At 42.5% G+C, this 243,793-nt stretch overlaps 1 protein-coding gene across 4 annotated transcripts; it reads left to right on the top strand.

Moving 5' to 3' along the window:
- The first annotated feature begins 221 nt into the window (after positions 1–221).
- On the top strand, positions 222–224,994 carry SATB2 (SATB homeobox 2). Of its 4 annotated transcripts, XM_044978501.1 has the most exons (13): positions 222–327; positions 42,912–42,998; positions 66,547–66,625; positions 71,035–71,262; positions 91,603–91,779; positions 133,250–133,376; positions 136,709–136,832; positions 141,889–141,991; positions 157,123–157,595; positions 175,939–176,151; positions 180,547–180,702; positions 190,940–191,137; positions 221,984–224,994. In XM_044978501.1, exons 4-13 carry the CDS (start codon positions 71,094–71,096, stop codon positions 222,437–222,439), a joined length of 2,196 nt encoding a protein of 731 aa, XP_044834436.1. In that variant the 5' UTR covers positions 222–327; positions 42,912–42,998; positions 66,547–66,625; positions 71,035–71,093; the 3' UTR covers positions 222,440–224,994. The 4 variants fall into 4 exon arrangements, with proteins under 4 accessions (XP_044834436.1, XP_044834439.1, XP_044834434.1 ...); XM_044978499.1 differs by lacking the exons at positions 222–327; positions 42,912–42,998; positions 66,547–66,625 and adding an exon at positions 69,058–69,909; XM_044978500.1 differs by lacking the exons at positions 222–327; positions 42,912–42,998; positions 66,547–66,625 and adding an exon at positions 70,036–70,152.
- The last annotated feature ends 18,799 nt before the right edge of the window (positions 224,995–243,793 follow it).

Raw genomic sequence — 243,793 nt, 5'->3', positions numbered from 1 at the left:
TGTTATATCCTTGGGAGCAACAGTTTTAGGAAGAATCACTGGAGACACAGAGAGCTGTAAACCTTGGAGCAGCCATTTATAGCTACACACAGAACTAACCAACAGCCAGCCAAAACTGCTGGGCTAACCCCTAATAATCTAACTCAGTTGCCATAGCAACACAAGATTCTATTGCCATGACAACCAAATACACAACAATTAGTTTCTGCACAAGGTTTAATAAATGATGACAGAACTCAAGTTCATCTCCCTGCTGCCATGACAGACTTTCTGAATGTTGACCACTGCAGTGCGACCTCCCGGAATCTGCAGGTGGAGACATTGCAGGTTAGGTATTGGGGTTCCATCCCCAGTACTCTTCTGCCCAAATTAACTCAGTGTGTGTATATAGAAGTGAAACACAGCAACCCTGTGATATTAAATGGGTGCATGCACTTATCCCCCTTTCTCCTCCCATTCACCAGCATAGCCCCCTTGAAGCCCAGCCAAAGAAACACACAAGAAATACGTTGGTCAATATACTCAGTACGGATGTTGAGAAGTACAGTGCTTAGTAGCAGCTCCTGATGCCAGAGAAATAAGAGATGGAACTTTAGTTCCTAATACTCCAGAAAAAATGACTCGAAGGACAACAGTGCTTGATGTTGAACTGGCTTTACCCCTTCCTGGAGAAAGAGCCATATGCTTTTTACACTGTGAGCAAGTGGAAAGGGTACGTCGCTGAAGGGGTTTAGAGGAACTCTTCCAAACTGGATTTCTTTGCCATCAGTTTCCACTTAACTGAGACAAGAAATGCGGTTCGGGGTTGAGCCAAACAAACAAAGAAAGTAAACAGATAATTTTAACAGGGCTCTACACATAACAGGAGAGACGACTCCAGTCCCCTCTCTCCTTAGGCCAGCCATTATCTGCCTAGCTCACTTTCCTCCCCCTCCCATTGCAGATAGCTTGGCTTCTGCCAGCAGCACTCAATCTTGGGAGAGAGGGGAGGGTAATTATCAGTGGTAGCTATGGTCCCCTGACCAAGATTCCCCACTGAGGGTTTGAAATGAGAGACGGCTAGGAGGCGAGATAGCAGCCAGAGGAAGAAGCAAATATTTCTTTCTTTCTGACCTCCTGCCTCCCCTAACCCCCCACACAGCAACCTTCTGGGCCCACTTACACAACCCAGAAATCCCCTCTCCGAACTCTCAACCCAGCACTTAGCATCTCAGGACCAACCCACCCAAAGCGCTGTTTCTCCATGTGACCCCACCACCATCCCACAATCCTTTATAATCATAGCAAGAAAGTGTGCCTGGGCTTGGGACAATGGGAGAATAAATGTTTGGGACCCTGATGTATGGCTGTGTGCTTACAAATTAAAGACAGGTCACTTCTGGTGATTGGCAAGCTGTGCCCATCCATAATTTATGGGAACAGGAGTAGTCTGTGAAACACCAAGGATCCTATACAATAACCAAGATGTAGAGGAATACTGGACATTTACCCTGAGGTCTCCTTACAAATCATTAGTGTGACCAGATGCCTCAGAGACTGTGACTGTACTAGCTCAACAACTTGCCACATCCTACCACTTCATAGACGCCTATGAGAAGCTGCCCCAATCACCTCGCTGTTCTAAGGGACAAATCGTTGCCTTGGAGCCTCCGCGGCCTGGCAGCCAGACACCCCTCCGCGGCCTGGCTGTGCTCAGCATACACAGATGCTTACGCAGATGCTGAAGGCAACAGGGCCCTGCCTGGGGGTGGCTCTCTAGTGCTTGTGTGGCAGGGCCCTGAGAATGGGCCCCTGAGTACTGCTGACTGACATTCAGTCCCCAGAGCTGGAGGTGCACACCCAGTACTCTCTCATAGTACCAGGACGGAGGGGGGATGCCTCTCATCTGATTGGCAGTCAGAGGATGACATAAAGGTAACCTACACAGCAGGGGAAAAACTGGGGCTTGTCCCTTTTCTTGATGCTTTATGATGAGTACACAAGGGCTGGAAAGGGGCATGGGTGGTGGTGGTTGTTTTTCAAGAAACATTCTGGAGGGAGGAGTTTCTGGTGTGTGTTTGTTTTTTATTTTTTAACACTAGCAATGCAGGTCTTATGTACCCTGGGAGATTCTATGATTGTGGAACTGCTGAAATGGCATCACAGAAGCTAAGAGTGAAAGTTGACCACTTGACAGGGGAAAGGATTTTTAACAGGCTGTTTACAGCTCATGGTTTGTTTTCTAATGCCTATTTAACTCCTATCACAGGGAAGACCAGAGTTGGTGATCTTGAAATCAAGGGGATATTTTGCTAAAACCCAATGACGTTAGAAATGAGGCATGAACCACGACATTCACGTCTAGCTTTTCAGCCTTCCTCCCTAACTTTCAGGGTGTTAAGATCTGGGAGTTTGGAGTCATGCCCTGGTTTAGCTCTGTGGAGTCATTTGGGCCTTCATCTTTAGGGGGATCAGTCTCCCCTGAGCAGAATAAATCATGGAGGTTGGTACAAATTCTGGTCTGTGGGTGTCACTAACCTGTTATATGACCGGATCTGATGCATATTGGAATAAATGGAAAGATTCCCAGTGACTGCAACGGACTTTGGATCAGAGCAGCAGTGCGTAGTGGCACTCTCCCCCACGTCAAGACTTGAGCTTGGGTTTAATAGAGAGATCTTCCTTCTGCCACTTTTAGTCTTAACAAATAATTGAAAAAGGAAAAATCTGTCCAAAAGGAGTCGACTGCAGCAGAGAGAGCTCTGTCTGAGTCTCCTCTCTACAATGCACTCCCTTTTGGGAGGATGGCAGGGCATGTGTGAGGGTTTAAGTGAAGGTGTTTTCGATGGTTTGTTCCTATAGCTGAGTGTCTAGGGTTAGTGTAATGTGCTACTGGGGATACACAGAGCTTTGAGCCACTCTGTTAGCCCTCTACGTCAGCAAGAGTGAGTTTTGCTGGTGATTACTCTGCATGTCAGTTTTCTGTTACACCAGCCTGTCTTCCTCAGCAGCGAACTCCTCAAGGCACTCCCAACCCAAACCTCACCTAGCGGGTAACAGTCAGTGAACTTCAGCCCTGAGCTTCTTTGAGATGTTTCTATGCAATGCACAGTCCCTGCCATGGTGCATTCACAGAAGATATTAAGTTTGCTGCTCTGTTAAAGAGTCAGTGCATCACAGCTTATTGATTTAACTGGGGTAAATACACCCTTCCTTTCAAACACAGCACTGACTAGGTTTATAGTAAAACAAGCTTATTAACAAAAGAGCCCCGATTTAAGTGATACCAAGAGATAAAGGTAGAGATAGTTACAGGCAAAGAAAAATGAAAATGCATCAAGAAGTCTGAAATTTAGGCCATGTCTCCACTACAGACTTATATTAACTACCAGTGACGGCTCCAGGCACCAGCGCTCCAAGCGAGGGCGGCAGTCAGGCTGCCTTCGGCAGCATGCCTGTGGGAGGTCCACCGGTTGCACAGATTCGGCGGCAATTGGGCAGCGGGTACGCTGAAGCCGAGGGACTGGGACCGGTGGACCTCCCACAGGCAAGCTGCCGAATCCGCGGGCCCGGGGACCTCCCGCAAGCGCGCCGCCGAAGGCGGCCTGCCTGCTGTGCTTGGGGTGGCAAAAAAGCTAGAGCCACCCCTGATAACTATATTTATCAGGGTTGTGAAAAATCCACACCCCCTGAGCGATGTAATTAAACTGACCTACCTGCCACTGTTGACAGCGCTATGTCAATAGCTACCCCCTCTTGTGGAGCTGGATTAACTACTCCGACAGAAGAAGCTTTCCTAGGTGTAGTAGCATCTTCACTAACGCTGTGGCGATATTTGTGTATCTTGGTAGATCAAGGGCTGGTCTTCAGTCTTTGTTCAAGATGCCTTATTTTTTACCCACAGACTCCTTTCCAGGTTTTTACTCGCTGGCCTGGCCAGGGCCTATCACAGAGATCAAATCGCTTGGTTTATTTGTCTCCTAGGTGAAGAATAAAGATGAATCTCTTTGTTCTTTATATTCCCCAAGGGATGTCTTTGTCTTACAAGTCAGGAAGGTTTGTTAGGGATTCAGTCTCCTGTGCCTCTCTGAGGTGCAGGACTCATGTTAATTTTCTTTCTCTGGGGTTCAGGAACTGGATAACCCTTGCTGGTTTAGCTTGATAGCTTAGTTTACTGCTAATATGGAAATTGAGGTAAACCTACATTCCTTTGTCTAGGACTCACCAGTTTATTACTTGTACCTAGGCTAAGCTGTCTTGTCTTAAACATCTTCCAGTAACATCACAAAGCGGGAATTCACAACTTCACATAAAAGGTTGACACATTCATTTTACAATGACATTAATAACCAGTGTGGTGGTAGCTTTCATATGGTAACTCACAAGGCATATTTTGTACAAATGTTATTGCAGTAGTGTGTAGGGTGTGCCTGCAGGGGCGCCTGGAGTCACAGTGAGGAATGCCCAGGGTTGGCAGACCTTACCAGCTTCTGAAAATAAGTTTTCTTAAAGTGCATATTAGCGAGAGGATTCTGACGTGCTGTTAGAAGGCTGGGCCTGTGATCAAAGCAATTCTCTCTAGTGAAATAGATGTAACTAGGATACAGGTTAGAAGAGCACTGGGGTTCTAGTGTCAAAGAAGTAGAATCTAATTAGTGTTTTGATCCTAGATCCCTTGCACAGAAAACACTGAAATAATTACACTTAATGCAGTATTCAAACCTTAGTTGTGTCTCTGGTACCTATTCATCACATGAAATGATACTCAGCCCAGAACTGAATCAATAAAAATCAGAGGATATGAAATGGAAAATAAGAAGCAGAAAACACGACTGTCTACCAAATGACTTGGCTGTAAAAACTGGGGCGAACGTGTTGAGGTTTAAAATTATCAAAGCTTTCTTTGCAATATTTGCAGCACTTTGTCAGCCACAAATATGCCTCCCCACATAAGACAGTAACTGCGTTTCTTTGTGGCGATATCATTAAATGCAGCAGAAGGGAGGGTGTTGCCAAAAGAATATCAAAGCATTGAACACAAACTAGTGTTTTCTTTTTAATTCAGGAGGTTCCTTTTGTTGTTTTGTTTTTTTTAAAGGTTAGAATCTACTCTACACATCCACACTAAAACTAAGTTATTGAGCCTTTTCTTTCCATTAAATTTGGTCTGTTTTCTCATTCTTCTCACTCTCTCCTGCAAAATGTGTATATGGGGCCGTTGGGAAGGCCACGGGAAGGCCTGGGTTGGAATGTTTTCAACATACTGCTGGCACCCAGCATTCTATCTCCATTTTGTCTGACCATGTTGGCTGAGTCTGTTTCTCAAAGTCTGGCAGTGGCTGGACCATGGATGGGAGCTAGCTCAGGGAAGAGAGCACTGGGGTGATGATGACAGGTTGAGGAAAACAACCAGAGGACATGGCAAAGACTACCACCATTGTATCTCTACTCGGGGTCTGAACCACATCCCCCCAAAGCTGCAAACTTAACAGAAAACAGCTTAAGAAGTGCTCCTGTCTCCAGCACCCAGAGACCCAGCTCCCAATGGGATCCAACCCCAAATAAATCAGTTTTACTCTGTATAAAGCTTATACAGGGTAAACTCATAAATTGTCTGCCCTCTATAACACTGATAGAGAGAGATGCACAGCTGTTTGCTCCCCCAGGTATTAATCACTAACTCTGGGTTCAATAATAAGCAAAAGTGATTTTATTAAATATAAAAAGTACGATTTTAAGTGGTTCCAAGTAATAACAGACAGAACAAAGTAAGTTACCAAGCAAAATAAAACAAAAGCATGCAAGTCTAAGCTTAATACACTAAGAAACTGATTACAGATAAATTTCACCCTCAGAGATGTTCCAATAAGCTTCTTTCGACTCCTTTCTAGTCTGGGCCCAATCCTTTCCCCTGGTACCATCCTTGTTCCAGCTCAGATGGCAGATAGGGGATTTCTTATGACTGCAGCCCCTTTGTTCTGTTCCACCCCCTTATATAGCTTTGGTACAAGGCGGGAATCTTTTGTCTATCTGGGTCCCCACCCCTCCTTCTAAATGGAAAAGCCCCAGGTTTAAGATGGATTCCAGGACCAGGTGACATGGTCACATGTCCTGTGAGACCCCCCCCAAGCCTCCATTCTTCCTGGCCTGACTCATAGGAAGCTTGCAAGTAAACAGAGCCATTTACAACCAATTGTCCTAGTTGATGGGAGCCATCAAGATTCCAAACCACCATTAATGGCCCACACTTTGCATAATTACAATAGGCCCTCAGAGTTATATTTCATATTTCTAGTTTCAGCTACAAGAGTGGTACATTTATACAAAGAGGATGACCACATTCAGTAGATTATAAGCTTTGTAATACCTTACAAGAGACCTTTTGCATGAAGCATGTTCCAGTTACATTATATTCACACTTATTACCATATTTTCATAAAATCATATGGAGAGCAACGTCATAGAACTATCTATAGCACCTGAGCTATGTAGGTATTTCCTATGCAAAAAGTCTTTCAAGGAGTCCAATAAAGTACCAAGATTCTGCCTCTACCTTATCTCCAGGATCCAGGCTACCATTCACTGGCATGTTTGAACCTCTTTCCTCCTTTACCTTATTAATGCTAAAAAATGTGGCTGCTTTACATATACGCATGAATAGTTCCAACCCAATTGTACAGTGAGCGAGCTCACTGTCGGATAACCGCTTGGGCTGGTCGTTTTACTTTTTTTTTTTTTTTTTTAAGTGGTAGTGGTGTTGGCAACTCTCATCTGGAATATTTTAGGGGCGGATTAATCACTTCCCAGTTGTGCTGAACCTGAAACAAGACTTTCTGACTGAAAGGCACATAACTTAATTTTTCTGTGGCTGGATATTAAAACCACCAAAGACTCATGCCATCCAGTGAGGATGTTTTAATTTGGTTTAAAGCGGTTAAGTTTGGCACGCGTTCCTGAGGTGGTGGGAACATTTATATAAAAATAATACACATGGCCAGCCATTTTTTTTTCTAAATCCCTGTTGCAGTGAGTGTGTTTTCATTTTGAATAAGTATTGACTCCCTTTCAATGTCTGTTTTGATCTGAGAAAAGTGAAAGTCAGGCAGTGACCGTCCTAGGTCTGTGTTTGACATCATGGTTGCTTGCAAGGGAAACTCTCTTGATGTCACAAATTCAATAATAGGATAAAAGAGATGTTAAATGACTAGAGAAGATACAGGTGGAAAAGATAGTCTCCTTCTCAATGAAGGATGTTGTCTCTGGAATTGAATTGGGAAAACTGTTCTTATTAAGAACTAAATTAAACTACACACACAAATAGAGGAAAGCTGAAGTCTTCTGGTTGAGTCTAGGGCTGCACCCATGTAACTCTCCCCACAGTAAGCTGAGGAAGAATAAAAAATAGAATCATTACATCATTGGAACAACCTGGCACTGGGGGATAACTGATCCCGAGGCCACGGTGACTGCTGAGAGGTGGGGGGTGATTTATCCTTTTATACTTATCATGCACACCACAGTCTTTCCACAGACTTCCAAGAGGGTGAATTGATCATTGCCAAAAGGCTAAGAAGCTTCTGAGTAGAGCTGGTTGATAATTCCCTGTCAGCAGTTGTGGGGGTAGGGCAGGGTTTTCCAACAAAAAATGACTTTTTTTTTTTAACCTAAAATTTCAGATTCAATTAAATTTGTTTTTTGGTGGAAAAAGTTTGGTCATTAATTTTTGTTCTCATCCAAAAAGTGTACTTTTAACCTAAAACCAAACATTTTTCAGTTGGAAAGAATTTCAGGTTTTCATTTAAAAAAAAAAGTAAAATATCAGTCAAAATCATGAAAAATATTTACCATTTTCTGACTTGCTCTACTTCTAACTTGTGCACTGAAGAAGCAAATCTTTGTTTCAGCACAAATATTCTCAATAGTTGTGTGATAAGGGAAATAACACAAAAGTAAATAGTTTTGAGAGTTTGAAAGGCCACCTCTTCACAGGAGTGAAAGTAACTTAAAGGATTTACCGGTATGCTGGAGTCCTGGGCAGGGGGCGTGGCCTCAGTCAGAAAAGGTGTGGCCTAAGTCAGAAGAGGCAGGGCCTTTACATACCAGGCCCTTTAAATCAAGATTTAAAGGCCCAGGGGCTGCAGCTGGGAGCCCTGGGGCCTTTAAATCACCTCCAGAGCTACCAGCTGCAGAGGCAGCTGAGAGCCCCGGGATTCAGGGGTGATTTAAAGGGCCCCGGGCTCCGGCTGCCACTACCACAGCGGAGCTCCGGGCCCTTTAAATCACCGACAGAGCCCTGCTGCCGCTATCCTGGGGCACTGGCAGCCGGGCTTGGGCGGTGATTTAAAGGGCCTGGGGCTCTGGCTGCTGCAGGGAGCCCCGGGCCCTTTAAATCGCCAGCCTGGGGAAGCTGGTCCAGTCCGGCACAGTGTACTGGCTCTTGCCGGTACCGGACCGTACCGGCTTACTTTCACCTCTGCCTCTTCACAAAAGTGCATCTTTAAACTCCGAATTTAAAGATGACTCCAATGAACACTTTGACATAACTCATCTGCTTCTATAAAACCCCAGTAACTCAATTTCTGTTTCGTAGAAAAATTGCTGACATCTGTTTTTAAGCATTAGTATCTTTAACAATGTAGGATTCTGACTCAACATTGGTGTCATGTTAAAGGATTTGTGCTGAGCTTATAGTGTAGTTTCAAGTGGTTGCACAAGTATTGGCATTTAACCCCGGCATTTTCCAGATGGCCAGCCAAATATGTGCTTAGAGGGATAACTGGTTGTAGTCATATAAATGGCTCTCTCTCTCTATCCTTCTGTTGTGGCTGGTTGCCTTCTATTACTGACTACTCCGTTAGAAATGTTCACGTTGACATATCATTTTAAAATTGAATATTTGAAATAATTTGCTTCCCTGTCTTATCCTGTGCTGGAATCCAGATGCCAGAACTTGGTGGGGCTCATTTTTATTCCCACAAGAGGAATCAAGTGACTAGTGATTTTGTGTGCCTCATGTTTTAAAGACCTAACTCAAAATACCTTAAAAGGGGCTGGGGTTTTTTTTTTTTTTGGAAAGCACTGAGCCCCCGCCCTCTGAAAATAAGGCTCCTTTATGGCATCTCGAGCTGGAGACCCAAAAATTGAAGCACCCCACAAATCAGTAGTGACTTCCAAAAATTTAGATCTAGAGATATTTCTTGGTCTAGGAAGGCTCAGTTTTGACATAGTTAATGGTGACTCTGGAACCTCAGGCCTCTTCAATAAAGGTCTGACCGCGCCCGAGGTAGGCTTTCCAAGCACGAAAGGCCCCATCCTTGCTCTGGAGAGCTCACAGCTGAAAGAGAGACAAGTGAACAGTCAACAGGTACATGGGGAGGGGAGCAACAAGTACACAGTTGCGTTATCAAATGTCCCACTTGTATACCATTTACTCCTCAAGTATCAGCGTCAGTTAACCAACACGTACCTAACTGATATCACAGCAGCAATCCCTCTCTGGGAAAGGTTAGGGGCCTGGTACACAAGCTCATACTCAAAACTATGTAAAGTGTCAAGCAAAATTCTGGACACCCTCCCCTCCCTTGCCCAAATCCTGCTTTTTCAAGGACGAGAACAGCTTCCAACAATCCAACCCAATTTATGCTTCACGAGATCCTAAAATGAGATCCTCTTGTCTCTCTCCCAGGACATGACACTGGATTGTTCTCTACAGTGTTTTCTCAAGGAGTCTGTTCAGGCTGGTTTTAAGTGACTCAGTCATGGGGCTTCCTCCATGGCCCCTGGGGGATATTCCACAGTCTAATAATGTTCATGAGTATGAATATTTTCTGATATCCAGCTTATATTCTACTCTGTACATTTTTTTTTATCCTATTAAGCCTAATTACAGTTTGCCCTCTTGGATGCCCCCCACACAGTTCCTCTCCCATTTCCTTTAATGGTCAAGATCTACAGGAAAGAAAACCCAATGTTACATCCATAGAAACGATGATGAAGGGTTGTTTGTGCCTTGTTTAGAAAATGATGAGGCTTTTCAGGCTTGGCCAAACATCAGCAGCACATTTGAGCAGGAGCTGGGACTTGAGATTACTGACTGGAATACATAAACTCTACAAAGATTGCTACCTAGAAAGCTGACAGAGAAATTGTCAGACTATAGAACACCACGTGTGCACCTTTATTTTCTGGGGCTGCATGATCAGTAGAGATAGGTCCAACCCCAAACGCTAGATATGAAAGAATGTGTCCTTTGGGGGGGTTCAACAGTCTGTATGTGCTTGGGTCCATGTATTTATACTGAATACATTTAAAGCGCTAAAAGGATTTACAGTCCTGTGTGCATAGTTATAACTGTCATCCTCTGCCTCCTAGAGGTGATGTGGCAGCACTAAAAAGGACACAGAAGGGCTACCGTGATGCAAGACTGTTAAAACTTGGAAACTCCTTTCACTACACCCACAGCTTTGTCACTTAGCCCCAGAAGGATGCTGCGGAGATGGGCTGGTGCTGAAGTGGGGTCGTGGGCCCTGCACTGGCTCTCTGCACAGGGATTCATTTCACCATCATGGAAGGCTGTGCTGTCAGTTCTGGGTCCTAAAGATTAAAAACAAATATAGTGACTCGTCCTATATCTCAGAGTTCTATAGTGCCTGTTGCCATAGAACCACCCAGCATAGACTAGCCCAGGCACGGCCCTACCGACCCCCTCTGAGACACCCCTCGTGGTGGGGAGGGGCAAGAAAGAGAGGGAAGAATGATGCTGAGAGGGTCCACCTACACTGGGGGATGAGATGAACTAAAAGACTTTTAGCTGCAAATACCTCTGGGTATCTCCTGCTACCGTTCATGACGTGATCCATGCTTAACACAGCTCAGGGAGTGGATTTATTGTTAGGGACCCTGTCTAGCTGGAGAAACCCAGAATCCTGAACTTGGGTCTTGGCAGCTCAGTGAAGGAGGAACTGATTTTTCCAGTGTTTTCGTTTAAAAATGTATTTGTAAATGTTAAGTTTATATTCCTGTATTCTGCTAAGTTGAGAATTAGTTAACCCTTCATAAAGTATGGTGTATTAAAGACTCTCTGGCTCAGACGCTCAACTGGTGTATGTTGTTATAGCTCCATAACAATTGATTTTAGTAAGAATGGCCCCAACATGCTTAAAGCTAAGCACATGAGTAGGCCCATTGACTAAGTATTTAAAGTGAAGTATGTGCATTGAGTATGTACAGGATCAGGGCCTACTCCCAGTTTTCTGTCATTCTTAGGTCCCTGACTGGCCAAAGTAACCCTGATGTACCCTGATCCTCTTCTGCTTTAAAGAGGCATTTGAGGACAAAAACATGCTTTTGTCACAATCTTTTTTTTTTCTGGCTGTTTTTTAGGTGGCTCTAATATTCCAACTGTACAGATTTCTTCACTCTGGGAATTTGCAGTATTTTTGTAAAAACTCAGTAACTTATTTCTCTTACTACTTGGTGGATAACTAACGTAGCACTTGAATACCTCCATTTTCAGAACGATAGATTTAAGGTCCTGATTCTCTCCCCTCCTGCCACCCCATACAAGAGCCATGTGGGTAGATGCATGGAGCCTCCCTGACTTCAGCTTTACTGTGGGTTCCCATGCCTCTGAAATCAAATGTCATCATTTGGGCACCCGAAATTGGAAGCCATCTGTGATTATTTTGGTCTTAACCTCTGGCTATTTCGGCTGTTGCTGAACTCTTAAAGGCGTATGCACCCAAATGTAATTTGTAAGCCTATAAACATTGTAGTGAATCCAATCAATGAATAAAAAAGATCATAATGAACTTATTTTGGACCTAAACATGAAATATTTTATATTTATGGGGATGTGTCTTACAGTTAGTGTCAAGTATGAATACCTAGATTCACTAAAACAAGAGGGTTGAATCTCAGCAGCAGCATTTCGGCCTTTCATCCTTCTGAGCAAGAGAACTTCAATCCAAGCCCATTTACTGTGTGTGGATCTTTAAGATGAGACCTTGAGACAGGAGGTTTTTTTCTAGTCTACAGCTGGGCACAATTTTTTGGCCAAAACTTTTTTGGCTAAAAACACGGATTTGGTGACACTGCAACATTTTGTGAATTCATGTCAGTTTGGCAGAATTGTTCATTAAGAGCAAAACCAAAAAACTCCGGAAACAAATTAAAAAGCGTTGTGGTTTTTTTGGGTTGAAAAAGCTTCTCATTTTGAAATTTCCTTCCAGTTATTTTTTTTCACCATATTAAAACAATGTTCATTGAAACAAAGTTTTTTTTGTTTTGAACAAAGCATTGTTTGATTCCAAATGGAACTTTTTCCAACTTTTTGACATGCCAAAAAATTTACAAAAGACATTGTTTTCTGTTTCACCTGAAACTATTCTTAATTTTTTTTTGTTTTTTTCAGAATTGCCAGAGAACTGAAAAAACGTACCCAGGTTTTGTCCTGTCTCTTTGCATGGAGGCTCTGTCCCTGTCGCTTCTTGTAAGAGTATGTATTTACCCAAGTGCCCACGGACACATGTCCTTTGACATCAGGGGCCTGGTTTGCTACTGCTCCCTGAACAAGAAGTGACTGCTTTTCAATCATGTGATATGTGCATAATCTAGAAACTAGGATGTAATGCCATTTTTAATACTCTCATCACCATGATATCTGGGCACAAATATATAGAACTTTAACAAAGTGCTTTGGAATGAAGAATGCAATAGACGAGCAAAGTTTTATTAGCACTATTTTTATAAGTACCATCTCATTGTTATTGTAGGTAGAATCCAAAGCCACAGAAGAGCATCATCCTATTCCTTAGAGAATCCTCTTCAGTTAATCATATTACAAAAGCAAACAGAACCAACTTACACGAGGCTACCTGACCGGTGACTGATATGGTGACTGTGAAGAAGTGAGAAAACATCTGTCCTGTGCTTTGGCAGAAATACAGTCACTCGCCAAGTTCCTTGTGCCATGGGCCCTCAGGGAGATCAGTGTGGTCACCTCCCAAGTTTTCCAGCTCAGACACATCTGCTTTGAGAGTGACAAATTAAAATATCTTAATTGAGCGGAGCCCGCTGCCGCCAGCCCACATGGCCTGCATGTGAGTTGTGGTATTCTCAGGGTTTCAGCACATTCCTCACAGGGCACAGGGATAGCACTGTTTTAGAACTGACACAAGGAGGAGTTTCAGACGCCTTCCCAGGCAGCCAAGAGACTGCAGGAAAAAGACAAACTTCTGTGGGTTTCTGGAAAGTTTTAAATTGCCCTTAGCGGTCCTCACAGTTTCCCAGTTGCAGTCTGGGAAGAATGGCAATGCGCTCCTAGCATCTAATGTGCCTCTGAGCTAATGGGTTGTGTTAGAGCCATTAGATGAATACAAGGGCTACGGAAAACACCAAAAAAACTTGCATCAATTTCCCTGGTTGCAGGTTGTGCAGCCTCCTTCTGGAAAATGCAGCCCACTGCAGCAAAACCAATTCAGTGATATTGAAAGGGCTGTAACGCCTCGAAAATGTCTCTTTCCTTTGCAGGAAACATGCTTAGCATCACATTAAATGGTCCTGACAGCTTGCCGCAAGTTTTATGTGATTCACTGCCACATTGCAAAGCCCTCACTGGTGGCAGAGAATAGCTGCTTAGACACACTGTTGAATTCATTGCAGTTGATGCAAAGATTCTTTCAGAAGAAAAACATGCAAAGGCCTTCATCTTAAAATGGTTTTAGTTCCTTTATTCCCGTAAAAAGAGATGTGCGCTCAATTAATCCCCCCCGCCTCCTCCATCAAATCCTCTCGAAGTGCTCCGCTGTGAAGTTTTTAGGATGTTAAGAAGCTTGTGAGAAAGGGCCGTGGGTTGCCAGGTCAGTGGAAACTTAAGCAGTCTGTGTCAAAACTCAACTTGTTTGACAGGTGAGACCAAAATATCTGCAGCTTGTGTAATGGAGCGTGGTGGGGTTTTTTGGTTTTTTTTTATTAGTACTGAGGTAATTTGTTGCCTATCATTATATAGCTCCTTGAGGTAGAGAGGCAACTAGTTTTCTGTTAATTAGAAAAGCTAGGGATTGTTGGCTTCTGGTAATGGACAAAAAGTAATGAGAGTTCTAGCAACCAGCTTACTGGGATAGAGGGACAGTATTCAGTGGACACAAATCAGTGTGTACATCTTTAAATTGTAGTCATCACACTATTTCATGTGGGTGTGAGAGAGAGCAAGAGAATTACTTTCACACTCTACTAGATGGAATTTTGGGCCTGCTCATGTGTTTACCATTTCCTTCTACTAGATTATCTAAACTGTAAACTCTTTGGGGGGAGGGACCTTATCTTCATACCTTCCTCTAAACCAGCGGCTCTCAACCTTTCCAGACTACTGTACCCCTTTCAGGAGTCTGATTTGTCTTGCATAACCCCAAGTTAAAAACTTACACAATCAGACATAAAAATACAAAAGTGTCACAGCACACTGTGACTGACAAATTGCTTGCTTTCTCATTTTTACCATATAATCATAAAATAAATCAACTGGAATATAAATATTATACTTACATTTCAGTGTATAGTATATAGAGCAATATAAATAAGTCATTATCTATGAACTTTTAGTTTGTAATGACTTTGCTAGTGCTTTTTATGTAGCCTATTGTAAAACTAGGCAAATATCTAGATGAGTTGATGTACCCCCGGAAGACCTCTGTACCCCTAGGGGTACAGGTACCCTTAGTTGAGAACCACTGCTTCAAACTACCTAGCCCTCTGTTGGTGCTGAACAAATTCTGGTGATAATAATCATCCTTATCTAGTGGCGCTGTTCATTTAGATTGCCAGTCCTGAAGTGGCACTTTTAGGGGTTAATAATGTTGAATTCTATCTCCAACACTGCACATGTGGTTAAAAGGCAAGTTAAATGTGACTAACCATTTCCTACACTGACAAGGGAGTGCAGTAATAGCTTTTACTGGACCAACTTCTGTTGGTGAGCAAGACAAGCTTTTGAGTTTACACCGAGCTTGTCTCTCTCACCAACAGAAGTTGGTCCAATAAAAGATATTGCCTCACCTGCCATGTCTCTCTAATACCCTGGGACCAATACATTTTCTACAGTGACTGTTTTTACAGCTATCGGACCAGTTACGCATAGGAACCCATGAGTTACAGCACAGCAACTGGGGGCCGAATTCAGTCCATTTGGCTTGACCTGTTCTACCTTGATTTATTTTAGATTTTATTTTAGAGTAGGTCTGCACTAGAATGGCTATAGCAGCACAGCTCTGGCATGTCAGCTGTGCCACTGTAGTGTAGATGATCCCTCCATCAATGCAGGAGTTTTTAAGCTAGGCTGATAGAAGAATTTTTTCTGTTGACCTAACTGCATCTACACTGGGGGTTTAGTTGACCTAACTACATCACACAGGGCACAATTTTCCCCCCAGCCCTGAGTGATGTAGGTAGGTTGACCTAAGTTTTAGGTGTGTGGGACGTGACTTACCCCTGCGGTGCCTCCTGCTGGTCGTCCAGGGAATTAGCATTTCCAGCCTCCAAAGCACCCTTTGCAGGCTGGTGTCCTGCTTGCTGCTGGGCCTGAGTCCCTCCTGGATCCCAGTGCCCCTTTCAGGTCAGGTTCTGCCCCCTGGAAGTATCCCCCGCAGATCTGGGTCTTTCCTCCCCGGGGAACCCCCACCCTCTATCCCCACCTCGCCTCAGACTATGGCTACTGCCAGTCTCGATCTAGCTCCCGTTCCCTGGGTCAGACTGCAGTGTAAGTGCCACTCATCACCGGCAAGGGGGATTTGAACCTGCTGCCTCGGACTACCCTTGGGCTGCCCCTCTGCAACCCCAGTACCCTTTCTGGCCTTTAACAAGGCCTGCAGCCTCGGGGGTTTCTAGGCTGGAGCTCCCCAGCTCCTCTGGCCATCCCCCAGTCCTGCTTCAGTCTTGGTACCCTCTGGTTGTCCTTCTGCTATTGTCCTTCTGCTAATTTTTCCATGACCATATCCCATACTTGGCAGGACCGATTTCCCAAGTGGGACTAGAGTGCTGTCCATGCCATTAGGCAGCAGGTCTAGTGACAATTGAGAGTGGATCTGCTTTTCTTCATGGGTGAAATTTCCCCATGCCATGCAGTAGATATTATGAAATGGCTTTGGTCTGTCTAGTTTGTTTGTTTGTTATTGAGGTGGGATGTTTATTGTAAAATGATGTGATGCTTTCATGGGGTACCTAGGACTGAGAGTAACCTTGTTACCCCCCACCTCCCTGCCTCCAGATAGAGAGAGAGTTGCTTGTGCTTAACTGCGTGTCAGCTCCCTGACACCACCAGGGCAATGCTAACCCTCACTATGCTTTGCAGGTTAACAATAGGTGCAACCCAGTCCCTGAGCCTCTTTGAGGTGTTCACTGTGATATCCTGCCCCTGTCACTGGCTTCTCACAGAAATACCAGGTTTGCTATCACCAAGGGGACAGGGTACACACCAGCTTGTTTGAGCTGATCCTCAGTTGAATCATCATAGCACTGAGATAGCTTTATAGTGAAAACAATAGTTTATTCTCAAAGATTAAGTTTTAAGTGATAGTCAGTAAGGTTAATGATGGAAACAGGTTACATATAAAACAAAACCAATACACACTTTCTAGAGATTAAACTTAACTCTAACAGGCTAACTACCTCACTAAACGCAGTCTAATCTCACTCAAAATCGTCTTGTAGTGTTTTGGGTTCTTGTTTTCATGAATGTAATTGTACTGCTCAATTAATTCCTCAGGGGCAGGATAAAGAGGTGTCCTTTTGCCTTCTTGTGATATCCCCCAAATTTCATTGTTGGTCTCCAGAGTAAGGAGGACCCTCTGGGATTTACTCCCTGGAGTGCTGACTTCATAAGCAAACGGGGCTCACAGTGTGTTGACTAACAATGCTTAATTTATATATGAACTGAGGCAGACAGGTAAATAGACATCCTTTGTCTGGCAGAAACCTGTTTGTCAACATTGCCTGGATTCAGACTTAGGAACATATTTTCACCACATATATTTCACAGCAATATTAATGATCCATCAGGAGCTCCTCAATGACCAGAAAATCAAAAAGGAATCGTACAAAAAGTGGAAACATGGACAGATTGCTAAGGAGGAGTACAAAGGGATAACACAAGCATGTAGGAACAAAATCAGAAAGGCTAAGGCATAAAATGAGTTACACCTAGCAAGAGATATAAAAGGCAATAAGAAGTTCCTTTAAATACATTAGGAGCAAGAGAAAGACAAAGGAAAGTGTTGATCCTCTACTTAGTGGAGGAATGCTAATAACTGATGACATGAAGAAAGCTGAGGAGAGCCTATTTTGCATTAGATATTACTAAAAAGGCTAATGGCGACCAGATACTCAACACAATTAATATTTGTGACAAGGGTGAAGGAATGCAGGCCAAAATAGGGAAAGAATAGGTTAAAGAATATTTAGATATTAGATGTATTCAAGCGGGCAGGCCTGGTGAAACTCATCCTAGGGTACTTAAGGCTCTAGCTGAAACAATCTTGGAACCACTAGCAATGATCTTTGAGAACTCTCGGAGGATGGAGTAGGTCCCAGAAGACTGGAGAAGGGCAAGGATAGTACCTTCTTTAAAAAGGGGGACCAAGAGGAGCCAGGGAGTTATAGACCCATTAGCCTAACTGTGATACCTGGAAAGATGCTGGAACAAATTATTAAATAATCAATTTGTAAGCCCCTGGAGCATAATATGGTTGTAAGTAAGGATACGATTTAGTCATGGATTCTGTGACTTTAACGAACCTCCCTGACTTCTTTTGGCTTCAGCTCCCCGTGGCAGTGGCTCCAGCGGGGGCTGGAGCAGTCATCTCTCCCCCCCATTTTTTTTAGTAAAAGTCAGGGACGTGTTGCGGGCTTCTGTGAATTTTAGTTTATTGCCCATAACCTGTCCATGATTTTTACTATAACTAACCATGACAAAAATCTTAACCTTAGTTATAAGGAATAGCCAGCATGGATTTGTCAAGAACAAATCATGCCAACCAGCCTAATTTCCTTCTTTGACAGGGTTACTGGCCTAGTGGATTAGGGGGAAGCAGTAGATGTGAGATATCTTGAGTTGAGTAAGTCTTTTGACACAATCCCACATGACATTCTCCCTAAGCAAACTAGGGAAATGTGGTGTAGATTAAATTACTATAAAGTAGGTGCACAACTGATTTAATGACTATACTCAAAAAGTAATTATCAATGGTTCACTGTAAAACTGGGAGGGTGTTTCTAGTGGGGTCCCACAGAGGTCCATCCTGGGTCCAGTATTAGTCAATATTTTCATTAAATGACTTGGATAATGGAGTGGGGCATATGCATATAAAATGTGCAGATCACACCAAACTGGGAGAGGTTGCAATCACTTAAGAGGACAGGATTAGAATTTCAAATGACCGTAACAAGATGAAATTTGATGAAGACAACTGCAAAGTACTTCACTTAGGAAGGAAAAAATCAAATGCCCAGTTACAAATGGGGAATAATGGGCTAGGTGGTAGTACTGCTGAAAAGGATCTGGGGATTTTAGGGGATCACAAATTGAGTATGAGCCAACAATATGTTGCAGCTTCAAAAAAGGCTAATACCGTTCTGGGGTTACTAACAGGAGTGTTGTACATAAGACATGGGCGGGTAACTTTTCTGCTCTATTTGGCACTGGTAAGGCCTTAGCTGTAGTAATGTGTCCCATTCTGGGCACCACACTTTAGGAAAGATATGGTCAAACTGGAGAGAATCCAGAGGAGAACAACAAAAGTGATAAAAGGTTTAGAAAATCTGACCTGTGAGGAAAGGTTAGAAAAACTGGGCTGTTCAGTCTTAACAAAAGGAAACTGAGTGGGAGCCTGATAACAGTCTTCAAACATATTAAGAGCTGTTTATAAAGAGGATGGTGATCAATTGTTCTCCATATCCACTGAAGGTAGGACAAGAAGTAATAGGCTTAATCTGCAGAAATGGAAATTAGGGAAAACTTTCTCACTAGAAGGGTAGTTAAGCTCTGGAAGAGGCTTTCAAGGGAAGTTGTGGAATCCCCTTCACTAGAGGTTTTTAAGAACAGGTTGGACAAACACCTGTTAAGGATGGTCTAGGTTTACTTGGTCCTGCCTCAGCGCAGGGGGCTAGACATGATCACTTCTTAACAGCCCTTCCAGCCCTACATTTCTATGATTCTATGATCAATGTGATCCTGGCTTTCATTTAAGATCTTACATGACCTCGTTTATGGATAAATAGCATGAGAGCAGTACGCTAGCTGTAGTGAGTTTGTCAGGCGTGTCAGGAATTACTGTTACAGAACAGTGAACCCCTCGCTAGCTGCCACTGGGGCTGCTTAGGGTCACAAATGTAAGGGATGAGCTGTTGTAGCACATGAACAATGACAATTGCTAGCACTGCCTATTCATCACACTGCAGAGCTGTCACAGTGATTCTAGCTGACTTGTTATCCCCAGGGAAGGGTGCTCTGGGAGAAAGAAACTAGTGGCGATTGTTCAACTGCCTGCTTTAATTGTTTCAAATGCAGCTGTGTTTAAATAGGTCCATTAGAATGGCTGTGCTGTTGTTCTGTACTCCGGAGGACTCTCCTCCCACCCCAATGGAGAGTCTGCTGGGGGTGAGGCAATTACATATGAGATGTGAGCAGGCCCGTGCACCCCTTCCCCTTTCCAATAATCTGTTAGCAGTGGCGTCAATTCAGATATTTCTGAGGGTGTGGGGGAGAGGGATCCCCTTCCAGTCCCCGCTCGTCCCCTCCCCCAAAGTTCTTCCTCTGCCGGAGAACCCTAACCTTAGGGCAGGGAGTCCTACCAATAGGATCTCTAACCCTAGCTCCAAGTATCCTACCCATAGAAACCCTACCCTGAGGTTGTGGAGCTTCACCCATAGGAACCTTAACTCTAGGAAAGGGAGCCCTACCCATAGGATCCCTAGCCATGGGGTGGGGAGCCTACCTTTATGAACCCTAACCCTAGGTTACCCACACCATGCATGAGCTGGTGACTCCAGAAATCAAGTTCTCCGCGGACTCCCCTGTGCTCCCCCATAGAGAATAGACTCCCCGTGCGCCACGTCACAATGCCATTTGGCCCAGCCGCGTCTCTATCTGGGCAGAGGGGCAGCTGGGCCAGATCCTGGTCTCTGAACAACTGTGCTCCAGGTCACAATGCCACACACTGACATTTGGCCCAGCTACTCCTCTGTCTGTATGGAAAGCTGGTCAGGTCATGGCAGTGGCATTGCAACTGACTGCAGCAGCCATCCTGACTCAATAGAGGGCCAATGTTTAAAAGCTGTTGGGGGGTGGCTGTTGGTGCCACTGCTAAGAGAGCTTGAGGCACTGCTAGGCAGGGCCGGCTTTATGAAGGGTGGGGCCTGATTTGAATACCTAGCGGCGGTCCGGGGCTTTAGCGGCAGTTCGGCGGCGGGGGGTCCACTCCAGGTCTTCCACAGCACTGAAGGACCCCCCGCTGCCAAAATGCTGCCGAAGCCCCGGAGTGGACCCCCCCCCTCCGCCGCCAAAATGCCGCCGAAGACCTGGAGCGGGACCCCCTCACCCCTGCCACCGGGTGAGTAAAAATAATAATAATAAAAAAAAAATTAAAAGACGCCTAAGTCACAGGGCCCTCTTAGGCGCAGGCATGGGGCCCGATTCCGGGGAATCGGGGGAATCGGCTTAAAGCCGGTCCTGCTGCTAGGGCTGTGTTGATGGGTGGGAGCGGAGCTGCAGGGAACTGCGACATGAGGACCCCATCGACTTGACCTTCAATGGATCAGCCAAGATCCATGCAACCTTGGGGCTGAACCCCACGCCATTCCAGAGAGAGGCCAATCCTGCCGCTCCTCAGAACAGTCTGATGGAATGTCTACAGTGGAGCATCTGAGTGACCTGGGCCTACTCTGGTTTTCAGCCCAAGGGAGCAGGCTGTGACTACCCATTTCAACATTCAAAAATGCAGCTTCAGCCATAGTCATGCCAGAAAATCCACACATTTATATAACCATTTGCACTGGTCTGAATAATAACTAGAAGAAAAAGTGCTCACTTAAGTGCTAGGACAGTTGCAAACAGATAGAGCTAGCAAAAAAAAAATTGTCTGAAACTTTTTCCAGCACAAAATGCAGATTTGGTAACACCAAAATGTATTGCAGATTTGTGTTGATTTTTGCCAAATTGTTTCAGTTATAAACACCTCCCCCTCCCAAAGAATCAGAAAAAAATGAAATGTTTCTGTGCTTTGCTTTGAAATGACTGTTTAAACATTTTCCTTAATTTTATTTAAATTTTGCTTTAAATTGTTAAAATGTAAACAAAATAGTTTGTTCGACCCCAGATTTTTTTTTTACTTTTTTGATTTGCTGAAAACTTAGAAATTTTCATTTTTGTTTCAACCCAAAATTTACAAAATATATTTTTGAATCACCAGCAACCCAAGAAATCCATTTTTTACACAGCTTACCAGAGAGAAAAGATAGGTCTCCTGAGTCCCAGTTCAGTGCCTTACCAATGAGACAGTGTTTGATTCTTGGATCTACTGCAGAATTCCTGTGGGATCTTGGGTAAATCATTTAACCTCTTCGTTCCCCCTCTGTAAAACAGGGATAACAATAATTCCTTTGTCTGTCTTACTCCTTCAGATTGTAAACTATCTAAGGGCTGGTCTTCGCTATGGGGAGATTGACACTGCTGCAATTGATGCAACAAGGATTGATTTAGCGGGTCTAGTGAAGACCCGCTAAATCAATGGCAGAGCGCTCTCCAGTCGACCCCGATACTCCAGCTCTCTGAGAAGAGTTAGGGAAGTTGACCGGAGAGAATCTCCCATCAACGCAGTGCAGTGAAGACACCGTGGTAAATAGACCTAAACTGCGTCAACTCCAGCTACGTTATTCACATAACTGGAGTAGCGTAACTTAGGTCAACTTACCCCAGTAGTGAAGACAAGTCCTAAGACAAGGACTCTGACTTCCTGTATTTATGTAGAGTCTAGCAGGGTGAGATATTGACCTCTGCTGGACCACCTAGGTATCACATAATAGAAGTAATAAATAATAGGCTAATTATATTCCACAGGTATCATTAACATACCAAAAATATCAAGTTAGACTACAAACTCAGAGGTTTTTCAAGTTGACTCATAAGTAGTTACAATTTACCAGGAGGTGTATTGTTACAGAACTGGCAGGAGGGAGAGAATGATAATCCAGAACTGACCAATCTGAATGGGAAAGCATAGGTATGTCTATCAAAAACAAAACAAACCCCCCCAACCTCCGTGGAAGGATAAAGGGGCTGCTGTTCAACTTCTCCCCAGAGCAGGTATGCTACTGAATTTAAGGGCACAATGAAGAAAGTTACTGCTGAGACATGGACTGGCTTCCTTTCATGTTTTAGGTGGCAAAGATGGCAATCGTTTGAGTGCCATTGAACGGCTTTTTGAATGAATACAAAGGAGCAGACGGTTCCACTTATTTCTGAAATTGGATGCAATCATATCTGTGAATCACACAGCAGCAAATCACAGTAATCTGCATTAGAATACATTATTCTGCTGCACTACCTAACTCCAGCATACCACCGCAGCAGAAACACTCCTCGCTGACCTGTAGTGTATTTGCCTATGGCTTAGAGCTGTACTGAAGCAATAAGCTACAAAAAGAAATGCTTTCTGCAGCAAAAAAAGAGCAAATTACAACAGGAGTCAGTCTCAACTAATGCAAGACAAGCATCTTCTTGTTCACAGTTTGCATAATTAGATATGAATAGGGTTTTTTATTGTTCTAAAAATACTCTGCCTTTGTTTAAATCAGCTATTTCATTAACAGCATGACTTTTATACAAGCATTAGTGAGGTAGATAGGGCAGTGAGTGCAGATAAGGTATCTTTTAGTTAACACTCACAAATAAAATTCAGTTTTCCTCCACCAGAGCACCCCAGGAACCGCTGCTCCTATTCCCAAACTCCTGAAGCACTGTGGAGGTAACCACTGCTGGCTTGGGTGCTCTCACAATTGCTGCCTAACCAAAGATAGCGGTGTGCATAGGGTGAGAGGTGCCACAAGACAACCAAACCTGCTCCCCTTCTCCTATCTCCATCCCACTTTCCAAGGCCTTTGCTGTTATAAAAACAGGAAGAGCAAAAATCACCATAATCACCTGACTGAGAGGGGTCCTGGTAAAGATGCAGACGGTGGCACTGAAAGCAGAGTCTTTCAATGCTAAGCTCTTGAGGCCAAGGGATATCTTTGTTCCATGTTTGTACAGCACCTAGCACATTTGGACTGACATCTCTAGGTGCTACCACAATACAAATAAATAGTGACACAGCCTTGAAACTAATCACTAATAACATTTCCATGAAACTAACTTTTTTAACACACACTGATTTTGTTTTTTGCGGGATATAGGTTGATTTTATGGCTGACTTATTTTCCTGTTCTGAAGAACATATTTGATAATGTCGCAGAGAAATCTCTAGGATAACTATTGGAATTTACATAGAAAAGAAAATCACTCTGAAAATGTGTATGCAGCACATAATCATAAGGCAGGCATCAAGGGTCTACAGCAAGTAAAAATAGATTGGTTAGGGTGCAGTTTCCATTGCATTGCATTTCAAGGGTTTGTTTGCACACATTGGCATTGGTTTAGTTGACCCCCGGTGTGGACACTCTATTTTTGGTTTGAGTGGCTTCATTTCAGTTTAGCTTAAACCTATTACTAAACTGAAACAACGCCTGGTTTAAACCAAAAGAACCAGAGTAACTGTGTGTGTGTAGACAAGCCGCAGATCAGATCATGCTTTCAGTCCAAGCTATTAAATAGTATTATATGCAATTATTATACAATATTCATGATATGGTAGCACCTAAATGTCTCAACCAGGTTAGAACTGCATTGTGCTAGGCACGATCTAAATCCATAGTAAATGACAGACCCTGTCTCAAAGAACTTACAATCTACAAGGGGGGTTACAGTCTAGAATAAGCAGATATAGACAGTGTCTTTCATCCCAAAATGCTGTACAGATTAGATACACCACACAGCTGTTTAGGGCAGAAAGAGTGCATGAGCTGCAGGAGGAATTAAGGAAGGCAGCATGTAACTAGCCAGCTAGAACTTGGCCAGGCCATCCACAGTAATACTGGAGTTGGTTGAAACTCAGAATTTTCATTCCTTGGGAAATTCCAACCCTTCGAAATGCCCTTTTCTCACAAATTGGGATGAAGAATCCAAATTTTGAAATTCCCCACAAAACAAAACTTATGAAAATATTTGTTTGGGCGATCTATATAATGTATTGTATTTATATGTAATCTGTCTGTATTCCATATTTATATAGTAAAAAAGTTGAAATGATAAAGACAAAACAAAGCCTGTTGAGTCTATTGAAACAAAATGTTCCAATAATATTTCATTGAAAATTTGGACGAAATGGAGCCATTCCCACAAGACGTCTTGATGTCATTGCATCAGCATTTTCCTGTGGAAAACTGTTCAGTCAGGAACATTTCCACCAGCTCTAGTTAACAACTTATTCTGTGGCAAGAGGTGATGTGTCATGGAATGTTTCATAACCTTTCTTTATATTACAGTAGCACCCAGAAGCCTGGATCAAGTTTGGGGCCTCATTGTGCTAGAGTCAAGGCATTGTGAAACACAGAAATAACACGTGGCCCTTGTTCTCGATTTTTTAATTTCCGCTGAAAGACAGCACTCCCAAGAGCAGCCTGCTGGGGCATTACTTTAATATTGATCCAGAGAGCCAGTGACTCTCCAATACCCACGTTTGCCTCCAAAGGGAAATGGAAAAACCTGTCCATCAGCTAGGGTGACCAGATGTCCCGATTTTATAGGGACAGTCCTTATATTTGGGACATTGTCTTATATAGGCGCCTATTAACTCCCACCCCATGTCCCGATTTTGTTCACACTTGCTGTCTGGTCACCTCACCATCAGCTGACATCACCTTTCTCTTTCCATCCCCTCTACCCCAAACACACACAGGGCTCTCTCCCTCCTGTGTGAAAAGAAAATGGGAGTGAGTGCGGAGGAAGGAAGGCATTTAGGAATTGGCTTGTGTGTTAATCACTTTTTATATGGGGGAAGAATGAGTGCAATAAGAAATCTGTTCTTGAGATCATTGGTGCCTCAGTGTTTGAGATGAGAGATCCTTAACATTAAGATTTTTGCCTCTTTTCCCCGCTCGTTCAGAATGGCTATAATCCATTTAGTTTATATGACATCCAGGAGTTCTAAATCTATGGACTCTTGACCAGACATGATCCCAGTGAATGTCAATGCATGCTTAGGGGAATTATCATTCATCAGTGTGGTGTGTATGCACAACCATTCTGTACAGGACAGCAAGCTTACAAAAAGCCCAAAATATAGAATATTCCTCTTTACCTCTGGACACTATTTCCAAAAATCAATTTACTGAACAACTTACTGTTAGGTTAACTGTTCTCTTTGGGTTTATTAGAAGCTAGTTAAAGCAATGGACTCACATTATAGATTAATGACATGGAAACCATTTTTGTGATGCTATAGTACAAACGATTCTGTTTAATAATAGTGAAAGCCATCTGCTGTGGTATGCTTTGCTGGTAGTAGCAATAGTGGAAGCTGTACTGTAGGTAGGGACATATATTTTTACCATGTGGTGTCCAAATTTGCAGATTTGTGTCCTATTTTGTCTGAACGGGGTTACTCATCTCTAATTGTCAAGTTTTTGAAATGAGAGCGTTTCATATCTAGCTAACATATGTCTAGTTAACACAAATGGATAAGATGTCTGTCTGTCAGGTTGTATGCCTAACTTGTTTTCCAAACACAGTCTTTACTGATCTTGGGAACTGGGGTTGAAACTGTGATTCCCTCCATTCCCAATAACCATCCTTCTACTACTGCTTGAATTAAAGGAGAATTTCTATAGCAGGGAGCTGTGCCAGGTTTCTTATTCTCTCTGGGCCACCTGCAAGGGGATAATATCATTCACTCTTGCACACCCAGCCAGTCTATTTCCTTGGATAGGTTATTGAAAGCAACAAGGACAAAACAAGATCTCCACTCAGTGCTTTGTTTCAGATTCAAGCACAAATCAAAGCACATGGATGTAAAATGTAGTAGGAGGTGTATAACTTTAGAGACCCTTGTCCAGTTGTGTTAATTAGATGTATGTTAGCTAGATATGAAACGCTCTCATTTTAAAAACTTGACAATTAGAGATGGGTAACCCCATTCAGACAAAATGGGAAAAAAATCTGCAAATTTGGACACCACATGGCAAAAATATATGTCCTACCTACAGTACAGCTTCCACGATTGCTACCCCCAGCAAAACAGTGCTAGTTAGGAATTGTGGGTCCCATTTTTGACAGCGTAAATAAGGGAAGAAAAAGAGATGGGGCAGGGGTGAGAAGTGCATGTACTAGAACATCATCAAGGAGGTGAAATGAAGTTCCTTCAGAGAGACAGACTTATCTGGCCCATGAGAGAAATGTACACATCCTAGGAGGGATTTTGAGGACATTCAGCAATTCTCTGACTATAAGAGAAGCTGTGGTAATGGGATGCTTGCTGAGCATCAGAAATTCGACTGTAATTCTTCAGTCAAGTGCGGTCTTATTGTTTCTAAATTGCTGACTGGGGCAACTGACAGGTCACAGCCTCACTATTGTGACTTTCTTCTAATTTTCACATGCATTTTTAGTCTGCTTTAGGATGGCTTGGCTTTAAGCTAATAGTGATGACATGTAGCTCCAAAGGCTCATCCATTAAGGTTTGCTTAAGTTGTGGCAATACGGACTCAAAGGGGAAGACCAGGAATGTAATTCCAAACCTGTCAGAGTTACTGGGCTTTAGCGCAGAACTTCCTTTCAGGTTAATGGTAGCTGTGTGGCAGAAGACCACTTACCCCTTGAAAATGTGAAGCATAATGCCCATTGTAAAGCTGATGATGGGTAGATGATGGTTTTCCCTGTAGCTGTCCATTTGTAGTTTGATGTTTCTTAGGGTTTCTCTGCCCTGGGATGTTTGCATTGGTGTATCTGCATCAGTGCAGATGCCTGCAGAAGTCACACCATGCCATTGCAAGTTGCTTTCCCAACCTGTGCAGTGCATCTACAGTAAGCATTTGCCCTGGTCCAGCACCAGCCCGGTTACATGGCTGCAGCTACTGCAGTGTCTAAACCCCCAATGCAGAGAAGCCTTTAGTCAGGCAGGAATGTGAAAACTTTTCTTCCTGACTCTCTAAGTATTTTTGTGTGACAGAAAAGCAGCTATTTTATCTGTTTAACTACATGATGCAAAAGCCTGTTGCCAAGAGCATCTTTTGTCTCCTCAGCCTAAGAATGCGTTAATTGAATACTAGACAATGTCTGTCACAAGGGAGATATCTGTCTGAGGGATGTCTGCCATCTAATCATGGCAAGCGCTGAAAAGTAATAACTTATAAGGAGCAGAACCCAAATGCAAGTCCCTGCTGTGGCTATTCTTCCAGACAGAATTGGCTATAACCTCTGGAAGAGATCAGGACTGGGAGCATCAGTTCATTATTGTGGTCGCTGTTGTAACCCGAGAAGTCCGAGTTGGCTTCCTTGGTTTAAGCAACTAACTTACAATGCAAAAATGGTCACGCTTTTCTGGTAAGGAACTAAATTCTATATATTTTTCCCATTGGGGAAAGAAACATTTTGTTTGTCCAGAGGTGATTTCTTGAAACATCTTGAGACTATCTCCTCTCCCAGAGAAAGCCAAGTAGTTTTGTAAGATTAATTTTTTCAAAGCAACTAGTGATTTTGGATCCCCAACTTGAGGCTTCTTTAAAGGTCCTGATTTTTGGATGTTGGGTGCCTAACACTTTCTAAAAACCAGACACCTTTAAGATGTGCCAGGTTGGACACCAAAAATCACTAGTCATTTCTGAAAAATCTAGGCACCCATGTTTATCTTCTCTAATTGAAAGCTCATGACAGATCAAGACAGCTGTTGATCCAATTCCTCCTTATTTTCAAGCACCGACATCTCCAGTTGTAGAGGTGTAGTCAGAATTAGTTTTATAGCAGGGGAAGAAGGGGTAAAAAGAAATCCAGGCTAGAGCTGATCTGTGGCCAAAGGTGACTTTAACCTACAGTACAATATGTTGGCTGCTCTTTTCTCCTTCCCAGAAAGGGCAGATTGAAATTTGCAATTAAACTTCTGATTTTCTGGTGCAAACCTTCTGGGCCAAACTAATCCCTGGTGTAACTCAGTTGACTTCAGTGTTAACTTCCAGTCTGCTCTCTACAGAAACATGAGTGAAATCCACTAAGCATGCTAACAGGTGCCCAGGATGGCTCTGTTATAACCACTTCTGGAATTTCACTAGCATAGCAGTGGGAAAGATCAAGTGTGCACAGCTAGGCCCAGGGATCCGTCAGGAGATACAGAGTAAAATACTTAACTCACTGGGCTTTGCCTGTACTCAGGAAATTCTTGCTAAAATTATCTGTGGCTACTGCCACCCCCATTTCACCTTGGTATCAGTGGGCGTGCTAGTGAAGGCAAAGCACTGGTGGCTGCCAATGTTTTAAGCACTCTGTCATGTAGGCTTGCCTTGATTAAGGTTAGAAGACAAGGACCTTAAAATGCTAGCACCTGCCTGGAGCCCAGACTACCCTGGCACTGCTACCGCTGGCAGTGGAAGCAACAGTAGGCAATCTGGACAAAAATATCTTAGCATATGCTCTCCTTATTGTAGGCAGACCTTTTGATTTCCTGGGTCCACTCTGAAGAATTGTGGTATATCACCGCGACTTGATATACCAAGCCCTTTATACCCATGGTTAGTGCTCTGAATTTCAAGAGTAAAATAGTACCTCACTCACAGCTGCTGCTAAAGTAAGGGATGAGTGAAGTCCCCCTCTTGTACTAGATCCTGTGACGAAAGCTGAAGCCGCAGTATAAGTTCTCTACAAACAAAACTCAAGAAGAATCGTGCATGTTCTACTGAAAACAGAGTGGGATCATTAGACACTGCTCTATTTCACATATGCATTGGAAGGGTTTTTGTATAAAATTATACAACTTTATCATACAAAACACCCGCTGGAAACAACTTCCATTAGTACTGCTGTACTATTGCTAGGACAGTCATAACAAGGGATGGGCAAACTCGTTTGGCTTAAATTCAAACACACTCAGACAGTATTGGTTTGAACATTCGACTTGTTCTCGAGTCTTCATTTCATTGAAGACACTGGTGGGGGACGGGTAGGGTGGGCAGAGAGTGGAAAATAGTCGAATAAAAGCAAAGACTATAGGGAGACCAGAGTGGGGAAAAATGCCAGTGTGAAAGGAGAGAGTAAAATGGAGTAGAGAAGGGGCAGAGTGGGGCAAATAGTGTGGGAAAAAGAAGCAGAGATGGGGAGATTTTCTACTGGATATTAACTGTAGGTAGAGGATTAAAGGGTACCCACAAGGTCAATTTAGCTTTGAAGGTGGTTCTAGTCTAGCACAGACTTTTATTTTGCTATTAAAAGGCACAGTTTGAAGAGCAATCCATTTTTTGCACCCAAAATGCCCCAAATTACAGGAAAAGAATCCTATTCTAGTTAATCTGGCAAGCCCCAAAATAGTTTGAATGCTCCACAAAACCTCAAACGCCAAGAGGTTCACCCATCTCTAAGATTAACTTCTGGTTTCCCGAGAGGCTGATTCCTGGAGCTGATTATTGTATCAGGTTGCCAGGGGTGGCAAAGTATAGGGCAGGCTTTCTCTGTACAGGAATATACATTTTTGATTGTTCATTTAACCTTTAGCTGAAGACTAACCTCTACTTGTTGAATTCATTTTTTCTTTTAATTTTTTTAATTTTTGGAGACAGGCTTCATTGTCTCTATCAAATAATTAGCTTGCATAGGGCCACAGTCTATATCCCAGACGCCTGTATGAGCCTTCATGTTCAGTGCAGGGGAAGATGGAACGCAGTTTTGTCCTGCCTTACTTTAACCCCGTCCCGTTGTTACCGCATGAAAAACCCCATAAGACACTCTGCAGTACCCCATGAGGGCTGACAAGCATGGAGGGACTGGGATAGTGGATCAATGATTCTGCAGATCCACTGGCTATTTTTCCCCTGAGGATGGAGAGACAAGTCTACTGTATCCTTCATTATAGGGCTCCAAGATTAATGACAGTCTAGTAATTAGGGCACTAGCTGGGACGTGGAAGGCCCAGGTTTCATTTCCTGCTCCACTCCTGACTTCCTGTGTTACCTTGGACAAGTCACTGTGGGCTTGTCTGCACTGCAGAACCTTGGCTGGTAAGGGTATGCCAGCAGAGCCCTCTACTAGAGATGCAGTGTACACAACAGGAGTTCTCCTGCTGGCCTAGCCAAACCACCTTGCCACATGACACTGCTATACCGACAGAAGCATTCTGACAATGGTGGCTGGGAGGTGAGGGTTTTGGGTTTTTTTCCCACACTGCTAGCCCAGGTAGCTGTGCTGGCAAACCTTTGTAGTGTAGACTGAGTCGAGTCTGTCTGTCTGCCTCAGTCCTCCATTCTACAGATAATAACAAAGCGTAGCAATTCCCTATCTTACCGAGGTGTTTTGAGGATAGACCCATTAAAGATAGTGAGGTGCCTGGATACTATGGTAATAGAGGCCAGTTAAATGCCTTGGATGGCTTATAGGCAGGAGCCACTGCAGGGCAACTGTGAGAGGATTCTTCCTCCCCAAGCTTTTTGCAAACTCTCAGGCTGTGCACTGATATGTTTGGCTCTATAGAAATATACATTTCTTTCAATCAAGGCTACTCCAAGCATAGTGACTACAGAGGAGGGCAGCATAAAATTATTTTTAATACAATTAGAGGTAATTCAATTTCCATGTAGAGATGTTGGCGATCAGCAATTAATTACAATCAAAACCATTAATCCATTCTGTTGACCACAAAAGTACCATCTATCCCAATGGATCCAAGATAAAGCAAACCTTTGGAGCCAGTTCAGTAATACAAGTAGAGCAAAAATTGACCAAACTGAACATCTAATAAGACAGTTCAAGCACCACCCAATGGTCTCTAGAAAATTAGAATTCCAGAATAATTGAATTCCAAGTAATTTCATCCATTTGTGTGGGCTTCTGTGAAGTGGAAGGTGGACAAGAGTTTTTATTTCATTCTGGCTCATCTAAAGAAATCCTAGACTTTTCCCTAGTGATCTGATTACTGTAAGTTTTCAATATGACATTTTATAAACTGTATGTTGGGACTGCCCGCTATTGTTGCTCTTCATATAACCTAATGGAAATTCTCAGCACAAGTCAGCAACTTGGTTTTACCACCATTCTAGGGACACATTTTCCACACTCAATAAATGTGACTGGTTTCCTAAATGCCTGAGGATTATATACTGAAACTTTCCACTTCGTGCATCTAGTCATGGAAGCTGGAGATTTCAATCAGTGCTAGTTTGCAAAGCTGCCTTACACCAATTAAACCATTTGCGGTATGGAAATAAGTTCCTGTATCTTTTACTGCCAGCTACAATGTTGGTTAAAAGGTTGGACAGCATAATCCACAACATTTCCAAAAGGGGGACGTATCACATATTCCAGCATGGCTTCTTCTCTGGATATTTGTAAAGTTACCAACAACTCACATCTGTCTATGCACGGATTCCTATGTAATACGTTAAGAGTGCAATAATGGCTGATGAATTGAGAGGGAGCAAAGGAGGCAGCAGTGCTGAGCTAAGAACGGAATGATGTGCCCTTACTATGATAAACTGATTCCATTCCATTAAATCACAAAGCTGTCTCCACTCTCTTCATCCCATCTGAGCGGCTGAAGAAAAATCCAATCGCTCACTGCAGCTGTCAGGAAATGATACTAATTAGTTTAATTTGCAATAACACAAGCACTTAACTCTCCAAATAATTTAAGTTAGTAAGTCAGTTTTTATATTATGACAATGACATGTTTAAGAGTCTCTGGAGCACTGATTTCTTTAACATCTGACACTACTGGAGCACATCAAAAAGTGTTTGTCCTCTATTATTCTAGTACCTGATTTTGAAGGAAATTTGTTGATGAGAAACCATGGTAGTTTCACTTATGAGAATAAAAACTGGCTCATGGCTTGTAATATTTTGCAAGCTAGTGTTGAGGAAAAAATCATATTTAAAATAAAAAAATCCTCCCTATGTTACACACAGCCCCTGAGATTGTTCAGACTGACCACGTGAAATCTGAATTTTCTTTTCAACGTTTGTGCTCTCTGCTTAATTTTTGCATTTGACTGGGGAGAGAGGCTAGATCCGTCAGTTTTCATAGTGTTCCTCACTGGTTTCACTTTCTGGCTCTCATAACTAGAATGATGCTGCTATATGTAGGTTTCCAGTGCTGGTTTCAGGCTGTGTGTAAAACAGGTGCTTTAGCTCATGCATATGAGCTCCCACTACTTCTCAGTGGGTGTCTGTTGATCCTGGGAACCTGCTCTTTCTCACGCAGTGTCTGGGGAAGCTTTTCTACATGGGGCCAGTGGTAACCCATGAAGAGGGACCTGTGTGTGTATGTGTGAGAGAGAGAGAGAGAGAGAGAGAGAAATTAATTGAAACCTCTTCAAAAAAGTTAATATTGGTTGTGGATGTTGCAGAGTCTGAGCTGCCTCTTCTACTTGTCCCTGAGTACTTGTTTGCATGTGGAGTCCATGGTGCTGTCATACAGCTCTATTTTGGAGCTCATTTGCATGGGCATTTAGGCACCAGTTATCCATGTTGCACTTTTGCATGCCTATTTGCAATGCTCACCTAAATGCCGAATTTGCTCGTGCAGTTGATCACCCCTTTCTGATAGGTTGACTCTGTCATAGGTAACCCAACAATGCACAGCAGTTTGGAGGTGAATCATGTGGCTAAACACCCAGGCAATGTTCTCTTCTCACTAAGTTTCCAACTTGGAAAAAAATCACAGTTTGGGAACTCGGATGTTATGATGTACCTCTGCACTCATCATCTGTTGTTTTAGGGGATTGGAGCATAAGATCACAGAGACCCTACAGAAATAGGCAACGTATTGTGGACTCCTCATCAGGCTGCACTCTACAGTTCTTTGTTGCGGCAGGCTGGGAATTCTGTAATAGTGTGACTTACTTCGCACAATGGAGAATTGGTAACGAATTAGACATGATGATTAATAATACCATCAGCATGGCAGTCCTGATGTATGTAATTTGGATATGAGATCCCACATTTTCATTTCTCAATATGCTACAGAGAGTGTAGTACTACAGTGCAGTTATGCCTCATTGGCATTGAGGTATGGTCTGCTGGGTGGGGACAGTTGAGGTTTTTGGTCTTGGGAGAAGTAGGAGGCAGTTTAAGTGTGTGGGATAAGCACTTTAGCTGGATGTATCTGATAAAATCTGCAACAATTAAATGTAGCATTAACCGGTCATCTTTAGGCTTCAGGGTGAACAATCCATGAACATGAATGGAACAATTGTTTAAAGCTGTTTGCAGGCTCAAAGGCACTACTGCATCAGCTGACACACCATTCATGGTCCCAAGATTGTTGGGTTTTTTGGGGAGGGGAGTTGGGAGGGGAACCTTTTGGGCAATAAACAACTTTTGAAGAAAATCTTAAATTCTGGAATGGAATTTTGCACCAAGAGGGGCGGGATGGAGTTTGCAGCTATTTCCATGAGGGCTGCAGAACTGTAAAATACACTGGCCCCTAGAAATAGACACAATAAGCAGGTTTATAACAACATTTACCCTTTACTCTGAACATGCTGGCTCTTACTGGTTTCTGTCAGACTGCTAAAGTATATTTAAAAGCCCTGCTGTATCTGCCACTGGTTTATTGTACAAGTGAAGAGAGTTAATCACAATCTTTTCAGGATCTCTGCCCCTTTTTAATATATTGTTTAGAGACACGCTTTTCCCAGTTTTCTGGTCCACACTTACAGTGCAGTGAGTATCTGGAAAACCCAAGTGCCAGCAACAGTGGTAATAATTTTGAAAAACATTGCTATAATAAATAAGAAAAAAAATTCCCTATGACCAGAAAAGAAAATAAAGGGAAAAAAAAGTTAGTTTACTTTTAAAACCCCTAGAACTCTTCTTTTGTTCTAGTTTTTCCAAATGTCATAATTCAGTTTATCAACTGTCAATAACCAAATACATGTTTTTCTTTTCCCAAGAGCTGATTAAAGCTGTGGTCTCAGATAATTCATGGCATTCCATTGTATTTATTTCTGCTGGAATTTTCAGGCTGAACTACTGTAACTAATCTGCCACTAACTCTGTGCTTGCAAGAGCCCTGACCTCTCGAATCCCTCCTTTTTAGCAGAAAATTGGCATTGAAAATTTCAACACAATAAATGCTTTTAGTGTTTTCCTTTATCTTGAGCCAGAAATCCATATGTACCATCTAATTAAATTAGTTTGCCACCAGTATCAGGTTGGGTTATGGAGTTCTGAAGATGTAGCGATAGGAAAAGATGAACTATTCTTTGCAGTCGACTAGCAAGAAAGGGAAAGACCAAAACCACAATCCTTTTGACCTCCCTCTAAAAATGGGATTACACAGCTTGACTGAATGTATATATACACACACACCCTGGTCAACATCCCTCTCAGATCTGGAAATGTTCCAATTTTTCACATCTAATTTAAGAAAATTCATAAAATGCTCTCATGGCTGACAAAATCATCATGGACATTATCGTCCAAATCATGGCACTAGCCTTTTAGACCTACAGAAACCGAAGATAAATACCAGACGTCAGACTCTGTGAATATCTTTTGCAAGCTGGACATGTACAATTTCCTGTCTGGTCTCTGGTACCTTTTAAGACTATTGCTAATGACAAAGTCTTAGCTACTTAGTTTTGAGATATAAGATGGAGTCATATGATGTGTCTGAACCAAGAGGCTCTGCACTAGGACAGTGCTTCATGATATCAACTTAAATTAGCACCTGGACTGGGCATTCTATACAGCTGGGGTGGATTTTTCTACGCTCAGAATGAGACACATTGTTGAAAGTGCTTTGTGGTGCTGTAGCCACAGAGCTTTTCTAGTGGTGGTGAGCTATGATCCAACCCACAGAAGAAAAGACTGAGATAACCCAATAACTAGATGCTAATCCTCTGTAGGTGCATGGAATTGTATGATTGCTGCTGAGGAATGGAACTTTGCTCTGCATGTGAAAGGAGAACCCACAACTGAACCTGGGTGGGCAGGTGAGCACATCTAGCTCACTAGAGGGACTTCACTGGACAGGACCAAGAATGGTGATATTCTGTTAAATCAGCGGTTACTGATTCTGTCCCAGACTGGAACATCCTTCCCATTTACTCGGAACCTCCTCCCGTTTAGCAATATGGGGAAGGCAGCTTGGTTTTAACCTGCTTACATCTCTTTGCAGCCTTTCAGCTGAGAAGCCCTGTACTAGATACATATAATACTGACGTCAGTGCTTGGAAAATATGATCAACGGAACTTTTTGGTTTTAGATCCCACTGAAACACGCAGGACAACCTGACAGCAAATACAGACAAATTCTTATACTAACAAATTTGAAATAAACAAATAAAAAATCCCCTACAAGAACAGTTCAAAGTTGTTTCGATTATTGAATAGCATCACAAATATTTTTAAATGCGGAACTGACAAAATCAGTTACATAATCTAAAGGCATTAACTGTTAAGCAACTGCTATTATTAAAGGCAAAGTGTATAGTTTTCCTCTTAGTTAAATAACAAAATGAGAAGCAGAAAGATTTTTCTTTTTAAAATCAAGTCTACTATCTGAGGGCAGCAGCACAGTTATATTGAAATACACAGATATTAATTCTCTCTCTCTCTCTCTGCCTTTTGAATAGGTTGTTATCTTGGTGCTATTCTAACACCATCATGAAAAATATCTTCTCCTAAAGTGTATAATTACCCTCCCTCACTCTTCAATCTCCTCTGATTTGTGAGCTCATTTAATAATGAACAGATGAGCAGAAATTAAAAATAAAGGGCTCCTACCAATTTAGTACCCTGAACATAATGTACCTAAAATGATAGTTTGTTTGCCAGTGTCCATTATTTCCAGTTTGTCTATTTTCTATTATTACACAGAGTGTTATCCTGTTCTGTAGATGCTGACAGAGGAATATAGATGTTAGCCTATATAAGATGGGGCTTAGGAATAATGTGTATGTGGTGGCATTTGGATTCACCTAGATCTTGACTTCGTGTGTGTCTAATGGACAAAAACAAAATGCTGGTTTGCAATGTTGTAACTTGTGAATTCAAAATCTGGATCAGAATCTTGACCATCCCAAAGTTCCAGGTGTTCAGACTTGCCCCCATTACAGAGAGAGGTTTGAGCGCGATCTCTCATCCGAACATAGAGCAGGGTGTCTATCGTACAACCTCACCTTCATTCAGTTTCAGTCACCTCCTCTCCAAATGGACAGGGTTCGAAGAAGGGCAGCAGACGTGATTAGAGGTGTGATGGTGGGTAGGACAGGATTGTTTTGTATGGAAAGAAGAAGGGTTAAAGGAGGTAGGATATAGAGGTGTATAAAACAGTGAATGGTACAGACAAGCCAATCCAGTTTATCTTACTCCCAGAAACTCCCTCTGTCTTCTCATGGGATCTCACAGCAGTTGTGATCTAATGAGGTTCTTGAACCCACACCCTCTTGGTTTAAATGGGCGGGAGCTGGTATTCAGGGTGTCTTCAGTAAGGGGTCCTTGACTCTGGAGCCTGCTCCCTGCTTTAGTCAGTCTTACAGCGATCAGATGCCTTGACATAAAAGACTTGTTATAAAATGCCTCCGGTTTCCCAGTCTCTCTCTGAGGCAGGCTGAATGTGTGGATTAAAAAGAGATCTTATATGTAATGGGCGGGGAGAAATTCTTCTTGTGGAGATTTGATCCAATTAACTTGTATGTATTTAGAAAAACGTACAAGCACCTGAAGGATAGTCAGGGGCCTTTTAAAAACTGAAATAAATAAATCAGACAAAATGGTGACAATCAAAAGGCAACAAATTAACAATGAGATAGTGAGTACCATCAACAGCAGAATGATGTTAACAAATGGGAGGGAAATCAGAGAAGAAACATTAAAACGGAGTAGCAGCTGAAAGGTTTGATTTTTATGAAGAAAATCTTTTTAAAAATCCTAAAGACCAGAGCCTTCACACCTATCCTAGCCATGGGGGGTGGGGCCAGTGGCCTTTGGGGAAGAACTCGCCATAGGTTCTCCATGTCATCCTACTGGGTGAGTGTGCTTCCCCGCCCAGTGGAAAAACGCACAAGGTCTGTCCACTAACTTGGAAGATCAAGGATCCATACAGAGGCCCTGGCCATCCACATTAGCTCTGGTCCACGACTACTCCCTGGCTCCCTGTTATAACTGCTCCAAGGCCCAATTTTTTTTCAAAAGTGATCTCTGATTCTGGGGTGGTCAATTTTTCCATGCTCAACAAGAGACACTTTGGACCAGTCAATGGGAGCTGTGGGTGCTCAGCACCTCTGAAAAGCAGAACAACTCAAAAGTAGCTTTCACTTGTCTGTAAAGCTGGAATAGTAATAATCCCCTATCTAACAGGAATGGTTGTGATAGTTAGATGGTTAATGTTGGTTAGAAGATAAATACATTTTAAAAAATCACCTGAGTGCACATACAACTCCTTGTCTAGGGATCTAGCAGCCTCCAAGCTTAACTGAATAATTATCACTTGGAAAACATTTATTAAAGTTTGCAGCTGGGTGCAGATCCCAATACAAGTAGCCTCATCAGGATGCTCTGGGAAAGACTTAGCAGTTCTCAAACTTCATTGCACCACAACCCCTTCCTGACAATGCAAATTACTGCACAACCCCAGGAGCAGGGGACTGAAGCCTGAGCACACCCAAGCCCCACTGCCCCAAGTGGAGGAGGTCAAAGCCTGAGCCCCACCATCCTGGGTCGGGGGGGCCAAACCTGAAGCCCCAGGGCTTTAGCCTTGGGCGGAGGACCTATAACCTGATCCCCCCCACCCAGGGCTGAGGCCCTCTGGCTTCGGCATCAGCCCCAGGCCTCTGCAAGTCTAACGCCAGCTCTGGCAACCCCATTAAAACAGGGTCATGACCCGCTTTGGGGTCCCAACCCACCGTTTGAGAACTGCTAATAGAGAGAACCTCCTCACCACACACTGCTGCAAAATCGGTCATTTCAGTTTGTGGCCTATTCAGATGAAATATTTTGCTAATCTAATGACACCAGCAAGAGTTGTCAGTGGAGCTAGAACATGCAGTCTTCAGCGACAAAAGCACAGGCCTCTACCCCCGGTGCTGAAGCTAATGGCAGTACTCCATGTAAGTTTCTCCTCTGATGCACCTAGCTAGTGTGTTATAGCCTCAACCTCTTCCACACAGTGATCCCATATTACAACAACAACAACAACAAACAGTTTTGGGAACACCACCTCCCACTAAATAGCCACACGGCTTTCTGGGAAATGCAACATTTCCCTAAGCTATTGGAGAAGGAGCATATAGTCTTCCCAGTTTATTGTATGTAAACATGAAAACCTGGGTATGTCACAGTATCAGCCCTGCTACTCTGCTGCAGGTAATTGGACAATATTTTTAATTGTATCCACTTCTTAATGTTCTAAACTTAAAATCTTGCTACTGTTCAGTGCAATGTTTCAAACAGCTTTACTTACAATATAGCCTTCTCCAAGTTGCCCTGAGAAAGCACAGTACAGATGGGACAAGATTATGCTGTGACATTTTTTATGAGCAGTGGGAAAATCCCCTCAGGGCAATTGTTTGCTCTGCTACACTCAGCCGTTCAGGGCAAAGTCAACAGCAGCCTCTAAAGAATATTTTGTTTTAGAGTACATCATTTCCATTGTCATGTAAAATGTCAAGTTGCATCACAGCCATCATGGAAGTATTTTCAATCAAAACAATTGTTCAGTGGGGTTGTTTTTTTCCCTGACCTACACCAAGTTTCATAACACTGAATCAAAAAAAAAATGCAGACTATTTATGTGACTTCTTTATCCCGTTGCATAATATAAGAACAAGGGAACAATCAGTGGAGTTGAAAACACATTTGAAATGTAGAAAATAGCCTTAATGCAACTGGAATGAACTCAGGGAACTCACTGCTGCAGCACATTATAAAGCTTATTGGGTTTTTTTGTTTGTTTGTTTTAAATCTTACTAACTTTAAAAACCAGTTTTGTTGAACCAGTTTTCAAACTGGTGATCAATTGCAGGGCACTTTCCCCAGTGTAGATTGGCCTTGGGTGGCAAATGTTCTCCTTCTCTGGTTAGTAGAACTAGAACTTACAGCTGTTTACCTTTCACTTACTTGTCACAATTTTTTCTTTGTATGTTTGCTGATTGCCACTGGTGTTTAAAGAAAGGGCATGTTTCTTTCCAGCCCGTCTCATACTTCACTATGATCCTGCAGTGGAGACCTGCTCCTGAATATGACACCCCTTTCATTTCTTTGGTAACAGGTGTTGTAAATGCTGGATTATGATTTTATTGTAGAATTACATAGGGAGGATATGAGATACTGTAACTGAAGGCTTTGAGCTGTTAATAAAACACGTCACTTTAATAAGAGCAAAGGGGACATGCAAAAATCCTGGCCAGATACACTTCTTTTTGCATGAAAGCACTTCTCCTCCCAGCCCCCTCGACACCTTTGCCTCATTGTGAAATCTCTTGCACACATCATGCACACCCTACGGTAAAACTGGGTCCTTAATTCATTGCGTTTTGCCTCAATCTTGCATCTCCTGCAGAGCACAAGACCCTTACTTGAGGACCTGAAATGAAAAGCTGCATGCACAACAGAGCATAAAGAGTTAGCCTTAATTCTGCATGTTGTTTGTGAGAGCCCATCCGTTTTTGTTTTTTAATGTTCATTTCGTAGGAAAACAAGCTCTCTGGAATTATGGGAGTTGGGGTTAAAAATAAATGTTGTTTAATTGATGGGCTATTAAAGCCCCAATATTATACAGTGGTTCTGGAACTACAGGTGCTGGGGGCACTGCTGCACCCCCAGACTTGAAGTAGTGACAACAAGCACCAAATGCATGGTTTCCATCATCAGCACCCCCACTATAAAAATTGTTCCAGCATCCCTGATATTCTATGGGGTATGTTGGAATTAGGCCCAGACTCAGAGACCACATCCAGTCCAAGCAGCTGACTGAGTGGTTGAAATCCTAGTCCCACTGAAGTCAATGGCATTTTGGGGGCCAAGGTTTCACCTAGTATCTCCATGGTGGGCTTAGAGGGATGGAATTTTTCTTCCGAGGATGGAGAGCAATTATAGAGTTGTGCCATAAATACTGCTTCTGTCCAGTGGCTAAACATGTCTCATGCCCCCACCCCAGGGGACCAAAGGATTTACATAGTGACAGACCCCCTAGCCCATGCTACACACTACACAGGAGAGTAGATTCATGACCTATGCAGCCCCCAGAGATCCAGCACTCACTCCTCTGTGTAGCAGCATGACCTAATTCTGCTTCCAGGGATAGTTCAACAGCCCCTAAATCCAGGTGCTAACAACCCTTACAAACTCATCCTGGAAAAAGATGAGTGTGTGCAGTGAATGGCTATTGTATCTATATTTAATGCTGTGCCTGTGAAATGGGCTGGTTTAAATGCCCTGGAAGATGAACTCCTCTCTGTCCACTGAACAGGTACAGCTGTGCAAGCACCTCTTCACTGCCCCGCCAGTGTGGCTTTATGCTAGCATGCAGTAACTGCCTTCAGTGATATGCCCATCCCTCATGGCCCAGGCCCATTAAACGCTGGGCCTCTTTGCTGGGACTGGGGGTGGTGAATGTCAGTGTCATTGTTTCGGGTGCAAACACTTCCATTGGAACTGGACTGAGATTGCCAAACTCATCTGACACATAGGACATCACATTGTAACAGCTTTTGGGCCACTGGAAAACTAGGCTGGATTTGAATAGATCCCTTCGAGATGAAAGACTCTAACAGTGACCTGCTGTTGAATAAAGGGATAGAATGGTCATTGTTTTCTCTCTCCAATGTATACAAAGGTATTCATCGACAACGCTATAATACCTAGGAGAATTTCAAAACACACACACACACACCCTTCACAGATAGAAAGTATTTGAGAGGTTTTTAAGGCCCCAGGCTTTGTGGGTCTCTGTCTCTACACAAATCCTTCCCACTTAGAAATGGCCCCACTGATTTTTGTTGCATGGCAAATGTCAACAGGAGCAAAAGGTTGTGTGAGCTCTAAACCCCAGATTTATAATTCAGTCAGGGACACTGCTATTCAGTAGATCACGAGTGGGCAGGTGCCCCTCTCTAGTGGAGATGAAAAGATAAATCCGTTTGTTTGTGCATTATGCAGTTCCTGGAGTGAACAGGATAATGCCTGGTAATTAACTCTGATTCAGAAGTAATGTACTAGAAGACACAATATCATGTGAAGTGAAATACAGGAATATGGCTATTGGGGTTTTTTTTATTGTGTCTATTAAATCTAAACCTTAGGCTAGATTTGTATTAATTTTACTCATCCCAAGGATTATAACCACAACTGTGAATACCAGGATCTTAATTCTTGTTGACTTAATACAGTGTTTAAAAATAGCTCTTGCAAAACAAAAGGTAGCATTACCTTTTTCAGGATGTTTCTCCTAATTAACATTTTAAAGCTGATTATTCCCATTATGCTGTCCGCCCCCACCCCTCCAGTATATGCGATATATTGTAACTCTGAAGAATCCAAAGATGCTTCTCAAACTATGGGCTTTGATCTGTCATGATCCATCCATCTCTTTACCTATGAAGGAGTCCTCCTCTGCAGTCGCCAGCTTAGCCAGCTGTTGATCTGCTTTGCACTGCCACCGTGGGGTAAAGAGGCTTTAGAGCAACAGAGGATCTGGCCCTAGAAGCCACAAGTCCTTGGTTCTCAGAGCACTGAGGCAACAACTCTTTCTCTGAAGAAGGGCATCTTCTCTATCCCACTCAGAAATAAGGGCACATAATTCCCACTAGAGGGAGTGGCATATGTGTGTGTGTGTGTGTGTACGGATGGGAGAACCGATGATGATAACAAAAAATTGTTAACAGAAGGCTGGAAAAGGCATCTGCTTCTATGACTTTCTAATTCTGATTGTATCTGTACTCTAGAGGACATGGATGTCAATGGAATTTGCATGTAAGAACTGTGGGGTACCCGTATGGCTATAAAAAAGGGAATTCAGCTACTCTCTAAAATGAGTAGAATCGTTAATAACAGTCATTTCCCAAAATTGTTCTTTCCAGCAGAGGGATTTTCTTCTCTTAGAACTTCTGTAAAAGCTGGATTTTCTTTCTCAGAAATACAAGTGCAAGCAAGCAAATTGTCCATCTGTGGTCATAATATTTCTTTAAAAGGCAGATGTGCTCATTTAGATACTGATAATACCATTCAAAAGTGGTCAACTGTCCTGAAGGCCTTGAGGGACAAAGCCTACAATCTGACTGTCCACTAAGTCATACGTAAAGGGATATGAAGGTTGGGTTATGTTTTCCAAGTAATTTTAACAGTGAATTAACTATTTCTATGTAACCTTGACATATTTGGCTTTTATGATTACCCCATGGTTCTTAAGTCACGTAACACTGCATTATTAGATGGGACAGCTTCTCATGGGGTATTCTTACATTTTTATTTGGGTCTTTCACAATGCTGGGAGTTTCTTTTTTTAAAAAGCCAACAAACAACTTGTTGGGAAAGAGAATAAGTTGTTATTTGTACAGACTTGGTATTTATAATTGCAGGATTTGGTTTGTATTATAACAATGAACATATTCTACCATTTGTAGCTTGGTATGCATTTGGGTCACTTTTTTTAAAGGACACTGTCAAGATTTTTACGGCTGAAATGGACCTACCCTACCATAACCATGATCCTGTCAGAAACGTTTCACCAGCAGCCATACTGGTAGGTTCTTTCTTTCTTTTTCTTTCTTTCTGGGGGTGTCTTTTCAATATTCTGTGGCTTCACTAATGTAAAGGAATATTGTGAGAGACAAATTAGTACACATCTTTGTGTAAGGATGGTTTTGGGACCACCAAAGCAGGCCCACAGGTTACCTGATGAACCTAGCAAAGTAGACAACCACTGGTCACTATAACAGACAAAACTGTGGCTAACTCTGAGTTCAGAGCCAGGGATCAGGTTTATTTCAGCATAGATACAGAGTGATCAGTTGAGGTATGACCGGCCAACGATCTGGCTAAGTATATACAGACAAGGCTGAATGCAAACAAAGGCAAAGACTTAAGTCTCCATAAACTCTTTTATACCCAAGATGACACCCTACTAGCTATCAACACCCATCTTCTCGGGTGATTACATAATAATAATTAACAATATCTCTGACCAAATGTAAGATTTCACATCACACACTAGGTTGTGTAATGTGTTTATCTACTTATTAGCAATAACTAAGCTGTCAGTCTTAATAATTGACAGGCACTTCAGGGACTTTCCGTGTTTAGCCTGATTATATTTGGTAGGGTCATAGTGACCTCTCATTGTTACTCCATCCTTGCTCTGGACCCAAGTATCAGGGATATTGCAAGACGTGAAATAACAGGGATACTCTCCAATTTCAGTTGAGTGTAGCACTCTTCTCTTGCTGTTCAAGCCATTGTGTAGTGTGGTTGCTTAGTGTTAAATAGCTGACATATTTCACTCAGGAAAGGGCTGAATTTTGGGGGCATTTGGAAAGACCCTTGTAAATAGAGTTATTAGAGTTGCAGTGCTCTGAGACCATTTGAGATTAAAGTATCTGTGTGAATATGTATTTATGAATAAATAATAATACATCTGCCATGCAGGTCTTGTTCCTGTAAGCTTTCGCCTCTGGAGTAGAAGAACATATACTGTAATGGCTGCAGTTTGCTGTCTCCCATTGACTTCAGTGGGGCTAGGATTTCACCCCACATTTTCAGTAAGACCATGAGGGTGTGTTAGTGAAAGGCAGAGTGAGGCTAGCTAGGTGTCTTGATTCACTCCCCCTGTAGTCGTACAAGTATGTGTGTGTCACTATTCTGAATATTTTGAAGCTTATGTGCCCTCAGTACCTGAGGCTACATTTGGGGTTGATTTATAACCCATTCTGGGTGGGGCTGGGTGATATAGCAGTCCTTCCTTCTGAACAAGTCTATGTAACTCCTGTTTCAGGGTGTGCACACTGGATCTCACCTGTACGAAGGCCACACATTGACACTGGGGTGACTTGCAGAATACAAGGGTTACCCGCAGAATACAGTAATGCTCATTCTTCATTTTACTCCTTACACTTTTCTACAGACACTGGGACAGATTATTCCCTGTGGCTGAGCAGGTGGAGCCAGCTACAGCTCCTGGTGCTGCTCCCCCTTGCCCCTAAACACTCCCTGTTCCAAAAGAAAAGAGGGGGCTGGAGGAGTTGGGAGAGGCCAGACAGCTGGTGCAGGACCCACTTCCCCCAGCTTCACACCAGGAATTTTCTGCTGGCAATTTGCATTCAGAACCTAGCTCACATTCTGGATTTGTCAGGAAATTCATGATCATTGTTCTCTAACTAAATCTCATATTCACTATTCTTGCTTGTGAGTTAAATAAGCCAATATATCATAGCTACTGAAATAGTTCCCTGATATCTTTGTTCCAATCCTGTTCCCGCTCATTCCTGTGGCTGCATTAACTGGCAGGTTCCTCATCTTTTGCCCAGTGTTGAGTTATGGTGACTGACACAAGTCTGTTGGGTGAGAACATCTGAACTTTCTCCACTAGCAGCCAAGTCTCGGCTGTGGTATCGCTGAGGCCAGGGGTCCTAGAGATTGAGGGGGAGGTGTGAGGTACGAGTGTGGTGAATGGTTCATGAATTTGTATGAAATTAGAAATTAAAGACACTTATGGTTTCACTTTCCTCGAGGTAAGGAGGCTTCCACTTTTCATATGAAACCATTTAAGCTGACATCGTTCTTTAAATACACAACCAACAAGAATCCAAAACAGTTTCAACAAATGAAGTTCTCACGAAGAATGCCAGCCTGCAGAAACTCCACAATAAGCCGAAGCCATGTTTTTTTAATCAGAAATACCCCAAACAGCATGCAATCGTCTTATTTTTGTACAATGCTTATTACTTGTACACTGTCAGTAAAACAAAACAAAAAAAATCCAAATTCCTGACAATCATTTTGAATAATTAACTATAGCCACCTGTTTAAACTGAAAGTCTCTACACCCTAAGGCAGCAGGATTTACAAAAGAACAACACGCCATAAACAATAGAGCCTCTACGCAGTCAGGATGAAACTGCATAAGAGGGAACGCAGCAAATGATGTTTGTCCTGTTGCAGATAAATGATAATGGATGATTCCATCAGGACAGATATCTCACGCAGTCATCTCTAACATGGGTTGTTGGGGATGAAGTCTCATTTATTCCCTGCTTGGGTTGCCCTGGCATTACAGAATTCTCCAAGTCCATCAGAGGATCAACACTTTATAGGTCTTATTTCTTCCTCAACCAAAAGTTGCGTGGAGCTATCCTAAATCACTGGATATCAGTCTTGGCTCTTAACCTGTCCCCTAGGACAGGTTCTGGAATGTATTCACAGCTGAACTGTATGCAGGTTACCATATACTCTGAGGAACAAGGCTGAGCTTCTTCACTGGTTAGGCCCACACATTTTTCTGATTTTTTATTTGAGTCTGACCGGTATACAGTGACGATGGTAATTAATTTTCATTTCAACAACGTTATCTCCTTATTTGTGATTTCTGCAGCTTATGATCAGGAGGTGGGAAGAAATACAACCAAGGTGAGAGAGACTTAACTGGTTGACAGTGTCTACCTGAAACCTATTCCTCCAACCCCATAGGTAGATATAAATTCAGTCCACAGAGAAAGGTTCTGTTGATGCCCTTAGGCTGGAGCATATTAACTCTCTGGATGTAAGGGAGGTGGAAGTAGCTTTCCGGGGGGAATGTGGGGAAGGACAAAACGAGAGAGAAAGTGGATTCAGGGTGTGAGCTGAGCAGTCCTGAGGGAGGAACCCTCGAAGTAGCCAGACAGGGAGAAAAGATTTGAGTTGAACTTTACAGTATCTCATTATTGATTTATTTTTTAATAAAACCAAATCCCAGAAGATTAATAAATTTCCACTCTGGAATAATATTTGAATGGGATACAGCCAATACAATTCTGAAATCAGAGTAGGAAAGTAGGGGTTTAATTCACAGTTTAATTCACTGTTGGAAACTCTATAACATATCAATTGCTAGTGCATTACGCCCTTAAAAAACAATAAGACCACATGTATGATGGATAAACCTTTAGTAAGCTGGTCATTAAAAGGTACTTACTGATGTCTGAAATTCAAAGGATTAAATGCACAGCACAAGACAACAACCTGATTCTGAAGCTACTGAAATCAATGGGAGTTTTTCCACAGACTTCAACAGAAGCAGGATTGGGCCCTGTTTTTTGGCGCTTTATCTGCAGACATGATTGATTATTAATGCAAACCGGTGATGAGCTAAATAATTTTTCAACTGCCCTGAATTCGAGAGATCAAATTGCTATTTTTTTCCTAGCAAATTTCTCAGTGTCACTCTGAAAAGGCCTGCAATATGTCTAATCCAAATATTTGTGTTCCATTAAACAACTCAAAACTATTCTAAATATGGAAAGTTTGTGGATGAATCCAAAACCAAATTAATATCTGAGAGCTTGAATTCTGCCTTGCATTTTGGAAATGTTTTCCCAGATTGGGGGGCAGCATGGTCTGGAAGAATGCACAGAACTGGGAATTGGGAATAGCTGGGGAATCTGCCAATGACTGGCTGTGTAGCCTTGGGAAAATCACTTCAGCTTTTTTACTCACTTTCCCCATCTGCAAAATGGGGAAATGTACTGAAGGGTGTTGCCTGGGTAAGGGTGAGGGGGATCCCCTGTGCAATCTGCCTGTATTCTGACCCCCTTCACATTGGAACTCTATTGGTTCTACTGCCTCGGGGGCCCTCCTCACTCAGAGAGGAAGAGACAGGATCTGCCCTTCAGAATAAATTCTTAGCAAGTTTAATGTTAAAGCACTTCGCAGCTATAGACAAATGTGTATCCCTTACATCTCTGAGGTCAGGTCGGATTCTTCTGACAGATGCAGAAACTGAGACAGAAGTTAAGTTAAGGTTTTCAAAAGTCCCTAAGTAACTTAGAAGCACAAATCCCACTGAAAGTCATTCACACTTGTGTTCCTAAGTCATTTAGGCTCTGTTGAAAATCTCACTCAAGAGGCTTGCCTGTGACCCAGGTCTCCCACTTGGCAGGCCTATGCTCTAACCGTTAGAGCACTCTGTCTCTTTAAGGCATGAACTATACAGTCTCCCGCTCCACAGGATATTAATTAATTATAATAAATGACTGCTCATGTGGAAACTGTTTAACAGCAAACGTCAACACTATACCCCATAGGCCAAATTCTGTTTTCTGTTACACAGCTGCAACCCTATTGAGTCCACACCCATTGTTGGACCCAGTCTAAGCAGGGTCTGTGTCGCTGGCACAACTCTTTACCTCTGAGACTGGGTTCCCTCTTGAAAATACAGAGCCAGCTCCTCAGCTGGAGTACAGCAGCTGAGGATCTGGCTCAGGGTAAACATGTAAATGTACAGTGTGAGTTTTACTTGCTTTCACAACAGTTGAAGAAAAGGCATGTCTTGTAACTAATACTTTGCCTTTACTTTTTATGTTTTTTGCAAATCATTTTCCTCTCCTTTTAAATATTTGTTTTAAAAATTAGCACAAAAAAGTTTCCCAATGCTGCCCCAGTAAACACGAAGAGGAGTTCATGAGTACAGGTTACCGACACTTTATAGAATCTGATGATGGCTTAGTGCAAAGTCCATTCTGCATTTGGGATCAGTCCTTGGATAGGCACACAAAGGTGTGTTTTTCATTGTACTCTCATTTGATTTTCGCATTTGGAAGTGCAATCAGCAAACTCTGCCTTCCACTCATGGCACAAATGTCACCTGTCATCAACACATTTTTCTTTTTCCCCTGGTACACTTTAACACACTACGTCATCCGTCATCCTAACTCTCTCTCCTCCTCCCTCTTCATTCCTTCCTGCTGCTGTGTACATGCACCGACTTACTATGATCAGTTAAAACAAGACAGAGAGTAAAAGCTGAGGCAAAGAGGCAAGACTCCTTTGCCCCCCTCTCAGTATGGCTAACATGATCAGGATTCAAAAGTAGATGTCAGGTCAGATGTATTTCCAGCTCTGAGCTCCCTGTTCAATAGCAGTGGTGATGCCAAAGTCTTTTTGTACCTCTTTTTTTCCTCCTTGACAATCCTTCCTTTTCATTATGGTCCTGATCTCACTTGCACCCGTTCTAAAATGTTTTAACTCCATTGCAATCAATGGAATTTGCTTCTGATTTGCACTGTGTTAGGGAGATGGGTCAAGCCCTGTATTTTCTATAACACAATGCCAGATCATCAGCACATACAAATTGCTGCAGCTCCATTGACTTGAATAGCTTACAGTACCTTAGGATCTGGCCCTAAATAGCAGAGTGAAATCCTGACACTACTGAAGAAAGACAATAGGCATTTTGGGGCTAGGATTTCACCATTTAACAGCAGGAGGGAAGGGGAATCTTCTTGGGTATTGAATATCAATTTGAAACTGGTCATCAAATGTTAAGGAAATATTATAAGATAGGCTTTCCCCTAAAATATTGTAAAAACAACCAAAATGTAGACCCTATCTTGACATGTTTGTTATACGTCAGTAGGCGATGATGCTGTGCAGAGATGGAGAACTAAATCAATACAGAACTAAATTCAGTCAGGCAGCGTTCGGCGACACGCCTGCGGGACTGGCAGATCACCCACAGAAACGCCGCCGAAGCCGCACGACTGCAGGCGTGCCTCGCTGCCATGCTTGGGGCACCCCTGATTGACAAGCTGTAAGTTGGCACAGAATTTGATCCACTGAGCATCACAAAATTCCTTACAGCCCCTCAGGCACAATACAGATATTATAGCAAAGACAAGGGAGGTCTTCGAGTGAGTTCTTAACATTACTTTATTAGAGAATTTCTACCTCTGAGGTAGACCAATGGCTGAGATCCAAGGCAGTCCTTGACTACATAACACCCTAAAGTTTTTCATACTATTCTTTATGCTATACTGAGTTCTGCTCCTGTCATCTGTACTACCACTACCTAAAAGCCATGAGCACCATTGACAACTGAAACTATCCTGCTGATTCCATTGGTACCTCCCTGTTTTGAGGAACCAGAGTCAAGCAAGCTATCCATCACCAAAGGGAATATGATGCATTTTAATAAACTGCATGTTCCTAATTTGGGTCTGCTTGCCACCAGAGAGAGCTCTTTCACTGAGGTAAGGCACCACCGTGGGTCTGATCCTTTAAAGACAGTTGAGCATATCCGGGCAACGTGAGTTTTTTTGCAGAAAAGTCACTGAGTGTAGAAACTGAACTGCCTTCTCATGTGGTGCCTGTGATTCAGGGTTGAGGGACAATACCAAAAGCAAGGGGAGGAAGCTTTCACTTCTGATGCCCATGTTGAATGTGGTTTTGGTGGATAAAAAGGGCTGCAAATTCCATGGCGGTCGAGCCAGCAACTTTTACAGGTAGTGAAATGTTTAGAGAAGTATGGTTTTTAAAAAAAAAAAAAAAAAGCCTTTCGAGCACAGCTTTGGAGCCTAAAGAAAATGTCCGTGCTACTTCAGCTCAGATCTGCATTAACCTTAGCAATAATGTCCCACTTCAGTAAGGTACTTAAGCATGTGTATAACTTTAAGCACATCAGTATTCCTATTGACTTCTTTGAAGTTAATGCAACCACTTACACGTGCTTAAGTACTTTACTGAGTAAGGGCTCAAAAAAACTTCTACAGGTAAAAAGTGATTCTGCAGCCCAGCTTAAGTCCCAGAAAAGCACTTGATAGTGTAGGGAACTTTTCTTTTTTTGGGGGGGGGGAGGGGGGTGAAGGAGATTCATGAATGCTAATGGTAGCAGAGTAAAAGCCCTGGAAATTAATACCACAGTGAGGGAAGTGGATAGACACATATCCCTGAATACATTTGGTGCTATTGTGGTGCTATGAAATGTGAAACTGCTAAAATGGCCCACTGACTAATGTAATCACCTTTCAGAGAATATGTGAGAGGCATTTTGTCAGCCAGATGTAAACAAAGATTGTGTTTGAAATTCAAAACTTATCCAAAGTCACTTTTCTTTGAGTCTGTTCCTCCACACACACACTTTTGGGGTTTGAAAAGATGCTCTCTTTAAAGGACAAACTATTTGTCATTTAAAAAAATCTTTATAAAATCAATAATGAAAACCACTCCACTTTTCCAGGAGCAAAGAAAGTACTCAATAGAAGCTGTATCAAATGAATTAGCTACCAAGAACCTTTGGAAAATACTGGCACCATTTCTTACAGTAACAGCACGTGACTAGCTAGAGACCAGCAGGCCATGTTGACAATCACTCATCTTTTTAACCTATATACAAGACTAAACTGTACACAGTCTCTTAATAATTATCTTACATTGACCTTTCACCCCTAACTCCAAAACTGCTTTACAAATGGGTGGCATATGAACCCTTATCTCAGGGGTAGGCAACCTATGCCACACGTGCCAAAGGCGGCATGCGAGCTGATTTTCAGTGGCACTCACACTGCCCGGGTCCTGGCCACCTGTCCGGGGGGATTTGCATTTTAATTTAATTTTAAATGAAGCTTTTAAAACATTTTTAAAACCTTATTTACTTTACATACAACAATAGTTTAGTTATACATTATAGACTTATAGAAAGAGACCTTCTAAAAACATTAAAATGTATTACTGGCACGTGAAACCTTAAATCAGAGTGAATAAATGAAGCCTTGGCACAGCACTTCTGAAAGGCTGCTGACCCCTGCCTTACCTGCTCCACGCACAGAATTCCCTGGGAACTCTGTGTGCAGCCTGGCTCCAGAATTGTGACCTGAGACTGAAAAACAAATTGTACATAGTGGCCAATTCATCTACCACTGAAATGCAGGCAGCAGCTGAGGTGAAATTTGGCAACTGTTTAACATGCCCAGTAGCACCATACTGCAGTGAGGGAATAATACCCTTTTCCCACTGAAACTGTATGGGGAATTTAGTTATGCAGAATGTAGAAATGGTAACTAGCCAGGATGGAATTCAGCTAGGACACTTGGATTAAACACTATTATACTTATGGACAATCCAGTGGTACCTGTTATGATCACATGTTATCAGGGCCTCAGTTTTACATCTTAGTGTTGAAAAAGAGAAGGGGGGGGGGGAAAGAGCACCTCCAGCAGCACCCTGGGCCCTAGCCCCATTCAGTGGCATGGATATTAAATTATCTCAAAGGGGGAAAGTGCTGCTAACTGGCTCACCAGTATTCGCTCTACATAGATAACCTAAGTGCTGTACAGTTGTGATTCACCAACTATTTCAAAGCAGTGTGTCACATAATGTTTACTCTCTACCCATTTCACAGAGAGAGTAAGGTCATGTCTACGCTTCAGTGAAAAGTGGGATTCAGTATGATGCCTGGCACACCCAAGCTAGCTCCAATCCAGCTAGCATGGCTAAAAATACCAGTGAAAATGTGGCAGCAGAGACTTCAGCGTGGACTAGCAATGCAAATACATACCCAGGGTCACAATCTACTTGCACAGCCAGTGCTGATGTCCATGCTACCGAGTCTGTTTTCAGCATTGCTAGCTACATTGAATTCAGGGCAGGTATGCCAACCCGTGCTGCTATCACACCTTCCATTGCAGTATGAACATGCCCTAAGAGACTTAATCAAAATGGTACAGGAAGCCCCCCACAGAGTGGGGAGTTGGACCTAGAGCTCCTGAGTCCCAGTCCAATAACCTTAATGAGAAGGCCCTCTCTCCTGCAGGTGCTCCAGGAAGGGCTCTGGACCAGGGCTGACAATAGTTAGACTGCTGCCAGCTAAGGGCTTCTTCCTGCTAGCCTTTCCAAGCTAATCACCCATTTTTGCTTAAGTCAGGACTGTGGTATCAGGCCCTAAACCTTAAGATTTGGGGGAAATGAGTTGTGTATTATCCCTGACTCATAAACAAATGAAAGAGAAATCTGAGGCTGGCAATTACATAGTTTCCCATGCAGCCTACCTCATATTTAGCTTCTTTATTAGCTGTTGTTTCTAATTTCTTTAAGGGAGCAGGAAGCCTGTTTGAGCCACAGTTAGTAAACTGTCTTTACAGAAATAAGGAAACTGTTAAAAGGGAGTAGCTGCTACATTATGCGGGTTACTTAATTGTCTTAATCGAAAATATATGAATAAAAATAGACCTCAGACTTCCTCTCCTTTCTTTCTTTTTCCAAACTGAAAAGATCCAAGGCCATAATAAAACCAAGGGCTGTTTATAGGCTGGGGAAGGGAGGGGAGAACAGAACAAGGCTTTTTACTCTTCATCTTTAGGGTGCCATGAGGCAATCAGCTTGGCACAGTCCGGTATTCTTCACCTGGGGCCACAGGTTTGCTGGCCTTTGCCGGGTGTTATGTATCTTGCACTATTATTTCAAATAGGAGAGACGCTCCACTGTGTTTGCTTTAGGGGAGTGAACTGGGGCTGGAAGTTCGTTGATATTTTACTGTCAGAGTATTTCAAAAGCGGTTTAAATATGTGTGTGCACAGGCTGCAGGACAGGCTCATAAAAGCAGGCCCATATAATCAAGAGGGGAAATTGACAAAATGACACATTTGGTTTCCTTCCTCTGTCCCCCTCCCCCTCGGCTTTCCAAGCTGGGGTTCTACATTGCTTTGCAGTGAGCTGCTAGCAGTGTTTGAGTCCAGGGCAAACAGAGGCGCTGGGAGGGAGTGGAGACTTGGGAAGTGGGAAGGGCACCAGTCAAGGGGCCAGAAGATCAAGCATCTCCAGAGCGGCCTGCTCCTAGGATCTGCGCGCCCTGAGCGCGGAGTCCCGCAGCCCCAGAGCTGCCTGGGTGCACTGCAGAGCGGACAGGCACCGTGCTAGCGCTGGGGGGGTCACACGGTGGCTGGCTCCCCGTCGTGCAGGCACAGGGAGCCTTGCGGGGAGGGAAGGAGAGGAAGTCGGCGATCTATTTTTAGGGGTACACTTGCGACTGGTTTGCCAATATTTATTTGTAGGCGCTAATGCGCAAGGCAGCTGGTGCAGGCCCGGGCAGCTCCGCGCTCAGAGATCTCTGACTGCCCCCTGCTCCCTGCCCCGCAGTCTGCTCGTAGCTAATTCCTGCTAGGGGCAGGGGCAGAAGCTTCCACTGCCGGGGGGCTCCGGCTTGACTTTAGGGGCCTGCCAAGGGCGAGGGACCCGGGGAGCTGCCAGGTTCCCTCCGCCGGGGGAAGGCGCTGCCAGGCCTTTCCGAGCACATGCAAACCGCCCGTCTGCTCGCCAGCAAAGCGGGCACCCAGCCACCCCGCCCCCCAGTCACCGCGCTACCCCGCTGGCGAGGCGGGAGAGGAGCCGCCTCCGGCTGGGAGCGGTGCGACTGTGCCGCAGGCGGAGAACTCGGGCTGGGCGCGGAAGGAAGCCAGCGCCGCCGGGCCCGTGTTGGTGTTACAGGATCGGGGCAGGCTGCACGGGCTAGGTGCAGAGGACTGGGCCCAGGGAAAGCTGGCGAACTGCAGGGGCTTCGGAGAGGCCCAAGGCTGAAAAGCGGGACGAGGCGTGTGGGAGGCCAACGCCCGGGGTCAGAGCAGCGAGGAGTGGGGTGGGCGGCTCCAGGCACGTGGAAACACATCGCACGTGGCTCCCCACGAGACGAGAGTCCAGCCCCCCCCCTTTGCTGGAGCACAGCGGGGGCAGCCAAGCGAGCGGACCCCGGCGTGGGGAGTCCTGCACGGTGCGGAGCGTAGCAGGCCCGCGGGGCTTTCTGCAGCCCCACGGGCGAGCTGCCCCGCCCAGGCTAGCAGGTCGGTAGCCCTCGTGGCCTCATCACCTGCTCCGGGTGGGGGCGGGGGCGGGCGCAGCGCACACTCCAGGCGCGCAGCTGCATTTCGCCAGAGGTGACCCGCTGCGGGCTGGATTTGCTATAGGCTCTGAGTGAGTGAACAAAGGACGTGACGGCATTGAACAGCGTGGGCCCCCGCAGGGGGGGGTGGGGTAACTGCGGTGAGGGGAGAGATTCCGGCTCCCCTTGAAGTCACTAGCAAAATCCCCTTTGATCCAGCGAGGCAGGAGCTCCTGTGGAATCAGCACCCTGTGTGATGGCACCGCTGCCTCCTCCCAGTGGGCCTGGGCCCTCTCTCCGCGGGGTGCAAGCGGGGCAGGTCCCCACGACCCGGCTTGGCATAGGCAGCAGGGCGTAGACCCCCCTCTCCGAGCCTGGCAGTGGGGGTGGGGGTGGCAGCCGTGCTGGGGAGGTGGCCGCCGGTTAGCGCAGGGGGCTGGCACTGGGCCCTAGCTGAGGCTGCCAGGAGTGGTCCCTGAGCTGGGAGCTGCGGGCTGGCAGAGAGCTCTCGGCCCTCCTCATTCCTAGTCCTGCCCCGCTGGGCCCTGGGCGCCGCCGTGGAAATCCCAGCAAAGCATCAGACTTCAGCACAAACCTGTTTTCCTCCAACGAGGCGAACAGGTCTCTCTGATGCCCTGCGACCCAGCCCAGTGCCGGCGGCCAGACACTCCCCAGGCCACAATTAGTTTGCCTCCTGCACCGACGGGGTGTCTTTAAACCCGGCGAATACGTGTCAAACTGGGCCACTCGCTAGTTGTCCGGGCCGTTCTGACGGACTCGTTTTACGATTCTCTGCAACTGGCCTTGAAACCACTCGGGGGGACATGGCCCTGGGCGCTGACTCCTCCGCAGGGAGAGGGCGTTTTGACTTACTGGGTGGGGCGGCCGGCTTGTCACTCCTGAACGCCTGCGAAGTCCTGTCCTTTGAAAGGCATCTGGGGCCAAAAGCAGTGATAACAAAGGCGAGGCCGGGTGAAATGAACTGGAGTCTGGCTCCTCTGGCCCGCGGGGATTCTGGCCCCTTTAACGAAGTCCGAGTATTAAAATCTGAGCATTGGGAAACTCTGCTAAAAGAGAGCTGGGGTAACTCACCCACAGTCAATGGCTGAAAATCCATAGCTAAGACCCGATCCGTCCCGCTGCAGACTCACTCAAGCAAGACTCAGAGTCTCTTGCCTGAACAAAGATTGCAGGATGGGGCTGATAGAAACGAACGGCCTCTGGGCGTGGGGCGCAGGCAGCCAGGGTCTGATTCATTGTAGTGCACAGCACGGGCACACGCAGTGTTGTTGCCTCTCCCTGTTGTTCAGGCTGCCCTGCTCTGTTTGCGATCACTACGGTGCAGCATCTGTCTTGGCGGGCAGATTCCGAGCCCTTACAATGACTATAATGACCTGTGCAGATACTGGCGCCCCAAAATGTGTCCCTTACAACTTTGCTGTCCGGCCCAGGTGTGAGTTGCGCTGAAGCACCGGAAGCCAAGCCAGGGGCGTTCGGCAATCCATGACGTGGGTGTGCTTTTTTCAGACCCATGCCTGGCGCTCTTGGCTGCACATTTAAAACTGGAATTTTTAAAGTCCTGATTCTGCTGTCACGATGGCAACAGAGTCTCACCAGGGTAAAACCGCTGTGAAAGGAGAATTGGTCCCAGGACATGTCCGTGTAGCTGCCCCCTATCCTACCCCCATAGAAATCAGTGGCAAACATCGCGCGGACTTTATGAGCAGGATCGGGTCCCATGATTTGGGCTTCAAAATCTTTCTTTGGCTGTGTACAGGCAGTGATATCTGAAGTATGGATTTGTTGGAGGAGCACGTGTGCTGTCCTTCGTGGGTCTGTATTGATTTCAGTATCAACGCAGAACGTGTGAATAAGTTAGCACCAGTGTCCCTTCCGCACGCAACCAGGCTCTGCAACGTTTCCTATGTTCCAGCATAGTAGCATAGCTCTGGTCCTGAACGCTGATACAAACTGACCAAGGGCAGACAAGGTCCTGAATTCCGGGTGGAGTTTGGTCTGGATAAGGAGAGCAGGATCGGAGCACCCCAGCCAGGAAATGAATGACACACTGACTCGTCTAAACCTTTTCAGGGGCAATGGAACAGTAGCTTCAGTTTAGAACCGCGCCTTTTTGGTCACTCGGTGTCACCGTCTCCACTGTGTCGCGTTACGTGTAATATGTTTAGTTTTGTTTATTAAATTTATATCAATATAAGGCATAAGGAGTTATCAAACGCATGATGCGTTGAAACGGAATTAAACATTTATGTAAAAATCTTTTGGCGTTGTTCTAGTCTCCAACCAATACACCGGACTACCTCCGAAGAGTGTAACGAGGCACTGCAAAACTTTTGCAAAGAAAGTTGTATCACCTACATAATATTGTCTGCGTGTATTTTGGAACCTGCCCACTACACTTACTAACGATCCCAGCCAGCTGATTGAAGTGGAGTCACTATCTATGCGTAGCAAGCAATTTAAAAAGTGTAACATCCTGGGTGTTGCCCTTTTTTGGAGAGCTGAGACGTTGAAATACGCTCCGATTCCTCTGAAGAGAAAGGGTGAATCTGATTAGAAACAGGCTGACATCTCCGGACAAACCAGCTGACAAATAAAAAGAAGTCCATCTTCGTTGTGAAGTGACTGAGGCGCTATGAAAATACGGGCGCTGTTGTTGTTTACATCTGGCAATGGCAAGACTCAGTGCGTGCCCAGGGAGAGAATAATACGTGCAAAGACCTGTAGAAGCCGCGAATTGTTGCGCAGATGAATTGATCCAGTCAGTCAATAGGGCCATAACACCCTTATTTATGCTAAAGCATGTGACACACAATCTCAAAATGTGGTAGCTCCAAGTTACCACCTCTTTATCACTTATACGAGCTAATAGGGGAGGTGACTGTTACCTTCTTTGCTTTGAAGGAGGCACAAAGGAGCAGACAGGTAATTCCATGCTGCTAATTGTTATGATGTGATGGGCAGGGAAAGCTGAGGAGCCTGAAAGGCTGGAGGAAACAGAGAGCGACTGAATGCGGAGTTTAGCTCCGAACGACCAATTAAGATCTCATTAATTTTGTAAATGTGGCTGGATATATTCTAGCAGCTGTGACGACTGGAAAGCTGTCACCTAATCTACCCAGGGGTGAATTGATTTGTCGCTGTGATATAATGTTCTTTTAATCAGATCTATCGATCCGCATCCGCTTCCCTCTATCTCTGTTAATAGGATTAAATCGTTCATTAACTTCACTACTTTAAAAAAAAAACCCAAGCAGTTGGGTATTGGCTGTTTAGGGACGTTAGGGGAGAAGGTCGAGATGCTCATTACAGGGCGTCTCTCTGAATTCTAATCCTGGGGTGGGGAGATGGGGCGTTATTGATAACTGAGCGCTCAGCACTTAATTTTCAGAGCTCCTCCGATAAGCCACCCCCTTGGATAAAACTGATCAGATTCCAAACTTAAGGCTAAAAAAGTGTTTAATACACAAAACTATCGGAGTATTTACAGATAATTGTGAATGTCAAATACTCCGGTTTCTGACAAAGCGCAGAGATCCTGCAGAGTTTCGCCTCTGGAGCTCCATGGGACCCCCCCACCCCTCCTTTGGGCACGGGACGCCCTCAGCGCTGCAGCGGAGCAGCAAACAGCAGCCCGGGCGTAGGATGGATTCTTCCCTTTTGCTCCAGCAGAAGCCCAGCTCAGACACGGATGAGATGGAAAGGCTGAGCCGCAAGTTGCGCTGCAGAAACCTACGTGGAATAGCAGCGAGTTGTAGAGAGAGCTACAGTTCCTGCCAGCGTATGTCAGTGAGAGGAGCTAGCGGGTGAGGGCATCGATTCCCCGAGGTGAAACAGACCAAGCCCGCGCTTGACCTGGGTCTTGAAGTGTTCGGCAAGTGACTAATAGCGCTACACGGCACGTTTCAGAATCTGAAATTGGGCTAAAGCTGGCTGGCTGTTTTGAGAATTGATCCTCCTCCTCCAAAGGAAAGTGAAAAACGGGCGGCGGGTCCGAAGGGAGCCTAATCCGGATCACAGTCTGTCGAGTACGATAGGGGATTCTGTCCCACCATCCTACGGGGTGTCTCTCCGTGTGTGTGCACACAGTACATGACACTAAAGGCGTGTGTATACGGACACACACATAAGCCATTATCTATAAAAACCCCAATGCAACCCCACAAACCAGGAGCCAATGCGAGGTTTCAGGTTAGTGGACGAGAAGGAAACTGACCCTTAGGCTCCCAGACTTTACCCTTCAATTGAATAACACTGAGTAGTGCCCCAAACTCTCGAGGGATCCAAGTGACCTCTGCTCAGGGGAAGCTGGAACTGCCTCAACGAACTCCCCGCTCCTGCTCCCTGTAAACCCTAATCGGAGGCAGGTCCGCTGAGTGGGGAAAACAAGGCAATTTCGCCATGCCTAGCCCGGGCAGAACATGAGTTCATGGTCCAGCCGCGGAGATTTGCAGGGGGGTGCCCAGCCCTCGTTTGTAATCACCTCAGCTTCAGATTTCAATACCTCGGGATCAGATCTTGCCGGCTTTACTCCCACCGCGGCTTGCAGTAATGCCAGCAAGATCTGACCCCGTCTCTGGAGGGCGGCTTGGACGCCTCGCTTCTTCAGGTTCACCTGGAAACTTTGCGCTGTTTCCAAGTCCGGGTTCTCGTGATACACCGCGACACCCGAGACTCGACCATGGGGCTCGAGGAAATGTTTGGACATTCAGGGCAAATGAGAATGTTTATTTGATGAGCTTCTCGCCTGCATGTGCCTCCTTGCTCCTGGCGTCACGTTGCTGAATGGAAACCCTGAACGTTTCACGCTGCACTTGTCTAGGGTTTCTTATAATGACAAATTGGAAACACAGTTCTGTTTAAAATAATTTAAAAAGGGGGGGGGGCGGAGATGGGAAGCAGACTGCAGGGCCGGGTGGGATAAGGAAAAAGAAAAACTGTCGAGAGAGCTGAATATTTCTCATCTAATGCGATCCCTGGGTGTGAAGAACTGAATGTTTCTTGCACTGTGGAGTGTTGATCCAGGAGACAGGCGCATGAAAAGCCCGATTCTCTGAAGCACGGCTTATTGAAAAGGAGAAGCAGGCTTTCTCCGCGTTACCACATCCTCTCACCCAAACAGATTTCCTCTCGAGGCCTCTCTCTTTGTGTGACACAAAGCAAAGTTCATTTCGCTAGACACCTACTTCTCTAAAAGGGGCAATTTACCTGGTCAGCTCAATGGCAGAGCAATCAAGGGTTCCACCACGCTTCAAGTCTCATTAGGCTTGTTATCAATGGGGAGCGTCGGTCTCCGGGACCAGCCGTGTGTAAGCGCTGATTCTGTTTGACTTTCTAAATGGAAGTGCCTTGATTGGGCCCAAACCCTTGCAGGAGATATAACTGCTTTAATTGAACCTGCTGTAAACAGACAAATCACATCTCGCACCACAAACCAGGACTCTGGTGGGGCTCCCTTCTCTGGCCATGGGCAGCCCTGAGACCTAGGAGACGAGGAGAAAAATAACCAGAACCCAAACCTGTCTAAATCCAAATGAAAGTACAGTACATTGGAGCGCGGTGTATTTTGCAGGACAGGGGAGGGCCGCAGTTAGCCCATTCTAGTTAAATACAGACAATCAGCATGTTCTCCGCAGTCAGTATCTTTAGTATCTAAACGTTTGTATTGAGCATTAACGAACCCTTCTTCTATAACTTCTCTGGTATTGTACCTGTAAGGGAAAACATGCAACACGGTAATGGAGTGGAACCATGATTTGTGTTATTGTGTGGTTGTGGTATTTTAGTTTTAGTTGTCTAAAACTTGCCTGGGTTGTACAGAAGTGCAATCGAGTCCAGTTCCCTGGAACTATTAAGCTATCCACCAACAAGGGAGATTGTTTTTCAGTCTTACAGTTCAATAAAACCCTCTAATATTTATCCTAACTTTAAATTGCCTAACAAGCCTTCTGGGTATATTCAGGTTTGCAAGGTTAGCCATTTGCATGGAAATATACAAATACACGGCTGGATCCTTCTGTCTCTGGGCACCCCAAACTCCCTCTGCGTTGAATTCTGCAAGCCTGCCCCAGGCTGAACTCCCTTTGGATTTAACTGAGATCTTTGGGGGTCGAAATCTACATTTGAAGCTGCATTTTAAGTTTCTAATTTCTCCTTATTGTTCAGATCCCTCGGTTTTCTAGCAATATTGTCCGTGTTATGTCTGAGGAATTTATGAAGGAATCGCTAGGAACTAAGGGGAGTTCAGGTCTAATTGCTGCCGATTGTTATAAAACTGAAGGATCCGGAGGATGCTTTTCTGGTTGTTTTATTTGTTGAGGGGTTTATGGAAGGATCGGAGTGTTTTTGTTTGTTTGTTTGTTTGTAGGGGAAGGGAAAACTTGCGTCTAGACGAAAAGCGGAAACCGCATCCTGCAGGAAGGCGAATGGTTTTTTTTTACTCCATAGTTTGAATTGATTAAATTAAATTCGCCCGCTGCAAGAAGCCGCTTTTGAGCTGGGACGCGCTTGGGTGCGGAAGAGGGGATAGAAGTGGGAGAGAGAGATTAATGCTATTTTTGAAGGTTATGGGGACGCTGTTTTGATGACGGGCTTGTCTTCTCAATCGCTGTATGTTTTCCATGTAAATTTGGTCTTTGGCTACTGCACCAACTTTGAGAAACTTTGAGAAAGTGCTGCTTTCCACGTGGGTTGAAAATGATCTTCCCTTTACTGTAGGAACACACAGAAAGAAAAAAACAACAACCGCTCACTTTTTTTACGCAGATCATTACAGAAAGATAAAATACAGAGAGCAGCCATTAAAATGAGCAATGCCTCTGGGGTTCAAGTGCTCAGCACTGAACACTTAACATGTCTCGCTCAGACTTTAGTGTCTAACCTCCTCGCCGAATAAATATAACAGTCACGTGAGAGAACTAGTAAAGAACAGAATTCTCCACTGTGAAATCATCACCCTTGTAAACGCGTTTGGGGTAACAAAATGCGGGTCTGAGGCTCACTTCTGCGTTCATGTACGTATTTTTGTTTTGCGATTCCTTACGGTATCTGTTAGCTGTAGATCACGGTCATGTGATAGAGAAATGATATTCATTTCGTTGTGTCGATGTAGTTTACATTCGAAACGCATCTCCTATTATACCTAGATGAATTTCATTTGAATTCCCGTGGTTTAGTAGCAGGGAGTTTAAAAGATGTGGTGTTTCGATTGCATTTGTCACGAGTACTGGTTACATAACTTTTATTTGATCGCATGAAATGATTTTTCCTTAAACAAAATAAAAACAGTGCAACTTGTCATGAAATGATATATACTATCTGTCACCTTAAATGAGAAACATCGCTGCTTTATTATCCATTTTTATCATTTTAAACGCACACACATTTATAAAAGAAGCCACATATGACACACTAATGAAGACGAGCTTCCTAAAGATATCATTGATAAAAAAAATGGACTAGCATGAAAATATCATAAAGCAAATATTAATATTTCGGACATAGGCACGCTATTTAAAAGTGTAAATAACATTTAAATATATATAATAGAGTAATAGAAAATAATTCTTAATAGTAATGAAAAACGAAACAGTTTAAACACATTTAATCTTTGTACAATGTAAAGTATAGCTATCTCAGAAAATGTAAATCGTTACTTTTCCCAGTCGACTCTTATACAATACACTTATTACTAAATAATATTTATATTTTAAAGCGAAACGAAACTTGGCTGTTCAATCACGTTTGTGCTTTTGCTGTTAAGTTACTGAGAATCCGCCAGCACGTGAACATTGTGACAGATTACTTTTTTTTTAAATAACTGACATGCCAAAGTCAGGCGATCTCTCCAATTCTTAGATGTAATTTAAATCACTGGAGTTCTGTTATTGATTGAACCGGAGCAGACTCGGGCCTGGAAAGTCGCATGTTGCCTATCTACAAAATCACGTTGTTGTTTTTTTCAAGTAGCATTTTAGCGAGCGTTGCTACGAACTATGTTATTTCTACTTATAAAATCCCTGGCCAGTTTTTTCGTATGCATTTGTTTTGGGTAAAATTGTATTTGCATCAGTAGATCCAGCTGTATAATACATTTGTTCCAGTTGTAAAGTACAAATCCACAGTTCCCGCTCCATGCAATTAAGGTTAGCAGCACATTTTTTTTTTATAATAAAGTCCTCAGGAGGCGGAATGTGGAGGATTGGGGGCAGCATTTGCTGAGAAATGGCCTTCATGAAAATGATCTGTTTAAAGATCTAACGCCTTTAAGGGTCTTTAGGTCTTTTTAAAATCCTCGCGGTACAAATTCTACCCCCCCCCACAACCAAAAACCCGTCCATAGGAAAGTAGCTTTGAATGTTGGTATTTGCATTCTGTAATGCAGAACAGCCGGCCAACATCTCAGCAACCAGTTTATATAGCTGGACAAGGCCAAAGGCGGAGGATCACCTTTCTACCCAGCAGTTTAGCCAGGTCTAAGACGCCCTGTAGTTTTGATCTTTAGTGCTAAATAAGCATATTCAGTGCTCCCAGAAGCGGCTGTCAATGCCTGTCTCTGTTCCGCCTGACTGCGGGATTAATGGTTTGTGCTGGTACATTGAATGTAAAGGCTCAGTGAATATAGTTGGCTAGAAAACCCTGCAAGTGAGATTGTCCCTTCTTGAGCAGCTAGGAGTGAAAGGAGGCTGAAGGCAGAGTTGCTCTTTCAATCTGCTCCCGCCATCAGTGCTGTGGTCTGTGCGCGAAGCAGTTTCTAGCTCGGCGCTGATCCCACAACTGGGAAGAGTAAGAGTTACTCGAAGGGGAGGGGAACCTTGGGGCTTTATTACTTCACCCCTCTTCCGGCCGTGCTAGCTGGCGGTGCGTGTTGTTCCGTCTCCACTGGTTAACCCCGCCGGCCGTGTGAGCGATCGCTTTGTAATACTGGGGATTGCCGAGTGCCAGGGACCAGCTCTGGAAACGGGCAAGGTTCAAGGGGCTCTCGGGTTGAGGGCTTGCTCCTGAGAACCAGGCAGGAATGGTAGGGGAGAAAAATACAGCCATGCCCCAGGCTCCTTCCTACCTTCCCCCGCCCCCCACTCCCTGCCACCTCTGGCAACGTTTCCCTTCTCCAAGAAGGGGAGGGCGGGTGGCCACTTGACTGCACTCTCCAGCCATTCAAACGGGCGGTGGGGTCACCAGCCCCAGCCCTGGCTGCGCTCTTACCCGCGAGGTGCCCCGGGGGTGCGCGCTGGATGGACTCTGCCCTTGGGACAGACGCGGAGCGGGGAAACAAGCAGCACCCGGGGGGGGGGAGTCACTGGATCTCAGGTCCGATCGCGCCGGGGGGGTCACTCGAGCTCGGGGCAGCCCTCCCCCCCGGGCGTCTCCGCAGCACTGACTCCCCGGGCGGGGGCGCTGAGGCTGGCCGCCCCCCGGGGCACCAGGCCCCTGGCAGCGCGAGGCGCCCGGCTCCCGGCCCTGAGTTCCCCCCGCGGCCCGCGCGGTGGCGCTGTTTGAAGCAGCCTCGGGGCTGCTCCGCGTGGGGGCCGGGAGCGGCGTCGCTGAGCGCGGGGCCTAGGTGGTCCCGGGCGCTTAGCTGGGCCGGCGACGGAAGCAGGAGCCTCCCTGGGGCCGGGGACGCTCCTGGGCCGCGGCGCGGGCTGCTGCAGAGCCGGAGCAGCGGGCGGAGGCAGCTGTGTCACTGTGCTGCCGAGGCAGCCTCTCCACCCCCCCCCCCCCGGCCATAGGCCACCCCTCCCCTTCTCTGCACATGCTGGCACAGCTGTTCCCCTGGGGCAAGCAGAGGAAGGTGAGGCGCCAGGAGCCCCGAGCTTCCCGGTTTTGTTTCTGGTCCAGAGGGGGCCTGGCTGCAGGCCGGTCAGTCACACCCGCATCGCTTTCCTGCATTCAATCCCCGCCAGGCCAGGTGGGCCCAGCGAGAGGCCAAACCCCAGGCATCCCTCAGATCCCACCCCAGAACCTGAGCGCCTGCCCCGCCACATCTCGGCCCCGGCCTCCTTTTCCCCAGGCGACTTACCTGGATCACCCCACTTCTCTCACTCACACTTCCTACCGCACGTCCTCCTGCGCTTCTGTTCCCGTCCTTCCCTGCTCACCCTCCTCCATCCGCACTTCCCCCGTCCGCAGGCCCCGTCTGTTACCCCCTTCCCCGACCCCCCTCTCCTTTGCCAGCTTCCCTACCTCGTGTTCCGGGCCCTCACTGCCCAGTTCCCGCACCAGACTTTTCCAGTCCCCAGATTGCCTCCAGACTGAGATAAAGGAGCGAGAGGGAAGCGCCCTACAGCTCCAGAGGCGAGCCGAGCTTTGTTTCCCTTAACTTGCGTGGTTCGCATTTTTGCCTTAACTGTTGGCACCAGCGAATGAGTTTTAAGCACATTCGTTCTCTCGCGCTCCGGGGTTTCTTGCTTCCCCGCTTTGTTCTCCAGCCCCTGGCAAGGTTTGGGCCGGGGCTTGCAGCCTGCCATTACCCCTAGCGGAGTCCAGTGTAGCCGCCCCGGACTCTCCCCCCTCGCCCCAGGCTCTCAGTCCCGAAGGCGACGCGGAGCGACCTCCCTAGGTGCGCTGAGCATGAACAGTTCATGGGCACGATTAGCCTCGCTGGCTTCGTGGCCTTTCCTTGCGCTCCGCTCCGCTCGTGGTTTCCTTTTGCGGGTGGAGGTTTGGGCCTCTCCGGGCCTTTTGCCCTCCGCTGATTTAGTCACCGGGAAAGAAACTAACCGCTCCCCTATCCACCCCAGCAACAGCCGGTGCATTTCAAGCGCTGTTGGCCACCCTTCTGCACAGCCCCTTGGCCCCGGGAGCGCCGCTGAGCCGCAGAGACAGGCCCTGGCTTCCGGCACTCAAGCGGCGGAGTAAATAGAAAACGAAATACCCGCTGCTTGTCCGGGGCAGGGCTACCCCCTGTTGCTTGCAGCCTGGCCGCGGGCAGCAGGGAGCCCGGCGCGGCCAAGTCCGGTAGCAGGCGTTAGAGGACTCCGAGCTCACAGCACCCCCGGGAAGCCAGGGGGGAGATGGGGGCACACGGCAGGGTCAGGGCAGCAGGGGCCTCTACGAAGAAAAAGAAAACCAGGGAAGGTGAGGAAAAGCGCTAGATACCGAGAGACGTAGGCAGCTCCCACTCCTATTGTCTAGGAGTAATTTGTCATTCGATTGCGGGGCCGCGGATTTGTGAAGAGCAGGACTGTGTCCCACTCTGGTCCCAGACGGAGTCAACATTTCAAATGTCGCAAACTCCGCGCAGCGGTGCCCAGCAGATGAACAGCAGCGAAAGGGAGCGCAATCTTGGTGCCGGAAAAACTGCAAAACCACCGCCGCCTTTGGCTCTTTGCGCTTTTTGAAGGTTGGACAACGCTGGAACTTGAAATCGCGTGTTGGCTGGAAACGTGACAGTTAATTAAAAACTAACCTTTCCACCGAGATTTGTATTCAGAAAATTATTTGGCAATACACCACCCGAGGATTTAAAAAACTAAAATAAGGAAGATTGTCACACGCCAATAAGCGCATCCATTTTGCATTCATCAGAATAGGTCCAAACAGAAAACCCTGGCTTTTCAATTTGTTCCAAATGACGAAAAAGCAGAGGTTATTAATAAAAATAGAAACCAGCTTTTTTATATTAAAATGCGCTGGAAAGTAATCGCTTCCCCCCCAGTTGAAATAAAGACATGAAAATTTTGTACTGGAAAAAGCATATTTGAAACAGAAAAGGCCTTTATTGGGAAATATTCTGTAAAAGAAAAAGAAACATCATGTATCTCAAAATCTCCTATAAATCTGTTTGAATAAAATAAAGTTTAAGAAACAGAAATTACTAACCAGAATTTAAGTAGTCGGTTCAGTTTTGCGTGTCTTTAATAATCCTCTCAGTTTTCATATCACAATTATTACCATTCAGTAATGCAATATAGAAAACAAGTTTGCAACTCTTGCTCTCCATTTAACGCACAAATGCAAAAAATAAATAATAATAAAAAACCACCAACCGCCCCTCCGTCCCCCCAAACCAAAACCCGAAACCCAGAGAAGAAAAGAGGTGCAATGGATTAATTGAAAATAAAGCAATTGCAACGCGTATATTTAATTGGATGTATTATTCAGCTCCCCCACTGAGTAGTTTAATAATTTAGAGTCAATAGTTTCCCTAAAAACGTTATAAAATATTTACAAATAATAAAATATTAATCGATTAACAAGCCAGTTGTACTCTTTTATAGGAGCTTTACTAGAATCCTGTAATCATGCTGCTGACACACGTCTCTGATGTTAACGAAAGGATCATTGACAACATGTAAATGAACATCTTCAGACAGTGGTGTTTATAAAATAGCTCATTAATGAGCTTGGATTGACTCTGTCCATCCACATCATCAGATATAATAATAGTGACGAATCAGACAGGGAAGATCCTGGCTAAATCATTGGTATTTTTTTCCAGAAGTACTGAAGTCTTAAATCACCAATTCTTCTAACTTTCTGGCCATTGATCCGAAGGAATTCGTAGTTCAACATCAAAGGTAAGAATAAATCAACATTATTTATTATTCAATAGCTGGTAGAAAGTACGAACTTCCATATATAACCCACAACAGCATTTTACGCATTTTATTTTGTCAAGTTACACTAGGGTATTGAAAAAAGTTTGCTCTTCAAACTTCCAGGATTCTTTTCTTTTTCTTTCAAACCTGTAATCTTTCAAATACAAAATCTGGCTGACATACTTTGCTACTTTGCATTAAACTCCTCCAAAGTCTGCATTTTTCAGATGCATTGGCTTTCAGTCCTTCTCAAACAACTCATACAAATTGCCCGAGCGGGTCGTTGCTCCTTCTCGCCCCACGCTACCCTCCCTACCTTTTGCTGACAGGAGCCTCTAGTTCTGGGTCCCGCAAAGTTCAAGCGGAGTTACGACCCCCGCCCCCACCCCTTCCATTCCATTTCTTCCTGACCCGGGGGCAGAGATTACACCCTGTCGAGACGCCTCGTAGCCACGCGGCGGGAAATCGCTGTTCCACCCCCTCCCCTAAATGGGGAAGGAACCCGTCCTTCTGGGAGCCGAGCAGCGGCTGCCTTTTCCGGGGTGGCGGAATCCTGCCGCTGCACCAGGACTGAGAGTGGGATTGATCTGGAGTGAAGCGAGTTTCTGTCTTACCCTGGTCAGAGCTCCGCCGCGTCTCACAGGCTCCCAGCCCCACTTCCTTGTACGGCCCAAAGCCCTTAGAGAAACACGACCACTCTGCAACCTATTAACATCGTCTGGAGGAAAGGAGGAGAAGCAATAGCAGCAGCCGCTCAGCTTCCATGCAGCCCAAATCCCCAAAGAAACTGCACTGCTGCTGCTCTACTTCCAAATGGTGTTAATACGTGGACTACCGGCAGGGATTGCAAATATGGTGGCGATGGGGCTAGGAGCTGCTGTTATTGCTTCTTTCTACCAAGTTAAGATAATAGGATGGGTGTGAAGCTATTAGTGCTGCTCGTTCTTATTCTTACCGCCAAATAATGTGACCCTCCCGCCCCCACAAGGGATTGCAACATTGGTGGCGGGGTTGGAAGTTGCTGCTGTTCTTGCTGCTTCTGCTTTTTCTACACAGCCCGCCGAGATTGTGCTGTGCACGTGTAGGGCGTGCGGGGTGGAGGAAGGAAAGGAGTTACTAGCGCTAGGTCTCGCGCTCTCCTTTTGCTCCAGGGGATATTATTGGGGAACAGGCGCTGCTGCTTATTCTCTCCTGCAACCCTCTGCTCATCAGGGCTGGCCAGAGGGGACGGGGGGTTGCCAGGAGCCAGGACCTGTTGCTATTCTTGGTTCTTCTTCCCTGTCCCGCAGGCAGGCAGTGAACCCCTCTCCCCAAAGGGTCTGTGCCAGGCCAGAGCCAGGGCAGCGCGTGTGTGCTCTGTTCTCGCTGCCCCCGCAGCTAGCTGGGCTCCGTTCCTCTCCCACGGCCAGCCGCAGGCATCCACGGAAAGCCCCCTCCCCACAAGCCTCAGGTCTCCAATGTGGCCCCCTTTAACGCGTTTCTACCCCCCTTTTTGACCCTCCGGCGCCACCGTAAAAGCAGGCCCCCCTTAAGGGGGCTCGGCCGGCCGCAATAGGAGCCGTTGAGCGGGCGGGCGAGTCGGTTGGTGCCTGTCGGAGCGTGAGCTGGGCACGGGGCTCCCGGCCCGCGAGCGGCGGGGGCGCCCCGCTGGAGGGGGCTGGAATTTCTTCGGTCCACCTTAAAGCGGAGCTGGTGCTGCCGCCGCCGCCGCCTCGGCTGCTGCGGGGCGGCCCCGAGCTGCTCCCGGGCGGGGCAGGGGAGCTGGCGGCGGCGGCGGGGATCGGTGTCTGCGGGCAGAGCCCCCCCCCATCCCCAGCCCCAGCCCCAGCCCAGGCAGCGGCGAGGCCGGGCGATCTGAGCGGGCCGGGCCGGCTCCCCCACCCCTGCAGGCCCGGGACCCGGGGGGCTGCCGCCGGGATGGGCTGGAGGGGCCCGGCCCGCTGGCGCGCTGGCCCCGGCGCTGGTGGACGGTCGGGGCTGCGGCTGCACCTTGCAGGCGGGGAGGCCGCTCCTCTGTCTGCCCCCGGGCTGCACGTGTCCAGCTGCCCCGGGGCTGGGGCTGGGGCTGGAGCGGGCCCGGGGCGCCACTTCCAGCGCAGGCTGCGCCGCGCCGCGGGCCGGCTGCTCCCGCTGTCACTGGCCGGGCCCCGCTCGCCCCCCAGCCCCTGGCTCGCAGCCCGGAGCCGCGGACAGACGGGCAGAGCGTCCGGCTCCGCCTCCCCCGGGCTGGCCGCCTCCCCCTGCCCCAACCCTGCCTCCCCACCCCCCGGCGCAGCGCCCGGCTCTCCTGCCTGTGTGCGCGCTCCGGGGGGACCTTCATTATTTATTTATTGGTGTTTAATTTCCTGCCGGGCGGGTCTCCCTCCCTCCCTGCTTCCCCACCCCTCTGCAGGCAGCGGGGCTGGCTGGAGCGGCGGCAGCCTTGGCTTGGAGGGAGGGATGGTGGGTGCGGGGGCAGGTGGGCTGCTTCTCTCCGCGCTGTACCTGACCTGAGCTTATCCAGAGACTTTTATTTACTGGGGGAGGGGAGGAAAGCAGGGGCGGGAGGTGGTTGCTATTTTGGATGCAAAGATCTGGGGACGGGAAACCGCACACGCACAGACACACACACACACACAGACAGACACTGAAACCAAGGACAACCCCAAAAAGGACTCACTTTGCCTTGATGACTCAACGCAACTAATAATCATTTCTCTCCTCTCGCTGTGGCGAGTCCCTCCTGCTCCTCCTGCTGCTGCTGCTGCTGCTGGCAGAGGAGGGAGCGATTGAAAGTGACACATCGGGGGCTGCCGCCTCTTCACCGCGATCACAAGCGCCCGCTTCCCGGCTCCTCCTGCTGCCGCTTCTCCTCCCGCTGCCCGGGATAGCGGGCCCTTCGGGCGCGGCCTCCCGCCCCCTCGCCGCCCCGCGATTGATTTTCTCCGCCGAAGGTGTGAGAAGTGGGGCCTCTCCCTCTCTCTCTCTCTCTCCCCCGTCGGAGCCAGTCGCCTCACCTCGTCCTCCCCCCGGCCCCGTCCACTCCCCCGGCTGCCCTGTGTGGAAGGGGCTCTGCCCAAGAAGACCCCCTGACCCGGGACCTTAAAGCTCGGACTGGAGGAGAAGGAGAAGGGGGGCAGCTGGGTGGGGAGGGGGGGAGGAAGTAGAAAGGAAGAAAACACGAACGTAAAAGGAGGAAACAAGAAAACTTTCCACCCTGGATTCTCTACTTTTGATCCATGGACAGAGCCCAACTCAGCCAACTTACAGACAGACTATAAGCAGTAAGTACGGCAGGAGCGCGCCCACGAGCCCCGCGTGGGTGAGCCGCTCGCGGCAGCCTTTGTCGCGAGGAGCCGGCTGGTTTTATGATGTACGATGTCCAGGAACTAATGACGTTAATTGTGAGAGAACCAGCCCCGGCTGCAGCAATGCCCTGTCCCTGGCTCCGGTGTGCCCGGGGGGCCGTTCCCAGGAACCCGGCTAGCAGGATCGGGGCACGCCGTTCTTGGGGGGTTTCTGCCTTGGTTTGTACTGCGCTGTGTAGTCAAACCCGCAAACCCGATCTCCTTTAACTAGCAACACTGACCTGCCTTGCAAACACTAGCGCTAGAACGGGAGGTCTGCGGAGCGGGGGTGGGTGGGGGGAGGTTTTAGAGTGAATTTGAACTTGAGTTTGATGTGGCTCAGAGTATCAATGAACTAAGACGCGGCTTGACCCGGCATGTGTTAACGGCGCTTTGATCGGAGACGTGTAATCGAGATACCTATCGCATGTTATTTTGAAAAAAAACGTGCCGACTTTAATGCCCGTTTGCTAACATATGTACCAGGTCGCATTTGCACGGAGCCCAGAGCATTTTTAGATCCGGTTGTTACCCTTGCGGTGTTTGTGCACTATTAGTTTTTAGAGTGATCTTCCGAAGAGAGATGATGTCTCCGTATATCGCTGTATTAATCCACAATCGGGTCTTCACATTATGTTGTGTCCGTGTGAATCGGGGTAATTCTGTGCAGGAGTTACTTAAAACACCTGCCTTTTTCAAAGTACCCAACTTTCTAAACTGACCCACGGGACGGAAATGTAAGGTGTAAATGGCTCCGGTAATAACATGGTTTGTGCCACATTTCAAAGGAGCGATCAACGCTGGTGAGCTGTTGTGTGTCAGTACTTGTTAGTTACCTGTTCTTCAATCAATGTAGGTAATGCATTAACAACTCTGGTGCAAATACCTGGGTTTCAAGCGGTTTAGCGCTTGCATACTATAGAGAGTGTATTTCATTCTGAAAGCCGGGTTTTGATTGCTTAATTTGGATAAAGTGAGCCGGCAATGATGATGACTATCTCTCGAACTCCCTGGTTATGCTCTCTTTACAAACCTCTGAACTGTGTATGTTTTTCTCTCTAGGTCCTTGTTCATTTTACTGTGATCTGCCTGTGGGAACTTTGTCTCCAAGTCAAAGTAGCATGGAGCGGAGAAGTGAGAGTCCCTGTCTAAGGGATAGTCCAGACAGAGGGAGTGGCAGCCCTGATGTCAAAGGTCCTCCCCCAGTGAAGGTGGCCAGGCTGGAGCAGAATGGCAGTCCTATGGGAACCCGAGGGAGGCCCAATGGCTCTGTGACCAAATCAGTGGGAGGTAACCATCCAGTAGTATTAATGTATACATAACAGGCTGGCAGCTGAATTACAATGGCATCGTGTCAGGGTTCACGCTGATTAAGCTCTCTGTCTGGGTGTAGGATTACAGGAAGTGGATTGCAAATTGTCCATACCCTACTTGCCCCTCATCAGTAACCACCAGCCTCGTTTACTGTTCAATAGAAAAGTGGTTTATCCAGAAGGTGGCATTTTGTTGGGCACGTTGCCACTCTGTGCGAGGTGTTGGCAGGTTTATGTCACAGCTAGCAGTTTCTAGCTTTTACTGGAAAGCTTTTAGCTGTTAAACTCTATCCCAGTGCTAAAAGGGTGCATGTAAGGGCTTCATTTCATATCGACTCTTTTCACCGAATATTTATTAAAAGGCCTTTGTAGCACCACAGTTAATCCATCACTATATCTACGCCAACTCACAAAAGGCCTGAGCCTACCCCTACTGAGGAAAAATGGGAACAGGATTGGGACCAAGTACGCCAAGCTTTCTGAATAGGAATTCGTTTGTTGAATACACATAATTATAAACTGACCGTGAAAGATCACATTACAATGTGTATTGCATGACGACCTTATTTTTAGAGGGGAAAATACAGTTTTACTCATGCATCAGTAGATAATTATTAGCAAAAGAGAGCATTGGAGAACACTTAACTATAGTTAACATGATCTTACTAGTGACTTAAAATATATCAGGACATTTATAAATAATAATAATAATACCCTAATGGTTTTATGAATGAATTCTCTTAAATGGGGGAAAAAACCCCTGCTCTATTGAATTACAACACATATTACTTGTAGAATGTATATGCTTTATGGAACTTATATGAACGGTTATAAAATTAACCCGTTATGCAGAGGACATAGCAAGATATAAACACATGGTTAGGATCAGTTTGTTTAACATAATTATTACAGATTAATTTTGTAGCTTTGGCACAGTTACTCTCTGTAGAGCTTTCAATTTCATAGTTGCCCTGCTCCCTAGTTGCTATTCAATTTTGTGTTTATGGCATGTTTCAGTGACACAAGTGGCTGCCTTTTTTCAAGCAACTACTTACTCAAACTAAACTCTCCGATGACCTCTTAAATGTCCCGCTTTTTCCTCTTAATTTTGATGTTGACAAGATTGATATAATGTAACATTACATTTAGGAAAATATCTTTAAACTTTTGTAGCAGATCAGGTAGTAAGAGAGAAAAATATTTCAAAGCAGGCTGTGGGCATCTTTATATTTAGTAAGAAATGTAATTATTTAATGCTTTAACGTATGTTTGTGGGTTTTTTTTGTTTTTTAAATCTAGTCCATGATGGATACAAAAATCTAATCTGTTCATAATAGAAAGGGTCAGTATTAAGGACATTTGGAAAAGATACTTTAATATTGTCATCACATGACTGTGTACTTAATTTAACAGTTTTGTCATTTATATGGTTGATTTAAACATCTTTTCTCAGTAGGCTTTCTAATTGCTGAAGTTTGTTGACAGGCTGCAGCTTGTATTTTTTGAATCATAGTGATCTGTATATTTACTTAATGAAAGGTATAAAAGTTCAGCAGTTTCTTGTGCTTTTGATGAATCATCTCCATTTATTGAACCTCTTATTTTTGTTCTTTTAAAGTATGCAAAGGGAGAAATAATTTTACAGTTAAAGGCTTGTTGTATTATACCAATTAGAAATTAATAGGAAAATAATTCATTGGCCAACAGTGGGATCCAACTAACTAGTTTTGTTTGAAAATGCTAGAAAGTAAGTATGATAGCCATAGGTGCCTTTTAGAAGACTGAAGGACTGTGGCTTAATTTTAAAGAAAGGATTAGAACTTGGAACTAAAGCTTTGGAGATCTATTAAAATACACTTAAAAAAAGGATGACTTCAAACATTTTGGAATATATATGTTGCTTTCTAATTGCAACTGTGCTTTGCCAAAGGAAGTTTACAGGATTCTGTGATTATATTGGTGGTTCAGATTGACTCTGGCCTGTTGAAGTGCGGAGCGTTTCATTCAGTTTAACATGAAGACTTTCCTTTCTGAAGACAAACTTTTAAGAGGTTACATTTTCATTCACTGCTGTCTGGTTTGTTATAAGCTTGATGTAGACTGGAGTGTTTAAAATGTAGGGGAATCCTGGTGATTTTTTTTTTCCCCTTGTGTTTTTTAGACCGCTTGCCTGAGTGTCTCATAGTTTGAGTACCATAATACTGCTTATTCATAAGTTCTTCATATTGAAAGCAAGAATAAAATTATTTTTGTCTGAATACTGATCTAGGATCTATAATATTCAATGCTAAAGTAGTTAAGGGGGATTTTTTTTTATAAGATAATGGCACTGTATAAGATTGATTTTTATTTTTTAGAAAAGCTTTCAGGATAAACCAGCGTATCTATTTTTCAGAGAGAGTTTCCCATTTTCTTTTTAAGATTTGGTGTTTATGAACACAGTACTTTGACTTTGTGTCCAAGTAATGTATTTTGAATGCAAGTAACTGAGTCTGTCGGTTTCAGAAATTCAAATCGCTCCAAATATACACTAAAATGGTAATAATTTTGTCACTTTAATTGTGACACTCAAATGTTGGCATTTGAAGAGTATTTTTTTAATATATTAGAGTTTTAGAAAATAGTATCTTTTCATGTACAAAACTTGGTGTCTATAAAAATAAGTTAATAAACCCCTTTTCCAGTGCTAGTCATAGATGAAGACTCTTCAGTAAAAGCAAACTATATTGAAATGTTGCATAGTGAAATGACTTCCAAGACTTTAGTTGATGTGCTCTTAGTTTGATTTTTATTTGTAAGTTTAAAACGTTTTAGAAAAAACTTGTACTTTTCAAAAAGCAAAATATTTTCAATGTTTTTCTATTTAGAGACAATGTTATTACAATCTTTTTCAGTTCTGGAGAAAGTGTTTTAAGATTTGAACCCCAGAGCAATAAGATGCTAACAAATCACATTTTGATTACTCTTATTTTCCCTTCATTTGTTCTATGTAGGTAAATGCTGAATTTTTTTTCCTATTATGCCCACTTAGTTAAATCCCAAGAATAAGTATTCCTGTACATTTTCATTAAAAATGGAGAAATTTAATTTAAATGATCTAAAGCTATGGCGGTACTGATGACCTGTGGTAACAAGTTTTATAACTTTTAGTGTTTATTACATTTTTTTTACAGTGACTTCCCAGAGAAAGAGAGAAATATTAAGTGCACGGATGTTCCACTTTTCTCACTGAAAAATTCAGTGAGAGTATTTTACATAAAGTGCAGCAAACAGTATATCAGCCCTGCTAGATAGTAATTTTGCCTTCTGACTTCTTTTGTAGCTGAATGTACATAATTCAAAGGGCCATTATGGCAGCTGTAGTAAACTCGTGTAGGTCACAAAAAGATAAACAAGGCTGTTTTTAATAGGGGATTTTAAAGTTTCTGTACTGTTTACAATGGTGTTCGCTTCAGCTGAAGGTGTTAGAGTCCAGTTTTGTTTTGCTCTGGCTAGTCCAACACTTTCCAAAATGTTTCACCAGTTATCTAACCAGTCTGTTTTAAAGCATGTATGTAATAAAACACAAGTGCTCAGATGTTCGTGACTGGCAGGTTTTATAGAGGGTCCTTGGGAAAAAAGGCTAATATATCTTTAAAAAACATATGAAGTCTGGGAGAGAATTTAGAGTGTGCAGGAGAACTATGGTGTTGACAGCTTTATATTCCTGTTGGGTAACATTCACTTACTAGAATTGGCGTCCCCTCTCAGTTAGTAATTCACTCCATAAGGATTTTGAAAAAAGAATGATTAATAGCTAGGAAATTCAGATTTGCAAAATTGTTGATTAAGCTTGCAAACCTGTCTATAAATGGAGCTGTATTTGTATCTGTGTATTTTATTTCTAAGAAGACAGACAATGAGTTCAGAGTCCGAGTGTAACTTAAAATATTAATATTGTAAATGTGCTGTTTAATGCTTCAGTATAGAAGAATTAAATGTAGAACCCAAATATCACAATCAACTTTTAGGCAGGAAGCAATTGTGTAATATTTGCTTCTTAAATGAGTTTGAGACCAGTTTAATAGCAATTATTTTTTTCTTCATTTAACTGTTAAAACATGCAATTTAATTTTATAATATCTGTCTGAAAGAGAACTTTCAAGCAGTTGTAACTAAATTACATGAGCAGTACTTAAATCTACCATATGGTTTAAATGCTTATAGGAAGCTACAAATATCAAAAATCTTCTTGATGCAGTGCATTCTTCTATGGGTGTTCCTGATAATTTTATACTGCTGATTGTTCTCAGCTTTTTAACATTAAAGCTTAAACATATTTTGATCTTCATAGGTACATTTCAGAAATCTGTTTTAATATCTCTCTCAACAGAGAGAAATGCCAATCAAGTGTGGTAAAAGTACTGTCTATTAAAATCAGTGTCTTACAGCTAGTTTTACAAAAGAATACCAGTTAATTTTTGCTATCCTATATCTGTTTCAAGAATATACTTTGTTACAGGGGGTGGGGGGAATCCATTATTATACCGACTCATGCATGCAGATTGAGCATATTTGATATTATATTCTAAATTGTTAGGCTATCATTTAGAGCTGAATTTTACCTACAATAACTGTTAACATGTTTTAATTGTCTGCATAGAGAACGTTCCTTATAAATAGATCAAATAAAATAAAGTAATAGGTTTTAGATGTTGTTCAAATCTAGGTGAAGAATATTTTAATACTGTCTGAAAAAGGTATTTTTGCTATTTGAAAGGGCCGAGCATGCCTAGGTATTGAAGTTATGAAAGCCACAAAGCCTTATTAGCTTGGGGGTTGGCAATGCACTGTAGTCTATCTTATACCATGTATACAATATAGTTGGAAAACCCTACATTTTCTTTTGCTTTAATTCAGTATCAATTAAAATAGAAAGCAGATTCTTAGTTTTATGCATTAATAGTATATCACTAGGAAAGAAACCCCTTATCTAATTTAAATAAGGAAAAGGGGACACTGGTATCTCCTTGTAGTGCAGATGTAGACTGATTAATTGTTAGAAATGAGCTGCTTTTTGTGTTGAAAAAGATAATTTTTCTTTCCTGATCATAGCTGATCTCTTTAAGAGGATAAATGTAACAGTCACTCTTCTGGGGTCATCTAGTGTATCATCTGTATTTTTGCTGAGGTAGAAAAATAGCCTTTCTCTGCGTTTTCAATACGTGGTCTGTTATTAAACTAAAGATACAGTTGGTTAAAATATATATGCAATTGAACATATGCATTAAACAGAACATAGGGTATCCACCCATTCGGTGACCTAGGCAAAATTTGATGGTTCGTGTAATTTTGGAACTCTAAGTTCCATGTAGAGAAAGCCACTGACCATTATGTATTTGAGACTTGAAGATTAGCTGTAATAAGATTTCCCCCCCGCCCCACAACTGTTCAGCAGTAGCTATAGGCATCTTTTTTCCCCCTCCTCACAGTAAATTGCTAGATGCCATTATCTTCATTATGAACCAAAGAAAAGAAAAGGGACCAACATCTTTGAGGAATTAAATGTTAATTCTTCTTTCTCTCTGTAAACAGTGCTTTTGCTGTACTTATAGGACAGAACAGATTTACTGTCAATTATTTACAGGACATTTCTTTGAGAGAAGTGCTGTCAGTGTGATTCTAACAGACATCGACCCGTAGAATAGAATTGGTTTGATGCAATGGAAGGGTGGTAGGTCCATGCCAAAATAGCTGCAGTATAGAACAGCGGGGAACTTTTGCTGCAGAAAATTAAATAGCTACATTTTCACAACCAAATTTAAACAAAGAGCTTAGACATCATCTGAAGAAGGAAAACAATATTAAACTTTACTGTTATGGATTAAACTCCTAAAGGTGAAGCTAAATGATTGTTTTCCTATTCCTAATGAAATTATTTTGCTATCTGAAATATTTTAGCAAGGTTTAATAGTAGGCGAAAACTAGTTTTTCGTGTAATTGTTTGTAATAAAGTAGTCATAAGCTTTCTGTGATCAGTAAATGTCACACTTCATATTTCTAATCTGTAGTCCAGACTCCCACATATTATCCAATACCTTAATATACAACCCTTCATTTTCAACTGAGATTATAGTTTGAATACTTTTTTATGACGTTACAAAAGTACAAACCCACTAATTTTTAATGCCTTCTGCATGAGCAAGAAGGGGCACAGTGATATTTTGGACCTTATGTAAAGAGGAAGCTGGCACATGTAACATATTTTGTCACTGAAAATGACACCGTGAATGGCAATGTAAATTGACATCTATGCTGTTATAAAATTGAGACCATTTGCTGCAGTATGTAGTTCACGTCCACAAAATTGTTGTGTGTCCTAAATAAGAGAAATCTTGACTTTGTGAATGAACAGTTATCAGGCCATTTAAGAATCTTTTGGTGATGTGTAGTGTAAAGTGTTCGAATTGACAAATTGATTGTTTTGAACTCACTGTGGTCTTTTTAAAGTAGAAAGTCCTTTTGAAATAACTGAAAGTAGTTAAAACTAGGAAAGCTTTATCTCTATTGCAAAAGTTATAATTGGTCAAGTTTGCTCTTCATTTACTATCTTTCTATGCATAATGAGCTTAAATTGGATAATTTATTTTGTCTAACTCACATTTTACAGGATTTTTTCCTGCCTGTTGGTAACACTTAATGTATTTCAAGATTAAAGGCCCAATCCTGCAAGGCATTAAGTATTATCAACTCCTCTTGGATTGTTGTGAATTGCGGGTGCTTTGTACAGCACAGAAGTTGCTCAGCACTTAGCTCAATCAGTGTCTGATTTAGGCTCTTTGTGTGTAGCTATCAGATGAGTGTTCTCCTTTGGCAACACAAAACAGACGTTTGGAACGTAGCAGAATGTGTTAAAGATGCATAGTTTTTGAGAGAGAGAGTAGGAACCAAAGCTTGGTTCATCATTTATCAGCTATACTGCAACTGACGCATTTTCACATTGTTCTATAAGTGAAACTGAGTTACGAACTAAAGCCAGTTGAGGATTTGATGGCTTCAGAGAAAAATATTTGATAGCCTCTAGCCATGCTAAAAATGTTCCCTCCTTTATTTAGGCTTGGCAGAATTCAATTTTTTTAAATGATTGCGACAGATAATTTTTAAAGCATTTTTTGTCTATTTCAGTTTTCATAGTTGCTCAAAATCATGGGTTTTCGGCATATCCCCACCTCACAATTTTTATTAATTTAAAATTTCACAGTTGGATGAAATTATGGAAGGGCAGACAGTTACTATTTAATGACAATTAATGCTGATATTCAAAAAGTTAAATCTTTAGTATTGTTAAAACACAAACTGTCAGCTACATATGTCAAAATATACAAAGTAAATATCCTTAAATCACACTCTAATAAGTTCTCAAGCAGCATTTTTCTTACTTAGCCTATCTGTAAATTTTTCCTATTATAGAAGGAAATATTTTTAATTGGTTTGTGTATGTATTGTGAAATTGATGTTTATCAACCAATAAAAAAATAATCTTTCCTAGCCCCCCCCCCTGCGTATTTTAGCTTGGTGTGTGTTGCTGAATGCTAGTCAGTTAAAACATATACATTTTGCTGTGTTACCTAAAAACTAATTTAAATTTGTTAGTGGTACAAAGTGCAGAAACTACGCTTTCATCACAATTAAAAATGCTATCATTAGCCTGCCTGTGTTAGGTTCTTCAGTTCATTCACAAAGTTTTGACTGCATTTATACATTATATTAAAAAAAACAACAACCCTTCTTTGCATTAAATGACAAAAGTGTTGGCATTGTTGCAGATTTGAAATTGAGTTCTTACAAAATCTACTTTAAAAGTGGCTACGGCTACAGTAACTTCTTATACAAGCTAATTATTTGAAGCAAACACTTTGTTGTGGGTAATTGGTCTTTAGTCTTTGTACTGAGGGAAAATATTGAATTAGGTATTTAGAGTTGTACTTCTCTCAGATTAGAGAATGATAGTTTTAATAATGGCTTGTCACTATAATACCATCTGAAAAGGTTCAGATACCTTCCCTTAAAGATTGAAATAGTTGATAAATATGCTTATTTTAAACCGGGCCGAAAATAACATTATTCCCATCTTTCTCCCCCAAAAAGTTATGAAAAGTTGTAACTGTTAGCGAGCAAAGTATTTTAGAGACCACTAATGCGATAAGAACTTACAATAAGTTTGTAAGATTCTTCTGGGTTTTTTTTAAAGTCTACATTTAGAGTAAATGTGAAAATCAGTGTTGCTAACAGATCAGGGCTTATGCACTTGTGAATTTTTCTGCCTGACACAAAGCTGCAAGGATGAATTACAGCAGTGTCAAATGATTGTAAATGTAAAAGTGGTGCAGTGTGAGCCATAGAGTTCTATTATTTTCATTTGCATGCCGGAGGGGAGAGAGCATGTCTGCACTAGAGATTTTAAACCTTGTGTCAAATGCTGAATTGTTAGTAGCTGCTATGCTCAGTTTTGTTAAGAAAAAAAGTATATCAGCTGTATGAAATTCTGTGAGGGGTAGAGAGAGAATGAAAAAGAGGGACAGGTAGTTGTGGATAGGAGTTAAGTACATGTCTTGTTTACATGGATTCCAGTTTGTGCCTTGTTAGTCATGCTGCTGTCCCTGAGGTCAAACCAACACTTCTTTTTTCAGCGGGTAGGTTACAGGACATGTCATATTAAGTAGTCAGAATAATGAAATAAATTTGTCTGCAGTAATGCCAGCAAAGGTAAGAAGGTTAAGCGGAAGCCTTAAACCAACCCAAGCCTACCATCCTACTACTTTTCCTATTAAATTGATGCATCCTGCACTTTGGCCATATGCACATTGCATTTTCAAAGTGAAATATAAACTGCTCCCACTCCAGTGTCCTCCTTTGCCTATGCGTGTTTTTCTTTCTTATTTTTTATTTTTAAGATGTGCAAGCGTTTTCAAAAGAACTAGATCGGGCAAGGACTGCTTGTGGAAATTCTTCATACCAAAACCTTGCTTTTCATCTTGCATTAGCCACCAGGTTACTCTTTTTCAAGATGCTTAACTTATTATATTAGCATCTTATGTGAAAGCAAATGTACTACTTCATCTGTCCCTGAATATCACCCACAATTTGTTCATTTCACTTACTGCTCATTTGGACTGAAGCTTCAAATAAGTGGGCAAACTTACGTAAAATACCATATATCCTACTAATATAAACTCATGGAGAGTTCTTTTGTCATAAATATCACTGATAGGCATATATTGGAAATGAAGCAAGTTATTTTCCAAACCATAACTAGACCATATAGCCAAAATAATATAAATTCCTATTTTGTGCTGTATTTTTAGTTTATATAAATGTCCTCTCTTTATATATTAAAAATTAAATGTGCATAGTTTTCAGGCTTGATATTGTGAATGGCTACTAAGGAATGAAGTTATAAATTATGTATTATACATTACTTTGGAGTAAAAGGTGATTTTTTTGTAATGTCTTTTCCGAACTTACAAATAACTTTGTTGCCATAATACAAACATGCGAGCAGAGCAACATGATAGATGTCTCTAAGTATCGTAGTAAAAGAAAATGACTTGTATTCTGAGGCTGTGGATAGTTTATGTTGTTTTGGACCCATTTCCCAAGCAGTGATCGAAAACAGATTACAATAACAATTATACAGTCAGAAGATGCAATATCCATTTCTGCTTTAATTGAGTGAAAGAATAATAAAAACATCATTAAGAAAAATGAGGTGGACCTGTCATACACGCTACCAATTTTTAGACTTGGAGAAAATGCAGAGGAACAGCAATGTTTTTTTTAGTTTTATTTCATCTTGTTTGTTAGCTGATGTTTATATTTATTATGGTAGAAGATCTTTGACTTGGGCTCTTCACGAGGACAGATGGATGAACGCATAGTAACTGGATGCTACTAAGATGCTAAAGCTAAGGTTAGGCGTTATCTCTGTAACCATGGTTGATTTAATCATAAAATATTTTTTCCTGTCACTTGTTTAATTCTCCCTTTTCTTACTCAGTATGATTAGAGATGGTCATTATCACATGCCACCCATGTAAACTTAGGGGATCTTAGGGGAAAGGGAGAAGGAACGGCCTCTAAGTAAGCAAGCAGTGGCCTTCTGCACTAGATGAGATGCCAGTCCTTCCAATAACAGCAGCAAAGAGTCCTGTGGCACCTTATAGACTAACAGACGTTTTGGAGCATGAGCTTTCGTGAGAGTCCCCAAAGCATGGGTAGTTGACGCCTCCAAATCCACATAGTAGGGCTGCCCCAGCAGATCCTTTTGCCCTCTGGACGTTGTGGCCAAATGTAGTGCGCTGGTTGAACAAAATAACTATGTAGTTGTGAAGCTCTGGTGGCTGTTAAATGGAATTCCTTTCCCTTGTGACCTGTTTGGTAAAGGCCTGGCTACCGCTAAAAAGCGCATGGTAAATGTACGGTACCAGCTCTTAGGAGAGCATTACTAAAAGGGGGGCTAAATTTTAAACAGAGCGATGGTACTGCTCCTTCTGCAGCAAAGGTATAAGGTTTCCTCTGCAGCCCTCGCTTTCCTTCCTCCAGTTAACACAGATCAAAGCCCTGGTACCCTCCATGCGAGACAAACCAGACTGTGGCTGGACCCTCAGTTCAAGATGCTGACTCATAATTTCTGATGTGCTTGTGCCCCACGTCCACTCCCCCGGAAGGCTTTTTGCAGGCAGTGTGCTGACAGAGAATGTGAATGGAGCAGATCAGCTGCTTCCTAAAAGGGACAGAAAGAACGCATCAGCGTCCCTCCTCGCTAGGGTGTGGATTCCTTCCTTCCTTCACGTTTGCTCGGTGTTGTCTGTAGAAAGGTCTCGATGTTTCTGTCTGTGCTTGAAAAACTCTCTCTTGCTGACAATGGATTTCAGCAATGGGAGCAGCTGAACTGCTGCTGAAAGTGTAGACAAAAGTCATCCTGTGTTCAGGACTGTTTCAGTAACCGTGCTTGGACCCGAGTTGTTAACAATGGATTGACTGTGTGGCTTGCTCTTCTCCATGTTTCCTGCTAAACTGTGCCTGGCACCAGTTTGGCTGCATCCATGGTTGACAGAAATGAGCAGTCTCAGAAATGAGCAGTTTTTCTACTGTAGACATAGTCTAAATGGCAATAGGGAAGAGGGCGCGAAGGTGAGGATTACAGATCAGTCCCCTCTTTTCTTTGTTGCTGGAGTCTGGAACTGGACTCGAACGCAGCAGCCTAACCGTTAGCAGTTCCCTCAGTCCCTCTGTCAGCTACTTCTCTGGTAAGGTGAGGACTGATTCTTCCTTTTCTCCTGTTCCCTTACTTTGCTGTTGGGATGGTGCATAGAGGGCTGGGGATTAAGGAGGGAGAGAGCTTTAATAGTGAGTCTAGGGTGAAGATGCCAAAACCAGTCGGAGTGTGTTACTTAACTCTTCTTCAGAAATGAAATCTAAAGCAAGTAAGAAAGCTGTGCTGTTACATTCCAAGAGATGCCTTCCGCTGCTTGGAGACTATGTAACAGAACCTTCATTAAAATGTTTCTGCTAGAAGGGTTTTTACTCTAAAATTTATACAATATGGTGGCAGCTACTAGCGCTGCCAAAGTCACAGGTCTATTCTAATTTTAAGGACTTTATAACATGGTCACTAAAATTATGCCAAGTTCCACCCAGAATTAGAGAATCTTAGCCCCTAAAAAAACTTTAGTTGCTTAATTAAAAGAAAACATACAAACCCCAAAACTCCAGCCTTGTTTTTTAAGTTCTAGGAGCCAAAAGCAAATATCACGTAACAGCTTAAGATGCTTTTTTTTAAAAATACCAATTTAATGCCAAAAGGGCTTCCTTCACTATTTTTAAGTGAAATCTTAGTACATTTTCCATTAATTCATATTGTAAAGTAGTGCTGCGGGGTATTTTTAAAAAGGAAATTGAAAACAACTTAGCTGTTTTATTTAGGAAGGTACTATAATGGATTCATGTTTGCTTTTTAATATCTATTTTAAGGCCATATACTGCTCTTGACACATGCATACAACTTTCATGGACATCAGTGTTTTCTGTTGGCTTTTTTTGTGGGAGAGAAGAGGGGCGGGGGAGTAGAGTTTTAGGTTAGAATAATGGCAATGATCATTTGCATTTGTATGCTGCCTGTCATCCAAGACTCTCAGAACCTCACAACACAACTTTGTGGTATGCATTATCATCTTTGCCTTAAGGGTGGAGAAGTGGAGACATACTAGCCTATGGGCATGTCTTAGGTACTGAAGAAAATGCAGACACAAAACTCCTATGCTAAAACATAGGGTGGGGAGGTGCCTGCTTAAACCAGAGGAGATGACACACTCTGAATTCACATCCTTTTGTGTCAAGGATCAGAGGGGTAGCCATGTTAGTCTGGATCTGTAAAAGCAGCAAAGAATCCTGTGGCACCTTATAGACTAACAGACGTTTTGGAGCATGAGCTTTCGTGGGTGAATACCCACTTCGTCGGATGCATGGCAACCTTTTGTGCTTGGTTATCAGAGGCAGCTGAGATTCTCTTATTTGGGATATAGGGTGATTGTGTGTCCCATGAGCTACAACTTCCTATTGGGGATGCAGTAGGGTGAGAGGAGCGTGGAGATTCAGCATTATATCTATTTTTATGTTTCTTTTTAGTCTAAACATGCCAGTTAAGTGCATTTTATTTATATAGTCTTATGTAAAACTGGAGTATTATCAAATCATGTTCTGAGTTCGGTAATAGGTTCGTGTCATGGCCGAGTGGCCTAGAGCATTTCCTGTTAAACAGTGTAGCTGTGTTTCACTTAGAAAAAGGATCCTTGGGCTGGTTAAACTGTCGGAACTGGGGGAAATTTGCGGTTATGCTGGTGATTTATTTGTGAAAATTCTAGAGAGCAGGGAGAGTGGCGCTGGTAGGGAGACTGATGCCTCAGAAGGACTGGAAGCTGCAGAATGATGTAAACAGTATGCTGTGGTTTCCCATCACCATTGGCTACAACACAATATGTAGAAGAATATTTCCTGACTAGGGTTGTATTGAATACTGAGAGTTGGAGGGGGGGGGGGAAAGGTGGAGAAAGGTAATGTCTGTACTCTGTCCCCTCAGCCCTCCCAAAAAGGGAGCCATGCTATAGTATTTGAAAAAATAAATCTGGAGACTGAGATCTTCTTCTTGGCCAAATTTCAATCCGGAGCAAATTTTTGCAACTGGTATATAAACCCCTAAAGAACAGGAGTTAACCAGTGAAGTTCTGCCAGTCCTAGTACAAATGTCCATTAGCTCACAAGTAACTTGAAAAAAGCTGGAGTGCCATATAGGCAAGCGTCGTGATTGTGGAAAGATGAAGTTTTTGCCCTGTTGAGCTAATTTTTATATTCAGGCAGCACCATACTGTTGTGATGATCTTAATATAATCTCTAATTCTAATGTATAGAATTCCAGCTAGCCTTGTTCCTGGATACATGTAGCGGTTTTCACATGGTTCCAAGTGGTTAGTGGAAAACAAGCTGCAAAGTAATTCCCCCGGTCCTCAGTAAAAAGATTTACAGTGAAAGAATTTTCTACCTCATAACAGGACTGTTGTAGGTTTGTGTTTGTTATTTAAAAGACTGAAGAACAGTCCATTTACCTAAACCAAGCTTTTATTGTAAACAGGCTAACTGCCAACAGCTTATATTCTGTCAAATGTAATTATATTTAAGATTTATGGATTGCTTGAAAGTGATTCTGAGGGAACATGACTAATACCTGCTAAAGTTTTTGAGCTGTTTCTTCAACCACTCCACTGTGCTGTATTGCTATGACCTGAGCCTGTTTCAAGAGAGATTGCTCTTAAACACACACAGTGATAGGTATGCTGCACTTTAGAAACAGTATCTTTGCATCTATTCAGTCTATCATGTGTCCGAAATATTAAATCTTTAATTGGAATCTTTAGGATTTTATGTGTAAGATCTCCCATCACCTCCCAGCTAGAGCTGTGCACTGCTTTCAATAAAAGTGGGGTAAAGATAAGAATGGTGAACTGTCTTTTCTAATACTCAATGACCTCTCTCTTCTCAAAAAGCTGTTTGGCACACTTTAGAATAGCCGCGTAATTATGAACTGGTTCAGCTAGTGAAGCTCAAATAGAAGTCTTTCCTGTTTATTAGTATTTGTGTGAGATGTTCATTTCTCAGAATTGTTGCAGGGTCTTCAGATGATACCATTTTGGAGCTATGGCAGCGTTGCTGCTGAGCTTATCTTGTTGTTTGGTGTTGCACAATATGATTTTCAAGAGTGGAAATTATGCAGTTACACAGGGGACTAGGCAAATATGGCTATCACTTTGTTTCCATGGGAATGTGGGATGGAGCTCTTCAATGCTGAAATTCAGGTAGCTCTAAAGAACTGGGAACTGTTAAATTCTAGAGGTTCCTACCATTTTAATTAGTGGGACTAGGCAGTGGATTTTAATGAGGAAGAGAACAGAAGAAAAGCTCTTTTTGCTGTGTGAATTCTGATATGAAGTTCTTGAAGGGATACTGTCAGAATTAGCATTTGTTTAAAAGAAAGTATGGGGGAATTGGATAACAAATATATATATATATAAAATTTTGTTTAAATTCAGCTTTCTCCTAGTGCCTGAGATTGTGAAAGTGACTGACTCAAAATTCCTCTTCATGGTCCATGTTACACAAAATGCCCCTCTAGCATGAAAAGTACATGATTGGTGGAAACCAAATCAGATTTAAGAAGTCTTTCAGTTTTGCTCATCTAGAATGATGGTAGTATCAGAGGGGAGAACAATTTTTTTTGTTAAATATACTGTATGACCTTCGGCAGAGGGAATTGTCCAGATAAACTCTGTGTTGCAGATGGAATTGTATTGAAATGGGGGCCCAGTCATGAAAACCATCTTGTGCAGAGGTCCCATTGAAGTCAATGGCAGTTCTGCATCTGGAAGGCTTGCAGGATTGGTCCCTCCATAAGACATGTGTTGTATTGAAAAATGGAGTTGCAGTCTCTCACCAGGGTATTTGGGAGGGGGTGGTGTAGTTAATTTTGGCTTCCTCTGCAGATCTGATACTATCTTTTTTTGTACACTGGATTTAGGAAAAGTATGTAGTCGCACTCTGGGCCAGATTCAGTCCTGGTGTAATCAGGCTCAGCTCCATTGAAGTCATTGGAATTTGGCACCCTGTGTTTGAGAGAGGCTTGCTTATTGTGTGGCCTTTGTTTAGAATCTCTACTAGGCAAAGCCTGCTTTCTTATGCAATAATGGAGGGTTTTCTGTAGTCTATTAAGTGTCAATAAATGCTCTGGTTTCTGAACATCAAATCATAGATGTTAGCTTTTTCTGTCTGTGAGGGAGATTACCTTGTGTGCATGTGCTGTAAAAACTTTATTTTCTACTTTTTTTTCATTTGATAAAAATCTCTCCACTATCGTATGATTTCCTTTGGGTTTTACACCACCATTTGATCTCAATTTTTAATAATTTTGGTGGGTTTAACTCCCAAAAGAAAACATGCTTGTGCTATGAAGTATTCCCACTAGAAATCTGGGAAGTCTTAAAACCTTGTGTTACTCAGAGCTGAGAACTTGGCTCCTTTATTAATTCTCTTCTAGAGAACCCCAGTACAGTAAATTTTTCCATAACATCATGCTGTTGAAATTAATCAAGCTGATGTTTGGAAATTGTTCAAATTAGATTAAATTAAATAACACCTAGACAGAGTTCAACATTTTGCCTGATGAAAACAAATTTTAATTTGAAAAGACACATTTTATTGCATTCTCCTCTTATTGGCTGATCTATTTTATATTTATTAGGATAAATGGAGCTTCCCATTCAGTGGGGATAGAATGATGAGTGTGTGTGTGTGTGTGTGTGTGTGTGTGTGTGTGTATATATATAATATATATAGCATTTTTATTTAACATTATCACCAGCTCTCCATATCCTTTCTCCCCCCACTTCCCCCCAATATGGTGTTAACATGCAAATGGACAACATGTGCGAGTCCAGTGACCACAGAGTGCAATTTACCATATTACTCACTTTGAGCCCACAATGGACTAGATAACACTTGAAACTTATCGAAAAAACCAGTGAAAGACTCAGCACCATACTGTGCCTTGAAATAGTCATTTGAAAGGAACACAAAGGGGCTGGTCCATACACATACAAGTTGCACCAGTTTGACTAAAAATATTTGTAATTTAAACTGGTGGAAACCTGTGTAGACATTCTTAAATTGGTTTAGAACTCTGTATTGATTTAGTTCAATACTTTTTTTTTACATGACTCAACTTTTAGTTAAACTGATGAGTTTGTACACAGATATAGCCAAAAACTACTTCTTGAACGAAGACAACTCTGACAAATACCTTCAGTTTTTAATGCCCACTCTCTCTAATTTTTATGGATGTATTTTATTTCTGTTCACACAGAATGACCCTGAGGAGGAGGAGAAAATGTACGGTAAAATCCAAATGTCAGGTACATGATTTCAGTGGTGCTTTCTTTCTAGTCTCTCTCTGCACCTTAGGTCAGGCTCAGAAAAGAAATTGACTAGTTTGCCTAAAAAGTAAGGAAAACCATGTGCAAAGCCTTAGCTTTACAACTCCCTGTGACTGGAAAGGGAATCGTGAAGTTTAAACCACCCAGGTTTGGAAAATGTACACAGGCAAAAACAGTCATAGTCAAAGCAGTTTGTGCACAGTTGTCATACACTGGACTGTGATCTGGCCTCTTCCTCAGAGTGTGGAGAGTGGCGTTTATGTACCAACGCTGTCATGAAAGCTTTTTGCTGTTTTCTAGGATCTTGTTTTTTCCTTATTTGTTTCAACTAACGCTGTGTGTTCAGGGTCAAATCACCCTCTGAATTTATGTAGAAAAGCAACTAAGTTGCGGTATTTAAATAAATTAACAAAAAAAAAAATGAAGCAGCTTAATATGAATGCCTTTGTACATTCTGGCATTGCATTTATCCTTTTCAGAAAGAAAAAATATTCCCTCTTGCCTCCAGTCCACCTCTTGTAAAATCTGTATGTGAAAATCATATAGTTTTATGTCCTGTACCATGAACTATAAAGATCCGCTAAAGCACCTTTGTAAATCTGGAAAACCAAATACACACAATTTTAGGACCAGAGGTTTTCTGTTGTGTGTGGTAATTTCTGGATGATCAGGAATGGGAAGAGAACCAAGCAATGTTAAAGGCTCGTTTTGCCTTACTCCATCAGTACCTCCAAAGCTTCATGTCTAAACTCACAGTCCCAGCTTTGTAAGTATTGCTATAAATTCTCGGACTGGGGCTGTTTCAGAGCATTGACTAATTTACACAGCTGTAGCTATTGTATTAGGGTTGAGTATGAGAAAGGTGTAATATACGTACCTAGGTGTGAGAAGTTGTGTAGATCAGTCTGTGAGAGTGGCATTGGCTTCCAGCCGAAAATGTTTTCTTCTCTCATTTTTAATGTACAGTAAAGAATGTTAATTTATTCTCTGACTGTCAGGAAACAGGGAACTCTGAGGTAATAAATCTGTGGGAAAACGATAGCTTTATTCTGTCCAATGCTAAATAAAGGGCAAAGCAGGTGGTACTTCCTTGGAATGAGATTTTTCTGGGGAGAGTTGGATTTACCGTCCGTCTTTAGTAACGTAGGATTGGTGTTAAAGTTCTAGGGGTTGTAGCCACAGGCACCAAAACCCATTAGCAGTAGAGGATATGGTAATTTTCCCTTTGCCCCACATTCTTTTTAATGTACTGTTAGCAGCTTATTGTCATTTCTGCTGGGCCACAAAGCTCAGAGATGCTGTCCTTGGAAACCCCATCTCTGTAGCAGAGCTGCCAGCAAGCAGTGGTGGGAAAGGACCATTTTAAAAGCCGGTATTTGGGAGCATTACAGAGGATCTTCAATAATACTGTGGGTTCATCCTACGATCCCAAAATTAAACTGTGCAGTTCTACTTCCAGCAACTGAGAGCTTCTTCTGCAGAGATGACGTAAATGATAGTATAAATTGCATGGGGAATCGATATAACCTATATGTCAAGGGGGCGGATAGACAGGGTTGTAGCAAGAAAAGCACCCAGTTGGAGGATAAAAGATGCAACAGCACCCCTCTCTCTCATAAGCTTGCATTCACCCACTTGTGCTAATTTACCAAAGTGTAATTTATGCAGCCATTGGCATTGCGTCTGAATTTGGCCACTCGTTACTACACTCGTTATAAACTTGTCTCACAACATATTAATAGTTACACCACAGATTGTTGGCATTACTAATGATAAATTGGGCATCGAAAGTACTATGACAAACCATATCTGAATAGAAACAGAAGATTTTTCACTTACAGAGAGACTGAATTTTGTTTGAACTAGTTGTGTGATTTACAGGCAACTAGGATTCAATCCCGGGGTCATAGAAGTTAATAGGAATTTTGTCACTGGCTTCAGTGGGAGCAGGATCAACTCCACAACATCTTTCTGGCAAAGAAGCCCACAGATGGCTTTATGGTACATGTTCTTGAGTACATTAAGACTAAACAGTACTACTTCAACTTGCAAAACCCTTGGCCATCTACCAGAATCCAAGAGTTAAGAAATAAGACAAGGAGCAATATGACCATGGATGTTGCATTAGCAGAACTGCAAACTATTTCAGTTAAACATGTTTTAATTAAAACAAAATGAAACACAGCAATCTGATATTGAGAGGTTCATTCCCGGTGCTTGTTACTGTTGCAAACAACACCCTTGTACTCGTCAAAGGGAACCTGATCAGTGTCTAATGTAACGATTGAGAGTTGTATACTTAACATTTTATTTTTAAACGAGTTTCGTCTCTTGCACCAACAGATGACAAGGATTTGAGTCCATTAGTTTTGCCTCCTATAGTTGTCATTGACTTCGCTGTCTCCTGTCTGATGTAGGGCTGTGACTCTAAAATGGAATGTAGCTTTTCCCCAGGCCAATGCCTAAAGACCCAGCAAACCTCAGTCAATGTATAGGAGTGATCTTTAACTAAAGCTTGAACCGAAGTGGAGTGGATACCTCGAAGAGGTTTTAATTGGCTTCTTAAGAAAGGAGAGTTGACTTCTTGAAATGCAGGCTTCCCTGTATTTTGCTTGAATGTGCAATACAGTAGCACAATGATTGTTCTCCTTAACATAAGCTAAAAATAGCCAGTTGGTTTTCTTTTATTTGCCATTAGAGAGAGGGCTATACTGCTGTTCTTTAGAATGAGCTTCCCCCCAACAATAATAGACCTAAAGGAACTCCTTTCATTAGACTGTATAGGTAGGAACTAGTTAAACCATTTTAGGCTGAGAGACATCTCCAGTCTCACAATGATTTCCAGCATGTTCAGTGACTCACAAGTATATGTAGCCAATTAATAAACTTCTGGTAGCAGAGCTAATCAGCAGTTTGGAAAGGAAGGATGGTAACATTGTTACAGGTAATGTTATGTGAGAGGTAGCTTCTCTAGTCTGCTTCAAACACAGGCCACACAATTTGTAGCAGATGCAAACCTTCCAGGAGTCATGAAAGGAACTTGCAATAAAACAAAATTAAACAATCCTGCCCAAACCTTCTCCCAAGTCTGGGCTGCTTCTAAAAGTCCTCTCCCAGGACTGCTTAGTCCATACCTAGATCCTCACTAGACCATGCCCCCCTCATGTCTTATACCACGGTGAGCTAATGAACCATCTGCCTCAGTGATTCTGCAGGACCAGCACCAGATAACAGGGTGGGTTTTCCCATGAACAATGCGAGCCTGTTACTGTGTGTTTCTGTAGCTCTTAATATGACAAAAGGCGGAGTGGCTTTAGTCTACACATGAATTAATGAGCACACCCCATCCCTCTGGAGCACATAACCATGCGTGGAGACAGCCTTGGTCTTTTAATGCTCCTGCAGTGTTCATTGTGTGGAGAGGAGAGGGAATAACATTTAAATGCAGAGTTCATGTATGGCTGCGTATAGGGAAATATATGGAATCCTAGCAAGCTAGAACTGGAAAGGCTTAGTAGGGCATCCTGTTTATCCCCATGCCAATTAGGGTTTGGTTCTTGCATTGTATTCTCTGGACTGTTATCTACTGTGGTTTTAAATGAGTCAAGTGAGGAGGCACCCACTATTTCTCTTTAAAGACTATTCTGCAGTCTAATGAAAACTGGGAAAAAAGGCAGATCTCTGCTAACATGAGCCTTCCAGGAGGTGTATTAATCTGACATTGTCAATCAGAAATGAATTACTTATTTGTTCCTGTTCCTCTATTACTGATGATTCTTTTAAAAACTTTTCTCACTTAGGTTTGATGATTCCTGTCTTTTGTGTGGTGGAGCAGTTGGACACCTCCCTTGAATATGATAATCGAGAGGAGCATGCAGAGTTCGTTCTGGTTCGCAAAGATGTCCTCTTTAGCCAGCTGGTGGAGACGGCGCTCCTGGCTCTGGGGTATTCCCACAGTTCTGCAGCTCAGGCCCAAGGTATTCCACTGCATTCTTTTTCATGCTCATTGGCATAAGAAAACAGCTTTTTCATAGCTCCTGAGGTCACTGTGCAAGAGAATTAGTGGCAAACCTAGCAAGCAGTTAAATCAGTAGTATTTCTTACCACTGGGCTTGTAACAGCACCAGACTCTCTACCTGGTCTAGAGAGCATTTGATAAATCCTACTGACGTATGAAAGACTGGTATTGATCAGTTAGAGAAAATATTATGTCTCGCTTTGTTCTTTACTGTAAGGCTCCAAGCTTGCCGCCTCGAAGAACATTATTCAGAGGAGCCATGTAGTATACCTGTGTGTATAACTGCATGACATTGTACAATATGTGCAAGCTATCTTGTCCCCCTCGTTTCAGGGCCATGACACATGAACACCAGGTTATGTGTTTAAAAATGGTTGTGCCGCACCATACTTTGTCACTAAAATAAATATATATAGGATTCCCTTTATGACTGATAGCTTACTCTGATTATTTAATATTAGACCAATATCTATTTTGGCATCCCTACCATAGTGCTACAAAGCCTCTTGGGAAGCTGAAGGTCACCCTATAGTTGTGTAGATGATTGTTCAGCAGTGGAGAAGAGGTTAAAAAAAAACAACAAAAAACCTCGTGAGGAAAAAAATTGAAAACCAAGATCCTGTTGAAATGATTCGCTCTGCATTCCAAGAAAATGGCTTGTATTGACTAGATGGTAATGCTTATTTTTTTGGAAGCGAAATCCGTAACTTTCAGCTCAATCTTGACATGATTTTTAAAAAACCGATGCACAATTAGACTAATCTACGAATGGTTTTACTTGGAAATTTGGCTTTTTAGCTGCTTTAGTCAGTATTTCCTTATTAAAAAATTTGAAATAAAAGGCAGCCAGGAGGTTTCGGCTGCATTCAGTGTGAGCAGCAGCGGTGTTTGAAACTAAGTGTCCTGGAAACTAGGATATAATAATGTAGAGCTCCTAAAGAAAACTTCTTTCAAAGCAGTCTGATAATGATTCATTTCCTCTGTCAGCTAGTCTGCTTGCTGAGAGAGGTCCAGGATTTGAGTCCAAGCAAAACTCCAGCACAGCGACACTGAGTTTTGTTACAAAACACAACAATAAAAGCAAGCAAAGAAGTTCAGGTTTCTTTCAAAACATTTCATGCCATTTCAGGGACACTTTTCTCTGAATGTAAAGGTCACTGTATCCCACTGTTTCCATCCTGGTGAGCCAGCTTCCTGCTTGACAGCACTATCCATCTCCGTTAACACGGTTGCTCAACATGTTGGGAGCTAACATGTGGAACACGCTGCGTTAAGTAGCCAAGATTTGATTTTTGGCATCTATCGAGGAAAGGGGCTTCACTGGGAAGCAGCTCCAAGGAGGCGTGCCATTGCATGCAGTGACCCACACCGGCGGAGCACCTTGCTTGGAGAAACCTCTCTCTTGCAGTACCTTTCTGCTGACGGCTGGAGAGGGACTCAAATAGGCCATTAGCCACTTCCTCCTGTGCAGTGGCTGTTGCATTTTTTTTTTTGCACTGTGGTCTTGGAAAATGAGCAGGTTAAAGTAATAAAATGAGCAGGTTAAAGTGTATTTGTGTTTTAAAGGGCTAGCATTCAAACCTCACATATCAAATTGATTTCATTAGTTAAGAAATGGCCTCTTTGGTTAGCACTTTTCTCATACAAAGTGTCACGTATCAGAGGGGTAGCCGTGTTAGTCTGGATCTGTAAAAGCAGCAAAGAATCCTGTGGCACCTTATAGACTAACAGACGTATTGGAGCATGCACTTTCGTGGGTGAATACCCACTTTGTCGGAGGCATGTGCAGCCTGACAATACGTCTGTTAGTCTATAAGGTGCCACAGGACTCTTTGCTGCTTTTACTCATGCAAAGTGTTAGTGCCCACCAGTTCCTTTGTACTGTTAAACCTCACACATGAAATTGTACTTAAAAGTGGAAGAAATTACCATAAAGCTTGATCAGCTCCTAGATCTCTTATTTATGTATTGCTCTTATTACCTCACTCTGAAAAGCCAGTCTGAAATTGTACCAACACGCCATACAAATAGTGAAGGAACACTCGGTGTTCCAGCATTTGAGGTTGATTTTTTTGGTATGAAGTCTGCTATAGAACAGCTTTGTGTGCAAGCTGTGAGACGTGACAGAGGTGTGGACATAAACTAGTTGATCACCAAGACAGTTTAGATTCATGATGAAAATGGCAGGATATTGGTTTGGTTTGTAATCAGTATTAAGGTTGAAACAAGGGGGGCTCCCAGGTGGTGATGGGAAGATTTGTTTTAGTATTCGCTTATAAAAAATGATAGTACATCTGTTTGTTTTTCCCTCTTTGAGACTATCTCAGCTGCTCTGCATCAGGAGAGACCAGCCCCTCCTTCTCCAATAATGACCTGCTGCCAGTAACTTAGTCAACAATTGTGACTATTGGCATTGATTTCTTTTTAAATGATGCATTGATAAACAATCATTTTAGTTCTCTTTACCAGTGTTCGATGAACAGGAAAACAGCTAATTTTTAAGACCAATGTGAGAAGCTCAGCATTCTCTGATGCTTTTCTAAATGCAATAAAACTTTGAACAACTTGCGCTGTAGAAAACCGACTAGGATACTGATGTGAAGAGCTATCCTGACACATTCTAGTGGCGAAGTAAACATTAACTGCCTTTACAATAATGAAGCATTAACCAGTCTGTGCACTGATTAGTAATCCAGCTGTGGGATAAGAATTCCAGATATTGTAATCTATTAGGTGGAAAAATGTACATTGTTAATTTTTCTTGTTGCTGTCTGGTTCCAGCGTGTGACTGGCAAGTTTCATTTGATCTTATGAAAACTTCTGATTGCTTTTAGAACCGCCCCCAGTAGGATCACTGGCCCTTGGTATGTGTCTGTCATTGGAGGTCCAATTGGGGAAAAATATCACTTGGTTTTTGTGCAACAGGTTGAGACTACTTGCATCAGTTTCCATTGCTGTTTGCCCTGTAGTTTACTGAAGAAGAATAAACAGTCTTGAGACAAATATATAGTAGGATGTACTGATGAAGGATTTCTGAAGGTGGACCATACCTTATTGAAGAAAGCTTTTTGTTTCATCATCCCTGCCTGTCCTGAGTTAACTGGGGAGAGCATTTTTATCCTGTAAGCTGTTGCTTACAAGCATTTTTCCGTGGAACCTTTTCCAGCTAACATTGGCCTTATGAAACTTCAGTTCTTCAACAAAATCTGCAAACAAGGTTCTGTAACCAGATAGGGATTATTACCAGCCTGGCACTAGGGTGGGGAAGTTGGTTGTGTGAAATCCATAAAAGTTTAGTAAACATTTATGTATTTTCTTTCATCGTTTGAGTCTACACCTGAAATTAGAAAACCTGCTACCTGTTTCTTTATGAATAGAATGTGATAGCACAGAGCTCTTCTTAACAAGGATGTTTTCCTATGCAGAATTTAAGAACATTAATATCCCAAATCTAAAACACTCTGCTTCTAATCATTTTATTTATTGGGGTGGGGTCCCAGAAAGAGAATAATTCATCTGGAGCATTTGTGGCCAAACTGGAGCCTTCAGTTTTGAGTGCCCGTTAGAGTTCTACATTGTGACCTGCACCTGATCTTTGTAATCAGAAGAGGTAGCCCATGCCCATAGTCTCTGTGTGTCTCAGCAGCCAGTGCTCCATGAAGATACAGCACTGAATGCTGGGACCAGAGGTCTCCACGGGCTGCCCCTCCATACTAAAAATAAAAGTAGCTACAATCTGCTCCATTTTGCATGCAAACGTACAGCTGTTGGATTAGCTGTGAAAGTAGACTTCTTACCACAATGGATCCTAATTTAGTAGAGCTAGTTGGAAACTTTGGCAAATTTCGCAATTCTGAGAGAAACCAGAGGAAAAAAATTAAGTGAGGTTTTTCTTCTGTATTTTGACCAGCTCTGCTAGTTAGCTCTGATCACAGGCTCTGCAGAGAAGCCAAAGAATGACTGGACCATGAAGATGGAACTGCACTTCCACGTCCTGAAAATGGTTCGGCGAGGTCAGGGGCAAGATGGGTTCGCCGGGCGATGTGCAATATCTTCCACTGTCGATGCTCATCTCATACCTGTGTTGTGAATGGAAGTTTCCAGGGCAGAGTGGCAGTTTTCGCCATAAATTAGATAGATAAATTTCAGGAGGGGCTGCCGTGGCCTTAGGAGGAGTTGTGCTGCATGACGTTACCCGTTCAGAAAATGCTCAACTGTTCTGGGATCCTATTTCCAGAAGCAAAACCATGTAGCAAGGAGCCAGGAGGACAGGAGACAGCTGCATGGGGGTGGGGAGGAAAGAGGGGGGCAGTGATAGGGAGAAAAGTGAAATGGGAAGACCGAAGGGAAGGAAAGAGGGTAGGAGGCTGCCAGGTGGAGTGGAAGGAGACAAGAAAGTGACAGGAGATCTAAGGGAGAGAAAGAAGTGGGTGACTTCAGGCTTGCCTCTGGCACTCTGGAGTCTGAGCACTTCACAAACATGGAGGATTTTTGTCCTTGCAGCATGACTGAGAGGTAGGAAAATGTCATTATCCCAACTGGACAGCTGGGAAACTGAGGCACATATCTTAAAAAACTTGCCCAGGATCCATAGCAAATGTGCCAAAGCCAGGAATGAAACCCAGAACTCCTGGTGTCTTAACTACAAATCAGCTTTTCACTTGGAAAAAGGGGGGCAAATGAGGTCTCTGAACATGTAAATATACTTGGAGTCTGCCCCGCCCTCAGGCTGTTAACCTAGTGCCCTCCATGATGACTGGATACACTTAAATACTAGCGAGAGAGCGAGCGTGCAGTCACTTTGGGTATTTTGCCATTTAGAAAACAACCAGCCACTAAAACCCAGTCCACCAAATGTGTGAACCTATGTCAGCCTGAGTACTTGGCTCCTGCTTTAGTTGCATTGTGTGATGATCATTACAACCTTGTTGCTATTTGTGGGACTATAACAGTCTACAAATATTTGAAGGGTGTAAATACCAAGAAGGGAGTGGAATTGCCTAGGACCTCCAAGAGGGTAGGGCTAGGGGTAATCAGAGGAAACTGAGTGAAAGATAATTTGGGCAAAATACCAGGAAACATTTCCCAACCGTGAGATCTGTTGGATTGCGGAGTAACATCAGCATAGACTGTAACTGCAGGGTGAAGGCAAACAGATCAGCTGCTGATGTTTGTTGCCATTGAGCGTACACAAGAATCATTTTAATATTCCTCTTATCAAGAAAGATAAAACAAGATCATGAAACTATAGTAGGACCCTGGTAATCTATGCATGTTACTGCTTGTACAGTAGCAATAGTGTACTAAGTACACTACTGACAGATAGGAAGAGAAGGGGTTTCTTTCTGACTACAGCTAGTATAAGTAAGAGGAACAACTGCACTCATGTACAGCTGATGCGAGAGGAGAAATGGGTCTACTTTGAAGAGCTGTGTGATCACTACACCTGTAAATTGTCTCTTCCTACTCCTCAGCAAAGACCATTGGCTAGTACTGCTCAGAGCTGTGTGTGCAGGGCTGGGTCCCAAGTTCGTGTGATCAAAGCACAGATAATAAATAACAGGGTGGTCTAGTCTGGTTTTGTACTGCCAAGACTTTTTTGTGTTTACAGAATAAACACTTGATTTACTGGTAAAATTTGGATGCTATAAATGAAACTCGGTGACAGTTATCAAATGAACAAAATGCTTTTTCTGATCGTTTCCTTGCCCTCACATTGTTCACGTCTTCTTCTTTGTATGCGGTAGTGCCCAAGAGCCCTGGTCATGGACCACGATCCCATGATGCTAGGTGCTGTACAAACCCAGAACAAAAAGATGGCCCCAATTCCAAAAAGTTTGCAATCTAAGTTGCTCCCTAATCTTGTGAAGTTGATTAATTTGCGACGGGCTCTCCCAGTGATCAGTGCAGTCCTCCTGTATTTGTGCCCTTAGGTTCTAGGCAGATTGGTAATGTCCCCATAACCTCAACTTGGTGGTTGCCAAATATGGATGCCCTGATAATGTAACACCTCTCTTTTATTTAAAAATAAACAAACAAAATACCCCTCCTTTCTGGCTTCCTCTCAGCAGCAGAATCTTATCCTGATCTTTGATTAAAAATGATATCTGGTTAAGTTAGAAGTGGTAACCCCCTTTTGCCTTCCTCACTTCTCCTGGGGAGTCTGTGTTCTCATCCCTAACTCTCCTCTCTCACTCCCTTCTCAATGCTTTCTGATATTGGGGGCAGGGTGGTGGGGGACTGGACTAAAGCACTCAGCAGTGTGGCGTGTCTGCCTGATGGGCACTTTGCAATGAGCTCTAGAGTAATAGTAATGATAGCCTTGAAACCAATTGTCAAGAGATCTGAATTCTGGCAATGATCTGAAGGGGTCCAGAAGAAAAGTTTCCTTCTGAATGCCTCCCTCCTCCCTAAATTCTCTGGGTTTTGTAGTTTTGGGTGTGTTCCCATTTTTGCTTCCTTATGTTCTATAAAGAAGGCCTGAAAGATTTTTCTCAGGTTTTGGTTTTTCCTGTTTGATTGATTTATTTATTTTTTATTAATAATAATAATAATAATAGTAATAATTAATACTTTGTATTACCATAGTACCTACAAGTTCCAGTCACGAACCAGGACCCCATTGTGCTAGGTACTGTACAATCACAGAACAAAATCATGGTCTCTGCTACAAAGACCTTAAAAGTTCATCTCTTGTCTACCTTGGAATGCTTCATGGCAAGCAAGTGCAAAGGGCAAGGAATTTTACTCAGCCTGTTCAAAATGTGTTTTGCTTTTTTGTTTACATGTATTTAATTCTAACACCTAGTGAGCACTTAGCTGAAGTGACATCTTTGTTAAAGATTCAACATCCAAAGCCTTTCCCATAAGGCATGGATGCTCCCAGCAAATATCACTGAGAGTCTTCCATCAAAATCATGGAAGACCATACTTAAGACTTCTGATAACCACGAAGAACCTTATTTTTTGGGGGAAAAATACATTTCAAGCTTTCTTTACATGTCCTAAAGAAGCAGGAAGGGTCCAAATCCAATTTAAAAAAAATGTTGCAGGTTGCCTTTAAATCTCATCTGTGAATGTTACCTTTTTTTGGTAGTCATTTTGCTGTTACGCAAATACGTCCCATGTCACTACCTTATGAACACATTGGCCACTACATTCTTTACTTTGCTCATTACAGAAATTCTTAACTTTAAAACAGTGGTCAAGTGGTTTTTTTTTTTTTTTGGTTTTGTTTTTTTTTCTTCGTCAAAATGCTGATCTATGTGCAAGTTGCTTTTGGCATTGGCTCTCTGCTCCCCGTTTATTCTTCGCAGGATTTTTGTGATGGAACAAAAACTTCCACAAATAATCTGTTTGTCTAGATGGCAAACATCTGGGTAGTATAAGTAAATGGGTAATTTATTAGTGTTTGAACAGCTTAAAGGAGAGTAACCAAACGGAGCCCTGAATAGCTCAGCACTTCTGATGGCTGCTTTCCATCTCCTATGCGGTTTGTGACTGAGCAAAATACCATGGCGTTCACAAGCAGAAGAGGAGGCAGGGATGAAAAGAAGAGAGAGCTGAGGGCCAGAGTACATTTTGGACACAGTAGAATACCCCTGCTTCGTTTCCTATACGCCTGTGAGCTTTTGCATGTCCATGATGAGAATATTAAACCAAGTGCTTTGAAATACACCATATTTTGATGACTGGTTTGAGGACTCTAATGAATCCTGAATTGTGTTTCAGTGGAGTGTGTATCATTTGTTTGTTCCATACCAGTAATTGGTAAAATTCTGAATACGTCACTGAGAGAAAACATTAAAGATATTTCTCTGTTTTTTTTTCCCTCCTGTTTCTGAGAAATAACAGCAGAACATAATAGCAAATCTGCTCTGCTGTTTTACAAGGTTGTATTCCTTAAAGCTTTCCACTCTTTGTGCTGCAGGCTATATGCAAATAGATAAAAGTTGTGTCCCACAGCTTCACCCTCTTCAGAGAAATATTGTCACATATTCTTTTGGTCCGTTCTGTAAACCCATGAACAAGATACTGAAGTTGTTTTGACAGAAAAGGGGCTATGGCCTGGTAACCCTCACAGCAGTATTTGAGGGAAAATAAGCAAAAGTTCACTCCAAAAGGACTGTGTGTGCTTGATTAAAAGCTCAGACCAGCTTTTAATAAATTCAGATTATTTTTGGTCCACTTCTCCCCGCCCACAGGAACCTCTGGTATCTTTGAGGAATGTTGGGAAATGGTGCATGGTAGTTTTTATTGAACATTTATGTTTAGCCATCATTTCATTTCTCTAATGAGGGCCTAAATATTGGTTTAAAAGCAGCAATATTTCCTAAAAAAGGGAACATAATAGGCTAGATTAGGTTGCCTCCCCAGTCCAGGATAGGAAAATGAGGTGTGTTTAGTAGATACGATAGCTAATGTGTTAATAACAAATTTTAAAACATCACTTAGCAGGTAGTGTTGGCCAAGACAATGGTGTTTGAAACACCTAACTCCTCCCCTCTCCAGGGCTGATCACATTTTTTAACAGTGGTCTGTGTAGACTACGATAAGAGGTGCATTCTTAAAAAGCAAACCTCTTTTAAAATTCTAGCGTAGACAGGGGAGGTCCCTAGGCTCTCAGTAAGGCTCACCCTGACCAGCTAACATGTTAAAACATGGCTTATTCCAAACATATCATAGCCAAGGTTATATCTTTGTTTCAGAAAAAGGTGTGTGGTGGTTCTTTAATTAAAATCCATTCAAGTTTCACATCAAGGTAGCTGAGGCAAGGCATAAATAGTTTTTTTTACTTTGATGGAGCTAGTTAGGGTCAACCCTATAAACTCAAACTGGCGTTTACTCCAACCAGGTGCATTGAGGTAAAAATTACAGCACCTTGTCTCCTCTAGGAATTTAACTAACTTGACATAGTGAGCTCAAGAAAACACACACCTTTTCTGCAGTGAAGGCTAACCCAAGTTTAGATAGATCCTTTGTCTACCCTAGTTGCCAAGTGGTGTTTAACAATGTGTTAACATGTTCTAGCTCAGTCCGTTTGCTAAAACACTCCATTTTCCCAACATAGACAAGACCAATGAGTAATCCTGGGGCCACAAGACCAAACTCTGTGTGTTTGCACTTTTCACTGAAAGTGTACTTAATTCTGCCGTGGGGTGGGGTGGGATGGACTAGATAACCTCTTGAGTTCCCTTCCAGCCCTACCCTCTATGATGCTATATCTTACGGTAGAATTTGTCCTTAATAGCTTTTGCATCACAGTTAAATGGGAGCAGGAAAGTGTTTGAGACAATGGCTTCCTTTTCTTGATACTAATGGACAATATCCCTTGCACGCTTATTCCAACAAAAATAATCACTTTTTGAATGAAGTAAGTGCTAACTGAATTATAAAGCCATACTAATTGTAGAGAGCAGTGTCAACACCTCACCCCCAGCCAGTTCTGTATGTACAGTAGTTTTCAGTTGTTTCCCATTCTCACTTGGATATTCCTAAAATTTCCAAATAAGAGTTTAATTAGAGTAAGCTTCAGAGAGAATGTGTGCGCCACTCAGGGTTCTTTGCTAAATTGCTTTCATACTTTGTTTTTATAATATATTTGCTGCTTAGCCACATTTTGGCCCTCTTCCTGTTTCTAATAAAACCCATTATGTGGGATAGCTAGTAGATAGTTCCTACTTTCACAATGACAATTCCATGCTAAAACGTCCCTTGGCACAGGGGATCGTTAACGGATGGCAGTTTGTCTGCTTCTCGGAGTCTATTCTTTTCAGCACTGTGTGAAGATTCTGTGGAAGAGTCTGTGGGGAGAACACTGAGGGAAAAATGTTTATCTTGTGCTAAAACTGACTGAGAACAGACTGAGGAAGAGAATGTATCAAATAATGAACTGTAGATATAAAAATCATTTTAAGATGTAGAGAAATACTCAGGCAGGATTATAGCTTCACGAGAAAACTATCGTTTTGTGAAATATTACCATATAGTAAGTGTTTCAGTGACCACTATTAATATAGATTGATGCTATATAAACAGATATCTCTATTATATATGCAGGATGTGTGCGTGTGCAAACAATACGTGCATTGCAAACATATTTCTTTTTTTTGTTTTTTTAAAAGCTAACCAGCTCTTTACGTAACAAACATTATATAGCTGTGCAAAACAAAGGGTGGTTGTTCTGATAAATTAAACGTGAATATGGGTGGTATTTCTTTTAGCCCCCAAATCTTTTTCTGAGCGATGAGCATGGAGAACAGTCTCTTCCTTTTCTAACTTAAAGACTATTCATTTAAAAAAAAAAAGTGCAGAACTGAGGTGGGTTTTTTTTTTAAATAATATTTGCAGCAGTTTTAGTATTAGCAGGCAACTTTTAAAACAAAAATTACATATGCCAGTTTTTTCTTTCTGACATCTTACTAAAGACCATATCAACACCATTTTTTTTTGCATTTTTTGATCGCTAACACCCCCTCATTAATGTGTATGTGAAATTGAGAACCTAATTAAAAGTAACAGCATGTACAGTAATTTATCCAAAAGGCATGTGTTAATTTGTTACACTAAAGAGTTTTATGTCGTCTTTTTTTGACACTATCAAAATATTATCAGTGGAACTGGTTTAACCTGGAAGAGTTTGATGCTCTATTATAAATTCTTCTGAAGAAGTGAGATGACTTAATTTCATATCTAATTGCATAAGGAATTATAAATTGTCTTTTCTAAAAGACCTATGACACTAAGTCACAGAATGAACAAATAAAACTGATTTGTTCTAGTACAAATTAAGAGATATGGCAGTATTTTCATTACAAATGCCATTTGTGTGTGGTGAATGTCTGAAAATTTTACAATACGATACAAACTGCTCTTCTATAGTGCAGCCATTCATGCAGTGCATCTTAAGGTGATTTACAACTCATTATGGAAAAAAAAAAAAGGCACAAAACAAACCCATAAAGCAAAACCCCTTGAACTGGCTAAGCCATTAAAACACAAATATGTCTTACACCCAGTCTTAAAAGTTGTGAAAGCTGCCTTTTGGATCAAATTAGGAGCTTGATTCTGCACTTTCTGTTCTGGGAAAGGCTGGTTGACTTCAGTATGATTTTTCCTGCCCTGCCCCCACGCCCCTGGCAGTGAAGACTGTAGGGTCAGGCCCAAGTCTGAGTAATGTCACAGCTTAAATTTGAGAATGTATTTGAATCGGCAGAAGCCGTGCTTCTCATTAGATGGAGGCCATGTCTACAGTAGCGAGCGTCCAGCCGCACAGCTGTACCAGTGCAGCTATACCGCTGTATGGTCGCTCGTGTAGCCACTCTATGCCGACAGGGGAGAGCTCTCCCAGCAACATAATAAAACCACCTCCATGAGCAGTGGTAGCTATGTTGGCGGGAGATGCTGTTCTGCTGACATAAGGCTGCCCACACTGGCGCTTCTGTTGGTGTAACTTATGTCGCTCGGGGGGTGTAGTGTAAACGTGGCTTTACTTGGGTAGTGGCTAGGTCCAGTATAAAGGACACTGTTGCCAGGCCAGAAACCTGGGCTCTGTTCCCTGCCCATGCCAGTGATTTGCCTTGTTAAGGTAGACAAGTCACTAGAAACGCTTTCTACTTCTGTTCTCCACCTAAAATACAGACAATAGTATTTACCCTCTTTGGACAGCATTCTGGGGTCTACGGATAAAAAGTGCTACATTCTGTAAGTGCTGATGGCCAAGTCTTAAAATTGAATAGGAAATTATTATCTTTATATAAGTTTTTTTTCTCTAAACAGTTCTATAGGAAATGTTGTTATCCCTGCTATAGAAATGAATGTTTAAAATATGGTCCAGTAACATTATTGTTTTCTGTTAACCTGTATAGATGTTTACAGTAATTCCTGTAGATCACTATTCAGTTTCTAGTTAAGCCTGTTGGATCAATCTGTATTAAATTCTCCCAGATTTTGCCATAAGTATATTATTACAGGAAGGGCCAAACTCTTCCTTTTGTGAATTCAACTTCAGTGAAGCTAACAAAGTTATCCCAGGGATGAATTTGGCACTTGGTATAATCATGTGTGCTGTTCTTACAAAGTGTATTTTTTTTTTATTAAGAGGTTTGCCAGTGTGAAGCTGCTTCTAGTAGGCAGATTGTTGCCTCCCGATATTAAAAAAAAAAAAAAAAAGTGTCAGATCGGTTAAACCTCCAGATTTATTTATTTATTTAAAAAGAGGGCTCAGCAGGAGTAGAGGCTGTTTATAAAGCCTAATAGGAGAAAATGTTTAGTTGGTTTTTTTTAATTACAGTGCGTTCACAGTCCACATTGAGTGATAGAAGAAGAATAACGCAGCATGAATGGTGAAACGTGAATTAGATTTTAAAATACTTTCATGCCTAATAAACTAAGGCGTTCTGATAAATGGGGGTAGGCAATGTTTTTATTTTAATACCCGGTGTGGTATTTTTATCTTGTCTGTGTCCTTTTAACTTTGTTGTAAAATCTAATTTTATAGATGCCTCACTACGTAAGCAGGAGAATACTTGGGTTCTGGGGATGGCGTTCTGTATTGAGAAGCAGAGTAAAAAAGATGTTGCAATATTTAAAAATATATATATATATATACCGCCAGCACAGTTTGTTTAAACCCTCTGTGCCTGTGATTTTATACTCCTGTTAAAGGTGATAGTTTGATTTTTGGCAATGTAATGAAAGTCCAGATCGCGCCACTCAGATGTATGTCAATTTTTGCTGCTCCAGAGGAGGGGAGTCAAAGTCCTTCCAGCTGAAGCCAAAATTTGGACAGGGGTCTAGGAGCTGGCACAGATGCAAGGTATCGCCTGCTAAAGCCTAGGATCTGTGCAGCAGGCCACTCGGCGAGTTTTATGGCTGGAGAGGGTGATCTCCACGGCTTCCTAAGCATCCCTCTGAACACGTGTTGTAATTCTGCTTTGGTGCATAAGTTGGAGAGGGGGCGGTGAACAGAAGGGAAGGGAATGAAGTTCCACACTGAAAAACAGTGTCTTGATATTTAATCAATCGAGAATAACACTAGGATAAAATTAGTTTAGCCTTTGCTCCAGGATAATGTTGAAAGAACTGACACAAATCCATAAAACTTACTTCACAGATCCAGTTGTCTGGAAATTGTGCAACTCTATTTTAAATAAATGGCTCCAACTGATAGCAATAAATAACTTTTTTTTTTTAAGGAATTTTCTTTTTTCCTCTGAGGATTACATAATCACTGTACTAAATAATACACTGTATGTGCTTTGTTTTCCTTTAGAGCACTTAGCATTTGTCTAAATTTCTATCTGTCCGCATGTCCAGAAACAACATGCAGATGAAAACTTTTAATATATGTACTGTATTCAGTTCTACCAAAACCACCTTATCTGATGTGTGGCAAGATAAGTAGTTAAATTTGCTTTGTTAGTACTGTAGTTGTAGCATGCTTGCCTATAGCAGATAGGCGATCCGTATTCCATGTATTTTAAATATAAAAGTAATTGGCTTATGATTGAATCACTTCTATTTCTGTAAAGCATCTGCCCTTATATGAAACTATGAAATTATTTATATTAGCAGTTGCTGTGTGTAATACTAGATATACATGTAGAAACAATTAACATGCTCTAATTAGAGTTCAGACCATTGGGTTCGTCTTAGCTAGGTCTTGTGCCTCCAGCAGCAGCCAGTGCCTGCTTTCAGCACGAGGCCGATTACAATCCCTGCCCTGCCCCAAATCCTTCTAGAGGCATGCAGTGATGAGTTTACAGCCTGGAGTATGAGACCGCGTTATCCCCATGTTTGTAAGTAACGTATTTTACATGAAAAGAATGTTACATAAAAGAATAATTAGTGTTGCAAGAACTCGTGTTGCCAATTTCTGGTGTTTTTCTTAAAGCCCGGGACATGTGACTAGATGAAAGATCTCAGCTTTTAATTTAAAAAGAAAAGAAAAGAGGAGTTTGGGTATCTGAAACATATTGTACCTTGTGTGTGTGCGCGACAGAGAAATGGATAATTTTTAATAATTGTGTGTGCGTGCAAACTCATTGCATTGACCCCAAATATCATGGGGAACTCACTGCTGCCACTTTGTTCTGTTTTGACCTCTGGGCATCAGAACTGAGGGTGGAGAATTTGGAGGACTAGGGTGTGGACATGGTGGCCCATATGTGATTCACTACTCTGTGTCAGCAGCTCTTGTCAGGCCTGACATATTCACTACACCTAACTCACTGTTACTATAATCTGTATCTAAAATGTGGCATGTAACATATCATGGGAAAACTAATAGCTCACTACTCATTAATATCCTTGCATGATGTATGCACAGGATGTGTACAAAAACTTATATGCATTAGAATTATAGTCTTAAAATGTGTTTGGCCAGCAATGCATAAGCACAATCTGCCTTATACAAAGGAATGTGTGTTTGATTTTTTGAGCAGCTCAGTCTTCAGGCAAAGAAAATGATGGTCGAGTTTTACATATCAGGTAAACAAAGCTATCAAGCCAACAAGTTGGAGGAGGAGACAGGATGGTGTCTGTGTCCCAGCAGCAGAGAGAAGCTTGGTCTGGGTTTTACTTTTCAAAGAATACATTGCACTGGTTTACTGATCTATAACAACGGGGGTCTGAACCTCAAGTGATAAGCAGTTGAATCAACTGATTGTATACAATATTACTATATTATGGAAGTACATAGAGTGAGGTCTTTTCTGAAAGCTAATGACACATTGGTGATTGATATCATTGTGAAATGTGCGTATTAACATGACATGAGGAGATGTGGATACTAAATGATAGTATGCTTTAAGAGCTGTGGCCAAACAGGGAGAAACAGGTTCCTTCCCAGACAGGAAGAAGGCAGTGATTTACCTGTCTGCTATGTAAATTAAGTATAGTGGAATCAAAACAATGGCAGCCCCATTTATATAAAGGGGGATAGGAAGCCTACAGAAAGGGAAAAACAGCATGAGGTCATCCTGCCTCTTGAAAGCAAGTAATTGAACTTGGGAAGATATAAGTGAAGACAGACGCCATTTGTGGCATCGATCACTAGACAGACACAAGGGAACAGAGCTCTTGCAAACTGAGAAAGATGGGTCCTTCAGCCAAGGAGGGGTTGAAGTCTCTGGAAACTGAATATAGGTGAGAAAGTGGCACAGGCTTTGTCTACACTACCAAGTTTTGTTGCCAAAAACTGGCTTTGGCGACAAAACAGTGAGTGCGTGCACACTGCAATGTGACTTTTGTTGGGGAAAAATGCCCAGTTTTGTTGAGGTGAAATTATTTTGTCTACGAGAGACTTTTTTTTTTCTTTTCCTTTCCCTTTATTATTGACAAAGAACCAGTGTAGACACCACACATGCTTTAATCACTTTATTTGGCCTCCAGGAAGTGTCCCACAATGCCCATCCTGGCTACTCTGGTCATCAGTTAGAACTCCACTGCACTGCAGCCAGGTAAACAACAATCTGCACCTCCCCCTTGCAAGCCCCGGGAATTTTAAATTCCATTTCCTGCTTGCTGGCTCGGCATGGGGAGATCTCATTGCTTCTTCCCAGGTGACCATGGCTGGCTATCGCACCAAATGCTCTCCTGCATGGGCCACAGGGGAGCTGTTGGATCTGATCAGTATATGGGGAGAGGAGTCTGTGCAGTCCCAGCTGCGTTTGACTCATAGGAATTAGGATATCCATGGGCACATTTTTCGAGGCTTGTGCAAAAAGGGCTATGATCAGGACATGCTGTAGTGCAGAGTGAAGATAAAGGAGCTGAGGTGAGGGAAGCAAACCGTCGCTCCGTTGCTGCACATAAGACCTGCCGTTTCTATAAGGAGCTGGACGGTATCTTTGGTGGTGACCCCACCTCCATTGCCAAGAGCTCCGTGGATACTTCAGAGGAACAGAAGCGGCGGAAAGAGGACCTAACCCAGAGGATGAAGTTATTGATGAAGAGGTGGAGCTAGATGAGGATGTGGATCTTCCAGCGGGGTCGACTGGTGGGGCAGGCAGCCAGGAACTTTTCTCCACTCCTGAGGTGCCTAGCCAGTCTCAGCAGTTGTTCTCCGGCGAGCAAGAAGCAGGAGATGAGATGCCTGGTAAGTGGTTGTGGCTTGTGTAGTGCGGAGGTGGGTTCAGGGCATAGAAATGTGAAAGGCTATCTGGGTTTCTGTGTGCTGGACATTGCCCCGTGTAGCTAATCGGTATGGTGGAACAGGTTGTTGATGCATGTCGAGATCTCACGGGAATCCTCCAGAGATATCTTCAGGAAAGTTTCCTGGAGGTACTCGGTAATCCTCTGCCGCAGGTTGCATGGCAGTGCAGCTTTGTTCCTTCCCCCATTGTAGGAAACTTTCCTGTGCCATTCAGCAATCACTTGTGTAGGGACCAAAGCGTCACACAAGTGAGCTGCATATAGAGCACGGCAGAAGCCACAAGCATGCAGTACCCTGGTTTCCCTGCTTACCCTCAGCAGTGAGATGTCTGCTAGAATGATCCCTGCCTGTGGAAAAGTGTGGGATAATTTTAGAATTATTTCCCAGTAAAGCTGCACTGCAACCCCTGCAAAGACACTATGTTTTTCTGTCCAGGTGCAGCGCCTCCTCCTCCTAAAACTCACCATGTTTTGGGTGCTTGCAGAGATGTGTGCCTGGCAAGGGTCAGTGAGAAAGTGATTGATATGTTGCAAAAGGTGCATATAAGTTAAATGTTTCAATGCTGTGCTTGAATTTAACAATCCCGTTTCTGTGCATTGTCCCCTGTGCTTCACCAGATGTGGTCTTCAGGAATACCCCTCGCACCCCTGCCCAACCGTCTCTGCCAGATATGAAAGAGGCCAAGACGCATCAAAGAAGACATTCCAGGAGGCACTGCAGTGCTCCAGTGCAGAGAAAAAGGAACGAAAGGACTGCTGGGAAGTCGAAAGGCAGGACAGAAAAGAGAATCAAGCGTCCGCTAGAGACGCAACTGAGCGGATGATTAAAGTAATGGAGGAGCAAACAGAGATGCTCAAGTCTTTAATAATACTGCGGAGTGAGCAGGTCCAGGCTCGACCTCCTCTGCAGCACATGCACAATTCTTTACCAGCCCGCCCCTGCCACTCTGCCCGCACATTCCTTTCCATTGTCTGGGACTCCTCAGTTTCCCCATCACTCCACCCACTCGTACAGCTTTCACAATGACAGCTGGACCTACACACAGTTGTGAGGGTCTGCCCTTTCCCAGTCCTTCCTTTTCCAGCAAGCATCTGTGTTTTTGTGAGTGTCACTGCTTTTTCTTGATCAATAAAAGCACAGTTTTATCATCTTTATTTTGTTTTCTTCAAACTCGCATTGCAATCACGACGAGTACATGTACAGGCATTTTAATCATTTTCTTATTGGGATATGCAGCCCCAAATGTTAACATAGCCTCCTAGGAAAAAAACATGGAATGCACCATGGAAGCTACTCTAAGGATATACGCTGCCGCTGCTCATTGTCAAAGTGCTTCCTCAAAGCCTCCCTGATTTCAATTGCTGCCGTCTGGGCTCCTCTGATAGCCCTGGTATCTGGCTACTCAAACTCAGCAGCCAAGCACTCTGCCTCAGCGCTCCACCCCTGAGCAAACATTTCACCCTTAGATTCACAGAGATTACGTAAAGTGCAGCATGCGGCTATGACCATGGGAATATTCTCCTCATCCTCATCCTTAACCTACCATAAAGGCAATGCCAGCGTGCCTTTAATCTGCTAAAGGCACATTCAACTGTCATCCGGCACCTACTCAGCCTGTTGTTGAAATGCACCTTACTGTGTCCAGGTGTCCCATGTAAGGTTTCATGAGCCAGGGCTGTAAGGGGTAAGTTGGGTCTCCCAGGATCACTATGGGCATTTCCACATCCTCCACTGTAATCTTGTGGTCTGGAAAGAAAGTCCCCGCTTGCAGCTTTCTGTACAGGCCGGTGTTCCTGAAGATGTGTGGATCATGCACCTTTCCAGACCACTCTGTGCTGATGTCTGTGAAACGCCCATGGAGATCCACAAGTGCCTGCAACACCATGGAGAAGTACCCCTTCCTATTGATGTACTCTGTTGCAAGGTGGACTGGTGCTAAAATTGGAATATGTGTGCCATCTGTCATCCCTCCACAGTTAGGGAAACCCATCTCTGCAAAGCCGTCCACTATTTCATTCACATTTCCCAGAGTCACAGTCCTTCATAGCAGGATGCAATTTATTGCCCGGCACACTTGAATTAATGCAGCACCAATGGTAGACTTCCCCACTCCAAATTGATTTGCGACCGGTAGCAGTCTGGAGTTGCCACCTTCCAGACGACGTTTGCCACACGCTTCTCTTCCGAGAGGGCAGCTCCCATTCTGGTGTCCTTGCACCACAGGTCTGGGGCCAGCTCAGCACACAGTTCCAGGAAGGTGGCTTTATGCATCCAAAAGTTCTGTAGCCACTGCTCTTCATCCCAGACCTGCATGACGATGTGATTCCACCATTCAGTGCTGCTTTCCCTAGCCCAAAAGCGACGGTCTACCCTAGGCAGTTGCTCTGTGAATGCCAAAAGCAATGTAAAATTGCTGCTATCCATATCATGCACAATGTTGGGTGCCTGCGAGTCTTCCTCTGTCAGTAATTTCATGATTAAGTGCACTGCCATGCGCAATGTCCTCATGACACTTAACAGAGCATAGGCGTGAAGTGCAGGATCTGTTCCTTCTCACTACAGATGCTGGGGTGCACAGCAAAAAATGGCCATTGAAAAAATGACGCAAAAGAAAGCCGGAAGCAAGTGGAGGGCTAGGACACAAAGCAATGCATGATGGGACCTTTGGCACGGTTCCAAGATGCACCATGATCGGGTCCGCCTTCCCACAACACCTAGCGACAGAAGGTGTCGCCCTGCACTGTGGGATACATACCCACAGTGCATTGCTCACACTGTCGATGATGGTGCCCACAATGTGGACGTGATCTGTCACCAGAGGGGGCTAGTGTGTACAGGCTTTTCCAATTTTTATTAAGTTGACTTTTGGGTGTCAATATAAGTGTAGTTCACAAAACTTGGTAGTTTAGACAAAAGCCTTAGGCAAAGATCTTTCACGTAGGGAGACCAGGGAAACCAGCATCTTGTACTTCTGTAGAAGATTCTGACTAAGGGAAAGTCCGCCATGGCTGGGAAGAAGAATGACTGACTGGTGAGAGAAACCAGTCTTGAACAAAGCCTGTACCTTGCTAGAAGTAGTTTTAGACGTTTAAATGCGTGTCTTTGCTTCTTAGCTGCTTGTAACCCATTCTAACTTTATTCCTTTTACTTGGCATCACCTAACCTATGTCCTGTTGTTAATAAATGTGTTTTATTTAACTATAACCCAACTCAGTGCTGTGTTTGTAGGGAATGGTGTATTTACCCCAGTTAAGTTGATAAGCTGTGATGTGCTTTTGTCTCTTTAAAGGAACAAACCTTATTATTTCCCTGACCTGTCCAGGGGGAGGGCTGGGCATTACAGAACACACAGATTTGGGACTGGGAGTGTGTTGAGGTCACCTTGCTGGTTGTAACCAAGGCTAATGGAAGCCAGAGTGGGGCTGTGAGATTGTAGACAGGCTGTTGGGGTTGGAGTTGCTGAACCAAGGCTGGCTGCATAGCACACAGACCCAGGGCGCGACCTGCATGCCTGTTGCTGACTCTAACCAATTAAGGGGCTGTTTTGATTGTGGTGTAGACTTTCGGGCTCGGGCTGGAGGGTGAGTGGAAAGGTCACAGAGCTTGGGCTTCAGCCCGAGCCTGAATGGCTACACCGCAATTAAACAGCCCCTTAGCCCAAGTCAGCTGGCATGGGCCGGCCATGGGTTGAATACACACCCTGAGCCTCCCAGGCTGGGAGCTACAATAGCAAAGAATTGTGAGGCACTCGGGTTACAGGGTAAGAAGTGACACAATCCCTTACTGGTCTGGATTTCATCTCCAGCAAAATCTAGATTTGAAGACCCAGTAGTAGAAACCTCAGCATGTTTTTAAGTTATAAGGCTTATGTAGACCCTGGCATGTGCCTGGCCAATGGGCATACTCAGTAAACCACTGAACAATTCTCTGATATTATAGGACAATTGGCATGTTTTGTGATCCTGCCTAGAAAAGGAGGACTTCAGCACTAACAACTTATTATCCTGTGCACTCCTATCAGCAATCTGAACTTGTAATACAGCAGATATTTCCCCGAAGTTGCACACAATATCTTGCAATTCAGTCAGTGACCCTTAAGGGATCCACAGAAGCTGGTGCTGGAAAGAGCTTAGGTGGGAGAGAGTGCTCAAAACCTTGAAAAAACCCAGTGCTTTTACTGAAAGCTGTTCTGAAGAGCTCTTGAAGCAGATCAGAGGAGCGGATGGGAAGATATGCCCTGAATGGCAAACTGCACATCACAAAAACATCTTTAGGGACAGTATGTAGTTTAGGGCCAAAATTTAGTTTTGGGCTTTTATTTATTTTATTTTAACCTCAAGGTGTTCATTGCTTGAGTGTAGGTTTTTAAATGGCCCATAAATGATCAACTTCTTTCATTCAGTTATTTTTCATTTATTAACAGGATGATTATAGTAGGAAAATTAATCATAGGCTTTAGAAGTCATGCAGGGTTTATGATGTCATATGATGTCATTACAGCAATACACCGAATTGTAAAACTTCAGAGCGACCACCCTGTACCACCAGGTTGAATAATGGAGCATTCATTCATTCATACCAAGTTGCAGCATAAAATATTCCATGGACTCTCTTAAAATAGAAAATGTGGCGTATGGGAACATGTAGTGCAAAGCTGCCCTTTTGAAGCTGTAATCGTAGTCTGTACTACGGGAGTGATATATATTCAAATTCCCAGAGTTCCTTGTGTTGGAACTGTACAATCTCTTCAAAAATGAGTGACTGAGAAATACTGTTTAGTTCTGGGGAACTTGTAAGAACAAATACTAGAGGCCAAGTTCTGCTGTGTTTCCACCAGTGTAAATCTGGAGTCAGTTTTGCCTGGTGTGACTAAATGGGAGAGAATACAGATCTTGGGAGACTGAGTGACCAATGACTGCTCTAAACCACAGAGAAAATGAGTTTAGCAATCTTGGACTGTTGAAGAATGATTCATTTTATAATGTGACCACAAAATGTAGCGGAGTCAGTAATGATTGCTTCAAACGGGATCATGAAACTGAATGCGCCAGGAGACTGGATTACGTTTAGTAGGTCTAAGTGTCCATTTCAGGCCAAAGGTCAAGGATTCTTGGTTAAGCTTTTGCTTGAGGTTTGGGAGGGAGGAAAGGGAGTCTGCCTGCGACAGAGGCAGATAAAGGTCTCACTCTTTAGTGCTTCATAGCACTTAAAATAGTCTTAACTACTGTACTGCCCCCAAAAAATTAAAGGCAACATTAACAGTCTTATGTACAATACTTAAACAAGATACTCGTAGCACTATGGCACAAAATATGTACCAGGAAGGAAGGAAGATGAAACAAACTTTCACAGAGATTCTTTGCAGACTTGTAATTAAATCCAATTTTAGCAGAAGTATCGTTACATTATCGAGATTAGTTTGGCAACCCGGAAGTTAAACTTCTTACTGTTATACCTCACGGGATAGAAAGCTACCATTGCACTGGGACAGGTGACGTCAAACAATGCATTCATGCTCAAGCAGAGAGTCCCCCTTTTGTTCAGACACTAAGATTTGTTGCAGGTGTTGCTATGGCAAGATGGGGCAGAAAATCCCATTTTGAGGTTAAAGCGAGATGTTTAGAAATTAGAGGGAGACAGAGTTCGAGAGCATAAGTTAATTTAGTGATAATTGCATTATTGCACTGTCTTGCCATGGAAATAGCTATTCCTAAGGGAGTCTATTACAGTGTTAAGACTTAGACTATTACAGTGTTGAGTGTGGTTCTTTGAAAGTGCTTTAGCTTTTGTGAATGATCAACATCTGTCTTTCTACTTTTATTTATTTTTAAGTAATAAAGTTTAGGTCAATAGGAGCTCAACCCCGCAAGGTGCTTGAGCTTCCTCTGAGTTTTAATTGTTAGAGTGCTCAGAGAATTTGCTCATAAATTGAAATAAATAACTAAACTCCTATTTGAATCAGGCAGAGTAGGTTTTTGGTAATTGCCTGATTGGGACTATAGATTTTGATGCATTTTCTCTAAGTAACTGTTCCTTTATTTCAAGCAAAATTGTGCTTTTCCCAAATAAAAATGGTATGGTCAGCTATCAGGTGCGGGTTTTGCTTATTGGCTGTTGGTGGTGCAAAGTGTTAGGTATGTAGAGGACTTCCTTACTGATTTAAGTTACTTTAAAGAAGAAAAGTGAACCCAAAGTTCCTTTATATTGCTTGTCTTAATGGGACTCCGCAATTTCACACCTACTTTAACCACTTATACTTGAAGCTATAGTCTTACTGCTATCCAGCCTTCCATCTGGTCTCCAGTAAAAGGCTAAACAACGTATTTATAATCCAATAAGAAGAGCTGCTAAGAACAATTTTCTTTTAATGTTCAAAATTGGGGAGCTATAAGTGCTTAAATATATATGTCTGTGTGTGTGTGTGTTTTATATAAAATAATATCACTTTACAAAAAAGCAATGGTAAGATATGATATATGGGTGTGAAGACTAAAGTTCCTTTCTCCTACACATGAAGGGTATGCTTAGATATGGAAAGAGAGAGCTCAAAGCCATGATGTATAGATAGATGTGGTGTTAAAGTGAAAAGTAATGGCCCAGGATAGCATTTGACTCATTTGACCTACTATGTAGAGTCCCTAGTCTGGATGGGACAGATCCTTGGAGTCCCTTAGATGTGCATCTACTTTTGGTCAGTGACTGATGGTGAGCCATGCTTTGGATGCTGCTGATGTTGGGAATGGAACATTCTCCTCCTTCTGTCCATCTGTAAATGAAAAATGCACAACAAGAGCACAGCAATAGCTGGTCTAACGGCTAGAGCACAAGACAGGTAGTCAGGAGACCCAGGTCCCGTTCCCAGCTCTGCCTCTGACTTGCTGTGTGTCTTCGGCAAGTCACCGGTGGTTAGTGTTGCTGGTCTATTACGGGTGCACAAGGGTCCTCCACCCCTCTGTGCTGGGGTCAGTTACAGACCCAGTCCTTGCACTCTCTGCAGCCATAGGCAGTAGACTCCTAAGAGTGAATAGAGCAGCGTAAGGACAAAGCCATGGCTGCTGCTCCTTCCATGTTGGGCAGCAAGCTGAGCTGTCACAGGGGAAGAGAGGGGAAGGGAAGGAGAGTGCATGCTGCAGTCCATTGGAGGTCAGTGGAACTGCCTTTCTGGTGCGTCTCCTCGGAATCTCTGGAGGCATTTTGAGTGTGTTGGCATCAGCTCCAAAGATGAATTTGTGGGCTTTTAGGGACCAGCTTTTCTAAACTGGGCTCAGAGGGTCATGCCTGCAAATCAGAAGTATTTCCGTTCATCCAGCTGGTTTGTAAAACTGATATTAGCATGTTCAAATGGTCATTTGTGCATGAGTTGGGTTACTTCCCACATTAGCCATGTGCATGTGCCATCATTCAGTTTAGCAGGCACAAATGTGAGGGCTTTGCAGGTACTCATGCGCTGACTCTGAAAAATCAGTAGAGTAGAGCTGATGAGAAGTTCTCAAAAATAAAAAACATTTTTCAGACTAGTCAGCATAGTCTACTAGAACTAGTCAGGTCAGCATAGTCAACTAGAACTGGGCCAACCCTGGTTGAAGGTGCTTTCTGTGGTACGATATTTGCCAGTTACCATTCAGACTAAGGCATTTATAGTTATTCACTAGTTTCCGCTCATTGAGTCACGCATGGAAGAACACTTTTTGTAGAATCTCATTAAAGGCAGAGCCAAGATTTCTGCTGTTTCATAGTTCTTATTTGACAGTATCAGCATTCATATTATTTGCTATAGTGATTTTTTTTTGTTTCATTTAACATTATTTAGTTGAGAATTTTTTCACTGTATCATCTCTATTAAACACAGCTCATGTTCGTGGTTAAACTTAGGAGTTTTGAGTGCCCACATATTCTATCTGTCCCCTAGTACTGAGCTTTGGAAAGGAGAAGGATTGAATGCTTTAAAATGTGGTTATCTGTTCTCTTACCAACAACGTGACTTATCTTTAGCCTAGAAATCACAAAGAATCAAAATGATTTAAAAATAAGAAAAGGTTCATTGAGTAGAGAAATGTTTTTCCATAAACGTTGCATTCTTTCTTTTTGGATAAGCAGACATATAAAACGCTGTAAGTACACCCACAGCATTCATTCGTATTAAATGAATACACTTTTTTTTATACTAGCTGTGCATGGTAAGTGAATAATTTCTGTCTTAAATTATACATTTTTCCTCTGTGGTTACAACCAAAATTATACAGATTCCCCCATGTGGAATTATATCCTGAACTGGTCTCCCCGGTGGTATTTTTAAACCTTTCTCTAAATAATGTGCACTGTTTTAATTAAAGCAAGTAACAATTACCTTGGAGCTATTGGTTATGTCAGTTTGAGTTGCCACTTAAATTCTTTTCTTCTCACAATTAACGATATAATAATCATTTCTAAGGCAGTCTGTGATGGGAACCCTAGTCGCATCACAGCAGACGGGTCATTATCATAGCAGGGGAAAGTAAGTATTTCATGTGGACAAGCATCAGGAAGAAGACAGTAGCTTGCATTTCTTTTGCTACGCTGGGACTGCTGTGTCCCCAAAATAGAACCAAAGCCAAGTGATCTTTAACTCCTCTTGAGCCATCTCTCTAGCACTTGTGAACTTTTTCTTTGTAATATCGCTTCAGCTGTACTTCTTACTGCTGCAAGGTCCCCCGTGCTGCTACTGTTTCAGGCTTGTCCAGTAAAGGATTTCTCATCAACTAATAGCCATGATTTCAAATAAAACTTTGGTTGTAATAGGATCCAAGCTCAGATGTATGATCATACAAGCAAAAAGTGCACAGGGGCTTTGAGTGGAATGAAGCCCCCGCCTCCCTTGGTATTTTTGTCTAACATATGCCACTCTATTCAAAATAATTACTTTGGTTCCTTGGAGGGGAAGAGGCAGGATTTTTTAAAAAAGTTTGAATCCAGTACTGAACGGGCAAATAGATTCCCGAGATTAGATTTGAATGTCAGACAGTTTAATTTAGATTATTGCTTATTACAATGAACCTGGTGTTGGGCTCTGCTTGTCTTATTAGCAGTGTGGCTGATGATTATATTTGGAATCTTAGTCATCCCATTTAGACTCAGCATTTCTAGTCACTTGAGGGAACTGGCCTGCGCTACCAAAGCTATCCAGAAAGAGTATCATTCTTGTGGACAGTAGTGATGGCTTGAGGAAGGCTCTGAATGGGATAAAAGATCATTTCCCATAGCAGAAGTAATGAGTTCATCTTCTTCATGCTGTAGAATACATCTAATCTGAACCGGCATCAATAGGAGACTGTTAGGATTAAAATAAATGTCTGAATAAAATTCCTTATTGGTGTCACTAAGGAAACCGTACAATATTATAGGAGAAAGAACTGAAAAAAAATGGAATGTAACGTTCAGCATTTAGGTTTTTGATTTACATTTGACGTCACTCATCCTAATGAGAAACACGTAGAGTTTCACTGTCTGTGTGCATAAAGGCATTGAAGGGTTTATTTATATATAAAAATAGAAAGAGAATAGTGATACCATTATCCTGCAAAATGTAAATGTATATTAATGGGGAAACTGTCCAGTTGGTAAGATAAAAATGTAGGTTTGGTGGGGGAGGAAAAAGGGTTTTACAAAACCTTAAAATAAGTGTACTGTTTTTCCTCCTAATTTAAATTCAGCTTTTATTTTAATATATCAACTTCTGTACAGTGTTTGCTACCTTAGTATGTCATTGTGCAACTACTGGAGAACGTGTAAGTGAAACAGTCCTTCCTGACCTCTTTATATATGTGTGTGTATATTTGCAGCCACTAAAGACAGTACAAATGTTATGTAAAATATTTATTCCTTCGAACAGTTAATTATATATATAAAATCTGACCCCGGGAAATTGTATTTAAAAGATATGCAAATCAAAATGGACTGTGTTGATGGAAAAATGAAATGTTCATTACTAGGTAATTTTGGGTAGGCCAAGTGCAGCCTGTAGGTTAAATATGGCCTGTAGATTTCTCCAACATGGCATGTAACTTTAATGTGCAGATTTGCCCTGTGGAGACTTCATATACCAGCATGCAATATTCTACTTTCATCCCAGAGGGCAGCTTTGCTGCATACTGTGATTGGTAGTCTCAGTGGGCTGTATTGCCCTATTATACAGACTGCTCTATTTTGCACAAATTAAGTGACGCTCTCAGGCTCTTGGCAATTTGCCTTTTCACCCCTCTGTTTGGCAGATTTGGTCACCTGTGTCACAGATAAATCACGGCTATTATTTTAAGAGGCAGCTGTGGTGAAGTGAAAGCTCCCTCGTTGATCCGAATAGGTTAGACACATTGAGGTCTGGCCGTCTGTTTGTCCTGGATTTAAATTGTTACTTTCAGGACAATGTGCCCAGTAGCAGGATGGGAAGAAAAGTTGTGACTCACTCTAATAGAGTATAATTCTTTGCCTGTGGGGTGGGAGGAGGAGGTGTTAGAGGTTTGAGGTTTGGGGATTATTGTTGTTGTGCTTTTTTCTGGCTGGCCAGAATTATGAGACAAAAGAAGTTTGGTGTGGGTGGGTGGGAAGGGAAAAGGAAGCTGAAAATTATGTGGCACATGATTGGTGGGTGAATAGGATCTGACCAGTGGCAGAATGACTCTTCCACAGTAAGAGGAGAGTGAGTTCTCATCCGGGATTGTGCAAGTTTATCCAAACTCTGATGTATCTTCTCTGCACTCCATCTTGGGAGCAGAAAAATGTGTTCATTTATTTCTAAGAAGCTAGATATGTAAAGAAGATTTTTTGCTTTGTACTGGAAGAGGGTCCAGGGGAATCACATTTTGTAGCCGCCTCTCACCAGTTCCTTTGTGTGGCTTTGTCTGCCATATATTACCGTAATCAGGGCTGGCTTTAGGAAGTGCGAGGCCCAATTCAAACAGTTTCGATGGGGCCCCGGCAGGGATGACTTAAAAAAAAAAAACGTAAAAAAACCCGTGGGGCTTGTACTCACCGGGCGGTGCTCCGAGTCTTCGGCGGCACTTCGGCGGCAGGTCCTTCACTCGCTCCAGGTCTTCAGTGGCACTGAAGGACCCGCCGCTGAAGACCCGGAGTGCCACCAGGTGAGTAAAAATTAAAAAGGTGCCTCTAGCCAGGGAAGGGATTCTCACTGGGCGCGGGGCCCTCTTAGGCGCGGGGCCCGATTCGGGGGAATTGGTGGAATAGGCCTAAAGCTGGCCCTGACAGTAATCCTCTATTTTAATAAACGTTGGGCCTGGGCCTGCTTCATTTGGCACTAACTGGCAGCCTTAATGGGCATTCTCAACAGAGAGGCCAAGCTACCCTCTTAGCCCTAGAGGAGGTATTCCCAGGAGGTATTGGAGACATACGAGCAGGGATGCGTGGAGAAGCTTCCCCTGCCATTGCCCATTCTGCACCAGTTTAGCTGACAAATAAAAGGATTCAGCCTCCCAGACTGTCAATCTGTTGTTTTTATACAAGCAATGAAATTAATTTAACTACAGAACAAGTAAAGGAGATGAAAGAGAAGCCAGCATTGTTGGCCCACTAAGAATAACAGAGGAAGAAAGTAGCCCGCTGCCCATACTGTAAAGGTTAAACAGGGCTTCAGTTTCTTTGGGTACGTCTATGCTGCATTGAGACACCTGTGATTGGTCTGTGCCAGCTGACTTGGGCTAAGGGGCTGTTTAAATGCAGTGTAGACATTTGGGCTTGAGTTGGAGCTCAAGCTGTGGGACCCTCCCATCTGGCAGGGTCCTAGAGCCTGGGCTCCAGCCCGAGCCTGAACATCTACACCACAATGAAACAGCCCCTTAGCCTGAGCATCGTGAGCCTGCGCCAGTTGACATGGGCCAGCCGTGGGTTTTTAATTGCGTCGTAGACCTGCCTTTTTAACAAACTGCCATTGAACAGCTTGTGAAGTTTCATCGTGAAATGCCCACCTAAACCCAGTGGTACCTAGAAAACAGCAGCATTTGCCATTGATTCTTATTGACTCACCCGTAACTAACTCATTTTAGTTAGCACTTTTGCCATCTCTTTGGGTGGAGGTCTTCTGTATTTATATTGTCATTGTATCAAAAGACCACCCAGGCTGGGGCTTCATTGTGCGAGGCCTTGTACAAACATAGCAAATGATGACTCTTCTCCAGAGCATTTGCAATGTGGAAAACAAGAGTTGTTTTGTTTTATATCAGTGATAATCTCATTGGATTTTAATCTCCCATAAAACCAGCTGTTAAGTGGAAAGTAGTGGTGGAATTTCTATGAGATCTGGTTACATTTGTGGCTGGGTATTAAGATGTGTGCGCTTGGTACTTACCATTGATGCATGCTGCCAATCAAAAGCAGGATAGAGTAAAAGCTGCCTCAAATGAGAGTGAGACGAAGCAAAGTTGGAAGATCTCTGGGAGGAGGGTTTGCATTGAAGGTGCTCTGGCAGTTTAAACTGTTGCAACCATCTCTCAAGCGGGAGATAATTCAAGGTCTTCTTGACTTTGGAATTGTTATTGGGTAGCCTTTATGTATGCAGATTGTTGCCTTTCCCTTCTTTTGGTTTTCTTGAAGAAACATTTCTTAGAAACAATACAAGAACGATTCTACCTAGTCTTTGAATAATTATTTTATGTGTCTCAAGCGGTATTGTGGGGCATCTTTCCAATGTGAGAGCTTCTCAAAAATCTCTTGTCTGCGGTTTGCAGCTGCCTTTTGTGACTCTACTGCTGTGAAGGAGCCATTAACATTTAGTCACCTAACATTCAAGAGACTTTGGGGCACTATAGTAAAGCCTCAAATTAACATACAGATACCCCCGGTGCACCATGTGGCCCTCCACCTGAGTGCAGTGGTGCCAAGTGCAGAGAATAGCTATCGGAAGTCTCAACGTGAGCATAAATCTGATTGACCTTTAAAATCGATCAGGCTGTGAACACTAGCAAAGTAACCGAGCCTTCCTCTTTGTATTTTGGTTTGTCATGTGTGGTGCCTCATTGGTGCAAAGGTTTGCTTTGGTTCTTGTGTGGTCAAGGAAAAGGGGTCTGTTTAGGTGACTGAACCTACTTTATACTTGTTTGTATGTACTTTCTGGGAAACATGCAGCCTAGACAGCCATCGTCCCCCTTCCACCCAATAGGTCTGTGGAAACAGGTACCATCAAAAAGACTTACTATTTATTATATATACTGTGGTAGCAACTTTAGCAGTAGTATTTATTAATTTGGTGACACCTGTAAGCCTCAGTCAGTTATTACCAGTGTAGGATGCCATGGGAATCATTTGCAACAACAGACATTGTACCTCACAGTAAAATGAGATCTTTATTAGATCCTGCGGGTCTTACTGTGATGGTGCCACATTTCTGAGTAAGGTATCTTCTGGCCATCTTAGCATGGCGTGACCCACCAACACTGGGCCACACCATCTGCTTTCCTTCCACATACAGAGGAGCCGGAAACTGGGCAAGTATAGGCTAAAATTGGAAGGGATGTGGGGAGATGATTGGAAATGGCAATTTGACCTCCTCTGCCTCTTTTCCCTGAAGTGTATTCATGGGGTTTGTGGCTCTGTGCATTCGGGGTGGGAAGTGGTGTGGGGAAGAAGGGTCAATGCCAAGAGGATACCCCCCTTCCCCTGAGTTTGGGCAGAAGGGGAGAGGAAGGGAGGGAGGGAAGCTGTTGTACAAATATACCTTGTAAGATAATATTGATACTGTCAGTGTTGTCTTACCTGGAAAGCTTCTCCACAAAACCACTGTTGAGGTTCCTATGACACATGGTACTGTAAGTGCCCATTTTGTCAAAAGCTAAGGGGGCCTGAGAGTACCATTGTTCTGGCTGGCAGCTCCAAGGGTTTCAGGTAGGTGCCTTGAATCCTCATGAAGAAATAGTGCCCTCCACCATTGCACAAGGGACATGCAGTGCTGCCAATGCTTTTAATCTTACTGGGAGTCTTGCAATATTTATTGTTTTTCATAAAGCCCCAGCTCCTGGAATCCTGTGATTACATGAGACTCTGAGCTTTCATTTAAAGAAACACAACAGTAAATTTCCAGCCCTCATAGTTGTGGAGAAAAGCTTAAAAAACATGACCCGAGTGTAATCTAAAGGCTCAAAGACCTAACAGTAAATAAAGATGACCCCAAATTTACCATGTAAAAACTCACCAAACATAACCATGATTTTTTTTTTAAAGTCAATTCATCATTTTTAGTGGCCTGACTCATGATTTTTTAACACGAAGTTGGCAGTATGAACATTGCCAAGAAGATAAGGTAGTGCTGGGAGAAAATGGGCCAGTGTCGTGAGAGTGCACCCGCAATATAACTGGAGCTGCTTTTTTTGATGCTAGGTACAATTACTGGTTGCATTAAGTCATCACCTCTGGCAGTGATCTGCAACCTTTTTCTCTTTGTTATTGCTTAATATGAAACCCAATGTAGTTGAGCCCAATAACCAGCAGAAATGTATTTACAGTTATCCTAAATTTGGAAGTATTTTGCAATTCCTTGGAAGAAAATTGGGGAGGGGAGGAATCTGAGTATGAGCCCTTTTTAAAGTGGGATTTAGTGAAGGAAAAATTAGCCCATAAAGTCAATATTGAACTTATTGTCACATTTCTGAAAGCTCAAAATACTTTCAAATTGGGGACAAACTGGAGTTCTGGCAACAGGATCAATTTAACGATATTTTGAAAAGAAATACTGCATATTTTAAGGGTTTGATTCTGTGTACTTCTCTAATACTAATCAATCTGCAAAGGAAAAGTGGATTATGCCCTTTGTTTTTGCTACTCTGCGAGGTCTGAGGAAGACCTGAAGACTTTAAAAAAAAAAATCCTGCTTGTTTTTGTTTTGATTTTAACTGCAAATATTAGGTACATTGTTTTCTCAAATTCATGAAAGGTTTCATAGTGGATTCAGACCTTTAATTGAAGGGGTTGCGGTATTATATCATTAGCAAGAGAACTTTTTGCCAGCTGTGTGTCAGGAATTTGAGTTAAATAAGTGGAAACCGTCATAATTCTAAGCAGTCAGGCGAAGACAAAAAACCAAAACCCCACAACATCCTTCCACTCTCAGTTGTTCATATTCCTTCCTTGGTGCTTATGACATCAGCCTACCAATTCTTCAGTTATTCATATCACTTCCCAGAAGAAATAGGGAAGACAAAAGCTGAATTTCTAATGTGTGGGTTTTTTTTTAAAGATGGGAGGTGCAGGGTAGGGAGGAAGCAAGGCAAAAAAGTAATTTTGTTAAAAATCTTTAGACTAAGTTTTTACATCATGAAGAAGCAGAAAAAAAAGGGGTGACCGCACACACATTCCCCCTTTGGTCCTGCCCCCCTCTTTGCATTTTGCTTTTAAAGGGACTCCATCAAGCTACATTGGCCTAAATTTTCACCAGTGTCTAAAAGTAGGTTTTCTTTTACACTGCTTCTTCCTGACCCCATACATCATCTTATTCTGAAGAACTGATGGCGGTTGAATTCTTACTTCTGGCTGCCTCTACAGAAAGACATTCTAGTATTTTATCTCTGCAATCTTGGCCTTGCTTTCTTCCCTCCAGATAGTTCTATTGTTGCGAACAGGCAGGCTATTTGGATTCATAGGAGTATTGCTCTCCTAAAGGAGTCAAAACAATGTCAGTGGAGTCAGTTTTAGACCTATTAACCTCCACAATGCCTATTAATAATGCTCATTTATAACATTTAAAATGTGTTTAATAATATTAAGCTGCAATGTTAGTGCATTTTACTGCTCAGTGGATCTCTCTTCTACATGAGATTTTTGGGTGTAACATTGCATCGGGAAGTACAGATGAGGGAATTGTTTGGAGCGCTTCGAAAACATCTAGAATTTTTTTTTAATCAAGAATTTCTTCTTCCCCAGTGAAAAAACAATCCTCTTCCCCCCCGCCCCAAAAAAAAGGGAGGAGGAAAATTCTCTGCTGCCTCTCCCCTTCTGGAACCACAAATTAATTGTAAAATCTAAAAAAGGACTTTTCCGAGGTTTTGAGTGCTAGGACCTGTGAAGATCTCAAAGATTGTACATTCAGGATCCCACGTTCTCCTGAATGTAAGAGGGAGAGGTAGCTGTATTCTGCATCTTGTTGACAGTAAACAGTTGAAGATTAAAATAAAAAGGCCAGGGCAATTCTGCCTTCATTTACCCCCAGGCAGCTCCTTGCAGGTCATTAGGTTTGCATGGTTATCATTGAGGGCAGAATGTAGAGCAGGGGTAGGCAACCTATGACACGCGTGCCAAAGGTGTCTTGTGAGCTGATTTTCAGGGGCACTCGCACTGTCCAGGTCCTGGCCACCGGTCTGGGGGACTCTGCATTTTAATTTAATTTTAAATGAAGCATATTAAACATTTTAAAAACCTTATTTACTTTACATACAACAATAGTTTAGTTATATATTATAGACTTCTAGAAAGAGACCTTCTAAAAACGTTAAAATATTACTGGCACGTGAAACCTTAGAATAGAATGAATAAAGAAAGACTTGGCACACCACTTCTGAAAGGTTGCTGACCCCTGATGTAAAGCTATATAACATGGGACCTTCTGGGCATCATGCAGCTGACAAGTTGCTATTAAAGAATCTGCTTTTGTACAATACGAAGGGGAAGAAACCAACATAGTGTCCCAGGAATGTGTTGACTGATTGAAATTCTCCAAAGCAAGACCATCAGGAACTATTCTTAAATGGCAGCCTGATTCTCTGCACATGACAGTCTGTAAAGAAAGTTCCCTGAACAAAAGATATGATGAATTTGGATGCTAATGGTCACTGCTCCCATGAGGGCCTGACTCCAAGAGGTGCTGTACATCTGTTGCTCCCATTAGTCAGAGTTAAGGGAACTCAGCCCATCCTGGAACCAGGCCTGAAAGACCCTAAATGTAGAAAACAGAGAGTGCCCAAAAGACAGCTGTGAAACTGAGGAAGATGCAGCACATTGTACTTAATGGGTATTACACTAGCGTGGCAATCTGGGCCTGACACTGAGGAACTGAAAAGTATTGGTGGAAACAAGTCTTGTTCCATGGCAAGGTATGAGAGGCAAGCCTATTTTTTAGGCTGTCATTGAGTGTAGTTCCTTCCCTTGGGAAGGAAGTTGAGGCACTGAGCTAATGTGAGTTATCAAAGGCATCTGCTAATACCAGTATAATATGATGACAATAGATTGTCATTCATGCTCTTTGATTGTTCAAAAGATCTTAGTTTCATGCCTTTGACACAGTGCTTTAGAGGAAAGGTTTTCTCTATGTCACACAAAAGAAATGAGAGAGAGAGAGAGGCATTTCTTTCTCATTCTTGCAGTCCTTCACCTTTGTCCAAGCTAAGGGCAAATTTATCTCAGGAATGATAAAAGGAAAATATTATGCCAGGCAAGTACTCTTATGTACAGGAGAAATTGACATACAAAAAAAATCTGAACAGATATTTCAGCAATCCAATCCCCATCACCATTTGTTATGTTCCCTTGTATAACAGTTTAAATAACAATCTCATGAAATAAATAACTGAACATCAGACATGTTTTTTTTCCATATCCTGACCAATATATTGGCAGTTTTTCAAACAGAATGGGAGTTTTGAAAATTAAATAAAGGCTTCTAAAATAACCAGTTTTAGAAAGTTTTATTGAATTTGCAGAATAATTCTGTTCTTTTTCTTTCAATAGAGTCTTTATTAATTTAGTCTAGTTACTTAGTGACTATATTAAATTAATCTAATAAAAGTCAGGGTTTTAACATAACGTTTCCCAAATGTGAAGCAGCATCTATTACATGAGACAAAACCTCTTTATATATGGGCTTTATATGTTGTTGTATAATTACAAGGCATCAGACTGTTCAGTGTATGTTATTCAAGTCAAATACTTCAATACAATGTACTGAGAAGGAGGGGAATGAGGAAAACTAGCACTCAAAAAATTAAGTCCTAGCAGAGGACCATATAGCAAAGCTATTTTTCATCCCTGAAAGCAGTCTAAAGTTCAGTAATTGAACTGTATAACACTAGTGATCTTCTATTGACAGTCTTTTCTACAAATATATATCATTTTATATAATTGCATCTATGTAAAATAGCCACATTAGTATAGATTCTTAAGGCCGGAAAGGACCAGTATGATCATCTAAACTGACTGACAGTATGATGCATGCTATTTTCACTGTAGAGTTCTACTTACACATATATATGTTGTTATGTGCGTAGTTTTAAAAAGCACACTCTCGCCCCCAGAGCTGCAGGTAAAGTTAGTGTCAAACACATGCCTTTCAAATGAAGGTCACCTTTTTGTTCGCAACCTAAAGTTGTACACGTCTAGTCAAGTGAGATGGAGTGTTAATCATTCAAGAGGTGTGGGTGTTCCTGTTGATTTGTGGATGTGTACATCACAACATAATCGCAGAGTTTATTCCTGTTCTCTCACTGAATTATTTATTATGGTCTGAAGTAAGGGGGGTTTCTTTTGTATTGGCATAAACATAGGATTATGTTTATTGTGTGCTTTCAATCACTAAATCACCAGTATGTCAAAGGGATAATGCTGCTTGCCTCATAGGGACAATTAAGCCTTATGAGGTTTAATTAATTAATGTTTTATAAAGTGCTTTGGGATCCTCAGCTGAAAGGTGTTTTGGAAGTGCAAAGGAGAATTATGCTGATTATTTTTTCCATCTAGTCTCACCCCAATATGTCACTGATTCAAATTCAATAGAAAAATGTAGGCCCCATATAACAGACTCCAAAAGCAGTACAAAATCTGTCTAATTGGTATAAAAGTTTGAAGAAGCAGCTCTGTAATATAGTAAAAAAATTAATACAATGGAATCAGTTTGAAAAAATGTGCCCCATTGGTCGCTTTCTACTTGAAAAGTCATTCCCTGGAGTGGTTTAACAATAGTCACTAAAGTAGCCTTTATGCTGCTATGCGCTGATGATGTACTACAAGCAGGCCATGGGTTAGAAAGACAGGCTGAGTTATTATATGCTGCAGAATAGTGATTTCCCGTGAACTAATTTATGGATAAATAATTCTATGTACTTGTTATATAGGACAGGCAGTTTCTAATTTCTTTAAGAAAGTACATCCGAATAACAGTAAATTACCTGCTATAGCATAGGGACAAGACCACTCTGAAGCAGGTAAACAGATGCACTCAGTGTCACAAGAATTTACCAGTCTCTTCAGCAATAGAAGTAATGCTGTGAACAGAGACTCCATGGCTTAGAGCAGTGGTTCTTAACCTGCAACCCATGGGCCACTTACAGCCCTGTCAGCACACGGCTGTGGCCCATGTGACAGCCTCAGGTAGCATATAGTGTGGATGTGGCCTATATAACACATAGAAAGCCGCATATGTGGTCCACAGTGGTAAATAGGTTGAGGACAAGGTGGGTGAGGTAATATCTTTTATTGGACCAACTACTGTTGGCGAGAGAGACAAGCTTTCGAGCTACGCAGTGCTTTTCCTCAGGCTGGGGAAAGGAGAGCTCTGTTTAGCTCAAAAGCTTGTCTCTCACCAACAGAGATTGGTCCAATAAAAGATATTACCTCACCAACCTTGTCTCTCTAATATCCTGGGACCAACATGGCTACATCAATACTGCAAACAACTCTATGGCTTAATCATTCTAGGACCCCGGGTTTTATAGACAGTGTTTCATGGCCTTTAACTGGGAGTTATAAAATATATATATATTTTAAAAGTATTTGGATATTAATGCTAATGTCTAGTTTCCCTTGAGTTTACATTGTGCTGGTAAGAAAAACTGTTAAGAAGTACTTTGTTTAAAAGAGAAACTTTGTTTGATTAGACTTATAGCACTACAGCAAGTGATGCTGTTGTTATTCCCTGAACCTCACATCCTCGGAAGCAAAGGTCTATGTGAGATATAGTCAGTGTATAAGCAAGGAACTGGTGATTCTCCAGTGTCTCAGTTCACGAGGGGAGTGACCATCTTTGTTAACACCTCCACTCCTTATGTGTCTCTGTGGGATGCATTTGTTTATGCTGAAGAAAATGAAAGAGTTTGGTATTGTGCACTAGCTAACCTGCACGGTTAGTATTGATAAATACACTCCTTTACAGTGTTCATTAACCAGGATTCTTCTTTCTGAGCAAATATTTTATTTTATTTTAACCAAGGAATACTGAATTCTTTTCCTCTCTTCACTTTTTAAAAAATATTGTTGAATTTTCATTGTGTACCTGCAAAATGTGTGTGTGTGTGGAAATGTATATGATCTTCTTAATTTGACCCATATGACTTAAGCTCTGTAAAGCGCTTTAAATTTACATTAATCCCTTGCAAACTTACTACAAATATGCTTTAAAAATATTGTTCAGGTATGTTCACAGTCTGGAAAAGGTGGGAATAAATGTGGTAGATGTGAAGGAAACTATTAAAAATAGCACGAGGGATGTTCTGTTGTATGGTGCCTGTACATTCTGTTTGGTTGTGAATGAAATTTGGAAGTGGTCCAGTTTTAAAGGTTTGATCCTGCAACTTGTATCTAAGTAATCCTTGCTTGCATGAGTAGCTCTATTAGTTTCAGTGATAGTACTTACATGAGTAAAGACTATTCATGTAAGTGAGGGTTGCAGGATCTGGCCCTAATTGTGTAAATGGTCTAGAAAAGCCATAGCTAGTAAGGTGGCTTAGTGATTTAAGATGCAGTTTTGAAACATCTAGACACATTCACAAGTTCAAATCCTAATAGCATTGAGTCAGTCCTTCATTTTCTTGTGAGTTAAATACATAGAAATCCAAGGCAGGTGTGAATCTTTTGGATGAGACCTTAAAAACTGAGCACATTAAACTTCCTGTAATGCTTTTTCTCTAAGCATGCTTGTCAAGCACCAAGTGTCTAGCCAAGATTTCCACTCCATCCACAGAGGGTCATTTGGTTGGCACCTCCTCCTCTACAAGTGGCTGCATTTTCAGTGTCCTTGATATATGCAGTTTTAAAGTATTTTGGGATCTTTCTGAGTGAAAGGAGATATGCAAATTTAAAATGAGGCTGCATATCCTTATCATTCCTCTGTTCTTCAGTCTGCTACGCTGATCAGTAATGAACCTTGTTCAGTGAGAGATGGCAATGTTTTTGAAAATCAAGCTTATGAGAGGGCCTGTCTACAGAGGGCAGTGGTTTTCAGAAGCTAATCTTGGAAATGCTCCGGCTAACACATCTGAGGCTATATCTACACTACGGCAGTAAGTTAACCTACGCAACACAACTCCAGCTATGTGAATAATGTATCCACTACATGCATCCGACGAAGTGGGTATTCACCCACGAAAGCTCATGCTCCCAAACATCTGTTAGTCTATAAGGTGCCACAAGACTCTTTGCTGCTTTTACAGATCCAGACTAACACGGCTACCCCTCTGATACTTCAAACAAAGCCATTTAAAAGATATTTTTTGCCCCCCCCAGGCCGTTTCACATCAAACCATTTAAAGATCAGTTTTTGAAGGCTGTTCCGACACACAGGTGGTTCCTCTGTGTAGACAAGGCCTCAAAATCGCCTCAGCTTGACCTAGTAACTTAGTGAATAAACTCCTGGCAATTAGCGTTTGTGCAGTGTTTGCCAATCTCCACAAAAAGAGCCCCACAGGGGTCATTGGTTTGTGAATGAGTGATTGAATTAGTTAATGGAAAAAGGTTGTGAAGTCGTAAAAGGATCTGCCTACAGATTTCTTGAGAGTTCTGCTGCATCTCTTCCTCAAACAGTATTAAGGAAGGAGGAATGTTGTTCCTGTTTAAAATAGAGTATTTGTTCAGTAATCATTTATAAAGTGCCTCACTGATTCTCACACTCTCGCCAAGTCTGGTAGGGTGTCTCCACTGCAATTAAACACACTCTTGGCTGGTCCTTGTCAACTGACAGGATTCACGCTGTGGGACTGTAAAATTGCAGGGTAGACGTTCAGGCTCAGGCTGGAGCCCAGGCTCTGGGACCCTCCTCTTTTGTGGGATCCCAGAGCTTGGTCTCCAGCCTAAGCCCAAACATCTACGCTGCAGTTTTGCAGCCTTGGAGCCTGAGCCCGTGAGCCGGAGTCAGCTGACCCAGGCCAGCTGCAAGGGTTTAATTGCAGGGTAGACATACCCTTCGGGCTGAATACAAGATAAAAACACTATACAATACAGGCGGAGTTGCATAATTAAAGACCACAACCTTAAAAATTGGAAATTAGGCCATTAATGTGTGTATCTAGGAAGATGATGCCTCGCTATTCTGGCGTTCACCTATCATGAATGTAACATTAAAAACACCTTGAGAGTGGTAACAAATGAGAAGGGAACCGCTAGCCAAATTATGGCTGTATGTACTGCTCAAATCCTGATGGAAAGTTATTTGGGGGAAAGAGAACTGGCATGCTTAAACAAGCCGGCATCAACATCCTATCTGCAGCACAACAGGTGCCTTAAATGCAGCTACAGTGCCATGAACAAAACCCCCTGTGGAGCATACTGAAGCGCAGCATGGAAATCGTGGCTTCTGGCTAGCCTAGGGACTAACTCAATTTATTTATTTTTTTAATTTCACCCGTCACATCACACCGGCTAAAAAAAAATAGCTTGCATCAGCGTGTAACAAGGTGTAAAGGACTCACAGTAGGTGTTAACGTGCCCAAGCATTATGGTAACACCTGTGTTTGTCTAATTCCAGCCAAAACAGTTTCCTTTCCAACTGTAGAGAAGGATAGAAAATCTACCTAACTACCAGTAGTAGCAGACATTTCCTGTAAAGCGACTTATATAGTATTTCCCATGATGCTTTGGCCTGTGGTTTTGCTTTGAACTTTCCCAGGTTGGGACAACTTGCTAACTCCAGTGACCTCTACTGCCTCTTTGTCTCTCTCCAGCGCTGTCAGCACTAAACACTTGGCGACGGTGTTCTCTCACAGAGGTTCCTATCACTGAATGAAGAATAAAGCCTCTTGTAAAATGTGACCAATGTAGATGTGACTTATAGAGCGCATATGATGCTTATTTTTTCAGTTATATGGAAACTTGAAGTGATTAAAAATAGGAAGCCCAGTGTTCTGCGAAGCTGATATAGATTTCAGGATTTTTCAGGTGACTTTGTATTATATTATTACATAGTATTAGAAGGGGCAAGGGACGTTGGCAGCTAAATGGTTTCACTAGCATGTGTTTCAATCCGTGGACCCTTGATGCTCATTTCACGACTAATGTATGCTGTACTGTGTGCACGTCTCATTGTCACCAGAGATAACATTAAGTAAACTATCCCCTTCAGAAAAACAGCTTTTCTTGGCAAGTGGAATATGGCTCGAGGAGCCAGCTCTGGAGACATATGATACTGTGAATGAGTGCTGTGTGTTACTTCACTGGATCCGAGTCCAGGCACTATTTATACTGCAGCATATTCAGCACCAGATTGTTAAATCTTAATACTGAAACAGTGCATCATTTAAATGTTTTTGTTCTGTGTATGCCCCACTTTCAAGCATTGGATGTCAAGCAACAATTATTAACTTTGTTTGTCTTGGATAAGATTCTACCCTTACCAAAAGCTTCATAACCTACTCTTGAAATGTTACTGAGTCTATACCAGAGTATCACATTGAGACTTCAGACTAGCAAAGGTAATGGTCTACTCCAGTTTCCCTCTCAGGGATTGGACATAGTAATGGAATACGCTGTGAACCAATGGAAGATCTATTTCCCAAGAAATCTATATGCACGTATTGAAATGCTACAAGTGGGGAGAGTACCAAAATTATCCTACCAGTGTTACGCAGAAACAGAGAAAATATTATCATAGTATTAGCACTGTGCTAAATATCTCATGCAGTAACGGAGACCATTGTACTACCATTTTCACAAAGCCATTGATTTGCCGTCTCATAACCACCTTTACAGAAGCTTTGATAAGTCTAGATGCAACTCAAAGTTTAGATTTGGCTATCGTCAGTGTTGGTAAAATGGTGCATGTGGGGAACCGCGTTAATTTTAGCATCATGATATCACCTCAGCCGATTTCTGATGAGTTTTCTTGATAGGCTGGGTTGTCATGAGCTGTTGCTTTCCATTTAGAAACACCGGTGCTCGATTATTATGAGAGCTTACAGATAGATATGCAATAGTGTGGTGTCACCAGGTAACAGCGCTGTGAACAGTCATCTCTGTGTTGCTTTTGACAATGTCCGCAGACTGCCCTGTTGATCTCTTCTGGAGCCTTGAATGTGTATGAATGGGCCAAAGACCAGGTCCTGAGCACTGTCAATTTAAGTAGGAACAAGGTGTTTGGTACCTTGAAGGACTGGGCTCAGAGATGATAAGCAGATTAAACAAAGAGGAAGCTAGTAACACAGCAGAGGAGATGGAGTGAAGCAGAACAGCAGACATCTGCCCACTGTGCTGTGTACCCATACAAGGCAGCACTGTGCCTCATTATATTCCTAGAGTCTCTCTGTTTTCTGTGCTTCCCTGGAAGTCCATCCTTTCTAATAATTAGTAATTGTTTCTGGTAGCGCCCAGGGTGTGCTAGGCACTATATAAACATTTAAAAGAAGGGAAGGTTTCTGCACTAAAGAGTTTACACTATCACTTGCGAACTCACAGTCTCTTGCAACAAGCCTATCTAGAAAGGGTGTTGCTGCTGTTACTGAAGGAGCAGAGGTATAAACAGGACCTGGAAGACAGTTGTGCTATTTTCAATCTGTGGTCAAGTACAGCGCTGTTGCTTTTTGCCAAAGAAAGCAACCATCTGCCTGGTGAAACGCATATCTGGGAGTGAACTCTAACTACTTCATCGATTTCAAATGCTATTTGTACTGGGAATCACACCACAGTCAGGATGTAACTGTGTGCTGAGCCCACACACAGGAATTTTCTTGTTCAATTCAAAACCAAATCTTTTATTTACTTAAGGGTTGTGCAGGCTTTGAAATCAGGAGCACAGGGTATTTAAAGCTTGTCTTAACTTAGAAAGTGCAGGCTTTAGTGGGATGAGGAAAGGTGATGCTGTGTGGGGGGATGCATCCTTTGCTTCTCTGTCATAATTCAAGAAACACGAAGATGTAAACAGCTCTCGGTTTACAATTCAAAATGTATTCCTTCCCCTCCACTTAGTTAGGCTCAATTGTCAGAAAGAAATAGCTTTGTGTTCAGAATTGCAATAAATCTCAGGGCGGGTTCTGAACACCCTGACCAACCAAATAACCAAAAGGTTTCATAAACAGCTGATAGATGTGTGTTATATTTTTCTTTCCAGGAATAATCAAACTTGGGAGGTGGAACCCTCTCCCCCTCAGTTACGTGACCGATGCACCAGATGCGACAGTAGCCGACATGCTACAAGATGTCTATCATGTTGTGACATTGAAAATCCAATTACAAAGGTGGGTGTTTCTGAACATCTGTCCTCCTCTATTCTCTGAGCTGCTCTGTTGATCACAGCATTACTACAGAGATTAGCACATCCTGTCTTCATTAATTTCTGGGCTTTTGATGAAATGAAAAGGAAAATGAAGGGAAGGGTGCTTCACGATGCAGCTTTCTCAGTGAACCTTCCAACTGTTTTTACATTTTATTTTCTGAAGCAGTAAAGCCACGGTGGTGTGGTGGGGGCAGGAGTGGGGCGGGTGGGTAGGTGGGTGGGGGGACTCCATCAATCATGAGGGATATGAAGCCTTTAAAGGGAAACTTTCCACAACTCTTAATTTAATGGGTCCTCCAGGCCCGATTAAATGCTTAGCATGTTGTGTATGAAAAATAAACACCTCATCTGTTTCCAGGATTCGGGTTATGAGGGTCTAGACTTTCTGCTAACTGTGGCTCAGACAGAATGGCCCAGAGAGCTTGTTGCCTTCTCTTTTGTCTCCAGTGGCCAATCCTAGCAGGGTGGGGAGAGCCTGCCTCTACTGCTCCATCTGGTAATTTAAACTGTTTCCTACTCTAGAACATCTGATGGGCGGAGTGGTAGCTGCTGTCTGACAATTCTGCGTACACTTTTTATTTTTTCTCTTTCTCCCTCCTGGCCATTTAAAGAAGATGGAGACTACTGGGCTGTTCACTGAAAAGGGTGGAGAATTCTCCAGATGGCCTAAGCAAAGCGCCCACCCAATTCTTAAGAAACTCAGTTTAACCCTAGGATGTACCTCACTAGATCAGACAGTTGGCCCATCTGCCATAGTCCAGTGATCAGGATGCTTTAGAGGAAGGAGTAAGAAATAGTGGATTATTGTGAAATAACTTGCCCATACGAAAATGTTCATTCTAACTTTATCATAACTAGGAGTCTCATGGCTGTCGTATCCGAGCACCATCAATTAAATCCCATTGCAAACACCTCCTGCAAAACAACAGAAGGTCTTGCTGCACTTGGTGTGCATGTATGAAATCAGCACTGCATGGTTGGGTTGACTCTATGCATTACACCAGGGCTGCTGAGTACTTTGAAACTTATGGCACTGCATACTTTCCACCTTGCTTACTTCATCAATGGTGATTATTTTTTTCCCCTTAAGAAGCACTAAACACCCTAAATGAATATCCACCCCAGAACTCTGAATCTGACACATGCCCTTCTTGGCTGAGGAAAAAAAGTCCATGAGCAACTGGTTCACTTAACCACTGAAATAGCCAACACTTAATTCAGGGAAGGAACTTTGTCTTCCTGATTCAAACATACACTAATGAGACTGACACTGAAGAAATCTTCCCTCTTAATAGCTCAGTTCTGACCAACTATTGCTCAGTATAAAATCTTTTGTTACCTAGCAAACTCACAGAGAAGCTAGCCACAGGCTGACCACAAACTCTTCTAATTGAAGCTAATATACTAGACCAGGCATAATCTGGATTCAGGCCAGGACATGGTATGGAAACAGCTTTAGTGCCACTGATGGCACTGCTCTCAATGGGGCAAACATCCATTCTCCTCCTCCTTGACCTCTCTGCAAAATTTGACACTGTTGACCATAAGATACTGCTGTCTTTCCCGAGAGAGGTGGCAGGAGTCCTGGGTAATGTGTTAAAATATTTTCTGGAGGAACACACCCAATGAGTAGTGATGGGAAACTGCACCTCTACCACTAAACCCTTCATCTGTGGAGTCCCACAAAGATCAGTTCTCTCTCCAGTCCTTTTCAACATCTACATGCAGCAGCTAGGTGAAATGGTCAGATAGCACTGTGAATAATGTTACATGCATGGATTCAGGTACCAACAGTATGCAGATGAGACACAGCTCTATCTGTCCTTCACCACATACAATCACACTACGACCACCAGGATGCCCCAATGCTTGGAGGAGATCAGCTCATGGATGAAGAATAGCAGGCTGAAACTGAACCTGAGCAAGGCAGGGGTGTGCTGATAGGCAGAGGAAAGTGTCTCCAACTAAGTCTCCTTGATTGAAGTCATGTGCCCACAATTGGTCAATTCAGTCTGTAGTTTAGGAGCACTCTTGGATTCTTTGCCAACACCAACCTCTCACATAGCAACTTTTCTGAATAACGCTCTGTCATCTCCAGTTGCCTCTTTTCCCTCCTGGTGGATAAAGACCTGGCCTTAATTTCTCACGCCTATGTCACCTCTTGCCTGGACTACAGTAATGTGATATACCTGGGCAGGAAGCCATCAGCCCTTGGGAAACTCCAGCTAGTACAGAATGCTGTAGTGCATCTCCAGTGCAACACAGGCTACTGTGGGAGCATCATACCCACCCTCTGCTCTCTGCACTGGCCTCCCAAAGATTATTAAGTCAAATGTAAGGTCTTGGTCCTTATCACCAGTGTGGTCAATGGCCTGGGCCCAGCATGTCTGAAAGAGCCTCAAATTCTGAGATGAAGACTCTGGTCAGCAGCTCCCTTCCTTAGGCACAAAAGCACTTTCTAGCATAAAGGTAAAGCTGATCTGTGCAGGAGACAGAACGGTTTCATGGATCAGTCTGAGACTGAAACAAAGTCCCCCAGGAACAAAGAATTGTCACAAACCTCTCCGTCTTCCTCACTGATTGCAAGGCACACTTCTTTGATCTTGCCTACTCTAATACAAACACAGAGCATGTATATTTTAAAAAAATCAAACAACCTTACAACAATCAAGTGCACCTGAAACGAAACCTTCCCGAAACAGAACGATATGAAAACACATGCAGTTCACCACAAGTGGAGAGAATGAGAGTGACCCATCTGTGACAGACCTTAGTCACATTGGGTAATGCACTGCTGGAAGGTGCTCAGATACTATGGTGGTGAGGGCAGGATATGTACCAATGTAGAACAGAATTCTGTTTTAGACCAAAGCCTTGGCCCTCCAGAATGAGGGCGTCTCTCACTACTTAACCGTGTTGTGTAATTTTTTTTCTATTCCAGCAGGAGCATCTATTTGTGCCTGAGAGGCTGCCTTTCCCAGTCATTTGTGTGGCCTGCATTAAGCAGAGCACTTTGCACTGCTTCAGGCCCCAAAGGAAATGGCTAGGCACACATGTTACATCACTTATGGAGGCTTAGCTAGGATTTCTGGCGTGTGCTGTAATTCTCTTAGTTGCAGCACATGTCTTGTTGGGGGGAATGGGGATGTAAAAAAAGGATGCACTTTAAAGAAAGGTCTGAGCACAGGACTGTAAAGTGGGGATGTCTTCACAAAGATTTATGGTTGCATGAAGAGAGCAGGTTTGCTTGCTGGTGATGTTTCCATCTGATTTTTCTGCTTTCTGTTTTTACAGTTGTTCAAAGTTGGAAGACTTGCCAGCAGAGCAGTGGAACCATGCCACAGTCCGCAATGCCTTAAAGGAACTGCTTAAAGAGATGAATCAGAGCACATTAGCCAAAGAATGCCCTCTCTCCCAGGTCAGTGCTTTTACCTGTCCTAGAGGAATCTGCTTTATAAAATCCAAAGCCAGTAACTGTTTAGCAAGGTGTTTGCAAGAGAAAATTCCAGAAATGTTTAATCTTTGTTTGTTTTAATTAAAAAGAAGAAATTCCAATCCACTTGGGAAAATTATCTCTTTACAAATAGTGCACCACAATTAAAGAGTAATGTGTTGTTGGAAGGAGATCAGCTGGTTTGTGACCTCAACTTCAAAGGGACCCTGATTTCTTCATATATATCATCTCCAAATTTTGTACTACCACTCAATACCCTGTATTGCAACTAGAGTGACCAGACAGCAAGTGTGAAAAATCGGGATGGGGATGGGGGTAATAGGAGCCTATATAAGAAAAAGACCCCAAAATTGGGACTCTCTCTATAAAATCAGGACATCTTGTCACCCTAATTGCAACAGCCGCTTATCTTCACTGGCAGAAGCCTGCAGCATACATTAGGGACACACACAGTTTTCATCAATCTCTGATTACAAAGAAATGTATATAACTCTCATCAGTGTGGTGCCAGTTTCTAGGAAGATATAACAAAAGTGTGTGTGTGTGTGTTTGTGTGTGTAAATAGAGAGAGAAACTTTATTCAGTATAACTTTGTCACTTGCAGTGAAGACACAACCATAGTTCAGACTCCTAATGAAACTGAGCTCTTGATCAAATTTCTTACATAAAGACTTGTATAAAGTTGGCAAGGTTAGCTGAGCACCCCTCTGTACCACTAAAACAGCCAACATCCAGTGATTCATATTACCTGACAAAAAACTTCATTAGAACAGAAGTAGAGCTGTTAATATAGTGCTTTATATTGTCTTTTAAAAATATGGAAACATATCTTTTATAGTTAACCTCTTCCCCCTTCCCTCCAAACAATAAATGAACAATCCTTAAATGCTAAAAACTCTGTTCATTTGCTAACACCAATCTGAATGTTGTCCTCCTGTTGCTGCCTACCTTCAACTTACAGGTTAGAAACAGCCAAGCAAAACAAACATGAGTATACACATTCCAACATGAAGGTGTTCTGTTGTACAATAGAATGATGTAACCCACACCAGCTTTTGCATTTTATATCTAGTCAGGAGTCTGATTAAAGTAGATAGTAAAAATGATCTTGTGGTTATTAGGTCTTTAGAGTGTCCATATCAAATTTGCTAACTTATAAATTTAAAAAAAAAATTGTTTTTAGCTATGAACACCACAAACTCAACCCTGGATTCATAAATCAAGGATCTTTGATGATGATATGTCATAACTAGTGATAGAAATTCTGTAGGCCAAATTTGGTCCTCCATTAGATGTATGCCACCCCAAAAAGATACAGGTCAGAATTAAGTCCTGCAGCTGGTACTGTCCACAATAGAATCTCTCGCAGCTTCCCATAGTTGCAAAGCTAACAGGAGTAGAAAAGCAGTGTAACCCACATTACTTACTGAAGTGACTCTGAATACAGGAGTGGATGTGTTGAATAAAGTGTTACTTTTACAGAGTAGAACAACACTTTGTGTTTTTGCCTTTATGTATAGAATGGGAACTGCAAAAGGAGAAATCTGATTGGCTAATTAAGGGTTCCAGCATGTAGGTTGGGGCTCTTTGGCAGATGGTAGCAAAACTAGCGTATAAATTTACATTTCAAGAAGTGAAATTAGATGAGATACCTGCAACTCTCAGGTGGAGGAAGACTGGTTTTCAGTCCTGTGTGTCCCAGTGCACCTGACCTGTACCACTGTCCAGTATGACTGAATGGTGAGCCATGTTACGTGGTGGCATTCATTCACTGTTTAGGGATGTTTTCCATCAGTTTCCGTATGGGAATGTGGCAGTTGGCTTACCTCTCTATAAACTCATCCTGACATACATTAACAAGATTACTGATGGCAGAACTGTAGGAGAAATAATCTCTATCCTGGTGATTATGCAGAGAATAAAGGTATAGAGACACGCTTTTGTGGGTTCTCATTCAGCAAAGCATTTGCACACGCTTACCTTTACGCATGTGCTTAAGTGATTTGCTAAATGGCAATGGACTCTGGAGGCTGGACCACAATGAATGCACTTCTTGCGTTAGAGCCACAAAAAGTTGTAACCTCTGTTGTCGTGGCTCCCAAAATGTAAAAGATACAGTGGAAGGTTGCATAGGAGCTGTCTATTGCCATTATCTGAATTTGCCTTGAATACAATTCCTTTTCCCAAATCAGTTTTAAAAAAATACCGCACCAAATGTGAAATGTCATTACAACCCCCTTGTGGTTAATATATTATTGACAGCAGCAAATTACAGAGCTGTCTCCTAGGAGTCAAACTGCGGCGTAAATGCTGCTGTTTATTAATGTGTTCACAGTGCATCGAGTTTCCCTCTGTACAGAAGTGGAAAGGGGCAGCACAGGGAGCTTTCTTTTTTCTCAGTGACTATGCTCCAGCTCTTGTTCTTGGTACATGAGCTCTTCTTGCAGCCCAGATGGAGATTCTGATTGCCACTGATGGGCAATGTAATCTTTCGCTTTGATTTACAATTGTTCTGTTTTTCCTGCTAGGTGTATTATGTATCTGCAGCTTAGCCGCCCTTAGCATAAGGCTGCTGTTCAAGCAAATAAATCCCAGTTAACCAAGGCAGGGCATTGGGGGTGGGGGTGGTGGGAAAGGAAATCCAATTATTTCTTCACTTCCATCTTTGCATTGAGACCTCTGTCTTCCAAGTGTGTTGTGCTAATCATTCCAGTATTGTTCATGTATTTTGCATACTTGTATAAACTTCATTTCCTTGTTGTGGGTTGGTGGTTTTTGTTTTCGTCCCATAGCTTTCGCCTTTTGTTTTAACTTACGACATTATATCTTGTTTATATGAATCCTCTGCTAGTTCTAGGATACGTTATCAGACAGATGCCAGCTTTCTTTCCATGTGGATGTGATGAAATTGTCCACCCACTGGGGGTAGGAAGACTAATTTCTGCCCCATTTTTCTTCCTCAGAACCACCACAGCTATAATCTTAGTAATGCCCATTTATTGTAGAGCTGTGAGAGCTTAAACAAAAACCTGCTGGAAAAATACGCTGTTTAGAGCTGCTTCTTCCAGCTTGAAGTTTCCACTCTGTTATGCCTTCAAAATGCTTCTGTTTCCTCAGGGCACACTTTAGAACAAGCAAGGATTCATAGGGAAGGAGGTGCTGCTGACTGTTATGGTACTAGGTGTAGGTCTCAAAATATGAATTTTAATTAGAAAATTGGAGCTGAGTTTTGGCGATTAGAACATCCATTAAAAAAAAAAATCCCAACCCTTATTTCACAGCTACCTTGAGTCTCCCGTACTGCAGCTTAGTGGCATTCACGTGGAAATGTGAAAGTGAAAGGGAAGAGGATCCTGTGTGTTTAAAGTGAATTCATGCCTCAAAGACTGAAACTAATCTGTACAGTCCAGTCGTCCTTAAGACTGTCTACAGTAAATTCTTCTCAGCCTCCTAAAACCCCCAAAACTCAAGGGGTCAGGAAAATTGGCGTGTTTTGAGGTTCCAACAGAGTAGCAGACTGGGCTGAATAAATGCATAATTGATCTTGAATGGGGTGGCTTTTTTTTAAATTTTATTTTATATAAAAGCACCATAAAAGTGGAGTAAGCCAGAAGTGAGCCTAGCTAGTAGTTTAACAGCTATGGATCACACCCCTTTTCACACATGAGCCTAGAGGGGCCTATGTGCCAGAGTTGGAACCCGTGGTAAATAGCTTGCAATTGCTTTGAGGTCATGCTATCTCCTTAATCTCTTCCACTGTGCAGAAGTGTCATAACAGGTGCCAACATTTCTCTGAACCCTGGCATGACTGTAGGAATAAAAAATGTGATTTCAAGAAAGGATGCTTTGGCTCACACATCTTGTTAAACTTCTTGGGTTTTAGAGTGAATGTGTGTTTATAGATTAGGGATCAGCAACCTTGGGCATGCGGCTCACCAGGGTAAGCACCCTGGTGGGCTGGGCCGGTTTGTTTAACTGCTGCATCTGCAGGTTTGGCTGTGGTTCACCGTTCCAGGCCAATGGGGGCTGCGGGAAGCGGTGTGTGCCGAGGGATGTGCTGACCGCTCTTACCCTGGCGAGCCACATGCCAGTGGTTGCCGATCCCTGGTATAGATCTATGTATATTTATATAAATGTAGATATACACATAATGCAATGATTCAGCTCTGGAAGAGTTTAAAAGTTATCAACAATTATTTACTCTCTAAAATTGAGATAACTACCAGTAACAAAAACTATTTTCCACCATATGGCCAAAAGTGCCCCAAATGTAAAATATTTGTGTGTGTGTCAGGTGCGGCAGAGCAACTCTACCTACTGTCTTCTTCCAGTTGTTTTGTAGCGGTAGTTGCCAGAGGATACCTGCAAAGAGTGGGGATGGTGGTGAAGCACTTTGAATCTTTCAGCTGTACTGTATTTAGTTTAATCCGCTCTGAAGAGCACTGTTAATTTTTCTGTTGAGTGATTTTTCACACAAGAGCTAATCGCACGTTTCTATAAATTATATTAATTTAACTTATTTGCCTAACTGTTGTTCTGCAGCGAGTAGCACGGATGTTCTCCAGTTCTTGGCTGTGTGGTCTTGTTGCAGTTGAAAGCAGATCAGAAGCATCTGAAAAGCATTATTTGGATTATGCATGCTAATCTTACCTTTAGAATCTGGTTCCTAAATCACAGTTCTAATGTGTGTGTCCCCCAACATGTCACTGCCTGCAGTTATGTTTTTAGTATGAAGATTCTGTGACATCACAAGCATAAATTAAAGTGACAAGTCAGTGGGAGCTGGAGACAGGAGTCTTGGTTCACACAGCATCTTTTTTGCATTATTAGTGAACCAGAGTAATCATGTCTGGGGATGTAGAGTGGGAAATACAGTCAATTTTGAGTCCTTCACAGTGACTGCGTTAGGTTTTGAAGGCAGGTTTGGGTGATCCATGTGAGCTTGCATGTCATTGACGATCTCTGGAAAAGAGTTTTCATTGTTTTTTTTAACACACTTTCTGTCTTCCTTTACTTCCAGAGTATGATTTCATCCATTGTAAATAGCACATACTATGCCAATGTATCAGCAACCAAGTGCCAGGAGTTTGGGAGATGGTATAAAAAGTACAAGAAGATTAAAGGTAAATTAACTTCAGTTATTGTTAATTTCCAAGCCAATGAACTGTGTTTGACTGTTTGAAATTTTGTTTTAAGTAAGGGTGATGATAAGCCTTAATAATATTACTGATTTTGTCTGCAAAGAGGGCACAGTTGTAGCACACTGGAAATTAAATCCAATGCCTTATGAACAAGGATGGTGTGAAAGAAAAGATTTTTAAAGAAAACATGCTAGTTACATCACATTTTAGATTGTTATTGCATTGAAAGGATCAACTTGTGTGTAAGAAAACTAAAACATCTTGGGGGGAAAAATCTGCTATAGAAGATCTGGATTGAAAAGTTAAATTGCTAAGTAAAACACCTTCATCGTATTTTATTTATGAAAACTAAAAACCTGTCTTCCTAAGTTAAATATATCCTCGCTTTCTGTTTAAATATGGTTAAGTGTATTGGCATTCCTGCCATGTCACATCATTTGGAATTTAGGTAGCAGCAGTGCATTTGAGACCAAGTTGCTTGGAGGCACTGGGCTAATTTCATCCCAACTATTCCCACTTGTACCAAAATGAAAATGGCCCATTATTTTTATTATATGGAATGGAATTGTGTTAGTTGGTGAAATACTAATGTCTTATACAGGAACGTTATTCTAGGTAGGTTCTTATAATGCCCTCGTTGCCATAATGCCTGAGTGTCTTCCAGCAGCGCGTTAAGTGACGTTACTAACATCTGTCATGTGTAATTTGTTCTTTCTCTTGTCCTTTCCTCAAGGGGAGGATTGTGTGTACAATGCTGTTTTATTTTGGTAGAGTTCTGTTTTAAATACGCATGCTGCTATGTATTTGTGTTAGACAAAGTATGGCTGAAGAAGTGCGCCTTGTATTTGAAGGGGGAGGTGGTGAGGTTTGTGATGGTTCTTTGTTCCGCAGTCTCGGACCGACCCTGAGTACGCTGTCTTCTGCACAGATGAGATTTGCCGTTAATGGTAGAAAGTTCTAGTTTGCCTGAAGAGTGGAGTTGTTGGCTAGAGTCTTCATCTCAGAACTTGAGTCTCTTTTAGATGTGCTGGGTTCAGGCCATTGAGCACCATGAAGATAAGATCTTAGATCTTAAATTTGACTTGATATTCTTTGGGAAGCCAGTGGAGAGAGCAGAGGACTGGTTTGATGTACGTGCTCATGGTAGCTTGCGGTTGCTAAGAAGATGCATTGCAGTGTTTTGTTTTAGTTGGAGTTTCTTAAGGACTGATGGCTTCCTGCCCAGGTATATCATATTATTTTAGTCCAGATGGTGGGTGAGGGCCTCTCGTGGATCAGTAACTGGTTAAAAGATAGGAAGCAAAGGGTAGGAATAAATGGTCAGTTTTCATAACGGAGAGAGGTAAATAATGGGATCCTCCAAGGGTCTGTACTGGAAATTGTGCCGTTCAACATATTCATAAATGATCTGGAAAAGGGGGCGAATAGTGAGGTGACAAAGTTTGCAGACAATGCAGAATTATTCAAGATATTTAAATCCAAAACTGACTGTGAAGAGTTACCAAGGAATCTCACTAAATTGAGTGGGTGACAAAATGGCAGATGAAATTCCGTGCTGATGAATTCAAAGTATTGCATATTGGGGAAAAAATCATCCTCACTATACATACAAAATAATGGAATCTAAATTTGCTGTTACCACACAGGAAAGAGACCTTAGAGTCCATGGATAGTTCTCTAAAAACATCTGCTCAGTGTGCAGCAGCAGTCAAAAAAAACCTAACAATGTTAGGAACCCTTTGGGAAGGGATAGGTAATACGACAGAAAATATCACAATGCCACTATATAAATTCATTGTACGCCCACACGTTGAATACTGCATGCAGTTCTGGTCATCCCAACTCAAAAAAGATCCGTTGGAATTGGAAAAGGTTCAGAGGACAACACAAATGATTGGAGTATGGAACAACTTCTGTTCGAGGAGAGGTCAAAAACAGTGTTCAGTTTAGAAAAGATATGACTAAGGGGGGATATGTCAGAGGTGTGTAAAATCATGAATGGTGTGGAGAAAGTGAATAAGGAAGTGTTATTTACTCCTTCACAAGAACTAGGGATCACCCAATGAAATTAATAGGCAGCAGGTTTAAAACAAACATATATAAGAACTTCTTCACACAATGCACAGTCAATCTGTGGGACTTGTTGCCAGGAATGTTGAAAAGGCCAAAAGTATAACTGGGTTCACAAAAGGTTTAGATAAGTGCATGGAGGATATGTCCAATGTCTATTAGCCAAGATGGTCAGTGACTCAGCTCCATGCTTTGTGTGTCCCTGAACCTCCATCTGCAAGAAGCTGGGAGTGGATGACAGGGGATAGATCACTCGATGGATCATGTTCTCTTCATTCCCTCTGAAGCATTTGGTACTGGTCACTGTTGGAAAACAGGATATGTGGCTTGATGGATCATTAGTCTGACAGCCAATGCATTGGTCATTCTTATGTTCATATTTTGTATAGGAAAGATAAAACTCTATGTCATTACATATTTCTCACACTTAAGTCTGTATCATGTGTTCATTTCACCTACTGGCTGCATGTAGATGTTGAAAAGGGATGGAGAAAGAATTGATCCTTGTGGGACTCAACAAATGAAGGGTCTAGTGGTGGAGGCATAGTTTCCCATCAATATGGTTTGGACATGTCCCTCCAGGAAGGACTTTAACTATTTTAGGACATTTCAGTGGACCTCTGCTATCTCTCGAGACAGCAGTATCTCATAGTCAACAGTGTCAAATGTTGCAGACAGGTCAAAGAAGGTGAGAATGGATGTCTGCTCACCATCCATTTATTGCAGGAGATCATCGGTGGCACTAAAGCTGTTTCTGATCATGGCCTGGCCTGAATCCAGATTTTGGGGACTAGGATATTATTTTAAATTAGATGTTTGTAATTGACCTGTGGCTAGATTCTCTGTGAGCTTTCTTAGAAACCGAACGTTTGACACCGAGCAGTAGTTGGCGTGAACCAATGTATCAAAGAGGGAGGGTTTCTTCAGTGTCGATCTCTGGAAGAGAAGATTCCTTCCCTGAATTGGAATGTGTTGGCTATTTCAGGTATGACTTGCACCAGAAGCTCCAGACTTTTTTTCCCCAGCCATAAGGGCATGTGTCAGATTCACAAATCTTGGATTGGGACTCCATTATGGTGCCCATAATTTCTTGAGAAGTGAATATACCAAATTTACACTTATTCATGAAACTCAAATGTTTAAAGAAGCGTCTGCAGTTTTTTTCTCTTAAAAAGTAGAGCATATAGGATGTGGAAGGCTGCTCATTAATTCATTTAAGGCAAAATATAAACCCATCATAGTAATGTAATAAGGAAGTTTCTTTTAGAATTGAGAATATTTGTATCTTGCATAAGATATCAGGGTAAACACTGAGGGATCTATGTGTCTATTTCCCATTAACTGTAGTGTGGTTACATGTGTGCATGGAGTACGGAAGACACACCTATAAAAATCAGAGCTCAATTGTGTGCAGCCGTTATATTTGCCCTAGCAAGAGCGATTATGTTTTAGGTTAAAAATGTCTGTGAAGGAGATTAAAATAGCTTAATTAAAAGTGTGAATTAAGTATGTAAGAAAATTAAGATACACATCTTCTCATCTTGTAAAATTACATGGGGGTGATCTGCAAATTTTGATTTAGACATTTACTATGTTGTTAATATTTACCATTGTGCAGGATGAATTGAATAGTTCCTTCTCACTCTAAATCACCATCCTGTGACTCAGAAGTGTTTTCTTTTCTCTAAATGACACTTAGTAAAAAGATTTTTTTTTAAGTGCTCTTGGCTGAAACAAATCAAAGGAATCAAACAGCTTCAAGGTCATTTAGTAGATCGCTTTTACTCGCTGTTGCAGGAGAAAAGCTATGGGCTTGCTATTTCATCAGGCTAGGGTGTAATGCCAGCTCCAAAGGCACTGGAAACCCTTAACTGTAGTGGTTCTCAATGTTGCCACTTCAGACTCCCAAGTGTTTCTAGCACACCGCATCTTTCACTTTCTTCCTTTCTTAGAGCATTCAATTCTTCAAGCTCTTTCTTTTTTTTAGTTAGTAAGTGCACAGTTAAATCGTTAAGTGCAGTAAAAGCAGAGTGAGACCTTGATTTCAATCAAGAGGTCAAGGATCCAAACCTGAAGAGTTTGCCAGATAACTGTGTATGTGCACTATTTAAAGAGATTCAACTAGTCGTTGCTGTTTGGAAGAATATGTGTGTGTTAGTAGGAGGAGAAAAGAGAAGGTTAAGGTATGTGTGAAGTAAACACAAGCTGCTGTAAAACAGTTCAAGTGGTGTTGATTCATCAACCAAACGAGTGGGAGGGAAAACAAAGATCCATGACAGGTACAGTTGGGTATGGAGAATAAATAGCTATGTAACTTCATTGCAATAATCTATAGCACTCTCTGAAAGGGAAGATTTCTGCACTTATTAATTTCACATCTCCATTACTTTGTTATGATTTCATTTCTACTTCACAGTTAGTGGTTTGTACAGTAGAACTCATTTCATATGTGAAATTAGTGAGTTTGTAAATATAAATCTCCACACATCCCTTTTAATAAAAAGTAAAAAGTTTTGTTTTTTAAAAAACTGGATATAAGCAACAGTTAGCATTTAGGATCAAGTTTTGCCCTTGGATATCACTGTGAGGCATTGGGACCAGTACACGCACATCCAAGGCCAGATTTGGTTAATAGAATTTAAAACAAAACAAAACAAAAACCAAACAAGCAAAAAAAAAATCACATGCACTGCGGTAAATGCAAAATAGAAGGGGGCTTCTAAATTACTATTGACGTCGCAAACTAAATGCAGTCAATGGTATTTAAATATGTTTCCTATTATCTGCTAATGTCTGTTTTAATAAAACAGTGGGAACTAAATGGTTGCTTCTTAATCAAAACCATGATTTCCTAAACATAAGCTATGTGATTCTGTTACAAATTGCCACATATAGATAGATCTCCTAGGTCAAACTTTTTTCCTTTCTCGTAGAAATAAATAAACAGTAAAATAATTATACACTCTGGAAGATCAAAGTAAATATGACTAAAGCAATGCAGAAATAAAAAAGTCCTTTGGAATAAAAAGAAGAAAAGCATCAGGTTGCAGAGTATATAGTTAATGTTTAAATAAATATACAAAAGTGAACAATCAATAATTTGATATCATTAGCAACAGATGTCAAAACTATATACAAATGGAATTGTATGAAATTTGAAGTAAACATTCTTAGTGTGCATTCTGTTGAGCTTACTGAAAATACGGCTAAATTATTTATGCTTATAATTTTGAACAGTTTTCAGTTAGTTCAGCTCAGAATGTTAATTTTCTCTTGTGTCAAGGCCACAATAGAATAAGGTTCTGGCTTGACTCTCCTACCCCCGTCTACCAGCCCCTTTAAAGTTTGAAGAAATTAACAGTTTACTCAGTAGCACAAGAGTTAGTATACATACTGATAACTGGAATTTACTAGTGTAAGAATGGAGCTTTTTCCATCTTTTGTGCTGTTGGTCTAGCACTCTGTATGTGTGTTTGGGCATGGGTGAATGGAACAGTAGGATGGAAAAGATCAGGAAAAATCTTTCTAACCTGTTTGGTGTATAAGTATGATATATACTGTGTATGTCAGTGGTTCTCAATTAGGGGCCCCCTGGGAGGCTGTGAGCAGGTTTCAGGGGGGCCACCGAGCAGGGCCAGTGTTAGACTCGCTGGGGCACCGGGTAGAAAGCTGATGTCCCACCGCAGGGGCCAAAGCCCGGGGCCCTGAGAACTTCCACCTGGGATTGAAGCTGAAGCCTGAGCAGCTTAGCTTCCTGGGGGCCCCTGTGGCATGGGGTCCGAGACAGTTACACTGCCTGCTACCCCCTGATGCCAGTCCTGGCTTTTATATGCAGAACACTAGTTGTGGTACAGGTGGGCCATGGAGTTTTTATAGCATATTGAGGTGGGGGGGGACGCTCAGAAAGAAAAAGTTTGAGAACCTCTGGTGTATGTAATTGGGGGAAGAGGGTTTATATTAATACAGTTCTAACTTTAAAAGTTGGGAAATTAGAAAGTTAAGGTTCTCAGGGCTAGTCTACACTTACCGTCCGGGTCGACGCGGTGAGTTCGACTTCTCGGAGTTCGAACTATCGCGTCTGATCTAGACGCGATAGTTCGAACTCCGGAAGCGCCGCGGTCGACTCCGGTACTCCACCACTGCAAAAGGCGGTGGCGGAGTCGACCTTGGAGCCGCGGACTTCGATCCCGCGGCGTCTGGACGGGTGAGTAGTTCGAACTAGGGTACTTCGAGTTCAGCTACGCTATTCACGTAGCTGAACTTGCGTACCCTAGTTCGACCCCCGCCCTTAGTGTAGACCTGCCCTCAGTAACTTTCTCTTTGCCACACAGCACATATGTAATAATTTAGATATAACATTTGGCAGTTTAATTACCGATCAAAACTATACACAGGATATGCAAGATGGAGTGAGTTAATGCTGCTACATGCATCTTTTATTTAACTTTTGATGTTAAATTTTCACTTTTTTAAGATTACAGGACTACTTCCTCATTTACACTGAGGCCCTTTGCACTACCCTAAGAGTGGAAAGAGGCCTTGAAGTGGATGTAAAATGACCCCACAAGGCCCTTTGCATTCCCAGAGCAGAAGAAAAGGGCCTCATGTACATGAGAATCAAGCCCACAGTTTTTAAGGAGGACTGCATGTAAATCAGACAGCGATGACCTAGTCTTCGGAGGTACTGAACACAAACATCTCCTATGGAAGTTTATGGAAGCTATGGATGTTCAGACCCTTTGAAATTTAGGATCTGAATAATTAGTTTAATATTTCTTAGCAGAATGTAATATGAATGAAGCCCAGTCTTTGGTCCAAAAGTGATGAGATCTTCTTTCAGTCTTCTCTGTTTGTGTTTCAAAATCCAGCATAAATGTTTTCTTCCAGTCCATATGTAAATAAAACACAAAATTTGTTCAAATGCATTGAAAGGCAAAAGCAATTATCTGCAATGAGTTTAAGCAGAAATAATTGCATTTGCGTTATTTGCTTTGTTTTGTGCATGATTCTACAGCATTTAACACAGACTTACTTGGATTCTCTGTAAAAATTAAAGAATACATACATAAAAAACTGTATGTGTGTGTGTAAAGAGACAACAATATTTCAAAGCAATCAAAAGCATTTCCAAGGAATGAAATTCATAGAAATAGTTCATTGTCCAGTGTCATTTTGGTAATTTTTGCTAATGGTCTTTCAGCTATCTGTTTTTAAAAGGTATATACCCTTCCCAAGGTTAGTTTTATAGGAAAGACAGTCACTCCTTCATTACTGAAGTTTTTTTTTTTGGTTTTTTTTTTTTTTTAGTACTGTGAATATTTTCTCTTTGCTTGAGAATTTGGGCTCAGGCTGGGGGGAGAGAGGGAAGCAACAAATATGATGTGACCTTAAAACAAGCTATAAACATCTTTTGTTGGTCCAGGTAATAAGAACAGGAGTACTTGTGGCACCTTAAAGACTAACAAATTTATTGTAGCATGAGCTTTCGTGAGCTAAAGCTCACTTCTTCGGATGCATAGAAAGGAACACACAGACAGGAGATATTTATACATACAGAGAACATGAAAAGGTGGAAGTATGCATAACAACAGGAAAAGTCTAATCAATTGTTAGACAGAACTCAGTTTCCCATTCAAGGCAGCAACTGCCGAGGGAACACACTGAAAATTCCTATTACTTCCTATGCCTGCGGATGCTCCACCGAAGCCATGGGACCAACGGACCCTCCGCAGGCATGTCTGCGGGAGGTCCACCGGAGTCGCCTGCCGCCCTCCCGCGGCACGCCGCCCCAAGCACACGCTTGGCGCGCTGGGGTCTGGAGCCGGCCCTGATTGAGACTGCTGTATCTTTACAATGGAAAAAGATGGAGTCTTAATTTTTTTGTAAATCAGAGTATAGAATTGACAGAATAGGCAGGATACAGCAACCATTATAGATATCTGAAAATTGTCTACACCTTTTCAAACCCACATTTCTTTTTCTCCTGTCCCTGATGTTATGAGATTTTTTATTTTTAAGGTCTGTGTTGTGTGCGGTTCAATGAGACACAACCTGCCCAATGCATTGGATTCCAGAAGCCCATAAGCAGTGGCCCTTGTGGCTGCTAAGCAGGATGGAGAGAATTAGAACTGGCTGAACTATTTCGAAATTTGAATTTTGATGAAAAAGGCATGTGTGGGAATTTCAACGTTGCAGAATTTTATTCCTATTTTTTGACTGCTCTAGAGAGAATGGGAAGTCCTTACAGCTCCCAGTGTGTTGTCACTGCTAGGTGTCTGCTTAAAAATGTTAGTCTCACTAAGCATGCTCAGAAGTGAGTTGTCAATTTTTTTTTACCTTTTTTGTTTTAAAAACTTTTTATTTTCCAAATTAGCTAAAAGATACTTTCTCATTGTGGAGCAGTCACATGCCAAGACTGGAGTTTTGCTCAGCCATTTTTGAATTATTGGGGAGCAAAGTAAAAAGACTTTCTTCCTCCCCTCCCTGACACTGGTTATCCCAGAGTGTCTTATTTTTTCAGATCCCTTTTGCGCCATTCTGCAGGTTAAATAGGACACACTGCCGTTCGAATCCAGTATTTATACTATGTGCAGTTCCCCCCCTTTAAAATTAAAAAAATTAAAGCTTAAAACTCTTTTGGTCACAAATAATTTAAAAATGGTTAAATGGATTTTTCACACACTTAACAACAAAACAAAGCCCAACTTCCAGTCTCAGGCCAGTTAAGGAAATTTCATCCCCAAAGGAGAATTTTTGAGAAAGTTAGCATCAGGTGAAAATGAGAATGGAAAATACCCATATCTATTGCTGGGACAAAAAGTGCAGCACTGGTGTATCCTGATCATTTGAATTGCAGATTATACAAAATGTATTTCTGTCATTGAATTATATTTATTCAGCACTCCAGTTATCTGATGTTTTTAGAGGTGTCTCTTAATAAATTACATGGGTGAGCCATTCCCCCTGATGATTGCTAGCAATGGGACTCAGAAAGTGATTTCCACCCACAGCACACATTGCACAATTGGTCAGGTATGGTTTGGGAGGTGCATCATCCATGATAGATCACTGCCTAACTATAGGGAAGATGCATAACTACCAGGACAGTTTACCCAGTCATAGGCATTTCTATATGGGACAAGAACAATGGTCCATCTAGATTAACAGTTTCTGTGTTTCTGTAAAATTATTCTGACAACGTTTATTTTTCTTCGTCTTCATTTTTATTCAGGCTGACTGGCATGTAAAGCTCCTCTCTGTATCATATGAACTTACAGTTAGCATATCCTGCCTGTGAACTAGACTGCACATAGTTATAAATACTGGATTCGAACGGCAGTGTGTCCTATTTAACTTGTAGAATGGTGCGAAAGAGAGCTGAAAAAATAAAACACTCTGGGATAACCAGTGGGATTCCTTAGGTTGTACAATTATAGGGTGGAAATTTGGCCTCGTATGTTTAAACAGAATTAAAAGAAACAAAGAGCCTTATCCAATACACTGTGAAATCTATGGGAGACTTTCCATTATTCCAGTTGGATCAAGCCCTTAGTGAGAGAGAGAGGAGGTAGAGTCTCAATGTGCTGATGCAGGTGGAGCTCAGAAATGAATACTATACGAACGCTTGGCTGTGGTGGGTTGGTCAATAACTTTAGTTCACCATGTGCCCAATTCACCTTGGGTGCTAGTTGCACAGAAGCCTGGTGTTAATTCAGATACACAAATAATGAAGTGGGGGTGCATGAGAGAGAGAACTAAACACTAAACACAGTCAAGAACAGACAAACGTGTTCTCTGTTTGGTGTTTCCATTAGCCTAGGACAGAGAGCAACATTACTGCCTCTCCCTGTGCCCCACCCCCCACTATTACATATTTGTTATATAATTGTTGTTGGGTCATTTGCATGTTATGAGAGTGGAGGCAGAGAGAGATTGTAAAAGTTAAAACTTATTATGAAGGCTGGGTCATTCTGGTAATCTGCTTTTCTCCGAGCCTGTCTATCCCAATCCTGCAAGAGCAAGTGGCCGGGCCAGAACGCAGACAGTAAATGAAGGGCTTTGGTAGACACTGAAGATTAGATGTTGAATGAAAATGAGGCTCCTCAAGCTAGTCCCCTGTACTGAAGTGGCTAAGTGGGCGGTGATTAAAAGAAATAAGTAATTACAGTAATTATAGATGAAAAGATATGACGTTACCACTTTAAAGGCACCGCCCATGTTCTGGAATCGTTCTGTTATTTCCAAAGAGTTGGCTTGTAATTATGAAGAGAAAGCAGCTGGGTACCCTCTGGATGTGCCACGGCAGCACTGGCTCCTCTAGACAGAGGGTGGTTCTGTGGCTTAATAGTAGAGTCATGGGTTCAGATCCTGCTTCAGTGTTTGGTGATGCCTAAACCTGCATGACTTTGACTGTAATAATGACATGACTGACCTTTATGGTTCAGAAGTATTGCAGGGCTTAATGTGGAGCAGTGTGTGGAAAATGGCCTAGTGCAATCTATAGTTGGCTGTCACGAGGGCCAGAATCTTTTTGACTTTTATGATCATCAAATTGAATCAGGTTTTAAATTAAAAAATAGAATGAAGAAGAAAACCACCAAAACTCTGAAACGGTTCCACTGAAAAACAGCAACATGGCACCTGCTATCCTGTGATGGTGAGTTAAAATCACAATTGAAATAAAGCAGTTCTGTCTATTCTTTTTCACAACCGCCTCCTCCTCCTCCTCCATTACAGTGGCTGTTTGTCGAAGTTCTCAGACAAAGAGTTTGTAGCCCCCTGGAATGGAAAGGCCAAGGACTGAATGGGCCTTGGAAGATGGCCTACCATTTCCTCCTTAAAGGAGGCTTACCAGTGTCAAGGTTGTAGTGTGTTGGTGGGGAAGCATGTTAAGCTTGCCCTCTTGCTCTCTGCACTGTACCCATACTGCGAATGAATTGAGGAATTTGGTATCTAGAAATGGCAGTCAATTCCAGTATCATTCATAAGCCCTAAATGCACTACAGGCTGTTTGTGAGAATGCTTTTGTTGACAACCAAACAGAAATAAAATGGGGGGAAAAAGAGGGAACCCTCTCGCTCTTCCACCTAAAAGCATTTGATATAAATCTATTCATCTTTTTTCATTTTTATGGAAAGTTCTTTTTCATGCTATTGTCTGCATCAGCTCTTAGACCAGTGGTTCTCACACTTTTGTACTGGTCACCCCTTTCACGTAGAAAGCCTCTGAGTGTGACCCCACCTTATCAATTGAAAACACTTTTTATAAATTTAACATCATTCTAAATGTTGGAGGCAAAGCAGGGTTTGGGGTGGAGGCTGACAGCTCGTGACCCCCCATGTAAGAACCTTGTAACCCCCCTGAGGGGTCCCGACCCCCAGTTTGAGAACCCCTGTCTTAGAGTATCCAAGATGGATTCAGATAGATGATACGGAGAGATGTGTTTTGGTTTGCACATCCTCTGCATCCAGGCATCTTCCTAGTGAAGCTATAATACTTTGACACACACAGTAATCATTATAACAGAAGAAAGGAGCATAGAAAATGGACAGTTTGCTGCACTCAGTTAGGGGATCATGTTGATCTGTGATTGTTTTTGGTGTCTGGTGACTTTTTAGGTCATAAGAAATGAGGGACAGAGACTACAGTTGGTCAGGAGTTTTTTGACCAACTGTTTTTTCACCAGAAAATACTGATTTGTTGAAATTTAAACTTTTTGCAGAAACGTATCTGTTTTGATGAAACTTTCCTCAGGTCCAGGATTGAGAGAGAGGCCTCCGCACCCCAGAATAGCCAGTAACTCAGTGCTTAGGGCACTCATCTGGGATGACCCAGGTTCAGATTTGATTTGAAGCAACGAGTCCACTGCGGTGGCAATAATAACATTTTTTAAAAAAAGTCTTGGTTTCATCCCATTCCAGAACAAAAACAAAAGTCAAATGCATTTTTCGTGCAACTGAATCATTGTTTTCTGACCACCCCTAACAAAGACTTTCCTGGAGTGCTATGTGAGCTGCTTTCCAAGCTCTGGAAATGCACCTTAGTGCCTCCTGGTTGCAGACACCTTGAATCTGGCCAACTGGTGTAATAAAATTGGAAAGGTGTAGGCCAAAAAGTATTGCATTTTTATTTATAAGGACTCTTTAGGGTAATGAGCTTTATAGCTGATATTCATACCTGCTTATTTAAATAGCCAATATGATATGGGAACAAAGGACTCAGTTACAAGGCAATATGAAAAGGACAAACACATGTAGGGTAAGACTGTGTGGGGAACATGTGGAAATCAGACAGTGCAAATGGAGGATACCACTTACCTATAAAAAACATGAGGCTGTATATTGATATGGTAGTGCGAGGGTTTCCAGCTTCATTACTCACATGTTGTGCTCTCTGTATATTGCCTTCTTTTTCTCATAAATTGCCATGGGGATGCTCTTTGTCTGAGGGTAATACCATGCCGCCATTTCAGCATTCTCACATTGACTTCACTGCCTGGGTTGGCCCTGCAGTGCCCCTACTGGCCACGGCTTGAGATGTGACATTGGGCGGGGAGGAAGGTCTCTGAGGTGGGACCGAGCATTCTCTTTCTCAGGTGCTTAACTGGTTGGTCGTTGCTCACATATTCAGTGTCTAATGGATCACCCTACGTGGGGATCGCAAGGAATTTCCCTCCGGTCAGATTGGCAGTGACTTTTTTCACCTTCCTCTGCAGCATGTGGGTGCAGGTCACTTGCCAGGATTATCTGTGTATATCTCACTAAGGGCATGTCTACATTACCGGCTGGATCGATGGTCAGCGATCAATTTGGTGCAGGTCGATTTATCACGTCTAGTCTAGACACGATAAATTGACTGCCAAGTGCTCTCCCGTCGCCTCCAATACTCCACCTGTGCGAGAAGCGCAGGCGGAGTCAACGGGGGAGTGTCAGCCATTGACTTCCGCAGTGAAGACACCACGGTAAGTAGATCTAAGTACGTCGACTTCAGCTACGTTATTCGCGTAGCTGAAGTTGCGTAACTTAGATTGATCCCCCACCCTAATGTAGACCAGGCCTTAGTCATTTCCCTGCCATTGCAGGGACCTCAGGACTGGTGCTCCTTGGTGCCTTCTATTCTCTGCCTGTGGCATATAGTACTCTAGCCTCCTGGGCATTGTAATACTTCGCTCTAATTTCAGTTGGGTTTAGTGGACAGGTGCTGGGTGGTGTTGATGGCTTGTGATAAGGAGGTCAAACTAGATGATCTGGCGGTCCCTTCTGGGTCTATGACCCTGTGAGAGCAACAGGGCAGACAATATGGGTAGTAGTCTGAGACTACAATGTAGAGAGAATTGGGTAATCCACATTTTTTCCATGCAACGTGATTGTTAATGGTGACTTGTTTTTATTATTAAGGCAGCTAAAGTGACTAGAATCTGGTTTGTTTATGGGGGACATGTGTATTACTATACAGCATAAAATGATGGAAAAAGGAAACTGATAATAAGGGGAAAAATACACCCAAGGAAATGAGTCAGATGATATATTTGTATTCTTGTAATACCAGCTAGCACTGCAAAGGTTAACAGGCAGGCAGCATTTTCATGTTAAACTTTACTTTTAATGGGGTTTATAGCTTGGCACTTAAACCAGGTCTGGGTGGAAACTTGGCAAGTAAGGTTCAGCCCAGGAAAGTGAATTTTATTTGTTACTAAATTTTCAAAAATACTTGGTTACCTTTAAGTTTTTGGTGTTCTTAGAGCTGAATTCAGCCCTCTTGAAACTGAGGTAAATTACTCCATAGACTAGATCCATAGACTAGATTATTGAAAAGAATCAAATAACTAAGTGTCTGTGCAATATGCTACAATTACTGTAAAAAAGATTGTGGTTTTATTTTCAAAATATATATATATATTTTGAGTGGAGTGGGTTGAAATTTTTTCATTGAAACTTTGATTTTCAATCACAATGAGAAATTTCACACACAATTCTCGCTTTGGTTGAAATGGAATTTTTTGAAACACCAGAAACCCAAAACATTCCAGTAAAATTATTTAGTTTTTGATAAAAGAATTGTTTGTTTGTTATTCAGAAACTGATTTTTTTAACCTGAAAATCTTTCAGGTTTTGGTTTTTCATGGAAAGATTAAATAAAAATGCAAGACATTTCCCGCAAAAATAAATGACATTGTTCATGCAGCTCTAGTATTTAGTACTCCTAATAGGTGCTGGACTGAGATCTCTAGAGTTTGAAATCCTGTGTGTATGCCCAGAACTTTTCAACAGTATCTCACTGGTGTGACCACAACCCTGTTCATGAGGGATTAGCTCTAGGGGTGGAGGGATTGTTGATTCCCCAAGAATCAATAATGTTATATGTTTGATTCAGAGAAGAACAGGCAAGATCCCCAATAAACTGTCTACCTGAATATTAACTATCTAAAGCTTCAAAGCCTTATATAAGATAAACAAAAAATCTTCAAAGCATTGTGCAAACATTATTGATTACACAAGTTATAATATTATTGTGACATCCATGAGATAAATCTTGGCTCATTGTTTGCGGAAAACATTCCTACGATGAGTCCTACGATGGCCTGGTATCTCTACATGAATGCATATAATCACTGGTCATATTATTTGTGTGTAGTACAAGACTTTCATTTGCAGCTAGAGTCCTTGTGGTGGGACACTGTCCTTCATTTCTTAATAATTGCAAATTATTATTATTATTTTTTTAAAGGGTAGCTGCTGGCAGTTTTATAGGGAGGCTAATGTAAGCAGTGGGTGAAACTTTGAAACATTGAAAAAATTATTTTTGTGATTGTTCTTTTTGGTGATGTATTTGCCTGCATGTCTTTCCTGGAATCCTAATGTTTCTGGAAGTAAAGCTTGTAGAGGTGAGAGTTAATAATTTCACTGTCTGATACATTAGCTGTAGCATTAACTGACTTTTATTATATGTACTAAAAATACAGTCAATTGTAATAACTGTTATATTAACAATCCTGCTGTAAGTGCAAATCAAAATCACAGTGAACTCATTTTATCTTTTAACAGTGGAAAGAGTGGAAAGAGAAAACCTATCAGACTATTGTGTTCTGGGTCAGCGTCCCATGCACTTACCAAATATCAACCAACTGGCAACCTTGGGAAAAACTAATGAACAATCTCCTCACGGCCAAATTCACCACAGTACTCCAATCCGAAATCAAGTGCCAACATTGCAGCCAATCATGAGCCCTGGTCTCCTGTCGCCTCAGCTCAGTCCACAACTGGTAAGGCAGCAGATAGCAATGGCCCACCTGATAAACCAACAGATTGCTGTAAGCCGGCTATTGGCTCACCAACACCCACAAGCTATCAACCAACAGTTCTTGAATCATCCACCCATCCCTAGAGCTGTCAAACCAGAGCCAACGAATTCATCAGTGGAAGTCTCTCCAGATATTTACCAGCAAGTCAGGGATGAGCTGAAGAGAGCCAGTGTGTCCCAAGCTGTCTTTGCGAGAGTGGCATTCAACCGTACCCAGGTATCAATTTTTATTCTATTAAATAAAAAGAGCGGAGGGAAAAGGTCATAACTTTACAAGGTTGCATGGTTGTTGCAGGTCATGACAAGAAACATACCAAGGAAATATCAGCTTCGCTTTTTCTAATCTAATCTTATTGTCATCACAGTTATAAATCTTTCAAAATTTTCAAGCTAGGTTAGATGGTCAGTCTTAGGTGCTATTAAAATTATTGCAGGGTGCATCTTATATTCTGTGTAAAGTAATATGAATTTCACTAGCAGATGGGGAGTGTCAACCCTCACTGCTAGGATACTACTTCATGATAAAATAATTCGGTGGGCCTGATTCTCTGCTGCTATATGCAGGGGTGCCCCCAGAAATTTTCCCCATGGTTCTCACCGTCAATCCCGGTGGAGCCATCCCCTCTGCAGCTGCTTGCCCCACTGCCTGACCTAGTCTGTGCCATGTTCAGGCCCTGCTTTCCAGCCTGACCTGTCCCCATCACTACCTGCCCTTAGGAGGGGGATATGTGCGGAGGTTTCTGGGTGGGAGGGGAAGCCGGTGCCAGAGCCGGCCCCACAGCAGTGGTGAGGAGGAGCCCCTCCACTGACTGAGTAGTGTTGCCACGTGGTGCATGGGGGTCACAGCGATGCTTAGGATTGGCCCTACAGCCCCTCCCTGAGTGGTGCTGCGGCCCTCATGCATCGGGTTACAATGGCACTCGATCAGTTTTGACCCCGTGGCACCTCCATCACAACGGAGGAGCCGTGGGGCCTAACCTGAACAGTATTGTAACCCCCCCACACCAGATCACAGTGCCACTCACTCAGGTTTGGCCCTGTGGCCCGTCCATCATGACAGAGGCGTCGTGGGGCCTAACCTGAGCAATGCTGGAAGCCCCGTACACCAGGTCACAACGCCACTCACTCGGTTTTGGCCCTGTCACCCTTGTCATGACAGAGGGCCACAAGGCCTAACCTGAGTGGGCAATGGGGTAGCCAAGGTTGCTGCTCCTTGCCACTGCCCGTGGTATGCACTGTGCATAGTGTGCGCACGACTGTGGGCACCAGTGGTGATATGACCCCATTTGACTGTATCTCTTGTTAATTCTGGGTGCAAAGCTAGGTTAGTCAGCCATAGGAAGAATCCATGCCAGTGCAGGGGATCCCCTGGTGGTGTCAGGCCAGCATAGCAGCTCCTATGCCTTGTCTCTGTTTGTAGCTGGTGTCGGGAGCATGGCTCCCTATAAGCTGCCCCATGTGGTTGGTGTGTGTGTGTGTGTGTGTGCGCGCGCGCATAGGCTATTTCATGATATGCATGGTATCAGTGTGTGTATAGATTACAAATATTGACTAGTTGCAAAGGAGGTGAATCAGTAAAATATTGCTCTAGGCAGGGAACAAAGTGCTTTAGACCCTGGCCTTGGGCCATATGTACAATGAAAGGGAACAGTCTTTCTCTGAGGGGCAATTCTTTAGTGCTGTTTCCTCCACAGCCAGCCAGTGTTTAGCATAGTATCCCTGTATTTTGATCTTTCTCTCGGTTCCTGCCTTGCCAGTTAATTGTTTTTGTCCCTCCTAGAGCTTCCCTAGCTTCTTATCTCTCATCCCTCAAATCTGCCTCCCTTGTCTCTTCCATGAACTCTTCTTCATTTTTGAAACCTTCCACAGCTGCCCCTGCCTGACTGGCAGGAAGAGGGACGTTATGCCCCCTACCCCCTTCTGCCATCAGCCTTCTTGTTGTGGGAGCTGGAGGAGTCTTTGGGCTGGCGTCAGACCTCATTTCCTTGCTGTAGCATCTGCCACTGATACTGATATTGTGGTGTTGGGGGGGGCGGGGGGAGTCTGACAGAACTCTCAAAGCTGGCTTTGGAGAACCGTCTGCCATTTGCAGTAGACCATCTTTGATAGCATCACATTAATGGTCTCTTTCATTAATGCGCAAATAATGACAAGATGGTATCACGTGAGTGCAGAAAACCTTCTCACCTTTATGCTAGCACCTGGAATACCCGAATACATACATGTCCATGATGGGCCTCCATGTACATTTATTCCATGCCAATTGCCATTCCCATACAAAACATGGATCTTCAACCTGTATTATTGTGTAACAAAACTGAAGGAGTGTAGTGATGAAAGGATTTCATGTTTAAAAATACAGCACAAACTTTATCCAAATAGCCCATGTGAAGCTCTTGTTCAGCTTTGCAAACAAGACAAAACGTGGACAAGTGTGTGTATTTGTATTCACCCCTCTGTCTCTTGGAGGTCTGTGCCACACACTGCATAGTGCCTTTGTCTATTCTCCTGGAGTAATGATTTTCTTTGGCACAGCCATTTTGGAAATACCATGTTATGAGGGAACTAATTAAAGTATGGAGCACGTTTTTATTACTTCCCTTCTGCCAGTAAATTCATAAGATGGCTACACCCAGCAAAACATGCACTTTCAGTCAACATGACTTTGAGTTCTGGGATTAGCCTTGAGGATATCAAATGAAAACTACATAGGAATGTCTGAGTATTTCCCTTTCAAAATGCTGCTTTTAATTTGGAAAAGCTTTTCATCGTTCTGGGATCATAACCTGTTGTATATAAAGCTCAGTATAATTAAGGTAGATGGTATTGACAGAATGACATGTTTTGAACTTGAACAAGAGGTCAGCAGTAATACTGCCTTTGCTGATTCTATGACTGTCACTGAATGTGAGGCTGTGTTTTAGCAAGATTGTTGAAGCTGAATGAATACTCTGTAGTAAACCAAAACCTGATTCCCAAAATGTAAAGGCTCTTGGGGAATTTTTAGATTAAATTGGCCATTTTGCTATATCATGAAAAGAGTGACCAGATTTTGACATTGTCAAAATCCTGAGCTATGCATATGTGTCATCTGTGGAGCGCTGCAATGTCAGATATCCAGAACAGCATCAGAAGGGCCCATATCATCTATTAACATCTGTGGTGGAGATCCTATCACAGTTTCCTGTGGGATCATTTGAAATCTGGAGCAATTCACCTGCAGAACATTTCTTCACTTTCTTATGGTGACCTGGGATAGGTCCAGTGGATTTAAGACACTGGAGTGGGAATTGGGAGACTTGGATTGAAGACCCAGCTTGATTGCCAACCTGTTGTGTGACTTTGGGAAGTCACATCTGTTAACATTTTCTAAAGCGTCTAAGTAACTTCGGACCCCAAGTCTCATTGACTTCCAAGTTATTTTAGATTCTACTTAGTACATTTTTACTGTCTTTTTTCCTTTTTTAAAAAAAAGCATAACTAATATCTTGTGAGTGCAATGTCTCCATGCATGTCTATCGTTCAAACCAGATGCCACCCTTCAAATCTGACCATGCATCTCTGCATTCCAGTACGAAACAAAACAAAAAAAGTGGCAGCTAAAGCCACACCTTTGCTTGGGTTATGGAAAACATCTCCAAAATTATTGTAATGAGTGAAAAGAAAATACTTGCCTTTTAAATATCCAGCTAATGATAAAAGATATTAAATGTTGAGCACCTCAGAGGGTACTGGATAGAATAACGTTATGACAGTTCTCCTCTTATATATCACTTTGCATCTGTATGAAAAACTAGCCTGATGGTAGGGTCAGTTTGTTCTCATAGTTACAACCTGGCCTACTGCTATTCAGTATGGTCACCATTTTGTTGCATGCGGACCAATTGCTGGTTCCCATGTGCTTCCAAGCCAACCAAGTCTAGTAATTGTTTTTAGATCTGGGGCTCTATAGGGCACGGTCCCAGGCTTGGACCTCTTGTCTGGAACCATTCTTTGGGAGATGTGGTGTTAACACCCAGATGCCCTCAACCCACCCTTCTTTTCCAACCCCCCGCCCTCCCGTGTCTGAGACACTTAAGTGGAGTTTATTTTGTTGCCCTGTGCTCCATGGGGATTCAGTCTCATGCATGCCCCACCTGCAGACTCTTGTGTAGAAAAAAAACTGTTCCATGGGATCATAACAGCAGATGAGAGACAATCAGAGTTGATGGCTCCAGATTACAGTCTTGATGGCTTTTCAGTAATACTCTTCCAAGGAGGCATCAACCACCTTTCCCTGGCAGGGCTCTGTCTGGAATGTTGTATGATATGCTGCCCTCAGGCAAGTTTCAATTTGTTGTTAGCACATAGTATAAAATGGAGTTCGTAATTTGATGCAGACATATCCTGCCCTGTCACACTTAGACGTGTGTGCTCAGCTCCCGTTGAGGTCTGTTTTCAGGTCACACTAGCATTTTGAGACTTTTTGTTTTAAATGTCTTTCTTCCTCAGATGAACTCACAAATGGATATTATACAAACGGTACATTTGACATAAAGAAAAATTAAATTTCATGCTTGACTTACAGTCACCCGGATGCTAACATCATGTGTTACACATCCATAACAACCATCCCAAAAGAGGCAAGTCTTTAACATCCATAAAAAAATCTAATATAATTTCAGCCTGAGTGTCCGTTAGAGTGCAGGACCTTAACATTAAGAAGCATTGGAATTAGTGCAACAGATCACTAGGGTATGCCTACATAGCCTGTAGCAGTGAACCTCCCAGTCCAGCTCAACACACTCAGGTTCACAGAGCTCACGCTACGGCCCTAAAAATAGCTGTGAAGACATTGCAGCTTGAGCTCTGGCACCCGGGGGGTGGGGCAGGGTGGACTGGGCTTCGGAGCCCGAGCTCCAGCCCAAGCCACAGCTTAAAAGCGTTGTCTGTACAGCTGTTTTTTAGCATGGTAGTGTGAACCCTGCAAGCCTGAGTCTGGGCTCGTAGGCTCGTGGTCACAGGCTTCCTCAGTCTGTGTAGACATACCCTAGGGCACGTTATCTTAACCGGAGTCTCTTGCCACATTTTGATGCTTCTCTGTCCTTTGCTTTTAATTCTAAATCAAAACTTCTTAGCTCTGTCCTTTTATTTTCCCATTGGCCAGAGACCAATGGCTCGAGTAATACTCAGCCACCAGGTGAAAAGGAAGGAGAGGGGTTCAGATATGAGCAGACTCACTAGTGGTGCACAAGACACATCCATGGACAGTCTCAAAGGCTCAAAAAAATCACAAAAAGAAAATAAGACAGAGGCTGGGTCCTCACCTCCTGTCACCCTGCCCCCCACTGAACCTCCCAAGGCTTGTGTGCTAAGGCAGAGCAGACCCAGTCCACTGGCATGTCAAACAGTGAAGTGTTCAGATTTGTTACATTTTACAAGGACCCATGACCTTAAAAACTAAAGGTTTGTTGTAGCAATTTTTCTATGTGCATTAAAATCCTTGTACCAACTAGCTAATAACTGTATTAATCACCAAATCATGGCCCAGTGTGTAATCTTTCTACAGGGTGGCTATGTGCTGTACATTAACCTACAATTAAGGATAGCTTCATAAAATATGTACTGTGAAGCTTGTTTAATAGATAAACCATTCTCCAATTTATTTTAAAGTCCAATGACCTACATAGTCAGATGCTGAAAACCCCTCTTACTAACGTTATTTCTCCCCTGAGACCTTCCATCTGAGCAAATCTGTTAAATGAAGTAGAGGAAGCTTTGATCCAAACTAGGCTAAATCCATTGGAACAAATGCCTGACACGTATGGGTGTGTGGCAGGGAGAAGGTCAGAAAAGGAAGTCAGAGGTAAAGTCACGTGATTCGAGTAACTTCTGAGGCTTCTCCTAAAATTTTAAAGTTCGTAGCTTGTTTGAGACAGCACTATTTGCTTAAGCCTCTGGCTATGTTATAATCTGCGTACCAGGCAGAACACTCCTCTGCAACCCGCACCACAGATCTTTATTGCAAATTCTGCATTTGTCTGAGCGTCCAGAACACCCACTGAGGTCGATGAAAGTTTTGCATGTGACGACGTGCAGAATAAGCAATAGTTATCCATACTGTGGATAAGAAATCTGCAGTGAGTATTTAGCAGCGGCAATTTGTTCATTCTACGTTGCTCATGAGGGGGAATAATTTTTAATTGGATTGAAAGATCTGAAATTAGTGTATTTAGCAAGTTTATTCTGAAACAACATGCATCAGATACCCTCAGAAAGTGTAACTTGCTCTGATTTCTGGTTAATTCCTTGGACTAATTGTGTATTCTTTTGTTTTATCTTTATTGAATCTGAGTAGTAGTTTGAACACACCTTATTATATCATTCTGAGGCTCATTATCGAGTACGCACTAGAACCAGGATGGTGTTCTGAGGCCCACAGGGAGAAAATAATAATTATTACTAGTTTTAATTATAGTCTAGCATTCCAGCAAGTCGGGAGTTCCTGCATAAGCTTCAAAATACTTAATTTGGTTGTGCGCAAAACAGTGTTTTTCAAAGTCCTTTTTACTTCAGAACCAGTTAGCTGTGATGGGAGCTCTGGGTGAACATTGGGAAGAGATTCCCCCCCACCCCCTCCCCCAAGAATGTACACAGTCGTAGTCTCCTCTGAGAATGCTGCTGGTATTGTTGTTCATAACTAGGGCCCTACCAAATTCACGGCCATGAAAAATGCGTCACGGACCATGACATCTCATCTCCACCTGTGAAATTTGGTCTTTTGTGTACTTTTACCCTATACTACACAGATTTCAGAGGGGAGACCAGTGTTTCTCAAGTTGGGGGTCCTGACCCAAAAGGGAGTTGCAGGGAGGTCTCAAGGTTATTTTAGGGGGTTACAGTATTGCCACCCTCACTGCTGGGCAGCTGGAGCAGCTGGAGAGTGGCGGCTGTTGACTGAGGGCCCAGCTCTGCAGGCAGCAGCAGCAGAGACATAAGGGTGGCAATACCATGCCAGGCCATCCTTACTTCTGCGTTGCTGCTGGTGGTGGCTCTGCATTCAGAACTGGACTCCCAGCTAGCTGCCGCTGCTCTCCAGCTGCCCAGCTCTGAAGACAGCGCTGCTGCTAGCAGCAGTGCAGAAGTAAGGGTAGCAGTACCACAGCCCCCCTAGAATAACCTTGTGACCCTGCCCCCCAACTCCTTTTTGGGTCAGGACCCCCTACAAGTACAACACCATGAAATTTCAGATTTAAATAGCTGAAATAATGAAATTTATGATTTTTAAAATACTATGGCCGTGAAATTGGCCAAACTGGACCATGAATTTGGTACGGCCCTATTCATAACTACAGATGTGGACCGTGATGAGATCTTATTGTTCAGTACCCACACTAAAGTTGAGGGTATGTTTATGCTACAAAACCCCCCCCTGCAGCAGCAAATCTTAGAGCCTGGGTCAACTGATTCAGGCTTGTGCTACAGTGCTAAAAATAGCAGTGCAGATGTTCCTGCTTGGGCAGGAGCTCCGGCTCTGAAACTTGGTGGGGTGGGAGGTCTCAGAGCCTGGGTTCCAGCCCAAGTGAGAACGTCTGCACTGCAATATTTAGCCTTGTAGCACAAGTCTCGCTGCCGCAGGGCTCCCTTTGCAGTATAAATGTTCCCTGAGAAATTCATTTTAGCAAAGGACTGTGGGTACATAATATGACTTTGTTTTAGGTTGCAGACATTGGGGTCTATATGCAATAACTCTCATTAGCATGGCTGGAAGTTTCAGGCATGCACAGAGATGAGAAACCACAACGGGTCCCTATACTTCTGCACTTAGCTACCTTCCCCCCGCCTCCCGCCCCCTGCCTCCTATCCCCTCAGCAAAATATCCACATGCCCAAGGGGCAACACAGGATAAGTGGAGGGAGGATCTAGGCTGTGGAGAAAAGGTATTCTTGCTGTTAAGTCACTGGACTGTGATTCAGGAGACATGAGTTCAGTTCCTGGCTGTACTATAGACATCCTGGGTAGGTCACTTAGTCTCTCTGTGACTCAAGTTTTCCATCTGTAAAATGGGGATAATAGGACTGCTCTACCTCACCAGGTGGGTGTGAAGTACAGTTTGTTAATTGCTTGGATACTACAGAAATGGGGCCCCTCCATGTATCTAAACAGATAGCATTCTGCTTAGTGTGGCTATCCCCACCAGGTAAGGGCCGTACTGTTCCTTGCTGTGCTATTCTGCCAGGCCTGGTAGAGACAGGACTCCAGGTTAGCTCAGTGAGGAATAATCACCCTTCCACTCAGCTCCCTGGAATCCCTGGCCTGAGTTCCCTTTCAGAGCACTGCTGTCGGCTTGGCTAGCTGGCCCAGAGGCCTGGGGGTTAGGAATGTGCAGACACTGTCTTCACTACCTGTTGTTCACAGGAGTGGTCTTGGGGACTTCAGTGGGACTATTGCTTTGAGTCACATGTTCCAGTCTGGCCTATAGTGTTTTACATCTTAAAAGCTGTGTATGTGGTACATACTAATTCATTCAAATCAGTGCCCAAAGGGCGAAAGGCTCGCCGTGTCCCATCGCCAACCCCAAGCAATGCAGGCAACCCAAATATCTGTATTTTAAAATAGGGAAAGCATATGAATAAGCATGTTTATGTTAAACCAAACTGTAAGTAGAAAGTTGCTATAAAAATAGGCATTCGTGGTAGCTCTTGCATTTTTTCCTTGCTTGTTTTAAAAGACTTCAGTATTTCAGATTTTGGTGTTTATTTACAGCCATGGAAATCCTTTGGAAAATAAACAAGGAAGGGTTGATAAATGGTGCAAATCCACCATTTCTTTACTTCTTGGAGACCTGGGTTCAAATGGGCACCAGGTTAAGCTGCTGCCATGAATGAAATTGTTAAATGTGGGGCAGATGCCACTCATACACATAGTTGGAGGGGTGTGTGTGTGTGTGTGTGTGTGTTTAAAGCCATAGCCTTCTAAAGGGTGAAAGGTGAACAAGAGGCTTTAAAAGGCTTTCTGCAGAAGACAGAAGGGCAGAATGCCCCTTGGAATGCGCTGGGAGAGCAAAGACTTAGAAAGGATGATGATGGGCACTATAGAAACCCCAGACAAAGGTATTCTTATTCCGGAATAAGGGTATATACAAGGAGTTATTCCAGAAGATCTATGCCACTTCAAATTTGCATCCTACCTTTATCTGGAATAGCTGTCAGGTGGAGACGTGCCTTAAAACAGGTGGCTGAGCTCCCTTCAGGGCTGGCCTCAGGTTGCCAGCTGTTGTGGAAGGTGAGGCTGAGCCATGGCCAACCACTCTCCTTTTGAGATGTGTAGCCCCACTGGTGATGCTGTGACCTCATACCTTGTGTGTAAGGAGCACGCTTAGATTCTGGCTCTCTTCAGGGCAGGGAGTTCCTTGCACCTTCTTCCTTCGCCCCCATTGCTAATTCATGCATATTCACTCAGTCTGAAGTTTCTGCAAACTTGGTATTCAAATCTCAGTCAGAATGTTTTGCCAGAACCTGGTTTATCAGGCTGATAATGCATTTAGAAATGTACCGGCACAGAATGTAACAATTGTGAGAGGGAGATCCTTTAAAAAGACAACAAAAAGTCCTGTGGCACCTTATAGACTAATGGACGTATTGGAGCATAAGCTTTCGTGGGTGAATACCCACTTTGTCAGACGCTTTCAGATGAATAAATTATCCTTTCACTCTCTGGAAAGTTTCCTGACAATTTCAGTTTTGCTGCAGTGATCCCTAATGGTTAGAATTTCACTGGCGAGGGAGCCCCAGATGACCTTTGACTCCAGAACTGAGGTCTCTATGGTCAGCACAAGCAGAATAAACACAATACATCCCCCTTCTTTAATTTCCCTTTCTGTGCAGCAAAGGCATGATGGAGAACCTGGAGTTCCAACCAGGAAAGTTGCTGGTGCTGTAAACAAAAGATCAGCTCCATATTACAGGATCCAGCAGACTCAATTAGCAGACTAGTGAACTGTTGTTCTCTTTGCTCAAGGGACCCCCGATGGACTGAAAAGTCTATAGACCAAACAAATATATTCTGTTTTTGGGGGGGGGGTGTTTGGTTTTTTTTTTTAAAGGCATCTTTTTTGCCAATGTTTTGACACAGTAGCCAAAGCTAGTAAAATTTTTGGGCAAGTGGCCAGTGCTTGTTTTACTGAACACCTGCAGAAACTGGGAATATCAGTGAACCTGAGGCTTTTTGAATGAAACAGTCCTGGTGTCAGATACAAAGACAGCTGGCAAAAAAAAAAAACCAAGCATCTTCAGTGCTGAAGAGGCCACTTATGACTCTCTCTTCCCAAAGAACAACCTCGCCCCCTGTTTCTTTTTAAAACTCTTTAGCTGTGAATGGGAATAATCAGCTTTCTAGTTTGAAGATTTGACTTGCCTAGCTCTGCTAGTAGCTGATTGGCTGTTGCCTGAAGATAGTTTTGGGCAAAAGGGGTCTAGAGTATAGAGGGAGTGGAATACCATTTAATTGAACTTGAGTGTCATGAAACTCCATTTGGAATGAAATAAAAGGAAAAGTCCCAGGTAGTTTCAGTGCATTGCATTGTGCAGAGTGGAAAGTGATTAGGGCATTGGGTTGAGACTCAGAGACCCGGGGTCAGTTCCTGGCTGTGCAACAGACTCCTTGTGTGACCTTGGGCAAGTCCCAATCTCTCTGCCTTGTTTGCCTATCTGGAAAATGAAGCTACCTCACAGGGGTCAGGATGATAGATTATTCCCCTCTCTGAGGAGCTGAGATACTACAGTGTTGGGTGCATAAGGTAAGAAAGTTCCAGTTATACCAAATCTCCATTTATATTGAAGAGCTTTGAAAGGAAAAAATAGCATCAGTATGGGTCCAATTCTGTTCTCATTGGACTGAATTGGCAAAATTCCCATTGACTTAAATGGCAGCAGAATTAGGCTCTCTGGTTTGAAATACGTTTTGTCAAAATAACTTCCGTGTATATCTGACTGTGAGCCAAATCCCTGTCTGCTTCCTCTTGTGAGTGTCTTCACCTTGACTTAAATGGGAGAAAGACTAGCAGCATTTAATCCTCTAGCTGCTATCTGTTTAGACGTTCATACCATACTCATCACTGTGGTGTCTGCACCATTCTACATAGACTTTCAATTAGGAAGGGTCTGGTTTTGTTTGTTTGCAAAGAAAACTCTCTCTCCTTGCCTGAAACCTTTTCATGCTGCCTGCTTGTTTTAGTCTTGTGTGTAATGTGGCACAAGCGGCGTTTTGTTGTATGCACAGGAAAGAAGGCAGTCTGTAAGGGAAATGCTTAAATTAATAAAGTGCAGATTTTTGGTACATGGGATATTTGTTCCAACAGTGGGTTTTGCAGTACCCAAAATTTCAGTTTCAATTAACTTAATTGTATTCAATAGGCTGGATGAAAAGATCTTAAGTAGTATGTGAGTCAGGCTTTCAGAATGTGTTCTGCAGGAGGCTGCTCCTGGCTACTCAGCTGATACACAGGATTTCTGATCCTTGGAAACAAATGCAGAGATATACAAAGTGTGTGCTGTATGTCTTGCTCCCTTTCTGGGATTTTTTCTTGTATGTCATATAAATGGCATGGCATTTGCAGGTATTCTCTTTTTTTTTTTTTCTGCCTCTTTTCTCCCCAGCTTCAACATGCAGATCCACATGCACACACTGTCTTCCCTAATAAAAAGAGATACCATAATAAAAAAGAGTCTTTATTAAACTAATCCGATAACACCATTTTCCTGAGAATTTAAACATTTCATTTTTAATAATAAAAATCAAATTGACATTGTTGCACCCTGAATGTGTTTTATTCAAATCAGACTAAATGCCGTTGCTTCAAGCCTAAGCAGCTATCTCTCGAGATGTATGTATTTATAGCATTAGTTAAATGAGTTCTAAGAATCAGGCTTGTATCAGGAGTATAGGTAGTGAATCTGGGAATCAAGATTAAAAAAAAAAGAGGAGCTGATGGGATGTTTTCCACTGCTCTGGTAGATCAGGATCCAACTGTGCTCTCAGTTACATTGGTATAAATCCAGAGTAACTTCTTTGCAGCAATGGGTTCAGTTTATTTGGATTTACAAAGGTGTGAGATCAGAATTTGTCCCCTTGGAAGTTAGAAGAATTGTTCAAGCAGCAGGGTATAAATGTAACATTGCATATTCTCAGCTATGAATAGATGAACCTTTGTGCTGCTTGGTTTTCAGAGGCGCTCAAAACTTCCATTGGCTATCCAAACTTCTTTGATCTGCAAAATTGAACTGGAAAAATTGCCAGGGTACAGAGATGCCAAAAAAGGAAAATAATGAAAATCGCCTTAGGTCCTCAGAATCTTGATAATCCATAAGGAACATCTTCAGTACACACTATTGCACAGATATTTTTGTCATTTGTTGGATGCTTGTAGGCTAGGAATGGTCTTTTAAAAACCATTAATATAACACCCTTGTTAATGGTCTGTTTGGCACAGCTGCCAATAATATAAGTGTTGCCGTTGGAGAAATGTCATGGCAAAGACTTGTCTTGACATGAAGTATACAGAATATGAAATTCCTTTATAAGCCTGAGGGCTGATAAAAATGACTTGTGAGAGGTTACAGAAGGACAGTGCACCTTGCAACATTCCTTTTCTATCTTTTGATTACAGGTAGTAATAGTTTATATCTAAAATCGGTCATTTTAGTACGGTAAAATTAGATTTCACTGCTGGATACTATGGGGGTAAAGTTTCAGTATCACCCACTAGGGATGAGTTCAGAGTTCTCATTCATAAAAATGGGAGTGGCGTGTCTCAGTGCCTGCCCTCCTGCGTGAAGACTCTTCTCCCCCCAAGTGTGGAAGCGTCACCGTCGCTAATCCGTGAGGTTCAGAGGCTGAATTTGAATAAGCACCAAAGCTTCTGATACTTATCTGAATCTTATCCAGACCTGCTGGGAAGTGGAGCTGGCTTTCTCATGAGATTTCCAGGTACACCTTTACCCCGATATAATGCAACCTGATATAATGTGAATTTGGATATAACGCAGTAAAGCAGAGCTCGGGGGGGGGGGGGGCAGGGCTGCGCACACCGGTGGATCAAAGCAAGTTCGATATAACGCGGTTTCACCAATAACGCGGTAAGATTTTTTGGCTCCCGAGGACAGCGCTATATCGGGGTAGAGGTGTATTACATGGTTCTGACTGGGCTTGAAATGCCATGACAGCAAGTCTTTTAGGGTATGTCTACACAGCAACTAGCCACCCTCGCCTGGCCCCTTGCCAGCCGACTTGGGCTTGTGGAGCTCTGGCTGCTGGGGGGTTTCATTGCTGTGTAGACTTCCTGGCTCGGGCTGGACCCTCCCATCCCACCGGGTTGTCGAGCCCAAGCTCCAGCCCGAGCCTGGAAGTCTACACGGCAGTGAAACAGCCTCGCGAGCTCGCGTCAGCTGGCACTGGCCAGCGGCAGGTTTTTCTTTGCTGGGTAGACATACCCTCCATTATTTCAGCACTTTCCATGTTGCTGTTGTCCAAAGCGAGGAAGGGCAGAGGGGCAGAAAAAAGAAAAAGTAGCGTGAAAACCCTGTCTCAAAAAAACAGGTTGGGGATTTGTTCATGTTTTGCTCACACTATTCAACTCCACTGTGGTGCAAGAGGGAGAGGCTTTGGTTGTCCTGAGCCTTGTTGGAACCTTTTAGCATTAGACTATTCTGTTTGCTCCTGTGGCCTTATGCATTGATTTGGCCCACACAGCAATTTGATTTCCACCTTCCACACAAACTGCTTTTGAAATGCTTTGCTTAAAAAAACTAGTGCCCCCCCACCCCCGCCAGTGACAATAGAATCATTCTTTCCATTGAGTCCTTTATCAGCTACAGGTCCTGATCCAAAGTCCATTGGGAAGACTGCAGAAAGATTCCTATTCACTTCAGCATTGGATTAAGTCCATAGGTTGCCTGGCAATTAGAGGTTACAGCCAGCCTCTATTGACTGAGCCAGGCAGACCTAAATCACCACCCTTTCCAGTACCACCTTGGTTCACATGGGCCCAATCCCCTAGGTGTGGAGCACCCATAGCTCCTGTTGGCTCTCCTATGGACATCCTCTCTTAGGAGCTGCACAGCAGTTTGCCATTTGCTTGTCCACAGTTGATTACAGGACTTCCTTTTGAGGTTCCAGTTGTTCAGTGTGTAGATTCTGTTGGTAGCAAAACCAAAATAAAATAAAATCACAAACAAGGCTCTGTAGGACTTGTGCAAAATATTAACTGCCTCGTTTTTTGACACCAGTAGTAAAGTTGTGTGAACTAATTCTCGACTAGCATAAAAAGATAATGACAAAATTATTCTAGACTTAAATACCTGCAAAGTTTTATATTTGATTGGAAATATGCTGCCTTTTCTACCTCTGTGTTTGTTTTTTATAGTCAGTTATTGACACAGTGTGTAATTAAAAAATAAAATACAGTGCCTGCTATAAGCCCCAAATGTAAGCCAGGCTGTGCATACATATGATACCTGGTCTCCGAGAATGTGCACAATGGTGTTTATGAGCAGGACCTAAATTTACTGTTACATCTGTTTTAATCACTCATCACTTGAGCTGGTTTTAAACCAATAAGCGTTATGATGGAAAAAGAAGCACAATTCCTGTCAAAATACCCACTTTTAAAAAGTGTCTTAAGGATTCTGTTTGGAAGAATATCCGTTTATTCATGTAAGTTCAATTTAGATAGACTAGACAGGCCTTGGAGTGTCCCTTTAAGTTTGCATAGCTAGTTACTCTGCAAATTGCCAAGTGTGTGTGTATTTTTTTATATGGGAAATGTATGTTGGAATGAGCTAATTTAGCCATCGGAATTTTATAACAAATGTATGAATGCTGTGGGTTTCCCTCCGTAGCCCCCTCTAGCAGAAACATAATTTGCAGAAATGAAAACAGTCTTTGGCTAGCTTTAGGCTTTTCTCAAAAATAGAAACACTAGGGTTTGTCTGGCTGGGCTGCTTTCCTCACCACACACCTGGTGTATATCATTTTAAAAAATAAATTATGCCTCATTAAATTACAATTAAGTGAAATCACGATCATTTGTTTTTCTGGAAGGAAGATGTTTTGCATACTGAAAGCCTAATTTTTTGCAGGTGACAAAAAGGCTGAACAGATTATTTAGTATCACTTTATTTTTTATAATGTTGCTGGCTGGTTACTTTGTGTATACTCTGGTAGCTCAGAATTATATTAATGTAAATGTTATTGCTCTCAAGATATTTTATTGTAGTGTCTTTTCTGTCACTTTGCGATCTATCTGGCATTGTTTACTGGTGCACTGCATCACAGCATTCTCTTCAATCTTAGAAGGAAATGGGATTTTTCCCTCCGAGTTAGTCATTTCTCATCTATCCTGCTATTCACGTAGCTCATAAGGCTACCAAACATCCACCCTCATCTTTCGAGATGGACTGAGCCTCAGTATAACATTTGTACAGCCAAATTTCCCACATGCACAAATGTGATTGGGAATCAGTGTAAATAAAGAAAGCTCAACTCCTCAAAGTTGGAGCTGTGTCAGATGATGTGCAGTTACCTCGATTGCTGGCACACGTCTGGAAATATGCGTTCCAAAGTTTAGGCACCGGGAGAGCTACTTGTACTTGCAAATACCTGATTTAGTGTGGAGTCAGTGACTGCACTTGTAAGGAATTGCTGGTGCACTTTTGTGTATGTGTCCAATCTTCATTTTTTTACAATTCTACCATAAATTCAGACATGCTGGGGGTGGGGGAGGGAGTGGGAAGGAAGAAGCAGTGCAAGCTGTCTTAGAGTAGTGGTTTTCAACCAGGGGTTCGGGGCCCCTTGGGAGTTTCAGGGGGTCTGCGAAGCAGGGCTGGCATTAGACTTTCTGGGGCCCACGATAGAAAGCCAAACCCCGCCAAGTGGGCCTGAAGCCGAAGCCTGAGCAATTAGCTTCATGGGGCCCCTAGTTGCCCTGCTTGCTACCCCCTCATGCCTGTCCCGGCTTTTATATGCAGAAAAACAGTTGTTGTGGCACACGTGTGCTGGGGAGTTTTTATAGCATGTTGGGAGGGGTGGGGGCTCAGGAAGAAAAAGGTTGAGAACCCCTGTCTCATAGTACATGCCCATTGCTCACAAGTGTCTTTTTCAAATCAGCCTGGTGCTGGGGAGGAGAAGAAAGGGGAGCATAAGTAAAAAGCCTTAAATCACACAATATTTTGGAAGCTCTGGGGTGTGTTGTTTTTTTTTAATTTGTTTCTGGTATATCCCCAAAACAGCCAGAGAATCAAGAGTTAGGGAACTTGTAAAAATGGTTATTCCTTTTTTTTATCCCATTTGGAGAGTTTTCCATCGACTCTAATGGAAAACTGCAGGTACTGGATATATCTACCTTGGAAGGGCAAAGGGCTGAGGTCAAACCTCACAGTTTAGACCTCTAGGACATCCACCCCTCTTTCAGTTAATCTCTCCCTGGGCTTGTTAGTCTGGAAAACTTGAAAAGCACTTTGAATGTCCCCAAACTGTACGGTTTCTAATAAATTGTTACAGCTATACCAACTACACGATACATGATACTGTCAATGATTTCAGCAGGTAACTGAAGCAAGAGCCATTACCCTAACACCAAAGGGTCTGTGAATTTTTCCATAGTGTGGATCTCATCTCAACAGACCGGTTGCCTCACAGACCATCTCATCGCACGGCCCCAGTCCTCTCCCATTTGCAATGCCGTTGCACTTCTGTGGCAGCTACCACAGTGGCTTACATACTAAAGTAATATTAGGAAAATGTATTTTTAGCTTCTTTTAAGGAGAGACATTGACCAGTCAGCTCTTTGGGGACCACCAGTGGTCTGTGGACAACAGTTTTGCGGTTTCTGCCATAACAGATCATGGTTCAAGCATACCTCTTCTGTGTATGTTCTGGCAGCGTGTGAGCAGATGTAAGCAGACATAGGGGTGTTTTTTTCTAGACTGTTGGTTTTGTCAATAAGTGTAGTGAATAAGGCCAATAAACACTGGAAAATATTAGCTTTTGGTCACTGGTCAGCTGTCTTGGAAATGTCCAACAAGGGTATTGGGGACTATTTGATGTGAGGGGAGAAAATAAGCCAAGAGTAAATACTTCAGGTTTTCTAGTATGTGGCTGTATGACAAGAGCACTGAAGTAAGATTGACTGTAACTGTAATGTGATTTCACTGGGCCGTGACTGTAAAGTAACAGTGAGGTGTATTTTTGACAACGGTTTCCACACAGTTGTTTTTCTGAGGTACTCCAGTTTCCCCCAGTATTTGGTTGGTAAATATTGATCCTTTAACGGTGATGGCTTTAGGTAAGCTTCATTAGCTATGTAATGGAATTCTCAGCAGTAAAGCTTTTTCTCTCGGCAGTATTTCTGGGAGTAATGCTTCAGTTTGATAGACTGCTAGGTGGGCAGGGTGTATGAATGTTGTGGGACAGAGCAGCCTTTTTAATACTTTGAAATCTCCAACTCTGAGCCTCTTGACTGGCATGCTCAGTACTGAATTATACCTCTTCTCCCTGTGAGTCTAATCCTTCTCTGCTTCTTGCTTGTACGTGAATAAACCTAAACACAAATGCTGAAGGAAGTTACCATAGTATTACCTTTTGGAAGTGAAACACACATCAATAAGCCGGTGGCAGATATAATATGGCCCTGTAGAGGACAGTGGTACATCTTGTATGATCTAATAAATTGCCTCTTGTCTTAGGCCCTGATCCTGCAATGCACTTAGGTCTGTGCATAGTGAAATTGACTTCTAGGTAGTGCCTTCAGTTATACTTGGGCTTAAGTGCTCTTGTTGATTTTAGGGCCTTATTAAATAACACGTTTTTGTCCCTAAATCCTCCTAAATTGAGGGACCTCTGCTATACTGGCTACCTGCTGGCATGAAAGTGTTTGTAAACACTGGAGGAATGTTGTTAAAAAAATGTCGGCATTGTGAGGTCCATGATCATTTAAATGATGCAGCAAATAAAGGGTTAAAGTAACCAGTCCCTGGAGATAGTTTCTAAAGCTTTCATATTTGCTGCATTCTCTCCTCTGAGAAAAAATTGTCCAGACTGAAGTGAATGGACTGTAACATCAAAACCCAGCCAAATGCTTTTTTTTTTTTTTTTTTTTTTAATAAACCTCCTGTGCTGTTTAAATGTCGGAACTAAATTTACCAAACTTGGCAGATTTGTAAAGATGAACAGGACTGCCAAGTGTTCCCAGCTTCAAGCAGGGAGAGGAAAAGATCTAACCGTTCCTAAAATATTTTCAGGAGGCACCTGGTGGTAATTGCAGTTTTGCTGTTCTGCCCAGGCATCTACCTTTCTATCCAGCATCTCTGTGCTCAGATTGTTATTAGAGCATTAGAATAGGACATTCCCAAAATAAACCAGAGCTCCCAGAAGACAAACACCTTCCTACAAGAGTCCCTTCTGGGGAACCCTTAAGAAACTGATGTAGGTTCTCAGCATTGCAACCCGCATGGTTACACCAAACAAATTAAAAAAAAAAAATCAACACATGACTTGGCTTTTTTTTTTTTAATTTTTTGAACCAGGGATTGCTGTCAGAGATCCTGCGTAAAGAAGAAGACCCTAGGACAGCTTCCCAATCCCTCCTGGTAAACTTGAGGGCAATGCAGAATTTCCTCAACCTGCCTGACACAGAGCGGGATCGTATATATCAGGACGAGAGAGAGAGAAGTATGAACCCCAATGTGAGCATGGTGTCTTCGGCAGCCAGCAGTCCGAGTTCTTCCAGAACCCCCCAGGTAAGGTGCAACCCCTCTTTAACTGTTTTTCTTTGGCTTGAGATCCTGCACATATCTTGGAGAGGGGGCTTCTCAGTATTTTCCTGTCTGTTGTTCCTCGTACCTAGATGTGTCTTGGAAATTTTTTCTGTAGGGTTTTGGAGTTGCTGTTAAGAGGTGTTTATTGGCTGTCAGCAAGGCACTGTCATAACTTTAGCTATGACCCATGGCATAAATACAAAGAGGTATTTTAGTACACGAGAGAGGATACATGTGCTGTGCATACAGATTAATGGTGCATGTCCACTATATAGCTACTACATGATAGATTAAAGAAAGCCATGTTTCTAACTTATGTCTTACATTGTTAGTGTCTATTTCAGTGGGCAGGGCAGAGAGAAGAGTTGGACCTGGGTTCATGTGTGATTTTCAGTGAATAAGAGTGTGTGGCTGATAGAATACATGGCTCCCAGTGAATGAGAATCTCCTTGAAATAAGTTTGCTCAATAGTCTGCCTCGTCAGAGTCCTTATTTTAGAGGCTTACATTGGTAATCACTTACAAGTATGGAGATGTCAGGTGGGTGGAGTGTTGAAACAGAAGATCACTGCTTGCTATTTGCCACCAACTATTGTCTGATTGACGTAGCTTCAGATTTCTGTACGCTTTTATCGCTGCTGTTTTACCACCCACTTTCCTAACTCCCCATATCAGATGCTCATCTGCCACTAGAAAAAGAGAACGTGGGCACACAGACTGCAGTGTATTTTCCCCTACTCCCTGACTGAAAATAACCTCACAAACATTCAGGCTTCTGAAAAGGGGTGTGTGCTTAGAAGGAGATTGTGATTACAGAAAATTTCCTTTGTCATCACAACATTTGCATAGCTTTAATTTGAAATTCCTCACCGCAGAGCTAAGCCAGCTCAGTTCTAACATTTAACTTGATTCAAAACTTTACTAGTGAATGGGCATGTATCATCATCCTGCTTTAGTAACTGTAGTATTTTGAAGTCTGTAAAGCATCCGAGTTGTATTCCTGTGCACACGTTATCTGTGCTTATAATCTTATTACTGGGTCCTTTTCATATCTGAGATCTGTAGCTCTCAATCTTGTCATTGGCAGTAGCGTAGCACAGACTGATTAGTTATAAAGACAGGATTTTGTTTCTGTAGAAACAATTGATGTCATTCAAATATATCCTGTCATTTTAATACACTTTATACCTACACATTATGTAAAGGAATTGTTAATTGCAGGTAATTTTCTAGCATACTCTACTCACACAAATTTAAAAATGAATTTTGTGTTGCAAACTCAGGTCATTGGCCTAACTAACTGTTATCTTCCCAGTTTCCATTTCATGATAGTAAGGATTTGTCAAGACAACTGTTCTATCTGATACTTTAAAACATCATAACCACACATGTTTCTGCATTAATTATTATATTAAAGGATTTGCTCATTCACCCAAATGTTCAAGTAGAATTAATTCCACAACTAGAGTTCATATGAGGCACTCTGGCTCTGGGGGTAGGGTTCAGTGGATCGCGGGAGTTGGAAAACCAGAGTTCTGATCATGTCTCTTCCCCCAACCTGCTGGTGATGCCACTTCACCTCTTTTCCTCCTTTCCACCATCTGTAAAATGAGGATTAATGGGTAACACCTTCCCATTTAAGAGCTCAGCATTGTTAGAAAATCTGATTATAAAAGTTTAAAGAGACAAGGCGGGGGAGGTAATATCTCTTGTTGGACTCACTTCTGTGGGGGAGAGAGGAGCTGTTGAGCTTGCACACAGGTCTTCTTCAGGCCTAAGGTGAGTCAGAAGCACCCCAGGCTCACTTACTTTTTGACTTGAATGAGGCAGCAGTGGTTTTTTTTTGTTTTTTTTTACATATTTGTTTTATTGATGAGCAACAGTGATACATAGAGCTTTGTGCCCTCAGTGCTTGTCTTTTGCTGAGCACACTGGGAGCAGCTCCTCACCGCACAGTGTCAGGCCACCAGTGAAATCCCACTTCAGGACTCGCCAATGGCAAGGCATGCTATAGGCACTGCTGGGAAGACCTGGGCACCCCTGAAAACAAGGTTGCTGACCAGCCCGTAGGCAGCACATTTTACTTTGCTTCCCATATACATCTTATTAGCCTGGGTGAGGCCAGTATCCTCTTGATCTCCTGTACAGTGATTCCTGCAAGTGCAGCTTCCCAGACGAGATGTTCTGAATAGCAAGAAGAGGGGCCTTGGACATAGCAAAGGGAGCTAGATGGGAGGAATTGTACTGTCCTTCTAGGAATTATGCTACAGTGCTAGAGAAGTTGATTTAATGGCATTTTGAAACATCGTTTCCATAGATACCAGTCTCCTGAGGCAGTAGTTCTGGGAATGATTTTTCAGTGTGGAGGGTTAAACGAGAGGGTATCGTCAGCTACTATTAATATGGAATAAGGGTAGTGGGGGGTTGATATAACGGGGCTGGGGAGATAACCACCCGTCTGTAATTCTGTGCTGGTGATGAAATCCCCACCTGGGGTGTTTCCTTGGTATGTTCCGGTATTGTTCAGGACCAGCGTGAGGAGCAGAGTACCAAATTAACTCAGCAAAGGGATCCGAGTGCTTTGAAAACAAATTCAGAGAGTTTAAGAGGTTGTTGCGTACATTTGTCCAGCTCTCTCCAGGCTGTTTTACAAAAGGGTAAGGGATGCAGCAGTAACTGACAGGACTTAAGAGCTCTTACATTGTTGCTGCCCACTTATCTTCTTTTGCACTGAGAGATTCCAGTAATGGCCAACTTCACGTTAGCATCAGGACAGTTTTCAAACCTGGGGGTCGAAAGTTAGGCACCTAACATCCTCAAGATTTAAGGTGTCATCCAAAGAAGTCCATTGGAACTAGTGGGTGTCTTTAGATCTTTGGCTTCAGTAGACTTTGGATGGGGCCATCAATGAAGATTTCCACGGTGAGGAAAGGATTTGGGGTGGGAAGAGCTAGGAGGAAGAGAAGGGAGAGCTCAGAACGTTCTGATTGACCTAGGTAACCTTTCTGTTAACATGCGGACATTTGGGCAGTTGTGTCCAGCTAAGAATTGACACTAGAAATGAGCCTGAATCAAAACCCCGGCATAACTACCCCAAACTCTGGGGAATTGCAGGTATAAAGGCAGGGACCAGCTGCAAAGGTTTACATGGGGCCAAACCAAAACCTGGGAACGGAACACACACTCCGAGCTTTTGGGAAGGTTTGGATCTGGAATGTGCTGTGAGCTTTGCCACTTGGGCTCATTTATTTCTCAAGCCCTTTGCACCTCAGCTGCAAACAGACAATTTATACGTGTGACGTTCATCCTTTCGTTAAGGGCTCTTCCTCTCTGGGGCAGGGATTTCAGGGGGAGCTGCTTCGGAGTTAAAGCCTAGTTTAGATCAGCTCTAATAGCTCTGCTATTTAGCCTCTGGAAAATGAATGAAATCTGGCATTCTGAGGCGCTGATGCTGCTGACACAGATTACTGAGCGTCCTACTGTAAAAGCACCAGTGGAAGGGCGTGTCGTCGCTCTCGGCCTGTAAAGCCTTAGTGCTGCTGAGGAGGTTAAAATAAAAATCTTGCAGCAGCCTGGTGGATTGCATTGGTACAAACCTTTTAGGGTTAGCCCAGCCTGGGGAAGGGCTGGCATCCTCCATTATTGTCCTTCATTTGTCACAGAAGCTGATGGGAAATCATTCAATTAAAAGGAGTGCAGCAGAATACACAAAATCGCAATATGAGTTAAGGAGAATGAGGGCAGCACATCAAAGGCATGCCAAAGCCTGGCTTTATTAAATGATTTTTTTTTTCATTTCCACTGATTTCCTAGGTGAAATTAGGTGACTGTCTGGCTAGCATAATGATGATAATGATGGGAAACCATACGTACTCAAATGACATACGTATAGCTTTAATAAAGAATGAGGGAGACTTGAGGGAGTGCATTAAATTGAGTAATAATTTATTATTTAGAGACCTCTACCCATTTACTCATTTTTTCTGGGAGAATTGGCTCTCCCTCCAAGGTATGCCGTTTTTAGAACAACAAAAAAGAAAAAGGCATTGCCCCATATATATGCTGCATTTGCAGGCCAGCAGAACAAACTTAGTTGTCTGCCTGCAGCTTATAGCCCCAGCTACCTATCCCGTCTTGGAGCTGTTCAATAAACATGCTGAGAGAGAGAGAGGGTTGACAGGGCCCTGCACGTCCTATAGGAATGCATTGCAATTATTTCCAATCACAATTAACCTGATTAGAATAATGGACAGGAAGTGTCCCTCTGTAGCTAATGCAGTTTGGCATCAGCTGACTGAAATCCTTTGATAATTTCTGCACAGATGGCTGGGCTGAAAGCAGCACTTTTTTAATTATTATTTTCATGGTCTCTTGGTAGGCCAAAACCTCAACACCGACAACAGACCTCCCCATTAAGGTGGACGGCGCCAACGTCAACATCACAGCTGCCATTTATGACGAGATCCAACAGGAGATGAAAAGGGCCAAGGTGTCTCAGGCCCTGTTTGCCAAAGTGGCTGCCAATAAAAGTCAGGTGAGTGGTTTTTTTAAAAGAGCAAATTCTGGGGCTGGGATTAGACCCTTCTCCTCCTCCCTCCCACCAATAAAAATACATCTGTTCCTGCAATAATAATAATCTCTGGGGAACCTGTCATGTTTCGTCTCTTGCCTCCCGGCTGGTTTTCTTTTCCTTTTAAAATAGGATGGAGAAGGGACCAGCTCATGATCCCATGTAGTTGGTTTTGGTTTTGTACATATTGGGGCCCTCTCACTCAGATGCCCACACCTCCCTCCCCACTGTGGTATGTAACCTAACATTTCTGGTAGTGGAACAAGGACTCTTCAAAATTCTGCCTCATTTGAGAGATACATGCTTTATTTTTCTTAATTGCTTAACTCTGGGAAACCAATGGGAAACCACAGCTGAGGCAGATCTTTTTTGTTTTATATGCAGTATATACTGTGTACAGTATTGCCTTTTAAATAATTCACTGTCCATCCTTGCCATTGTACAAGGAGGGGTTGGGGGAGTAGGGCTAACGCTTAGTTCACATGGACTTTCTCTCACCTTCGATGCAAGAAATACATACTGGGGAACTCAAAGTGGGGTTAAAAGTCTTGCAGGAATCAATGAAATGGAAATTTTATCCAGCTGTTTACAAAAAAAAAAAAATCAGCCAGAACAGTTTTATGGAGACAGTGGGGGACAGAGTTTGGCATAGGGCAGACAGTGAGTATGTTGGTGACTATTAAGAAGGATATGTTTAAGTCTGGGTGAAAGGGGCAGTATTGTTATGAGATTGTGTGTGTGTGTGTGTGTGTGTAGGGGTGTGTGTGTGTAGGTGTGGGGGAGCGGGGTTACTCATGAACACTCTCTCTGCTAGTGTGTGTATATATATTTTCCTTTCCTTCAGGCAAGGAAACAATACTATTGAAATCGAAGTAAAATAAATCTGATGAAAATGTTGAAAGGCATCTAAACAAGGCATTAATAGCCATCGATACCGTTCTAAGAGCCTTACTCTTATATGTATTTATATCCTGGCATAGGCTGATTCCTTTGCCCTTCCTTCATTTTCTCTTTCCCTTCTTAATTGTTATTTCCCTCTTATGTGGAGGTGCTTGGGTTACAGCTCACAATCCCCCCAAAACCCCAACACACATACAGGCACAATATGAAATACATAAAAGGAAAATACCATGGAACCCTTTTAAACTGTTAAATGCATAAAAATCTCATATACCACATGGCAAAATATAATGAGAACTGGAGCTGTTAAACGAATAAAGCTGTTAAAAGCATAATGCCACTTGGCACAACTACTGTGCATTTAACGGTTTTCCACTGTGTAATAAATGACATATGTGGTAAACGTGCAGTAAATATAAAAACTGCACAATTGATTTTGCAAACGTGCCCCTTATTCTTTGATTCATGCAAATATCAAAGTTACACACACAGTCTGGACAGGCCAGTTTTAATAAGGAGTTTTTAGCACAGACTGAAAGCCAGCCTCTCTGAGGTTTGGCTCAAAATTGCCTGCAAACTTCCTGTCATTTTACCGAGAGGAATCTTGAAATAGAGGCACCGAACCACCCAAAAATAATTCGGGTGGCTCACCAGCGTCAGTCTGTGCCAGTTCAAATGCTTAAAGTGAACAGCAACTGAGCCCTCCCCTGGCAGAACCGAACACCAGCCGTTCTCCTGAAATAAAAATAAGCCCATTCCTGTCCCACTTGAAAAAGAAAAAAAAAAAAGATACAAAGTTAGCAAGCATGAAGCAGAAGGTTGAAAAGAGGACCCAGGAATGCTCTTGTCTGGAATGAACTAAATGTATGGTTGGGTTGAACGTCCCCCACAGCAGCCAGTTCAGAAGGGATTCTGAGCTGATGTTTGTTTTGTTTCACACCCCTGCCAGGGCAGCATTGCTGACTCCCTGTAGTGCTTCAGCATTCACCATGCTGAGAGGTCCTAGCTACCATCACACGCTGCTGGAGTGTGGAACTGGCTTATGCGGGGCACTGAGTGGCGGGGACGAATACGTGATTGTCCCTGAAATAGAAGTGTGCTGCACCTCCTCTTTTCCTGAAGACCCTTTACTGACCACACCCATAGACTAGCTTTGTGCTCCAGTAAGATCCCCTAGCTAATGTGATGTCAGCGCCTGCTGTGGGGGTGACATTGAACACAAGTTGGCCTGAATTCGAGGGACTAGGAAAAAAAGGAAAGCAAATTATTGGTCCATTTGTGTGGGATGTTCCCTCCCCTCTCCCCTCACGCACTGTGGGACTCTCAGCACATAACCTTACATTTCGTTCGTTTAAGAACCAGCAATGGATTTCACTCTGTGTAGCCTAACTCTGCTCTCGTGGAATGACTTGAGTGTTACCATTCCTTTCCATGGGAGTAATGCCACTCACAGTGCTCTGGAAAATCCCTATATTTGCAGGGGGAATAATGTTTGAAAGAGAGAAGAAAGAAAGAGAGAGAATATTAAAGGAGAGTCTGATTGCACTCTTCTCCAAGGTTCAGTCCTTTGCTGTTCTCCCCAGGTCAGGCTTGCTTTGTAGTGTTGCATAAGCTTCCCCTGTTGTTTTCCCTCTTCTCCAACTCTGACCACTGGGATCAGTCCTGTTCGCGAGTAAGGCAGTTGCTCTTGTTCTTTCAGCAGCAATACCTATGACTGTGAGATCTTCACAGTGTTAACTGTCAGCAAGTATCAGACAAGGATGTTCTGACATTTAAAAAAAAATCCTTAATGTTGAGCTGCCTCTTACACAGCCAAGAGCCAGCGGGACCCGTTTCTTTTGCCTTCTTCCTGGAGGAAGAGTTGGTACCCAATGAAAGTGGCTACTGTAATTGGGATTATCCACTGGTGGAATGAATTGGCCTATAATTTAATACCCATCCATCTCTGTTCTTAAATCCCTTTGCAGATTAGGTTTAGCAGCTAGAGGAGTGAGGACTTTGGAAATCAGGGTAAATGAAAGGCCCAGGGGCTTCAAAAAGGGAAAGGTGCAAAGATAATGTGGTGACAGTCTTCTGTAAGGGATTTAACCCCTGTAATGATCTCAGTTCTGAGACCATTAATCTCAGACTTTCTACTTAACAACCATTTATGTTCATTATGTGTATATTTTTATCTAAAGTTTGATCCTTTGCAATTTAAATACAGGCATTTATGGCCTGATTTTCTGACGTAGGAGACCAGTACCTGCTTTCACTCACACCTGTGTAAATCAGGAGTAACGCAGCTGAGCATCTCTGACTTACACCAGTGTAGCTAAGAGCAGAAGCAGGCCCAATATGTTTATATTCTTACACTGTTTTAAAAATATAAATAAAACCCAGGCAAATTAAGTACAAAAAACTATGCTAGTGACGTTGAGATGAAATGCAAGGAAATTACTACATTTTGTGTGTGTGTGTGTGTTAGTCCCCATCACTGTAGTTCCAGAGAACCTTTATGGTGCTTATGAATCTGTGTCTGATGCACACCCATTTGATTCATAGTTTGGTATTATTCTTTTACAGTACCATAAGGTCACATGGCAAACATAAAAAGATAAGCCCCTGAGCCAGTGATCTTGAATTCTCTGTGTACCTTTAGGGCTGGTCTACACTAAAGCTGTAAGTGGACCTAAGTTACACTATCTCAGTTACTGCGGCAAAGAGTTCTGTGGCACCTTATAGACTAACAAACGTATTGGAGCATGAGCTTTCATGGGTGAATATCCACTTTGTCGAATGCACCAATGAAAGCTCATGCTCCAATACGTTTGTTAGTTTATAAGGTGCCACAGAACTCTTTGCCGTTTTTACAGATCCAGACTAACCCGGCTACCCCTCCGATACTTGACCTCAGTTACTGTAACTTAGATTGATTTACAGCGGTGTCTATACCGCACTGTGTCGAGGAGAGATGTTCTCAGGGAGGTGGCATACAGACATAGATGGGAGAATGCTCTTCCATCGACTTAGCAGGTCTTCATTAGACCTGCTAAATCTACGCTGCTGTGTCAATCGCAGCAGTGACGATTTAGCCCTAGTATAGACAAGCCCTTAGACACCAGTGTCTTCTCTACAATCTGTTTAGACACTTACATGGTCCCCATTACACATAGTAACTGAGTACCTCACAGACATAATGAATTTATCCTCACAACAACTCTGTGAGGTAGGGAAATATTATCCCGATTTTACAACTGAGGTGCACAGATTAACTGATTTGCCCAAAGTCACTCAAAAAATCTCTGGTAAAGGTGGGAACCCAAATCACGTGAGTTCCAGTCCATTGTCTTAACCACTGACTAGCCTTGCTCCTACAGGAGATATCCTCGGTGTTGTGCTCTTTTGAACTCTGGGAACCTAAATACACAGAATCTTTCAATGTCTCTTTTATTCAGGAATATAATACCAGGAACTGCACAAAACTTCATTTCTGTTAATCTAGGAATATGCCCGGATTTGAAGTTACTACATAAAGCCAAAGGTTTAGTGTTTAGTCTGAAATGTTGGAAGAGGGAAAAATACTGATCAGTTTTTGTTAGTAAATTCAAGGTATAAAATGATTAACCTTGAACTGTAACAAAATGCGCTGTGTAAAGTTTTTAAGGTTCAGTTGACCTCCTCATCAAGAATTCATTGAAGCCCATGACAGAACTCTCCATTCTAGTTAGTCTTTTATCCATTTCAGCTTTCTTGATTAGGTTATCTTGAATCATTAGGGGGTTTATTTATTTTAATAGACACTTATTGGATTCATGGAAAGAGAGTTTGGCGACTAAGGAACAAGAGCTGAATATTATCTAGCTCATTTCGCACTGCGGAAGAGTCCTAGCCAAGAAGAGAAGAATGCTTTCTGCGCCTCTGAAAGTTTGCGCCAGGGACTTCATGCGATTCCCTGTAGAAAGTGATCTTTCTGTGGCTAATAGCGTAACTTAAAAAAAAAAAATCTTTCAAGACATACATCAAATGTTGCTTTTTTTTTTTGTCACATATGTTGACATTTTCTGCACTGATGATGTGGGTGAGGAAATGGCCTTTTACATTTATTTTGAGAGGAATCTTGAATCACTCTCACTAAAAACTCTTCATTTGCCTACTCATGCATTCACAGGAATCCCTTGAAAATGTCAGTGTAGAAAATTCTAATTTTTTTTTTTAACGGAACGCAAGCACAGAATCGGTTTAATTACATGCCTGCAATAAGGCCTTATCAGTGCTGAAAGCATGTCAGTATCCTGTGCATGCATCTATGCTTTGTCTTAATAAGTTACGCTGGGCAGCCGGCTGCCTGTTTCTGTTGTGGACATCAGCAGACGTACTTCTATGAATGTAGCCACTGGCTTCAAGACCAATATGTCTAAGTCTGGACTTTTCACCGAAGCGCTCTTAGCTCTTATATTGACTACAAGTGGGGCTCCGCCTGCATAGAACATGGGGGTCTTTGTGTGCACCCTCTTAAAGCTTTTTAAACCTAGTCTTATCTGCCTCTGATACCTCTGGTTTCCATTTTGCTTAACCTCCTCCTCCCTCCCCCGTGCTATGTTAAGTATTACAAAAGTAAAAGGGTCAAGCCGCTAAAAAGGGATCAATGATAAGTGACAGCAAATAGGGCTTACATTTGTTGAACCAACTAACCCATCCCTCGAGGGGATTCCGAGTGCACCAAGCCTAAATGCTTTAGTGTAGCAAGTGGACTGTTCCTTTAACAGCACAAAAACACAGTGGGAAAGGCTGGCTGCCTGCAGGGTTTTTTTGTTTTGCTATGGGAAATGTATTTGATTAGGGGAGAGAGAGAGTAAAAATAGGACATTAGTATGATATTATTTGTTTTAGCTAATAAAATGCCTAGAAAATCTTCATCCTTTCTGATTGGAACAACAGCAAAAATAGAGGCCAGCTCTTCTCTACAGTTCCTTTCAATAAGATAAATTGGGCAGAGCTCTAAATGCAAGTGCAGGTTTTGGGGTGAACGTAAGAAAGTTGTTAGCAGAATTCCTTGGTAACCACAAGTACTGGGTATGCCTGACTTTAGAGCCAAACGCATCCTTTAATTGTGGTGTTTTTCCTCCTCTTATTTTTAATGGAAGTCATTGCCCTGTGTGAGAACTTCAGAAGCAGACACTAAAGGCCAGATTCTGCCATCCTTATTCACCTTGACTAGTAGCAAACTCTCTTGGTAACACCACTGAAATCAGTGGGTCTGCTTGCATAGTACAGTACCACTCAACATGTGCATGGGCAGCATCATCAGGCGCTTGGGGATGAGAAATCTCTGGGAAGAGTATGTAATTGTTCAGTCTCTCAGCAGGTTCGTTTAAGCTGGCTTCACTTGTAAGCACACTGAAAAGTAGCTCAGACATTCTTGGTGAGTGAGGTAAATGAGGATGGGGTAGAATCTCCCTTTTGGTTTTTCTAATTTTTTGTCACCCACCCCCAGTAAATCAAACCACAGATGAAAATCAGTATGAACTGCTGTATCTTGTGAATGCCTGCATCAGCATTTCTTAAATGAAAATAATTCTCTGGAAAGCTCCATGTAACATACACAGAACTACACAACCACCACAACCCCCCCCCCCTCAAAAAAAACCCAACAACGACGACGAAACCCACCAAACACCCAATTTGAGATTTTAACAGAAAAAGGAGATTTGTTTATTAATAATTCATGAGTTCTCATTGAACATGCACGAAGAAACGGTGCTATTCAATAGAGAATACTGTCATCTGTCACTGTTTTATTTGACATTTACACTTTTTTTTTTCTTTTTGCCTGGTACTGCAAAACTTCCTTGGATGGCAGGCTAAGATTGTTCAAATGAAAAAAATCCAAAACCCCAGTGCAGACTCCTCATCTTTACCCAGAGAGGGTTTACTTGCAATGGTAAAGGGGCGAGTGTGTGTGTATGTGTGTGTGTGTGGTAATGGCTTAGTATTTTCTGACATTAGCCATGCAACTACCTAATAACAGATCCTGTTGATGGATAGATAACCCCAAATAGATAGGCGAGTGAATGAATGCTTGAATAAATAGATAGCGGGATTGAAGAAGAGCAAGTGAAAGAATAGTTTTGATGTAGATAAGTCTACAAATGCATTAGAGGGTGAAGGGGAGGGGGAAAGAAATAATGGCTGTTGTGAAGAAAGCTGACACAAATAAATTGCCATTGCTGATGCAAAATAAATATTTATAAATGGCATCAGAGGGAAATCCAGTAGTATAAAACGTGAGCGTAAACAGGGCATTTAGCACAATGACAATTCAGAGTTAGGAGCACCTTGCAATTTCTTGCTAATATTAGGCTCATGAAAATCTTTCTGCTCTGTAGGTTAGTTATTATTTATAAAAATCACAGAACCAGCTGATACATTCATAAGCTAATTATTGTAGCAGCTGGGTACACATGGTGCAATATGTCTGAGGCTGTGAAGTATCACAGATTTCTTGGGGCCTGCTGTGGTGGGGGGGTGCTGTTGAAGGCTAGATCCCTTAATCTGATCAGCCAAGCAAATACTTTGTGGGAAACTGGATTAATATTCCTCTAAATACCATGAATGTGCTTTACCTTCAGAACTGGGCTCCCTTAAACACGCCATTAGCGTATCTCCATTGGGGAATTGAGAAGTTCTCAGGTGTCCTAAGGACAGGGTCTTTGCCTGGTGCCTCCCTTGGCCAGAAATTAATTTGGTTTGCTCATGTCTGCACACATGGTCACACTGCAGTCTAATCCTCTCCCTAATAGCTCCAAGGTCAGGACCTCGCATGTTGCTGGGCAAATTGAGCCCTATACTTCTTAAAGACTAATGGCAGAGAGCATGCAGTCCATAATGAGGCCTGTAGCATTGTTCTAAGTGATTGTAATGAGCGCAGATTATAACGGTGCCTATAAATCAAAATGCAGCAATGAATGTTGTGCTAGACATTCCAAGTTTCATCCGTAGCGATGGTACCACTCAGCTGTCACCTGTCTCATTTCAAATTGGGGCTTCCCACAATGCAACTCCTGCCTCCATCAGAACAGCAGGTGTTCTCGTCCTTAAGGTCTGTATCTCTCAGAACTCTGTCTTTTAACAGATGTAGATTTTTGTTTTTATTTTCTGTTTAATGATTGGTCTTCATGCTACAGCATCCCTTGGGAGATGTTAAACATACCTGCTTGAAACATTTGAAAGAGTCCAGTTGGAGACTTATTCAGATCAGGAAAAAGGATGGAAAAATAGGAGCTTATTTTTCCACAGATGGTTTATTTTCCATTTCAAAAATTGTTTCCTTTGTACAAAGAAACCCCTGAGAAAATACTTTGGGTCTGGAAGATTTTTTTTTCTTTTTTAAGACATAAAGTTTTGGGTGTTATTTTGGATGGAGGGGAACTGTATTAGAAATTCAGTCATCACCTGACTCTGAGCTTAGCTAAATACCAAGTTATATATATATATATATATTTTAAAGCAAATGATTAGAGATCTTGTTTTCATCCCCCCCCTCCCAGTTTATTGCAAGAAAAGATCAGGTCTGCACAAATGTGGCCTCTCACTTGTAAAAACAAGGCAGTGTTGTGTTACAGATTAGTTTATAAATCCCCAGTGGCTTCACAGTTCAGTGCCTACAGCTGCTGCAGATGGGCCTGGGTTTTTGTCTCTTCGCTGTGCTGCAGCCGGCAGTTGAAGGAGAAAATGGAATGATCAGGTTATTAACATGTAGGCCGTGAGGAAGAGGCTGCACAATGAGAACAGCTGGTGTTGCTGTCTTGGCTGATGCAGCGGAGATAATCAAATCTTCCTTTTTTGGGAGGGGGGGTGAAGGCAGAAGACACAGTGGAGAGTTAGACAAACAACACTTATGATATTATATGGGGGTTTTATAATGCACATTAGGAGTCATCACTGGCTTACAAGTTGTTATATAAAAATCTTTCCTTTTTAAGGAAGGACTGTATGGGCCTTTAATGAACCTGCCTATTAAGTTTTCTTTGGTTACAGCTTGGAAATATGCAACCTGGGCTACTTCCTGTTCTCTGCGTTTAACATCGATTTAGCTGTCTATCTTTTAGGTATTTTAAGGTGCCTGTCAAAATGGTGTCTAAATGCCGAGTTGTAGCTTGGAAATGATTAGGTTATAAAGCTACTAGGTAAAATATTTTGACAAGAGTAAGTAAGCCGCGTTGACAGCATCCTCGGCTTTATTTTCATGTACTCCATCATTTGCATTGCATCTTCTCTTGCGCAGGCACAAGAAAGAAATCATATCCTCAGTGCTAAGTAGGAGACATCTGCCTGCAGGTGTGAACTGAGCCAACTTTCAGACCCTTGCAGGTGCAGTTATAGTTAACCTGCGCAGGGCCGAAGGTCACAGACAGCCATGCTCAGTGCACGCATGGGGCCAGGTGTGTGAATGCCATTAATAGGCCTTGTTGTTCTGCCCTGTAGTATTCTTTGTTTTACAGCCAGTGCCTTTCTTGGAGTGCACACTTCTCACTCTCTGGGAACCTTTGCTTCTTGGCCCTTGTGGAGAAGTCCTACAGTATTTAACAGAGTTCTAACTTTTCTGTAGAATTTCAAGCTAACCTATAGAAGTATATAGCAGGGATATCATTATCCAGTATTACACTCTATGGGTTGGTTTAGAAATCTCTTCCACAGATATCACTGTGCATAGATTTTTAGAGTAATTCCTACAGAGCCCTATTTCTCATTCTTATTAAATTTGATAGGATTTTTCCATAAGGCTTAATCTTCCTTTATAAAACAGACATTTGATTATTTACACCTGGTCAAGTTTTATTTTGGGATCTGAATTGGAGGAGTGGATGTTACATAAGAAGAGCTAAATCAAAGGGTTTTTACCTGTTGGTATTTTTTATCAAAAGTTTTCATTTATCGTGTGGGGACAAAACTTCTGAGTTGGTCACTAGCAGATGTCAGGGGCCACAACCACCTTCCCCTTGCTGTATTGCTAAGTGTTGCAATAAATCAGTGGTTCTCAACCTTTTCCAGACCACGACACCACTCCCCTTGCTGTGTATTGCTAAGTGGGAGGGGTGCTGTGGTCTGGAAAAGGTTGAGAACCACTGATTTATTGCAGCACTGGTTTGCCACAGTTAAACCCAGTTAAATCTGTGGAAATCAGAGGGGCTTCCATGTCAGATCAAGGCAGCAAAACTTGAGACAGAGCATCAGCAAAGCCTGCAATATAGCTGAAGTTCATTTCACATCTGCTTCATCAGTGCTTGGCAAGTTAACTACTCTAACCCTTTTGGTGCAGGGATGGCTGTGTGAGCTGCTCCGCTGGAAAGAGAACCCAAGCCCGGAAAACCGCACCCTCTGGGAAAACCTCTGCACCATCCGCCGCTTCCTGAACCTTCCCCAGCACGAGAGGGATGTGATCTACGAGGAAGAGTCCAGGCATCACCACAGCGAGCGCATGCAGCACGTAGTCCAGCTCACTCCTGAACCTGTGCAGGTCAGAGCACTAACCTCCCTTGCAATGGTTCTTTGTGTTGCAACAGCTGTCCGAGGTAGAAAAGACCAACTGGTTCCAGCTTCTATGGGGCTTGCAGGTTGAGTGTGTGTATGTGTGTGTTTGTTAGGTTACCAAAGAAGAGTTCAAAACAAACTACTTACGCTGGCAATAAGTGAGGGTAATACTCAATAGGAAGAAGAGCTGGTGGTATTTGGGGGGCCAACCAAATCCAAATTGTTGTGATTTAGTATTATGGCTCTGAGTTATAATCCAAAGTATGTTCCTCCAGAAATTGAAAACAAATTTCAGAGAGAGTGAGTGTGTGTGTGTGTGTGTGTGTGTGTGTGTGTGTGTGTGTGTATATATATATATATATATATATATATATATAGCTGGAAAGTGAACCAGGAACTTGAGTAGATGCACTCACCCCACAAAGTTCTCACAGCTTCTGACAGGGATTCTCAAACTATGCTCCACTATCCAAAACTGCTTGTAGCATCCATCATTAGAAAGAGACAGATAATACCACAGAAAATAGGGAGTATTGGGAGGAGAGGTGGTCCATGAGTGGGTGTGTCCCATGTGAAGTGGTCTAAAAAGTAAAACATTTGGAGAAGCTCTGCTTTGGAAATATCTGCTATATGTGTTTTCGCTGAAAGTTGATGTGTTCTAAAACTGAGCAGGGTGAACATTTCCTTGAAAGCAGAACTTCATTTCAGAACCCTCCTCAGTGATATCTGCATGTTTGTAGGCTCCATTCTTGACTCATGCCCTAGATTTTGGTTCTTTGCAACTTTATATTAGCCTTGTCTCAGTTGTTCTTAGTGAAATGAGAAGATGTTCTACTGGTAAATAGACGCACACATGCACAGAAAAAGAAGGGGGCTGAGGTCCTTGCTTCAAAACATAAATGAAAATGAGTAGCAGATATTTATACACATCACAAAACCAAGAGTCATCTGGCCATCAAGAGAGGCTCAGAACTGAGACAGCAACATGTAGCAGATCAGGACTAATGGGAAATGAGAACTGGAAAGAATTATAGAGTACTCTCCCACCCTGCACTTCTCATGCACACCATTAGCACAGGTAAATTCAAACCAGTGCTTCACTGTCCTATAGTATGAGCCAACACTGGGGGAGGGAGGTGGTATTATTTGTACTGCAGTTGTGTCCAAAGCCCAGCAGGACCAGTGAGTATCAGGGACCATTGTACTAGGTGCTGGTTTATTAAAAAAAAAACAAAAAACAGGAAAAAATAACACTCCCTCCCACCCCAGAGATCTTAAATCTGATTTAAGATATGATGTTGCAAATGAGGCTAAAATGCTAGGAGTGTAGGTTTTTGGTGGAGGGAGGAACAGTAGAAAGAATCATAGAGGCTACCTATGTACACAGTTTGATGACTCTAAATCATGTTGAAAGCTTTTTTTTTTATTTTTTTAAAGAATAACGATCATTTCTCCACATCGCCTCTCAATCTAGCCTTCATTCTTTTGGGGATCAAAGCAGAAGTAGGTCTTGAGGAAGTCATCAAAAGAAGAGAGGCCTTACAGATTGGTTTGGAGTCAGTTTTCACGGGGTAGTGGACAATGGCCATTCAAAGCTAATATTCCTGGAAAAGTAGGATAGAAGGGATGACAAGAAGCAGTTAAGTAGGGAGGGTCAGATTTGCCAAAACCCCTGAAGCTGATGAGAAGAAGCTTGGACTTGATGCAAGGAGGTCCAATGGGAAGATTGAAAGAGTAGGTGATGTTGTGTAGATCAGCAGACTAGGAAGATGATCTTGGCACCTGCCTTTTGTGTGGATTAGAGGAGGTGGTTACCTCAAGTGAACCAGAGAGGAGGTGGTTACAGTGGCCAAGGTGCGGCTTGTCTGTGAATTCTTATTGATTGTACCAAAAGGAAGGATCGCATCTTAGAAATTGTGGAGGAAGAAGTGACAAGCTTTGGCCTAGTCTGAATGTGAGGGAACCAGGCAGAGTCCAAGATAACCACCAGGTCATGAGTTTATGTGAAAGGGAGGAGGTGGTATTGTCAACCAAAACCTTTCAACCTCTGGTGGGTTGCAGCCCTTCACTTGCTGTTCCTTTGCCTCCATTGAAGTCTACGCCATCCAGTTCTTCACTTCATCATCTCCCTGTAAGTGGAATAGTCTATTGTTGCAGCCGCCCCTTCCCCCATTTTACCTGATGTTGATGGTTTGTTCTTTCTTCTTCTCAGCCCAGTCTGTTACTTTTTATCCTGGGCAACTTGAATTTCCACTTCAGTTTTTCTGATTCTGCTGCCTCTTGAGTCATCTCATTTACTTCTTTTGCTTGATTTCCTGCACACCATCTTGGTCACTTTCTAGGTCTAGTCATCACCGAAGAGCTTACTGATTTTTTATCTCTGAATTTCCTCTCTGACTGCTGATTATTAAGAGTTCATCATTCATTCAAGTCCACCTTGTAATTCCTTTTCTGATTTCCAGTCTATTAAATGCTCTCGTTTTTCTGATGTTCCTTTCCCTGACTTTGCTCCTGCCTTTCAGCTTCATGGTTTCTACTTTCAGCTTTACCCTCTGTTCTGTTACTGGATTCTCTACTCTTTTCTAAAACTGCTTTGTTCATCACTCTAATCCCCCGCCTCTCCACTCAGTCCGTGTTCTCTACTTCCATTCCTGTTCCTGTGCTTTTGAGCACCTCTTCAGGCAGTTCTGAGACTGTTCCCCCTTTCAGTTCATTCCCTCTTCTTTGAATTCTGCTCTCTTTTCTTTCCAAACAATTTCACTTCTCCCTGGTCAGTTTTTGCCCTATCCAGCCACATATAGCTTTTCAACTTTTGACTTTCTCCTTAAAACCTATACCCAGCTTCCATCTTCCTCTCTTCAAAATATAGATAAGAACAAAAGGGAAACGTTTTTACCAACCAGGATTCAAGTTCTCCAATCTCACATTTACACAAAGTACCCTACATGCCCAGCATCACAGGGCCAGGGTTCATTGGCACCCCATTCCTCTCAGATTGTAAACTGTCTGGGGCAATAAACTGTCGTCTTACATATTTGTAAAGGACCAAGTTCACTTCTGGCACTGTATAAATAACAATACTCAGCAAAGCTAGATGCATTTGTATTTAGCAGATTATTCTCTCTTTAAACCCCCCCCCCAAAAAAACAGTTGTGCCAGAAGGCTACCAGCTTCTTGTAGCTCTTAACTGTGTTAGACACACAAAGGAAACTGTTAGAATTGGAGAAACCCAGCCCTGGAACTAACACCAGATTTAAGGACCTGAAAGGGACAGTTCAAGATAATTTTTCCCTGAATTGTCTCTAGCTTTAACCAGTGACCTTGATAATTTAGCCTACTTTCAAAACTCTTCTGCACAACACTTTTTTTGCATAGTGCACGGTGTCTCATCTGAGTGACATGTTACACTGCATTGCAATACGATGCGTTTGTATTGTCAGCAAGTTACAAAGCCATGGATTAATTATTTATTAGTCAAAATATGAAAAATGAAGAAAAATAAATGGAACCAGCTGGCAACTGCATAGAGCAAAACTCTGGAGACTCTGGGATATGGTTGATACATTAGGTTTGTGTTTTGGGGGTGCTGCATTTTAAAGGACTTTGTTTGCCCATCTGAAATTCCCAGTTGTTTTTTGAATGGCATGGTACCAGTACAAGACACAGACCTCCACCTGTCCCCTAGTGTCAAAAGAAACTCTGGACAGAGTGATTTTTTTGGTTTATTTTAAATCATATTTTCAGTCTCTGTGACTGAAGTTATTTTCAACAGCCAGGTTTGATTTTGGCTTTGCTGTGTGGGTCGTTCATCGGCAATTAGCTTTGAAGAATCAATGACGGCTAGTATCCGAGATGTAAAGCTGAGGTCCTCACACTTGCAGTCATTGGAAGTTCTGTGACACTTTACATAAGGGTAGGGTCCTAGGCCCAGGAATCCTGGCCAGACTCCAGCTGGAGTAATTGCTTCTGCCTATCTAAAATTCCCTCTCCGGTATCAGTTGGAAAAGTAGTCTCACTTCCTCCTAGAAGCAGTTTCTGGTGCAGAATGCCTGTTACATTTCAGTTCTGAGCTGGCTGCATTTTAGCAGTGGGTGAAACAATCCTATATCTACTGCCACAGAATTAGTCTGCTTTGCAGGTCTTCGAGGTGAAAGGTGCTATGTAAATGTATGTAGTTACCACTCATCCTTGATGCCAAGGCGATGGTCGTTAAAGGCCAGAACAAGTGACAGCGTTGTAAATGTAAGACATGCAAAATGATAAAAACCTTAGGTGCTTACAACGCTCCCAAAGGAAGGCGGTAGGTAGTCATTCTTGCATCTCTAGTTTGTTTCATTTTTCTTCCATCTTCCTTTAAAAAAAAAAAAAGGTTTTGCTGTGTGTCAGTCATTCATGTTCAAGAACTGAGATACGGTGCAATTGTTCTAGCAATAGCATTGCCACGTGGCAATCGGAGTTTGAGATTGGGCTTGGTCCCTTACTTCCCAAGCTGAGAGCCAAACTAAAAGGAGCCTGAGGAAGAAATGCCTCCTGTCATTGGCCAGCATTTCCCTTCCACCCAGTAATAGGGCCTTCATGCCTTCTGGCTTCCAGCAGATTCCCCAGCATCTGTGGCTTCTGGATTGATCCCTCTTTTTCTTGGGATAGCAGGGTGAGGGCAAACTATACCTCCTCTGATTAAATAGGGTGAAGTTTCTCTTCATGGAGTTTGTGCCCCTATGCAGTGCAACCCCGCTAGGGGACAGAAATCAGGGCAGAAGTCAATACACAGAGAAGTTTTTTTGAAAAAGCAACCCTTTAAATTCAGTTACTTGGCTACTTGGGAGTAAATTGGAGACTGTGAAGGTTCCTTTGCACTGAGTTCTGTCTCCTTTACATGTTGAGTTCATAATTTTGAAACTCCTCTACAGTTCAGGGATTCAAGTATCAGAGGGGTAGTCATGTTAGTCTGGATCTGTAAAAGTAGCAAAGAGTCCTGCGGCACCTTATAGACTAACAGACATATTGGAGCATGAGCTTTCGTGGGTGAATACCCACTTCGTCGGATGTCAGGGATTGAATGCCAGTGATCACTGGTGGCTGACTTCTGCTCTGCAGTATCAATTTAAATCCACTGGATTGTGTTACTCCAGCTCTACAGTGGAGTCACTGAGAGGAGAATTTGGTTCTTGATCGTTTAAAAGGATTATTGCTGCAGTTAGCTACATTAGCTCCTTTGGGGAGGCTGCAGCAGTCCCTGACCATCAAGGAGACAGTTGACATTTCTATTCTGCATGCTATGAGTGTGTAAATTTGTTTTATTCCTCCTTTTCTCTCTTCCATTGGATTCTCCCTGACACCTATATATTAAGGCATTTAATGGAGTGCTTTCCTATTCCTCGAGTGAACTGTTCAAGGGTGGAATTTACTGCCGAAGACATTTTCACTAACAAGCTTAATGTAGTAGGAAGCATTTTTATACCAAAGAGCCGATAAACCCTGGGCCCCGTGGAGCCCTGCGGTATGGCTGCATTCTCTGGCAGCATAGAGTTCATGGAAAAGGCCAGGAAGACCATAACTACATAGATCTACTGGATAAATTACATGCATAGTGACCATTTTTGTGACTGGTAACTGCAATTATCAGGGCCATGTAGTGGCTGCCTAGGTGTTCTGCTTGCTGTGCCTCTGGGTTGAGGGGAATTATTCCTCCAGCTCCATCTTTCACTTAGACCCCATAAGCCTTAGAAACCATGGGGCCTAGGCTAATCTCTGCCCTATAGAAGCACACACAGCTTCCTTTCCATAACATTCAAGCTAACGAGTCACTAGAGAAGCTTGCCCATGCTGAAATTTGGGGGTTCACTACTGGGACAGAGTAATTCACATTTCTCTCCTTTCTGCCCTCCCGCAAGGTGACCATTCCAGAGAGCAACTTCCTTGCCTGGTGCTTTAATACAGGGCGAATTCATTGTTAATTGCTGGGGTAGAGAAACCTGATTCAGTTGGGAGACTGAGGAATCAAGCGGTTGTCTCTAGGGTGTCAGAATGGAGAAGCTAGTTCTCTAGAGTAATGAGCCACTGCTGCAGCAAAGCACCTGCTATTCAAAGAGCAAGGCAACCTTGCATTTCATTGTTTGTATAAGCTGTCAGACAGATCTGCTCAAGCTCATAGATACATATTGCTTTAAGTGTAGTCAAACATTGACTTTAAGGAAGAAACAGGAATGTATGTCACGTGCTTCCTGATACACTGCTACTTTTGTCAAATTATTTTGTCTAAGGATATCTCTTCTCTTCTCCAGGAGCTTTGATTCAGACAAATCTGGCAATTTATAATATTTCAGATCATACATCTTGGGGGAATGTTAGTAAATAGTGGAAAGCTGTCCTTCAGGAAGGTGTTTTTGTACTGGTCTGTTGTTTGGAGCACTGAAAATATCAGTGTCTTTTTAAAGACCCAGGAAAAATGCATCACAAAAATAAAGGAGATCATTTTACCATTTTGTGGGAGATGCCACAGGACAAATGCTTTGGAAATTACAATGGAATATAAAACATCAGGACATGAGTCACCTGTAAAAGTGGGTCAAGGCAAGGGAGGTGGCAGTCCCTGAAATCCTAATCTCGTATTCTCTTTATAGAAATAATAAAGAAGAGAATGAGCACCACAATAATGCAGCCTAATGAAATAACGGATTTGAAATGACACTAACGCTAGAATACACAGGTCAATCAATACATACGATATGCAGGTTAGAAGGAAAAGGGGTAACCGCTGTAAAATTCCTCCACTTAAAAATAATACTAATTAGTAACTCTTAGCCAACAGTAAGTAGGAGGAAAACCATGGCAATATTGTTCCTTCAAGGAAAAGAGCATGCAGAGTACGCTGCACCATGATCTGCACACTCATTTTGTCCACAGATGAATCTGGGAAGGGCGGGCAGCTGTCTTCACATACTTGACAACTTAGACAAAAGCCACTTTCCCATCCCAAACTAACTTTTTGTGTGACTTGTGCTTATGAATTTCCCCAGACATTTTGTGTTGCACTCCAGTTCTACTCCACTCTTCTGCATGATCATACCCTCTTGTTCCTGTGTTCGCTTCAGCCTCTTCCTTCATCATAGCTCCCCAAAACATACCAGAAACGTCACCCTCTAATCTCTGTCAATCCTTGCTCAAAATGTAAATGAGGCCAGACAGATAAAACAGGCTCTACAAGCCTGGGTGTACTTGAGCAGGTTGTACTGTATCTGCAGTGTAGCTGTATTTGAACCAGTCTCAGAAAGCTTAGGACCTTTATTTGAGCTGGCACATTTATGTTGAGTACTTGGTGTATTTATGTGCTGTTTGACCTTGAGCTATGGGGAAAAATGTGTCAAATCTTAATCTGTCAGGTTTGGAAACAGAGTATCTAACCACTGAATGTTACCTGGAGTTGCGTGCGTGTGTGTGCGTGTGTGTGCGTGTGTGTGCGTGTGTGTGCTTTTTCTGTATTGCTTTTCAACCTAAAAAATTGAAAAACACTTGAAAAATATCAAACTATATGGTAAATAAAGACAAGTTTGTATCACTGCAGTGTTAAAATGATACAGTTAAAATCAGAAAAAGTCAGCCCATTAGCATTTGCAAATGCTAATATATCTTAATATGTTTGTTTCTCCCCTGGCAGTTGGGGAGGGTTAGGGTTTTCTCCGACCTGTAGCATCCCCCTGTGTGTGTCCCCATGCACTACTGAGTCCCTCTTTGTTCCCACTGCCCCAGCGTGTGTGGTGTCTTTGAGAAATTGGTTCATTTCTTCCTCCTGGCATGAAACCAAATCCTCCATCAAAGTGAATACGGAACAGAATAACTGCTGCTTTCCCCATATTGGCAATACCTAGCTGCTTTAGAAGAGCTGCTGCTGCAGTGCGAGAGTGGGAGATTGCACCATCATCTTGGCTTCTTTCCATTCTGGCTAAATGCCATATTGTGGGGAGAGGGAGCCGGCCATGTATCCCTCAGACTGTATCCTCTGTGTACAGTAACTCCCCTGGGATCCGTCTCAGCGGCACAGAAGTTTCAAAAAATTCTGGCAAAAGCCAGTGAGGTTTGGACTCAAGTTTTCCAGAGACTGGGCAGGTCTGCCGCCCGTTCTGCACAATGGCCCCTTGTGGCAAGAGGCAGCAGTGCAGCAAAAATCCCTGCTCCTGCAACACCCAAATTTATGTTTTTGGGCACCTTGGCATGTAAAACTGTTTGCCCTGAAAACGAGGTGACTGCTTTAGACGTTTTGGCCTTGTTGATGTGGAAAGCGGGGTGTGTGTGTCTGTGTGTGTGTGTCTGTGTGTGTGTGTGTGTGTGTGTGTGTGTGTGTGTGTGTAAAAAGGCTGGTTGGAAAGCTTGGAGCCCTCTAACAGTACTGTTGTTTCTCTTTACTGCATTCTCTCTGGAGTTCTTATGCAGCTCTGTTACTCAACTCTTCAAGAATCACAACCTCCCTACTTGGAAAAGAATTGTGGCTGTGCACTGTGGTTTTACATCTTAATGAATGTTTGTTCACTTCACCTTTTGATGAGCACCATTAGAACATTTTTCTGACAGTCTACAGTAGCTCAGAAACATTGCCCCAGCGAGGCTTGCATGCATTTTGACAAAGCCAACAAGCAACACATAACAGACAATGAGCCCCTTATATTAGACTCTGAGGTATCCGATAGAATTTCCTATGATTGATAGTTATTACAATTGCAGTGGAAAGCCACTGAGTTTTTACTGTTCTAGCCAAACCTACCTACTGTGCCTTCTCAGCTGTTTCTGTTTAGTGTGGATATCTAATGTGGCTGAAAAGTGCTGCTGATTTTTATTAAGTTGAAGTCTGCAGCTACCCTTATAATGATAGTAAAAGCACACTTGCAATTAAAGGGAAACTGCCTTAGTTCTGAAATTAATTTATTTTATTTAACCCTAGAAGGGGAAGAGCAACGAGGCTGGATAGTTTTGTCATTTCAGAAGTTGCAAGTTCAGTCTCTTGCAAGTGGTCTCCCTAGAAGCAGTGCTCACCTAGCCAAATTCCCTTGTACCTTTAGATTTCTAATTGATCTACTTATTTGTAAAGCCAGCTCTATGGCCGCTGGTGGGTGGGAGTTTTCAGTCAGTTGCACATCAGTGTAGGAGAACGGGGGCCAGTGAAGGTGAATTGAGGTGGCACTTGTAAGCAGGGGAGGAAGCTGGGAGGTCAGTATCAGCATTTTATATCACCTGGTCTTCATGGTTATGCTGCTAAACAATATACAGGATACAAGCAAAATAAGCACAATTAAAACCTGTTTGTAGTTTAATTTAATACTCAGAGAGACAAGAGATTGACAGCACTGGTCCAAAGGGCATGTTCCCTGAAAACTGCTCTGCTCAGTTCATGTCTGTTCTACACTGCACCATCTCAGCCATAGGCCCCGCCCTCACGCAACTTGGCCAATACGCTTCCATCTGAATTACCTTTAACCCTCTTTTTCCCAGTCCTGGGGCTCCCATAAACTCAGATGGTCACTTTATTCTGAATGATGCAGTGGTTGGAGGATGTGTGAACATGGCCACAAGCATGACCATTAAGTTCACTCTTAACGTGTGAACTTGCTCAGCAGGACAAGACGCAAGTGTGAGGGTGAAGAGCTGTTGGACCTGCTGCCCCACTTAAACTCCTAAAATTCTAGTAGTAGTTTTAAAAAAATCTCTTTTTCATTTCCTATTAGTGATCCCTAAGTGGTCTCTCTTACCCTCTCCCAGAAGTTATAAAATAGCTGGCTTTAGAGCCAGGCAGATCTGTGTGGTGGATACTTCCAGGACACTGGCCTTATTAACCTGACCTTTCAAGTGGGGACCCCTCTTGAGAGTAAGGCTCCCTTTGTCAATCCCAGTGCAGCTGGCCTCTTCTGCAATGTAAAGATATGCACATTAGTGTGGGCAGGGAAATTATAGACATTGGGGAATAGAAAAAAAGGACACCCATCACCTCTACTGATACGAAACAGATCCCATCTGATTGAGGCAGGTCCACATTGAACTTCATCAGCCAGCGGCTGGTTAGCAGAATTTCTGAAGTGTGGTCAGATGTCTGGCTGCCCTGCCCTCTGGTAACAACTGCAGCTTTGCCCAGCCTCTTCCTCATGCACCCACAGAAGCCTCACTCTTGTACGAGTATCTGTCTAATGCTGAGTATCCAGTATCTGAGCATCTCATAGTATTTCTCCTCACAGCACCGCCTGGGGAGGTAGGGAAGTGCTATCATCCCAATTTTGTAGATGGGGAACTGAGGCACAGTGAGATGATCAAGATCACGTAGGAAGTCTGTGATGCAGCAGAGAATTAAACCTAGGTTTCCGGAGTCCCAGGCCGATGCTCTAACCACTGGGCCATTCTTCCTCTCCATTGATTAAGGCTCCTACTTCCTTGATAGTGGCTCATACACAAATATACACACATTGCAGGGGGAGACTTTCTGCTGATGTATACAATGTGTTTGTATAGCTTGTTTTTGTATATGTACATATCAAAATGGGAACTGTTTTTTGTACGTACACAATTCTTACATAGACTACCTATAGAAGTAAGTAGCACATATTTTTTTCTCACATTCATCTACACTTACAGTATTTCAAAGAATATTCCAAAATATCTTAGCACAAACGGGAGAGTGAAGCTGCCTGATAGATCCCTAGCTGCAGAACAACAAAGGCTACATTATAAACCCAGATCAAACACATGACTTTAATAAAAGACTTTAAAAATAATTAGTTAATTTATTTAGAAAGCTGAAAGTCTCCATTTCTGATCATTCTTATCCTGAAAGGAAGTAGGTGCCCAGCTTCTGCCTCTTTTAAATGCTTTCCCTCCCTCTTCCTCATATTTTGAATTATAAGCTTGTGTGTGTGTGTGTGTGTGTGTATACATATAATGTGACCTCTGTGTGTGTATGTATAGAAATATTATGTGGCCTACATTTTTGAAAGTGACTCGATTTGGAGTGCCTAAGTTTTTGGGTTTTGAGACACCTCATCACTGTCAGGAAAAGCTGAACACCCATCTTCCAAAAAAACCCCAAACCTCTACAAGGTGTCTCGGGTTGGGCACCCAAAAATGTGAGTATCCAAAATCACTTGCCATTTCTGGGAAAACACACACACACACACACACACACACACACTCTCTCTCTCTCTCTCGGCAAGAAAGATGTAGAAAATCATCACATTTGGTTGGGTTTCATAGACATAATTAAGACCAAAAGACAACCCCCAGTTTCTAATGGTTTATTGTAAATAACCCCAGGACCGTATCTTTGATAATTACCTTTGTACCAACATGGTAGAAAATCATTTTGATACCCACTGGGGTTTCTGGTTGTGTCTGTCTCTGTTTTCTGCATTGGGGCTCTGCTTTTTCTTGTGTGTCTGCTTAATGAAACCTTGCCCATATTATGTTCTTCTCTTGCATCCAGCGTTTAAGGGGCTAGCAGGAGGAGACAGAACTCCTTCATCCATGCCTCAAATTTCATCCATACTGTGGGGCATTCTGCAGAAGTAGTCTGAAATTGAACTAACTTAAATAGGTGATTTAGCCACAGCTGTCATTGATTTTATTGGGAGTTGGGTGGCTAAATCTCCTAGTTGGGTTTGAAAATTTCAACCTTCCTGACCTTGTTTCAGATGTAGAAAAATATGGCAGCCTGGTTGCCTTCGTGCTTTCAGGAAAACCTGGTACCTATTTGCTACAGTTTTGGCTTTCAGATATTAAACATATTACAAAAATCCACTTTGTTAATATAATGGCAATATGGCTGTAAAAGGGTATGAATTAGCTATTCTACTTCTTTTGCATTTTGAGATACTACAGTTAGAAGAACTGTGAATCTATCCAATTGTATAAGAAAGAAGCTGACATGCTCAAATTCCAAGATTTAATGCATCCCTTAAAAGATGTGTATGGACAGCCCTTCACTAGTTAAGTGCTAAGTTATTATTACTATTTATTATTTACTTCCTCGCCTATTTTCCTCGTACTGAAGAAACAGGAAATATTTCTGGTGTTTCATTTTGGAAGTGAAATAAATGTTTTCCCTGTGGCATTTGAAATTTTAATAATCCATAATAAATAAAATCATATATAATAACATAACTGGTTTCACTTGGCACTGCGATCTTCTAGATGCATTGCAACTGCAGAAACATAAATAGTTACAGCCTTCAAAAGCCCAGTTCCTATTTGCTAAATATACTTGGCTTGCTTTAAATTCCTTTGTGTGCAGTCATTAATACAATCCTCTTTGACAGCATTTAATTAAAGTGCTTTTCTCTATTAAATTCATTAAAACTTTTTTTGCATACAACTGTTTCCCAGACACTGAATGTTAAGGACCTGTAGGCCTCTCTTTAAATAACTTCTGTCTCCTCATTGTAAATTGTTAATTAAATTTAACTTAGACTGTTTAAAATGGCTGGGAAAGGAAAGCCAGATTTCAGGATATGGTCCCAATCATGTCTGTGATTTATTTTTTAAAATACGTTTTTCTGTGTAGCTATAGACTGTATTTCATATTGTTTATGATCATTGCTATATATTTAAGCCGGAACAAAATAAAGAAATAACCTAAAGAACTAATTTTCATTACAGTTTTAAAATGTGCATATTTTTAGGACAGTTCTTTAGCCTGAGAGCATTTGCATGGGAGGAGAAGGGAGGGAGTAGTTCAGTATTAATAGATTATTGACAGTTTAATGTCTTGGCACCTAGACAGCCCATAAGGTATAATAAACAGGAAGCTGTCTGATGTGAGAGCAGTCAATAGCATATTCAATCAGAACCTTTCAGTTAATTGCTGGTTGACCTCAGAGATTTCCTGTAGGAAGTACTGTCTTTTCTTTAGAACTAGAAGAACCAATATGGTTTTCAGATTTTGATCTCATGATCCTTTTTCTTATGTTGGCTTGGGCAATGGTTTTTTGCATTGCTCCACTATGGGGCATTGGAACTATACTAATAATTTTCTTTCACCTGAAGCTTTTTGAACAATGTTTTGCACACTTGGGACCCTTTTGAGTGCGCTCTTCTGTAGCCGGGTATTGCAGATGTGAAAAAGGTTCTATTATTACAAGATTGGTCATTAAGGGGCTTAGGGCTAGATCCTGCATTCCTTACTCAGGCAAAACTCCCATTGACTTCAGTGGAAGCGTTTCATGAGTTAATAAGGAGTAAGGACTACAGAATTCGGCCTTTCGTTTATTTGATAAGCAAGGTAAAGTAGCTGTTTGGAGTCAAGAGAGTTAAAGAAAACAGAGTCTAACCAGGGTCAGATTTCTTCAAAGCACATTACATAAATTAGGCATTGTTCTGGTACCTCTGTACATGAGCATATTAAAAATAATTGGCCTGCCTTCCCGAGGTGCTAAGCAACACAGCTCCCAATGATTTCAATAAAAGGTCACTCAGCACCTCTCAGAATCATACCCCATGTGTTTTACAGGTGAGCATTGAACACTGATGTGTGTGCTGGTCTTTACAAGTGCAAAACAGGTCTTGGTTTGTATTTAGTTTCTCTAATTTCTGTACTTAGCTTCTCTAATTTTTTTCGACTGTGTATCTTGATAAGATCTAGATGAGCTACAAAGGCAGGCAGGCAGGAAGCAAGCCACAAGGGCATTTCTGACCCTGACGAACTGTAAACCATCTGCTCATTTGGGGAGGAAGGCTGCATGGAAAACTCGGTTGGAAACTCTGCAATGTTTTTTTCTCCAACTTTTGACTTCCAAAGCGTGTGCGTTCCTCATGTGCGATCGCTTGTAAGTGAACGGCTGCAGTCCTGGTTTGAGGCATACTGGTTTGGGTCTCTTTGTGACAATGACTACTCTAGTCTCCCCTGGAAGCTTTTGTAGCAGGGCCAGGTTAATTTACATTTCATTCAGTCAAGAGACTTTTTTTTGTCTCTAGATCTTGCAGTGATTATGTCTTTAGCCACTTCTCGTGCACGTCAAGCTTTTCCTTTGCTGAAAGGAGTACTATTGTTTTTAAACTATAATTTTCCCTTGGTTTTGATTCATTCCTTTGGCTGACTTCTTTGCCCGTTTGCTTAGAGAAAACCTCTTGATGCCACTCTAGAGGCTGGATTCTGTTCTCACACTGGCTTTACACCAGGGCCGCCCAGAGGAGCGGGGGAGCAAGTGGGGCAATTTGCCCTGGGCCCTGCAGGGGCCCTCACGAGAATATAGTATTGCAACTTTTTCTTATGGAAGGAGCCCCCGAAATTGTTTTGCCCCAGGCCCCCTGAATCCTCTGGGCGGCCCTGCTTTACACTAGTGAAACACCACTGACTTAAGAGGAGTTGCTCCTGATTTACCCTGGTGTAAGTGAGATCAGAATTAGGACCCATAGCTCTCTATAGAAAGGTGCTCTTGGGTGCTGCCTATAAATGCGTGGGTTGTAAAAGGTTGTAAATTCCTGGTTTCAGGCTTATAAGAGGGGTAAGGGAAAATAATGGAGATGATGACCCCTTTCCTGGAGTGTTGCAACTGATTATGGTAGTTTTGATTTATGCTCTAACTGATTTTAGTGGGAGATGGAACAAAACCATGGTGAAATGCCACAGAGTCAGTGTACAGGTTCCAAGATACATGCTTTGCCCTTGGGTAAGTAATAGCAACATATATGTATTTAACTCTGAGAAGTTGCTGGTCTGAAGATGTTTTAAGTAACTTCCTAGTTTCATCAGTACTTCTCAGCAAACTGATTATCAGTGCTGCCTGGACTGAAGGACTCCCACATGGAAGACGTATATATTAAGTTTCTTTTATAAACTACATTGCTTCTTATTTTTTTGGGTCAGTTCTTCCATTTGTGCAGGCACACAGCCCTTATACATGCCAACAGGAGTTATAGGAGTAGCACAATGGAAGTTTATAGCAAGAGGATCTAGTCTTCCATTTCTTGGTGGTACAAAATTATGTAAATAAAGGATCTTGCACTTATAGTGCAAATCTAAATCTCCTCTTACAGGGATCTCTGCAAGCCTCCTTTAAGCCTCACTGTATCCCTGTAATGTAGGTAAGATCACATGTAGTAAGTAAACTGGGGCACAGAATGGTCAGTCGTCTTCCCCAAACGAGTCAGTGTCAGACCTGGACTAGAACTCGGAAGTCACGACTCCCAGTCGCTTGTTCAAACCACTAGTAATTCCTTAGATTATGAGGCCAGAAGGGAGCATTGTGATAATCTAGTCTGACCTGCTGCATGACACAGGCCTTCCCTGAATTAATTCCTGTTTGAAGGAATTAGTAGCTCCATTGGGAACAGAAGCCCACAGACCAAGTGACTTGCCCAGGGAAGTGTTTGGGAATTCTGGGAAGTGAATCCAAATTTCATGAGTCCCAGTTCAGCGCTTTAACCACAAGACTGTTATCGTTGTACTTACACTGCCTTTGAATACTTTCCCTGCCTTTGCATCAGCCATCCATGTCTACACTGAATTGTTTCCGTTTTTTAATCAAAAAGAATGAAGTACATTTTATTTTTCAGTTGCATTTTTGCCTAGTTTTCTGAACAGAAAACATCTGTATTGCCAGTATTGCACAAGTGCAAACAATGTAGGAAACCTTTCCTTACAGCCTGCAAGTTACAACATCCGTCATGTAATATAGGAAAACCGGTACTGGTCATAATTAGTGTCTAGTGAAAAATGGCAATTGAAACAAGACTAGCAAAATGAGATAATCGTCCAGTGTTTTCAAGACTTCCATACCTTTTCAAGAGTGAAACGCAAAGACAAAGGATCTTGGTTATAATTCCCCAAAATCTACTGTCTTCTGTCTCATAGTCCCTGGAGAACTCAGCACTTTGATCATTTGACTTTATTTACCCAATTTTAAGCTAAGGGTATAATAAAGCGTATTATGCCAGTTGTGTGTGTGGTAATGCTGGCTATTTTGCCTTTTACCATGGCAGTTGATTATAATGCGGTGTTTAAGACTTGCGTTCTAAAAAAAGGAATATTTATACTTTTATGTGTTTGATTCACACAGTACAGTTTGCTCAAGTCCTGTTATTAAGTGCACTGGTGGTTACGTCTAGAAAGCAAAAAACATGCTGAATAGTGTTTTATCAGCACAAATCTACTATTTTCACTAACCATAACAGGCAGGTTCTTCTGACTTCTGAGTGCCCCTATTGTAAAAATTAACAGAACAGTTGGATATTCTTGGAACCCCAAATAGCCATGTGTGAGGACTGAAACAGTTTGATGGGACAAATAATTACCCGCCAGAATAAAATGTCTAATCCAAACATATCCTCCCTTTAAATAATTCAAAACCCTCTTCTCAATCTAAGTAGCTGGAAAACTGCATGATTATAGTGGCGCCATTTGTGCCACCATAGTTATGGGGTTTATAACTTGACCTTAAACTTTGCTCTAGGCTGGAATTTGGCAGGACATATCTCCCGCAGGCTAACGGCAAATCCTGTATGATGTGTGGAATAAAGAAGAAAATGCATGGAGTGGGAACTTTGAGATACAGAAAGTACCAAAAATATGTCAAAAGTTTAGATGCATTTTTGGATGACTTTGACTGAAAAAGTGGCTCTATTATTCAATATGATGGTTTTGCCAGCTTTCAATTAGGGATGGGCGAATTGCTTTGGATAAAATAAGAACCAACCCAAGTCTTTGCCAAAAACTTGAACCGCACCCTAACCAAATTCAGATGGAAGGAGTCTAAGTACAGTAGTGCCCCAAAATGCCATCGCCCACCTCCAGCTATGCAGGAAACATCGATCCTTCCTCTTGAAGGAGGTTCTGGCTCCAGCAATCCAAGCATTTCTCACCTTCAGACTCGACTATTGCAGCTCCCTCTCTCTGTGTCTGAGGGTGGGTCGGCACAGATGCTACAGCTTATACAGAATGCAGCAGCTTGCCTCTTGAGCAGGAAAACATACCCAGAAGCACCCTACTCATGTTTTGCATTCTCTAGTGACTTCCTGTTAGCTTATGGAGCCTGCTCAAGGCCTTTGTATAGAATTGTTATGGCCCTCAATGAGATGGTGTCTGGATGCCTCTGAGGCAGCCTCTTCATTTGGCACCTCCTCTTGCATTAGTTGGCAGTCAATAGTGCCTAGTATGCAGCCCCCAAGAGCCAGAGATGGGCCATTCTCAGCAAAGGGCCCTTTATTGTGGAAGTCCTGCTGTACCAGAGATTAGAAGGAATCCAAGCCTGACATTGGTGGCAGTTTAGATGCTGTGATGATGGGCACCCCAGAGATACCCGAGACGGAGAGAAGAGAGCTGTGATGCTCTCCTCCCCCAATTGCTTCTCCGTTCTTCTCACCACTTTACATGTAGGCCCTGCCAGGCTGTTCTCACAGTATTTGCAATCTAATCTGAAGCAGGAAATGCCAGAAATCTTGATAGAAAGCTGTCACCTCAGAGGTTTCCAGGCCAAGTTTTCAGACTCAAGAGGCTTAGGTATTTAGAGTGCTCATCTCTTGGGCCTGTCACTCCAGCTGGTGGCAAATGACCATGTGTATCTCCATGTGCTGGTGGTGGCCACTGCACTTTGAGGATGACTCATTACTGATGGCTGAGTAAGGCAGAGTTTTCACCTTTAAATCCCCTCACGAGTTACAATAGGGAGAGGACTGCCTTTGCTGCACCAGGGAGCCATTAGAGCCCTGCTGGCTGAGACACGTGCAGAGAACAAAGCGCATCCACCAGCTGCAATGGCCATACCAAATCCCCTGCCTGTGCTGCCCACTTTTTGGGCTGATTCCTTCACCCTCTTTAAAATGAGAGATTGCAGCCACCCTGTGCTACAACCCACATCTATAATAAGGCCTGTCTGCCATCAGAGACCCTGCAGCCTGGTTTTCACCAGCAGAAGCTGGAGTGAATCTGGCCTGTTTTCCACATAGTACGTATCCACATAGTAGGTATGTGATGGCTCCACCTGTTGGGTAAACAATGTTGTTTATAAAATTCTCATAGTGCAGATAGATATTGGAGAGGAGTGTATTCTCTTTCACATAAAACTACGATACAATAAACCTAAGGATCTGGCTTAAACCAGAAAGAGATGGGAAATTCAGAGCTAATCCAGTGATCGTTGGCTTGAGCTCATCTACGTTCTACTATAAAATCAGGTAGTTCCCATGCACTGCACGACGATGAAAGCTTTCTCTGTGTTTTTGTGTGAAGAGTTTAGTTAGTGTTAGGAAAAGTCACCCCATCCAGACACTCATGAATTACTTTGCATGTTCAGGGTTGTAAATTTTTTAAACATTATACTGGCAAAATAGTAACTCTTGTGCAGCCACGTGCTGTCTATTAACATAGATCAGGAAGGGGAAATAAGCCACGCATTACTGGAAAATAAGGTCATGATTTTGGTAAAGTAATGGAAGAAAGTTTTCTCTTTTTTTGAGACTGATTTGTAAACATTCTTCAAACAACTGTGAAGACTGTAATTCTATGTTTTAAAAAAATTCCCATGCCCAGATGTTTTTTATAGTAACCATAGACCTGTCCAAATGTTATCTGGTCATCCCCAGTTGTCGCTGTGAGTCATATCACACATGTAGCCTCTTAGCAGCACAGTGTAATCAGGCTGTAATTTATATTTTATCTCCAGTGATGATAGCTTTTAAAAATGTTTTGTGGTGTATTTGCTCTTTGATGCATGCTAAGCCCCTATTAGCATTAATGGGAGCAATGTGTGCTAGGAGGGAAGAGTACACCTTTTTATTTTTTTTTTAAGTCAACGAGATTAATTGAATTTTGCTAACACTTTACACTTATCACTTCTGATGTGATGGCAAATGCAGTACACTACTGGACTTTTTTCCAACTCATATTTTTTTAAGGAGAATGGAACAGTTCACTCCTTTGTCTCCCTTATCTAGAAATGCAATTAAAGTTTGTTGCTGCTCTAATAAAAAAAAAAATTAAGAATACCACGATAGCTCAGTCCTTCATTTCTAGTCCTCTGCAAACTGTTGGGTGCACAATGAATGCAGGATCGATCCCTTGTTTCAGAAGCTCTGTGTTTGTTCTGTCTCTTGCCATTTTTTTTGATCACTGTTTATTTCTTGCCCTTAAGCAACATGACTGCCATAAAGCAAGAGGAAGCGTATGGAATGTATGCTGGGAAGCTGGTGAAATGAATTGCACTCAACTAGTTCCTCATTCACATTTAGAAACTGGGCTTGTACTTGAGTTTGGGTTCTGTGTGGAACCTTTTCCCCTATCCACCTAGCTCAGAGAATTAATATGTTGCAGATATGTTGCCCTTCTATCTCGCTTGTGTGGCTATGTTATTTATTTATTTTTCAAATTAGCTGCTGTCTCTTTGCAGCTGCAAAGAAGAATTAGGGCTGTTGGTTTAAAGATCATTTTAACCAACTAACCCATAAAGATTTATTTGGGCCCTGATAAAAGGAGTTGCATTATATATCACAAATTGTATGATTATCTTTGGTGCTGGTGTTTACTCTTGTGAAGCAATTATTAAACTGCATTTAAAAAAAAAAACAATACACGAGAAATGCCACTAGCATTTTGGTTACAATATTAAAGGAAGCTCAGACTAAAACTAGATGAAAGTGAACATATATATCCATGTCAGACTTCCTACCATTTTGCACGCTCATATTGATTTCTTTTGACATGGTCTTCTTTTATTGAACACCACATTTTTTTTAAAATCCCTTACCCATAACAGTACCTGCTAGGAGCAATTGTAAAAGGAAACCAAAGTATATTAAACCTGCCTGAAGTCAAAATGTAATCTAACACCTGTAGTCTGCAATTTGTCATCACTTCATAGATACTTTTTCTTTTTTAATAACAGTTTGGATTTTCCTGACTTTTGACCTTAGGATACTGTATAATCCAAGAAAAGCAACGGAACTAAACCACAGTCTTTAACACAGCTTTGTGGTGTCAAGATGTAAAATCATAGACATGTGAATGAACCCAAAGAAAATACTTCATTTGGGGCTGTAACTTGTGCTGCAATATTTAGCTAAATGAGTATATTTTGCAAGGCGCAAAAAAAAAAGTCTCACACCACTTCTTTAAAAGGAAAAATGAGCACAGGTGCAAATTGTAACTTCTATTACAGTTTCTCATGAAGACATTCCTAAAAGCCTGTAAAGTGTCTCAGCACAGGAATTCTGTCTAATTAATGCTTTTTGCCAGTGTGACCCAGATTGGAAATCCTGTTTGTGTGTAGGTTTGTTTACTGCAGTGTCTTGTTCTGGTCTATTCTTGTACAATACAATGTATTAAGCTAACTCTTTGCAGTCTGTGGGCAAGATACGTAAATACAGAGCTCTGTGTGTGTGTGTGTATACATCTGTATATGTCTCCAGTAGATTAATATAATATAGCTAGGTAGTACTTCTTCCTAGGCATGACTTTTGGCTGGCTGGTTATAGTAAATGATAGCATGCTAAGGGTTAATCCAAATCTTGGAGTGGGATACCCTGCTTGTGAGGTGTGAGGGTATGTAGCCACTGACAGAGCAGCATGGGAACCCTTTGATTGCAAAGTTAAGTCTTGCAAATGGTGATTATGAGTCTAATCCAAAGCCCACAGAACTCAATGGGAGTCTTTCCATTGACTTCAGTGAACTTTGAATTAGGGCCAAGGAAAGTAACTGTTCTGAAGTGGATGCTTAATGTGTTAAATTGTGAACTGAAAGTCCCATGAAGGACCTGGTCCTTTTCTCAGTGAAGTTGGTGACAAATCTCACTGACTTTAATGGGAGTAGGATCAGGACCAAATGTCTGTAATGGATGCAGTATGTAACTGGTCTAAGTGTGTGTGTACCACTGTTTTGTAAAGCTCTGGTAATCTCTTGTATCTGTCTAGCATTAGGGTTTCATGGGCCCAACTAGACTAAAACTCCCCATAATCGGCATCGTAAGAGTTCTTGTTGCAACTACAATTTTGGGTTGTCTAGGATAATATTATAAATTCCGAGTGCGGGTTGTTTCCTAAGAACATAAGAACGGCCGTACCGGGTCAGACCAAAGGTCCATCTAGCCCAGTATCTGTCTACCGACAGTGGCCAATGCCAGGTGCCCCAGAGGGAGTGAACCTAACAGGCAATGATCAAGTGATCTCTCTCCTGCCATCCATCTCCATCCTCTGACGAACAGAGCTAGGGACACCATTCTTTACCCATCCTGGCTAATAGCCATTTATGGACTTAACCACCATGAATTTATCCAGTTCTCTTTTAAACACTGTTATAGTCCTAGCCTTCACAACCTCCTCAGGTAAGGAGTTCCACAAGTTGACTGTGCGCTGCGTGAAGAAGAACTTCCTTTTATTTGTTTTAAACCTTCTGCCTATTAATTTCATTTGGTGGCCCAGGGAGTGTAGGCTCTTGCCGAGGGGGGCATTCTTTCCTCTCAGAAAAGAGAAAGCAAGATCTACTGAATCTTTGCTGCCTCTGACTTCATGTTACAGTAGCTTTATGGGAACTGATATTGCCCAGCGTAAGCCATCCTCAGAGCCTCCAGCTGCTCTGAGTCACTTCTGGCAATATAATCCCTGCAGAGAGAGAGCCTGTACTTAGAAATTTTACTGTCTTCTCCTTTGGGAAGGTAATCTTATGACCCAGTGACAGGGATGGCTATGAGGATGAGGGGGGACACCTAATAATAACTTCAGCAATTTCTGAGAGAATGTGTTAGAAGTAATGATCTCACAGACTAATTCTCTTTGCTAAGAAGGAAACAATTGAACCACATTGTAAAACAAAGAATTTGGGGTTTTGATGACACAAATCATGTAGAAATGTGGTTCCTGTTTCTAATCAGTTGTGACAGTTATATAGGCAACAAAACCTGTTTTTCACAAAGTAAGCTTTTTTAACCTTTAGCTAGCTGGCAGACATTCAATGCACAATGCAACACATACATATAGTTATTCGATTGTCTTATTGGGGGGTGGGAGAGTACATGTTCCCTTAATGACCGGCCATGTCGTCATCTTTAGTTCTAGATGGGGAGAGAGTGGGGTGGAAACGAATGTTAATGAATCTAGCCAAAATTGAATACTGTGCTGATGAAGAACTGTAGTTAAATGGAGTTTGTCCAGTTTGGTTTGTTTCTATGGGACCTACATCTGGTAGTCTTCACCTGAAGCCTGTTTTCTCATCCAAAATCATCGTAATGGAGATGGGGAGCAGCTACCTGTAAAACGGAGCAGTGGCCCCTTCCCCCACCCCAATATTTCTTTGCTTTAGCTTTTAAAAAGAGCACGAAACCTTAGCTTATGACAAGTAATCCAGCTCACTCCCGTAATGATATACTACATTATATACTTTCCTAAACTTAATCATTCAATATCTTACTTCCTTCCCTGCAGGCATGTACCATTATATTTTACACATGGCTCCCAGCTGGTTTTCATTGTGGCCTTCAAAACATATTTCAATACTGTGCGATTTAAGACTAGTCACTCTGTCTTTTTAAGTCAACTTCCATCGTATTAGCTTTTTGTACGTTTTCTGTCGGCGGTGGCTCATATATGAAAAGTGAATGTTTGTGTGTGTTTAGAGTACATGGGAATAAAGCTCTATTTCATATGGCATCTTTCGGACAACGTCCCTTCTAAAATGGCTTAGAATGTAATACTGCTTTTACAGCTCGAAAATTAAATCTATTGGACAGACAGAAAAGCAAGTCGTATGGGTAAGGGGTGAGATATATATCTTCAAATTAGATTTGAAAGTAGGTGGAGAAGTAGTGAGGCAAGGAGACAGGAAGTCCGCTCCAGAGGCCAGAAGATGCAGAGAAGGAGGCTCTTAAACAATGTCATCCAGCATTGGTGCGTAGGGACAGAAGAGAGCCGTGCTAAAGGAGCAGGAGGAGAGTGGGGAAAGGAGACCTGTGAGACAAGCATAGAGCAAGTCAGTGGAGAGTTTTAGAAACAAAGGGGGCAAATTTGAACTGAATCCTTCAGTCATTAAGGGGCCACGGAGATGTCTAAGTAATGGGGAGGCATGGTCATGCTCCTGGGACAGGGAAGAGAGGTGTGTGGGAACAGACTCTGTATAGTATGTGTGTGTCTCTTGCCATCAAGCAGATAACCAGTTTTATTTTGGAAAAATGTGTTTGCTGCATATGTCTTTCTTCTCTGTACCCTCCCTCCACAGTCCAGCAGACACTTCATGCATATTCTTCTTTGACAGGTCACCGATTATAACTTGCTACCTGTACATGTGTATAGAGTAGACACACATGCACATACCCCATCCTTTAGCGATAAAGAGAATCTGCAGTGATGCTTCTATTCTGTAAGTGAGCCAGAACAGCATTAACCAAAAATCCATGAGTACATAATGTGGTGTGCAGAACACCCATTAACGTCCATAGGAATTTTGCATAGAAATCAGAAAAATGATGACCCTAAATTCTAGAACTGGAACTACAATAAACTATATAGTTTCCTTTGTGATGATGTAGTGTGCAGAAGAGTAAATGAAATAATCGAACAGCAGAAATCAACTAGTGCATTTTATGAAGCTTGTCCAAAGGAGTTGCTGTTAACACCAGTCTAAATTCAGAGTAATGCCACTGAAGTCAATGAGGTTATTGTAGATTTACAATGGTGTAACTGAAAGTAAAATTAAGATTGTGTTTTTAAAGAAGTTATTAATTCAGAGAAAACCCAACCTTTTTCCAATATATTGTACTAAGCAGCCATGGTCAGCATATTCCCTTCTGGGAAGGGTAGGAAGGTTGCTCCATCTCAGAAAGGGTTAAAAAAATTACGCTGTATTTATCTTTTTTTTGCACAGCCCTCTTTTTGATTTGATTGCTTTGAAGATGCTGTAGGCATCCCTTCATTTCCTTCAAATTAAACCTTTTACTGCTGCTGATCCTGTATTGTTGGGGTTTTTTCATCATTATATTTGATTGGAAGTCTTGTAACATTTTTCAGATGGATCACTTCTCATGCTGTTTATTGAATGGGAAAAAAAAATTCACTTCCAATTCCAACACGAACAAGCGGAGTAACTCATACTCTTTCTGGATGCTTTTGTACCTATAATAGCTGCTGCCCAGGTTGTGATAAGCAGTATTTCTTGAGGCTTCTAGTATGCAGCTTTCTGAAGTTCATACCATCAGTTTGTTCATGTAGTTAAATTTCTTGTTGTTGACGGCTCTGTGTTTTAGAATGCCAAGGTACACAACCATTGGAGATTGTTCAGGAATGGTCTGTGAGAGGACATACACTGGGCCAGATCATTATTATCTAAAAATGTGACTGAAAATCTCTTAGAAACAAATCCATGGACAAAATAAAACCTCCAGAGAATAGTCTAATTATTCAGTTAGCTGGAACATTATGCTTATTTTATTGCAGGAGACAGGCATAACAGAAAACGCAGCTTTTCATTTTGGTTTTGTCTTTTTTTTTTTTTTAACTAGTGCAACTTCTCTGATACCTCCTGTGTTTGTATGTACAGAAATGGAACTCTGATCCATTGACATTGACTGTGTTCATTCAATGAACACCCCTCCTTGTAGATGGGTCCTGTCAGAATTGTACCAACCTGCATTTCACCAGTGCTGACATCTGCTTTTTAACTGCGGAGGGCAGCCCTGCCATGGGCAAGGCTAGTGTTTTTATGCCTAATGCAATTAGGATGTTGAAGTACTGTAGTTCTCACTTTTCTGCTGATGCTCGCATGCCACAATGGACCACACGAACTTTCTGTTATTTGAAAGTGGTGAAGCGAGAGTGCCAGGAACATTCATTTTAATTGGTCGATGTTATTTAGGCCTTACCACTATTTTATTGCTCAGTGCATTAGAGTTCTCCACCACCAGCAGTTACTGTATCATTACAGATGTGATTTTTGCATCTTCTGGGCTGATTGTTGGTATCGTATGGATTTTTAATCTCTGTACAGATTGTCTGTCTGTTCAAACAAACACACACATGAGTGTGTGGGTAGAGTAGAACCAATCTAATTCAGCACCAGATTCTGCCTCCTTGAGTCACAGTGAGTAGTACCTTAGTTGTCGAGTAGCCCAGTTGATTTCAGTGGGACAACTCGTGGAGTAACGTGAGTAAAGGTAACATAATCTTTCCCTAAATGTGAAAGTGTCAATCTCAACTCACTTTTCAGCAATAGTTTAATAGCAGCACATTTCTGTGAGGTGTCTTATTACTGAGACTGCATTACTTTTACAAAATGTGTTACAGTACATTTATTAGTGTAGTGTGAAGAGTTATGATAAATAAAATGACATTTGGCCAATTTAATATGCCCATGGAAACCGGTCTTTGTCCGGCTAGCTGGAAGAAAAGGGGCATTGCCCCTTAAAGGGTCTCCCTTACAGCAAATGAGAAGAAGGGGAAAAGTTTACAGGGATGGGCAGGAAGCAGTTGAGGCCAGGTTAGAACAAGAACACTGTGTTGCCTTTCCTGCTGACCAGAAGAGTGGGGTGTATTTATCCCCATATAGCCCTGTAAAGACCCTCTTTACCTGGATCGAGCTGGCAGGCAGTAGGGGGATTATAATGTTACAACTTTCAGGGAAAGTGTGGGACCTTTAATGAAGGGGGGAGACAACCTAGTGACAGATGATGTGGAAAAAGCTGACGTACTCAATGCTTTTTTTGCCTTGGCCTTCACAGACTAGGTCAGCTCCCACACTGCTGCCCTGGGCAACACAGTATGGGGAGGAGGTGAGCAGCCCTCAGTAGTAAAAGAACAGGCTAAGGATTATTTAGAAAAGCTGGACATGCACAAGTCCATGGATCCAGATCTAATGCATCTGAGGGTGCTGAGGGAATTGGCTGATGTGATTGCAGTGCCATTGGCCATTATCTTTGAAAACTCATGGCAATCTGGGGAGATCCCGGACAACTGGAAAAAGGAAAATATAGTGCCCATCTTTAAAAAAGGGAAGAAGGAGAACCCAGGGAACTACAGACCAGTCAGCCTCACCACAGTCCCTGGAAAAATCATGGAGCAGGTCCTCAAGGAAACCATTTTGAAACACTTGGAGGAGAGGAAGGTGATTAGGAACAGTCAACATGGATTCACCAAGGGCAAGTCATGCCTGACCAACCTGATTGCTTTCTATGATGAGATAACTGGCTCTGTGGATCTGGGGAAAGCAATGGACGTGATATATCTTGACTTTAGCAAAGCTTTTGATATGGTCTTCTATAAGGTGGATAGAAAGCTGGCTAGATTGTCGGGCTCAACTGGTAGTGATCAATGGCTCCATGTCTAGCTGGTATCAAGCAGAGTGCCCCAGGGGTCTGTCATGGGGCCGGTTTTGTTCAATGTCTTTAACGATCTGGATGATGGGATAGATTGCACCCTCAGCAAGTTTGCAGATGACACTAAGCTTGGGAGGGGCGGGGGCAGAAGTAGATACGCTGGAGGGTAGGAATAGGGTCCAGAGTGACCTAGACAAATTGGAGGATTGGGCCAAAGAAATCTGATGAGGTTCAACAAGGACAAGTGCAGAGAACTGCACTTAGGATGGAAGAATCCCATGCACTGCTACAGGCTGGGGACCAACTGCCTAAGCAGCAGTTCTGCAGACAAGGACCTGGGGATTACTGTGGATGAGAAGCTGGATATGAGTCAGCAGTGTGCTCTCATTGCCAAGAAGGCTCACAGCATATTGGGCTGCATTAGTAGGAGCATTGCCAGCAGATCGAGGGAAGTGATTATTCCCCTCTATTCGGCACTAGTGAGGCCACATCTGGACTGTTACGTCCAGGTTTGGGGCACCCAGTACAGAAAGGATGTGGACAGATTGGAGAGAGTCCAGCGGAGGGCAACGAAAATGATCAAGGGGCTGAGGCACATGACTTACAAGGAGCGGCTGAGGGAACTGGGCTTGTTTAGTCTGCAGAAGAGAAGAGTGAAGGGGAATTTGATAGCAGATACGTGAAGGCAGATGACAGAACAAGGAGCAATGGGGGAGGTCTAGTTGCAGTGGGGGAGGACTAGGTTGGATATTAGGAAACACTCTTTCACTAGGAGGGCGGTGAAGCACTGGAATGGGTTACCTAGGGAGATGGTGGAATCTCCATCCTTAGAGGTTTTTAAGGCCCGGCTTGACAAAGCCCTGGCTGGGATGATTTAGTTGGTATTGGTCCTGCTTTGAGCAGGGGATTGGACTAGATGACCTCCTGAGGTCTCTTCCAACCATAATCTTCTATGATTCTTCTATGTAGGCGTATATGTGGTGGACGTCCAGTGCAGGTACTCAGTATGGAAGGGATACAGTTATCTGATAAAATGGATTGGAAAAGGATTTAAAGGAAATCATCCTTTATGGGAGCTGAGCAGGGGAGCTTGGGGCTCCTATGTCTTGTCAATGGGGAGCTGACGCTACTTCCTTCTCCTGGTCCCTTTAAGGGGGGCTGAGGAAGAGGGTTTAGGGCACCTACATCTTGAACAGGAGGGAGCCAACCTGCTCCTTCCTGTGTTGTCCAATTTGTTGCCGAGTACTCCCAGATATTATACGGGAATAAATTTGTAGCCTAATTAAACCATATCCATGGCCTCCTGTCTTTCTTCTGGCATGGATGGACAATGAATAGAGGTCACTCTGATGCAGATACCTTAATATTTGTTTTCCTGTATGCTCAATTTGGCAATCCACAATGGAGCCGTCTCTTCCAGTATTAGTTTGAATTAGCAAGGTTCTGCTCCGTGTGTGTGTGTATGTGTTATATCTTGGCTTTCTCAGGGAGAATAGCTACCTTTATATAAAATTCAGTCTGAGCTCTCAACTAATATCTATCATTTTAGTTCAGGGGTCAGCAACCTTTCAGAAGTGGTGTGCCGAGTCTTCATTTATAAACTCTAATTTAAGGTTTCGTGTGCCAGTAATACATTTTAATGTTTTTAGAAGGTCTCTTTCTATAAGTCTATAATATATAATTAAACTATTGTTGTATGTAAAGTAAATAAGGTTTTAAAAATGTTTAAGAAGCTTATTTAAAATTTAATTAAAATGCAGAGCTCCCTGGACTGGAGGCCAGAACCAGAGCAGTGTGAGTGCCACTGAAAATCATCTTGCGTGACGCCTTCGGCGCGCATGCCATAGGTTGCCTATGTTTTAGTTCTTCTAAACAATTTTAATGTAGGGTTGATTTTAACAATAATTTACATGCAAGATGTTTGAATATTTAAAGCAAAGACTTGAAGGATACTTTTCAAGTGGGGAAACAAGATTTCCTCCTTTTTTTGTGAAATATCAGGCCTGTATTGATTTTGTTAGCTCGGTAGCTTTGAGTTCTGATCGGTATTTCCCTGCATTCTGAAGAAACCTCTGGACAAAGGCAGCCTTCAATCCTGTGGGATTTTTTTTTGTGTGCCAGTAATATCTGCTTTATGGACTTTGCTTTAAAGAAAGCATGGGTAACTCCGATATAGCTCTAACAATTCAATGGAAGTTTCACCTGAGGTAATGGCTGAGTAAGGCCCTTTCTGAGTGATTATAAATGGCTGTTAGGATTCTATAGGAATTACAGATGCTTTCTTTAAACCTGCCTCCAAAAAGTAGATGATATAATAGTGGTGAAAACTCTTTAGAGGGTCAAAGACTGTGTCTGTCCAGAGGCTTCCTTAGAATGCAGGAAAATTAATTATTTGAACTCAAGGCTACTAAGTTAACAAAATGAATACAGACGTAGTGCAGTGAAACCTGTTCAAAGGACACCTTTCATAAGGCAGATTCTTATCTTCAGAGACTTTCCCCAAAGTATCCCCTAACCCAGTGGTTCTCAAACTTTTTTTTCTCAAAGCACTTGAAAATTGCTCAGTGTCTCAGCAGACCACTTAATGATCTTTCCAAATGTTGTTTGTACCATTAGCTAAGTATTGTTAAGACCTTTGGATAAAAGCTCTATATAAAAAAACCTTAATAATAATTTAAAAAAATTGTTCTACAAATAAAAGCACACAACTCATATTTTAATATCAGTAGTCTTACCTTTTTAATGCGATGGATGTGCCCTCTCTACCCCATTGCAGCAGCCCCCAAGCTGGGGCTAGGAAGGAGGGCCGTCTCTCCCCAGCAGCTCAGCCCTGGAGCTGGGGAAAGTCACCTCTTTGTCTGGCTGCCGCAGCCCTGCATGTCTCAAATTCCTCCCACCCCTCTTCTCACCCCACTGCCCCCTCTCACCTACCTACCCCCTATTCTCCCCAAGGCCACCACCTCACCTTACATGTGCGTCTTCTCCAGGGTCCAGGCACCTAATTAGGGGAGCCACACCTGTGCAGCTGCACTAATTAGGTGGGTGACCCCTATTGTCTTGTGTGTGGCCACCAGGTGTGCACCTTAGAGAGAACTATCCGTGAACCACCTGAATGGAGCTTGTGGACCACAGTTTGAGAACTTCTGCCCTAGCCATTCTGGTTACAACACTACCCCTCCTTCCATAGGCACCAACTTCCACTGTTCCCGGTGGGTGCTTGACCTCACCTCTGCACCACCCTCGCCCCACCCCCATTCCAGCCCTTCCTGCCCCATTCCACCCCCTTCCCCCAAGTCCCCTCCCCTGCCCCACCTCTTTGCCGCCTCCTCCCCTGAGCATGCCACGTCCCCGCTCCTCCCCGCTCCCTCCTGGAAAGTCCTGAGTGCCGCCAAACGGCTGTTTGGCAGCGGGAAATGCTGGGAGGTAGGTGGAAGAGCGGGGACGCGGCACACTCAGGGGAGGGGGAGGAGGGGAGCTTGCCTGCCGTTGGGTGCAGAGCATGCCCCAGAGCACCCACGGAGTCGGCGCCTATGCCTCCTTCACTACAAGGCCATCTCTTTTAAGCAGCTGACGTTTGTTTGTCCCTTGAGTGATTGTTTAAGACAGTGATACTCAGACCTCAGTGGTTCAGGAGACAAATTAGCGATCATCATTACCCCAAAGAGCCACTGTAGAGTGAATTCACCATTCCATTTTCTCTCTCTCTCTCTTTCTGTATATATATCCACATGGATATATAGATATAGATATAAAATTCTCACGGCAAAATGACTGACCAAGTATTAACCACCATCTGTAGTTGATAAAATAATAACATAGTAAAAGCATCCTGATTGGTTAATAACTTAGACTGGTTAATAATGAAATCAGTGTTTTAATATCATGTGCTGCAAAGAGCCGCAGGAGATCCATTAAAGCATCACTTGCGGCTTACGAGCTTCAATCTGAGCATCACTGGATTAAGACAAGTTTCACTACATTTAAAAAAGGAAAATACTGCCACGTCTATCTGAAAAATTTCATTATATAAGTCTTTGTCTAAAAGCAGTTCTCATAGGTTTTAAACCAAATCATATAGTTTGTTATGCGATAGCATGTAAACCAAGATCAGATCCCCTTGTGATAGGCACTGTACAAACACATACTGAAAGACAGTCCCTGTCCCAGGATACAAAGGGGTGAAGTGACTTGCCCAAGGTCACACAGACCATCTGTGGCAGAGGTGGAATTTAATCTGCCGGGGATAGAACCAAGCTATCCTGAATCCCAGTTGACTCCCATGTCCACTGGTCTACAATACTCCCCAACTTAATATCTAGCTCTGGCCATTTTACTTGGCCTTTCATATTTTGTCCTTCTGAATCTGCATTTACGGTGCAGTTGCTTTGTGGAGAAGAAAGGGATTGGAGAATAAAAATTCACAAGTACATCTGTGTACTAAAGGGTGAAATAAAACCTTGTCTAAATTCTGTCCAACTGCTGCATATTTCAAGTGGCCTTTTTAACCAGAGGGCTGGCCACATTTTCAAATTGTGCAGAAAGTACATTGAATATGTGTATATGTTTAATTATATAGGTCCTGCATAGACAGCAGTCCCAGCCTGCAAAGGAAAACACACCTCCAAGAGAAGAGGCCCCCCCTCCACCTGCTGAGGACAGTTGTGCCAAAAAGCCAAGATCCCGCACCAAGATATCCTTGGAAGCTTTAGGCATCCTTCAAAGTTTTATCCATGATGTAGGCCTGTATCCTGACCAGGAGGCCATTCACACTCTGTCTGCTCAGCTGGATCTGCCCAAACACACGATCATCAAATTCTTCCAGAACCAGCGTTACCACGTAAAGCACCACGGGAAGCTAAAAGAGCATTTGGGAACAGTGGTTGATGTGGCAGAGTACAAGGATGAGGAGCTGCTGACTGAATCGGAGGAGAATGACAGTGAAGAAGGCTCCGAGGAAATGTACAAAGTGGAACCCGAAGAGGAGAATCCTGACAAAAGCAAGGCAACTCCTTCAGAAATTGATCAGAGATAATGTGAGCCCATGATACAGAAAGCAATACATTGATCCAAGGATTTTCTGTTTGTTTTCACTAATTTGTTTTTTTCTCTTTTTGCATTTGTTGTTGTTGTTTGTTGTTGTTTCTGTTGCACACGATCCGTGTGAAAACTGAATGAATTCAGCATTGTCCAATTAAAACATCGCCTTGACATAGACACTTGAGTGTTACACTTTTACGTTTGACTGAGATAATAGTTGTAATCACATAGGATTATGCCTGTTTTAATCTTGCACTTATGAAAAGGACATCTAGCAAGTAAACAGGAAGAAAAAGACCTATGAAATCAATGAAGGAAAATTTACAGCTGTGTGCGTGTGTGCGTGTGCGTGTGTGCGTGTGTGTGTGTGTGTATACACACATAAAATTTTATATATATAAAAATTGCATGGGACAGAACTTTACAATCCGAAAGTATAGACTGTGAAATGAGTTCTTTAAAGATGAAACTTGTTTATGTATTAAAACCACTTCACAATGAGTTGCTTTGGCTTTTTGATAACTGCCGCCTGCTCTCAGGGTGTGGTGACTATTTTTGAATTCCTATTTATTTTCTATGTTTATCCCTGATTTTTTTTATTATTGTTATTATATGGCTTCCTATCTGGCAACTTGATGGGTAATTTTTGAGGTATGTATTTAAAGACATAAATCAACACTGCCAAAAAAAGAAAAGAGAGAAAATGGGGGAAAAAAAATCAGGGCACCTTAAAAACAACTACTATGTTAAAGTACTTTAAACCACAGTGCATACGTAAAGTGATACAGCACGTTCCATTATTCAGACTGCCCTTTCTGTAGTGAACAGATGAATTTTCATGGAATTCAAAATGAGTAAAACTGAAATTCAGTGCATAGAAGACTTGTCCGTTAATGAGGTCTTGATTAAAAAAATAGCATTTTGGGATTTGATGTATGGAATTCATACTATGAACCACGTTTTACTGTGGAGTTTATTTACTTGTTCTCTGTTTCAGTTCTTAAAATTTAGACATTTTATACCTTTTATTTTTTGTTGCTTTTAGTTTTTATTATTATTTTTTGATTCAACATAAAGTCAAGTTAGGAAACTAGAACGTCAAAAGCCACATGGGTAGAAAACTGTCCAGTTAAATGGATTGATAAAGGGGGTCTCCCACTCTTGGCTTCCCTTTTCCTTTCCCCTTTTATGGCTATTAAATTTGGGCTTCCTTTGTTTCATGCACATTATTTCAGTGGTACTAAGCGCTCTCAGCCACTGGTCTCACAAGCTGCAGCCCACATTCAGTGCATGGCAGCCCTGATGCGAACACATTTTTCAATCTTCCTGCAGCCTAGCAGCTCTAGGTAATAAGAATGAGCGGCGATATCTGTGTAGTCACCGTCTTGTCATAAATTGAAACATTTTCCCAGACACCTAACCTAGCAATTACATTACATAAAGCAGAACTTATGCTGACTGACTCTTCAATGGTATGAGCACTAAAGCTGCAATCTACTATAGTTTCCAACTGTTTGAGGCATCTTGTTGGGAGCCACACCAGGTGGCATTACTTCTCACTTCCATGTAATGATTTCCAAGAGAAGACCTCACCTTCACTACTATTGCAGCTGGACTTACTGCAGACTCCTTCTAAACTGCAGTCAGAACCGTATCTGCAGGGTTTCTTTTCTGTACGTGTTGTGCTTTTATGTAACCTTGACAAAGACCTCATGCAATATCGCTTTGAAAGTTATTTTCTGTTTACCACACCAGGCATTGTAATATAACTGTTAATACTATTTATATATTTGAAAGGTATAAAAGTAGGAGTAAAAACAAAAAACAAACCTCTGTGTTGATATTTACTCAGAACGTACAATATACAGGGAGAAGACATGTTGCAATACAAGCTAATTCTAGCTGCTCAGTAACCTCTGGAGTTTTTAAAGGGACTTTTTCAAATAATGTTTTGAAACATAACAGTAGCTCTGCATTAATTTTATGTACCTTTGCAAAATGATGGTGGTTTGCTTAATTAAGCCCTTCTTGCTCCTCCTTCTTTATTTCTGTAGTATGCTGCAGCTTTAATCCGAAGTTCAATGGTTGCTGCTTTATGTTCTTTGAAGAGTTACTCTTTCAAAACTGTCTTCTTTTGCTGTTACTGAAATAACTCCATCGGTGTAAAAGGAAACTGATTTTTGCCCTTGCAAGATTGTTCATCGGTTGATGACATCAACATTTGGTATCTTTTACACTTCAACCAAAAATTTTATTAGGTATTTTTTCAATGCTGAGTCTTGCCTTTTATTTTTAATTTCACTGCCAATTTTGCAGTGGTTCTAAGTGAATCTGTGGGCATTTTAGCCTGTGGTCTTGCCAGAACTTTGCGAATTACAATGCATATATGTCTATTTATTCAGTATCCATCATATAATATCTATTTGGAAAAAGAAACTTTTCTTGTAGTGCCTCTTAACAAAGCACAATTTTCCGCCTTTTTTGTGAAATAAAAAATAATAAAAAAAATCAAAAAACAAATTGTGTTTTATTGCGGTATCAACAATGTGAATAAGGATTAACATATTGTAAATGTTCTTTTTTCCATGTAAATCAACTTTATCTTTGTTATCACTAAGTGATAATTAATTTTTAACTTATGTGCATTGTTAGGCTGTTAGAATTTTTTGGTTGTTGAAATAAAACACATTCAATAAATATGACTTCATTTGTCAAGTAATTCACTGGGCCTTATTTTCTTTCTCTCTGAGATTAAGTGAACCAGGCCTATGAAATAAAGGAAAAATAAGTGTTCTTATTTTGGAAATAAGATTTGATCAGAACAGCATTACCAGTCATTACAGATGTTTGCTAAATCCATATAGGCCATTGAAGTCAGTGGAGCTTTAGTGAATTAGAGCAGCTGAGAATCTGATGCATTATGTTACTGGATTTTTACTGTGTGTGTGTACACACACACATATCATCTGTGACAGGATGGGAAGGGAGGGGCATAGATGCATTGCCTTTCAACCAATTGGATAACGGTATGCAAAATGAACTCAAATGTATAAAGATATTTGTTAGCCCGCTCCCGTATTTCACTGATGGATATTTCTGTTTATAATTAAAAAGCCACAAATGACTGCGTGTCATGAAACTTTTGGAACACACATGTCCATGGTTAATGGACATAAAAAAAGGCTTTTATTATATTTATGGCAGGGCATCCTACTGAGTGTCTAGGGGAATGCCTCAAGGATTGATGTATCTGTGGAAATGTGCGAAAATGATTTTTTTGAGGGAATGCAGATAAATGGAAAAAATTGCTCAAAATTCTTAAGCTAACAGAGTAGCGAGTGCCTGGATTCCGTCCTAGCAGACAGAATTTATATTGAACTCCAGACTTAACAGTCCTCGCTTGCTTTAGGTATTGTCATTTTTCCCACCCCCATCTTAATTCTATGGCTAGGACGCAGCAGTTCTTCCCTTAACGACTCATTTACATTCCACATGAAACATCGGCAGAATTCCTTGTTTTAAAAAAAAAGACAATAGATAACTGTGTCTTACGGTACCCAACCACCTGCTTGTCAGTTGAATTTTGGAATTTCACCAGAGACCGAGTAAAAACAACTGTATGTTAAATTAATGCTGCTGCACTTGGAAGCTACTCACACAAGCGCCATTTGGTTATGTTTTGTTTTTCTGGCACGCATAATTGCTACTTTTCACTTTATGCCACTTACCTTTGAATGAACCCTGGGGCCTTTTTCTCTCTACAATGGAAGCAATACTGTACCTATTGACAGACAACACCACCACTAACCAAGCCTCTTCCATGTCAAAGCCACAGCTTACCTAGTACCTGAAAAGACGCCTCAGTCAGGCAGTCTTCAGCCCAGCATTAGGGACTGATCACTGCTCTGAACTACCAGTGAAGGCCTCATGCATAGCAGCTGCTGGACCAGGCCTTGGGGCTTCTTCTGACTTCAGTGACCTTTTGGACCTGATTCAGCAAAGCACTTAAACGCGTACTGAAGTGTATCCTTATTCTGCAAAGGATCAGTGGGATTTAAGCACGTGCTTGAGTTCTTTGCCGAAGTGGGAACTTGGTGGTCTAAGGTAATGAAGTTCTTAGAGCTGGTTTTAAATTTTCCATTGAAATAAAATGTCAACAAAATACAGAAAATATTTCATAATTTCCCTCCATTTCCTGATTTGGGCCATTTTGAAGATCCTGCAAGGTGCTGAGTGCTTTTATCCCCATTTAAACCAATGGGTGCTTAGCACCTTGTAGCAGGCAATCAAAGAAATAGCAGCATTCATGTTTCCGTCTATCCCCTAGACCTCTTTATACGTGCACTGTATTTTTTTTAATTTGAAAAAAAAAATCTTACAAACATATGGATACTTCTTCCAAACCCTTAAAAACAATCATTTAATAGCTGCTATGGTAGAAATATTTCTATTAATAATGCTTCTATTTTTCCACACTTTACCTGCTGCTGCTGTCTGTTAGGCATGGTTTAGTCTTCCAGACATATGTATTTCCATTTAAAAACCTATGTAACTGGAAAAAATAAACATTTAAGATTTTTTTTAAATTGTGTACAACATACTGTCTGTTCCCTACAATTCATCATCATTCAAGTATAAGTATATGCCCCATCTCCTCCTTTGTATCCAGAAACCAATGAATATCCTTCGATTAGATGATTAGCGTCCCTGATTGATCAATGTTCTCTTGACAAGCTGGACCTGTTGGACATGCAGGAGTAAAAGCTACAGCACCCAAGATAAGTTGGAAAATGTGCAAAATATCATCTTAAAATCATAAAGAAGTCATTACAAAAAATCTCCATTTACAATATAAAGTGCACTGATTAATTAAAGATGCAGCTTTAATTTATTTATACCCATTAAAAAAACATACCTGTTTTAACACAAACTAAGTCAACCAACGGAGAAGTGCTGGCGGGCTGAATATTAGAGAATAGGAAGTGAAACAAGGCCAGTGTGAGGCAGAACATGTAGAAACCTTAAATCCTTGAAACCTTTAGCAACATCACTGGAAGCTAGTAATAAACAATGCACCATGGGGAGAGGTGCAATTGACATGGTACATTAGGAGTGTGCGAGTGCTGACTTTTTGTGCTCCCTATCTGAGATCTTTCTCTTATTTATCCACAAACAGCGTGAAAGGTGTTGCAGCTCATTCTCATTCAATTTACATGAAGCATGCGTTCTCGCTCCTTGGCTGTGGTGCAGATCTCAGGAAACTTGCCAGACACGGTATGTGTGAAGGATTGTAAGGGGGTAGAGGCATTGGTCCAAATAATGATTGAAATAGCTTTTCTCCTTGATTGCTTTTGAATTCTGTGCTCGTTGGTGGCCAGATTCTGATCTCGGTTACATAGGTATCATCGGGAGGAGCAGCTTGTTGAAGGAAGTGGGGTTATACGGCATGTGAGGTCAGAATCAGGCCCTGCACCTGTAAAATGAAGGGCCAGTTGCTCTGCTGATTGTCCATCTCCTGTCTGGCTTTCGCCATATGAAAGGCTTCCTGTGCACATGCTGTTGAACAGCTTCTCTCATACCAGGTATCCAGTAGTAGTAGTATTCATGTTACCATAGTACAGATGGGTCCTAATCACAGACCAGGATCCCATTGCACTAGGCACCATATAAACAGAACAAAAAGACAATCCCTGAACCAAGGTATGTCTGCCTTTTTTCCAGTCCTGTAGACCTTATGCACACGTTACTCCTATGCAGGATGGGGCCCAGGGGCCTCGTTTCTGGAAAACACTTAAACACATGCTTAAGTTCATCCATATTCAAGACAGATACTTAAGTGCATATAGATTTTAAGGCCAGAACAGACCATTAAATCATCCAGTCCAACGTATATATCAGAAGCCACAGAATTTCATTGTAACTCCTGCATTGAGCCAAATCACTTGTGTTTAACTGAAGCCTGTCTTTTAGAAAGGCATCCATTCTAGATCTGAAGACATCAGGAGATGGAAAATCCACCCCTTCCCTTGATAGTTTGTTTGAAAGGTTAGTCACTCTCACTGCTAACAATTTGTGTTATGTTTCAAATTTGAATTTGTCTGGCTTTAACCTTAAGCCATTAGTTCTTGTTACACTTTTCTTTGCTAGATTACAGAGTCCTTCTGTACCTGGTATTTTCACCCCATGAAGGTACAGTCCTGAACAGAGATGCTGCCCTGAACTGGGGCCTTCATGAATAAGTCAAATTTTTTGTTGCTATTTTAAGGAAAATTCATTTTTTATTTACTTATGAGCCAGGCCTTCTCCTCCCTGGGTAATGTTTCAGGGTCGTAATGGAGATACACAATTTTTCTGTAAACATTTTTAGGGGAAGCGGGCGGAGAAGGTATTTTTTAAGATTCTGGCCAATGAGAACGGTAAGGTGTTCCTGGCTATTTCCTATTATTCGTATGGCTTTTTAAAAAGAATATATCGGAAATGACATTTTTGTTTCAAATCATTTCATTTAGAAAAACCCCAGAAAATTATTTTTTTTGGGGGGGAGGGGAAGAGGGGGACTTTGAATGAAACAAAGATATTCCGTTTCCTTTGAAATTTTTAGAAAAGATTTCCCATTTTTTGACCAGCCATAACTAATAGTTTCATATGGAAGAGTAAGAAAGGTATGTGGGGGTATCTAGAGAACTCATGGTAGATGCAGACATAGAGGGAGAACTGTGGAAGACAGATAACTCATTCTGTATCCTAGGACTGGACTGAGGTTGTAGCACCAGAATACATCAGCATCAAATGTGCTGGGTGCCAGAAATGACAGAATACATGTGAAAAGACAGTGTTGAGGTGGAATTTTTCTCTGTATCTATTCCTATAGAGATAAAATGATCTTCTCTGATCCTCAGCGTGGAGCGGAGTATTTATAGAGACCCAGAGCCAGGTAAGCTATTGGGGAAAGCAGATCCGAGGAGGCTATTTCCCCTCTGTTTCTTGCACTAAACTGTTCATAGCCAATAAAAAGTAATAGAAAAGCATTTTCATTTCTTGGGCAATGTCTGAAAATGCTTAGCAGCGTTGGAATTTTATTGATAAAGGCAGATACCAAATACATTCTGCAAACAAAACATATTGGTGATATCTGACTATTTAATTATTAGCTTAATTGTATATATTATTATGGTAATGCCCTATGGTCCTAAGTGGGGTCCCATTGTACTAAGCATCATACAAACCCATTAAAAATTAGCAGAGCTTATAATCTAAATGTAAGTGGCTAGCCAGCAGCAGGTGGTGTGCTTGTAAATGATGGGTGACATAAACTGAAGTTTCATGGCCGGAGGGTAATTCGAGCCCCAGTCCTGTAATGAGCTCTGGGTGGGCAGACCCCCTGCATTGTCAGGGAGCCCACTGCAGTCAATGGGATGCTATCTGCTTGGACTGCCTCAGGGGTCGCTCCTTCGGATGTGAAACAGCTAGGGCCTGATTCTGATCTCATGACTGTGGTGTAAATCAGGAGTAGCTTTGACGAGGTCAGTGGAAATCACATTAGTGTAAAATTAATGAGAGATCACAATTGGGCCCCTAAGCTTCCTAGACCCATGGTTCAAATTCCAGCAGAATTGAATCAGCCTTCTGCAGTAGATACATTCACAATGAATTTGGGTAATTTAACTGTGGAATCCACAGGTCTGCTTCTGATCTTTCTTATCCTGGTTTTAATTCCACTGACTTCTCACATGCCAGTGTGAGAGCAAAATCTGGTCCAGTGAAATTATGAATGAATGAATTTGGCCCATTGAATCCAAGACCTGGTACCGATCTTTCACAAGAGACCTTACAAAGTGGGGTCATGTCTGTTGTGTGTGTGGTCAGTAAAAGTTCCACGCCAGTTTTTATAATGACGACCGTTTGAATCGGTCCTTCACCAACTTTAACCCTTCTCTCCTGCAAACTAATTCCACTTGTCTGCGCTGTGAGGCCCTGGGACCTGTTTGCCTGTGAGCCTGCACCCCGGTTTGTACAACCCCGTGGGTTCCTTCAGGATGAAAGGGGTTATACAAATGTAAAATAGTCTATTACCACACACAGCAAACAAATCATCAGGGACGAAACAAGCGGCAAAACATACTGTTCCCTGTGTGAAATCCTTAAAAGGAATACATTAGTCTCAACTCTGTTAAACTGCTGTCAGCATGTCTGCGGCTGCTTTTTGCTTTAACATGTGTGCTGCTTGTCTAGAAAACTGACATTTTAATGGACACGCATAATATTGGGAGGATTGGTATGGCAGGACTGTTAAGTATAAAGCTAAATGCTGACATTATACTAAACGGCCAAAAAGACCTGTAAGAGCTTTGGTAAAAGCTGTTTCCTATTTCAGTCCCTTTGATCTCCAGTGCTCACTGTTTTTCATAGATCATACTTCTCTTTATGCTGCAGAACTACTGAAATAGCTTGAAATAGTGCTATAATCAATGCCTCTCCCTCCCACTTCACACATGAAACTGATCTGACCTGTCTTTGCACAAAATAAGCAACAGTTGCAAACAGGAAATAAAAGTACAGTGTGCCACTTCCGGGTTTTTTTTTTAAAGAAGTAAAAATAACAATTGTCGTAGTGTTACAATAAGGGGAATGCTCAGAAAACCAGAGAGTTATACTGAAATGAATCTGCAGTAGATAACCTAGGCAAAATTCCACCCACACATTATTTACAATTGGAGACTTAAGTTACAAACTGTCTCTGGTTTTGCCCTGGACACCAGTGGGAGCAGAACTGGGTCCTTTTTTGGCTTCACATCTTGGCAAGGAGTTCCCCGGGGCTCACAAGGACGGGTGTCTTTAATTCTCTATGGGGTCCCACTTAGCCAAGGAGATGAAAATAAGTGCTGCCTTTACCATACCACAGCTTTATAGGTGGGGGACTCTAACAGGCTGGCCTGCCCAGAGTGGCTAGCCCAGCCCTATTCAGCCAGCCCCACCTGTGCAGTAATTAACTGCCTCTCAGTCTGAGGGGGGTGGGAAGAAGGGGGTCATGTGTTACTATGGCAAACACCTGGGCCTTATGATGTAAAGGCTTAAGAGACAGCAGTAAGAAGACACTGTGATTGGAACCATAGGGAGTAGTGTAGACTCCTGTAGGAGGCTCTGAGATGGGGCCTTTAAGAAATAGGGAGGTCCCTGAGCAAAGCTGCTGGAGTTTCCTGAGGGGAGGCAAGATGGGGAGAATTTGTGAGGCCCAAGAGAGTGAGAACCAACTTTGGGTGGATTTTAGATATTTTGTTTGGGGGTTTAAACTGGACTTTTGTTACCCAGGATGGAGACTGATATTTAAACGTGAGCTGGCTGGAGCACTATGTCACCAAGAAGACGACTGTGGATGAAGCACGATGGTTGAGAAAAGAAAGCACTCGAGAGAAGAATCCCTGCAACACCTTTGCCCTGCCACCAGGGATACTGTGGTGGTGAGTGGAACTGCTTACTGGGGCTTTCAAAGGGAAACACGTGGCCAGACTGGTCTGTAACTCCCCCAGCATGGGGCTAGAGGTGGCTCTGAGGGCTAGCAGGAAAAGCAGCTCTCAGGAGGGTATGTGTTAAAGTAGGCTATGCCTTGTGTTGTTTGCTTAGTGTTGTTGCTTTTTATGTTACACCTCTCCATTATGCAAAGCAAAGGCACCGTTGTCATTTTAAAATAAGGCTGAATTTGATAAGCTGAAGATTTGGTGAGAAAACATTGGCATGGTGTTCCCAATTGTGCTATTGAGGGGCATAGGCTGTTTTTTAAATCCGTTCTGTCCAGCACTGCCACCCCATGGCACTGGCTGGCCTCATGGTTAGCAGGCTCTCCCCAGAGGCTATGCAGCGATTGGCTGTGGCAAATAAATTGCCCTCCACTAGCAGAGTTGGTTCCATTCAACCCTCATTTTTGAGGTACCACAGCAGGGCAGTGTGGAGTGATTGTGCAGTCATGTGCTAGTGAGGGGGACTAATTTTCCCTCTAAGGGCTACTAGGAAAATATTTAGCTTTTTAAACCAACTTCTAAAAAAGTTGTGTGTGAATTCAGGGCTCACCAAAGGTAACCAACTGTCGGCTCTGGGGAGTGAAATCCTCTACCAGACAGTAGAATACATAGTGCCTGAGCAGTGTCATATCCACTCCCTCTCCACTGCTTTCCCAGTGTGTCTCAGCCCTCACTTACAGGGAGCACCAGTAGGAGGGAGAGGGTAATTCAGTCGCCATGTCTATGTGATCACTGGAATCTGCTGAAACTGCTGGCAAGGTTGTCAATAGCAGAGCTGGTTGAAATCTGGAATTTCCATCCCATGGGAAATTCTGAAATTTGGTTTAGTTCTGACACAGGACAAAAAGTTCAAATCTGAGAATGTTGGAAAATGAAACATTTCAAAGGTAATTTGTTTTGATCTTTCTGTTTTGACTTTGATACTGTAATACAGCATAAGTTGAAACTATAAAGTCCAAATGAAACATTTTGACCTTGTTGAAATTATGACATCCCACAAAAATTGTGTGTGTGTGTATGGGGGGGAGGGAGTTCCTGTGAAATGTTTCAATTTTGTGGAATCAGCATTTTTCTGAAAAAAAAAACTGTTCTGTCAGAAAACTTTTGACCAGCTCTAGTGGATAGAGCACTGGACTGGGACTTGGGAGATCTGTTTCCAGTTCGGCCACTGACCTGCTGGGGGACCTGGGACAAGTAACTTCCCCACTCTGTGCCTCAGTTTCCCTATTTGTAAAAGGGGGATAATGATACATCATCTTTGTAAAGTATTTGAGATATACTGATGAAAGCAGCTATAGAAGAGCTAGCTATTACTACTACTACTACTACTATTTATTTATTACCACCAGTTAGTCAATTGGCTTGGTGGTGGCTTTTGAGATGTGGACATTGTCCCTTGGGGAATTGGATTGAAAGACCATCAAACTCATTTGCAATAGGCGACTCAACAGCCATCAGATCTGAACTTTCAACTTCTACTCACCTGGATTGCATTTTAATTTAACACCTAGAGTTGAGAAGTCCAATATCTCATTGCCAAGATATAGCTAGATTTGCGTTCTTGAGACATTCCTTTAAGTCCTTAGTTAGAATGGAGAAAGTGTCCCCTTACTCCAGATCTTAGAAATAAAAACTTCTGGGAAGCTAAGGAAATGCTGTCCATGTATAGTACAACTTCTGTTATCCAAAACTTCTGGTTAGCCAGAACATGTTCCTGGATAGCTCTTATTTCCAGCTAAAATTCTCTTGATTACCTGAAACCTCAAGTATCTAAATTCAGTGTGACCACAGCAGTTAGCTAACCTAGGCTGTACTGCTTTTAATGTCTGATATTTAGGTATCTGTGGCTGGTTTTTGGTAAGACTCTCTTGCTTTCAATGATTTAATTCACTACTATGTTCCATTTCTGTCAAAGGGGACACCCTTCACCCAGGGTAAGAATCATTGCTAGGTGCTAGCATTATGAAGTATACGTTAAAAAGGGCACTTTCAGAACTGTCTATAACCAAGATTTCCTTGGACTGTGTATGAGAACAGTCACATGCGCAGGGAATTACTCGCCTAACTTCGCATGTAGAGTCTGGTTTTATTGATGTGCTCTGGGCCAAATCCCGGTCCCACAGAAATCAAAGGGAGTTTGGCCATATATTTCAATGGGATCGGGCTTTGGCATTTCAAGTGCCTTTTAATTTGAAGGATGCATAAGATCAGCAGTCCACATTGGTGGTGATTTTTGTTCCAAGGGCTCCATTCTGGCTCCCCTTCCCACAGATGTGAGCGTTGAGGAGAGGGTGGAAGGCGCAACCTACTCGCCTTTGTTCAGCTGGACAGCAGGCAGCCAGATGTTGGGTGCTCTGTGCTTTCTGAAAGCCCACTGGGGGAGCCGTAGCACTGCCAATGACACGAGGAACCCCAAAGGTACGGTAGTAGGCCCAGTCTAAGCTCTGTGCTCGCATTGCACCTCCAAGTAGGAAGTGCAGAAGCTAGTTCTGTATGAGCTTCCCAGCAGCATTCAAATGTGCAGTGCCCACACAATCCCCTATAGCACAGTGGCCGAATGGTATGGGTTTAAAGCACTGGACAGGACGCTGGGAGAAATAGGTTTAATAATTCCCTGCCTGCTGCAGACTTCCTGTCTGACCTCAGGCAAGTCAGTCTCTCTGTGCCTCAGTTCCCAATCTGTAAAATGGGGATAATAGCACCTTCATTTTCTCCCACCCTTTTTCTGTCCTGTCTAACAGGAAGCTCTTTTGGGGCGGAGTCTCCCATGCTATGCACGTGTTATGGGGCTAGCTCCATGGAGCCCTGAGCTCAGCACAACTGATGAATTATTAAAACGTGAGCCCTAAGGGTCTCAATTAATCCCATGCCAAGCCAGATTTAAGGCTGTAAATCCAGCCCAGCAGTCGTGTCCTCTAAACAGGCTGCAGCGTACAGCAGCGCGAGTTAAGGCCAAAGGGGGGACCTGTGCTCGTAGCCTTCGTTCTGCCTTTCCTTGCTTTTGTGGATTTACATCCTTCACCTGGATGCTGTGGGTTGGACTCCTGGTGTGTTGTTTGCCTTTCTCTGTTGACTTTCCATATTCAGTATGAGAAACTTCCATTGTGAATGCAGCAGGAGCCGCACTTCAAGTAGCTGCCCCTCCCCCCAACATTAGGGAATAGATCTGCCTGCAGCAGCTCCTTTGGTCGTAATGCCAAACTGTGCAAGGGCCATCTCAGGCTCTAGCCCTCAAAAAGCCTTTTCAGCGTGGAAGGAAGAAAACAAACTGCACCCTGGAAGTGAGGTATTGAAAGCTCACAGTGAGTAACAGGAAACACCCTTTTTAATCATGACTGACTTGAAAGGTAGCTGGAGTTATTAACTTAAATGCGTAGAGATGAAAATTCATGGGTTGTCAATAGACAGGACACAAATGATAAAACAATTATCCCATACAGCAGGCTGCTTTCCAAGTCCAGCAAACTCAGTATAAGGTGGGCGGATAAGCAGCATTCTTGGGGCCTGCTTTACCGCTGGCACCAAATACATCAGCTGGAAGGCCAGAGGGTGGCCTCTAGTGCCACCACATTCAGAGCTGTAGATCAAACAAATCAACAATAGTCTTCATACAACGCGATGCCTCGCATGTCACCAAACAAGGAAGGCTGAACAAGGTGGCTGAGGGCAAACCAAATCAAAGTGCTTCACACCATCCTCCCTAAACTCGGCACGGACTCAGTCTGGAGAGAGCCCTGAGGAGCTGAGTGCGAATCTCCAGGGGTGAGTGACATTTAAACTCTGCCATATGACCAGCTGAATCCCTTCAAGGATAGAAGCACTATAGCAAGGACTAAAATGGCAACTCACTGAATGTGACCTTAAATTTCTAAGGCATGATAACTCCTCTCAAAGAAAAGAGAACCAACCCCCATGAGCCACGTTCAAATGGGAGGCTAACATGGAGAAAGTGATTTAGGTTTTTGTATGGTCGTGGCTCCAACAGAAATGAGGGTCCCATCATGCCTAGTGCTGTTACTGGTAGACAAGACAGGTAACAGGTTGGAGGGAGAAACAGAAGCTCACAGAGGCAAAGGGGCTGGCAGATGCTCAGTGGCAAGATGGGATTAGAATGTAAATCTCAGTCCAATACCCTAATTTTTGGGACCCTGCTGTCTCCCAGCTTTAGTTCCTCAGCATCCCATCCCAATGTGTGCAGTGAGTGTGTTACACTAATGTAGATTCTCTTACAAGAGCACATCAATGACTGTAAACTGGTCTATTGGTTTCTAATTCTATGCAATGTACCCCACCTTTCACATCACCTCTGAGATTGGCCCCTCAGTCTCTCCCTAGTGGCAGCATTAGAAATCAAGGAATGCATTTTCGGGCTTGTGTAACTTAGTGCTACTCCAGTGACTTCAATTAAGCAAAATCAATTTATAACTGCGGGGAGTTTGGCCCTGAGATTTTTTTCAGGTGGGTTGCTCTACCACCTCTTTAAAATCCCAGGGCTGAATCCTGAAGCAATTACAAAACACATTGTCTTCAATAGCACCTGGATTTGGTCCTCTAACTGAGCTTTGTATATTTTATTTCCAAAACTTGAGGCCCTTGTCTCCTTGCCAGGATACTGGATGCCTTTAGAAGCAGGAAGCTGGCATTTGGGGAAGGGTGGATTCATATTTGATGGACTCAGTCTTTTAAAATGACATTTGTCATATAAATAATCTCTGTGCTTGTTGTCTTTATGGAAATAGCCTTAATTCCAGTCGGGACATCACACATTGATCTAAACACTCCTCTGTGCTGGATCAATTTACATTAAGAGATGACTATTCTTGCGTTGCTGTTCATCATATTGAAAGAAGTAAATGTTTAGTTACAGGCTAAAATCCTGCATTTTGCTGTAAGCTAGTCAACAATGCAGCCTATGCCTTGGACAATTTTCAGCTATAACGCCTACAAACTATTTGAAAATATCATCCCCTTCTACACGCTCTTCAGTTCCCCCTACAAAGAGCTCCTTTGCGGCGTCCCACTTGCTGGGTACACTGACAGAATGCCTGCTACTGAAACACACGAGAGGGAACTGAGCAAAATCATAACATTGCTGTGATGGAAGGGGCATTTCAAGTTCTGTTCAGGGTCATGTTTCCAAAAGGGAAACCTCTACTTTCCCCAGAAGGCTGCCTGCTAGAACGTGACAGTGCAGATGTGGGAACAGATGAAAAATGTGGATTGTTTGGTTGGAAATAATGATCTCACCCATGAAGAAACAAAGTGGTTCGGGGAGTGGGGGAGAGTTGTACAGTGCCTTGTTCCTTAACCTCGTAATTTACTGCAATACTGGACAGCAAGGGACCTTTAGTAACTTTTTGACAAGGGAAATGGACTTTTCATTTGGACAAAGCACGTATCTGAAGAGAGACAGGCTGTGAGGTGGAAGAGGGAGCATGCTAAGGGAATTGACGGCTCTTGCATGGCATCACACCACCAGGACTTAAAGGAATAAGATGGGTGAACTAGAGTGCCTTGTGATAAAGGAGGATATAGATATAATAGGCATCACAGAAACCTGGTGGACTGAGAGCAATCAATGGGACACAATCATTCCGGGGTACAAAATATATCGGAAGGACAGAACAGGCCGTGCAGGGGGAGGAGTGGCACTATATGTTAAAGAAAGTGTAGATTCAAATGGAGTAAAAATCTTAAGCGAATCCACAGGTTCCATAGAGTCTCTATGGATAGAAATTTCATGCTCTAGTAAAAATATAACAGTAGGGATCTATTATCGACCACCTGACCAGGACAGTAATAGTGATGATGAAATGCTAAGGGAAATTAGAGAGGCTATCAAAATTAAGAACCTAATAATAGTGGGGGATTTCAATTATCCCCATATTGACTGGGAACATTTCACTTCAGGACGAAATGCAGAGATAAAATTTCTCGATACTTTAAATGACTGCTTCATGGAGCAGCTGGTACGGGAACCCACAAGGGGAGAGGCGACTCTAGATTTAATCCTGAGTGGAGCGCAGGAGCTGGTCCAAGAGGTAACTATAGCAGGACCGCTTGGAAATAGTGACCATAATACAATAGTATTCAACATCCCTGTGGTGGGAAGAACATCTCAACTGCCCAACACTGTGGCCTTTAATTTCAAAAGGGGGAACTATACAAAAATGAGGGGGTTAGTTAGACAAAAGTTAAAAGGTACAGTGACTAAAGTGAAATCCCTGCAAGTTGCGTGGGCCCTTTTTAAAGACACCATAATAGAGGCCCAACTTCAATGTATACCCCAAATTAAGAAAAACAGTAAAAGAACTAAAAAAGAGCCACCGTGGCTTAACAACCATGTAAAAGAAGCAGTGAGAGATAAAAAGACTTCCTTTAAAAAGTGGAAGTCAAATCCTAGTGAGGCAAATAGAAAGGAGCACAAACACTGCCAACTTAAGTGCAAGAGTGTAATAAGAAAAGCCAAAGAGGAGTTTGAAGAACGGCTAGCCAAAAACTCCAAAGGTAATAACAAAATGTTTTTTAAGTACATCAGAAGCAGGAAGCCTGCTAAACAACCAGTGGGGCCCCTTGATGATCAAAATTCAAAAGGAGCGCTTAAAGATGATAAAGTCATTGCGGAGAAACTGAAGCAAAGAATCCATTTAGTCTTCACGGCTGAGGATGTTAGGGAGATTCCCAAACCTGAGCTGGCTTTTGTAGGTGACAAATCTGAGGAACTGTCACAGATTGAAGTATCACTAGAGGAGGTTTTGGAATTAATTGATAAACTCAACATTAACAAGTCACCGGGACCAGATGGCATTCACCCAAGAGTTCTGAAAGAACTCAAATGTGAAGTTGCGGAACTATTAACTAAGGTTTGTAACCTGTCCTTTAAATCGGCTTCGGTACCCAATGACTGGAAGTTAGCTAATGTAACGCCAATATTTTAAAAGGGCTCTAGGGGTGATCCTGGCAATTACAGACCGGTAAGTCTAACGTCGGTACCGGGCAAATTAGTTGAAACAACAGTAAAGAATAAAATTGTCAGACACATAGAAAAACATAAACTCTTGAGCAATAGTCAACATGGTTTCTGTAAAGGGAAATCGTGTCTTACTAATCTATTAGAGTTCTTTGAAGGGGTCAACAAACGTGGACAAGGGGGATCCGGTGGACATAGTGTACTTAGATTTCCAGAAAGCCTTTGACAAGGTCCCTCACCAAAGGCTCTTACGTAAATTAAGCTGTCATGGGATAAAAGGAAAGGTCCTTTCATGGATTGAGAACTGGTTAAAGGACAGGGAACAAAGGGTAGGAATTAATGGTAAATTCTCAGAATGGAGAGGGGTAACTAGTGGTGTTCCCCAAGGGTCAGTCCTAGGACCAATCCTATTCAATTTATTCATAAATGATCTGGAGAAAGGGGTAAACAGTGAGGTGGCAAAGTTTGCAGATGATACTAAACTACTCAAGATAGTTAAGACCAAAGCAGATTGTGAAGAACTTCAAAAAGATCTCACAAAACTAAGTGATTGGGCAACAAAATGGCAAATGAAATTTAATGTGGATAAATGTAAAGTAATGCACATTGGAAAAAATAACCCCAACTATACATACAACATGATGGGGGCTAATTTAGCTACAACAAGTCAGGAAAAAGATCTTGGAGTTATCGTGGATAGTTCTCTGAAGATGTCCACGCAGTGTGCAGAGGCGGTCAAAAAAGCAAACAGGATGTTAGGAATCATTAAAAAGGGGATAGAGAATAAGACTGAGAATATATTATTGCCCTTATATAAATCCATGGTACGCCCACATCTCGAATACTGTGTACAGATGTGGTCTCCTCACCTCAAAAAAGATATTCTAGCACTAGAAAAGGTTCAGAAAAGAGCAACTAAAATGATTAGGGGTTTAGAGAGGGTCCCATATGAGGAAAGATTAAAGAGGCTAGGACTCTTCAGTTTGGAAAAGAGAAGACTAAGGGGGGACATGATAGAGGTATATAAAATCATGAGTGATGTTGAGAAAGTGGATAAGGAAAAGTTATTTACTTATTCCCATAATACAAGAACTAGGGGTCACCAAATGAAATTAATAGGCAGCAGGTTTAAAACAAATAAAAGGAAGTTCTTCTTCACGCAGCGCACAGTCAACTTGTGGAACTCCTTACCTGAGGAGGTTGTGAAGGCTAGGACTATAACAATGTTTAAAAGGGGACTGGATAAATTCATGGTGGCTAAGTCCATAAATGGCTATTAGCCAGGATGGGTAAGAATGGTGTCCCTAGCCTCTGTTCGTCAGAGGATGGAGATGGATGGCAGGAGAGAGATCACTTGATCATTGCCTGTTGGGTTCACTCCCTCAGGGGCACCTGGCATTGGCCACTGTCGGTAGACAGATACTGGGCTAGATGGACCTTTGGTCTGACCCGGTACGGCCTTTCTTATGTTCTTATGTTTAAATTCTTGGTCCATCTGGACAGAGATAGGCAGCCCTACACAGCCCATGTCTGTGGCCCAAACCCCCTGTTTATAGGAAAAGTAAAGGGAAATCTCTGCTTTCAGTGACTAAAAACAGTACACGTCTAGCTCTTGGGAATATAAACCCACAGAAAGTGATCATTGGGGCTGGGAGCTCCCTGCTGATCTTCCCCTAAAGAGAGCAGCCACCAGGCCTGGGCTCTGGGCCTAGGAATAGCAATGGCCTGGGACCCCTTGAATTTAAGGAAGCCCACGGATGATAACTGTATGGGGCAGTGCCCAAGCTATGGCTGCTGACAGCTCCCTGACACCCCCTCACTAGAGCAAAAGTTCTCAAAATTGGTGGCCTAAACCTGGGTGCTTTAATCCAGCGGAAGGGTGTGTTTAACTTGATACACCCTCACTTGAACGTTGGGGCCTTCACTCCTCTGTAGCTACACTGGGTCAGACCAGGGTCCATCCTGCCCAGCATCCTGTCTCTGACAGTGAGCTGTACCAGAGTTTCAGGGGGAGCGTACATAACAGACAATGATGGAGTGATCCACCCCAGTCTTCCACTCCTGCTTCTGGTACTCAGAGGCTTAGGGTCGCTCTGCTCATGAGGCTCTGTCCCTGATTGTCTTGGCTAATAGCCACTGACAGGCCTATCCTGCATGAACTTATCTAATTCTTTTTTGAATCCAGTTATATTTTTGGTCATCCCCCAGCGATGAGTTCCACTGGTTACTTGTGCATTGTGTGAAAAAGTACATCCCCTTGTTTCTATTAAACCTGTTGCCTATTAATTTATTGGGTGACCCCTGCCTTTTGTATTGTGGGAAAGGGAAAATAACCCTTTTTTCTTCACATTGTTCATGATTTTATAGATCTCTATCATATCCAACCTTGTCATCTCTTTTCTAAGCTGAACAACCCTAATATTTTTAGTCTCTCCTTGTAGAGAAGCTGTTCCATACTCTTGACTATCTCCGGTGGCCCTTCTCTGAACCTTTTCCAATTCCACTATCTTTTTTTGCGATAGGGTGACCAGAACTGCACACAGTATTCAAGGTGTGGGCCTACCATGAATTAATAGGGTAGCATTATGATATTCTCTTCCTTTCCATCCCTTTCCTAATAGCTAGTAAAGCACTGGTAGCCTCCTTTGACCGCTGCTGTGTAGATAGCATCTGTAAAAATGTCAATAACATTTACCGGCTTTGGAGGGCTTGGGACAATCTAGTTCTGGGTTGTCTAGTGCTACATATTCTTAAAACTTAATGGAATGTATGCAAAGCCCCACCCCCTCTCTGAAACCTAGTGCCTCTAAATCCCAGCACATTTCAAAAATGTCCTTTTTCAAAACTCTTCCAGGCACTGAAAAGTGTTTTCATGTGTCAAATAACATCCCATCCTGTCCCGTATCCTTTACAAAGGAGGTGGGTAGCATTATAAATAGGGCCCTACCAAATTCAAGGTCCGTTTTGGTTAATTTCACAGTCAGAGGATTTTTAAAATAGTAAATTTCATGATTTCAGCTATTTAAATCTGAAACTTCGCGGTGTTGTGATTGTAGGGGTCCTGATTCAAAAAGGAGTTGGGGGAGGGGGTGTCGCAAGGTTATAATGGGGGAGGGGTTGTGGTACTGCTACCCTTACTTCTGCTCTGCTGCAGGCGGCAGCTGCCTTCAGAGCTGGGCAGCTGGAGAGTGGCGGCGGCTGGCCAGGATCCCAGGTCTGAAGGCAGAACCGCCACCAGCAGCAGCGCAGAGTAAGGATGGCATGATATGGTATTTCCACCCTTACTTCCAGGCTTCTGCCTGCAGAGCTGAGCTGTCAGTCAGCAACTGCCACTCTCTGGCCACCCAGCTCTAAAGGCAGTGCTGAAATAGGGGTGGCAATACCATGATTCCCACCCCCCCCAAAAAACCTAGTGACCCCCCCCTGCAATTCCCTTTTGGTTCAGGACCCCCAATTTGAAAAACACTAGTCTCCCCTGTGAAATCTGTGTAGTATATGGTAAAAGCAAACAAAAGACCAGATTTCACAGGGTGAGACCAGATTTCAGGGTCCATGATGCATTTTTCATGGCTTTGGATCTGGTCGGGCCCTAATTCTAAAACACTCTGAGAACTGTGGATGAAAAGTGCCATCTAAGAATGAGGTTTTTGCTGGTTTTTTAATTCTTCTTTCATTCATGTTTGTGTATATTTATAATCAGGATCAGATGCTGGACCTACTGTAGCATTGTTTGTCAGGCTTCCATGCCATTTGGATACCTGCCTTTCAATTCCCACTCAAATGTATGCTGTGTATTAAATGTGCCTAGGGATATATACTCTCCCTGTAACAATCCTGTACATTTTTGAGGCCCTCAATGGAAGGAACCACACAGCACTTTCCGCATGTGACCCAAACACAAGTTTCAAACCTCACTTCTGAGGGATTACTATCATCCCTATTTACAAGCAGGGAGACTGAGTCACAGAGACATTAAGGAATTGATTTTTCCAGAAGGATTTAGGAGCTCAGTCACCATCGAAAGTGAAAGAATTGGACTTGTGCTCCTAAATCCCTCACATACTTTTAAAAAATGCATGACTTGTGTAAGGCCAAACTTGTCTAAGGTGGCAAAGCCAGGACTAGAACTTGGGGTGAAATAAGTAGAGTTTTGCCATTGACCTCGGTGAGGCTGGGGGGGTCTCACCCTAGATCTCCTGAGTCATGGTCCTGTGCCTAGCCACAGAGCTGTCTTTCCCCTGTGGGAAGGCATGTGCACATGTTCACCTTCTAACCACCAGCTGCTTTTCTGATGCTCAGCCTCTCACTCTTATGCCTCTTTCTAGGCTGCCCACAATGCTCTGTCCTATATGCTGAACAACCTCTCTACTAAAACCTCTTTCTTTGCTCATCCTTCCAGAACCGAGCTCCCCTCTGGTGCTGTTGGCTCTCACTTTTACACCTGGTCATCTGTTTGCATATAATTCGTTTGATGCAGATTATAAAATATTGGGAAAGGGCTTGTCTTCTCGCATAGCTCCATAGATGCACATAGCATTTTACAGCCATCTAAACAGGTGCTAGGACCATCGCACCAGCTGTGTGAATCAACAGCATAGTCCCAAATGTGCATGCTCCTGACTGCTTCTGAAGTTCCCAGACCATTTTCTGATGGCTCGGGGTCCCTGCAGCTCCGTGCACAGGGAGCTCAGCCCTGCTCCCACTGACTGCACATGGGAGGCATGGTCCCCTGAATAGGGACACACCGGTGCAGCGCTTGGAGGGGGTCTCCAGCCCTGCAAACCAGCTCTCATTGGGTGTACTACCCTTTGCAATATCTCCAGCACCGTTGCCTCAGAAATAGTTTTAAATCAGCTCGGTTTGA

This window comes from Mauremys mutica, chromosome 10 (assembly GCF_020497125.1).
Source record: "Mauremys mutica isolate MM-2020 ecotype Southern chromosome 10, ASM2049712v1, whole genome shotgun sequence".
Lineage (NCBI taxonomy): Eukaryota > Metazoa > Chordata > Testudines > Geoemydidae > Mauremys > Mauremys mutica.
The sequence above is the reverse complement of the archived record's forward strand: the minus strand, read 5'-3'. Positions and strand labels throughout refer to the sequence as shown.

Excerpts from the sequence above, each read along its gene's own strand:
- SATB2 (XM_044978501.1), top strand. The coding sequence starts at position 71,094 with ATGGAGCGGAGAAGTGAGAGTCCCTGTCTAAGGGATAGTCCAGACAGA. Across the intron at positions 133,377-136,708 it reads TTGAAAATCCAATTACAAAG|TTGTTCAAAGTTGGAAGACT; the intron begins GTGGGTGTTTCT and ends CTGTTTTTACAG. Across the intron at positions 180,703-190,939 it reads TGGCTGCCAATAAAAGTCAG|GGATGGCTGTGTGAGCTGCT; the intron begins GTGAGTGGTTTT and ends CTTTTGGTGCAG.